This window comes from Panthera leo, chromosome E3 (assembly GCF_018350215.1).
Source record: "Panthera leo isolate Ple1 chromosome E3, P.leo_Ple1_pat1.1, whole genome shotgun sequence".
Taxonomy (NCBI): domain Eukaryota; kingdom Metazoa; phylum Chordata; class Mammalia; order Carnivora; family Felidae; genus Panthera; species Panthera leo.
Genome location: NC_056694.1, coordinates 2,547,000 through 2,835,357, shown reverse-complemented (window position 1 = coordinate 2,835,357; position 288,358 = coordinate 2,547,000). Strand labels below are relative to the sequence as shown.

General features: G+C 39.8%; 2 long non-coding RNA genes across 3 annotated transcripts; both read left to right on the top strand.

Moving 5' to 3' along the window:
• Positions 1–14,242: 14,242 nt before the first annotated feature.
• Positions 14,243–18,600, top strand: LOC122209935. Of its 2 annotated transcripts, none has more exons than XR_006197844.1 (3): positions 14,243–14,329; positions 15,086–15,319; positions 16,145–18,600. It is a non-coding gene; the product is annotated as an uncharacterized LOC122209935 (long non-coding RNA). The 2 variants fall into 2 exon arrangements; XR_006197843.1 differs by having other exon boundaries at positions 14,243–14,505.
• Positions 18,601–76,173: 57,573 nt separating this feature from the next.
• Positions 76,174–77,958, top strand: LOC122209934. The gene is made up of 3 exons (XR_006197842.1): positions 76,174–76,576; positions 76,768–76,906; positions 77,427–77,958. It is a non-coding gene; the product is annotated as an uncharacterized LOC122209934 (long non-coding RNA).
• Positions 77,959–288,358: the final 210,400 nt, after the last annotated feature.

The window sequence follows — 288,358 nt, the reverse complement described above, 5'->3', positions numbered from 1 at the left end:
ATTTTATTTAGTTTTTTCTCCAAATTTACTAGTAAATAATATTTGTTCCAATATTCTTTTATCATTTGAAAATGTCTTTGATCTATAGCTATTTCCTAATTATTTCTTTTTCTTATTGTTCAGTCTGTCGGAGATCTTACTTATCTTTCAAAGAACCAGGTCTTGATTTTCTTAAATTTGTTATCATTTAGTGTTATTATTCTGTATTTTATTGTTTTTAGTACTTACCTTTATTTCCTTCCTTCCTGTTTCCTTGTTTTGTTGTTCTTTTTTACCAACGTTTGAGTTGACTGCTTAGCTCACTTACTTTTTAAACTTTCTTGTTTACCGATGAACTTAAGACTATAAAATCACTTTAAGCATCACTTGAACTGCATCCCACAGTTGTGACATTTAATGCCTTCATTATCTTTCAGGTCTAAATAGATCATAATTTCATTCTTATTTCCCTTTCAACCCAAGGGTTATTTAGAAATATGTTATTTACTTCATAACCACAGCAGTTTTATGGGGAGGGAGGCTGTCATTTACTGATAATTTCTTATCATATGGCACAATACTGAAGGACCCTAAAGTGTACCACTCCCTTTCTTGGGAAAGCCTCGTGGCTTCCTGGATGGCACCATACATAGTTTGCTCTCTAGAACCATTCCATAGGAGCCCCCAAACCACATTCTGTTTGTTCAGGCTACAGTTTTAGAAATATTGCTAATAGACTTACTAATCGTGTTGTCCAGCTCTTCTCCATGTCTGCTTATTTTTTCCACTGCAGGGCTTAGGTTTCTGGGAGCAGTGGTAAAACTCTCCCAACATAACTGTTGATTTCCTCTCTCCCTCTCTGTAGTTCTAACGTTGCTTCGTGTATTTTCAAGCTGAATTGTTAAGGGCCCGTATTTTCAAGGAGTACACCTTGTTCTAACTCTCTTTTTATCAGTACATAATATCCCTCATTCTCCCTCACCTTCCCATGAAGTTACCACTACTTTCTCTCGGTTCCTATTTGTGTAGGAGATCCCTTTTCTATCCTTTTATTTTCAACCTTTCACTGCCTTTCTTTTGAAGTATGTTTCTTATACATAACTCATTTCTGTGACTTGTCCATCCAGTCGTAGAATTTCTCTGTATAATGGATAACCCAGTAACCTGCATTGTAATTACTATCACATTAGATGCTGGCCACTCTTCTCATATTTTCCATTTAACGTGGTCCTTTCTCTTTGCTTTCTTCCCCCATCCCACTCCCTTTCCTATTTCTGATTAGACAGATTTTCCTGCTGGTTTCAAAGCTGTACCTCTGTTTTTGTATGCAAAGTGGTTGCATATAAGATCCTTTCTTATGTTTTCATGCCCCTGCAGTCACTTCCCTTTCATTTCCCCTCCACACCCAACAATGCAGATCATGTCTGGAATTTTAGTCCCAGATTACTTGGGCTATGGTTTCTCTTTTCTTTAGATCTTGACTTTTTTTTAAAGGCAGTGATAAAGCCAATTCCTGTGTCAGGACCTACAAAATGGAGGCAGCCCCCATGGCCCTGTCCACAGCACAAATCAACTCCCAAGCCAGCCTGCACTAGGGGAAACACTTGTCAAGGAAATCTAACACGTAGCAGTCACAGTCCTCCAACTCCGCTTTACTTTAGCTAGCTCACCTTACTCCAGAAAACAGGACCTGCTGGCCTCTCCAGGAAATCCGTGGCCTCCCAGCACATCAGGCCCTGTTTCCGCTTCCCTGCTGCCCCCCAAACCCCTCAGGAACAGCGTTCCGCTTTGTCAACAATCCACGGACTCTTTTCCCTTGAATAAAGGACATCAGACCTGTTACTAAATTGGATTGTTTTTTTGACATTTGACAACATCAGTCAACTTTCCTAGGGGATCTGATCCTCCTCACCTCCCTGCCAGGTGTTTATTACCCCGCATATTTAAATGTTTCCTCCAAACAGACTTCAGGGTGGGTGTTCATACAGAAAGCTGTTAAGGGCTTGTACAGCTGAAAATACTTATTACGCCCTCACACGTGTGTGAAAATCCAAAGTAGCGGGGAAGGCGCAAGCAGAACTGAGTGTACACGTACTTAGGGCCGCTGAACTGCCCACAGAAGAGTCCAAGCCGGCTCCGGTCTCCACGAGAGGCCACCTGTTCTTGTTGTGAGTTCTTAGCACTCAAGCTTTTCCACCTTCTCCACTTTACGAAGTCAGTGTCTATGCTGCCTTATGATCTCAGTTCAAACTACAAGCCTACATACCACTTTTTCCCCTTAAAACCTACACAGGAGGAGCGCCTGGGTGGCTTGGAGGGTTGAGCACCAGACTTCGGCTCAGGTGATGGTCTCGAGGTTCGTGGGTTCAAGCCCCGCGTCAGGCTCTGTGCTGATGGCTCGGAGCCTGGAGCCTGTTTCAGATTCTGTGTCTCCCTCACTCTCTGCCCCTCCCCCGCTCGTGCTCTGTCTCCCTCCCTCTCTCTCAAAAATAAACAAACATTAAAAAAAATTTTTTTAAACTTACACAGGAATATACCAAAGTATTTTCTACAATGAACAGGACTTACTTGAGTAAATAAAAAATGCTGTTCTAAAGACAGGGGTCAAAGCTGGTGATGGCAAGCTATTTTTGGAAACTGTACAATATGGTCTGAATTCCTTGGAGACAGGATCTGCCTTGCACTCAGAATCATTTTTCACTGGGGCACTGTGCGAGTTTCCCAAACACCCAAACTCTATTCCCCGGGTGAACCCGGGCTCTGAGACAGCATACCGTGGCCCCACGGCGCGGCATCCTGTCCGAGATCAACTTTGCAAACATAGCCGCAGGATGTTGAAAAACAGAGACCTCAACTATTTATTACGATTGCATATTTTCTCTGTATTCTCTCCCACTGGCATTTTTGTTAAATTAATCTTCCTCAATGCATTTTAATAAGAATATGAAAGCAATGTGAATTTAAAAAGAAAACTATGAAAACAAAGTGAAATATTCTTAACTTATGGGTTTCTTACAAAAACATGCTCGAAATCCAAGTCCAGCCCCATAGTGAATTCTGCTTAAATACATATTCAGAAAAACTTACTTAGCTTGCTTGTTAGACAAGGGAATATATGCTCTTCAGAGTTCGGCCTCTGATGGGTCTCCTGCAGCTTCAGCAGGCAAAAATGTAAAGGGAACAACATGGAGTCCATATAGTAAAACTAAGTAATCAAATTCAAATTTAGGAGACCAGCCTCGATTCAAAAACAGTTTATTCAACACTTACTACGTACCAGGCAGTACGCCTGGCCAGCAGCTACCATTGAAGGAAAACAGACCCTGATTAGCGACTCTCTTCACGAGTGGTCTGCCCAGACTCTACAACACGCTCACAGTTTCTACTAAGCAGAAATGCGTGGGGATATGTGGGAGTAAGTAGGGGACCAGAAAGGACACGGTGGTCTCCCCGAGAAGCTCTGACCCTGATGCGGGGAGCAAGCAGGAGCCACAGTCAGGAGGGGGAGTGAGAAAGTCGGCACGCAGTTGACCTAACAACCTAAGGAAGTAGGCTTTAGACTTCGGGGGTAAGCATTAGGGCTCTGAACCCAAGGAAAGAGCGAGGGACAGTTAAAAGACCCCATTCTAATACAACTCTGGTCACAGATCAGAACTAAACTAAGATTTCGTGGCCTGACTGGGATGTGTACGGTGCCACCCTAGGCCACTCTGGTCAATCTTAAAGTCTAGAGGTACGATTTTTGAGAGAAAGGGGGTCGGGGGAGGAGATAATTAATGCTTTCAACACATAAAGCAGATAGTACATTAGGTGTGGTGTCAAGAAAAAAGATAATAAAGGGGGAAAAAGGACATGTCTGGTAGTAGGTGTGAAATTTTATATGGGATGAATGTGGAATGACCTCACTGCCAGTGTGACTTGTGAGGAAAGACCCAAACGAGGGATAGGAGGAGCCACCTGGACCTCTGGGCAAAGAGCAGGGCTGGCAGAGGGAACAGCAGCTGCAAAGTCCTGAAGCAGCAGCGAGTCAGGGCACACTGGAGGCCGGAGTGTCGGGAACAGAGATCAAGGAGGCGAGGCCACGGCACGGGCTAGGCGGGACTCGGGCCTTCACTCTGATCAGACGGACCACGCACAGCAGCCGTGCAGGGCCCCACCAGGGCCTGACATGCGTGCTCCCGCTGCCACGAGGACACGAGACTGGGGCAAGGGACAACACGTAGAGATCAGTTACGAGACTACTGCACAAAGCTGGTGGAAGATGTTAAAAGCTATACTGAGGCACGTTAAACATTTTAAGAATTTACTTGAGCTAATGGACTAGAGTGGGGCAGCAGCGAATGGTGAGTGTCCAGGAGCCCTCTGCCACAGAAGCCGGGGGAAAGACCAAGAAAAAGTGCGGAAGCAAAGAAAGAGAATTGACTGGCTATAGCTTTAAGACTAGTTGGCTGTTTGTGATCGGTCCTGTTTAGCGTTTTGACTTTGTAACCTTAAGGCGTTTACAGGCTGAGATTTTAGTTTGCTACGGCATTAAAGCCTCTTCAGGCTAACGGCCTCCTTGTTTAATTAACTCAACAGAGATGATGGTGCCAGTCTGGTAGCAGTAGAAGGGGCGATTGCAAGTGATCAAATTCAGGATATATCCTTAAACTAGAAACAACAGTATTTCCTAATAAACTGGATGTAAACTGAGAGAAAGCAACAAGTCAAGGATGATGCAACCGTTTTTGTGTGTGTGTGTGTGTGTGTGTGTGTGTGTGTTATTTTTCCCCCAACCAACTGGAAAGGCAAAGTTACCATTAACTAAGAGGATGAATTCAGGGGTAAGGAAAAGGTGAAAGGCATAATTTGGATGTCACCAGCATATACATAGTCCTTAGATAGGAAGTAATTGATTGCACACTCGTATTTCTCAAAAGCAAAACAAGTACCCTAAAGATATGTTAGGCATATTCAGGACATGTACAGCACATTTTCCAGATGCGTATTATTTCAGGATAAATAACATTTACATTAAGTTTGTGATAAAATAAACAATTGTAATAGGAAGCAGAATTCAAAGTTTGTATGAGTTTTTAAGATAAAACACCAGACTTCAAAGGAATGTGCTTGTGACAGGTTGCTTTGAGCTACATTCTGGTCTCCTGGGGCTGTGAACTTCTCTCTTCTGCCAACACAAGTTTTTCTGTGTTCTTCCAAGTTCTGAGGAGTTCTGAGGTTTATTCAAACATCAATCATCTTGAAACATTTATCAACTGTCAAGCACTGTACTGGGGGGTAGGGCCAGCATGGTGAACAAAAATGGAGTCCCTGTCCTGGTGAAGTCTATAGTCTGTGCTGGTGATAGTAAGTTCACCTGCTTGTTCCTCTTTAGGCAGGTTTTTAAAGGAAAAAGCACAGTGTCAACTTTGTCTGCACTTTGCAGGATTACCTTGAAGTTCAAATATTTACTATTGCAAAAACAGTTTAGAAGCTGCAAAGAGATATTCAAGTGACTTGAGTGGACACTGTTTTCACAACAGGGCTTCAGATGGATCAAGTGAAAGTTACAGCAAGACCAGAGAAGAGGACAAATGATTAGCTCCATCCGAGGAAGCTGATTACTACATCTGGCCACGGAACGGGGCTCCTAAGTATCCTGGTACCAAAGAAGACTTTGACATGTGCATTTTTCTTGTTGTTGCCGCTATCTAGCAAAAGTAACACAGTAATTTTCTGGTAGAGAAAATGCCGTTTTCCAGAAATGGACCCCAGCAAAGTTCACAAGGGTCTCGGTGTAAGCCACACTGAAGGACAGGGTGGACATTAACGTTCACTACCATTTCACAAAGGACAAAACTGCACTGTTCAAACAGAGGCTTCCTATGCTTATGAGCTATGAGGTCAGACTGCACAGTAGAAAGTTACTAAATTATAAAATCCGTGCAAGAATCATTATTTTGTACTGTTTGGGATTTTATTTCCAAGTGCCCATCTGACTTTTATAATAATAAAAATAATTACACATCATAGTTCGGTTCGGCATCTGAGTTACAAACTAAAAGCTTTAAGGAAAATACCTTCAGTTGCAGAGGACAGGCTCTCTTTCTATTTTCAGTCTTAGGTTTTCAAAACACACATCCTGCGTGTCACAGGAAAGTTTAAAACATTCAGCCGCTGCTTCTCATACCCATTATTCACACATCTGCCTTCAAACACTCTTCGCAACATCACCTCTAGTATGGCAGAAAAAAGTGACTATATGAATTTGTAGTGGAATACATATTTGCCCATTAAAATGTATAGTAAATGTTTATACATATGCCTTGTGTAAATGCTACCATTAGAAACATCTCGGTAGTCTCTAATTTTGACAGGTTTGTGGGAAACCTGTGTGGGGAAAAAAATTTCCCCAAACTCAAAAATCATTTTTACGTTCATGATTCAACTATCACTTCGATGTCCTGTCCTGATCACTAAAGACCCAGGCCGCAGCGGCAGCTCCTGGCTCCCAGGGGCCACCCTGTCGGCCACGTCTGGGTCAGCCCTCGCGTGACTTCATACGGGAGCAATCTCGGGCTCCCCGTCCACACAATTTGTGCTGCACCAAACACCGTCTGCTTGTCCCTCTCTACAATTCCTTTGATCTTATGACCTACTCTAAGATCCAAGAAATCCTGTGTGCCAGCAGTGTCTTTGAGCCCTATGAAACTACCATTTCTCCAAGTCGAAATGGTCTCATTTGGCAGCCATACTGGCAGTTTCAACCTGTTCTCCCTACTAAGTCAGGTCACGTTTATGCCACTTGGAACCTAAAGAGTCTTCAGTGAGTACAAGCACCAGTATTTAATGGAACTTTCAAACTACGTGACAGAGACAGGAAAAATATATCTATTATCTAATACTGGTCATTGCTGATAAAGATAGATATGCTCACGCATGTATACATACACGCACACACTTTCAAATTTACACATAGTATGATGCACACGATTGCATAAAACTACTAGCCGCGCAATGCGTCACAGTAACATCGCAGCACAGCTGTCCCCCTGAGAACACAGGTTCTGGAACCGCACTTACCGGTTTCGACTCCTAAATCAACAAGTTGTTAGCTTTCTTAAAAAAATTGAGAATTTTATAGAGATATTTGCAGATTCGCATGCAGTTGTAAGAAATAACAGAGAGATTCTGGGGACCCTTCACTCCCCCGCAAACAGTAACATTTCGCAGAACTATAGTAGGATATGGGACAGGAACTGATGTGGAGATAACCCACTGCTCTTCCTGAGATTTACCAGTTTGACTTGTACTTGCGAGTATGAGTGTGTGTGTGTGGTTCTATACAACTTCTGCACACGTGGAGGTTCATGTGTCTGTCACCACAAGAATCCTGGCCAATGCTCTTCTGTAGCCACAGCCATCTCCCCCATCAATTTCCTTGATGGGAGGAAACTCTTGTTTGCGTTTGGGTTGTTTGTAGTTGTACACAAACTGTCCCTTTCTTCTTAGCTGGTAAATACATGAGAATAACGTTGCCCCTCATTTTTCTTTTAATGGCTTTAGGATCTGTAGTGTTGCCCCATCTCCTTCCTGTGTTAAGTGATTTGTCTTTCTCAGTCTTGCTGGAAATTTATCAACTTGAATGATTTTTTTTTTCTTTTTGGCAGAGCAGCAGCTTTTTGCTTTCTTGATGGTCTTGATTCTTTTCCTATTTTCAATTTCATTATTTCTGCTTTTTATTATTTCCTTCCTTCTGCTTGCTTCAGGGTTATTGTTTGTTTGGGTTTCTCTGTTCTTCTTTTCCAAATTTCTTAAGGTAGGAACTGAGATGATTGCGGACATTTCATCAATTTTATGTAAAAATTTAATACTATAAATCTCCCTCTCTGAACCGTGTTAGCTGTATCCCACATATTTTGATATGTTGTTTTCACTTCCACCTGGTTCTACGTATTTTTATTGCCTTTAAGACCTCTTTGACCCATGTATCATTTACAACTGTGTGATCTCATTTTACCTGGGGACTTTCCTGTTATCTTTCTGTTAGTGATTCTTCGTGTGAATCCACCATGTCCTAGAAATGCCAATTAAGTCCTGTTGGCAACAGCGTTGTTAAGCTCTTCTCTACCCTTGCTGATTTTCTGTCGGGGCCATCACCCTGTCTAGGTTCAGCACAAAGGTCCTGGCCTAGTTTTGTGGGCTGTGGTTCCAAAGACCGCCTAATTTTCAGAGTCTTTATAGCGTTCTTTGGTCTGCTTTCTTCGTCTGGGGCCAATGGGACACCCACAGGTCCTGCTGGTGCTGCCTGAGAGGCTGGAAGGGCTTTCCCCAGGCCTGGCTGCCTCGTGGCTCTCACTGGAAAGGGGGTTGGTGATTGGGCCAAAGGCTGGAAGAGGCTTCCCTGGCCTAGTGCTTACGGTGACAGGATCCCGTTTGCCTGTGGCTCCTGGCCACCTAGTGTGTCTCAGCACAGCAGAGGAGTCTCAGGTCCGTGGTGACAAAGAGGCTACTTGGCTCGGCCATTAGCTATGGCAGTGTGCTGCAGCAGGAAGTGCCAGATGCCCAGATGTCTGTCCAGGAGAAGAGCCATCTGAGGCCCAGCAAGGATGGTGCACACGTGCCCTGGCTGGTGAACGCTGGAGGGGCTCCTACTGAACTCTCTTGCTGCTGTGGCACGCGGCACAGCTTGCTCCTGTGTGACCCAAGGAAGGAAGGCGCCCACTGGAGCTGCCTTGTATCACTAGTTCGGGGGTCAAGATGGGCCAGGTCTGGCTGGATCTTCCTGGCAAGGGGAGTGTGGTAGGCCCTGCCATTGTATGGTTCCTCCAGTGCAAAGGTCCCAAAACATGTCACCTGCTTCTTCCCACCTTTCAGAGTTCTTTTCTGCTCCTGCATTGTTTCTAGGGTTTAGAGTTGTACTTAGAAGGGAGGAAGAAGGAGAAACAGACCGTTACCCTCTCATGCAGACGAGATGTCCGAAGTTTCTCATTTTTTGACATGGTGCAAAAGCTCCTAAGTCTTAGATTCATCACTGGAAAATTACTGTCTCATAGATTTCAGAACATTAAATAGATACCAGATGTAATGCTCTTAGCTCACTACCTTCTATCAAATAAGCACTCAGAAACTACTAGCTACTGTTAGACACTATAAAGCAATAATTAAATCAAATTAAACATATGAATAGAAAAGGCCAGAAGGAAACCCATTAAATAATTATACTTCTAAATGGTGACATCGTTGGTAGTTTTAAATGTCCTTCTTTCATATTTCTCTGTATTTTCCAAATGTTCTACAATTAACAGGTTTAAGTTTGAGGATAAAAAACATTATGAAAATAAGTATAACCTACATATGTACCTTATCACTCTTAAGGTACTTATTTAAATATCTTCCTCAATCTTCAGATACAGCAAGGAATATGATGGAAGCAACAGCAAGATCCAAACTTATCTTCCTTTTCTGGGTTTATGAGACAGAACAAAATGAGTGGGCTTTGTTCTGAGAATGCAATGATTATTTCAGTCCTTCACCTCCCTTAACCCCTAGACTGACCTAATTAGCAAACTGCGTGACAGCTAAGACAAATAGCTTCATAGGATTCACAGCCACGAATGAGGCTAAGATCCTACTCTGTGGTCAGTCTGGCTCACAAACACTGACCAGAATCAACTCAACAGAAAGGAGCTCTCTAAAATGTGATCCACCAAAATAAATATAATTTCTTCCAAAGAGAAAAATACTATCACAAACTAACCTATCAGCAAATTCTGCCTTCTTTTCAGACTCTGTCAGCCTAGATGTGTGGGGAGAGAAGGCAGGTAAAATTCCAGCAGACTCTGGAAGGGGGAGAGGCTCCATGAGCATACTCCCAACAGAGAGGTCCTGAGGTCCAGGGCCTTGGTTTCAGCTAACCAGAAAATCCAATCTGACCCTTAGGAGTTGTTTCAAACTAACACCTGAATGAAACCAACACTAAATTTTCTTGGTAAGATTAAGATTTTGTGTTCTTTTGTAATGTTTTATTATTTTTGAGAGAGAGACAGAGAGAGAGAGAGCGCACGCGCCCAAGCAAGCAAGCAAGCAAGCGGGGGAGGGGCAGAGACAGAGGGAGACACAGAATCTGAAGCAGGCTCCAGGTTCCTAGCCATCAGCACAGAGCCCGACGTGGGGCTCGAACTCACGAACCATGAAATCATAACCTGAGTGCAAGTAGGATGCTTAACAGACTGAGCCACACAGTCTCCCAAAGATTAAGCGTTTTTTAAAAGATTGATAAAAAGATTCACAATTTCCAGGTTTAAATAATTCCATTGAGAAAATTTTTCTTTAAGAAAACTTTTAAAGAAAGTTTGTGTTATATAAAACTTCTAAATTTAGGGAGAAAGTGAGGTCGGCTAAATTGATGTTTCTGGCTTTATTTTTGGATAGCATTAATTCCAGAAAAAAGGACAGAAGAGGCATGCAAGCAAGCTGGAAGTTAAACTGACTCGAAAATTATTAGCATAATGATGTATAAATATATACATAATTATCCCATTTTTGAAGCAAAAAAATTTCACTGAAGGTTGTGTCCAACTTTAGGCTTGCTTGACCTATAAAGTGAGGGAGAAACACTGCAGCTGACTTACCATTTGGATTTGAAAACTTTTACCAGGATACTCTTGGCAGATTGTATTACATATGAATATTAAAAATTCATTTTATTTCAAATATCATAAAATAGTGCACAGATGCTCATTTTAAATAATTCACGTACCCATCAGGTACTGATATAGTAAAGTAATATGATCTATATTAATAAATATTGCATTATGAACACAGATGTGCTTTTTTTTTTTGGAGGGGTTGTAACTCTTAAAAACATCTATTCCTGGCAAACAAATGCTACCAATAAATAAAATACTAAAGATCAAAAAGCAAAGAGATGTTAAAACAAAAAAAGGAAATTTAGTTTGCATGATTTAAAAGCAGGTGGGGCCATTAAATCGGTAGTTCTTTCCCCTACCTTGCTAAAATAAACTTACTAAAAGCTGGTTGAGTTTATCCAACACTTGTACAATTTTTTTTAACAATCATGGATGATTGTTGCCTCTTTTAACAATCATGGATGATGAATGAAGGTTCAAAATAAGCCAATATGTTCATTTCAACTAGGCACCTGAGCAATACTGCAAAACATAAAATTATAAGAAGCTCATCTTTTCCAGAATAAAACACCTCCTAGAAATATCAAAACATGAAAACAGAAGGAAATATGACAAGAGGTCTCGCAAGACGTCTGTTCTTTCCTAAACCATCACTTGTCATAGTAATAATATCACACAAAGCATGCGGAAAGTTCCTGGACACACCTGTTGAATGGATATAATCAGTACAAGAGAATCCTGACTTGTTCTACATGTTCTCAAAGTTCACCTTTAGTAGTCTTCTATCAAGTATAAGGATGGAGGAAAACAGAACTATTGCATCAGAGATGGGCAAAGATACTCTAATTAACACAATTCCAATAAAATCAAAGAAGGGATAACAGTAAGTATCCAGCAATAACAAGGACAGGTTTTGGGGGTGGAAGGCATGTGAGATGTGTGCTATAACCAACTGGTCCAAAGGGACTGCTCTAAACCAATCCCTGGTAAGACGCGCAATACCTACGTAATTTTTACATTGCCGTACATGTTGATTTTGAGTATACTAATTCATCTGAAGGGAAGAAGTAAAATGTAAAGGTTAAAAAGTTTCAGGCACTGAAATATTATGGGCTCATTTAAACATCACAAGATACCTAAAATTTGCAAATTTCCTAATAAATCACTGGTAACTGTGTTATCTCAATATATGTTCATATATACTGAGATACATATATCTGTAAATCTACTGAGAAATACATGTATGCATGTATATATATTTGTAGGTAAAGCTAAAAATTCACATTGACTTCACAAATATCTTCATAATTGTGATAGTTGTGCTGACATTTAACAAATATTATGTTTTTATGTAACATATCTAAATATATATTTTTAGATGCACATTTCGGGAGACTGCAAATGGAGCTGCATTGTTTTATTTTAGTGTCACATGCACGGAAATAGGATTTTTTCCATTCTGGCTAAATTTAAACTAGGCTATCTATGCAAAGAAAAAGAAGTCATGATTCCAGGCTCTGTTTGCATATTAATTAGTTTACAGTGAATAGAAGGGGAATAGTAAAAAGCGGTGCCTTTATGTGCATTAATAAAACTGTCTACACAAAGAATGACAACGTTATTGTTCATGGCCAACTTACACAATGCTTGTACTTTTCACCTCACGGCACAGTAGTCTAAGTCTGTGCTAAAAAGTAAAAACGAAACCAAAACCCCCATTGCACAGGACCTAGGTAACTCTGATCTCAAGATGTAGACGCTCTAAATTCAGTCTGGAGTGCACTGTGATTGATGACACATCTCCACCCTATTTCACACGGAATACTGTAGGACATAAAACCCTCTGCTCTAGAAAGAACTTTCTTTCATTTTCCTTAGGCACAAGGGATAATATTTAGCATGATATATTATTTAAAAATTTTAAGTAAAATGGCAACTCACAAGGTACTCTATGTACATCAAACAATTCGTGAGACGTCATTATTTCAACTCTGCCTCTTGTTGGTTGCAGATGAAGGCACAAAAGGTATGTGCAAGAAAAATAAAGAATGCTGTACCAACCCTGTGGTGGCTTCCACAAAGCGAATGCATCCTCACAGGAAGACTAGAATTCATAGAAAGCACAGTTCATGGCCTTCAGAATTAACCCAGTAAATTCTAGATTCTACCAAAAAGACTGTACACATGAAAGATAACAAAACAAAGGAGTAAGTCTTAAGACAGGACACGTTTTTAATACAGCTTGGAAATATAATGTACTTCCGTTGAACAGATAATGGAGAGCGACAGAAACCATGTTAACAGCAAGCTCTCTGTGCCAAGAGATGTAATTCCGAGACTGTAAGAGTGGAGGGGCTTCTGAGCACAGCACTGTTGGTATGTGGATATGCTGGAAAGGAGAACCCTACAGCTGCTGTCTCTTGGGACTGGACCCTAACAGAGCCCTCTGAATAATGCTAGAGAAGGAGACATTTGGGATCAAAGAAGTGGTATTTTCTTTATGAGCTTATTAACATGTTAAGTTATAACAGATGATAAAATGGATAAAAAATATTAACTCCAGATTTCACATGAAGTCCTAGGTTCATCAGAAACTTGAGTGCAATACTTCTCTATAACAATGATCTATCTTTAACAGAAAAATAGTGAGATACTGAATGCAGCACAATAACATCATTAAATCCACACACACAGCCTTTCTGAAAAGCAATTTCGAAATGCATTTGAAAAGCCTTCAAAATAGCCTTTACCTCAGTTATTTCCTTCTAAGAATTTGTGCTAAGAAAATACTCATGCATCCACTTGCCAATTTACATATGAGGATGTTCATCACAGCATTATTTATAATGACCAAAAAAAACCCCAGAAACAATCAAATGGTGAGCAACAGAAACGTTACTCCTTTAGGCAACATAACACAATGACATCTATCAACACTTAAAATGTACCACGTGGCTTTGGAGCAAGTCACATCTCAACTCAAATCCTGTTTCTACAATTTGTATATTTACAATGTTTGGCATGATAATTTATCTGAAATTAATTCTTGTACATAGGGTAAAAAAGGTGCCTAAAACTATTTTCCTCCAGAAGAATGGGCAGGTATACCCATGATACTTATTAAATAAACCATCTTTTAAGTGATTTTTGTCAGCATTATCATACATCAGATCTTCATATATACTTGGATCTCTATTATCTTAAATAGTGAGCTATTAAATCACTTAAAGCAGAATAAAAATATTAATATTTAGCATTCAATATTAATTTCTAAACCTACTACTAAGTATAACTTTAAAACCTTAGGATTAAACTGTAATAAAAATATCTAAAACTCTACGAACGAACAAGGTCATGTGCCTTAGAAGAAAACAGCCAGTGCTGATCAACTATCAACTCTATATACTCTATATTTTTAAATCACGACACTCAGAGATTTTCCTCATCAACTCATTTGGTTCGATCAGAAGGAGCCACCCCCCCAAAATGCATATATTGAAAACTACTCCCCAGCGTGATAGTTCTAGGAGGTTGGGGCTTCGGAGGGTGGTTAGGTCATAAGAGGGAAGGCCCATCTGAGAACTCCCTTGCCCCTTTCACCCTGTGAGGTCACAGTAAAAAGATGACTGTCCCTCAACCAGAAAGGGACCCTCACCAGACACCAAATCTGCCAGTGCTTTGATCTTGGACTTCCCAGCCTCCAGAACTGTGATGGATAAGTAAATGTCTGTTCTTTATAGACAATAATATGGTCTATAGTAGCCTGTAAGGACTAAGAAAATGATCTTTTATATCTTTCTGATATTTGGATTTACAAGTCTATCTTGCTGAGATCATGAGTTTTAAATGCTGGCAAAATGAGTAATTTTATACTTTTATTTTACAAAACCCTAAGGTAAGTAAGCTAAGAATGAGTCCACATAAGGGAAGACTTTAGTCAAAACGCACTCACATGACAGACTTCTAGGTTTCAGGACCCCACCTCTGCACTTAGACAGTTCTACAACACAGAAGAACCAGGGGCTTTTTGTGAAATGATGGTCTTTACACAGTACATTTGGGGCAAAGGCCACCGAGCAGCCCACTGCTACCTTTCCTTCCTTCCCTGAATTCTTAATGTCCCCTTCACATATTTGGTGCTGGGCCTTCGCCACACTTTTGCTGTTCTTTCCCTTTTCATATGCTGCCCTCCACTCCCTTGCACAGCGCCCTGAATACACGTGAATACAAAGTAACCATTCATGGCTAATACAGAGGATATCATAAGACAATGCATTTACAGAGCCTTACTCTTTTTTTTCCGTGGTTCTCGTACACCATCTCAACTGATGCTATGTGAGCTCCAACAGTCATGACCTTCATTTTCCACAGGAAAGAAACAGAGGACTAGGGGGGTTGAGTAACTTACATAAAGTCAAATATTTATTGGTAGCATTATGGAGCTGTAAACACATACATTTTTATCTCATTTCCAGCGCCTTTCCCGACACCACTGCTGGTGCAAGTGTGGTCCCCCCCCGGGGGCAGCAGTCTCCCACCTTCTGAGAACTTGCAAGATATGTGGATTCTCAGTCCCCACCCAGACCTGCTGACCAGGCTCTGGAAGCGGGATCCCTCGATCTGGGTTTTGGCAAACGCTCCAGGCTCCAGGCAACTCCGACACACTCTCCAGTTGGGAGAACCACTGCTCTACGCTGCAAAGATTGAAGGTTAAAGTGTTTGTCTAATTATGTTCAGCAATTTCATAAGAACAAAAATGTGTTAAGACTTGACCAAGAATTGTTAAATTCTTTAAATAACTAGATCATACTAACTTAGGTTTCCCTCATCCTGACACACTCAGTGGTGGAAAGAACGAAACAAAAACATACAGAACAAAAAACCCCTATCAAGTACAAATGAGCACAAAGAGCTTCTCAGCTCTCCAGCACTAGTCACGGCCACTCCTACTTGCACCGGCCCCACCAAAATGAGCAGAGCACAGGCCGGGGGCTCAGAAATGCCATCTTGCTTCAGCTGCCCCCCCGCACCCAGCAGAACCCCTTCCCCGCCACACCCCCCCCCCCCCCCCCCCCGCCAGCTTGTGAAATGTTGAGTCAGCAAAGGGGCTGCAGTCCCGGGCACTGGGGGGACAGGGCCGCAGGCTGGCTCTAATTCACTCACCGAATAACCAGGTGGCGCCTGTGAGTATGTGCTAGGCACACAGGACACAAAAGTGACCCCTCGTCCTTGAGGAGTTCACATTTGAATGGGAAAAAAACCACGGCAAATTCACCAATATTTGAATTCAGCCTTGAAGGAAGAGGACTCACGGAGAGTTCCAGCAGGCAACAGCCATGAGGAAGCCCCACCTTGCTGGCATCCGCCCACGTCCACCTTTTCTTCCCCCAGATCCTCAGGCGAGTTCGGCTAAAATTGATCCTTACCACTAGGCCATCTGGCAACTCCACCCAACTGTTTACGTGGTGCCCGGCTACTTGCTTCAAATCCCTTCATTAATTCTCTGCTGTTTAATTTGTTCCCCCTCCCAACAGCTTTGACACCAGTGGCTGTTCTCATTCTGCACAACGTGGAAACATCTCTAGCAAACAAACAAACAACCGCACTTACAGATGTGTGGTGCAATCCTGCTGCCCACAGAACATTCGGGGCCTTAGTGGAACTGCGCTTCCCGCCTGCTCAGTAAGTGACGTCACCTCGCGTCAGCCAATGAAACGCACGCAAAACCACAGGGCTCACCCTGGGGCAGAAGCCTAGGGGCCCGGGAGCCACACACCTGCTGCACCCCCCTCCTCCCAGACAGGTATCAGCAGCATCTGACGCGGTAGCCCATCAGCCCAGGACGGACGGCACTGAGCAGAAACCCCCTTGCCCACCCACAATGGATGCGTGGCCTAAGCATGCAACAGATGAATTTTAACAACTCAGACTCCCAGGCAGCGGTCTCGGGACACCCCGCTCTGGAAGGTGCTACAGGTGGAATGCTGCTTCATCCGTGCCACTTCCTACCCTGCTTCAGCTGACAAAATGCTCTGCATTAAGTTGCAAAGGAAAAAACAAACAAAAGAAAACCCGTGTTTTAAATTATTCTGGCAGTTACAAAGTGTTGGAAACCAAGACGGGTACATATGGTGCTTGGAAGTGAGGAATTCTTACAGAACTATACCAGAAAATTTATAAGCAGTCAAACATGTCTCCGTGGGCATTTAAAAATGAAATCGATGCTATAAAGGCCAGATAGTCAAAAGCATTTACTAAAAGAGAAAAGCCTTTAGCCAAGAATAACATAATTTATGAGCAAAATAATTCAAATACAAAAACTATACAATTGTTATGGTTGAGGAAAGAATGAAACAAGTTGAAAGGAGCACAGACACTTGGCGGTAACAATCTGTGAATAAAGGAGTGATCCTTTCTCAAAAATAAAGTCCTTCTTGATGGTAAAAACAAAAAGTTTATGAAACTCATGCTGCTACTGGTGATTTTATTCATTTATTTAATTTTATTCATTTATTCAATAAATGAATATTCTGAAGTAATTTAAAAGCTAACATTCATCAAACGCTCTGAAAGATGATCTTTTTGTACAGAATAATCCAAAAATGAAATCCAAACCATATGTACATCAATAGGATTTGAAATGCATTATAAAAATGAAGTTCCTATTAATTCCCGCCCGTGTCTGTAAGCATACCTAACACAGCCTGAGAAACATACTGAAGGACATTTTGAAGTTTCTCCCAGAATAAGCGAATGGCCGTCTTACGGATCTCCCGACCTGCCTTTGTGCGGCTATGTGCCCTCTGGATTATCTGTTACTAGATGTGGCTCCTGAAAGGATACTGCTCCTCAAGCGCAGACCATGGGAAGGGGAGGTCACCACCTGCCTGACCTGCCCAGCCCATCCTGCCTAGTCAGGATGGCTGCCCAACAAGGGTGGGGGTCTGGCCTTGTGGCTTTACCTTCGCAACCACAAGAGATATTGACTGTTCATAAAACAGAAATTAAACACATAGAGAAAACCAGGGAGGCCGAGGAGAAGGGGACCTACTTCTTCAAAATGCCAAAACCTATCACAAATGCCCCCTCAGTGACAACCCCTCTAGGCGAGATCTCCATTTTTCTTGCTAGGGGTAGAAACGTTACTTTCTCAATTTTTAAAAATTAAATTAAAACGAGGAATAACCTCAGTTACCTTGGAGACATAGCTCAACACATGTTGGCAGGAAACTTGAAACACAAATAGGACATGACTCCCAAGCTTGTCCCAGACCTGAGGATGGGAAGAGCAACAACAAATACAAACTCACCCGGGCTGATCTCCCCCAAAGGAGGCTCCAGGCCCCAGAGAAGACGACAACAAGCACTGAAGGGTTGGAGGATGCTGGCCCTCCCCTTATTTCTGGTCCCTGTTCGGGGGGAGTTTCTGGTCCAAGGATAAATCCTTTCACTTTCCTTCCTAGAAGTCTTCCTTTGTCTTTGATTTTTTTTCTCATTTCTCCATTTACTCTTTAAAAAGGCCCCTGTTAGAGCTCTATGCCTTCTCTGAAGGTACTTCTGGCAAACACAGAATAAAAGAGCCTCTTAAATACAGCGAACCAACTGGTGATTGCCGGGAGAGAAGGCAATGAGTGAAACGGGGAACAGGGATGGAGAGGTACAAACTTGCAGTATAAAACAACTGAGTCACGGGTATGAAACGTACAGCATAAGGAACATAGTCAATGAGACTGTAATCATGCTGTAAGGCGACAGATTGTGACTACACTTATCATGGTGAGCATTAACGTACAGAAATGTCAAATCAACATGTTGTTGAAAACTAACATAACATTGTATGTCAACTACACTTCAGTAATGAAACAACAACAAGAAAAACCCACCAAGCCTACCACATACCTTCCAAGAGAGGTTTAAAGAGAAACAATAATATTAAACTGCTGAAAGCTACCGCACAGTGTTTTTATAGATGAAAATAGCTTCTATTTTAAAGTTTTTGATAGTTGTACTGACTACAATATCAGTGCAACTTTAATAAAGCAATGGAGCAAAGATACTTGTGAAATGCCAACCTACCATATGCCAGGCCTGGCAGCATGAACTGGGCATACTTAAGCCTTAAGTGTTTCCCATCACAGTCCCTATGCACTGAGTCCTTCTCTCCCACAGACCCAGTGCTCTGCCCTGGAACAGGAGCAAGGGCCGTGCTGGACACACAGGCCTGCACGAAGTAGGGCCATACTCATGATCTCTACAAAGCAGAGGGTGAACAGGATCTGTGTGACATACTCGATCACCCTTCCAACATTCTTCTTGGGAGAAAAATAACGATCTAAGTTGTTTTCTGTGAGACTTCCACAGTCAGTAGATTTCTGCATGATGGTTTTACTCAAGGAAGGTGTAAACTATGTAATATCAGGCTTTGACATAATAGAAATTTATCACGGATTATTTAAAAAAACTCTCACTCTGAAAGAAATTTCTCGAGGCTGGCATTGTCCCTGACTACTTATCCATCAATTAAGTTTTTAAATTAATGTGAAATATATCTCAAACTATAAGTTAGTGTTGGATTTTTAGTTTATGAAGGCTTAAGTATGTACCTAGCCCTTATTCCCCTAAAGATTAGTTTTTATTCCTTTGTTTGAATGATATAGTAACAATATAAGGACATTTAGTTCATCAGACTGTTAACCTAAATGGCTAATAACACATTGGGTTAATAGTTTATTTTCCTGAGTCTCACACTGGAGTGGTATCTGTCTGTCCTAATGAACAGATCCAATCTATGTCAACAATCTTTTGTTGAAAAGCTCCCCTATGTCAGATACATGCCGCGATGCAAAAATTAATGACACACACTTAAGGAAGCTTGCAGTCTTACCGGAAAAAAAACAAAAAAAACAAAAAAAAAACAAAAAAAAAAAACACCCAAAATGTTATTTGGTAAGTGCTGTCTTTATCCAGAGCTCATACCAAGGGTTATAGGAATAACAATAAGGGGGTGTTAAGGAGAATTCTAGCAGTACTGACAATTCCAAGTATCCTTGAGGAGTAAGGAGGAGTTCACCAGAAAGATTAGAAGCAAAAGGGACTGGGAGTAGGTGGGACGTTCCTGGGCCAAGGCAGACACATGAGAAAAGACTGGGAGGCACAGAATGACCAGCATGTGGTATAGATTATACCCACTAATATCTACTGCAACACAATGATAACAGTGAATCAACCTAGGTAGCTTTGAGCGTACCAAAGTACACGTAAGGAACACCCACGCAGCCTTGGCCATAGGAAAGCACATGGAAGGAACTTGGCAAATGGGTTTTGCTTGTCCAACCCGACAGTTTCTAACTTGCACGAAGCAATGATTAATTTACAATTAATTACAAACTTTTTACTTCAACAAATAAAAACGAAAATCTCTTTTATTAGTCCAATATATGAGATAGGATATATGCTTTATACTCAAGGATATACCTTGTTCAGTTTTGACCTGAAATGCATATGTCACTTGAAAAACATTGATCAAGTTTAGCAAATAGAAATAATTGTGCCAAATGTTTGAGAGATTTCGGAAATGTGTTCTTTGGTAGATAACATGACAGAAAATTAATACTGGGACTTTAACTGGGCTTCCCTCCAATAAAATAAAACCTCCTGGATTAGGATCTCCTGTCATAATTCTCACCAGACAGACCAGATGAAGGCCCATCTTTCCATGGTGAAGATATAAAAAGAGTGGTTTTCTTGACACTTTCATGTAAATTCCTTGAAATATTTTAAATATGCCTTTAAGGTATTATATTACAGATGCATGAATAATGGTTTTCAAATGTCAAATTAATTTATATGAACTTGGGTCCTTTTTTGCCAAAGCTTTAAGGAAATAACTTTAAAAATAAGTTTGATTCCACTGATGTCTAAATCACGGTCTAGGCCTGGGTATTTAGGCCAGGCCAGAACCAGCGCTTAATGCTAATAATGAATTCTCTCCGTATTCACAACGGATTCACTGTGTTCTCTGATTATGTGATGTCTCCACGCCACACATACATCAGAGCAGATCTCCATCATCCTTCCCCAGATTCCTGAAAGTCTTTCCTCCTTTTGATTCAAGTTTACTGCTCCCCTCTAGCTCTTTAATTGCTCTTTGTCAAGCCTGTGAAGGGACTCTTTCTCCCAAATGCCCCTCATATGAAGATTCCCACCAGTCCAGTCCTCCTCCTGTTTGGTTTTCGAGAAGCCACAATGTGAAGGACTGCCCCAAATGTGACCCACACATGTTTAATGTTTCCTCAAAGTACTACAAATGTGAATTTTAAAATCAGGATATTTCACGTTACCGTTTAGAGTTTTGCTTAAATCTGAACAACTGGGGGCTCTGTCACCAGGTCTACTGGCTGTGGCTGGACAGCAGCTGCCCCATCAGGTAAGGTTTGCGCTCTCGGGCCAGCCTGGTCTATCCTGACGCTGAGCCATGTGCCAGAAGCAGCTTGCCACCCTAAAGTGGGCACTCTTCACTCATTTGTGTGGATCCCACATGCCCTGAGCTGACAAGCCTGGCCATGGCGATGCACCCAATAATTTCTATAACCTCGCTCATGCCCATGACTCAACTCGGTGTGGATGATCACCATGGTGGTAAGTGCCTCATTTAATCAGTCTGTAATTGTTTATTGAGCACCCATACATTCCATGATTGTGCCACTTGTGACATATGAGTGGCAAAGACAAATGAGATGTGGTCCTGCTCCCGAAGAGCCTGCAATTCAGGGTAGGGGGCCAGGCAAGTACTCCGTCTCTGCTGAGCTCCAACTCACCAGTCTCCAGACCACAAGGACCTCTCAAATGGACACTCTGATGCCAGTAAAAACTCAGCCTGTCCGGCTTAAAACTCCTGCCAGAAGCTCCCTCCTGGGCTCTGCAGGTGGCAAGGGCAAGAACCCATGGCTCCTCTGTCACTTTCCCAGTAAATCTCATAGAAATATGGGATTTAACAGTGATATGAGAACAGTGTTCTCACCAGGCATATACCAAGTCTTTGAAGGAAATGCTAAACACAAAGCACCAACTCGGTGGTCTCTACGGCCATGCTCCAGTGTCGTGGAGGATGCCCTAGCTACCGGCTCCCCAACAAGCCCTACCCGTGGAAAGAAAAGTAAGCAGCCTGGGAACTAGGTGCCATGAGCGAAGAGGAGGGAACGAGTGGAAAACCTCTCCCGTGGGTCGTCTTCTTCCCCTAATGGTGGTGGGAGTTTTCAACACAGAAACAACAAAACCAGAAGCCATTTCTTACCAGCTGAGCCACGCCAGTTAGTGACTGGGTTGAAAAGGCAGAAGGGAGATGATGCCAAATGGGGAGAAGGGACAAAAACAGGAAAAGGAGGGCACCAAGAGGAGACCCCTCTGCATCCCGGCGCCTGCAACCATAAAATTGTGACAGCAGTACACATGTGTTTGGGCTTTGGGGTTTCTTTTTTCCTCTCTGGTTCCTTAAAACATTATCCAACTACCATAACAATTCCCTCTCAATTTCTCCTAAATATCCCCTAAATTATTTAGGCCCTCACTCAAAGTTCATGCCATTGTGGGGTGAGGAATGTCTTAAATTCCTATGTCCCAAACCCACAGCAGGAAACCCTGGGCTGGCAGATACGAGGGGAGCTTGGGGACCTAATCAATTCCCACATGAAAGGTACCTTGGTGACACCCAAGGTACTTCACAATCTGGCACCACCTTCCTTCCCAGGTAAGGGGGATGCGCCTTAAGAATGAAGAAGGATACGTTGCTGACAGGGTAACAGGAAGATGCTTGGAGTCAAAATTACATGGATCTTCAGAAAATACAGAAATTCACCACTTATGAACTGGTCTCGGCATTAAGAGACAAAATTAACAAAAAGACATCTATTCCTAGGACAATTTAACAAACTAACAAACAGGACTTCCAACATAAAGACAACAGAATGAAAGCGTATGTTTACTTCTCTTCTGAAACATCACTGGAACAACCGGGAAAGGATTTTCAATTAAAGGTGAAGGGAACACAAGAGAGAACAAGACGGATTGGTAGAAAACGCTACACCTGAATCCAAAATTTGCAAAGGGGAAACTAGTGTAAGATCCCCAGAGGTTCTCGGGGGGCCTGACCTACCCGAGGAAGGAAGGAAAAGGAGGAAGTAAGGAGCAGAACCTGAGAGGCTCTTAAACTCCCCCCCCCCCGCCCCCACGCCTGGATGTCCTTCTCCACTGTGCACAACCAGTGCCTGCCCTCTGCCAGCAGGACGAGCACTAAGAGAGGACAACACAAGGGCACCTGGACTCAGAGAACTAACTCTGGACGAGCAGCATCTGGATACCTTCCTGGAAAGAGGGAGACTCTCTGAACTTATGCCAACATACCCCAACTCAAGCTCTTGGATGCTGGAAGCCCAGCTTCCACCCTCTAGACAGGGCAGAGATAGAATCTTCTTCAGGGAAACTGGCCTGCTCAAGGGAGGAACACTTAAAAATGACAACACCTCAAACCAAGTTCCCTGACTCAAAGGTCCAGTCAGACCACCCCAGAGCCAGAGCTCCGGCAGCAAATGGCTCAGTGTCTGATTCACAGTAGCGACTTAATGAACACTTGCTACAGGAAACGGGGAATTTGTCTGTTTCTGGTAACAAACTTGCAGTCTGTTGCACTTTTCAATCCCAAAGCATCAATCACCGTGCTGTTGTGGAGAACTCACCACTGAGTTCCTCAGCATCACATTCAAGGTACGTCATTCACAAGCAGAGGCTCTCTGACCTTGTTCCCGATCAGAAGCGCTAGGGAAGCAACAGGTACAGAGTCAGCGAAAGAGCTCCGGCTCACAGAGACCTCAGACCACGCTCTGGTTCTGGCACCTCCTGGCCACACCACCGGTCCAGTTATTTAAACATGAAGATGAATAGAAAGCGTTTTTATTTTTTATTTTTTTTTAAACGTTTATTTATTTTTGGGACAGAGAGAGACAGAGCATGAACGGGGGAGGGGCAGAGAGAGAGGGAGACACAGAATCGGAAGCAGGCTCCAGGCTCTGAGCCATCAGCCCAGAGCCCGACGCGGGGCTCGAACTCACAGACCGTGAGATCGTGACCTGAGCCGAAGTCGGCCGCTCAACCGACTGAGCCACCCAGGCGCCCCTAGAAAGCGTTTTTAAAGTAGTGACGAAGACACATAAATACTGATAGGCCATTGAATGAAACAGACAGAAAAGAGTACCCAGGGTGCAGTCCCATCCATATGATGCTCAAAACAAAACAAAAATGAGTGCATATCATCAGTATCAGGTTAGCAGTGGCCTGGGTGGAAGGGAGGCATTTATTTAAAAAGGATTTGAGGGACTTTTATGGATTATTGGCATGTTTTGTATCTTAAGTACAGTGGGTAAAAAAAACCATCAAAGGGTATTGTAAAAATCTCTGCATTTTATTATACATAAATTATATTTCAATTAAAAAATAAAGAGACTGGGAAAAAAACAGTATTTTTCATGAGGTGTGATTTAATAGTCAATCAAGAATATGGTTTTATAATTCAATTAAACAACAGCTGATTGATAATTACTTCATAATAGCACAGTACTTTTTATTAAAATGGATTTCCACAATACAATGTCAATTCTTAAAAATATGAAATATATCTTAAAGCATAAAGAAAGGAAAAAACTCGCTTCAAATTCACCACTCAATATATGCATTGTTAACATTCGCTTTACTTACTACTTTCAGACATTTTCTTTGCACAGATTTTTAAAAATCATTCTGCTAACATAAACCAAACATGCAGGGGGAACACTAAGAATTAAGAAGTGAAGAACTAAAAATTGAATTTCTTATTAATTTGTGAATTAGGGGTGCTTGGGTGGCTCAGTCAAGTTAAGCGTCTGACTCTTGATTTCAGCTCAGGTCATGATATCATGGTTCGTGAGATTGAGCCCTGAGTCAGGATCTGCACGGTTAGTGCTTGGGATTCCCTCTCTCCCTGCCCCACCTCCCTCCCCCGCACTTGCTCTATCTCTAAATAATAAAAACTTTTAAAAATTGTATAAATTATAGCTATCAGATATTAGTTAGAAATAAATATGTTCAGCGGTTCAGCGAATCTGGATTAGAGTATGGCGGTTCTTCAGAAAATTAAAAATAGAACTATCCTACAACCCAGCAAACGCACTAATATCTATTGAAAGGATACAAATGCTGATTTGAAGGGGCACATAGCACTATCAACAACAGCCAAATTAGGGGAAGAGCCCAAATGTCCATCAACTGACAAATGGATAAAGAAGATGTGGTATACATATACAAAGCAATACCACTCGGTGATCAAAAAAAAAAAAAAAAAAAAAAAATCTTAACCATTTGCAACAACATGGATGGAACTATAAGGTATTAGGCTTAGCGAAGTCAGGGAAAGACAAATATATGATTTCATTCATATGTGCAATTTAAGAAACAAAACAGAGGAACACAGGGAAAGGGAAGGAAAAATAAGATAAATACAGAGAAGAAGGCACACATAAGAGACTCTTAAATACAGAGAACAAACTGAGGGTTGCCGGAGGGGCACTGGTTGGAAGGGGCTACATGGGCAAGGGGCATCAAGGAGGGCACCTGCTGGGATGAGCACTGGGTGTCATATGAAGGAGATGAGTCACTGGGTTCTACTCCTGAAGCCAAGACTACACTGTATATTAACTAACTTGAATCTAAATAAATAAAAAGGAAGAAAATCGTTCACCAATATGTTTACAGAAAGTCATTTCCAAGCATAAGGGGGAAAAAGCAAGGTGCTAAACAGTACATGTGTTGTGATTTATGTGTATGTACTAACACAGGCATGAAAACTTTCTGCAAAGACGTACAGGAAACGTTAGCAACGATGAGCTCTGCCACTGTAGACTTCTGTTTGCTGTTACTCTGTTTTGTTTTCAGTGGGGGGTGGGAGGGAAGACTTTCATTTTTCATTTTATACAGTTTGAAAATGTCTGAGTTTTCCCCATCATCATACATACACATACACACACACACAGATCATTTCCATTAGTTAATTATATGTGTATTACTTCAAAACGAAAGACTTCTATAGACATATTTTGTCATGTAATAAGGGAATATTAAACAGCTACGTGTGTAGTACAACTCAACCTGGAAACAATCCTCTTGGTTCTCAGGCCAGCTTTCTTCCCACACAGTAGCCACAGAATATCAGGGAATCAAATGTTGTTAAAATTAACAAGGAGAGTCTTAAGTTTATAAATGCACCTTTCAACCCTGTATATAATTATAATAATGTACATTTTATTATTAAATTAAACCAACAAATAAACAAGGGGACTCCTTCTAGCCCACCACAGTTTTAATGCAATATAAGAACTTCCCCACTTAACATAATCATACTAATGAAAATTAGTGTCCAAACTTTTTAATTTTATTAGCTTCGACAGTTCTGAAATAAATTGGTCCATTTTATTAAACAATAAGGCTAAATGCATTTTTGTCACTTTACAAGACCCTGAGCATCTGTTAGAACAGTGGTCTGGGGAAAATATCTATCACTGCCCCTTCTACGAAAACAACGGGCTTGCTTGGTGATATCTGCCTATTCTTTTACACTGGTTTAAAACATTTTAATCATTTTTACATGAAATAATTTCTCAACACTAAGTATTCGGAATGTAGAAAATGACCCAATATAAGATCTTATCGTCATTAAGGGTCACAGTAACCAAGTATCACTTAGGAGGAGTTCTCAACCCAAGTGGCCAGCAGTAGTATGAGGAGACATGTCACGACGTGGATGGGCCTTGAGGGTATCACACTGAACAAAGTCAGTCAGATGGAGAAAATACCGTATGATTTCACCCATACATGTACGGCTCTAAAAAAACAAAGCAAAGCAATAGAAAAACAGATTCACAGGTACGGAGAAGAGACTGACTGTTCCTAGAGGGTAAGGAGGGTGGGGGGGGGGGGGGACGACATGGGTGAAGGCAGTCAAGTGTATGGTGACAGATAAAAACCAGACTTTTCAGAGTGATCACTTTGTAGTGCATACCGATGTTGCTTTACAATCAAACTTGAAACTTATATCCCGATTTTGCCTCCATTAAAAAAGAGATTCAAGAGGCGGCAATGAAGAAAGAGGAAGAAAATATCCTCCAAGAGCTAAGAAAGAAACACTGTGAAACACCGAACAGGGGAAGCCAAAGAGACGGACAACAGGAGAGAAAACCAGGTTATAAGAGGAGGACCGGCCCAGCAAGCCCAACAAGAAACTAGCAAGAGCTCTGAGCTCTGAAAACATAAAAGACAAACAGGGAGGGGCGCCTAAGAGGCCCAGAAGGTTAAGCACAGCGGACTCTGGGTCTCAGCTCCGGTTCGAGCTCAGGATCTGGACTTCAAGCCCCGTGTGGGGCTATGTGTCAGGCTCCACGCTGGGCATGAAGCCTACTTTCAAAAGACAAAAGGAAAACTGTTGTCAAAGAATATGGAGTGAAATGGGAAAATGTAAACAACACATATTAAATAAAAATGTGGTTATCAGAAAAAAAAATTAAAAAATAAAATAAAAAGACAAAAGGACAGAAAGGGAGAAAGAAACTATCACTGAAGGAATACCAAAGACCTCCCAGGACGTGAGCTTCCACATTCCGGGACAAGCAGATGACCTGGCACTGCTATTTTTCATCCTAACCTCACGGTGCCGACTGGCTTCCCTTATAGAGTACAGGCACTACACTGATAAAAACAAAAGCACTTAAAATGTGACCCCTTGCTGCCTGGAGAACATACAGAATTTATTCTGACACCACCTTCGGAACAATACCACTTGTATGCTGAAGTCACATGCAAGCTCTCCCTTAACCTCTCCTTTTCAAGTCATACTAACTCTGCTTCCGTAAATCTCCACAAGTGGGTCTTCTTATTCAACTTTTCAGTTTACGCAGTAGACTTCACAGCCTTCAGCCCTGTCTGTACTGGGAAATGGAATTCTCATCAGAGTCTGATCAGCACCAACATTAATCTTCAAGGAGGTGATAAGAGAGCCCTGGCTGTTATATACCATCCACATTCGGGATTTTCACTGTGTCATCCTCTATCTTTGTCACATGGTTTGGGCTGGCTGTAACACCAGAAGCATTTCCTTTCACACTTCTACGTGCATAATTCGACTATTTTCCACCTGTATTTGGGTGTTTTTATTTTTCTACCAACTGCTATGCATTCTCTAGGCCTCGGGTGCCCGTGTTTGTTACAGTCTCTCCATCTCTGTCTCCCTCTTCAGCCCCATATTTTCTCCATTTCCTGAGTGCTTACATTTGCCAAGTGGATGGTGCCTTTGAGGATGACTCCAGAGGCAGGGAGCAGACAGAACAAAGAAGGAAAAATGGCAAGAGACAACAAGGGATTAAACCAGGACCGTGTAACAGAGATGTAGAGGGAAGCTTGTAGAACTCTTTAGGTTGTAAACCAGGCAAAACTGAATGGAGACTGTGGAGAACTTCAGGACCATCCTCTGGCTTTCCAGTCTGGGTAGGAGGGTGAATAACAAGAGACCCATCGAGAAAGAACAGTCTTTTATCCACCGAGACAGATGACAGCGCTCTTGATCAGCACCTGCAGTTAACAACTTAGTCACAGTGGAAAAGCACCAGGCTCGGAGACAGGCGACTGAGTCTCAAACCCTCAATACTGCCATGACTTGGTCTGTTAAACCAGGGTGATTCCCCCAATGCTCTCTTAAGGTTCTGTTTACTCACCTGTGGGGGAACAGTGAAGGTGCCGGCTAGGACATCACATACCGTGAGTCAGTGACCTCTCAGCTACCAAGCTTTCAGAACAGAGCTTTATCCAGACCAATCTGAGGCAATGTGGACGCCCGACGTGGGAGGAGGAGAACGGCGCTACAGCAACATGCCTCCCTGGGCCTCACTCTGAACCTCCTGGGTTCTGATTTTCCATCAACAGGAATTCCTAACAACTTGGGTTTCACAAGCCATGGAGAACAGAAAGCAAAATCATAAAGGGTGCAGGAGGAATTATCAGAGACACATACAACAGCCAGGGAAATGACAGCTTATTACCAATCCAAGGAGGAAAAAAAATTCAAAAGGAGGCGTAACACTCAGCTATTTCATGTCAAGGTAGTGGTCCTGAGTCATCAGAAAAAGAGATTAAATTACACTGAGTACCCTCTGATTAAGAAAATGTGCAGAAGAAGGTAGAAACTGTATAACTTATTTTATAAAGATTTCCATCAAAAACATTAGATTTAGAAGATTTTAGTCCTTGAAGGTGTAAGATTCAGTTACCTGGAAAACTAATTTATGATCAGTTACCTGGAAAATTCCATCTTATTCTGGAAAATGACCAGATAAATGGGGTGTCACTGAATGTGCTATTCGGTACAAATAAATGAATCAAATTTAAAACAAAAGCTCCTTAATTTCTGGACAGCTTATTTTACCTGAGCTGCAAAGTATTTCCTATGAATTACTTGTATGTTTAAAATATTAATGTGTAACACTTTACACTGTTCAGATAAGCATAAGTAGTAAACCAACATCATTTCTTTTTCAAGAATAAAGTCTCCCACATATTACTTCTATAAATGTCAGCACCCAGATGGAAGCAAGAAAAATAAGTAATGAAATTAAGTGAATTATCTACACAAATGGGGAAGGAAATAGTATGGATGATTCTGTGTGTGTGTGTGTGTGTGTGTGTGTACACACACACACACACACATATTTATATTTTTTTCAATGTTTATTTTTGAGAGAGTGTGTACAAGCAGGGGAGGTGCAGAGAGGGGGCATGGGGGACAGAGAATCTAAAGCAGGCTCCGCAGTGACAGCAGATAGTCCGATGCCAGGCTCAAACTCACCAACAGGGAGATCATGACCTGAGCCGAAGTCAGTCACTCAACCGATTGAGACACCCAGGTGCCCCCCAAATAATGAATATATTAAGATCACTTATATTTGACTATGTGAACAGTGACACAAATTAATTCCCTCTACAGTGCTACATTCCAGCCAATCTACATTCCCTCTGGCTAAACTAAGAATGTGGCTAGGAAAACTTGGGTGTAAAAAATCTGAAAGACAAATTAACTGCCCAAATTTCAGGTAGTTAAAATTCAATTTTTTTTTTAATTTTAAAAAAGTACAAGTTAAATTTATCCTCAATTTGGCCTTCCAAATATCCATTATTCAAATAAAGACTAAATTTCTGCCACATTTCTCCTAACCCATGAATAACTAAAGTCAAATAATCATCAACATTTCAAGACAAAACTCAGGCTAAACAGAGGACTTCCACTAAGCACTAATATAGGGCACAGATTAAAACCAATCCAAAATTTGCCCCTGAATTATTCAAGTGAAAACACGGACTTATCAAAAGATCCACACTTAACATCAACTGAAAAGATCCACGTAGTTCGAGGGTCAGTACCATGGCCTGACAGTCAGGAACAGATCCAATATGCAGACTAGAGTTCACATTAGTCAAATCTTGTTAGACTCTTAAATGAATGATTCATTCGCTGGTACATGAAACAGAGCTATTTTGGTAGAACATTCTAACAGCACAATTCCAAACATCAGCCGTATCATTTCCAAACCAATGAAAATTTAACAGGGATGATCAACGGTACAATAAGGATGTTGCATGGAGAAATGAATTTTAGTAATATTTAGATATGACCTTCTGAATAGTTGTCTATGTTCTTACAGAGAAACAATAAGGTAAGCAATTAATTCTTTCAGGAAAAAACGTTCTCACGTTAAGTCTGTTGAGAGATATAACGTCACAGACTCTCCAGTCTTACTCTTCAGGAATTCAATGAATGCTGGTATTCCAGCTCTGACTTCAGCCACCGCAGCTTTCATTTTTATTTCTCAGCCATGCACATATGGTAACTCCATACTCAATGTAATCTTGAAACACACAATGTTTCTTATATGCCAACCAAGCTATTTGAAAATAAGCAGTGGGTGCCTGGATGGCTCAGTTGGTTAAGCATCCAACTCAGTTTCGGCCCCAGTTGTGATCTCACTCTTCGTGAGTTCGAGCCCCGTGTGTCAGGCTCTGCGCTGACAGCCTGGGTCTCTGCCCCTCCCCTACTTGCTCTCCCTCTGTCTCTAAATAAACTCTGAAAAAAAAAAAAAGAAAGAGAAAACAAGTAGGACTCTGTCAGTAACACCACAAACAACAGGAGTACACTCACTCTTCCCACTACTGTTCATTCTATCCATACACTTCTCTGTAAAACAGGAGTGAATCTTTTAAGTTCTCTTCCCTCCTTCTCCTTTCTGGCTTGGTTTTTCTAGTTCTCTCATGGGTAATAGACATTCTAAGAACTAGTTTAAGTAAATACCTTCTATAGGTTATCACACAGACACAGTATGATAAAAAGACATTTCCTTTAGTAACTTGGAAAAGACTAAAATTTTTAAAGTTTCTTTAAAACAAAACATTTATTTTGAGAGACAGACAGAGAGAGAGAGAGAGAGAGAGAGAGAGAGAGAGAGAGAGACCCAAGCAGGCTCTACACTGATGGCACAGAGCCCAATGTGGGGCTTGAACTCACAAAGCAGGAGATCATGATCTGAGCCGAAACCAAGAGTGAGTCACTTAACTGAATGAGCCACCCAGACACCAAGGAAAGGCCTAAAATTTTAATACAATTAGCCACTGAAAAAAACATAAAATTCATCAACTTTCTTCAGAAGGGTTTAAGCAGGAGAGTAATGAACATGTGTGAGAGATACCACAAAAACGGTTCTTGTACCAAAAACACCTAATTCCTACTCTTAGGCAAGTTGAAATGGGTCATGTCTAAGACTCCGTGGTGTACTGTATAATTATTTTAAAATGTATGTAAATAAACTCATCATCATTTGAGTTGGGTACATAATGGGTACTTACATACACATCATTAGTGCAAGTATAAGTTGGCACTAGGTTTGAGGAATACAATTAACAATACTTTTCAAAAGTCCTTAGAAGCTCTTACTCTTTGATCCAGTTATGACATTCTTAGAACTCCACCCCAAGGAATAAGTCTTAAGTATAGAATTTTATCCAGAAAGGTATTCATCACATAATAAGCAAAGCTTAGAAATCTGAAGCTACGCAGTGTGGAATTAGGACTGATTTATATGATGGAATACTACTTTTTTACATTAAAGGGCTCTTCTGAGTAATGGTAAAAAGAAGGGGAAATGGCTATGAGGTACATTCTGCTTAAAAAAGCAGGACGCAGAAGTGTATATATAGCGTGATGTCCACTGTGTGAAACCACATCAGATGAGGAGTAAATAAATATGCTAATTACATGAGTGAATAATTTGCTTTCTTCCTTATACAATCTCTACTCGCACAGGTTTCTTTTAAAGCCGGGGCGGGGAGGGGGCTGAAGATAATGGTTACAGAGGGGACTTGTGCTCTCTACTGTAGGTGTAACAGAGTTCCTGAGCGGCTGGGCGAGATGAGCTGAGCTCAGGCTATTTCACCCTGGCGTGGGGACGTACCCTCAGGCATCTCTCCAGCCCCTCAAGTGCCTTCCCGGTCTGTAAGGGGAGGACCCCAGCTGGTGCCCGGCCAAGCCCTGGCGAGGTCCAGGGGGGTGGCCACTGCTACAAGACTGCCCAGCAGACCGGTCCAACACAGGGATCAAAATGAGACCAGATCAGCCACCATTCTTGACGGCGATCCCATTTTGCCTTAAATTCCTGTTCCTTGATTTCAACTTCGGCCACAAGAAGGACTTTTGGCCCCTGAGTCTGTCTAGCATCATGCAGATTCTTAACGCCACAGAATTCTCTCCATGCAGCGAGAGGATTCCAAATCCCCCTCTCCTGACTTCCACACCCTGCCGCTCACTCTGCCCCATGGACACCGCCGGCCCTACCCCTACAACACCCTCACCTTCTTCCCTGGGTACCCCAACCCTTCCTTCTTTAACCGAAAGCCAGGCTGTCCCCTGAACCCCCTCTGTAGGTGGCAGCCATTTTTTCTCCCACACCCCCTATGCCACAGCTGGTTCCAGATCTTTCTCCTCAATCAAAGCTGGCTACAAATTTGAAGGATTAGCCTTGAGTCACCTGGATTATTCTCCTATTGCTGCTCTAACAAGTCACCACAAACTCGGTGGCTTAAAATGACACAAATTTATTACAATCATGGAGCTCAGAATCCAAAATGGGCCTCTGTGGGCTAAAATGAAGCTGCCACAGGGCTCCATATTCTCTGGTCCCTGCCTTTCCGGACGCCTCTTCTGCGTTCAGGGACCCTTCCCCCACCTCCAAAGCCTATGGCTTCTCTAGTCTCTCTGCTCCACCGCCGCCATCACGTGGTCTCCTCTGACCTCCTGCCTCCCTTCGCAGAGGCACCTTGGTGATGGTGTCTGGCACACCCAGACAACCTCGCCATCGCAAGAACCTTCATGTAATCACGTCTGCAAAGTCCCTTCATCAGGAAGGCAACGTATTCATATTATTCTGCTTACCAGACCATTCCACTCTCTGCATCTTACTAAGACCAGCTATTTACCTGCTGGGCACCCTTTCCTGTCACTGGTGGAACAGGCAGCACCAAGGCACCGCCTTTCTCACACCATCATGGTATCTGCCATCATGCAACACACACACAGAAGGACCATCCATCATGCTGATCTCTCAGTTCTTCACTGCTGTCATTTCTGAAGAACTTTTCTTCATTCCAACTCCGTCATCCCCTTCCATCATTATGCCCTAGAGACTTTGACAAAGATCCCACTCTTAACTGTCCTGCCATGTCCCTGGCCCACCGGCTTAACGACCGAGGCCACCACATTGTGCTGCTGGGGCCGTGCAACCAGGCGGTCCTGCTGACGCACCCCAAACAAGACCTGACTTCCATCGAGATCTCCAGCCCACGGACCAACACAACATCTCTACTGGCCACTCCTCTGTCCATGTCCTACCCCAACCTCTCCCCAGTTTAGCTTCCATGGTCCATCACTACAGTCATGCTCTCACAAGCACCCCTAACTCCCTAGTTCCCCTCTCCCTCTATCCCACAACCCAGAGAGCCCAGTATCAATTAACCCAATGTTCTACCCCCACCTCACACACAAACAGCTTAACATGGTTCGTGAAAGACACAAGAGTGAGATCACTCATTCTGACTTTACAATGATGAATCCCCAAATCTCTCGCAGCCATAACTTCCTAGGAATCTAGACGCCGACACACAACAAGTACACCAAGTGCCTAGGACGTGGTTTCTAAATTCCATCCTCTACTAAAAGGGAACCAAGACTCCTTGAATGAGTGGTTGATTCCACCATAAAAGCAAGATGAGCCTAGAAAATGTACCTGTTCAAAAAGTAAGCACTCACAATGATGGAGGCATGACAGAAAGGCACCGGACCCCGCCTGAAGGGGCTCACACTGACGGAATCCTGGGCAGTTTGAGCACCAAGATAATGAACGGCGGTAGCAGATACAACACATAAGGAAATGGAAGGGAAGGAAAAGTCCCTCCTTATGACAGAATGCCTGCTAGTAAGTGTGGAAGGAATGACGGCGTTAAAAAAAATCACCGCCCAAGCACGATGGCCGACTGAGGTGGCAGTCATCAGCGGGTGCTCCCGTCGGCAGGAGGATTTGCTGAGGAACAGAGTATTGGCGCCGTCTTGCAGTATCCTCTCCCAAATACTGATCAGCTACGAATGGCAAACTGGTGACCAGGTGACCAGGGCTGACACTGCCAGTGGTGGAACAGGTAGACAGGGCGTGTCTCCTGATAAGACTTGCTAAGAAGAGAACACAATCAATTCTGTGGGGTTTCTGCCAAAATTCCAGCCTGAGTGTGGACAGGAGGAAACCCTGGACAGACCCAGGCTGAGGAGCATCCTGGAAAATGAAAGGCCTGAACTCTTGACAAGCGTCCACAATGTGAAGACAGGGGGAAGACCAAGAAACTGACGAAGACGAGAAGAGACAGGAGACACAGCCAGGAGAGGGGACATGTGGACGCCGGAGCAGAAAGGAGATGGCGGAGGTTGGGATGGACACTGAAATGTGAACAGGAAACAGTGTTGCATTAACACTGATTTCCGGATTCAGACGTCTATTGTGGTTATGCAGGGCGTGTTTTTATGGTTTTGTGCATTTCGGGGTTTTATGTTTCTTAACAAATGCAAACAAGTTCACAACCTCGCCCATCTAAAAATCCTCCACCTTGAGGACAAATCCTCCACTGACAAAAAATCCACTCTTTCTTGTGCCCCATGAGGCCCTTGGTTTGCCCTGCCGTATCTCCAACTTCATCTTCTTCCACTCGCTCCCTAGTTGACTACCATCCGGATCCCCGACCTTCCCGCCGCCCCTCAGACGCTCCACCGGAGCTCTGCTCCAGGCCTCTCCGCCGGCTGCTTCCTTCCCTACACTGTCCTTCATTCCACCACATGGATCAGGCCTCTGCTTGGACGGCACCTCTCCCAAGAGGCCTTTCCTGACCACCCCCCACATCTTCAGTTCTGTCTTCACAGGCTAATGCCATCTTGTAGCTTTCTACTGGGTTCTATTTATCTGCATACTGTCCGCCCCCTACACTGGAAAGTGGTTCTGCCAGGGGCATCATATTCACCACAGTATTCCCGTTACTTACGCACCTCACACTGTGGGTATTTAATAAAGATTTGCTAAATTGACACGTTAACAGAAACGTGTATGTAACAAACTTTTCTCAAAGAGAAATATCATCATCTAAAGATGTAGATTCGCTCACTATAAATGGCAAAATAACAGTTAGTGACCACCAGCAACATTAAGAACGGACCCCCAGGCCCGAGGTGTGCCAGCGAGAACAGAATTTATGTAATTATACAATACTAAAACTGAAGATAGATTTATAGCAATTGAAACGACAACCTGCCATGTGAACATTAACAAAGGTAAGCAGAGAAAAGTCTCAAGAATAAAGACTTCAGAGGTGCCCAAATGACAGATACCTTCCTAGTAATATAAAGGTAAGTCTGGAAGACATACCCAGGATGCAAAACTGCATACTCCAATGGTTTGCATATGCATCAGGAATGAAAATCAAGCAAATAAAAGACCATCCATGGCTCCGTGGGGCCATGGAAAAAAGAAAAAGAAATAGAACCAGTACACAAATGAGACAGATTGATGGCATGGAGGAAAACCTGACAAAAATAAATGGGACTGCAGGAAACACAATCATGATGGTGAAAAAGAGAAATGAAAGCAACCATCTCACCCCGCAGTCCAGAGCAAAGTGATGGAGGAAACTACAGCAACTAAAAATAAAAATTCCATCAAATAATTATCTGTAGACAACGAAACAATTTCCAAATATATATGGAATATGTATAGTCACATTACTGAATATGGGGAAAATAAACGATATAAAAAAGAGGCTGATAAGATCTCAATCTAAAAACAATCATTATTAAATGGAAGTTGCATCAAATCATAGGGGCAAACAGTGACTTTAAAATTTTTCTCCAATATACACAACATATTGCCAGTTTATAGTGAAATTGGTATCATAACAAAAATATGTGATAGGTCCCACAATGTAAAATTGGATGGTAAAAACAACAAATCCTATAAAGGCTGAAATGTGAATTATTTGAGAACAGGGATATATTATTATCTCATTAACCTGTACCCCAACCCCATTTTAAGTCCTTCATCAATTGTGAATTTTATTTAAGTGAACAAAGTTGCATATGAAAAATACATTACATTAAATGCGATAGTTTTTTGGTTTTTTGTTTTGTTTTGTTTTTTTACTGGTCAGAGAATAGGGAGTTAAGGAACTCCAGGGAGAAGAAATCATCTACAAATCAACTGACACAGGAAGTAACAGGGCAGGTGGGGGAAAATGAGTGGAAGACCAACTCTAAATACAGCTTCCATGTTGATCCCACCTGTTCCAGAAGCCGTCCCTTCATCAGAAATGGGACTTTAAGAGAAGAGAGAGGCGACAGGAATTAATGCTGGCCCAATTCAAGAATAGAGGTTTTTGCAATCAGAAGGAGACAGTACATCTAACCGCTAAAAAAGCATTTTCCAGGTTGCTGGTGCTGGGAGACACTACTGAGTTAATTCCACTCTCTCAGCAACCAGCCACACTCAGGGTGTGCATGGGGAGTGAATACACTACGCCATCAAGCTCTCACAAGATACAAAAAGGCAGACAGGGGTCTAAGCAAACTCAGAGCAAAGAGGCTTTCTCCTCAGTGCAAATGAACAAGCTGCCCAACACAAATCCACTACGCGAAGGAAGAGCGGAGGCAGCAAGAAATGACCCGACACGCCCAGGACCCACTCCTGGTGGCTTGAACCCATGGGGAGATGCCCGCCCTGGTTTACAAGAATAACCTGCTCTCTTTCATTTGTCAACTCCATTTCTACTCCCAGGTGGCAGAGTACATTTGGAGAAAGACACACAAATACACCGCCTGGGCTCCCTTTAAATTCATGATCACAAACCCGAACGGGCCGTGGCACCGCCTGACAACCCCACTGTCTGCTTGCCCTCTCCCACTCCTCGAGATGACAATTAGACACCCTCTCCTCAAACCTCCCCATTTCCGCCTCATTCCCGTTTTTCTGGGAGAGGAGAAGCAATCAGAGGAGCCGCGGCTCAGAGTCCACCAGCTCTCCCCACCTGCCCGTCACACCTGGACATCCCACCCACCACGCCCGCCCCCGACTCTAGACACACTGGCCATGGCCCCATCCGCAGCCAAAACCTGTACTTGCTCACTGGACCAAGAACCTAATTCCAGCAATTCTACTCTCTCTCCCTATCATTAACTTCTCCCTGTCCACTGGATTCTTCCTCCTGAGCCTACAAGCACCCTCCCATTAAAAATTTTAAAAGCCTTTCTTGAAAGCTCATCACTCCCACCTCCAGCTACTGCTACTTTTCTCTACTCCCCTTTACGACCAACTCCAGTTTGGAAATCTCCAATTTCTTTCTTCCCGTTGCCTTTTGAACCCACTCCAGTTAGGTTTCCACCAATATCACTTCTTCAAAACTGCTCTTCTAAGGTCGCCAATCATGCCCGGTGGCTGAACCCAATGTTCGAGTGTCAGCGCACCATCACCCCCCTCGCCCCCCGACTCCGCGGCAGCTGGCACAGCCGCCTTCCCTTGTCTGCTGGCTCCCAGGACACCACCTCCGCACTCCTCCTGCCGCTCTGGTCGCTCCGTCCAGTCTCCCTGCTTGTTTCCTCCACAGCACCCTAATCTCTATATACTGGAGAGTCCAGGTTTCAGTTCAAAAGACCTCTCAGCTCATCTTTGTGTGCTCCCTGAGTGACCTCATCCATTCCCATGGATTTAAGCCTTTTGCTACTCCAGTGAGCCCTCAATCTCATCCCTAACCTGGGCCTCTCCAGAGCGTAACTCACACTTGTACGACTCCACCTGGATGTGTGAGCCGTCTCACGGTGAACATGCCCCCCTTCCACCCACTGTGCTCAGTTTCCCCATGTCAGTGGACAGTTTCTCAAGTGGAAAACAGAGTTCATCCTTGGCTCTGCTTTCTCCCTTTTTTTCTGAGAGGGGGCACATCTGCATGTGGGCACGTGCACACCCAGGCAACCACGCTCCGTGTGGAATTTGTCAGCAGATCCCGTTGGCACAGCCTTTAAAAACAGATGCGAACAGGGCCGCCTGGGTGGCTCAGTCCACTGAGTGTCTGACTTCGGCCCAGGTCATGATCTCGCGGTTCACAAGTTCAAGCCCAGCACTGGGCTCTGTGCTCACCGCTCAGAGCCTGGAGCCTGCTTCAGATTCTGCGTCTCCCTCTCTCTCTGTCCCTCCCCAGCTCATGCTCTCTCTCTCAAAAATAAATAAAAACATTAAAAAAAATAGATGCAAACATCTTCCCCTCCCACCATTCCTACTGCTACCACCTGGTCCAATGACCGTATTATCTTCTGTGTAGATCATTAACATCACCTCCTGACTTATCCCCCTGCTTCCAGCCTTGTCCTTTCACACCGGTCCCAACGCGGCAACCAGAGTGACTTTGCCAAAATGCAAGTAGGATCTTGTGATTTCTCCCCTACTCAAAAATCACCAATGGTTTGCCAACTGACTCCAAATAAAAGCCAAGCTCTTTAAAAGGTTCTGGAAGGCCCTACGTGACTGTGGTACCCTGACCTCAGCCCTCATGTCTCAGAGCTATGTTTGCTCTTCCCTCTTTCTGCAAAGTCCTTCCCTCACATCTCCAATTCTGTTCTCTCCCTTCCTTCCTGTAGGTCTTTGCTCAAATGTCATCTTCTCAGGCAGTATTTATTCAATCAATCAATCAGTCAATGCTGGGAACAAAGCTGATGTGTTGACCATACACAGGCCACGCAGTGCAGGATTTCAATCCCTATGATGCAATCACGGGCCGGGGATGAGAATCCGACTCAGAGCAGACAGGTCTGTCAGCGGGGCCTAGTCCACAACCACAGTAAAATTTTGTGCCATGCAAGTGAGTAGAAAACCAATGCACAGCCCTAAGACTGCTGGGTGAGGACAGCATGAGAACAAAGAGACTTAAATTATCTGTTAGAATAGAGGCAAAATTAATCATCCAGTTACACTGCACAAGGGCCGCTCCAATGTGAGCCAGCACCGGTGCCAGCCTGCTTCTGTCAGAACAGAAAGGAAGAGGAACACTTAGGAAGCCTGTGGCCATCTGACTTGGCGGTAACACATCGGTGTATGTCAGTTTGGGTTCCACACGGTGTGAGCTACATACTAATCATTATGTCCCAAAAGACCGATAATCTGTCTGCCATGGGCGAGAACTTTTAAAACAGAAAAGGCCAGTCCTTCCTCACAGATAGTTTGATAAGCACTGAGTAGCCAAAATACAAGTCATCTTCCTGATTGCTACCAGATAAGATTTCCTCCTTTACACATATAAAGAAAAATTGTTTGCTTTTCGTCTTTTTAAAATTAAGTCAAATGTCTATCCGATTTCATTTTGACAACATACACCCACAACAGATAGCAATTTGGAATTTTTAAGTTTTCTTGTTTTATTCTTTTTTATGTTTATTTATTTTCAGAGAGAGAGAGAGCATGAACGAGTGTGAGCAGAGAAGGGGCGGAGCAAGAGGGAGAGAGAGAATCCCAAGCAGGCTCCACACTGTCAGCACAGGGTTTTTTTGTTTTTTAAATAAACATTGATAGGTTTACTATTTCTGGTGACAGCCTTCTGAAGAGTTTTCTTCGAGATCAACAATCCTGCCTTTGGCATATGGATTCCACTAAACATGTTTTATAGACCTTTCTGCTATCAAATGGTCTCCATTATAAATTTCTCTCTCTTCTCCTGACCCCTCAGATCTCCATCCCCTGTGGCAGTGCTGTCACATCACACGCGAACTACTGGTGAAATCATCTGTCTTCTCTATTACACTGTTCCATCTGTAAGGGCAGGGCCATGTCTGAATTATAAAACGGCTTTATCCCCATACCTAAAGTAAGTCCTGGCTCCTACCAGTTGTTCAGTAAGTACCAACTGAACAAATGAATAAATAAATTCACCTTAATGTAGACAAGTGAACCACAGGTGACGGAAATTTGGAGGGCATCAGCTGGCACAACAGGGAAGCACGTGTTTCCTAAAGAGGGGGACGCAAGGCAATCGTGTAACTCTCAGCTGCGCAAGTGAATGAGCCTTGTTCCCGAAACTCACATGCCTATCGCCAGACAAAGCTAGTGAAATGTTAGTGGACTCTCACAGAGGAAGGCAGAAAAGTAAAATGTTAGAAATGCAGTAACAGTAGCAAGCACAATAACAAAAAATGTTTCCTTTGAACTAGAATGCTTTCCCCATAGTATTCCTGAACATTTATTAGGCACCTGCTGAAACAAAAATATGATGAGCCGGGAGACGGGTGGGGAGGCAAATACAGTACCATCACTGGAGCACAGCTAACTCCTGTCTGAGTAAAGGGGTCTAATGTTCTGCTGCTTTCATCTTCCGGCTTGAGGAAAAAAAAGTTTTCACACTGTTGCATATCACAAGTCTGACTGGTCAACAACTGGCACAACTTGCCTAATACTTGTTAATTCTGATTTCTGACACGAGGTTTTCTCCTGCTCTGGGAGGCTGGGCGCCCGAGGCCTGCCCACCCTGCACGCATTCTGGGGCATCCCATCTACTGTGGTAATAAGTGCTGTGTTGCCTGCACAGTCAGGGATCAACGTGGTGAAAGGTCTAACCAGACTCTAGAGGACTTACACATCTTACACATCTTAGACAACCTCAAAAGATTAGGAGCTGTTCACCAAGCAGACAAGGTTAGAAAGAGGATCACTTGCAGTCCCTAAAGACACTCAGTGATACCTACTGTGTGCTGAGTACTGAGGGCACATTCTGAGCACACAGGAGGCCACGTTGGAAATGGATGCCCCGGGTCTGTGTGTCTCACCCCCAGTAGGCCGGAAGCCCTGTGGCAGCCCAGAGGACATCCTCCATGATCCAGTAAGTAGCAAAGCTCACCACTTATACACATCCAGAAATCGTCTGTTAACTGAGAAGAAAATATGCTGTTTATGATTTACAAACACTTCTGCAGTATTTGCTGGCTCGTTAAAAATTGCATCGTTCAGGTCAACTGCACGTACTGTTTTTTCAGGAGATTTCACATCTTCAAGTTTTCTCAAAAATATACAAATATTGTCTTTTTTTTTTAATTAGACTGCTAGTTTTAGTGACTTGATTACAGTTTTGAAATGTCCTAGAATAGAGCTTACATTTACACACAGTCTGAAGGTAGGCATTAACAGTCTAATGAGTTACCTCTTGTTTATGAAGGGATCCATATATTCTGTGTCTTTGTTTTCGTGTGCATGGCTTTAATTTTTAAGGCCAAATCACGGTCCATAGCAGCTTCTGGAATTCATTTACATCATCTCTCATGGAAAGCAGAAATGAGAAAGGAAAGACAGTCCCCCACCCCCAAGGCAACTTCCTTTCAGCATCTTTTAACTTCCAGACAAGGTGTTTGTTTACGTCTCATTGACTAGAAAGTATAGTCATATGGCCACTCCTACTTGAAAGGGTGAATGGGAAGGATCCTTTGGGCTAAGTGCCACCTCCAAAATAATATCATTGTTAAGATACCAAGAAACAGAGGTCAATGGGTACAATTAATGTTATCTAATCCCGTAATAACTCCTGGCAGGGCCTAACCATATTTTATTTTATTTTTTAAAATTTACATCCAAATTCGTTAGCATTTAGTGCAACAATAATTTCAGGAGTCGATTCCTTAGTGCCCCTTCCCCATTTAGCCCATCCCCCCCCCCCCCACAAGCTCTCCAGTAACTCTCTGTTCTCCATAATTAAGAGTCTCTTCTGTTTTGTCCCCCCCGTTTTTATATTATTTTTGTTTCCTTTCCCTATGTTCATCTGTTTTGTCTCTTCAAGTCCTCAAATGAGTGAAGTCAAATATTGTCATTTCTAACTCAAATGGGATACCCTAAAAATTTTTCCCTTTACTCAATCCTGATCTGCATCACCTGTTTCATGATACAAATGTTAAAGGTATACCAATTTACCACTTTGTATTAAATTATAAATTTGCCTTGAAGAGAGTTTTTATAAAACTATTACCCAAGTCCTGTATGGTATAATTAAATAAGTCAAACTAGCCCTTAGGGACCTCTTACTATGAAATGAAATTTTAGAGCCAAAGAGTGCCTGTAACCTTTAGTGAAGTCACATCTAAAATGCTAGTTTGAATTTAACAAACTAATCACATCTCCTTAGAAGAGGCTATTTACACTCTCTGATGTGAATCTTGTGAATCCCACTCTCCCCGATAAGGATTAATTAAAAAAAATATTTTGGGGCACTGGAGTGAGTCAGTGAAGCGTGGGACTTTGGCTCAGGTCATGATCTCATGGTCCGTGAGTTCGAGCCCTGCGTCGGGCTCAGTGCTGACGGCTCAGAGCCTGGAGCCTGTTTCGGATTCTGTGTCTCCCTGTCTCTCTGCCCCTCCCCCACTCGTGCTCTCTCTCAAGAACAGACATTAAAAAAAGGGGAGCGGTTAATATTTTAAAACAAGATTGTGTTCTACAAAGAGTGCTGTGACCCCAGGATGGGATCTCCCTAGGTTGTCAACTGGCAGGCAAGCCTCTGGTGGTTTAGAGGGTGGGAAATAAGAAGCCTTTCAAAGGTCAGCCCAGGTGATCCCAATCATCCATCACTGATCTAAGAAGCATCTCAGGGCTCCTTCCATGAGCCAAACCCCATGACAAGCACTGGAGCAAGAAGGTGTTCAAGTCCCTGCATCCAAAGAGCTCGAAGTATTTACTGTATGCCTCCCAGATAAGTTATCTCCTCAAAACTAGTAAGTATATACACATATTTATTCAGCAGGAAGATTATTCAGCTTAGTTTAGGCCGTGTGTCTCAAGATTCACTCAGCTTATCTCCGAAGAGCTGCAGAGAGGGCACTGGATCCGAATTAAAGCCCAGAAATGTGCTTCTACATATGACACTGATATGCCGAATGATCTTGATAAAATAACTTCAGATTTCTGAATTTCAGCTCTTCATATTCAAATAGAAAAAGCAATTCTTTCAATCCTGAATGTGTTCTAAAGACGGCTATTGGAAAAGTATGTGAAGCATTCCAAGTCTGACACAGGAGAAAAGTTAATCACTCTTACTGACATCACAGCCTGAGAGAGACAGAAAGAGAGAGAGACAGAGAGAGAGAGAGAGAGAGAGAGAGAGAGAGAGAAAGAGAGAAAGAGAAAGAGAGAGAGAGAGAGAGAGAGAGGGAGGGAAGGAGGGATTAATTCACTGTATGCAAGAAAACCAAAGGCACCATTAATGAAGTCACCTCTTAAAGTTTCTGCTCTAAAATCCTAAAAGTCTCATGACACGGATATTGAAAAGGACCCGAGTAAGAAGGTGCTGGACGACTCTGGTTGAGGTTGGCTACCCCATGCCAGATGATGACGTCTGTCCTAACTCCACCTTCCCACCTTCAGTCCATCCTGCACACTGCTGCAAGATGAATTTTTACATGAATTTCCTGTTACTTTTTCACTCCACAACTCCGTGGACTCCCAATTTAGGCAATCATACCTAAATTCCATTGCGTGGCTCTCCAACCCTTCCATAAGCTGTGTATGTTATTTCCTGCTCCTTCATTCAGTCAGTGTAGGCCCTTCACTGTCACACAAAGACATCAGGCCCAATCCCCACATGGTTTTGGTTCAGGTGACCAAGTTTTCCCACCTTCTCTAACTCTTCAATCCTTAGCATATCGACACCCACAACAACGTGAAGGGCCCGGTCAGGTTCTTCCTGCTCTACAAAGCCTTCCTAATTTTCCATCCCTACCGGTTTTACTTTCCTTTACAAATCCTAAAATATCAACATAAGGGCTTATCACAAATCCTCCACCAGTTTTTAACAACTCCTGTGTCAGCACTGATTCTGTTAATTTCTGGCTGCCCGTTACTGCAAACACCACAATGGTTAACACATACAAGTAATGTGTATGTATTAAGTGAACAAACAGGCCCCACTGTGTCAAAAAGAGCAGCACCCAGAAGACATTCATGCCCTAACTCCAGAGACCTATGTGTTACTCTGCAAACCAAAAAGAGTAACGGGGACATTATCCCAGGTGATATGGGTGAGCCTAAAGCACAGAGAGGTAGCACAAGGGAAGTGGAAGATTCCCTTGAAGGAGACTCGAGCCGCTGTTTCTGGAGAGCACCACCCAGAAAACAGAAGGACTGAGAGCAGCCCCTGCTGGGGGGCAGCGAGCCAATGGCTCCAGCCCTACAACCTCAAGGCAATGAATTCAGACAATTTAAATTAAATTTCTTGGAAGCAGATTCATCTTCAGAGCTTCCAAAAAAGTGACCTAGCCCCACCAGCACCTTGATTTGGGCTTTGGAGACTCCAGGCAGAGGAACTCAATGAGCCACGTTGTACCGAGAATTCTGATTCCCACACCTGTGAAGTAATACATAAGTGTTGTTGGAAGCTGCTATATTTGTGGTCATTTATTACGGTAGCACCAGGCCAAATAAGAAAGTGCACAGGCAATTTCAGACATGCTATCCAAAATATAAATGGTTCTTTAAAAGCTGGTAAGTTGGTTAGATAAAAGATCAACAGCTCACTGTGAACAGTGGTAACGGTAAAAAGCAGAGTTAATGGTTCAGATTTTGTTAAGGAAACCTTGTGGCAATTCCCACAGCCAACGTGAATTTTAAACGAAGCAGGCCAATTCTATGAGAACTATAGTATATGCTAGGCTATTTGTTTCAACTGCTTTTGTGATAAAGTGAGAAACTCATACTAAAACTTCCAAATTCAGGCAAAACATCCCCTCATGATCCAGGAAATTTCCTTTGGCAGGGTTAGGGGGCACGGTCCGCACCACAATATACAGCAAAATTAAGTAATAAAAATTGTACATGTAGCTTTGTTATTATTAATACCCCACCGCTGCGGGAATTCTGACCACCCAGTGGTCATCCTAACAGGGCCCTGGATGTTCTTTGCTCAGCTGACAAACCGCTTACAGATAAATCAGTGGCTCCAGATAGCACATATCCAGACATTCTAGAGGGACACAGAAGGAAATGATGAATTTGATGGTCAAAATCCTGAAATCGTGTCATTTACAAGATCACTATGCCAAAAGACAGGTAGGGTGTAAATGTAACACCCACAAGAAGGGCTCCAGAGAACATCTGGTAACTTGATATCCAGCACTTTTGCTTACAGAACTAGCACAATGATAAAAGCATAACTACACGTAGCATTTTTAATCTAATTAAAATAATTTTAAGTAAGTTTTTTTTTCCAAATATAGAATCATGTGCTCAATGAAAAACAGTTTGGAAAACAGAGTAACACACACACACAAATAAAATCATCATTAATCCCAACATCCAGAGGTACAATACCATTACTATTCTGTTAAGTCTTTTCCTGATTCATACAATATTTGTATTCCAATATATGTGTATTAATACTCTTTTTATTAAAACAGCATTACACTTTTTCAGGTTTAACATTGTGGATGCTATCAACTACAACTTGATTTTTTAATCCCCTCACAGAATTATATGATTCTCCTCTTATTTAATTAAGAGTAACTTCTATTTGTGGGAATATAAGTAGATTCAAATTTTTTAATCTCTTATTTTTTTATGCACATCTCTGGATATAACAGAGGCGAAACAAAATTCTGACTTCACCATTCAATAGCTATGTGATACTGAACAAGTATTATGTAACCAAACAAATGGAACAACAGTACCTACCTTCTCAGGGTTATGAAGACAGAGGTAAGTTGATACATATAAAATGCTTACAACAGTGCCCAAAACATAGCAAACAATAGAGAGATGTTGGCTAGGATTGGTATTATTTCCTACAATAAATTCCAAGAAGTGTAAATGCTGTGTAAAAAAGCTCACACTTTTAAGAATTTTTAACATTACACTACTAATTTTTTTTCCAGAAAGGAGAGTAGAAAAATAAGTTATTCACCCATAAGAACTGTATTCTCCCGCCTTGTATCAATACTGGGTGTGCTATTTGAACTGAGCCTGTCTTCTAGGCAAAAACAATACTACAAACATAAACGCCAATATAATATCTTACTAAAACACTTTGAAAGATAAATTCTGTGTTGACAAGAAATGGCCTAAAACTGTAAGTTAATTTGGTTCTTTAAACACCCCCCCAGTAGGCTTTTCCACCAAAAAGAGGACGACCACAAAAACGAACCAATGAACAAAATACAAAATGAATTACACTTAGACTAAGGAAAAAAACATTTAGTTCCTGGCTAACGGTGGAGTAAGAGGGAGTTTGTTTTCTGGAAAGAGTAATTTCAGCTGTAGTGTCAGGTGCTAGATAAATGGTCTTATTTAATAATGACCTAGGAGAAGAAATGCACAAGGAATTCTCCAGATATGCTAGCAAGAGAAAGCATGGGGTGTTGGTATGATTCGCAGCTAATAGATCATGTAACATAAAAAAGCTGGGAACCTGGTCAGAAGAGTGATGAGTATCAACACAGACAACGTGCAGGTAACACACTCAAGATCCTAACTCCACTTACTCCAGGGATAACAGGCCCTGAGCTAGGAGTCACGAATGGTGACATATTCATGGCTCCCGAGGTGGTCGTGGGCTATTTCCTAATTAAACAGGCTCAGTAAGTTCCTGCAGAGAGCCTGCAAACGTGACAAACATCATCAGGAAGAGTATTTGAAATCCAGAACATTACTTGACCTCCTCTTCCAAGGAACCACGACGCATTGCTACCTCCAACACCTTATAGAATTCACAGAGGTTCGAGAGGAGATGGAATGAAACAAAAATAAGCTAAAATAACTAGGACAATATAAGAGGCCCACAGAAATACAGAGTAAGAACATTAATGCTCCACAAATCCAAGAGCACACCGGGCACAACCAAAGTTTTATATAATAAAGAATTGTGACTGCAGTACAGGGCACTCCTGTGATGAACCTGAAAGACCTAGCTTCCTGTCAGAGCAACTGCTGCTCTTCATTCAGAGGCTTGGGGGGGAAGTTCCTTCTAGAAACGGTTCAGAATAAAAAGGTAAGGAGGCTCAGTAAGACTTCTCATTCACTTAGGAAGCACGTATACAATACAGGTCACAGGGGAAAATCAGGGCTATTGCTTATAACCCCATGCTCGGGGTGGCATAAGGAAAGGCGAGCAGACCGCCACCCCCAACCCAAAAGTCTCCGCTCGCCAACCTCAGAGAGCCGCTCCCAGGCTGCTGTGACCCGACATGGCACTCCGCAGCTCTCTCAGTGAGTGCTTTTTCGTGTCCCCAAATCATGGGTAATGAAGTCCATTACAGATAATGAATTCTCAAGAAAGGACTATTCTTGGTATGATTTTGTATCAATTTCTTTTAAAGTAGCAATGTGTAAAACTGGACATATTTCAAATTGTTAATTGTCAGCCAATAACCATAGTTCTTCACACTAGATAGACTTCCATGAACTTTTTCAAATTATCGTTTATACAAACCCATAATAACTCATTTGAAAGGCTATAACACCCTAATTAATATATTTTTAGAACACATTGTAAAAGTATTGTTAGCAGTACACTAGGAAAATGAATTCCTTAACAGGTCATGGAAGCTCTAAAAATACTTCATTTGTTTTGAAATCAAGAATATTTTCTTAAAGGGTTTGAAAACTATTTTCTTAACTATTTTTTAAAGCATAAAACAGCCTGTTAAAGATGCTTAAAAATTGCTTACTGTACTTTCAATTATTAATCTGTGGAAAATAAATTCAAACTCTAAAAGTTAGTTTTGTGTTAAAAGCATATAAAATATGTACCACCAAGCAGGATGATTTGACAATGGTAGCTTCAAGGGCTGTGTGTGTGTGTGTGTGTGTGTGTGTGTGTGTGTGTGTGTGTGTGTGGCGGGGGGGGGCGGCGCACACACGCACCTGTAATATAGATGCATGAATGTTTAAACATAGCATATATGTATAATAATGTATATTACATATTACAGAATACATAATATTTACAATCTGCAAAATTATATAATATACACTGTATAGGAATACAAATAAGTGTGTGTGTATAATGTACTATATACAGAGACATGCCTATTTTGAAAGCAGACCTAAACAAGAAATTACCTTTGAGTTAAAAGAACAAAGGAGTTCTAAAATTTTCTTACATTTTTTATAGTTTTTGCACTAAAGACTTAATACTTTAGTTCTCATCTGACGAACTGTAAGTATAAAATAACAATAATGAAATAATTACATGTGCAGAAAGCCCTTCCAATTATACTACATGAACATTTTCAAAGATCAAAAATGAAAAACTTCAGCTAAGTCTCTTATATATGATGAAGACTATTTTTCATTAGTTTTGTGTCAATCTTCAAAAATTGATCAAAATAAGGTGATTTATATCTTTGAGACTACAATACTGATGCATCTGTAATCTCAAGTATAGCGGATCCTTGAACAACACAGGGATTAGGGGCGCCAACCCACATGCAGTCAAAAACCCATGGATACCTTTTGACTCCCCAAAACTTAACTACTAATAGCCTACCACTGACAGAGCTCTACCATTAACTTAAAAGTTGGTTAAGACATATTCTGTATGTATTATATACTGTGTTCTCACAGTTAAGTAAGCTAGAGAAAAACACGTTAAGAAAATCATGAAGAAGAGAAATGCATTTATAGTACAGTACACTATGAAAAAAAAGTCACATGTAAGTGGACCCATGCAGTTCAAACTTCTGCTGTTCTAGGGTCAACTGTAATTTGTAATGTGTAAAATCAAGTCCTTTATAAAATCAAGTGAGCTGAAAGCACCAAATGTGCAAAGCAAAATTTCCATCGTTTTTCTTTGGCCAAAACCCTCATGCAATTCTGAAATGATACTCAAATACTAAAAACAACTAAGTTACATGTTCTTTCAGTTCTAGGTCTTGGAAGTCAAAAAGAAAAAAGTCTGTATTTTAAGAATATATTTTAGGTTACAGAGCACAAAATGTTATTAAAAATACAACTGACCATAAATTATCAAGCATTTAACTACACAGTATGTATTCTTAAATGAAATCACTCATGAAGTTGTAGGTAGAGTTAAAACTAAGAATTAAGCGTTGTTTTCACCCTGCCATTATGGTATCACTGCCATTAGAAGCCTTTATTAAGGGCCTTACACAAGGGGATCTGTGCCAAGCAGTTCACAGGGATGCAGTATTTGTCCTCCAGAATCGTGCCAGCCACAGGTGGCTTTCTCAATTCAATTCAGACACAATAAACAAGAATGAATTTTATTTTCCTAAGATACAAAAGTCTTTACTCCTACGTGGGACTATTTCTCAGGATGGTCCAGGAGGGCAAGAGTCAACGCTCAGTCAAGACGTGCTCACTTTCACGAGAACAGAATGAGGTATACCTGGAGGTGCCGTGACTTGTCTCCTCCCGGACAGTCCAGCTACCCCTTCTGCCACCCACTCCCTCAGCCCACAGAACACAGTGGGCAATGTCAACGTTACATAGCGTCAAAGGTACCTTCCAAGCCCAATAACGTCTTATCATAAAAACCTTGGGTAAAGAAAAAAAAAAAAAAGCTTAAGAGACCATTTTTCCAATTAGTATTAGAAATGTTGCCTTTCCTTCAAGTACACACAAAATAAATGCTAAAGAGACAGATATAGACAAATAAAAACAGGGTGAAGCAGAAATGGCTACTCAACTAGCCCAATGTCCATTCTCCCATTTCTCTGTAGTAATAATACAACTCCAGACTTTCAGCTGAGCACAAGATATTATATCTTGCTCCAAAGGCCCAGAGTTCTGGCCAACAAGACGCAGTGTTTAAGTCCTGTAGAGAAACTTTCAGAAACCTTGAAAGAAAGCCAAGGATGTGCCATGTGTCCTGTTTTCCTCCGCTCCTCTCCTTCCTGGAGGCTGAGACCCAAGACAGTTGGACAACAGCACCCATGCAGGACAATGAAGAGGCACACTGGAGGAGGGACAGTGTTCAGTCACACAGAGCCTGAGTCCTAGTGATTAGGGACACGGCATTGGCCCCAGATGGCCTACTTCTCAAAATTTGAGAGAGAAATAAACCTCTCCCTTGGGTAAGTCACATGCATTTCCTATTGAAGGAAACTAAAGCTATTCTAATGGCTATGTAAATTTCCCACAAATATATAAGTTTCAACTACATATTTTTCCTTGTTTCATTAACAGAATATACAAATTAACACATAAAAACATACCCAAGACACAACGGCAAATTATGCACCATATTCAATTAATGAGATGCAGAATGTCTACTGTAAATCTCTTGCCATTTTTGGGAATTAGAGTCAAAACGTACAAACTTCATCAGGCAGTGAGTCTGTAGACATTTGTTCTGAAATGGCTCGTCTCTCTTGTCCTCTTTCCTTATTTCTACAATACTAATATTTTCTTTATATTGTTTGCCATTATTTTACTGTCTGGCCACATGACTCTTAAGTCTTCTTAAAGAGACACTAAATATGACCAAGATTTGAATAAAGACATTTGCTATGTATGGGAAGACTATTTTTGAAATATCAGTTATTCCCAAATTCATTTATAAGGTTAACACAAATCCAAACAAAATCTCATAGTTAAGGAAGGGGAAGAGGCGGATATAAAAATCAACTTTGTGGATTATGTTCCTACATTTCAAGGCGAAAGAAGAAATCATAGAAGAAACAAATTAATCTACTTTGACCGCATTTTCAAGCAAACTCAAAAACTGCAATCAAAGCCAGCCTAAAATTAAAAAGCAAACCACAAACCTGGACAAAATATCTGTAACAAATATGACACAATATAGCTGGCTAATTTCTTTAATGTGTAAAGTGTTGACAGCAAGTTAATAGCAATTTAAGAACATGAAAATAAAAGGCAATGCACAAAGTAAGAAATACGAAGGGCTAATATGTATTTAAATAACTTTTCATTAATAATCAAAGACAAGTAAGCCCAAACAAGAAACCAAGTCTCAGTAAAATTAAGGAGACTTTTTTTTTTTTATTATTGTTATTTATTTATTTTAATATAATTTATCGTCAAGTTGGCTAACATACAGTGTACACAGTGTGCTCTTCGTTTGGGGGGTAGATTCCCGTGGTTCATCGCTTACGTAAACCCCCAGCACTTGTCGGGACGAGCATAAGGAGATTTTTAATGGGAATTTTACAACAGGGGCTACCCAGGGTTCAAAGCTGACACGGTGCTTTCCTCCCTGCGAAGAACCACAGCTCAGCAGACACAGAAGCAGGGACTCCGGAGGAGGACAGACTGTGAATCCTGGCTCCGAATCTGGCCTAAAGCGGGACTCAAGCACAGGCCCCACACACCCAGGGCTGCTGGGAGGACTTAGCAAGAAGGAACATGAGACGCACTCAGAGTAGTGCCTGGCACAGCTAAGAGCTCAGTCGTGGTAACTGCTGTTATTTTTATTAGTATAATTATCAGAAAGCAACGCCACAATGTATATACAGACCATCCAAAATGTTTCTATTCGCCAAAGTAGTCACCTAACTTCTGGGAATGTACTCTTAGAAAATAATCCAAATGTCAGATTTTTATGCATAATGATTTTAATGGCAATGCTATTTATAACTTTTTAGAGATGAAGATAACCACAATTTCTAAGAATGAGCAAACATTAAATCTCATTACCGTCACTCAGCTCTTAGGAGGACATGATCCATTTTTAACAAAGCAGGAAGAAAAGCCTGTATTGTGATGTTAAGTTGGAAGATAAAGAGCACAAAATTCTATTTACCCCAAATCTTAACTATTTATACAAATAAGCACAGAAATAAAGATTGAAAGGAAATAACACCATTAGGAGGAGTTGTCTCAGAATGGTAAAATTATGGTTGAATTTTTTTTTTTTTTTTGCTTCTTTAAACTTTTTATGCTTTACTAATTTTCTATACTGAGATTTTTATAATAAATTTTTTTTTAAATAATTGTGAACTACTGCCATGTATCACAATTACCAGGAAAAAATTAGAGAGCATTCCACAACATTAAGAAGTCAGGAATAACTGCTAAATAAACATTTTGACAAGCCATTTAACAGAGTCTGACAATTTGATTAGCAAATTTTACTTATTAGTTAAGCGTTCATTAAACAGAAAAATTTTAACGTAAAGCACTAAGCAAAGTAAAATGACCCAGATAATCTACTTATTGAATTTTACATAATTTAACTTCAAGGAACTGAAATTATTTTTGAACTATAGCTTTACTTAAAAATCTTTATCCCTGAAATCAAATGTGAGATCTCGGAACAAAAAGATTGGTAAAGATACTGTCACTCTGCAAATGAGAAGAATAATCTAAACACGGTATAGTTTTCAGAACACACTAAATTATGTGACAAATGCCCGACAAGGAAGAAATAAAACTTGCAATCACCTTATCAAATTAACAGCTGCAGCCTGTGGCGAACTTCAGCAGAAAGGAGCACGCCTGGGGTCACCCTCCACTCATCTTTCTCTAATGACACACATCCATCACAGAATCCCATTGGCTCTACCCTCAGAGACATCCTTGCCACCCTGGCCGGCCCCTTCTGTTGCCTGGATTATTACACTAGCCCCTGACCTGGTGGCCGGTCTTCAGCCTCATCTCTGACCTCCTCAACACAGCAGCCAGAGCGGCCCTCTTCCCGTTGGCCCTGTTCCTTCTTCCTCTGATGGCTTCCCATCTTCCACAAAGCCAAAACCAAAATCCTTCCCCAGGCACTGGTGGCCAAGCCTCTGCTCACTCTCTGACTTTTCTTCCAGGGACCACAGTTGTCTGCAGCCCATGGGCTCCCAGGGAACCCAGCTGCTCCTGGGAACCTGCTGAACGTTCCTCTGCCGGCGACTGCACCCCCCAGAATGCTCTTTCTGGAGAAACTGCAGGGCACACCCCCTCACTCCTCCCAAGTCTTTGCTCAAATGTCAGTGACCCCATGATGCACTCCTCAACCGCTAGGTTTAAAACTGCATCATTTACCCCCCTGCCCTTTTCTATCCGCATAGCATTTATCACCTTATGACCTACTATATCATTCATTTATGTTTACCATTTAGTCTTTGTCCCCTCTGAATGTTGTCACTAAACAAAAGCTCAAGAAGGGTAGGCATTTCTGTCCCTTTGGTTCACTGTCTTCCAAACATCTAGAGTTTAACTGGCACATAGTACATGCTAAATAAATATGTATTGAACAAATGAAAAAAGCAGTACATTTCCCATGATACACATGATCACCAAGGGAAATGTGCCTAAAATTAACTTAAAATGTTACACTTCTCTCTTTAAGACCAGTGACACTTGGGGCGCCTGGGTGGCTCAGTCGGTTGAGCGTCCGACTTCAGCTCAGGTCATGGTATCACAGCTTGCGAGTTCCAGCCCCACGTCAGGCCCTGTGCTGACAGCTCAGAGCCTGGAGCCTGCTTCGGATTCTGTGTCTCCTTCTCTCTCTGCACTCCCCCCACTTGTGCTCTGTCTCTCGAAACAAAATAAATGTTAAAAAAAAAAAAAAAAAAAAAAAAAAGGTTAAAAGAAAAAAAAAGACCAGTGACACTTAATGTGTGCACTGCTAAAGGTGACTATTGTCAATTATCAGCAAAGTAACCTCCTCATGGAGAAAAACGTACACTGAAACACGTGGAAAGAATGTCTGGGAAGAAAGATAAAGATGTTCCTTCCCCGAAGCCAGCCTCTCCTATCCTTCAATTCCTCATTTGGTCCTCCATCTGGCGTGTGAATTCATTTTTTCTTAAAAAGCAAAAACGAGAACATCGGCAGCCAATTGCGATACTGTCACATGACACAGACAATCAAATGCTGCCATGGCCAGCAGAGTGACAACTCTGAGCAACCACAACATTATAAGGCACACCTATTCCGCCAACAGAACGTCCTGTGCAAACCAATTACAAGGTGAGCAAGTAGCCACTGCCTCCCTATGAAACCTTCAACTCCTGGAGACACACTGGCTCTCTCATCACCTTGAGCAAAGCTCTTCCCTTGCCAAGCCGACTAGCAGCACACATTGTTTGCAAAGTTGAATTTAACTTGCAGTTAAAAAAAAAAAAAAAGAAAAAAAAATTGAACCCAGCTCCAAGCACTGGGAAAACACTGTGAGATTTTGATAAGGCTCTCTTAGCCTCGGGGAACAAGAATGGACCCAAGCCCCCACCAGCTCTTCCTCGGTGGTTCTTCTCAACCACAGCTGCACCTCACAGTCACAGGGGGGCTGCGAAAAGTACTGGCCCCCACCTGCTGGAGGTCTGATCCTCATGTGCAGCCTGAGTTGAGAACCACTGACCTAACTCATTCTATACTCTAAAATTCAGTCTCCAAATGCTCACGGCCTATGTGTATTTGTGGGCTCTCTGTGCCTGTCTTTCTCCTTTTCTTCTAGCGATCCTACCTAGGGCCAAGGGCAGAGAATGCCTGTCCCATGTGAGCCTGCCCTGTGACATCAAGTGGAGGGTGTCACAGTGAGTGAAGAGGAGGGTGTGGTCTAGGGGAAGTGGCACGGGGACAGAAGATTCCTCTGCTACTTGAGGAACCTTCGGTAACACGTCAGCTGCCTGGGCCTCAGATCTGGATCTGTACAACAGAAGTGGAAGAATGACTTCTAACACTACGCTTGTAAGTTTTTTTTGTTTTGTTTTGTTTTTTTTAGTTTTAATGTGTATTTATTTTTGAGAGAGAGAGAGACACTGCACGAGCAAGGGAGGGACAGAGAGAGAGGGAGACACAGAATCTGAAGCAGGCTCCAGGCTCTGAGCTGTCAGCACAGAGCCAGATGCAGGATTCAAACCCACAAGCCATGAGATCATGACCTGGGCTAATGTCAGATGCTTAATGGATTGGGTTTCCCAGGTGCCCTGATTTTAAGAATTTATTTAACAAACCCTTAAATAGCAATTATTATGTGCCAGGCAGCTTTAAGTCCTTTACAAACATTTCCTCTGTGAGTATTCTCATCATCCCCACTTTACATGTAGAGAAACTAAAACACAAAAAGGGGAAGAAACTTACCCAAGGTCACATTTTGGCAGAGCTGGAATTCAAATCCAAGCAATTCTGGCTCCAGGTTGGCCTGTGCAGGTCACATCACTAACACTGGAAAAACGGCACAACTAGCAAAGTCCAAGGATCCCCCACAAGCATCTGTCACAGAGCTGGTAGCTCAGGGGTCAAGTCACTGGGCACAATTCCACTGTCTACCACAACTGGATCTTAGTGTTCTGACTGCTCCCTTAGAATGGATATCGCGTGTGTGTGTGTGTGTGTGTGTGTGTGCACGTACCTGGCAGGCATGCACATAAAGACACAGATACACACCCACCTCATTCCATAGGCTGCCACATAATGTTCAATTCATCACTGTTCCCTGCCTAAGACCACTGTCATTGCCACCACTATTAATACATTCCAGTTACCAAAACACTGTAGAGGTGTTTATTTTTCAAGAGAAAAACAATCAACTACACGTCACATTCAATAAAATAACCACTTCCTATGAATCATATTCATTCCTTCATTTGTTTATTCAACACATGCATACTGAGCAACCACTGACAGAAACAGTCCCTGCCATCAAAGAATTTACAATAAGAAAAATTGTTAGGAATAAGAAAAATAATAAGAAAAAGGGAGACAAGCAACTTTGGAACAAGAATAATGCAATATAAGGCAATTTTCATAGAAGGGCTTTAAGTGTTAAGATACGTAAGTACAGAAAACTTTTGTGATGATGTTAGACAGGCAAGAGTAATGATTAGTTCAGCTTGGGGTACAATGAGTTTAAGAGCCTGGTGGACAAGGAAGCCAAGAGCCAGTTGTCTACATAAATCAGAAGCTCAGATAAAAATGTGATCAGGAAAAAAAAAAATATGGACAACAGCAACACGTGGATGGTAACTGAAGTTATTGATGTGTACAGGATTGCTAAGGAAGAGTCTATTGAATCAGGAAAGACAAAGGCCATAAGCAATACTCCAAGAATCATCAGCATTTAATAGTTGGGAAGAGAAAAGGAAACCAGACAAGAAAGGGAGAGCCAGAAGGCAAAAAAGAAAGGGAGGGACTTACTACCTCAAAACAGTCAGGGGAAAAGAAACTCTCCAAGAGTCAAGTGTCACCAGAAATCAAGGTAGATTAGTACTGAGACAGGTCCATGAGTAACCCTGGTGAATACTACTGCAGGGAAACTACTAGGTGAAACTAAGAATGGAGTAGGTTCAGAATTAAGTGATCGCAGGTCCAGATATGGCTGTTTAAGACAAGGGGAGATCAGCATACTTCAATGCTAATTAGAAGAAGTGAGTACAGAAGAAAGCGAACATACAGGAGCAAAGGAGATCATCAGTTGAATAAAGCATTCGGCAAATATTTATTAAGCACTTACTGTGCATCAGGTTTTGTTCTAGATGCAGTAATACAGCAAAGACATGAGAAAGTCTCTGCATTAACAAAAAATTACCAAGTTAAATAATAATAATAAATAAGGGATTCCCAGACATTGTAGACTAACTGGCATTGTACTAGCCCTCCTGGAGTAAAAAGCTAGAAAATGGGACAAAATATGAGGAAGAAATGTTCTCTGTCACTGGACTAGGAGGCATGAGAAACAGCAAACAAATGAGGCAAGCCCCACAGGTATCGTGGGTCTCTGCTGGAGGCATTTACTGCAGTATGGTGTGAGAGTGGGAGCCCAAGCAGGGCACAGTGGTCTTGTCAGCGGAGGACACAGTGATGAGAGGAGACCGCTGGCCAGAGTACTAAAACGGAGAAGTTCTACAGACAAAGAAGTCCCAAAAACTACAAATGAGTCCCCTCCACTCTTGGTCTGAATCCTAAACAGTATGCATGAAGGACTTCTGGAGTGCACACAGGAACCTCCTTCAACACGTGGGGCTGCACAAGAGCCCTAGAAGACCACGCATTAGAATCAAGATAAACAAATGCTGCCGTAGAGACTCACCCAAGTCATCAACAAGTACAGTTTCCCCACCAGCAGAGCACACAAGATAGACTTGATGAGATAGAGTTTATAAACATGTAATATAGCTTGCTTCCAGAATAAAAATACATATTTTTTGGAAGAAAATGCAACTTTTTTTTTTTTTTGAGACAGAGCATGCAAGTGGGGGAGAGGAGCAGGTGGGGGAATGAGAGAGAGAGAGAGAGAGAGAGAGACAGAGAGAGAGAGAGCACACATGCAAGAGGGAGGGAGGGAGAATCTGAGCAGGCTCCAGACTCAGTATGGAGCCCAATCCCATGACCCCAGAACTATGACCTGGGCCAAAATCAAGAGTCGGCCACTAAACCAACTGAAAAATGCAAATCTTAACCAGGAAAACAATCAGACAATATCAAGAGATGAAGCAATGACAGAGATGATGGAATTAACAGGCGAGGACCTCAAATGAGTTCATAAATATATCTGAGGATTTAAAGAGAAACAAGAACATAATCAACATAGATGAAAACACAGGGAAAAAACATCTAGAGTTGAAAACTGAAATGAAATGAAAGAGTCAGTGGATTTGCTTTAACGTACATAAACATAGGAGAAGAAAAGATCAGTGAATTCAAAGACAGGACAATAGAAAGTGTACAGACTGAAGCATGGAGAGAAAAAGCTTGAAAAAAATACCTGGGTAAACCGGGAAATCATCAAGCAATATACTATACATCTCATCAAGCAATATACTATACATCTCATATACTATACTATAAATCTCATTGGATTTCTGGAAGAGGGAAAATGATACGAAGATATAACATTTAACTTTTAGCAAATTAGTTAAAAATATAAGCCCATATATCCCAAAGGCTGATAGACCCCCAACAAAGTAAGAAGCAAGCCAACATACCAAGGCACATCATAATGAAAATCCTTAAAGACAGTGACAACAGAAATGCTTATAAAGCAGCTAGAGGGGAAAACAAGATAAATTACACACAGGGAACAGGAAGAGTTACTACTGACTTTTCATCGGAAACAATACAAGTCAGAAGACAATGGAAGACCATCCTTCTCTTTCAGGAAAAATAAATAAAACTGTCACCTTGGAATTCTATATCCACTGAAAATGTCATTTAAAAATAGAACCAAAATTGGTTTGCAACCAAAGAAATGCTTAGAGAATTTGTTTTGAAAAGACGTGAACAAGAAAAGCTTTAAAAGTGTCTTCAGGCAAAAAGACAATGTTACAGGATGCCAAGGTGTACCTACAAAAAGGAATAAAAAGCATCATAAGTGGTAAACATGGGTAATTATAAATCAATTTTTTCGGACTTTTACATTTCTTTAAGAGACAATTGAGAGTTAAAGCAAAATACAACTTGCTACAGGGCTTGAATCATATACAAAAGATGGAAAATGGTAACAGCACAAAGGGCAAGAAGGGGGAGATGAAAGTGTACCGGTTTAAGGTATTCTCGTTCACACAAAGGGATAGAATATTATTTAGAGACAACAATAAATAAGTGCATTGTATATCCTAGAGCAACCAGTAAAAATCAACAAGGTTTAGTTGGTAAGACAAAAGAGAGATAACAGGTTATACTTAAAAACATTTAATCCATAGCAAGTTCAGGGAAAAAAGGAAAATTTCTACGTGTTTTCAAGTACATGCAACTGGTATTTTTTAAGGAAAATTATTCTAATAGTCAAAGAGGATTTTCATATTAAAGCAGCCAAAAACAAATCTAGAGTTGTGTATCACCCCTTGAAATGTTATGTATTTTATTTTTACTTATTTATATTATGCAAAGTGCATGAGATAAATATTCAGTGAATGAATAAACTGTGCTTTTTATTTTTTAAAATGTTTACTTTTGACAGAAAGAGACAGAGACAGAGACAGAGAGAGAGAGAGAGAGAGAGAGAGAGAGAGAGAGAGGCAGAGCATGAGCAGGGAAGGGGCAGAGAGTGAGGGAGACACAGAATCCAAAGCAGGCTCCAGGCTCTGAGCTGTCAGCACAGAGCCCAACGTGGGGCTCGAACTCACAAACCATGAGATCAAGACCTGAGCTGAAGTGGAAGGCTTAACCAACTGACCCATCCAGGTGCCCCTACAGTGTGCTTTTTGTATAGTATCTAAGAAACTATTATCTAACCCAATGTCTCAAGATATGCTCCTGTATTTCCTTCTAAGAGTTACATAGATTTAGCTAAAAAAAAAAAAAAAAAAAAAAAAAAAACTTTGGGTTAATTTTTGTACAGGTGTGAAGTAGGGGTCCCAATGTTTTTTTTTTCCCATGGATATCCAGTTGTCCCAGCACAATGTGCTGCAAACACTATTCTTTCCTCCATTTGATCATCTTGGCACTTTGGTCAAAAATCAAGTGAGTTCCCTGGGGAGGGGTTCCGGAAGATGGCAGCGTAGGAGGACGCGGGGCTCACAGCGCGTCCTGCCGATCACTTAGATTCCACCTACACCTGCCTAAAGAACCCAGAAAACCGCCAGAGGATTAGCAGAAGGGAGTCTCCGGAGTCAAGCGCAGACCAGAGGCCCACGGAAGAGGGTAGGAAGGGCGGCGAGGCGGTGCGCGCTCCACGGACTGGCGGGAGGGAGCCGGGGCGGAGGGGCGGCTCGCCGGCCAAGCAGAGCCCCCGAGTCTGGCTGGCAAAAGCGGAGGGGCCGGACGGACTGTGTTCCGACAGCAAGCGCGACTTAGCGTCTGGGAGGTCAGAAGTTAACAGCTCTGCTCGGAAAGCGGGAAGGCTGGAGGACAAAGGGAGGGAGAGCTGCTGAGCCCCCGGACGGCAGAGCTCAGCTTGGCGGGGAACAAAGGCGCTCACCAGCGCCATCTCCCCCGCCCATCCCCCAGCCAAAATCCCAAAGGGAACCAGTTCCTGCCAGGGAACTTGCTCCCTCCGCGCAAACACCCAACTCTGTGCTTCTGCGGAGCCAAACCTCCGGCAGCGGATCTGACTCCCTCCCGCTGCCACAGGGCTCCTCCTGAAGTGGATCACCTAAGGAGAAGTGAGCTAAGCCTGCCCCTCCAGCCCCCGTGCACCTTGCCTACCCACCCCAGCTAATACGCCAGATCCCCAGCAACACAAGCCTGGCAGTGTGCGAGTAGCCCAGACGGGACACGCCACCCCACAGTGAATCCCGCCCCTAGGAGAGGGGAAGAGAAGGCACACACCAGTCTGACTGTGGCCCCAGCAGTGGGCTGGGGGCAGACATCGGGTCAGACTGCGGCCCCGCCCACTAAATCCAGTTATACACCACAGCACAGGGGAAGTGCCCTGCAGGTCCTCACCACACCAGGGACTCTCCAAAATGACCAAACGGAAGAATTCCCCTCAGAAGAATCTCCAGGAAATAACAACAGCTAATGAACTGATCAAAAAGGATTTAAATAATATAACAGAAAGTGAATTTAGAATAATAGTCATAAAATTAATCGCTGGGCTTGAAAACAGTATACAGGACAGCAGAGAATCTCTTGCCACAAAGATCGAGGGACTAAGGAACAGTCACGAGGAGTTGAAAAACGCTTTAAATGAATTGCAAAACAAAATGGAATCCGCAATGGCTCGGCTTGAAGAGGCAGAGGAGAGAATAGGTGAACTAGAAGATAAAGTTATGGAGAAAGAGGAAGCTGAAAGAAAGAGAGATAAAAAAATCCAGGAGTATGAGGGGAAAATTAGAGAACTAAGTGATACACTAAAAAAAAATAATATACGCATAATTGGTATCCCAGAGGAGGAAGAGAGAGGGAAGGGTGCTGAAGGGGTACTTGAACAAATTATAGCTGAGAACTTCCCTGAACTGGGAAGGAAAAAGGCATTGAAATCCAAGAGGCACAGAGAACTCCCTTCAGACGTAACTTGAATCGATCTTCTGCACGACATATCATAGTGAAACTGGCAAAATACAAGGATAAAGAGAAAATTCTGAAAGCAGCAAGGGATAAACGTGCCCTCACATATAAAGGGAGACCTATAAGACTCGTGACTGATCTCTCCTTTGAAACTTGGCAGGCCAGAAAGGCTTGGCACGATATCTACAGTGTGCTAAACAGAAAAAATATGCAGCCGAGAATCCTTTATCCAGCAAGTCTGTCATTTAGAATAGAAGGAGAGATAAAGGTCTTCCCAAACAAACAAAAACTGAAGGAATTTGTCACCACAAAACCAGCCCTACAAGAGATCCTAAGGGGGATCCTGTGAGACAAAGTACCAGAGACATCACTACAAGCATAAAACATACAGACATCACAATGACTCTAAACCCATATCTTTCTATAATAACACTGAATGTAAATGGATTAAATGCGCCAACTAAAAGACATAGGGTATCAGAATGGATAAAAAAACAAGACCCATCTATTTGCTGTCTACAAGAGACTCATTTTAGATCTGAGGACACCTTTAGATTGAGAGTGAGGGGATGGAGAACTATTTATCATGCTCCTGGAAGCCAAAAGAAAGCTGGAGTAGCCATACTTATATCAGACAAACTAGACTTTAAATTAAAGGCTGTAACAAGAGATGAAGAAGGGCATTATATAATAATCACAGGGTCTATCCACCAGGAAGAGCTAACTATTATAAATGTCTATGCGCCAAATACCCGAGCCCCCAGATATATAAAACAATTACTCATAAACATAAGCAACCTTATTGATAAGAATGTGGTCATTGCAGGGGACTTTAACACCCCACTTACAGAAATGGATAGATCATCTAGACACACAGTCAATAAAGAAACAAGGGCCCTGAATGATACATTGGATCAGATGGACTTGACAGATATATTTAGAACTCTGCATCCCAAAGCAACAGAATATACTTTCTTCTCGAGTGCACATGGAACATTCTCCAAGATAGATCATATACTGGGTCACAAAGCAGCCCTTCATAAGTTTACAAGAATTGAAATTATACCATGCATACTTTCAGACCACAATGCTATGAAGCTTGAAATCAACCACAGGAAAAAGTCTGGAAAACCTCCAAAAGCATGGAGGTTAAAGAACACCCTACTAACGAATGAGTGGGTCAACCAGGCAATTAGAGAAGAAATTAAAACATATATGGAAACAAACGAAAATGAAAATACAACAATCCAAACGCTTTGGGATGCAGCGAAGGCAGTCCTGAGAGGAAAATACATTGCAATCCAGGCCTATCTCAAGAAACAAGAAAAATCCCAAATACAAAATCTAACAGCACACCTAAAGGAAATAGAAGCAGAACAGCAAAGGCAGCCTAAACCCAGCAGAAGAAGAGAAATCATAAAGATCAGAGCAGAAATAAACAATATAGAATCTAAAAAAACTGTAGAGCAGATCAACGAAACCAAGAGTTGGTTTTTTGAAAAAATAAACAAAATTGACAAACCTCTAGCCAGGCTTCTCAAAAAGAAAAGGGAGATGACCCAAATAGATAAAATCATGAATGAAAATGGAATGATTACAACCAATCCCTCAGAGATACAAACAATTATCAGGGAATACTATGAAAAATTATATGCCAGCAAATTGGACAACCTGGAAGAAATGGACAAATTTCTAAACACCCACACTCTTCCAACACTCAATCAGGAGGAAATAGAAAGCTTGAACAGACCCATAACCAGCGAAGAAATTGAATCGGTTATCAAAAATCTCCCAACAAATAAGAGTCCAGGACCAGATGGCTTCCCAGGGGAGTTCTACCAGACATTTAAAGCAGAGATAATACCCATCCTTCTCAAGCTATTCCAAGAAATAGAAAGGGAAGGAAAACTTCCAGACTCATTCTATGAAGCCAGTATTACTTTGATTCCTAAACCAGACAGAGACCCAGTAAAAAAAGAGAACTACAGGCCAATATCCCTGATGAATATGGATGCAAAAATTCTTAATAAGATACTAGCAAATCGAATTCAACAGCATATAAAAAGAATTATTCACCATGATCAAGTGGGATTCATTCCTGGGATGCAGGGCTGGTTCAACATTCGCAAATCGATCAACGTGATACATCACATTAACAAAAAAAAAGAGAAGAACCATATGATCCTGTCAATCGATGCAGAAAAGGCCTTTGACAAAATCCAGCACCCTTTCTTAATAAAAACCCTTGAGAAAGTCGGGATAGAAGGAACATACTTAAAGATCATAAAGGCCATTTATGAAAAGCCCACAGCTAACATCATCCTCAACGGGGAAAAACTGAGAGCTTTTTCCCTGAGATCAGGAACACGACAGGGATGCCCACTGTCACCGCTGCTGTTTAATATAGTGCTGGAAGTTCTAGCATCAGCAATCAGACAACAAAAGGAAATCAAAGGCATCAAAATTGGCAAAGATGAAGTCAAGCTTTCGCTTTTTGCAGATGACATGATATTATACATGGAAAATCCGATAGACTCCACCAAAAGTCTGCTAGAACTGATACATGAATTCAGCAAAGTTGCAGGATACAAAATCAATGTGCAGAAATCAGTTGCATTCTTATACACTAACAATGAAGCAACAGAAAGACAAATGAAGAAACTGATCCCATTCACAATTGCACCAAGAAGCATAAAATACCTAGGAATAAATCTAACCAAAGATGTAAAAGATCTGTATGCTGAAAACTATAGAAAGCTTATGCAGGTAATTGAAGAAGATATAAAGAAATGGAAAGACATTCCCTGCTCATGGATTGGAAGAATAAATATTGTCAAAATGTCAATACTACCCAAAGCTATCTACACATTCAATGCAATCCCAATCAAAATTGCACCAGCATTCTTCTCGAAACTAGAACAAGCAATCCTAAAATTCATATGGAACCACAAAAGGCCCCGAATAGCCAAAGTAATTTTGAAGAAGAAGACCAAAGCAGGAGGCATCACAATCCCAGACTTTAGCCTCTACTACAAAGCTGTCATCATCAAGACAGCATGGTATTGGCATAAAAACAGACACATAGACCAATGGAATAGAATAGAAACCCCAGAACTAGACCCACAAACATATGGCCAACTCATCTTTGACAAAGCAGGAAAGAACATCCAATGGAAAAAAGACAGTCTCTTTAACAAATGGTGCTGGGAGAACTGGACAGCAACATGCAGAAGGTTGAAACTAGACCACTTTCTCACACCATTCACAAAAATAAACTCAAAATGGATAAAGGACCTGAATGTGAGACAGGAAACCATCAAAACCTTAGAGGAGAAAGCAGGAAAAGACCTCTCTGACCTCAGCCGTAGCAATCTCTTACTCGGCACATCCCCAAAGGCAAGGGAATTAAAAGCAAAAGTGAATTACTGGGACCTTATGAAGATAAAAAGCTTCTGCACAGCAAAGGAAACAACCAACAAAACTAAAAGGCAACCAACGGAATGGGAAAAGATATTTGCAAATGACACATCGGACAAAGGGCTAGTATCCAAAATCTATAAAGAGCTCACCAAACTCCACACCCGAAAAACAAATAACCCAGTGAAGAAATGGGCAGAAAACATGAATAGACACTTCTCTAAAGAAGACATCCGGATGGCCAACAGGCACATGAAAAGATGTTCAACGTCGCTCCTTATCAGGGAAATACAAATCAAAACCACACTCAGATACCACCTCACGCCAGTCAGAGTGGCCAAAATGAAGAAATCAGGAGACTATAGATGCTGGAGAGGATGTGGAGAAACAGGAACCCTCTTGCACTGTTGGTGGGAATGCAAATTGGTGCAGCCGCTCTGGAAAGCAGTGTGGAGGTTCCTCAGAAAATTAAAAATAGACCTACCCTATGACCCAGCAATAGCACTGCTAGGAATTTATCCAAGGGATACAGGAGTACTGATGCATAGGGGCACCTGTACCCCAATGTTTATAGCGGCACTCTCAACAATAGCCAAATTATGGAAAGAGCCTAAATGTCCATCAACTGATGAATGGATAAAGAAATTGTGGTTTATATACACAATGGAATACTACGTGGCAATGAGAAAAAATGAAATATGGCCTTTTGTAGCAACATGGATGGAACTGGAGAGTGTGATGCTAAGTGAAATAAGCCATACAGAGAAAGACAGATACCATATGGTTTCACTCTTATGTGGATCCTGAGAAACATAACAGAAACCCATGGGGGAGGGGAAGGAAAAAAAAAAAAAAAAAAAGAGGTTAGAGTGGGAGAGAGCCAAAGCATAAGAGACTGTTAAAAACTGAGAACAAACTGAGGGTTGATGGGGGGTAGGAGGGAGGGCAGGGTGGGAGGGAGGGCAGGGTGGGTGATGGGTATTGAGGAGGGCACCTTTTGGGATGAGCACTGGGTGTTGTATGGAAACCAATTTGACAGTAAATTTCATATATTAAAAAAAAAAAAAAAAAAAAAAAAAAAAAAAAAAAAAAAAAAAATCAAGTGACTATAAATGTACGGGTTTATTTTTGGATTTTCAATTCTATTCCATCGGTCTCTATGTCTTTATGCCAGGACCACACCTCTGGGTGACTGCAACTTTGGAGTGCTTCAAAGTGAAAAGTGTGAATCCTCCCACTTTGATTTTCGTTTTCAGTATTGTTTGGTTATTCTGGGTGCCTTGTATTTCCATGCAATTTTAGGATCAGCTGACTGATTTCTGCAACAACACAAAGATTCAGCTGGGATTTTTTAATATGAATTGTATTTAATCTGTACATCAATTTGGGGGAACAATGCCATTTTACTGATATTAAGTCTTCCAATCTATAAACACTTCATGTCTTTTCTTTATTTAGATCTTCTTTAATTTAACGTTTTGTGACTTTCAGTGTACCAATCTTAACTTGGTTTTCATTGTTAAGATTTCACTCTTTTCGATGCTATTGTAAATATGGCTGTTTTCTTAATTTCATTTGCAGATTGTTCACTACTGTATACTATGTTTGACATGACCCAATCATCACTGGCAAATATTGAAATATAAATAAATATGAAATATTATTAATACCATAAGCCAGATAATCCAATTCTTCCAAATATGACTGCTGGAATTCCTGAGTCTTAATGAATATTTTTTTCCTCCCTCTTTTTCCCTGGAGCTGACAAATTCTTAAGAACCTTGTAATTATGTATAACTGGAATATTTCATGTTAATATTCACTTGTTATTTTCAGGAAAGGACAAGATTGCAGAAAGCATACCAGTATCTCCATGTAATTTTAATTAAAAGACATCTAAAACATTAGATGATACAATGGCATTATTATCTAGTCCACTGTGCTAAACATAATACATAATATTAATGATAATATCATCTATTTGGGTAATTCCAGTTTTATACAGAACAAAATATTCTACAAACACTAGTTCATTAACCGCTACAACATGGCAATGATTTGGTGGGCTCAGGATTAACATCTTCATCTTAGTTTTATAGCCAGGAAAAGTGTGTTACATAGAACAAAGTAAACAACTTCCTCAAGGTCATTCAGAAAATCAGAAGCTGGAGCTGATTCTAACAAAAGCCCCTTTCATTTGTCAAGAAGTCAGAGTGGTTTGCTTATATAAAATACGTTAACTATAGAAATGTACGTGAATCCACATTTTGTTTATGTGATCACGCTTTAAGTGTATTAGAGGTGCTATTAAAATCAAAATTACCTTATGAAACATTTTGTAAAAATTTTTAGTTGAAACAATGACTGTTAAAACTCTCTGAAAAAGCAATCCTCAATTAATGATCCTTGTGTACACTGAATTTTCATCTCATAGGTTTTTTTTCATGGCAGTGGCTAAATAAACCCTAATTATAACATTCCTATGTCTAATTGCAGTAACCAAAGGACATTTTTGTTAAATGGAATGTAGCAAATAAATGAAATTTTTGTTAAAGATTTGTCTATCACTAAGATTTCACATGTTGTAAAAAACCATATAAAGTTATAAAGAACAAACATCTTTCATCTGGGAAGTCAAACCACAGGCAAGAATAAGCTAAAATGGCTACAGGATACTTTAAATTTCCAAGTATCTGTAAATCAACAGGAATTCAGGACACAAACCTTGGAAAATGTCAAAAGTAAGAAATATTTCTCAACCATAGTCTCCCATTCGTTTTGAGAACTTGTGGATTTTCTACAATAATTGGAAAAGGTTAAAACAACTGCTCTACTTCAACAAAAAATAAAAGGAAGATTATGGCAATTATGGACCAGTATTGTTTACTGCAATAATTGCTAAGATTAGAGAACAAATTAATGAATACATTATTTTATAATCAACTAGATAAGTACATGTACTGGATCAACTGAAATAGCTAAGAAAAAACAAACTGTTCCAGAACAATCTGCATCAATCCTTCATCTACTGAGAATCCTATTACATGAATACATCAGGTTTCCAGAATACACCCAAGAATACAAAATAAATAAAAACTGGTTTCTGGGTCACCAAATCAGATGCCAAAAATCCACACATTTAAAACATCTTATGCACAGGGCAGTCCCTTAGGCTGTCACTTCAGAATCTAATTGTTCTAATTTCAAACAATCCTAATCAAGATTTTTCCATGATTCTCCAGACCATAGCAATTGGACAGCAAATGAGAGACAAGGAAAGGGAAGAAAAGCAACAAAAGCCAAATAAGGGATTGAAGAAACTGTCTCTAGGGAATCTGACAATGCAGGAGAAGTTCTCTAAAGGTCCTAACACGAAAGGTGACCCAAAAGGAGCTCAAGCAGATCACCCAACAATGCTACTCAGAGTTAACATGCCCCACCCATAGGCTCAGCACTTTCAATCAGCATTTTATTTTAGCCTGCTAGTCTGTATTACAAGCACATATCTGATATTCATGGTCATGTATGGAAATACTTCAACAGAGAAGGTGGAAATCAAAACAACCATAGGGAAAATAAAGACTATAAAGAGAAGAGAAAATTTCAAAAAAATTATTAAACTTTTCAGATATGATCAAAGTATTGCATCTATTAAACACGAACAGGAGGCTATAAAAAGGGAAAGAACAGAACAAGAACTCTTAAAAATTAACAAAATTAACAAAATGATAGGGGGAAAAACAGAGTTGGAGTATGAAGTTATAGAAGTTTCCCAGAAAGAAAGTAGAGCATAAAGTCAAAGAAAGGTAAAAGAAAAGAAATAGAGGGCCAGTCCAGGAGGTACAACATCCAAATAATAGGAATCCCAGAAAGGAAGGACAGAAAAAAATAAAGGAGCATCATAAGGAAATTACTCTAGAAAACTCAGAACTGAAAGAAATCAGTTCTGGGTTTAAAAGGACCCACTGAGCACCCACCACAATGGAAGAAAATTGATCTCCACCCAAGTATATCATTGTGAAACTTCAAAACACTGGGGGAAAGAGAAATTCTTACAAACAGCAAAGAGAAATCCCAAGATCACATCAAAGAAATAGAAAGCAGATTGGCTTTTAACTTCTTAATACTGGAAGCAAGACAATGGCATAATATCTTCAAATTACTGGCAAAACTGATTTCCAGCCAAGTATTCTCTAACCTATCCTTCTAAAAATGAAGTTAGAACAAAGAAATTTTTAGAGATATAAGATCTCAAAACATGCATCTCCCAGGCAGCCTGCTCTCAAAAGATACTGGAGGATGTACTCCACCAAAACAAGAAAGTAATCTAAGAAAGAAGGAAATGTGGGATACAGGAAGCACGGGATCCAGCACAGGCAAGAAGCAAATGGTATCCATGAAACACAGTGAAAAAGATCCTGTGATCAGAGCTACACAACAATTAAAAGGTACAGTGATCCAGATTTCAGCAATGGGTCTCAAGAGACAGACACGCTGCAGAATGACACCACAAACCACCACCCCCAAGCCCTTTAACCATCTTTTCCACCTCAACACAAAATGCCCAGGTGAGCCCAACCCGGACTCTTGTATGTACTTGGCTTGTTCCAACCACAAATTGATGGAGTTTCTACTCTATCCCCACCCCCACCCCCCCAACTCTCAACAGCACTTTGACACCTTCATCCACTAAGGACACTCCTTTCACCCTGCAATGGCTACTCTGGTCTACTCTAGAGAGCTGGGGTTGGTACAAGGAATGTAGAAACAGAAAATACAGAAGTGCTCGTCCCCTTTCCATATTTCTGCCAGGCATCTAACACATGACCCACACCAACAGCCCTGTTGTGACTAGAGTAAGCCCTATGCTCCCCCCAGGACTCATCCATGACCTTGCCCACTACCCTCCCCAGAAGGGCCTGTGTAGATTCCCAAGGATAATGAAGACCAGCCCTGACCTAGAAGCTCAGTTCAGCTTCTGTAATTATGGAAACCTGCAGTGGCAACACCGCACTTCTCTTACACAGCGAGGTGTATGTAACTCACTCAATTTTTCAAAACAACAAATCATTTTATACAAAATAACGACGTGGTGGTTAACCTGTAAAGAAGAGCAAGGAAACATTACGGGCTTATCTCTGAGGCTGGAGGACGGATACATGGTGGTTTGTAAGATACCGATAATGTTTCCTTAATCTGGAAGCTGGGTACTTAGGTGTTCATTTAATACTATTCTTTAAACAGTAACACACATTTGATGTACTCTTCCTCACGTAGTACACACCTCACAATTAAAAAAAAATGAAAACAAAAATAGCCAAAAATATGGCTAAGGCATTAAGGAATGATTGGTGAATCAAGTGTTTTAATAAAGCAAGTTAATGCCTTATGAAAATGACTGGAAAGCCACAGCACGTGGATAAAGGTGCTAAGTGCTAAGTGCTAAGCATCCTCTATCAAAAAGTAAAACACAAAATGTAGCTGGCCAAGGAACACAGGCCACTTACTTATGCAACTAGTAATTGTCAAATTAAATCAGAACATTCAATTAATCTGGAAAGATGTCCATCTCAAAGAAACCACTTAGTGCTGTGCTGGGTACAGTCTCGGCAATTCAGAAAACTAGATTTTTCTAAAACAACTAATTCCAGAGGCAGCATCATAACCAGGAGTTCAGTCACCAAGCTGACTGAAATGTATTTGTGTTATAATGTGATATGCCGACATCAGATGTTACAAAACAAAGGACAAAACACCTACAATTTAATTAATGTGGGATTCCCACAAATTCTTACCAATTAACCAATAAAAGTTGGCTCCAGATCAATGGTATCCACTCCCAAATTGATCTTCACCTGCCCCTATGGCCACTGGGTCCTCTCAGCTGCCATGCAGCAGGCTAAGAAGGGCCTTTCAGAAGCCCAAAAGAGAGATCTGGGTTGGGGACAACCACATCAGCATGCAAGTGAGAGCTGCAATCTTGGCTGGGCCTGAGATTATCCACAGAGAGCAAAAAGTCAACGAAGCTAAAGCCGACAAGTCAAATCCCAAGAAATTCCAATACTGAACGGGCAGAGAGATGAAGAAGCAGGTAAAAGACTGAGCCACCGTGTCAGTGACACCGGAAGAGAACAAAGTGAGAGGGAATCTTGATTCAAGAGAGGAAGTAGAAACAGCTATTAACAGCAGCTGATAATTATTAACAGTAATCAATAGTAAATAAACCTTCACTTCTCCCCCACCATGTGCTCGGCAGCACGTGAAGCACCTGACATGGGATATTTCACTTGAGTCGCCCAGCCTTGCTGCGAAACACCTACTACCATCGCCCCCGTGTAGAGTCTAGAGACCGTGAGAGGTATAGTCATAAGTGCCAATCTAGCAAGTTGGGAGAGGAGGAGGCCAGGACTAATACTCAGTACACCTAAGTTTTCAACTCCTGCAATATGTACCAAGAGATGTAAATTCAAACCATGATAACACATGCATATATAGTCTTTAGAGTGTAAAATATACCTCATAAAAGGTGACATTTTCAAGGCAAGCACCAAGGTTTTTTTTTTTTTTTACCCCAAAACTTCACGCAGACAAGAAACTAGGATTAACTTCACAAATCAATTCAAAACAAGTTTCAAGAACAAAGGTTTAAAACTTCAAATTAAATGTAGGCCAATTTAGCCTGAGGGTTTTAAATGACCAACTTTCTAGGGCTGGTTTCTTTAAATCAATTATGATCGATAGAAGCCAGATGGCCGGACTGTCAAACTGGATAGAGCTGTCTGCATGATAAGGTCACCGCATCTGTCACTGGGAGACTCTGGGAAAAGTGTCACATCCAGAAACTCCCTAACCTCACAGCCCATGTATCTGAGAGAAGTCCATCAGGGATTAAGATGTGCAGTGAGGGGATTAGATGGGGTTACAGCGTTTGACAGTGTTTGTCTGTCAAATTATTGTTTGCATTTTTATTGTGGGAGTAAAGAGAGGAAACAAAATCAGAGCTCTCCACAGCCTAAGTGGCATCTAAGGGGTTTACCAAGGTATGTGATTTTATTCCTTCATCTTTAAACCTCTTTTTACCCCACCTTACTACCAACAATATAATCTTCACAGGTGCCATACGATGCCTGATATCAGCAAGGACAGCACCGTAATTAAATGTTACTTCTGTGAGGATACATGTGGTACAGGTTGAGACAAGATCATATGTGGTATAATTTTGTAATTTGCAAAACCATCTCACTCCCGCTGCTTCAGAAACTCACTCTGGAACAGCAAGGACTGAAAAGCCACAGCACGTTCATAATAAAGGTGCAATGATGTCTGCAGCAGAGAGCTACAGAAGAGTGATAAACATCATCCATCAAAAAATAAAAAAATAAAACATAAAAAAGAGTAGGTATCTTGACATTCCTCGCGAACAATGTATTTATTCACACAAATCTACAGGCACCAGGCCCCTGCGTGTATTTGTTTCACAATTTCGGCACTGGAGATGCCTACGTTTGGGGCAAAAACTTCTAAAAAAGACAGGAGTAGCCGTCGCACTCATGGAGAGGAAATGTCCTTGTTGGGGCAGTTATCAGCGTCTCTGTCTTGAGTTAAAACTATAGATTCAAACAAAGCCTTAGGAATAAGCACTGTCTTGTCCATTAATAAACATTCCCATCTAGAAGGATTTTAACTCTTGTTTTCGCTGCCAACGTTTTTCACTGGGAAAATGACATGACCAACAGCAATTTAATCATTCTGTGCTGATAATGTATGGGGACAGAAACAGGAATGCGGGGACTCAGATTATCCGGTTGCTTCACAGCCACAATTAAATCAGGTGATCTCTGAAAAGGAGTCTGGTCATGCACTACTAACCTAACTGTGGGAGGCAAAAGGATTTTTATCTTCTAGTCTGTAGAAGAAATTAGCCAAATTTAGCTTTAATTTGTATACCTTCACTACACTAAATGAATTAACCAATGGCCCATCCTTTATGCTTTCAGAACCTAACAAATGAAATGGACTTGAGCAGCAAAACATTCAAAATCTAGACATTCTTCATGAAACAGGCAAAGTCAACATGTGAAAATTCATTATTTTGAAGTTTATGAAGCATAAGCCAATGTATTACACTTGATCAGAATCCTCAGTTTTAAATTTTCACCTTCGCCATGCAACCTGTTCCAATCAACTCACTGACCAAGGCCAAATATTATTTTCCCTATATTTTAGTTACTAAAATATTACTAAATTATTACTAAATCTACTAAAATATTATTTTCCCTATATTTTAGTAGATACAGACAACATCCTTCTATAATGCCGATGACACAATGGTGACAGCATGATACCCTGAGAAGCTAGAGAAACTTTAAAACGTATGTAACACATAGTATATAATTCATATATGGCTGTATACATACACAACTTGGGGTTGTGTATGGCGATGGATGGATGGCAATGACAGTCACAAGAGCTGATATATACAGCACATGGCTCCATACCAGACACTGTCCTCAGAGCTTCAGACATGCTAGCTTCTTCGCTCCTGCAGCAACTGTATGAGATGGGCAACACGTTATAGTCACTTCAGTGATGCAGGGGAAGGGCTGGCCCAGAGGTCTGTCGTGCAGCTACAGACTCCATGGTGGAGCAGGGCTTCAAGACCGAGCCACGCACCACCCAGAGTTCAAGTCCCACGTCTTAACCATTATGTTAGATGGTCTCTCTCCCTTGGAAAAGTTTATCAGTAAGTTTATCTTACAATCAAGATCCCATTTTATATTACAGTGACAGGACATATGATCAACACGCTCTAATTATATACAAATTCACTCAGAATTCATGAACTGAAATTGTGACAAGCGCAGGCAAACAGACCTATGACAGAGTAAGATGTGCGTTCGGGACAGAGGTGGCATGTCACCTCCTTGGCTTCCATGTTTTTAGAGCCTCCAAAGCAATGAGAAGAGCATGGGCAAAGACACAGAGCCACGATGGCACGCAGCCTCCTGGGCGGACAAGTGGGGCAGGTGGAGCAGGGCAGTCAGTGGAGGAAACCGAGCTGACAGCGAAGCAGCAAAAATCAATGGATATGTTGGGCAAAGCATGACATCACCACCGTTTTTTAAAGAGTAATTTCGTCTACATTATGGAGAGCCTCAACACAGAGAAGCCAGTGAGAACTGTTCCCTGCTCCAAGTGCGGGCCTGAACTACGGTTAACTAAAAACGAGAGGGAGGGCCCAACGAGAGAACAGTTCTGAGTCCTAGTGTGGGGTCTCCAGCAGGCTGTGGATGCTAAGGAAGGAGCAGAGACTGTGCTGAAGCTTCAAGCATTAGAGACGGACAGTGATGTCCCTCATTAACCAAGACAGGGAATGCCCTGGAGTAGCAGCACTTTACAAAGACACAAGGCTTTTCAACGCCTTTATTACAAAATTAAAATGTGGGAAAGCTCCTTTTTCCCATCCCAAGAGTTCTTAAATACAGAGAGCAGAGCAAGCCCGTCACTTACAGATATGCTTTACGAATGGGTGTAAGGTACGCTCTGTAAGCAGAGGTCTGCCCTCTAACAGGCAGGGTGGTGGTTCTCAGACACTCCCAGCACCACAGTTAGGAAGGCGGCATCAACAGTGAGAATTAACAGGTTAATTCCTACACTTCCCAGAGAAGAATAGCATTTAAGCAGCCCAAGAGGGAATGAACTATTACCAAAAGACACTCTTGAATCAGTCCCCATGTTTTCATCTTAAGAAGGTAAGTTTTCCCAGCCCACGGACCCTTCGGATGTTTCCCCAAATGTCCTACTATGATTCGCTCTTTTTCCACAAATGCATTTGAGTGACAGCAGGCAGCAGGTTCCCACAGGAGAGAAAGGCGCTAAACGTGAACGCCTTGAAGACAGGCCTACAACGCAAAGTTTGGTTGCAGGTAGAGAGACAGACCTGAAACCATGGGACCACAGAGTGGAGAAGTCCCCATGTCACTTCTCGCACACGATAAACGTTTACCAAGTAAAGTGTAAGTGGTAATCTCTGAATTATGCAGCACAATCAGTGAAGGAGGCAATTCAAATAGGTGACAAATGTTTGCTTGTATCATTTTAAAAATTAGGTTAAAGTTTTAGTAACTTTGATGATTGCCCCAATATAGTCCCTGATTTCTTTAATAAAATATATAAAACATAACCCTTTTTCAAAAATTTGTAATTTCTAACACTAATTTTCTTACTATAACATAATGTTATGATACCCTCAGAAGTTATTACTGACTCAGAGCTCTTTACCACCCTCCCCAAATGCCCCTGGACCAGTCTAGTCCCTTCTTCTCTTCCAGGTATGATGCCCCGCTCATTTCTCAGTGCTCCTACCACTACTCACCCCCACCTCCGAATTCCTATCTTCAATCTTGACTATAACAACATATAAGAAAACTCATGAAAACTGTGTATAAAGTAAAAAAAAAAAAAATACTGATTCAAGGTTAAAAAGCATAAAAGTCTTCCCTATGCAATAAAAAAAGGACTTAAGCTATTTTAGTTTCTTGGAACGTATCTGGCTTCTAAATAAATGGGATCAAAGTTTACTTGAAGAAAAAACAAAACCTAAGTTTTCAAAACTCACCTAGATATAACACAAACCTGGCCTCCCTCACGGAGAAGTCTCTACCAGAACTTGCTCTTTTGCTGGTTGTGGCTGTAACAACTGGCTGAAATGTGAAACAACTTATGAGCTGCTTGCACTGATGTTTCCAATTCAAACTCAAAGACTGGACGAAGGATTTGTAATTTCCAATTCAAACTGGAAGACCGGACGAAGGATCTGTAATGGAGCTTTGAGGCCAATTCAGTCTGTTCACCCCATGCAGAGACAAATTCAGACTGATCTACTATAGCAAATCCAATGTTCCGTAAGTCACAGAGGCTATGTCATAAGCAAGACAGGATGATCAAACGCAGTATTGGTGCGCTAACACAAGAATGATTCTTTTAACCTTGCAACAGAGAAATTGAAGCTGAAAAGCCCTAGCATTGCAAAAGCCCTGACTCATGAAGATAGGATTCATAAAATTCCTTCTGTAATTCTCCTTTTCTTTAGTGAGCTAAATAATAGTCCAAGAAAATCAAATTTCTTAATTATCACTATTTTATCAGCATGGGTACTTCCTTATAAATACATATAAGTTAGAAATAAAAGAAACAATACTCTGTAGTGAGAACAGCACACTACACAGAAAGTAACACTTTTAATTCTTTTTTGAGAATATATAACCATCATTAAAATTTGATTGATACGATAAGTCAGTGGACTGAGTTCTGGTCTTAAAGGTTCAAAACTCACGTGGAGGAGGCACGTGGATTGTTCAATCACTTAAGCACCTGACTCTCCATTTCAGCTCAGGTCAAGATCTCATGGTTCGTGAGCTCAAGCCCCACGTCAGGCTCTGTGCCGACAGTGAGGAGCCTGCTTGGGATTCTCTCTCCCTCTCTCTGCCCCTCCCCTGCTCGCATATGTGCTTTCTTTCTCTCTCTCTCAAAAATTAATAAACGTTAAAAAAAAAACTCAGGTAGAGTTTTAGTTCTCAAGGAATGGCAAAGATGGATAAATAGATGACAGGTAGGCAGGTAGGTAGGTAGGTAGGTAGGCAGGGAAGGAGACAGACACATCAAAAAAGTCTTAGAACACAGTAAACGCATCAACTACGTACTATCAAATTCCCATATTTTCTCAGTTCACCTTAAATATAAAAATTTTAGCCATTAGTCAACTAAAGATCAAATGAAGTTCTGTGTTCAATCAAGAATAGCAAGATAAACAGCTGCATCTTTCTATCTGCCATCGTTGTCAACGAGCAGGGACTCTGTTGCGTAATTACAGTCTTAATAGGATGTCAAGATGTTATGTAACAAACAGAACGTCAGTCGACCAGAAAGCAACAGGGCACTTGTTCAATGTGAACTGATGCGATGCGGGATCGAGCACACGGGGCCGAAGAGGAGGGGCCACGCTGGTGAAGGACTACTCACTGCTCCGCCTGCTGTCCACGCATCCCTCTGGTAAGGTCATCCCATCTCACAGACCTATCTGTCACGCCTTTTAATTAGAGACATTACTCTTTAACTCACAAACCTGCCCCCACACACCACCACCAATTTTAGCAGAGGACAAAGTTTTAGAGGAACGGGAAAGACTTCTGGGAACACTCGGGATTTCAAAAGTGGTTAGTATTGTTTTTCTCATGTTTTAGGTCCCTAAAAGGCATGTATTAGAAGAAATTTAAGCTTTAGCCTGCCAAATGTCCAAATCACATCTGGCTTTGCAAATGAAACGAACACCTTGCGCAGTATCCAGAAAGCAACACGAAGTCAGTATAACCTGAACAAAAGGTAATGCTTTCCATATGGATAGGATGTTAAACGCCCATGTTTCCACAAGAGCACCTTGTATTCACTGCATCAACTAAACGGGGCCGTCAATAAGATACTTTTATCTATGCTAATTACTATTTCTAATTCTTAAATTTAAATTCTGTTCGAGAGCAAGGATCCTTAAATGGCTACTTTATACTTTGATTACATAATTGTTGGCAGATGAGAAGAAGTTATCTGGCTTGCACACAGCATTGGATTTATTGCTCTGATTCATTTAAAAAGCCATAACACTCATGTTACATTCAGTGGCGCAAAGACACAGTATCTCAAGTTCTACCTCAGCTAAGAACGTGTGTACGGCCTTAATTAGCAGCTACAAAAAGACTTCAGGAGAGATATAGCTGTGTGTTTATTTCCTTTTCTAAGTAAATCTCATCAGGCAAAATTAGGTAATTCTATAAAAGTTAAGACTGCTATCACAATGGTTTATGAATGGGGAGAAAAGAAATGCTTTAATCTTTAATCCATTCTACAGGCAATTCCGCAACATATTTCCATGACACCTACCCTAAAATGCAGCAACAGGTGCCCTGTTCAAAGCTCTTAACCAGTGGTTCTTACCCTCGGCGGCATACTGAAATCATTTGGGAACTTCACAAAACACTGATGCCTGGGTTCTACCTCCACAGACTGCGATTCAATTGGCTGGAGGAGGCAGTGTGAGTATTGGCGGCGTGAAAAGTTCCCCCAGTGATTCCAACGCCCAGAGGGAACTGCCACTGTAAGCTTAAGACAGCTCCTCAGAAACTCTAGCCTGCTAAGTCACCGAACCGGATCTACTTGTCGTACTCCATACGGAGGCACCACGATACCGCAATACGAAGCCACACTGACCTCTCCAGCTGCAGCCTCACTGTACGTTGTCAGCACGGGAGACCTCTGAATGGAAGCCAAAGTGAGCCCCTTAACCACCAGGGAGGCTTGGACATCCCACTCACATAAGGCTACACACTCCCATCAAATACTCAGACTTCCACCAGGCAATCCAAACAAGATCCTGGTCCTTTTTTCCCTGTCATTTATCAAGTGGGCGTCAAGTGAGGGTCAGAGCAAAGGTGTGGGGAATGTGATCAGTGTGTTGATAGCTATTTCACCATTGCATTGTGGGGCCCCAGTTTGTATGCTACATGGGCATAAATGCCAAACAGAAGCAAATTTGCCCGTGGGCCTGGTAGACAGGGAGAATGTACTCCTCTCTTATCTTCCAGGGTTCTATGAATGCTTTAAGAAACGAGACAGAACACACTTCATCAAGGCCTAAAGGAAGCCTTGAGAGAACCTAGGAGATTGCCCACATGTTGAATTAGGACCCCCTGCAATATCCTATAAAGAAGGGGGGTGGGGGCTGAGAGACCACCCGATTCAGGGATGTGGGCTCAGCCAGTGGTTTCCAGTCACCAGACATTTCAAGCACTTGAGCGTCTGGGCACGTGGTGCTTTGGTGTGTTCACACTGAAGTCTACCCCTGACAGAAAGTTACATGGACGTGATAGAAGTCCTAGCATTCTATATGGTAAACTGTGTTTGTTGTTGTTGATTTATTTTTGAGAGAGAGAGTGAGAGGGGGGAGGGGCAAACAGAGAGGGAGACCCCGAATCCAAAGCAGGCTCCAGGCTCCGAGCTGTCAGCACACAGCCCGACGCAGGGCTTGAACTCACAAACCACAAGATCGTGACCTGAGCCGAAGTGGGACGCTCAATGGACTGAACCACCCAGGCATCCTTCTGTATAGCAAATTAACACAAAATGAGGTCTCTAAAGAAATAGCAGAAGAAACGGAATGGCAATCTTTAAAATGATGTATGGAACACATGAATGACTAGGGATCACAGGCACTCAACAAATATTTGTTAAATTAATTAATAAATTTATTCTGTGCCAGATATGATCCCTAGGCCGAATTTCATACATTTTCCCCAAGAATAACAAAAACAATCCTGAAAATGCCGTTAAGAAATATAAATCCTGGAATTCATTTCTCTTCTGCTAAATGGTATCAGTGATAAGGACTATTAACTTAAAATATGCCTATTTTCTATGAAAATAATTTAATAATCCATCATTCATCTTACATTAGCTGGATGCAAAGGAAGAAACCTAGCAGTTACAAGATTAAACAGTTACAAGATACACTCTACTAGTAGTAATAATTTTACTTAAGACAGATTTCTTTTCATTTAATTGGTACCTATGTCTAAGTACAAAGACAAATAATTCCAGCTTGAAGGCAAGTGATAATGTATCATTTTTGTATATTCTCTCATCAACAGCAACAAAAATAAACAAATGACCGGTAAGCACAAGGCAGGTAAAAAAAAGTTCATCCTGAGAATTAGTTATCCATGTGTATTAGCCTTTGACTATTTTATGTCCCTGGCAGTATCATTTCCTCACGACAGGACTCATTCAGTGATACTACAGCTTCCCATTAATTCAGAATTTTCCAACAAACTTGAACTAGTAATTAGTTGCCATGAATCTTGCTGCATTACCATATATACTTTGTGACTAAATTTTAATAGGACCATCTCATCTGTATTCACACAATGCTGTTAGACCAATTATTTTTTATACGTTGCCTTAAAATAAATCTACTTTACTTTTCATATTAGAAACTTTCACTGGGTTACAAACATGCAGGAAAAAAACATTTTACTAAAAACAAACTAGGTAGCAAATCACATCTTGAGTTACGCTTCAATCTATCTCAGATACACACCTTCCATTATTACTAATAATTGGTTTCTAGAAATCCGGTACTCAGTGCTGGATAAACAGTAACCCCCTCCACCCCACCCCCCCCCCCCCACACACACACACTCTTCCCAAAGCCCTAAGATCTTTTCCCAATTACTGTATTATAAATAGAAAAAATATCTATCTGATATACTAACAGTAACAGAGAATTTTTTATAATCACTTGTTGGTGGGGCAGCAATTATTCATTAAAGGCAAAAATCATAGCAAACTTTCTACGAGAAACTCAATTATTTACAGCAAAAATGATGCTTGTTAAGTTACACCTGAAGGAATAAATATTCTAAACGAAGAGTGTACATTAGTCCATGTCATGGCTGATTAAGTATTCCACTGTGTGGGTGATGACACTGGTTTTCCGCCCAGCCACCGTCCCTGTACCCTCTGTCACACCCAGGCTATAACTTACTCTCACAACCCTGATTCTGTTCACTCTGTCCAAGGTCTACGTTCTTCAGGAATGGCGACCTTCAAATATGCCAGCCCCAACTTACCCTCAGGCAACAAACGGTTACTACACTTACGACCCATGGTGATCTCCTTCCCAATGACTGGTTTAGTAATGGGCTTGGGACACAATTCTGGTCATTGAAAGGGCTTGCTGGATCTATACGAAGCTTCCGAGGACTTCCACACACAAGCACTTCAATAGGGAAGCCTCTGGTCATTTTCTGTGACAGCCATCCTGAAACTTTGAAGAAAGCCAGTCTAAGACAAGAAGCCTAAACTGTCAGGCTAAGGAAGATAACAAAGGAAAAATGGGTGAAACACAGGTTTTTGATGATGTTAGTGATGCCCCCACTTAACAGTGCCTAGAGTTACTCTACTTCAAGCCTTCTTGTCATGCAGATAATAAATTTCCTTTCAGCTTAAGCCATTTTCAGTTGGCTTGCTACTACCTTTAGATAAAGGCATCCTAAATTATGATCATTGTAATGGACTTCAAAAATAATTTCATAACTGTCTAACACTTATAAAACTTGATTACAAATTTTGCCATAAGCTAATCCTCAATTCAAAAGAACATAAGTTATAGAGATATTCTCTGAAGATAATGTAACAGAAACTGAAATTCATGACAAAAATAGGTAAATAAGGGGAAAATTTTAATTCTCCTCCATAATGAAATCATTTGTTAAAGAAACTACAGAAGCAATTACAAAATCTTTAGAAAATGATAGTAAAAATGACACACACCAGAAAAATAATAAAAGAAAGAAGAAATAAATCCAGATTTATAATCAGAAGAGCAAATAATTGAGGAGATGGGAGGTAGGAAACCAATTATTCATTTATTTAAAGATATCAGAAAGCAAACACCAATAAACAAAGATAAAAGATAAAAATAGATGAATCTGGAAACGAGTTGACTTGGAAAACTAATCCCAGAGAGCTTCTTTGAAGAGGGTAGGGAAGACAAGCTTTTAGCTAGTATAATAAAGAACAATTAGGGAGAAGACAATCTGCAACACTGGGAGCAAGCAAAATGTAAACTTAGAACCAGGTACTATAAAAATTTTTAAAGGACTTTACATTCAGCCAACAGTACTAAATCTGAATGCTTAACCATTTTCTCATTATCATGCCCCTAGGAAGCCTTTCCTAATCAATATCCTGCCCTTGAAATTAAACCCTAAGGAGTAAGATTTTGTTGGGTAGGACTGAGCTTTGGAGGGCCACACGCCATCGTAATTCTCAAGGTTTTTTTTTTTTTTGGTTTTTTTTTTTTTGCCTCCCCCAAACCCAAACTAATTTTCATAATATCATGCTTGCTTAAAATACATGCATTACTACTAAATATAATGTTTTAGAAAAATGAGGACTTTCCACACTGATTCAAGAGAGAAAATATAAAAAATATCAAAAACAATGGATAAGGCTGTACAAATTTTCAACAAATTACCACCAAAAAGATTAACAGACACAAATGCTATTATGTATGGATAATATCTAAATTTCAGATTCTCATAATCCTTATGCTAGATCAGGAGTTGGTAAACTAAGACCAGTGGGCCAATTCTGGCCTGCCACACGTTTCTATAAAGTTTTAATGAAACACAGCCCCACTCTCATTTACCTGTTGTCTAAGGCTGATTTCACACTACAATGGCAGAGTTGAGTAGTTGTGACAGAAAACATCTGGCCCACAAAACAAAAATGTACTGAAAATTTCATAAAATAAAAACATGAGTAGACCAAATAATCACTGACACAACTAAAATGACAGACAATGATTTAACTCTTAAAGAAAAAGCAAAAGCACTCAGCTTAGGTGGTTTTTGGAAGTTTTCTAAATCTTCAGGGAATAGATGATTCCCATGTTACATAAAAGTGCGGTAGGGCAAAGAAAAAGATTTTTTTTTTAACTACTTAACATATTTTAAGAGGCCAACAACACAACTGGATTTGTAAACAGGATAAGTATGATAACAAGCTTAGATGAAAATAGCATTTATGAACATGAACGTAAGTAATACTTCTAAACAAAATATTATTGTAAAGGAAAAAGTCAGCCAAGTGTTAGACCATGTGGGGTTTACCTAAGGTATATACATATAGTTCAAAGATTAAAAAAAAGGGGGGGGAAAGCCTAATGAATTTACTGTATTAATATATTAAAGGAGAAAAATCATAAGATTATCAAATAGAGGCTGAAATATCATTTGATAATATTCAACTCCAATTCCTAACAAAAATGCTCAGCAAAACCAAACAAAGGGTATATACCAGAAATTTAGAGGAAATTTTACCTTTGTGGTAAAATATTAGAAGTATTCATTAAAAGGAAGAGTAAAACAGGGAGATACTCCCCTTGCTACAATCCTACATTGTACTAATTTGGTGTTGCAATAAGATAAACAAAAACTTACAGCTATAAATTATTGAAAAGGAAAAAACAAGATTATAATTCACAAACAATGATTATTCACCTAGAAAATCAAAAGCAACCAACAGAAAAAATAAGAAATTTGGCAAGTGGGCCACATACAAGGTCAACACAAAAATCCATAGCTCTCTTACACCTCCAAAATAGCCAATTTAAGAATCTAATAGAAAAAAGCAACATAAACGTTAAAGTGGGTATAAAACTAAAAGAAATGTTCAAGATCTTTATGAAGACAACTATAAAACTTTACTGAAGAACATAAAAGAAGCCTGGAAAATGAAAAGATACACTTTGTTCAAGAACGGTGAGACTCAATATTGTAAAGGTGTCCATTTTAAACAAATTCATTAATAAATGTAATCCCTATCCCTACCAAAATTCAAACATGACTTTTCTGTAACTTGACAAGCTAATCCAAAAACTTACAGAAAGTGAAAAATACGTAAGAAAATGTTAAAAAAAAAAAAAAAAACAATGGAAGACTATGAGCTATACAAAACAACACAAAAGCAATATAGCACTGTGTTAAAATGGTGGGATATTAATACAGAAAGAATTAGAAAGCTTGAAACCATCAACATCATCACCGCTGCCACTGTCTTCATCACAGCTAGCATTTACTTGGCACTCACGTGTCAGAAGCGGTTCCGAGCTTATTACACAGACAACCTCAGTTAATTCTCACAACAACCCATTAAGTAGGTATTTTCATTATTCCCACTTTACAACTGAGAACACTAAGACACAAAAAGGCTAAATAACTTGCCTAAGGTCCCACAACTAGTGCTTTGCAGAATCTGGATTCAAGCCCAGTACATCTGCTCAGAGTGACCGCCAAATTATCCTGGTAGAGTTCATGAAGTTTGAGAGGTAAAAAAGGTAAAAAAGGTAAAATTTCCAGTCAACGGACATGTTGAATATCATCACAGACCTCTCTACGCTCTTCCGCTCCCTGCTCTGTGCCCCAGGAGGCTGACCTGCTGGGACTACATCAGTGGGCTTCTGTGACTTCCAGTTGTCTTTAGCCAATGGGGAACGAAGATGAAGAATTAGGTCAAGGGACTAATTCTGGTCCCTCAACTCTTCCTGTGCCCTCACCTCCAGGCACTATTCTGTTTCTGTAAGGTTACCACCAGGCTCACTACCGGACAAAATGCCACAGCTCCTATCAGGTAGCCCTTTCCACTCAGCCTTCTCAACATCCATTTCCCAAGTCCATGCCTTATCCTTTAAGACCTCATGGAGGAAAAGCAGCTGCTACTTGCTTCAGAGTACAACAGAATTCCTTTCAGTTTCCCTAAACTGGTACACATTTGGGAAAGTCCCTTTATTAAACTCTGTTCTCAAATGACCCCTGTTTGCTTGCACAGTCTGTTTTCCGCCAGGACCCTGACAGATACACTGAGAAAAGATCTGTTAATTAAATCAGCTATCCTTTTAGGAATATGAACAGTCAAAGCCCTCCCTCAAAGAACTTACAAAAAATATTCCAGACAAATTGAAGATCACTATATTCAAAGCAAAACTATATTAACAGAAGGTATAGGAAAATATTTTATAACGCTGGGTGAGGATTCCTTTTTCAAAAAGACACAAAACTTAAAACACGTAAGAGAAAAACTTTATGAATTTAATGACATTAAAATTTTTAATTTTGTGTAACAAAAAAAGAGTCAACAGATTTGGGAAGAACTTCTAATGTAAGAAAGGAGTAACAATTAAAGCATGTAAAGAATGTCAAAACATCCCCGGGAAAGGTAAGCCACACAACAGTAAACTGAAAGGACAGATTTTCCCAAACTTACTGGAAAGCTCCAGTAATAAAATGTATAGTACTGGTGTGTGAAAAAGATAGCAGTTTCACCCTATAGGCACATGATACCTACACCCTAAACCGTGTGCCTACTGAAACAATAAAAAATGTTAAATATTTCAAAGAAGGGTATTCTAAACTGTATTTCTGATCAGCCAAGAGAGGAAGAAATCGGCAGGGGGAAAATGAGGAAGCTGCCCTCAGGGACAGCTTTCACCGTCTCTGAATTCTGGTGGCCTGGAGCTTTGGCGTGATGATCACTGGGACCACCGGAAACAGGCGCGAAAGTCTACGGTCTCCACAAAATGGGAAGCTCCAAAGAAACTTCTGAATTATACTGGAAGCCCAGAGCCCTACTGACCACAGTGTAAAGGTAAGCGAAATGAATCACCGTATGGAAGAGAAAAGCCAAGAAACAAGTCTGACTTAGAGTTCTTCCCAGAGAATTTATAACCACCAGGGGGCCTCACACCGGCCTGTAGCTCAGATTCCAGCTACACTACCAGGAAGCCCACAAACAGCCTCAAGCAACCCATTTTTAAATGTAGCCGTCAGCAGTCGTGCCCCTGGGCAACTAGCAAAAACAAATGCCATTCCCCTCCGGAGGAGAGCGGCTTCAACTCAGTACTCTAGGCATTGCTGAAAGGAGCCAAACAGAAAAACAGGTAAAGGGGTAGCAAGCAATTCACCCAAGATGAAATGTACAGAATCAATAAGCAGAGAACATCAAAAAAGATGCATCATCTCACTGGTACTAACCAAAGACACGCAAATGAACACAATAATGAAATATCATTTCACCCACTTTTTTGGCAAAACTTATAAGTCTCATAATATTAGGTGCTACCAAGGACGTGGGCCAACTGGATTCTCACATGTTGCTAACTCACTTCTTACTCAACAAATGTTTATTGAGCTCCTAATGTGTACCTGGTATTATTTTAGTGAAAACACAAAGTCTGCTTAATTTGTAGTATTGTGATCAGAGCCAAACAATAAATAAACAATTACCTGTTAAGAGGAGAGAGAAGGGTGGAATTAAAGGCTACAAAGAAAATTAAATCAGGGTAAGTATATAGAGCAAACTTTTTCTGTAAATGGCCAGATAGTAAATATTTTAGGCTGTCCAGGCCAAATGGCCTCAGTCAAAACTACTCAACTCTGCCACGTGGTACAAATGTAGGCCAAAATAAGCAAGACTGTGTTCCAAGAAAACTTTATTTACAAGAACCAGCACAGGGCCAGATATGGCCCTAAAACTACAGTCTTTCAAATTACAGAATGAAGCGCAAATAATTTGTTTTTTGGTCTTTTTCAACTATGGTGAAAGTCTCAAATATAAAGTATAAAAATTGTCTAACAAATATGTATCCAATATCCAAGTTCAATATGAACATTTTTCTACATTTGTCTTATCAATGTTTTGTTGAATTATTTCCAGGTAAATACTAGACATCATGATATAGCCTCATACATACTCAGCATGCATCTTCTAGAAATAAGGATATTTTTGTATAAAGTCACACTATCGTCATAGATAACAAAATTAACACTAATTCCTTAATTTCATCTTACCCTCAGTCCATATTCAATTTCTACAAATGTTTAAAACAATTACAGCTGGTTTATTTGAATCCAACCAATAGTAACACACTACATTTGGTTATGAGCTCACTCTGAAGGGAGTTTTAATCTCCAGCAATCTTCAAACGTTTTTTCCTCACGACTGAAAGAAGAGACCAGACCAGTTGAAATACAGAATGGCAGACCTTAACTGATTTCAATTCCCTTTTAATTGTATAACTTAGAGAAATTCTCCAAAATACGCACAAAGAAACATATGAGAATATTTTTGTTAGTTATATTTTGTTTGAGAAAGAATGAATAACACGTCACTATTTATTCATAAGATAGAATTTCATGTGACAGTTAAAAGTGACATGTTATATCCATATGTATTTACATGGATAAATCTAAAAAATATGGTAAGTAAAACAGCATTTAAGAACAAACATGGTATACTGTTCATATATTTTTAAAACTACACATTCATAAAGGAGTAGTGGACGCTTCATAAATGTTCACCTTCTAAAAATATGTACATTGTAAGAAATAGAAGAAAGAAAAAAAAACTAATGTAGATCGCCCAAAGATTTCCTCGCAATAAAATACACCAAGACAAATATTTGAAACTCTTTATGTGCAGAGCCCAGCTTACAGGAAAGGAAGGAGAACTCCTTCTCAAAGGACACAACGAAGAGCCCCAGAACATGAAGGTGGAGCACACACCCAGAGGGCCGAAGTTGGCAAGCCCGCAATGTGGGGATTGTGTTTTTAACAACTGCACAAAACACTGGAGACAAGACCTTGGGTCTATATAAAGTGGGAAATTATAATCAAGCCAGAACAACTAAAGGTCTCTACCTTCTGTAACAGAAGATTTAAAACAGAAAAAAGATTTAAAAGATATAAAACAGAAAAAAAAATCATTAAGTGGAAAAGGAAAGTTGCTTTTTTTCGTCTTGATTATGGACAAAGGTGGGGGGAACAAGTCTGAGTTTTAAACACAAATGACTGACATTTCACTTTACCCTACCTGTGTGGTCCAACATAGCCCAAACAGAGCAATTAATTTGAAGTAGTCCCACACTGCTAGCCATTCCAAACACAAAACAGAGAAAACACAATCATCTCTAGACAAGGGTTCCTGAGACACAGCCCTCACAGAATTTTTACAATTAAAATCTCCACACATCTGAACTCAAAATAAAAACGGTAACATATAAGGGAAGCAAGCCATCGCAGAGAGGGTCAATAGAAAAAGCAAACACAGGGGCGCCTGGGTGGCTCGGTCGGTTAAGCGTCTGACTTCGGCTCAGGTCATGATCTCACAGTCCGTGAGTTCGAGCCCCGCGTCGGGCTCTGTGCTGACAGCTCAGAGCCTGGAGCCTGTTTCAGATTCTGTGTCTCCCTCTCTCTCTGCCCCTCCCCTGTTCATGCTCTGTCTCTCTCTGTCTCAAAAATAAATAAACGTTAAAAAAAAAAAAATTAAAAAAAAAAAGAAAAAGAAAAAGCAAACACAATCTTCAGACTCATGAAAACAAAAAAACCTTAAGATATACAGAATGTTCACAAGCAGAACATGAGGTATGATATTCAGTATGTTTGTAAAAATCGTGAGACAATGAAAATATGACCAAGCATATTTTACAAAGAATACACCTTCTGGCACTGTAAAAATAGAATGACCTAAACAGCAAATCAGATACAGCTTCAAAGAGAACTTGTGAGCTGGGAGGTGGGAAAGAGGAAGTTCCCTAGAAAGCAGCCTAAGTAAAACATAAGATACATGTGACAGCACCTCCAAAGAAAATGAAAGATGGAAGAAATAGTGACCAAAAATATTCCAGAGTTGGTGACAGACCAACCTGAGGACCAAATCCTCAGATGCAGGAAATACGATGAAGCCCAATACAATTAAGGTATTTATTAAGAATCTACACCTTATCACAAAACTTAAAAACACCAAAAATAGACCATCTTAGAAACAGCAAATAAATTTACAGAGAACTTTACAATAGCAATATTGGAAGCCCAAAGACAAAAGACAATTTTATGACAGCAAACAGAAAGTAACTATTAATCAAAAATCCTATCTTCATGATAGAGAAACCAACTGCTAGTCTAAAATTCTGTAGCAAATAAAATAGATTTCAAATACAACACAAAATAAAAATATTTTTCAGGCAAATGAAACCAAAAAATGCAAAAAGAACTTCTAAATTATATATACTTTGAAAAGTAAGCAAACAAATGAACAAGCAAACAACAACAAAAACCCAGAAGGATGTTCTGAGATCCCAGACAAAATGCTGGGTCAAGAAAATAGTAAACGTAATAAATTCCAAACAAATATAACCATATAAAAACAACAATAATGATATTGAATTTGGGATTTACAGGAAAACAAGAGAAAACTAAATATACTAGAAAATAAGAATGTGGAAAAGAAATGACAAGAATTAAAATCATTTACAGGTCCTTGAATGTTAACTGTAACTAGAAAAACAACAGAAATATAATCTATTAAATCCAAAAGAGCAGAGGAAAACAGAGTAAAGAGAAAAGCTCAAAAGCAAAAGTGGAACAAAATAAAATGGCAGAAATACAATGGTAAAAATAAGTCCAAGTACATCCATAATCATAATAAGCATAATTATTCTGAGTTCTTTAATTAAAAGCAAGTATTCTGAAATTATGTAAAAAAAATCATAATCTACAGACATGACGATTATAAAACATAAGCATATAGACAGACAGCAAGTTAAAAGGAGGAAAAAGATACAGCAGGGAAGTACTGACAAGAAACTGGACGTAAGTCTGAAACGGGCAGAGCTATACATCCTTTCTGGAGGCCCTAGGAAAGAATCCATTTCCTTTCTTTTCCAAATTTCTAGAAGCTGCCTGCATTTACTCATGGCCTCGTCCGTCCGTCTTCAAGCCAGCACCGGCTGATGTACTACTGTTCACATCACACCACTCTGCCTTCTTCTTCTGCCCCCATATTCCACTATTAGTAGTCCATACTCCAAGACCACTATGATTATATCTGGCCTAGCAAGATAATCCAGGATAATCGACATATTTTAAGATCACATGATTAGCAACCTTAATTCCCCTTTGCCATGTAAGAGAACATATTCACAGGTTTTGGAAATTAGGATATAAGCATCTTTTTGTTGGGGCAGGGGGGTTGGGGGTTAAGATAGACGAAGACATTATTCTGCCTACTTAATAACACAGTCTCTAATTTATAAAGAAAAAATTGAAAGAACTTGGAGAAATTTACAGACACATTTAGTGGAATATTTCAACATATATCTCTCAGTAATTGCTAGCTATTCAGACTAAAAACAATCATTAAAGATATTGAAGACTTGCACAATATAATTAACAACCTGATTAATAGGTATTTTTAGAACCTGTATCAGAGAATACTCTTATGCAAATGTGAAACATTTACAAAAGTGACCACATACTGGGCCATAAAGTGAGTCTCAAGAAATTTTAAACAATCAGCTTAATATACCTCAAATTCTATGACTATAATGTAGTTAAATTAGAAATCAGTATTTCAGAAAATAAGGAAATTTAATTTAAAAACACATACCTAAATAATTCATTGATTAGACAAGAAATCATAATTAAATTGTTAACTTACACTAGAACAATAAGGAAAATACCACATATCAGAACTTCCAAGAAGCAACAAAAGTGACAGAAAATTTATAAATTAAATGATAGGCTGAAAACAATGAACTAATAAGCATCTAATTTAAGAATTAGGAAAGGAACAACAGAGTAAACCTTTGGTTCCTTGAAAAGCCTAATAAAATTGATAAATTTCTAGCAACACTGATCAGGAAGAAAGAAATCAAGAGGTCCCCACACAAATGAAAACAGACAAAGATACATGTAAAATTCATGGTCATTGGATATTCAACTTTATTTGAATTTTATTTAAAGAGAACATGTAAATATGGCATTCTAGGATTCTTTTTCTAATAATTCTATTTGTATGTTTAAAAATTTTCTCCAAATTAAGGGGTGCCTGGGTGGCTCAGTCAGTTAAGTGTCCTGCTCTTGATTTCGACTCAGGTCATAATCTCATGGTTCATGAGATCGAGCCCCGAATCAGGCTCTGTATACTGACAGCAAGGAGCCTGCTTGGGATTCTCTCTTTCATTCTCTCTCTGCCTCTCCCCTGCTCCTGTTGCTCCCTCTCTCTCTCTCTCTCTCAAAACAAATAAACTTTAAAAAAAAATCTTTTTTCTCCAACTTAAACAACAACAACAAAAAAGGAAACAAGTGAAGACCTCATTCACAACAAAATAACAGTATTAAATGGCCAATAGTACATTAACAAGAAATGTGGAGAATCTACCTCCAAAAATTAGGGACATAAAAACAGTGGATATATAAAGAGATGTGCCATGTTCTGGGATAGACAGCAAAACCTAATAACATAAAGATACCCAAAGTTCCACATTAACTTGTAAGACAAATTTACAAAATAAAAGGAATTTTAATCCAAATTCCAAAATTTTATAAAACAATTTACAAGTTAATCTTAGAGTAAATGGAGGTTAATGGCCAAGACATTTTGGAAAAATAACAAGGGAGATTTACCCCAAAAACATTAAAATGTAACACAAGAAGATAATACTTTAATCTTTTTTTTTTTAAACTGATATAGAGATTTCAAGATAAGTCAGTAAAACCAAACAGAAAATCCACAGGGGTAATGTTTCATAAGAAGTATGTTTTAAATCAATGGAAAAGGATACACTTCCATGAGAAGAAAGTACATGTATGTTTTCATCCAACTTCTCATTGTACACATTAGATAAAAACCATAAAGCAAAACTGAATCACTAGGATGTCACCTTTTGCAAATAGGGTATCTACTGCAACTGGCTTAAACAAGGAAATAATTTAACGGCTGACATAATTGTGAAGTACAGAGGGTAGGTCATGTTTCAGGTTCGCTTTTTTTAAAATTTTATTTTCATTTATTTATTTTTGAGAGACAGAGCACAAGTCGGGTAGGGGCAGAGAGAGAATGAAACAAAGAATCCGAAACAGGCTCCAGGGTCTGAGCTGTCAGCACAGAGCCTGACACAGGGCGCAAACTCACGAACCATGAGACCGTGACCTGGGTTGAAGTCAGACACCTAACCGACTGAGCCACCCAGGTGCCCCTCAGGTTCATTTTGATCAAAGTACTGGTTCCACTTTTCTGTGGTTCTCTGGAACCTGCCCACTTCAGCATGTGCCGGTTCTTCCACGGCATGACTTCCATCAAGCCTACAGGGTCTCAGGACTTACATCCGTATGCCTCACCATCTCAAAAGGAGTTTCTCTTCCTCCATCCACTGCCAGAAGACCTAGTCAGGCAGGTCCCTCTTGACAGTTACTGTAACAAAGAGAATGCTGTACACTGGGTGGATTAAGTTTGAATTCCGTTCACAGGAAAGGGCCCAGGATTTTGCCTTTAAAGTCAACCACATAGGGTCAATCCTTGGGTGAGGTCATCCAAACTCAATTGGAGTTGCAGAAAATGGTTGGGGAGAAAGAGCTAGAAGTTTGAAAAGTTTACTACAAAGAAACTGACAAGTTTAGTTATACAGAAATGCTAAATTTCAATACAGAAAATAAACCCACCACTTACAAAATCAAAAGACAGTGACACAGAAAGAAAAACATATATACTGAAGTAAAAGAATGGTAGAGGTCTGTATGACCACCAGCTTTTGGTAATAAAATCTTGGAGGATTTTACAAAGCTGTATCATTTGGCAGAAAAGTGGAATATAGATTTCAAAGAGAGTAACAATTTAATAATTTAGAGAAAAATGTAATGTCTGCTTTAAAAAAAATTAATATTGAAATCACCACTGACCACTGTTTGAAAATACAGCCTTGTCGTGTTGATATTACCAAGACAGGTAATGGTAACAACTGAAGACGAATGTCTACATGGAAATGACATACTTCTTGAGATCATGGAATCCTGTTCAGGTCAAGGACATTAAAGAAAGCCATTAAAGGCAGAAACTGATCAAAGAAATATTATTACAGGAATAGCTTCCATATGCATATTATACATTTCAGGAAGCACTCCAAAACTTTTGATGAGACAGAATATAAATAAAATTAATCACATCATCCATAAATGAGGAACACTGCTGTGAAACGGGTTTTAAATTGGTTTTCAAAACACAGGTTTTTTAAAATAGAGAGCCTTTTCCATGATAAGTACAAGTTTTAATTAACAAAAGATAATAAGCAGGATATATAAACAGACTTTAAACTAAACATACTAAATTATTATGGGAATTTTAAAGGTAAAGTCAAAATCTTTGAGTTAATGTCTTTGGGCAGAAATCATATAGAACAATGAAAAACTAATACCTCATGTTGCCACAGAAAACTAGAGAAGAGCTAAGGTAACCTTTTAAACAATGCTGACCCACCATGAAATCACAGATTTGTACGTGAAGACGGTCATGGACAGGTAGAATATACATCATTCTTTAACATGCGTACACCATACAAGCTGGGCTCGACAAGTGAAGTTTTTTACTTCTTGTCTAATTCCCCCATAGACTTCTACCTGGAGAGGGAAACCTGGCCATGACTTGGACAAGTAATACGTCAAAGTAAATCTTTCAAAAATCACACAATTAAAAAGAAATGACTACTTTCCAATAAAACATCAATAACCAAATAAATTTCACAGTGGAAAATTAAGTGGAGGTAGAAGAAAGTATGCCAGGCGTCTACCGTGCCCCATTTGCTTTCCGCCAAACCAAGGGAACGTACGTGGAGTAGTGAGACACACGTGCTCTGAGGAGAGGACATCCGACTCTGGAAGGGTCACGAAGAAGCCCACGTGGTTTGGCAGATCCACAAGGAGACACAGCAATGAGAACGTCTTCCCAGAGGACTCTAGACTAAGCGGCAGCGTTCCAGAGAGACGGTGGGACAACTAAGGGCACAGGACTGGGGAGGGTGGCCGGAAGCATGGAGCAGTAATTCCAGACCAAGAGGCAGAACAAGCCATGCCTGGAAGGTAACAGAAAGCAGCTGGCAGCTCAAGAGCAAGAGGGACAGGGCAGGCTCCAGATCACTGGGCCTCTTTATAGGCCACGTGCTACAGAAGGGACAACGGGAAGGAGCTGAGTGGCATGATTAACTTTGTTTGAAAAACATCATCCTGGTTGCTGTGTGCAGGATGGCCCGCGGGGTATCAGAGTGAATACAAGGACATCAGCCAGGATCTTACCACAGTGACCCCGCTGAGAGATGGCAGTTGTGTGAACTAATACGAGGTCATTATAGGTAGAGACAAGGAGACAGCTCAGAGAGAAATATAGGCAGTAAGCATGACAAAACAGCAATGAATTAGATATAAAGTATGAAAGAGAAAAAAACATGTATGTAGATGGAGGATGGTGGCATTAACAAACTGGAGAAGAGTGAGAGGAGATCAGGTCAGGTGTGCATCAGGGTTGCAGGGACAGACTGAGATTAGTACTGGACAAGATGAGCATCTGGGGCAGAAGTCAAGTGGACAGGTGGATGACACTCATACAGCCCTATATAGCAGGTATCTGCCTTATCTTTACACGTGAAAAGGCATTTGCCTAAAGTCACACAGCTAGCAAATGGTGGAGGGCATCTTTTAATCCAAATTATTCTGACCTGAAAGCCATAATCCTTTCACTACCCTTCACTGCTGTGGTAGTTAGAAACCTATATGAACTCTGAACAATAGCTCGAGCAAAATAAAGGCAATACAATGGTCTAAAATGATCACCTCATTTCTACCACACTTCCTGAACATGGTCATATATATTAACACCTTATTTTGGGAACTAGGGCTCTATGTTTAGGAAGAAGGTGGAAGTAGAAAAAGGTAACCAGAAAGAAAAATAATTTTTTAAATACTAAGATAGTTTTTTTTTTTCTGTTTATTTCTTTTGAGACAGAGAGACAGAGGTGAGCGGGAGAGGGACAGAGAAAGAGGGAGACACAGAATCCAAAGTAGGCTCTGGGCTCCGAGCTGTCAGCACAGAGCCCAATGCAGGGTTCGAACCCACGAGCAGCAAGATCATGACCTGAGCTGAAGTCAGATGCTTAACCAACTGAGCCACCCAGGCGCCCCAAGAAAAACAATTTTAAAGCAGTAATTCAAGACATATTAGTAGCTGAACCTGTAGGGAACATGTAGTAAATGAATAAGCATATGGAAGTGCAGAAAAGAATTCAAAAGGCTCTTTTGGAGGTCATTTAGGACTGCCAACATCCCACTCTACGCAAGGGCCCCATCTAGAGAGGGGCGATCCCTCAGGGCTTTAAAACTCCACAAAGCTATTCTTCAAGCCAACCTCGATTTTTGTTTATGCTGTGGAACCACCTCTAATGCATACAACATGTCTACAAGGATTGCCAAAGAAGTATATTTGTAAAGCACTTTAAGCAGTACAAGCCAAGTAAACACAATAAGTATTTAAACACAATTTCACTCATTTTCTCCAAGTTTTTCTCACTGATTCTCCTCATTTGGGGGAGGATTTGGGGTGGAGTCAGCTTTCTGAGCAGTGGTGTGGAAGGCATGGAGTATGCAATTTGAGTTTGAGGTTTGGCTTCACTTACTTTACCAAATCATTTCACTGATTTGCAGGTGTGTTTTTTTCATCTTAGATCAACATCAACTTGACCTACCTCACAAGGTTGATGGGATGCTCAGGTAAACTGGTATACATGAAAATATTTTCTAAACCATTAGAAGCCATGCAAGTATCAGGGGCAATGACATTGAAGATGCTGCTGATGATGGAAGAAGAGGAGTAGCAAGAGGAAAAAAGGAAAATAGAGATGGGGGGGTACGGAAAGGGGCTTTCTTTCATTTTCTTCCATCGTCAATACTCACAAGCGTGTCTTCCGTAAGTACTGTGGGCCACCGCAACGTGGGAGCGGTCACCCCGCGCTCTAAGGCTGCAGTACCATTAGCTAGCTGTGTAACTGAAGCAAGTCGCTGGCCTCAGTTTCTTCCATTTCAAATAGAGATTGACTAATTTAGGCTAAAGTTCTGAATTTTGAAAGTCTGATGCTCCACAAACTTTAGTGAGATAGCGCTTCATTTTCTTTAAAATTGAAACGCTAGTACCCTATTTATTTATTGCAAGGTTCTGTGATGGAGAAGTAAACATTTTTAACTAAGTACAGAACTAGTCGTTATCAGTTACAATTTTTCTGTGAAGCATCACAATAATCAAATATATTTGTTTTTTTTAACACATACTTACATATTATCTTTGCTTTGTATTGTTTCCTACCTTATTAGCCTTGTCACTCTAGATAGTGAATCTCCCCAGAAAGAAAAACCGCTAAATTGTTTTTCATTTCCTTAATGGGGTCTAGCAACACACCCAGCATGTGCTAGATGCTCAAATAAACTTTGTGCAAAATGTGTAACGTGTAGAAACTAAACCGGGCTTTCAATCCCTCGCCTGCAACAAGAGATGCAGTTCTGAGGACATCTGGAAAACAAGAGGTGCAAAATAATACTTATGATCCTTTTTGCCAACAGAGAGTAATGGCGAGAACTATGGATTCACTAACCGGAGCCACAGACACAGGATGAGGAAGCACCCAAAGACACTGTAACAACACGGCTTCTCTTGCATGAGCAAAACTATGGACAGAGGGGTATGAAGGTTACAAAAGTGACAAAAAAGGACTCAGGACCACAATTCAGGCATCAAGTAATAGTGGCTACAGTTATGAATCATTTGAAGAGGGCAATTTTTTAAGAGGAAACTGAGCCTTTTCCAAAAATCAAATGCAGAGAAAGCGCATGCTGCCCTGAAGTTTACCAACCACGGGAGGCCCAGCGTGGCCCTCAAAGGAGCACCACCGGACACGCACTGGGAACACCAAGCCAAATGGACTATAAACAGACTATCAAAAGCAAAACCATACAAAGCTTATTTTGTTCTTGGCAACGACAAGCAGCATTTCTTCTTGCTCTACAACGTTATCAGTCCACTTGAACACAACCGGAGTTTGCCTATGTGAACTGACATTTCTTATTCTTGACTTCAAGTATTTCAGCCAACTTGAAAACACAAGGTAAATACGCAAAATTGGATTTCATCTGAATTAGTTGAAGAATATAAACTGACTGCTCATATTGCTAACTTTATTAATGACTCCTTAATTAACAAGGTTTTCAGTACCTGTAGTGTGAGGATTAACACGTATTAAAAATAATGTTGTGAAATAACCCAATTTACAATATCAGGAGATGATAATGATTTTGCAGAAAGAAACAAGGTCTAATAAAAATAATCTCGATTCCTAATACCACTTACTGACAATCACAGCTTTACATCATGCTAAAATTATGTATTTATCTCCTCATTAGCAACTAATCTCACTCATTCTTCTTGCCAAACCAATTATGAGAAAATTTTCAGACTCAAAGGAATTAATAGGACACTTGGACCTCTCTGAGTCTTCTTGTGACTCAAGTAATTAGCAAGCACTTGTATCTGAAATCCAAATCATTTTCCTAAACTAATTAATGAAATGAAGGACATCAAAATGTTATCAACTAATAGCAACTCAAGTCATATACCCATAGTCCTCAAGCAGCTATAATAATTGCCAGATGTTGACAGGGTCTTCTTGGTCAACTCAGAGATTGTTCAGTGGCGAAAATAAGGAGGAGGAGAGAGAGGTAGCTGCTTGTCAAATACAGCAAATTATTTATGTGATAAAGGAGTATTTTACAGGCAATGACTTGTATATTAAACAGCTTCTGGATTCTCCAACTCTTTAAGCACATAATACAAGGCGAATAAATGATTATAGTGGAAATTTGCATTTATATGATATTCTCTTCCAAGCAGCTCAAAATGGGAAAACATAAGGCTAAGCCATTTTCTGGAAATTTCATAAAAAGGCTGGAATTTCTGAAAAAAAAATTTGGATAGCTTGATTCTCCTGTCAGTTCCTTATTTTCTCTGTCCTTTCAACCATTCATTTCAGAAATCAAACTGTAACCCCTTGTTAAAGTTTCTTATTGTTTCCTCTCCTTCCATACCCCAAAATTCAATGAAGAGATTCCATTGTAACCAGATACAGTTTTTTCTTTCTCCTCAAGGTTTTCTCACTGACTGACTGAGAGGCTCGAAGCACTTCTTACAGACGTGTTTTATGTTATAAATTATTTTCATTGGCTGTTCTTAGCTCTCTTTTAAAGATTAAAATTAAGAGTAAATCAGAAATTCAATTTAGTTGGAGTATAGATTTTATATTTCTTCATTAAAAGTGAGGCCCTTCAAGAGATCTTTAAATAGTTGTATATAGTATTTTAAGGACAGTACATCGACTCTCTCTGAGACCAACAGCATATCAGGTCCTACACTTGTTAGGCCTGATCTGGGTAAATAGTACAAATCCAGAGTGGCACAAAATTGGTACATTACACATGTACGTACGTGTACACACACACACACACACACACACACACACACACACACACACACGAGAGAGAGAGAGAGAGGCCGGCATATGTATACTTGAAATCTTTCAACTCTAGATACAGAGAAGGCCAGTTGAAAATTCTTTCCATGACACTAGGCCCCAACAACGCCAAGAACTAACAGAACCTCGTTCTTCTCTTCTCCAGAGACACTAGTCGTATTAAAAACAGTAAAGTTCATGGACACAAGCTGCTTCTGGTCATCAATATTACTGCATAAAATTTGTACCTGTGCCGAAATAACAAACATTCCCTCATACCAAGTAAGGCAAATCTCTGATATCTTTAACTTATGATTTAACCACTGATAAACTGAGTTATTTTCCTATGTCTTAATTCAGAGAAGAAGCTTCACCTGATCTGAAATCTTAGGAAGCGTTTTCAATTTCTTTGGGAAAATGCCTGACAGACTTCTTTTTAATCTCCCTTTAGATAAAGCTCTCTGAAGATCAAAGGGGCCTCACTCAGGAAGATGTGTTTTGCTGTCAAGGGCTAAGAGGGAAAAACAGACTTCAAGCAAACTGCTCAGAGAATCCTTAAATAATTAGGCATCAAATGGAGAATACAAAGTCTTCAGAAAGGTCAACGGATAAGGAAAAGTGTGGCATTCACACACACACAAATTTTCTTTGGAAAACCAAACTAGGAATAAGTCCTGACTGGAAAAACTAAATCACATTTAAGTAAGTAGATAAGTTCTCCATAAATACTCAAAAATACTGAAATATACATAACCTAATGCTACTTACTACATGCCTTCAGTTCTATTCTACTGAACAATATGTGATTAAATCACTTGATTCAAAATTCCAAATTTGAAACCAGCATGTATATTACCAGATGATCAGAAAAAACAATCTTTACACCTAACAACATATTGTTAATAAGTATTTTATAATTTCATGTAGCCAGAGAAAAGCCCAAATTGTGTAAAGTTAGCCAGCCCCTACAATGATATTAACCAATTTCTATTTATACCCCTGTAGAAAACGCAGTATTGGGCACAAGATAGCTGCTTTTCACTAGTAGTAACAAACAAAAAACAAACAAAAAACAAAAAATACCAACACTTCTCTTGGACACCAAGAGTAGTACCTCACATGAGGTAGGAATAGAGAAATGTTGAACATATAATCTGAAATTCTCCTCAACTTCAACTAATGACTCCTCTATGCTCTACTTTTTTCCTCCAGAAATACTGAGTTATCTATTCATTTCTTAGAGGTTTTACATTATAAATGTCTGAAGTTAAGAACTGCTTAAATCCTCATTAAGGAAATATGATAACAGTAATGATTAGGTCACCTATGTATAACAATTAGAAACTCAGAAAGCTTAAAAATTATACAAAAGATCTCTGATAAATTTGTGATGCATTCTCATATTTCTCCAAGCACTGTTCCAGTGCATAAGCTAATAAATAAAGGCTAATACTGTGGGAAAGAAATTAATTTTCACTTGGAAAATAAGTTTTAATTAAATAATATCCAATTTAAAATATTTAACATAAAATTAACTTTATCTTTAAAACTATGTCAAAATAAGCTCAAAAATGTAGAAAGAAATCACTAATGAAGAAATTGGTTTTAAGACAAATTCTTAATAAGTTGCAACAAACGTGCTTAAGGAATCTTGAGAGTTGCAAAGATGGACTGATTTCTGTTGTATTTTATTAACAGATAACAAATTTAAAAGAATTTACTATGATAATCAGCTAAAAGCAAACAAATTCACTCAGACGAAAGAATATCTACCCAGTTTTCCAAAACCCAATTAGATAGTTATTTTACCAGGTGTAGTTTTTACATGTATCCAAAGTACAGTGGACAATTCTTAAACACCCATCAGTAGGGGTCTTAATTATAGAAGTAAAATAGTTTCCTTGATGTGAAAAACCTAAGAGGTTTTTAGCTCCAATTCAAATGTTGGTCAATATACAAGTTTTACTGTCTTTAATTATTGGCAAATTTTTAAAGCATTTTTTTAGTACAAAAATAAGTGATCAGATAAAAAGTATTTTTGTTGATCATAAAAATAACACAGAGCAAAGTTTCCCTAAGAAACACAGAGCAAAGTATAAAGAAGTAAATAGTATCCCAATTCTACCAACCAGGTATAACCACATTTATCAACATTTTCGTGTCTTTCCTTAAAGTCTTATTTACTAACCACGTATATTTTTTCAATATATATATGGTATGTATGTGTGTGTGTGTATATATATATATATATACACACACACACATATGGTGTATATACATGTGTGTAAATGTATGTGTATATATGTGTGTGTGCATGCACAGGTGTGTGTGTGTGTGTACGGAGAGAGAGAGAGAGAGAGACTTTTACAGCATATTATTCGAAAGCAGTAGAAAAAAGACACTAATAAAAAAAGAATTGGATGTTTACCATGGATGCTGTATACATATTTCCAATTTTAAAAACTCAATGCCTCCAGTCATTTGGTATCAATTTAACACAGTAAAACTTTAGTCAAAATCCTTAGCTTTGAAAATTCACTTTATGTTGTTCAATTCAACTCTGCTTTGAAGAAGGCAGGTGGGGGTAGACTTTGTGCAATCCTCTTGACAGATTATCATAATCTTTTGGAAAGCTCTGCCATTATTAGCAAATGCTACAACAGGAAGGAGCCAGTTATTATTTTAAGTGATAAGCAAGAATGACAAGCCATTTCATATGAACTATGGATACAGAACATGGCTCAAAAAAGATATACTCATTCTGAGATGAGTAGATGGAGAGGAGAAAATCTGCCCAAAAAAGTTCAAGGCTGAGCTCACAGCCCAAGCTAAAAAACCCAAATGGGAAGACACAATCCAACCAGATTCTTGAGGTTAGCACATAAACTAGGTAAGAACCCTGCCTGTGACAGAAAAGTGTTCCCCAAGTAAGCACCCAGCATTTCTCCAGTATCAGAGAGAAAGAATAATTAGATGTGCTTCCTATGAATGTTGGGGAAGCAGCATCAGGGCCTCATTGTAAGGCCAATTTCTGCAACCATACCCTGCAGAACACAGCTCCCAGAATTAGCATATAAAAGCTAAGAATCTGCCTGAAGACACTAAGACTCTTCCTATCCCATGAACCAAGCAACATTAGCAAGTTTCCCATGAGTTTCAATGTGCCAAACCACGGCTGCCAATGTGTCCAACAGTTCCATCCTAAGAGTGGAAGCCAAGGCAGACGCATTAACAAAACCTGATCTTCTTGGAGCTGTCCATTCGAGGAATAAAAAATCACCACCTCCTGAAGTAGCATTCAAAGGGATCATGGTCTGTGCTTTATTATCAGTCCGGAAAAACAGAGCGATGGAAAACTCTGGCAGGACCTTTTATTCAGAAAGGATTTGGTCATGTGAACATGTCTCAGGTGTGCTTAACAAAAACTCCCCCTCTGTGACCCTATAGTTGGTTAGGATTTTAGACCAATAACTCAATGTTGATTCCCTGAAATGCTCTACCCATAAGCTGTAAAATCCTTTAGTAATTTTGCTCTTTAGCAACATAATGCTCTAGGCTGGCTCACCCGAACTCCTTCCAGACCTTCCAAGTCTTCCTAAATGGTCAGAAAAGCAGAGAAGAGAACATAGATCCACCGTCCTTTACAGGACCTTCCCATCCTCCATAAGTAATTCATCAGGAAGAGTGTGTTACAGTCGTGGGCTTCAGCCCGGCAACAGTCCGACATTATACAAAACTCAGCACTTACAGGGATGTAAGGCCATTCAAAGAAGTAAGGAAAGCCTTTGTAGGTATTAAATAACAAGAAAATCTGATGGTCAAGGACATGAGAGGATCTCTACTAAAAATACTTCTTCTCAACTTTAGTCTTCACTTGCTGAAATTTCTAATTATGCTGAGGTTATTCACCTTGTTTTATATACCCATTTCTCCTCATTTTCATTTTTGATGTAAATAGTTTTATTCATAGTTGAATTTGCCTGTGTTATACAAATATTGGTAAGAAACACGACAACCTCTAGAGAATGCCACTGACTGTCCTAAGCGACGAACTAGACATGAGAGCCTGCACTTCACCCCCGAAGCAGGCCCTTCTCGTAAATCAAAAAGGACACTCTGCGGGATTCATCCTCAGAGTTCCAGTCACCACTCAGGGGGGAGACGTCACTCCAATTTGCCCTGCGAAGCACTCCATCAGCAGCCTCACTGGTAGAATTAGCTCCACCATGCCCCAATTGCGGACTCTTGGTTCCTGTAAGAGAATATGCACCCCCTTTCATGGGTCCTTCTCTAGTGTACCAGTGGTTAGCAAAAATGTCAGCCTCAGCAACATCGAGTATAAGACTTTTTTAATACTCAGTGTAAACTATAGTTTGATAGCAAATACTAAAGGGAAAAAAAATCAATTAAGTGTATATGTTTCTCCAGATAAGGACTAATGGAATATCAAGTCACGATATATTCTGTAAAATCCGCTACAACAACACTGAACTAAAAGTCACAAAACTGAAATGTACTTTAGCCAAGTACTTTACATGTGTGCATAAATATATACATACATGCACAGACCGTGTTAAAAACACCCTATGAATCAGGTATTAAGCAAATAAATGTGTATTATCCTCATATTATAAATTTGGCTTTAAAAGCATAGCTTCTCTTAAAAAAAAAAAAAAAAACGAGACGGAGAGAGAGATTGAGACAGAAAGTGAGAGAGAGAGAGAGAGAGAGAGAATGAAAAGGGACTCCAAATTTTAACTTTATTGTTTTGCTAACAATACAAAACAAAAGTTCAGTCCCCAAAAAGCACTTCCTATACTCGCAATGTGTGCATGTTTCAGAGAAAGATTTGTCAGTGTAAGAGTATTCATAAATAAGTATATGAAGTATTTTATTTTTTAATTTTTTTAATGTTTATCAAGACAGTGTGAGTGGGGGATGGACAGAGAGAGAAGGAGACACAGAACCCGAAGCAGGCCCCAGGCTCTGAGCTGTCAGCACAGAAATCGATGCGGGGCTCAAACTCACAAGCTATGAGATCATGACCTGAGCCAAAGTCAGACACTTAACCAACTGAGCCACTCAGGCACCCCTGTATATAAAATATTTTAAATGACTGGTTAAGTCATAGTAAAAACATCCTAAAGGAAGTTCATTGTTTTTAGATTCAAACTGTCAGCAAAGGAAAAATTAAAAGTAACAACATTTTATATCTGCTTGGCCCTCTGGGTTCTAAAGCCCCAAAGATGGGGGAAATGGCTCTGAGCTTAGAGGTGTCCAGAGTGGGATTAAAGGACAAAGATTCGGTTCACGTGCCTGGAACGTGTCAAAAAAGCCAGTTTAGGTGCCAAAGTCACCATTAAATTAGTTCTTCCTTGTACAGCCTGTTATGGAAAGATGTGTTAAAATCAGACACCAATGTGGACAAATGTATGGAAAGACCAGCATTAAAGGACAGATAAGAGGAGACGGGGGCTCACGAGCTTCCAAGCCCACCATTTTTTCCTTCAGGCTCAAGTAGTTTAAACATGCACAGAAAACGCACTTACTTGAGAAAACCAGAATTTACTAACACTCCTGTAGTAATACCATGATCGTCTGATGATTAATTGGCACTTATCATGAGCTAGAACTAAACTATGCAATTTTCATTTATATTCTTATATTCTATAAAATTATTACCCCCATATTACAGATGAGGAAGAAAGGCTTTTAGAGACCCTGACTCTGTAGAAGCTTGCTCAAAGTCAAATAACGATTAAGTGGAGGAGCCAGCACTCGAACTCCAATCTAACTGATGTCACTGATTCATTCATTCTTCATTCATTCACTCATTCAAGAATGTCAGTTCCAACCATATAATAGTATTTTGCAACACCAAGGCTACAATGGTGGGGGGAGAGGGGGAAGGACATGGTCCTTCTTGTCATGGGGAAAGAGACATTAATCAAATCCTCACATAATTAAACATAAAGTTACACATGTGTAAAGGGCTATGAAGGACAAGGGAAGACTACAAGTCCTCACCCAATCTCCATGGGAATCAGGGACAACTTCCCTGAGGAAACACCACCTGTGCTAACATCGGAAGGATCAAAGTTCGATGAGGGAGGAAAAAGAAACAAGCATAAAGTCCCAAAGCAGGAGGGAGCAAGGCACTCACTCACATGTCAGAGAAAGGAAGAGAGAGAGTAGGGAGGTAAAATCCAGACCACGCAGCCCATTTAAGGATTTTGGTCTTTATTCAAACATCAATGGGAAGGCAGTGAAAAATAAGTAGCTGGGGTAGCATATTATATTTGTGTTTCAGAAATCCTCTTGGCAATGAGTGGCAAACGGAGAGGAAGGGGACCAGAATGAATGAAACAAGATCCCATACAAAACCACTAGAGTTGTCCAAGAAAGAGACAGTGTTAGCTTGGGTTAGGGTGACAGCAGCAGAAACACAGAGAGGTCAGGTGAGAAAGACATCGGGAAGGAAAACAGTGAAATGTGGGAATAATGCGGATGAGGCATCGCAGATGACTCCGAACTTATGGAGTGTTTGGGTAGAAGAGTATGAGGTGCCCTGGAAATATTCAAGTGAAACTCTCCAGGTGACGGATGGATAGACAGCATGAGAGCTCAGAAAAATTTTGGAGTCATTAGTATGTAACACATGCAGAGGGCAATGCAAACCATGTCGGTAAATGCAAATCTCAGGAAGAGTACTGAGCAGGAGCAACAGAGAAGTGGGACTGGCTTTGGGGAGTTCCAACACTCAACACCTGCTAGTGAAAGGGCGGACCTACGCCAACCAACTCCATCTTGTTCTGTGTCCTCCACCTTGACCACGCCTCCTCCCCTTGAGTAACCTCCCGCTCACCTGTTCAAACTTCCCCATCAAAACACCCTGCGACCTGCGTAGCAGGACTCTGACCCTTTCCCCAGCCAATCCGCTGAGGCCACAGCCATTACCTCACCAACTGCCCCTAGACCCCAAAAAAACCTTTGTGCTTTTGAAACTCGCCCTCTCTCCCCTGTATCTCACCGCTGTGTCAGTGCAGGTAGGGGATTGAGCTCGAGCTAGCTCGAATAAAGGCTCTTTGCTTTTGCATCGGACTCGGCTCCCTGGTGGTCTTTGGGGATCATGAATTCTGGGCATAACAGTAGATAACGGTACCCACTCCCCAGAGAGAGAAATCAGGAGTCATTCAGGAAGAAAACCAAGAGAGAAGGCTTCTTGTAACTGTTTCAAAAAGACTAAGAGACCATTCCTGAAGCAAGCTACTGAGCAGTCCAGTGACATGTGAACTCAAGAACCTCCTTTAGGTTTGGTTTCCCTAAGGGCACTCATCACCTTATCCAGGGCAATTGTGATACAATGATGGAAAGAGAAACCAATGTAGAAAAATCTGAGCTAGGCAGCAAATACAGACAACTCTTTCCACAAGTGTGTTGTAAATGGAAAGACAAGAGAAAGAAGACAATAGCTAGGTAGATGTAGAAAGGGCGTGGTTCTTTTTTAATAGAGAAGAGCCTTGAATATGTTTAAATGCTTACAGAATTGTTTTGGTTAAGAGGAACAGCTTGAATATTTAGGAAAGGAAACAAGATCAACTGATAGTACACATTTCTTAGGAGGATAGAACAGGATGCAATTGCAAATCCAAGTGGAGATAACTGACCTTAAATATTTAACAAAAGGAGGAAATTCTGGAAATGTACATAACTCAGTCATTTTTGGAAGCAGAATATTGAGGGAGTTTTTAATCTCATGACTTCTGTTTCTCTGCCAAGTGTAAGCTGAGTCATCTATTCAAAAGATGAACAGAAGAAGGATGGGGAAAACTTTTGAGGCCAAAAAGAAACATCTCAGAATAGTTCAACAATGACCAAAGTCACACAACTGCTAAGTACCAGAAGGATTCTTGATTTGTTGTTCAGTTAGTTTGTTTATTTAGAGAGAGAGCAAGCAGGGGAGGGGCAGAGAGAGAGAGGGAGAAAAAGAATCCCAAGTAGGATCCACCCTATCAGAGGGAAGCCTGACGTGGGGCTCAAACTCATGAGCCACGAGATCATGACCTCAGCTGAAGCCAAGAGTCAGACGCTTAACCGACTGAGCCACCCAGGTGCCCTGCCCCTAAGTGCCCGGAGGATTCTAATCCAGATCTTAAAACTTGAATTCAGCCCTGATGTCACTCGACAGCAGCTGTTGCTCTGTCCTCTGGTTTGGTTTTTCCTCCACATCATTTTTCCCAACTGTGACTCTGGCACAAAGACATCCTGCCTAGTGAAATCACAAGACTTCTCAGGGAGATGTGGATGCTGTCTAAAACTTCATGTGCTTGTTATACCGCTCATGGTGATGGTTTTAAATCACAGCGTCCAACTTTAGGCACATCAAGTAGGCAAGGAATTCATGGGAATGAGACCGCGATGCTCACAGAATTGTTACGAGTGGAAAACAAGGCTTCAAAAATGGGCAAGAATCAAGAAAAGCTAGACAAAAGCCAAGATCCAACAACAGAAAGGCTACTTAGGGCCTCTGACCTCTGAGTCAGAGTTTCAGCATTTCTTAGCTAGATCGCTCTCCAAATTGACTCGTACAACACACCAACCATCATATATGAGAGTTAAAGTAAAAACTTTACAAGCCATCAAAAACATCAAAATGTGTACAATCTAGTTAAATCCTATGTATATGTATAATAGCCTGTGGTATCTCCACCTCAGATACATATGTTTCTCAAACTGGCTGTGATTTGTTCTCGTTTATGTATTATTTGGAATGTAAAAAGAAACATTTATCAAAAATAAAAAGGGTCTTCAGTCAAGAATCTAGTCTAAGATTTCTTATTTTCAAAATGCCAAATGATAAGGAACAGAGCCACGAGGAAATAAAGATAACCAAAACTGGTTTCTCGAAGTAAGTTGAATAATTTTAAGATTCATTCATCGCCCAATTTATAATAATTGGGTTGTTTTGGCCCTTACGTCAGTTTTTAATTGATTTATTCACAATGACTAACAAAGCTACTTGACACCACACACATAGTTGACCCTTGAACGACACGGGTTTGCACTCCGTGGTTTACTCACACTTGGTTATTTTTAATAAATACAAAACAGTACCGTAAGTGCACTGTCTCTTATGATTTTAATCACACTTTCTTTTCTCTAGCTTATGGTAGTGTAAGAATACGTCGTATACATATTGTATATAACATCATATATAATATATACAATACGTATAACATACAAATAGATGGTAACTGTTTTTGCTATTGATAAGAATTCTGGTCAACAGTAAGTTGTAATAAGTAGTTAAGTTTTGGCAGAATCATAAGTTATATTCAGATTTTTGACTACACAGAGGTTGGCACCCTTAACCCCCCCTGGTGTTCAAGGGCCAAAATATTCCTAATTCTTCTTAAATTGGGACATTAGGCAAGATAATATAACCTATAAAATAAAGATAGACATAAAGGGGGGAAAACTGCAAGATTCAGGTCATTACGTTTGGAAAGTGAGTGAATGAGATTCTGGATACGTTAACTTAGGACATATTAACACACTATAAACTACTATAACATCTGCTCTTCCTTAAAAGCACATTTCCAAATTCCTTCCTTGAGAGCTGAAAAAATAAAATCAGTTCTAAAAACTGAATTGTCATCAAATAACAGATATACAAAAAACAATTTCAGTTTTTCAGTAACATAAATACCTATAGTCTACAGTAAAGATATTTACGGATTCAGATTCTAAAGCAGAGTTCCTAAAAATTAATAATTCACTAACCAACCCTTCTGGGATGAAGTGATTTAATTCACCTATCTCCATCTTCCTCAGACTATTCTTATGAAACATATAACTTAATCATCCCCAAACATACCGCAGCAAGCAGGTGACAGTATGTGGCCCAGGTCACTATAGCTGTCCCATTTCTACAGTTTGGCTGATGAAAATTTAAAAAGCATTTTCCCATTAAAAAGATAAATTCCATTATGCCTAAAACACTTCAGAGAGCAATGGTTTATGGAAGTAGGGATGCCATTTACCATCTTAAAATATCACCAGATCTTGCTTAACAGATAAAAAAAACAAAACAAAAAACAAAACAAACAAACAAAAAACAGACTTCAAAATAAACACATCCCAAAATCACGTAATTTTAAAATGTTGGACAAAAACAAAAATACTAAAAATTAAAATCATTTTCTTCCCTATCCAGAAACAGGCAAGTTTCAGAAAATGAACATATTATACATTTGGAAATGTCAATAAATATGACAGACACCTTCTCTTACCTCCACAGTACTTCTCTCTCCTCTTTTTCTGCTAATAGAACCCCAGCCAGTTCAGGTAGCAGCAGAGAGGGAGAGAAGGCCCTCACCTTAGGCCCTGGAGCGGAGTTCCAACTGGTTTAGATGAACTGGTCACTGTGGTGACCTTACTGTCATTGATTTGTGATGGGTCTGGAGGGTCTGTGAGACTGAGTTCTGGCCCCAACAACAGTTCTCAGTTCTGGAGGCAGCAATGTGTGGGGAGGAGACTTGGCAAAGTGTCTGCTTTCTTGGTTTTAAAAGAGAGAAAGAACAAATTCATTTTGCAGACATCTCCTTTCATCTCTCGGCCCTTTTCCCCACTTCCTGCCTGGAACAGAGAAGTGATGTCTCAGCTAAGAGGTGGCAAGCATAAGGACAGAAACCAGCGCGTTCAGGAAGGAGAAGCAGAAAGACCAGGAGAGCCGGAGTTCCTGATGGCACTGAGGAGTGGCAACATCCAGCCCTGTCCTGAGTATCTGTCAACTTCAGATAAATTTTAAAACAAAACAAAACAAAACAAAACACAGGGAGGATTCATGAGTTTCAAATCGCTTGGAACCAAACACATTTCAAAGTGATCAAGTATATAAAACTTCAAACCTAAAAGTATATCCTCTGCAAAAAATGGGTATGAGAATTTACTACAAATACAACACAAATTCCTACTAAATGGACAAAGTACTTCAGGGCACAGACAGACAAAATATGAAGCCATCTGTTCTCTAAACATGCAAAACTTAAAATAGAAAGAATAACATGCTAAGGTCATGCATTAAAAATACAGAACAGTAGGGGCACCTGGGTGGCTTAGTCGGTTAAGCGTCAGCCTTCGGCTCAGGTCATGATCTCGCGGTCCATGGGTTTGAGCCCTGCGTCAGGCTCTGTGCTGACAGCTCAGAGCCTGGAGCCTGTTTCAGATTCTGTGTCTCCCTCTTTCTCTGACCCTCCCCTGTTCATGTTCTCTCTCTCTGTCTCAAAAATAAATAAACGTTAAAAAAATATTTTTTTTAAATACAGAACTTTAATGATGTCAGTTGTCCTCACACTGACCTAACAGATTTAATGCAATCCCATTCAGAATCTTAGCGGAGTATTTTTAAGTGTTTGTGTGTGTCTGTGATTTGACCATTGATTCTAAAAACTTATAAGGAAATATAAAAAGGTCAATAATAATCAAGACAATGTTGAAGAACAAATTTAGAGACTTTCATTACCTAATATAAAATCTGTTTATAAAACTGGATTAATTATGGGAATGCAAGCTGGTGCAGCCACTCTGGAAAACAGTATGGAGGTTCCTCAAAAAACTAAAAATAGAACTACCCTATGACCCAGCAATTGCACTACTAGGCATTTATCCACGGGATACAGGTGTGCTGTTTCAAAGGGACACATGCACCCCCATGTTTATAGCAGCACTATCAACAATAGCCAAAGTATGGAAAGACCCCAAATGTCCATCGATGAATGAACAGATATAGATGATGTGGCATATATATACAATGGAGTATTACTCAGCAATCAAAAAGAATGAAATCTTGCCATTTGCGACTACATGGATGGAACTGGAAGGTATTATGCTAAGTGAAATTAGTCAGAAAGACAAAAATCATTTGACTTCACTCACATGAGGACTTTAAGAGGCAAAACAGATGAACATAAGGGAAGGAAAACAAAATTAATATAAAACCAGGGAGGGGGACAAAACAGAGGAGACTCATAAATATGGAGAACAAACTGAGGGTTACTGGAGGGGTTGTGGGAGGGGGGATGGGGTAAATGGGTAAGGGGCATCAAGGAATCTACTCCTGAAATCAGTATTGCGCTATATGCTAACTGATTTGGATATAAATTTTAAAAAATTAAAAAATTTTTAAAAAATTTAGAAAAACTGGAGTAATTAAAATAGTGTGGTAATGGCACAAGAATCTTAAAAAAGAATAATACAGACTAACATAGTCACTTAATTTATAACAAATGTGGTACTACAGTGCCTGAGAAGGATGATCATATTAATAATGATGTTGTGTCAGATACACGTATGGAAAAAGTAAATCTGGACCTCTACCTCATCATCATATATATAATAACCAATTCCAATTAACAGTATACATGTTAGATTATTCTGTTTCTCACCAGAACCCTGCCCATAAAGATGCGTTACAAAAAATATATAGAAGTGAAAAAAGGTGGAAATAATAATAATAATCTTAGAAATAATAATATACTAGCAGACAAAACAATAGAAAACTGCAAAGAACCAGTGACGGAATCTCCCCATGTACAAAACAAAAGGCAAAACAGCTGCACAAGAGAAGAGGAAAGACAATTAGAGTATAAATCCAGGATATTTAACTGCCAAACAGAAGAAGTTCACTTCATTCATTCAACAAATATTTATTGTACAGAGTACTTACTCTGTAAAGACACTGTTCTAGGCACTCAGGATACAATAAACAAAAGAGACACAAATTCCTCGAGTTGTAGAGCTTATATTCTAGCAGAGTTCCACAAGCAAGAGGAGAAACACAAGAGGAAAGGCTTTACCAATAATACTAATAATATTAGACATATTCCCAGGAAAGAATAACAGTTTCCAGATTAAAGAACACCAGTTAGATCCAGCCCAGACCCACAATGCCACATAAAGGCCTATCAATGCAAAATTTCACAACATCAAAGATAAAGACAATTATCTAAAAGTATTCATATTTTTGTATACTAAATGTAAGAAATCAGAATGTCATTTTATTTCCCAAGACAATCACTGGAGGCTGTAAGACAATGGGGGAATACTGTGAAAAATTCTAAAGGAAAATGATTTCTGACCAAGAATTTCACAGCTACATGAGTAAAATAAAGACATTTTCAAAGATCTACAGTATCTAAAAACTTACTTTTCATATGTGCATTCTCAGAAAATATCCAGAGGGTGTGCACCAATGAACAAGGATTAAAAAAAGAAATAGACATGTGGAATGGAGAGAATCAGAGAGACAACAAAGGAGACCAGCGAAGGAAGCAGGTACAATATTGGTGACATAAAACTCCAAGATGGGAGCTGAGCAGAAGTCCCAGGGAACAACCAGCTCAGACTGAACCCGGCTCTCAGAGGAACATCTCCAAGGGAAAGAATAAAGAGAAATGATTAAAAACAAAAACAAAAACTGAATAGTAAGCCAACTGGTATGTTTGGCCATTTTAAGTTGAACTTCATGGAGTTTAGGGGTAAGCTAATAATAAATAGATAGAAAACTAAACAAAACAGAAACCTGTGAAGGAAAGAAATATCATCATGGGGTACAGTGTGGGCCAGCTAGGAATAATAAAGAACAATACTGAACAGTCATAAAACATAAGCACCAAGTTCCGTTTTAAGTAAAAGCTGTGAATTGGGAGGATGACGGGAGGGCAGAGGACATGTGTGTGACACGCATGGGAACAGATTGGGGAAGGACACAGACACCAATTATGACAGACCCTCATCCTTCAACACTTCTGAAAGGCAGAAAGAAGAAGTCGATCAGTGAGGGATGCCAAGATTGGCAGGCATCTTAGGAATCCCAACCCAAGAGAGGACAGCAAGCCAGGCCTGGTGTTTTTCCACCTCTCAACTAGCAAGCTCCTTTCCACGCCCTCCCCCCAACCCCCGCTGGTCAACGGGAATCCCAGCAAGGACAGCAGGTGAGCACAGCATTACCAAAGGGGGTTCAGTTAAGAACCTCACTGACAACAAGGGGCTGAGAACAGAATTCCTCTTTGCCCCCAGGTCTGAGACTCCCTTCTTCTACTCAATGTCACTGAGAAGCACAGAACATGAAGGCACCTTCTGCACCTCCAGGAGGCAGCAGCAGGAATCGGTGCAAAAGCCTGTAGGCAGCAGACGAAAACAAACAGATCAAAACAATAAGACAAAGGCTCTAAAAATTAAGATGTCATTGGAACCACTAACAAAAGTTGACCAGGATCCAAGTGCTGAACCTAAACATGGTGACAGTCAATTAAAGTAAAAGGTTTAAGTAGGACCAAACAGTTGATAGCCAAAGCGTCCAAGGCACAATTGAAAATCAGAAATCAGAAAAATGACAACTTGAATGAGAAAAGATTCCCAACACTCTAACACATGTTAGAATTTTCTGATGAGAATTGTATTTATTTATTTTTAATTTTTTTAAGTATAGTTGATACAGAATGCTACATTAGTTTCAGGTGTACAAAGTAGTGATTCAACTTCTGCGTATATGAGGCTGTCAAGAGTAGCTATCTTCTGTGACCATACAACACTGTTAGAGTATCATTGATGATATTCCCTATGTTGGGCCTTTTATTCCCGTGACTCATTCATTCCATAACTGGAAGCCTGTGTCTCCCTCTCCCTTTCACCCATTTTGCACACACATCCTTCATCCCCCTTCCTTCTGGCAACCACCACTTTGTTCTCCGTATGTATAGGTCTGATCCTGCTTTTTGTTTATCCATTTGTTTTGGTTTTTAGATTCCACATGAGTGAAATTCTATGGTATTTGTCTTTCTCAGTCTGACTTAGTTCACTTGGCCTAATGCTCTCCAGATCCATCCATGTTGCAAACGCCAAGATCTCATCTTTTTTATGGCTCAGTAATATTCCATTGTATGTGTGTGTGCGTGCATGTGTGTAGATGCACACACATCTTCTTTATGCTTTCATCTATTGATAGACACTTGGGTGGCTTCCGTATTCTTGGTTTTTCTGAATAATGCTGCAATAAACATGGGGTATGTATATCTTTTTAAACTAATGTTTTAATTTTCTTTGTGTAAATAGCCAATAGTAGGAATTGTTGGATCATATGGTGCTTCTATTTTTAATTTTTTGAGGAACTGCCATACTGTTGTCCACAGTATCTGACAAGAATTTTAAAGCAGCCATCATAAAGACGCACCACCAAGCAATTATAAATTCTCTTAAAACAAATGAAAGAAAAAAGGAAATGATAATCTCAGCAAAAAAATAAGACAGAAGCTATAAAAAAGGAATCCAAATACAAGTTATAGAATTGAAAATTACAGTAAGAGAAATCTAAAAAACAAACCTTCTGGAAGCATTCAATTGGAAAATGTAAATAACAGGACTGAAGACTGAACAACAAAACTTAGTGATCACAACATCAGAGAGACAATACAGAGCCTCTGAACCTGTAGTACAATAACCAAAGGTCCAAATTTTTATCACTGGAGTCCCAGAAAGACAGGAGAAGCTGGTGGGGCTGAAAGAATTATTTGAAGAAATAGTATTTCCCAAATTTAGCAAAAGACATAAATCTAAAAATTCAAGAAGCTGAATAAATCCCTAACAGGATAGCCACCCTCCTCTAAAAAAATTCACACCAAGACAAATCAATGAAAACTAAAGAAAAAAACTGAAATCAGTACAAGAGAAACTTACTTATAGAGGGGTAACAATTCAAATGACAGATTTCCCAGCAAAATCTGTGAAGACCAGAAGGAAGTGACACATTCTTCAAGTGCTGAAAAAAGACAGCTGTCAACCATAATTTCTGTATCAATAAAAACGTCCTTGAGGAATGAAGAGGGAATAAAAACATTTGTGATAAAGGAAAACAAAGAATTTATGAGTAGCAAACCTTTCCTTAAAGAATGTCAATCTTCCCCTTACACACTGATCTATTGATTTAACATGGTTTCTATCAAAATCCCAGTACAAATATAGACGTTGATGACATAGGTAGAAAAGAGATCTCAAAAATTCCTATGTGAAGAACCTAGAATAGCTACAATAATCTTGACAGAGAAGAACAAAGTGAAAAGTATCCCTCTACCCCATGTTAGGGCCCACAGTCCACAATAATCACAACTGGATGGTACTGGCAGAGGAACAGAGACGGATGGAACAGAAGAGAAAATCCAGAAATACACACACAAATATGTTCAACTGATTTTTGGTAAAGGTGCAAAAACAATTCAATAAAAGAAAAGCCTTTTCGACACATGGAGCTGGAACACAGGGATATACATGGGTTAGAAGAAGAAAAAAAAAAAAAAGAACCTCAACCTACGTCTCAAATCTTATACAAAAATTAACTCAAAATGGTTCACAGACTTAAACCTAAAGTTTGAAACTCCAAAAGTTTTTTTAATTGGAGAACATCTTAGGGAATTAATGGTAGACAATAAGTTCTTAGACTTGACTCTTAAAAGCATAATCCATAAAGGAAAACTTGATAAACTGGACTTTATCAGAATTATAAACCTTTGCTCTACGAAGATCCTGTTAAAAGGATGAAAAAATCTACAGACTGGGAGAATGTTTTCAAACTATATATGCAACAAAGAACAAGTATCTGAATATATAGAGAACTCTCAAAACCCAACAAAAAAATCCAACTTTACAACAGGCATCCAAAGACGTCTAAGTCAACAGCCATTACAGCAGTATGAAGCCATCACGTGTAAACTTGAATGTCGAAGCTTGACAACGATGACAATAACCAACACTGGCAAGGATGCAGAGAAACTACACCATTCATACATTGCGGGTGGAATGCTAAAAATTCTATGGCCGCTCTGAAAAATAGTTTGACAGTTTCTCATGAAACTGAACATGCAATTATTCTACAACCCAACAATTGCACTCTTGGGCATTTATCCCAGAGAAAGGAAAACTCACGTTCACAAAGAAACCTGCACATAAATGTTCACAACAGCTTGACTGGCAATAGCCAAAAAACGGAAATAAACCAGAGGTCCCTCGATGGGCAAATGGTTACACAAACCGTGGTAGAGAGAGATCATCAAATACTCCTTGGCGATAAAAAGGAAGACGTGTCGATAAATACAACAGCGTAGATGATGTCCTAGAAAATTATCCTGAGTGAGAAAGCAAATCCTGAAAAGTTACATACTGTGACATTTTTCGAACGACAAATTAGACAAATGGAAAACAAATTTGTCACTGCCACAGATGAGAGACTGAGGCAGGGGTGGTTATGAAAGCACAACACAAGAGGTCCTCATACGAACAGAACTCTTCTGTGTCCTGGCTGTGGAAAAACCAACCTACATCTATGACACAGAACTCAGTGCTTGCACGCGCACACACCAACACAAGTACATCTGAGGAGACTTGAAAACTTTTAATAAAATTTAGTAACAAAGATTTAGTAACGAAGTAAAAGCTCTAACTTTTAAAGGGGAGACTTCAAAGAAAAAACAGGTAACATTGAAATGAATGATAAAGACGACAATCTAGAAACTGAGTTGGTTTTTATGATCTGATTATATCAATTTCATCTTGCAATTTGGTTTTCCGGATACTGTATTCATGTATTCTTATTGCATAGTGCCTCAAAAATGTTGTAGAATAAGTCATATATAAATTGCCAACCCATCAACCTTGGGTCCAGGTTTATATAAGAAAGAAGAAAGTAGTTGTTATTTACTATTTACTACGAATAGGAAATAAATTACAGTGAACAGGTTAGCACTTTAATGAAAATGACCAAGTTCTCCATATAAAAAATCCCACATAACTTGTACTTCCTCAAGTCTTCCTACTTGTCTCCTCTCCCACCTCACAGCCATGCTTTGTAGCAAAATGGAGTAATGAATGAGATTACTTTAAAGACCTTACAGACCTAGACCAGACCAACAGTTAACCCAAACCAACCCAGATTACAGTTCCAAGAGAACTCAAGACCACCACTGTCTCTCAGTCCGATAAAAAGTGCGTCCAAGGGTCAACTTGAGATGCTAGCTGTCCTCTCACGTTGGCTGCAGGTCAGAGGGCACAAACAGGAGGCCCCAACTTCCCAGCCAATATGCGCGCAGGGTAGTGAGGTGAGCACTGGTATCAGAATCACCCAGGTGCTTGTCAAAAATGCATATTCCTGGGCTCCATCCAAAGCCACCAGGTCAGTTGCCTGTGGCTGCCATCACAAAACGCAAACTGGGTGCTTCAGACAACACAAGGGTCCTCTGTTAGATTTCTGGAAGCTCTCAGGAAAAATCCACTCTTTGCCTTTTCCAGCCTCTGGCGGCTATCAGCATTCCTCTACATGCAGCCACGCGACTCCCATCTCTGCCTCCATGGTCACACTGCCTCCTCCTCCTCCTCAGTCTGTCTTCTCCCCTGTGTCTCTCTTATAAGGACACCTGCAATGACGTTCAGAGCCCACCTAGAGAATCCAAAACAATCTCATCCTCAGATCCTGGATTTAATCACATCCACCGAGACCCTTTTTCCAAATAAGGGATTATTCACAGATCTGGAGATGTGATGTTGGATATTCGGTGGGGGGTGTCATTTTTCAAGCTACCACAGCTACCGAATCAGGACCTCTGATTGTGGGGACCAGAAATCAGCATTCTTTACATGCCGGCGATGCCCCTCGGCCCAAGTCAAGTGTCCCAGCAACCACTGTAAGCACTGAGAAAGACCCACCACAGAATCAAGCACTCGCCCTGCTCAGGCACTGGTATGGGACTTCGGCACACTGGGGAGAATGGGGTAGGGGACACGGGGGTCTAAGCTCTGCTATGGTTCCAGTGGCAGGACCAGGACAGAGGGGCTGTGGCTGCAGGATCAGTTCTGTCATGGTGTCGACAGAGCTGAGGTACCAACACACACCATTAAAAATTACAAAACAACAACAACGGTGGGTTGCATGTGGTTTTCTCATGGTTAAGGCGGAATGGGTTAACCGACATCATTAGGGACTTCACAGTGGATACGCTCTGAAGTGAGAAAAAAAACAGGAAGAACCAGAAAACCAAAAGAGGGGGGAAGAAAGGGATATCTCAGCACAACTTGAATCTGATTATTAACAAACCTTACAAGACTCGCAAACAGTAAACAATGAGGTTTCCAACGGGATGGTGGACAAAGAAAGAGAAATTCCCAAAGTCACATAACTACATCTATTTCTTTGAATTCTAAACGTCTTCATACATGGGACAGTATTGCGGGAAATTTTTCTATACTGTAACACAACAGGCTGGAAAATATTTTCATTTTTTCACTATTTGCAAGACTGCATTATGATGTTAGTCGTGGAGCAAGTAAACACAAAGTTGGTTTTTTTTTTTTTTTTTTTTTTTTTATTTTGAGAGAGAGTGTGCACATGAGCACACACCTGTGGGCTCGAGCCAAGTGTGGGAGGGGCAGAGAGAATCCCAACCAGGCTCCACACTGTCAGCGCAGAACCTGACACGGGGCTCAAACCCACAAACCGCGAGATCAGGACCTGAGCTAAAATCAAGAGTCGGACACTCAACCACTGAGATACCCAGGCGCCCCAAGAGTGTTCTTAATGTGACATTTTAGTAGTAAAGGTTTTGATTAACGGACTTTCAAAATAACTTCCCTGTCTTTTATTTTTGATACAACAATCACAGGATTAACTTTATTCCAGAGATGTTTATGGTAAGAATGTCCCTGTGACTCAAAATGAATAAATCTGTTATTAATGTGTAAGTACATCACTCCCAACCTGTCAATTTCTAATATCAACCACCTGCTTCTAGACAGTGACAGAAAGAAATGAGAAGCTTAGTGAAGGTCATATACAGCCAGCATCTAAAAATCTGAAATATCACCTCATTCCAGAACACTTGTTTTGAAAAGTTTAGGTGAAATGCTAATGCCTGTTCTAAAGAAAGGTGACGACAGGGCCCCAGATGTGTTCAACAAGTAAGACGCAAAGATGTCCATAACTTGAGTATGTTTAACCATCTAAGGCAGCTTTAATAACCCTTGATAAACTTGCACAATCTAGCTCAATAAAAGACGTAGTCCTCTGCTCCTGGTTCAAACATACAAGTGTATTCACTCTAATGCACTTTGAATGAATTATTTTTCCTGTATTCACACACATGAATATCATAGTCAGAGCTCATAAGCAGGGAAATCTACTCTGTTAACACCCCCACTTGGAGCCTCTTTCCTTGGCGACCCTGGAGGCACCCTTCATCTATTTCCCCAAGTCTCTCCCGGACCGCACTGGTCTGACTGGCTGAGTATAGGTGGCTTTCAAATGGTCAGTTAGGTGAGAGAAAAAAATACAACGCTAATATTTGGAAGCAGAACAAAATGCAAAGTGAACAGGTAAAGCAGGTCTCCTGGAGACTGATGGAACTTTTTAATTTTATACGTGTATTGTTTGTCAAATATTTACTTTAGCTTAAATTTCAGTAAATTGTTCAGTCCTAACTGAAACATGCCCAAACATTTTACATAATGAAAGACAGTGGAAGTTAAATTCAACCTGCTTTATTCTGATTCCATGTGGATGCATCCCTGGCAGGACGATGACCGGGCCACGAGCAGAGGTGTGTGTGCTGTGCGGCTCCCCTCCCCACGTCCTGAGAGTCCTCCGGTCTCCATGTCTTCTCTCTCTGTCCTCAGAAGGCACCCCTCGATTCACGGAGGAAAACGCAGCTGGCCTGGCTCTTACCCCTGCCTGCTCGGCCTCTGAGCCAAACGTGCCGGCACCTTGGTCGCAACCTTTTCTTCCGTCTCTCCTCCCCACAGACTCTGTAGGAAAGGGGTCTCTGTTCTTACAGAGCTGCAGGCTGCCTCACCTCTCTAGAGACCTCACACCCATAACCTACCTTATTGCCTTTATTTTTATTCTCCCTCGCATTCACCTCATACACACACAGCCCTACACACACCTCCCTCAGCCCTGCACCATCTCCTTCCAGCTGTATTGTCTCCTTTTGTTAAGTGCCAACCCACTGAAACAGTCATTTCTTCTTCGCTTGCCACTCCCTGTGCAATCCCTGCATGCCGCCGTTTACGAGCGCCACTCCAGGAACACGCTCTGGCCTATACCGCTAACAACCTCGCTGCGCCAAAGCCAACAGACGCCCTTAACGAACTGAGCTCACGTGAAATCTCTGGGCCATCCGATCACAGGGACAACCACTTCCCTCAGGACAGTCTCCCTTCTGGCTTCCACTGAGCTGCTCTCTTCTGATTTCCTTCCTACTTTCTGGCTGTTCCAGCTCAGTCGCCTTCTCAGGTTCCTCTGCCTCCGTTTTAAATTCTGGGGCCCCGTCTGCACCCTCGGTCCTTTTCTCTTTCCTTGCTGCAATCTCGTGTACTGCCCGCACTCAAATCACCACCTACATGCTGACAACACCTAGATCTTCAACTCCCTCATGTGCCAAGGTCACATCTGCTCAGGTGACCAATGAATGTTATCATTTCTCCCCAGAGACCATAAGATGTTTAAATCCCAAACTGGGCTCAGTATCTTCCCATTCCCAAATTCATCCTCTCCTAGTTTTCATGGACCAAATCCACACACATCCACTTGCTCCAAACCAGAAATCTAGGCATCATCCGAGCCTCCTTTCCTTCCTTCCCATCCTGAGTCCTAGTAGTGCTACTTCCTGAAACCTCTAGATACACATTACAGTTCTCACTGGGATCGTTCTGCCTCTGTGCTACCAGTTTTCACGACTCTGGACTTGGCAACACCTCATCCATCCTTCACTGGATCCCCAGAAAAAGCTTTCTAAACAGCACATCTGAAAAGACTGCTCTCCTGCTTCATATCCTCCTTTAGGATCAGACCTAGTCTCCTTAGTCTGGGGTAAGAAGAGTTACAGGACCTCACTACTGCGAAACTCTACACATCGTGTCCCACACTGATATGTGCACATGCACATACCCGCACCTGCTGAGGCAGTCACAAGGAAGATGGACTTGGAATTTATCATGATAGGACACTCAGCTAGCCTTCTTCAGTGTCCCCATTTCCTAACACTCCTACCAGAAAGCTTCGGTCCCTCCAATCACCCTCTTTTTCCTTGGCTAATTCTTCTCCTCCTTTTGAACTCAGCTCGAAGTCCTACAGACCCCATGCCCCCAGTCTGATTTGTGTGCCTGCACTACACTCTCACAGCACCCTGAGCCTTCACGTGACTGTTAAACACGGTATTGTGATGATACAACTCACATGTTCACATGCTTGTGAACTACTGGGAAGAAAAGACTCTGCCCTTCATCACTGTTGGCTACGGCCTCATGGAAGGCTTCCGGCATTGCTGATACTCAGTAAACACTGGGTAAAAATGATGAATGAATGAATGAACCAACGGTTCACACAAGCCCCTCTCCTACTTGGGATCTTTTTAGTTTAAATGCTAGACATCCATTGTCATGAAATAGAATATTGTAAGAATATTTACGTACTATAAATATGCTTCAGAAAAACATTATTTCATAGTTACATACTATTCCATCCTAAGATACAGCATATTCTATTTACTTATGCCCTCACTGTCAGGTATTTTAGCAGTTCAATAAAGGATTCTTTATACCCCAAGATCCTATTTCTAATTATAAAGATGATCTATCATTACTATATTGCAACATATAACCCAATCTTCTCAGATCTGTAATCTACGCAATTCTTCCAGCCACCGCCTGATTAGAGACGCAGGAGTCCCCTTCGCTTCTCCCTCACTGAAAGAGGACGCTAGCACCTCCGGTCTGCCCTCAGTCTGTACTTTCTAGCTCATTAAGTTCTTCTGTGTGGCTTATCTCCAACTCAGGCAAAAGCCCTGACAGGCACAGCACCCCACAACATGAACCAAAACTAGCCCTCAAGCAACAAGCACTGCCTGATGCCAGCAGGACCCCACGTGCCTGCCCCCGGGACAGCGATCCCGCGGACTCTTCCGCACACCTGCATGTACCACCAACCTCTAGGCCCCACTGTCCTCACACAGACCCCACAGTATCTACAGCACTTTGCAGTCTCTGAGACAACAGTCCGCGGTCTCCCAGCGTTGGCCGCGGGTAACTCAATTCTCGCTCCACATCGTCTCTCCGCCTTTGGATTTTGCCGGCAGTGAGCGGCCCAACCTGGTCTATGTGGGACGCCCAGAGCCAGGTGCACCTGCACCCCTCGGCCCCTGTTACATCCTCAACTGTACAATGCTGAGCAAATCCAATCAGCACTCCCCAGCAAGAAGATATTGGAAAGCACGATGTTGTAACACTGAGCCCAAGGACCTATTTCCAAACAGCATGAGAAAAAGCTATGTCAGGGTTTGGGCTCCCTGTGCAGGGCGTAACTCAAAGGATGAGCCCAAAATACACGTGAACTGCACAGCTGCCTGCCCATCTCCGCGGAGCTACAGCCGCCAGGCACCCGGTGCCCAAAGGGCCCCCCACAGCCTTACTTGGAGAGGCACCCCCGTGCAGCTCCTCCCTCAAGGAGAAGGCAGGCCTCTGTGCACGTGGTCTCTCTGTATATGGTTCAATCGAGGAAGAGATTTCTTTCTTATATTTAATAAGTGACTTCTTCACAGTGGTTACAAGTTACTGCTTTTGTAGAAGCATTGAATGAATACTCCAAATTTTCCCAGTTTTTACCCAGGGTCTTAAAATTGTGGATTTGTTCACGGCAATAATCCTTCTTGCACCTGCGATTTTAGTCAGCAACAATAAAGAGTATCAGGGAGCATTTGACATTTGAGAGCAGAGAAATAACCTTTCCAATTTACTAAATCCTGCTTTTAAAAAGTCATTACCGTACTGAAAATGGGTTAAGCTGGAGAAGAAATACAATCACTTAAATATTTTAAAAGGATACTGATGGCATTTAAATTCAGAGGGGGAAAGGCTGGTTTATTTACTAAATGGCATTAGCATAATAAATGGCTAGCTATCAGGAAAAAGGCAAAGCTTGGCTCCTATATCCCAACATACATAAAAGTAAATTCCAGATGAATTGAACATCTCCATTAGGGAGCACCTGGGTCGCTCAGTGAGTTAAGTGTCCTACTCTTGGTTTTGGCTCAGGTCATGATCTCACAGTTTGCAGGTTCAAGCCCCGCATCAGGGTCTGCACTACAGCGTGGAGCCTGCTCAGGATTCCCTCTCCCTCGGTCTCTCTGCCCCGCTTCCACTTGTGCTCTCTCTCAAAATAAAACACTTACCAAAAAAAAAAAAATCTCGTATAAAAAAATAAGAAATTCTGAATAAGAGAATTTAAGAGAATGTCTTTAAAACTAAGGATAGGAAAGCCATAAAGATATAAAGATAGATAACAGTAATAGCACTATTTATTCTATAATTTAAAAAAAAATACTACCAACCACTCTAAAAATGTATAGAGCAGTAAAAAAAAAAGAAAAAAAACCTTCCAAAATAAATGATCTTCAAAGAGTTAACACCTCTGATGCAAAAAGCACTCCCACAAACCTGTAAGAAAAAGAAAACTGGAGAGTAAAACAAGCTAACAACATCAAGAGGAAATTCAAAGACTAAATTTAAGTGGCCAAGAAACACCCAAAGATGTTCAACTCCACCAATCATCAGAAAATGCCACTTAATGCAAAAATTAGGTACTGTTCTTTACCCATCAAATTAATAAAATTTTGAAAGAGAACATCTCATGTAATTAAGCATGTGAGAAAGAAAGGGGCCCCAGCTGGCTCAGTCAGGAAAGTGTGCGACTCTTCATCTGGGGATTCTGAGTGTGAGCCCCGTGTGAGAAAATGAGCACTCTCATACAATACTATTAGGACTAGGAAATGCAGTAAACATCGGGTAAGGAAATACAACAATATTTACACAAAATTAAGTACATATAGCCTCTGGCCCGGAGGTCTCGTTATCAGAAATCTACCCTTTAGAAATAAAAGCATTGTTATTGAAGACCGCAGACAGAGAAGCCTCACTGTAACCACAAACACTGCGCGTGTAGCAATAAGCAATACCCAATGTCACAGGAAACTACCCAGATGTCCATCAAAAGGAATGACTGAATAAACGGACACACCCATTCGAAAGATACTCCAGGCTATTTTAAGTAACTTTGAATTCTGTCTCTTGTTCTGGAAGGATGAGAGGAAACAGGCGATTTCAAGACTCTGATGTATAAAGAATGATGCCATTATGAAGCATATAGTTATTAGTGGGGTCTGACACACATGAAGTGTACATGCTTTAGCATGAACAAAGGTGTGGAAAGATAAACCCTACAATGTTAACATTAGTTGGAGACAGGGAGAGAGGATGGAAGAGAGGAGGCTGCGGGAAAATTATTAACTTCTCCTTTACAATATATTAATTCCTTCAATCGTTACCATTAAGTTTCATAATTAAGGGAAGAAAATATTAAAAAACAAAAAGTGTCTCCTCTACTGTAGTTTACCTTATAGTATTTAGTACACTAAAACAGATACAAGTAATACCATATTATAAACCTGCTGGGTGAAGAACATTTTTAAAGTAAGACTTACTCTGAATCCTCAAAGATTTTAGAAGATGTCAGTCAAGTTCAGAGCCTTCTAACCTGTCACTCGCACAAAAAAAAGGGGGGGGGGCCTAAACCCCAATGCACACCCAGATTCATTCATATTTCACATTGGTTCACTAACTTTCCCCTTCATGAAATTCATCTGTTTTTCAACTTTTTTCTTGAAAGCTGTTCTACTAATTACATGGTGTCTAAAAAGATGAGCCATGTAACTGCAAAGTCTGACAAAGATTTTGCAGAGAAAAAGTTCATGGTAAAGCAATAATCTCAAAAGCAAACGCACTTCACAGTACAGTTTAACATCTGCAAACACTCGTAGCTGAAACAATATCCTGGGATATTAACTTGACTCTGTGTAGAACTACTGATTTGATATTAGTTATTTCTTAGGGACTGAATCCAAATACAGTTTAATCTTGTTTGAAAACAGGGATTGCTTCAAATCGTTAACTTCTTCTACAAATGCTATTTTACAATACATTGTAAGGAATCTACTAGCGAAAATTAAAAGCCAAGACTTGATAAATCTAACATACTTAATTTGAGAAAGTTTCTAAAAGTACATTAGTTGCTCTTACTCATACTCTTTTTAAGATCCTACTTTAAAAATGTCATATAAAGCACTGATAAAGTAATTTTGTTGCGTATCAAGGGCTGGTGGAAATTTTACAAACTCTTGAGATTTTCTGCAATAAACACATATATACGCATAACAGGTATAAGTTAAACTTACTGAACATTACATTCTCCTACAGAAAGAGTATATGATAATTTAATTGAATGGCCAAATTTTACTTTAAAAACATATAGGCACACCTGGGTGGCTCAGCGGTTGAGCATCTTTTTTTTTTTTTTTTTTAATGTTTCATTATTTTTCGGAGGGAGAGAGAGACAGACACAGCATGATCAGGGGAGGGATAGAGAGAGACAGACACAGAATCCAACGTAGGCTCCAGGCGCCAAGCTGTCAGCACAGAGCCCGACGTGGGGCTCGAACTCACGAACCGTGAGATCATGACCTGGGCCGAAGTTGGACGCTTAACTGACTGAGCCACCCAGGCACCCCTAGCATCTAACTCTTGATTTCAGCTCAGGTCATGATCCCAGGGACATGGGATAGAGCCTGGCATCAGGCTCACTGCTGAGTGTGGAGCCTATTTAGGATATTCTCCCTCTCTTCCTCTGCCCCTCTCCCCCACTCGTAAACACACTCTCTAAAATTAAAAAAAAAATGAATGAATGAATGAATGAATGGCACATCATCATTATAGAGAGCTTCCTCATTTCCAGCTCCAAACCAAGGAGGAGCCAAATTACGTATCTCCATTCCTCCTGCAAAGTACAGCTAAAAACTCTCAACATTATATATAAAACAATCATTAAAAGACTCTGAAAGGCAGATAAAGTCAGTCATACTGGACCTCAGGACTCAAAGAATGACACAGCAGTATATTCCTTAAGTTTTCTTTTTGGTTCATCCCAGATTCAATGCTGGAGAAAATGGCAACCTAGAAAAACCAATGGGAACAGACAAAAAAAAAAAAAAAAAAAAAAAAAAAAAAATATATATATATATATATAATATATATATATATACACACACACACACACACACACACACACACACACATACACACACATGTGTGTGTGTGAGCAAGTTGCTCTTGGGGAGATATATATATATGTACGTCTATATATGTACATATACATATATATACATATGCATATATATATATACATATACCTATATATACATACATATATCTATGTATGTATCTCCTAGAGACTTGCTCTTTCTAACCAAAGGATGAGGAAGGGCACAACCTAAGAAGACAGAAAACTTTTAGACAATGGCCACTCTACTCCAGCCAAACACCACAGGACAACCATATCCTTATAAGTAAAAGCCAAGTGAGCTGCTCAGACTGCCATCGTTGCCCAGCCAAATCATGGCACTGCTCCCCCAACCTCCAGGGGTGATACCAGAGAAGACAAAAGACTTTCATCACCATCTGCAGTAAAAATTCCAGCCTCTGCCACTGAATCGTCTGGGCAAATGGGGATCACTGCTTTATATAAAAGTAACTCCCTCCAACCAAGCTGTATATGCGCTTATCAAAAATGAAATATTAATCAATGACAGCAATCTAACAACTGACTATGGAGTAGATAAACGTAGCTAGGGAGGAGAGTATAGAAGTGGGAGCCTCTGAAGAGAACTAAGCAGTGGGCAATAAGGAAGTATGCCCAGTTCCGAGTGGCCCATTTTTTAAAATAACTTTGGGGGCGCCTGGGTGGCGCAGTCAGTTAAGCGTCCGACTTCAGCCAGGTCACGATCTCGCGGTCCGTGAGTTCGAGCCCCGCGTCAGGCTCTGGGCTGATGGCTCGGAGCCTGGAGCCTGTTTCCGATTCTGTGTCTCCCTCTCTCTCTGACCCTCCCCCGTTCATGCTCTGTCTCTCTCTGTCCCAAAAATAAATAAAAAACGTTGAAAAAAAAATTTAAAAAAAAAATAAATAAAATAACTTTGAAAAATTACAGTTTCCTTATAAAAGAAGTGGAGTTTTCTTGTTATTAGATGGTATAAGGAAAGAATCTTCCCTGTTCTTGGAACTACCTACTACTATCATCATTCAACAAATATTTACTATCCTAAAGTCAGGGACACAAAAATGAGTAAGAGACAAGGGGAGGATGAGGTAGAGAAACCAGCTTGGAGACAGTAAAATCAAAGTGACAGTAAGGACTTGTGTAGTTGGAGATGTCTGGGAGACACTCAAGTGGACACGTCAAACAGGCCCAACTATCGGGCAGAGGAGCGTCAATACTGCAAAGCCAGTGTCCTGGAAAGACCACCACCAAGAAAGAAAGCCAAGAGCTGAGGTGTGCTTCCAGAAAACGTCCACCGCAAGTGAGGATGGAACTGAACAAACTTGTCCTCGACAGGGAGGAAAGCAAACAAGAGAACAGCAACAGGGGTGGAGCCCTCAAGAGGTGGCAGAGCGACAGTGTGTCGAGACAGAGGGCTGGTGCTGTGGGAAGGCTCTCTGGAATCTTTCTGCTTCCTGTCAGGCCTCCATGCCTGTTGCCCCAACAACCGTAAGCGCTCCCTAACTGCCCAGGCCCCCATGTCTTCTGACTCTTTTCAATCCATTTTCCAGTTGCAGCCACAGAGATTTTGGTCACAACTGAAATGTGCTCACGTTACCTCCTTTCTCTAACCCCTCCCAGGGTTCCCTTTGCTCTTAGAGCAAGCAGACACGAATCCTGAAGTTGATTTTCAGGACCCCGCGTCCTCTCTTACCTAACTCTCCAGAACCATCTGCCATCTGACCCCCGGCCCGCCCGGTCCCAGCCTCACTAGACTTCTCCAAGCACCTCAAATACTGAGTGTGCTGTGCTGGGTGTTGTCTCCCACCACAGGGACTCAGCGCTCGCTGCTCCCAATACCGGCACACTCTTCACTCCCTTTGCACCTGGTCAACTTCACGTAACAACTGAAGCAGCTAGGCCTCTAGGAAGTCTTTCTTGACCTCCAGCAACAATGACAATAAAATGTTCCGGCCCTTCAAAACACTGGCCGCTGTTAGAAGTGTTGGTGTGAGTACTTGTCTACCTCCCTCTAGAGGGTAAGCTGCTTACAGACGCTGAATGATGGGCTCACGACTGTGTCCCCAGCACTTACTTCGGTGCCCAACATACAGCCTGCTCTTGATAAGCACTGGTTGGCAGAGGAGATGAATGGCATCCAGGAGCAAGGGCTCACGGGCACTAGTGAGCACAAGCAATGGAGTCAGAAACACCTGATACCACCTCTCGTTTATGTTTAGGAGTTCATCAGCCATCTGAACAGTATTTCTCTTTCATGTTAAATGCCACATTATATGATGGTAATGAATAATGCTGGTTTGTTATCACACCATTTCTGTTAATAGTATTCTGCATTCAAGTCTTCAAGTCATATTGGCAGACTGTGTCCTGCCTAGCTTTCGTTGAACTTAAAATTATCTTTTTGCACTTTATTATGGAACTTCCCATGGTGTATCACCAGCCTGATGACATAAATTTATAAGAGAATCTAGAAATAAAAGCCATTATGCTTGCTGACCATCAAATAAAAACAGATTTACTATCTTCAAGGTCACTCAGGGCTGGATTTAACAAATCCCGTTTCCCCTTGGCAATCAAAGATGAACAAAGCAAGCACAAATCAAACCAGCATCAAGACTTGTGTAGCTCCTATTTATGCCAGCTGTTTGAGAAATATTTAAACTTGGTATTCAGCTAACACTATGGATTTTCTAACTAGTCATCATCCCCTTCATTAATAAGCAGCTAGTGACAAAAATCAGATCACATCATCTGCACAGTTAATTACAAGCTGGAAAATATTCAGGGTATACAAATTTTATTAGCATAGCTGACATCTGTCAACTATTTTGGTTAATTACTCCTGAATTTGGATTTTAGCCTTCAACTATTTCAAATTTTAATATATTTGACATAAATGGTTTTCAAGCAACCATTATGTGTTGAGTATTTTTGTCTTCTTCCTATACTAAAATTGTCAGAAATCAGTACTGTTAGCTCTCATACTGACATAGTTCACTCTGCAGCTAAATAAAATAAACTGTTAAGTGGCAGAATACTATCTACCACATGGTTAAATTTTTTTGTCAGTGCTTATTAAACACTCCCAGAATTGCTATACAGGACATAAAATATTTTGAACTCTCTAAATTACATGTTAAAGATACAACCCTAAAGCTCTTCTCTTTACTTCAGCGTAGAAAAGAGCATGTGGCTTTTGGTTTCTACAGACGGGATACGGACAGGCTGTTCGTGTGCTTTGTAAGTAAGCATGTTTCCCGTCCCTCCTCTATCTCAGAGTCATGTGGGGTGCATGAGGGCAGGCTTCTTGGAATAAACTCATTTAGAAGTGGGAGAGAAGTCCAGTTGGGGTGCAAGAGAAGATCAGAAAGTCAGAAGGGAGGTGAGAGTTGGCCACTGAGAACAAGTAACTGACAGAAAGCAAAGCAAAGCAAAGCAAAGCAAAGCAAAGGAGTGGTCCAGCGAACACACGAAGGCCACGCTTCACAGGTAGTGGTTAACGAGAACATACAACATAAACAATAAAAGTCGAAAAACTATATTGTGCTACAAACACAAACTACACCGAGTACGCTAAGCCCAACCGTTTGCTTTCAATCTCTCTCCAGGACAATTCTTTTCTTTAAGGAAAAGAGGCTCGAGCAATGCAGCCCCCACATGTGCAAAGGCAGAGTGGTCACGTGACTCCAGGCACGCTGACTGTTCCTATTCCCCACAGTGGAGGACACTATAGGCCGACAGTCAATGACAAATATGTTCCCACTTGTCCTTGAAGAATTGGTGGTTAATTTGCAATGACCTGGTCACCATTCCATCTGTTGCCTTCATAGAAGTCAAAGCTCAGTCTCATTACTGTAACTGACACCCCTTCAGAAAAATCTGCAGCCCCAACATGAAAGGCTATATTCTATAAATCACACGATTATCTAAATATCCATGGTACACTGACCTCTTTCCTTCACAACCAGAATTATGTTGCTCCTATTAATAATGGTTTAATCTTTGTTATATGTATTCTGGTGTCATTCCTGCATTAAACTCCCCAAAAAAGGTAGTTGATCAGGGGAGGATTTGAATATTCTTGGATCTGTGATTTAAACCCATCCTAGTCTCACCCAAAATGCCCTCCACCCTCCATGCAGTGAGTAGATTAGGTGAGTATACATATTCGTGGTCGACTGGCCATCTGTGGGACAAGGAAGCTTGTGGAGGACTCAAGGATCTTTTTTTGGGTAAGACATCTAATGTTTAGACATCTCATAATAAATGAGAATTGTGTGGAGAACCGGTCAGGCAAATCAAGCAAAAAGACCAATCCCCAGTATCCTGCTTATCGAACCGTGAAGCACCCGGAGTACCCCCTTTGCTTTCTTTCCTGGTCAGTAATCCCAAGGGGCTTATATCTAAACCCAGATAACAGTTTTAAATTTCAGAGATCCAGAGACTCTGTTCATGGTTTGGAAGACTCAATATTGTCAAGACATCAATTCTCCCAAGTTGACCTATAAACGCACTGTAATCCCTATCAAAATTCCAGCAGACATTCTGGTACAAATTGACAAGCTGATTCTGAAATTCGTATGGCAGAGCCAAAACACCTTTGAAAAAGAACAACAAAGTTGGAGGGCTCATGCTACCTGACTTCAAGAATCATTATAAAGTTCCTGCACTGATATTCTAGCCCTGATGTAAGGGGACACAAAAAGCTCAATGAATCCAAACAGGGAGTCCAAAAATACACCAACATATACATGGACGATTGACATTGGAATGATTAAATAAAAAACACAAAACATGACTGGATCCATACCTCACACTATATATGAAACTTAACTCAAGATAGGCCACAGGCTTAAATGTAAAAGCTAAAACTATTAACCTTTTTAGGAAAAAAAATTAGGAGAAAATATTTACGCTCTTGGTTAGACAAAGATTTCTTAGATATGACACCAAAAGCATGATATGTAAAAAACACATTGGAAAATCTCACCTCATCAAAATTAAAAACTTCTACTTTCCAACGATGCTGTGAAGAACATGCAGAGGCAAGTCACAGGCTGGGAGAAATCTATGAAAAATATACACGTAATAAGCTTGCTTTCTAAACAAAGAACTCTAAAAATTTCAACAAAGGGAACAACCCAATTTAAAACAGACAACAGATCTGAAAAGACATCTCAGCAAACAAGATACACGGACGGCCAATAAGCTCATGAAAAGATACCCAACACTGTCAGTCACCGGGGACGTGAAAACTGAAACCACGACGACACACCCCTACACACTCATCCAGAATGGCTAAAATGACAAAGACTGACCATTCCAAGTGCTGGCAGGGGTGTGGAGAAACTAGAGCTGTACCAGAGAGCATGATGGGGCCACTCTGGAAACAGTTTCTTAAAACAAGTACCTATCCTATGACCCCACTAGTCTAATCCTACATTTTGCTCAAAAGAAAAGGAAGTACATGTCCAGATAAGCTCTTTCACACAAATGCCCATGCCAGCTTTATTTGTAATAGCTAGCCCAAACCTGGAAATAATCCAAGTATTCATCAGCAGGTAAATGGATGAAAACATTGTGGCATATCTACACGAGGGAAGACTTACTTGGCACTAAAAATGAACAACGAACAATACATATAAAAACATGGATGAATCTCAAAATAATGACAAAAAGAAGATGTGCTATACAGCCTTTTTTTATAAAACTCTAGAAAATGCAAACTCATCTGTAGTAACAAAAAGCAGATCAGTGACTGATGATGGGGGCATGTGCAACAAACCTGACGGGATAATTATAACTCTGCTCAATGAAATTTGGGGGGAGGTACTGTCTTGATTGTGGTGAGGGTATGTTAATTACACCTCAGCAGAGCTGTAACTTAAAAAAAAATTCCAATAAGGTTAGTTTGGGCGCTAATTTAATTAATGTCCCCATTCTGATCCACCTGAGAAACTTCTGGCACAACAAAAGGGCCCTCTGGTAAGGACGGAGGTCTTCCTGAGTGGAGTCAGAGCTGTGTTGGCCATATGACAGTCTTCCTCTCACAAAGAGGATGGCTTTAAGTCATTATAATAAAACTAACATATGAATGAAAATGTTTTTTTTTCTGTTTTATAAAGCAAACTATGGTATCTCATCCAATAGTGAATCAAGTCATTAATTAATTAAAAGGAAGAAAAGGAGCACCTGGGTGGCTCAGTTGCTTAAGCATCCAACTTGGGCTCAAGTCAAGATCTCATGGTTCGTGGGTTCAAGACCCACCTTGGACTCTGCACTGACAGAGCAGAGCCTGCGTGGGATTCTCTCTCTCTCTCTCTCTCTCTCTCTCCCTGCCCCTCCCTGACTTGTGCCTTCTGTCTCTCAAAATAATAAACTTGAGCTCTTAAAAAAAAATTTTTTTTTTTTTTTACTTCACTGGAAAGTATTAAGCAGCTGATACAGGCTATTCAGTAGTATTCATACATGGAATTTTGGATTTAACTCCTGCGTCTTCCATATAACTGACTGCTATCCATGAAGTCGGTCTTAGGGAAGGGTGACCACACCCCACAACAACCTAGTATCGCTTGTGATTACGTCTCCTCAGGTTTGTAAGGAACACAACGGCGGTCTCCAGTGGGACAGCTGCATCTGGAGCTTGCGTGCTCCTCACGTGGAATCACCGGGGAAACGTTCGCTTTACCGGTTTATAAGAAGGAAAGGGATGGAATGTTCCTACATTTTGGATGGAATGTTCACTCCAGCCAGTCATTTATCTTCTAAAAATGGGTTAACGATACAGCGTCTAACCAGCTGAAGTACAACTAAAATCTGCCACGCACTCTACACGCAAAGTGATAAACAATCCACGGAACGGAGAAACAGGAGTACTGGCTGTGGAGGAATTGGTGAGGAAGAAACTTTCAGGACCGGGATATGTGGTTTTCTTGAAGTGAGAGAAGAGTCCACACAGAGAAAGATTACAAACCTAAGGGAGGAAACAAAGAACCAGAGATGAGGGCTGGCAGTGAAGATGAGGTCCCCTGCCAACTAAGTGATAGGCCAGGAGCGGCCCCAGACACAGCCTGACCCGGAGCCAGACTCCTGCCCACCATTCGTTCACGCCATCAGTGGCACTGACACATGGGCAAGAGACCTTCGCAGTGGACATTTCCTGAGGCTGGCGGGGTCTCCGCAGCTGTCCGCAGTATATGAACCTCTGTACGGCCTGTCTCATAAAGAGACCTTAGGACCAAGAATATGCTATGGCTTAAAGACTGAGAGATTATTGTGAATTCTCGGCACATTCTATCTTCTGCGTCTTTATTTTTATTTTTTTAATACTATTTTAGAGAGAGCACAAGTGGAGAAGAGGGGCAGAGGGAGAATCCCAAACTCAGCGTAGAGCCCGACGCAGGGACCAATCTCACAACCCTGGGATCATGACATGGGCCAAAATCAAGAGTCCCAGACCCTTAACCAGCCGACCCACCCAGGCACCCCTTTTTTAAATTTTTATTTATTTTTATTTTTGTTTTATAGAGGGCTATTATCTTTTATGTCTTTAAATGAAGGTGTAGAATTTAGCCAGAAGAAAGATGCCCAGTAACTATAAAAGGATAACCCTTGTTACGTGTTTTTTTGCACAAGTCCTATTCATTGGGAATATGAACTGGTAAAGCTAGATATGTCTCAGTAGCAAATTTTGGCTTAGTGTTAAATTTGATGCATAAAATCAAAAGATCATCAAGAGACTACACAATGCAGCATTTTAATAAGACTGGAGGGGGGAAGAGGATAAACAGCCCCGCAGGGGAGGTCAGTTGCACATATAAATGTGCAGCCTTGAACAACTGAGTTGTCCCAAGTCCACTCTGTCAGCTGTAACACTAAGAACAACCACGCCTGCCCTCACAAGGTCTCAGGGTTGAGAGGATCAAATGAGAGGAGGTGAAAGTGACCATCCCATCTCTCACACATGTACAGGGAATCTCACTGTCATCACATCATCTCTTTCGGGGATGTCACTGTGCGGTTTCTTCACTAGTAATTTCCAATACCATAAATAAGTTGAAGCTTCCATTCAGCCAAAGCTTCTACAAAGCTCTCTGAATAATTTTTGTTTTCCTGAATCGTATCTAATTTTAAATGCTAACACCTAATAGTGGATTACAGGTTTCCTAACTTTCCAAATACTATAAAACACTTGTGTTATCACACTAAATCACTCTTCTTAATGAGTCAAATTTCAGCCTTGAAAATAGTCACATTCATCTTTATTCCACCTCAAAGTCCACCCCTAAATTCTGGGAAATAACAACCTAAGGTGTTTTTTTTTTTTTTTAAATCATTTATTACTTATTACTTGGTTAGGTTTTCAGATCTAGTTTTTGCATTGAAATATCTCCTTTCTCCCTTGAAGGGCACTGAGCGATAAAGGTGAAGGACTATAATATAATGTCCTGTATTGATTTCTCAGGATTGTATCAATTGTCTTTTAGTGTCATGAGACCTTTGTAAAAGATAAGCAATGTGAAACCACACAGGGCTCTCCTGGAATGAGGAAGGAGGGGCTGCTGACCCCTAGATTCCTAGGGGACCCAGATTTTTTTTTCCTGATGTGACCAATTTATTAAACATTCTAATTTCTACATTTTTATTCAATAAATAATAATGAAGTAAGGATATACTTTCGTTAGAGAACATTCTATGGTCTGTGCAGCTTTCTGGAGAAGGTCCATGAGTTTTTTACAAGTAGGCTAGCATCTTTCTGGCTTTTGTTTTATAACCCTAGATCACAGGTTTCAGGCAAAGGGGGAGAAAGTGAGCACAAAGGTTCTCTTCTAATTTAAATATTCTTCACAATTTAGTAGTAATTACTTCTTTTAAGGTTCAATCACCTTCTAAATGTTACACGATAAAAAGAAGAGAAAATTATTACATGGTTCATAGCCAAGAACATTAACAAAAGTACTTTCTAAAGTTTAATCATTATTTTCATTTTCTATTTAAAATTTTTCATTTTTTTATCATCTCAGTTGCCAAATTTCAATCTTCACTGATTGAAAACACAGCAGAACCCCTTGCATACAAATTTATTCAGGTTTGCAAACATTAAATCATCATTAGATTAGAATGACAAGCATGACAAAATTAATACTCCAAAAGAGGTTCAGGGAAATATAAAATCTAAAATGTATTGAATTAGGTTTTAAATTGAACTCATACAAGCTTCAGTTCAATGAAAACTAATATTACACACTTTTTAATCAATTACTTCATAATCATCTCCCTAAATCCTTTAATTTACCAAGAAATCCCATCTAAAAAGTTTTCTAAAGTCAGCCATAAAATACCACTGAAATGCAAATTGGATACAAACTTCCAGTAAATCCATCAAATGTCACCTTACTTCATCAAATAAATTTATACGACTGAATGTAAAAAAGTGTCCTCAGTGCTCATTAGTATTACAATTAAAATCCATATTATGTGGAAAACAAAATGACATAATTATCTGAAACCATTATGGAACTAAACTCTTTTTAAAATGACTTACCATGTAAGCATATGATGCTAAGCTCATTTACAACCTTAAACATAATTTAGACTTAATTTGCAAAGCTAACATTTAGTCAAGAGCAACAGTCCTGCCTTTTTTAATATTTTCAGTGGACAAAAGAAAACTCTTTGTTGGTTCCATTTATGGATCACTTGTGGCTAACAAGTGATCATAGGGGAGAGAGCAGGGCCAGAAATAGATTATAAGTATCACTATAAATCCATAAGAAAGGAGGAGGTCCCCAGAGAGTAGACACAGACAGAGGGGTTGTAAAACGGGAGACAAGTCAGAAGATGCCCCAAGAAGGTGGGTCAAGGTGGGGCTAGGGAAGGCACATGTAAAACAGCATAGAGGTTAGTTCTCCTCTAGTCCCTCTTTAAACAGTAGCCCCCTTACTAAGTCATGTGTCTAAACATGTGGGTTTTGAAATAACACTGAAAAAGATTTCTAATGTAATCTGCTTTTATGCTTAATAATAATTTGCTTTTTTTCATAGTCATGATCTTCTATAACACAGTGAGAAAAAGATTTATGTCAATAATAATATAAAGAAGCATTTGTAAAAGTATTACAAATCACAAAAATCAACTGACTGTAAGTTAGCAATCTTAAATTCATTTGAAGCTGAACAGACTGCAGTTAACTGATCAGAATAAGAATTATAATATTTAGGTTCATGTCATGATCTCACAGTTCAGGAGATCGAGCCCCACATTGGACTCTTCACAGACAGTGAGGAACCTTTTTGGGATTCTCTCCCCCTCTCTCTGCCCCTCCCCCACTCATGCTTGAATGCTCTCTCTCAAAATAAACTAAAAATTTTTTAACTGATCTAGAATTTTAGCCCATCTCTCCTCCAGTAAAATCCCTGCGAAACGTAAAATAAACATCACTATGAAATGAGTCAATTGTAATCTGTGTCTGAGTTTACTGTGGGTCAATGGAAGGCTCTGCCAGGATGTGCTGAATTTCTGCGCTTCAGAACTCCAAAGGCAAAGAGGTCTGAGTAGGTGATGGCAGCAACTCACAGCTCATGGGGCAGCAGTCTAGAGAAGTAGTTAGGACTATCTGTGTTTGGTCCAGTTGACTTGGGCTAGAATCCCAGCATGGTCACTTACCTGGAAAAATGACCCTGAATGAGTTTCTCAACATCTCTGAGCCACAGCTGTGCTCATAGGTGAAATGGAAAGGATATTTATGGAGTTGTGAGGATTAAAATGAAGAAATACAGGCAATCCTGGATAAACAAGAGCTACAGTCATGGCATTCCATCTTCTCCAAGAAAATGGGTGGCATTTGCAACTAAACATATCTTTTCAGCTAAGTGCAAGCTGACATAGCTAGCATATTCGACCTCAACAAAGTAAACTAAGAAAGGACTTAAAATCCCACCTCACACACCAAAATCAAGGGGAACAAAGTGGAAATTCTCTCACAGGTCCCTAATGAAAGAAAAGTCAAATTAACATATTCATCTGCGTTAAATGAGTCTTTGAAAACACAGCTTCCTTATCTCCCCAGCACTTTGACTCTAGGACCAAGAAAAGGGAGTAGCAGCATCACAAAATGGGCCCAAACTGCCAGCAAAAACAGGTTATAAGACAGACCCGTATCTAAGGTTTTTGCCTCTTTTCTGTTATTAATCTTGCACTGAACTCCCTTCAACGGACTGCTTAGAGGCTCTATTCTGGTGCTTTCCAGCACCAGATACGTGCGGTAACGATTCCTCCCAATGCTTCCTTACTCTAATGTAGTGTTTATATGAAAAGAGGGGGAGGAAATAAGAGGGGAAGAGAGAGAAAGTTTGGAGATACAGATGGAGATGAAGGTGGAGAAGGAGGAGGAGGGAGGAGGAGGAGGGAGGAGGATGAAGAAGAGAGTGGGAGAGGAGAGGATGAGGAGAGGAACAGGGAGGAGAAGAAGGGGAGGGAGAGAGGGGGAGGGAGAGAGGGGGAGAGAGGAGGGGGAGAGAGGAGGGGGAGAGAGGAGGGGGAGAGAGGAGGGGGAGGGAGGAGAAGGGGAGGGGAGGAGGAAGAGTAGAAGAAGGGAGGGGAGTAGAAGAAGGGAGGGGAGTAGAAGAAGGGAGGGGAGTAGAAGAAGGGAGGGAAGTAAGAGAAGAAGAAGGGAGTAGTAGAAGGAGGAGAGGGGGAAGGGGGAGGGAGGGGAGGAGGAGGGAGGGGAGGAGAATGGAGGGGAGGAAGGAAGAGAGGAAGATAGAGGGGGAGGCAAGAAGAGGGGGAAGGAGGAGGAGGGAGAAGGGAACTTATTAACTAAATACTGAGAACCTGCCCTATCATCCTCAAAGAAAACACAATTCTAATCCAACCTACCCCTCCACTCAAGTACTAAAATGACTAAACCAAACATCAGTTTGCACGCACCTTTTGAAGTGTGACTGTATCAACTAGTAATTGCAATGTCGAAACATTTATAGTACTCCAAAAGGCTACAAAATGGATCCCCGGTTTAAGATTCACTCAAGACCAGTTGAAACAGAGGTCTCAAGTAATTAACCAGATAATTTAGGCAAAAGCAGGTCTGTTCTCTGGCCTCTGCCTGATTCACTTGGACTTGTGGAATACCGCGCTTTCACACTTGGAATCAACTGGTCCGCATGAATTATACTAAGTGGAATCTCTGGGGATATGTTTTAGCAGTCAAGATGAAACTTTAGGAAAACCTTCTGGGAAAATGAATGAAAACTAGCTTAACTTGAAAAGAAAGCTAAACACCAATAGAAAAGAACTCTTAAAGACTCTAGTCACTCTTTTCCGTACATGAGTATTTACAAGTTACTAATAACAAGCTATGAACCTGTGTATTAATGTATTAATGAGGGTCGGTCATGAAATTCTTTCTGGAAAATGTGACACAGCAATACTCATCTTCAAACTGGATTGGAAGACTTCCTTTTTAATGGAGAAAAACAATTGTATTTGTGATTACAATGAAATTTTGTTGCCCTATTTGTGGAGGGAAACGGAGTCCTTCAAAAGCAACTCAAATGTAGCTATCGGGCTGTTGCACAACTCAGTCCACCAACATTGCTCCATGACAGCTCAGGGTGCAGTCGACATCACCAGTCTTCTTCTGAAGACTCAGGTACTTGTCTGTGTCTCTAGCTACTTGATCTCTGTGCTTCAAGAGTTTCTCTCTGTGAAATCCAGCAGAACGTGCTTCTTTCCTACAGTGACATGCTTCTAGATAACAATGTTATGCAAATTCAACAAAAATATATGACAAGTACTACTGCTTCCTACTACTTTAACCCTTTGAGCTTGTTTACAGGTTAGCTGTTAGGATATTCCATCCTCTGGAGAATTAATTTACAAGTAGGCCTAAGATTTCCAGAGTACAGACCAAACCTTCAACACTGCTACATCAAAATTCTAGCAGCTGCAGAAAATGCAACAGCATACAGTCACTGCCGGCTGGGTCAGGATGACATGGTGCCAGGGTCAATGTCAACTCAGCACCAGCGTCAAGACGCCAAGACCAATATGATGATACCAATGTCAACAAGGTAGCAAATATACGGCAAAATTGGCACTAATGTCATTCTCACACTAGAAAAAAATTCACCCTAAAATCTAAGGTCTGGAGATGTTCTTTATCACAGCCTGTAAAACACTGTTTTTGGAGTATTTCACATAAATTTACTGAGCTATTGTCATAATTCCATGAGACTACTCTTTTTCTCATTCTATCCAGTGGGTGTATTTTTTAAACTGGTATGTATAAATTTAACTTTCGTCAATTAATCACAGCTTCAAAGGTTGGGAAGAGGTTGAGTCTTAAAGGAATTCAACGGAGAATCTTTTTATAAACCCCAGGCTCCTGGTGAAAGAGAAGAGAAGAGAAGAGAAGAGAAGAGAAGAGAAGAGAAGAGAAGAGAAGAGAAGAGAAGAGAAGAGAAGAGAAGAGAAGAGAAGAGAAGAGAAGAGAAGAGAAGAGAAGAGAAATCACTCCTGATTTGTATAAAATCTTTCTTACTCAGTTTGCTCAAATCAGAAGGTACCTCTATTTCTATCAGGTAGATCCCATTTTACAAATGAGGAAGTAGACAGAGGTTAATGTGCTTTCTCAAGGTCACGAAGCCAGTCGGTTGCAAAAGAGATTTTCTCTCAGAGCTCCAAATTCCCTATCCTCCCCTTAGTCCAATGGGCCACGCTGCTTCTCTAACCAGAAATAGGTTACAATAAAAGATAACCATACAAGTTTGAATCTTCCATTCTCCCCTTCACGGACTGCCTTTACAAGTACAATACTGAAAAAGTGACTTGCATTCACCTTTGGTATTTTTCATTGCACTGAAGCAGCAGAGAATGTGAGTAAAAGGCACGGTCCTACTCATCGGCTGTACCAACGTCTGCCTTTTCATATTCCTCACCTAAAGAGTCAGCGGGCTGTTAGGATTCTTTCTGGTTAAGTAAAACAGGTATACTTATTTTGAAGTATCTTCCATAGTTTCCAGAGGAAGTCTTCTCCTGGTCCTCCTTTGTTTCACAGATTTTGGGATCCCTTCATTATCAGGAATACTTTACATGTGAAATTTTAACAGAAAATATAGAATGGGAGGGGCACCTGGGTGGCTCAGTCATTTGAGCGTATGACTTCAGCTCAAGTCATGACCTCATGGCTCATGAGTTTGAGCCCCACATCAGGCTCTGTGCTGACAGCTCGGAGCCTGGAGCCTGCTTCAGATTCTGTGTCTCCCTCTCTCTCTGCCCCTCCCCCGATCACACTACGTCTGTCTCTCTCTCAAAAATAAACATTAAAAAACTTTTTTAAAAAAATTATTTTTTTTTTTTTTTTTTTTTTTGAGACACAGTGTATGGGAGGGGCAGAGAAAGATGGAGAGAGAGAATCCCAAGCAGGCTCTGCACCATCAGCACAGAGCCCGATGTGGGCTTGAACTCACAAACTGTGAGATCATGACCTAAGCCAAAACCAAGTCAGACAGTCAACTGACTGAGCCACCCAGGCACTCCCATTAAAAAATTTTTTAATTAAAAAAAAAAAAAAAGAAAACATAGAATGTGTGGTTATACTAGCTCCTTAGTTTTAAAGTAATAAAACAGACAAAATGCCAGAAGCAAAAAAAAAAAAAAAAAAAAAAAGCTAAATACAAGTAGTGATAATAGATCCGAGCAGTCAGTTCATATTCTTCCTCTGCTCTTGTTCCAAGAGGAGCATGTAGGGAGGACAGGAGTCAGCTTCTCAGGTTGCAGACAACCACACTAGGGACAGAGGCCTAACCAGTGGCGGGGACCTAATTGTGACGGTGGCCTAACCAGGGATGGAGATCTATCCGTAATGGAGACCTAACCAGGGATGCAGACCTACCTAACTGAAGTCAGTCTGTCTTCTGAGTTCTGGAACCCAATCTCAGAGACTCTTGTTAGAATCTGCTCATCACTGTCACTGATGAGCCATCAGCCAGGCCATCATGTGAGACATGAGCCACCATGAGCCAGGAGGCCATCATGTGAGACATATGCTAAGACGTCTAGAGAAAGCCAGTCAATGGAGAGAGAAGAATGAAGCAGACAAGCAAAGAAAAGCTTGCTTCAAGTGACCTCAAAGCCGGAGAAGCAAACATAGTGACAGAGAAGGGGCCAAACTCCAGACAGAGAGAGAAGCTCCTGAGTATGTCACAGAGCTCAGTCCCTGATCCCTGGGGGGCGTGGCAATTCCACCTGTGATACACCCGCCATAGCCTTAGAGCTGATGTCTTTCAAACAGTAGCTGTTTCTGCTACTCGCTATCAAAAGAACTTTAATGATTAAGACACAGTGGCAATACACAAAAACAATTCATTAAGAACATGTATAGAGTCTGAGAAATGGGATGTAGAGTATCAAATAAATATCGAGTACAAATGAAGGCAGACGGCCATTCCTGCACAGATGTAAACTTTAATAACTTAGTAGAGCTCTAATTCATCTGTAGTGTGGCTGAGAGGAAGGGCTGCCCTTAAGGTGAGGAGCAATTACCAGGATACTCAAGTTGGGACTCAAAATGTAGTATTTCATACAGTAACGATGTGCATTTTAAGTTGCACAGAAAGATATATATGAAGAGATACAGAGACACAGATACATATAGGTATGCATAAAAAATAGGATTTTACAGTATGGCCCACGTAGCAAATTACATTTTCAAACATATTTCTACAGCAAAGTGCAGTCTGAGGTCCATACAATAGGCTTAGCTCAAGACCAAAGATCAGAGATGCACTCCATCACTCCATAAATATCTTACTTTTCTTTTAATAACGTTTAGTCTGGTATCTTTTCCTTAAGAGCTATGTGATGTATTAAAAGGGTCTGGGTGGGGGGGGGGGGGGGACCTGGGTGACTCCATACGTTAAGTGACTCACTCTTAATTTTGGCTCAGGTCATGAACTTACGGTTCATGGGTTCGAGGTCCACATCGGGCTCCTCGCTGATAGCGTGGAGCCTACTGGGGATTCCCTCTCTCCCTCTCGCTCTGCCCCTCCCTTGCTCACCCAACTCCCTCTCTCTCAAAATAAATAAACTTTTTAAAAAGCGGGGGAGGGGTCTCGGTGTAAAAACAAACTTTCAGCTTTACCACATTCTCTGTGACCTTAGAAAAGTTACTTAGGGGCGCCTGGGTGGCGCAGTCGGTTAAGCGTCCGACTTCAGCCAGGTCACAATCTCGCGGTCCGTGAGTTCGAGCCCCGCGTCAGGCTCTGGGCTGATGGCTCGGAGCCTGGAGCCTGTTTCCGATTCTGTGTCTCCCTCTCTCTCTGACCCTCCCCCGTTCATGCTCTGTCTCTCTCTGTCCCAAAAATAAATAAAAAACGTTGAAAAAAAAAATTTAAAAAAAAAAAAAGAAAAGTTACTTAACTTTTCTGAATCTCACTGGAACAACCGCTAACAAGATTTTTACGAGAATTACATACTCAATCAGTACAAGCCAGGCGCGAGGCCTGGCATTTGAGAGACACTGAATAATCCCTCTTTTTCTTTAATCATTTTTTCTCAGCCTTCATCTTTCCAGGGCTTCGTGTAACCCTTTCATTCCACCTCCGTATCACAGCTCTACTCTACCCTGGACACCTTTAGATGCTCCAGATTGGGCCTCCTCAGTTTTAGAAGTTAGACTGCATGTCAGAATCAGACTCATCCACATTCAGATTTAACTACTTGACCTGCACTACTACCTGCCAGCCAACGAATGCAGCAGGGGCTGTGGAAGCCATCTCTGAATCCTGGAAGCTGAGAGTCCTATCACTTAACCTACTCTGCTTATCTGTCATCCTAACCAGTATCTCCACTGCTAACTAGTTAGCCCACTTTTTTCCATTTGACTGCTAGGATGTTCCTGTCCTTCTCAAGGACTTCTGATACCTTGCATCAGTCCCTCCTTCATTTCGAGGCTGAGGACTCTTGATTCATTCCAAGAAACGCCTCAAGTCAGGTGTGTACGCAGCTTACAGAAGCTCTGTACAATAATTCATTTTTCATGTAAGCCCTGGCAATATGACACAGTCCAGTTACATAGAGACAGAGTCCCTACAGGCCTACAGACTGGATTAGACACGCTAATGACTTTTTTGAAAACAATCCATTAGTGATTCAAATGCCATCAACATTTTGACAAGAGCATCCAGAGACAGGTTGCGCCTCCATACGACATTCAAGGCCGGAGACTTTCGAAAAGTTACGTTAATGGGTCTCTGACACTTTTTAGCTAAGTGACCTTAGTAAGTTACTTAACCTTCCTGAGACTCCGTTTCTTTGTTCATAAAATGGTTCTAACACGTAGGGAGTCCTTGCTTTTCACAATTCTGAGATGTGCACATTTCAGTCACCACAGTTTAGTTAAGTGACACCATTCTCCCCAAAACTAGGTTCAAATGTCAGTTATGTGGTATATAACCGTGAATAATTACATAGACAAACTTCACCACCAGCTCTTCAATCCACAAATCACTACCTAAGTTACACATGAGTATCACGATCCACGACCAATCACATCACTCCTTTCAAAGCCTGTCAGCGACTCGTCCTTATGCGTGTGCTAGCTCACGCACAGACAGCAAAGCGTGTAGTTTGATGTCACCTGGTCTCCCAGGGATAAATCCACTTGACATCTTTCAAAAAAGGGTAACCCAAAGAGACTCTTGGTCACAACACAGATGAAAGTGCAGGAAGGAAACACCCAGTAGTAAAACCGGAAGTGAAATGTGGATCCAGCAGAAAAGTGGTTTACGGAAGCAACAGCTGACACCATCACTGTTTGACAGACTGGATGCACAGCCACAGGACCTTGTGAAGCCAACACATGTATCAACATTCATGAGCAAAAGAATCAAGAGATCCAGAGCAAGTGATGCCGACAACAAAAAAAAAAAAAAAAAAAAAAAAAAAAAAAATCACAATAAAGGAACTCCAGGAGATATTTCAAAACACTGAAAGCAAACAGGATAAAATGCTGGAAGCTGAGCCAAACTCAGACAGGTGTACAGAAGAGGTGCTCCAGGTTCTATGTCACACAAGATGAAGAAGGGACAAATTGTTCACACTGCTCTTGGTAAGTTTTTAATTGCCAAAGTTTCTAATGTTTCACAGTACAATGTACTAAATCAGTATTAGTTTTACTATTTTTTCATTTACCTACATGTATAACAACAGCAAGGGAGCTTTTAGCATTTTCTCAATCATTTTTAAAGGTCTGGAACTAGTGAAATTTTTCCCACGGGTTATTGAGATCACAGGGCACAGTCTAGGCTGCACCAGGCCTGGTCGGGTCCTGCACTGCCCCGCAAAGCAAGGACTGCCTGCACGTGCTTTGGAAGGCTGTAGTAAGGATTAAGCGATACGAGGTTCATAAAGCATCTGTTGGGAGTTGAGGCTGGACGGCAAGCATGGGCTCAATCCTCAAGAACCCCAAATGCCCTTAACACTGAAGATTAATTACAAATTACTTAATGATGGCGAGGAGCCACTGAAGGGATTTAAGAAGAGTGGAAGGGCAAGGCGTGCATTTTGGAAAGGTAATAGGTCATACTGAGCAGTTTGAACTTTAGGAAGATTTTATTCCAAGAAGCAAGTGAATTAAGATTAGCGTTCTCTGAACTTCAGCTGTGGCCTTCAGCATAGAGAAACCATTTTTAAGAAATATTTAAGAGGAGAAGATGGCAGCGTAGGAGGACACTGGGTTCACCTCGTCCTGCCGATCGCTTAGATTCCACCCACATCTGCCTAAATAACCCAGAAAACCGCCACAAGACTAGCAGAACAGACTCTCCGGAGCCAAGCGTAGACAAGAGGCCCAGGGAAGAGGGTAGGAAGGGCAGAGAGGCGGTGCGCGCTACACAGACTGGCGGGAGGGAGACGCGGCAGTGGCAGGGCAGCCTGCCCAGCAAGGCAGAGCCCCGGAGTCTGGCTCGCAAAAGCTGAGGGGCCAGACTGCGCGAGTTCTGACAGCCAGCGGGACTTAACATCTGGAATGTTACAAGGCAACAGCTCTGCTCAGAGAGCAGGAGGGCAAGACGACACCAGGAGGGAGAGGTGTTGAGCCCCGGAGGACAGAGCTCAGCTCAGCGGGGAACAAAGGCGCTGGCCAGCACCATCTTCCTCTCCCATCCCCCAGCCGAAATCCCAAGGGGAACCAGTTTCTGTCACCGAACTTGCTTGCACCGCGCAAACACCCAACGCTGTGCTTCTGTGGATCCACCCCTCCGACGGGTCTGCCTGCCTCCCTCCCATGCTGCAGGGCCCCTCCCGCAAAGGACCATCGACAGCAAAGCGAGCTGAGCCTGCCCTCCCGCCGCTGTGCACCTTGCAGATCCACCCTGGCTAATACACCAGATCCCATCAAAGCAGCACCACAAGCCTGGAAGTGTGCCAAGTAGCCCAGACAGGGGCCACACCACTCCACAGTGAGTCCTGCCACTGGGAGAGGGGAAGATAAGGTACACACCAGTGTGACTGGCCCCAGGGGTGGGCTGGGGACAGACATCGGTCTGACTGCAGCCCTGCCCACCAACACAAGTTACTCCAGACAGCACAGGGGAAGTGCCCTGCCGTTCCACGCCACCCCAGGGACTATCCAAAATGATGAAACAGAAGAATTCTCCTCAAAAGAAACTCCAGGAAGTAGCAACAGCTAATGAATTGATCAAAAACGATTTAAGCAATGTAACCGAACAAGAATTTAGAATAATACTCATAAAATTAATCGCTGGTCTTGAAAAAAGTATAGAGGACAGCAGAGAATCTATTGCTACAGAGATCAAGGGAGTAAGAAATAGTCAGGAGGAGCTAAAAATGCTCTAAATGAGGTGCAAAATACAATGGAGGCGACCACAGCTCAGATTGAAGGGGCAGAGAAGAGAATAGGTGAATTAGAAGATAAAATTATGGAAAAAGAAGAAGCTGAGAAAAAGAGAGATAAAAAAAATCCAGGAGTGTGAGGGGAGACTTAGAGAACTAAGTGACATAATTAAACGAAATAATGTACACAAAATTGGGATTCCAGAGGAGGAAGAGAGAGAAAGGTGCTGAAGGTGTACTTGAAGAAATCATAGCTGAGAACTTCCCTGATCTGGGGAAGGAAAAAGGCATTGAAATCCAAGAGGCACAGAGAACTCCCTTCAGAGGTAACTTGAATCGATCTTCTGCACAACGTATCATAGTGAAACTGGCAAAATACAAGGATAAAGAGAAAATTCTGAAAGCAGCTAGGGATAAACACGCTTTAACATATAAAGGGAGACCCATAAGACTAGTGACAGACCTATCTACTGAAACTTGGCAGGCCAGAAAGGAATGGCAGGAAATCTTCAATGTGATGAACAGAAAAATATGCAGCTGAGAATCCTTTATCCAGCAAGTCTGTCATTCAGAGTGGAAGGAGAGATAAATGTCTTCCCAAACAAACAAAAACTCAAGGAATTCATCACCACTAAACCAGCCCTACAAGAGATCCTAAGGGGGATTTTTTGAGTGAAATGTTGCAAGGACCACAAGGTACCAGAGACATCACGACAAGCATGAAACCTACAGACATCACAATGACTCTAAACCCCTATCTTTCTATAGTAACACTGAATGTAAATGGACTAAATGTTCCAACCAAAAGACATAGGGTATCAGAATGGATAAAAAAAACAAGACTCATCTATTTGCTGTCTACAAGAGACTCGTTTTAGACCTGAGGACACCTTCAGATTGAAAGTGAGGGGATGGAGAACTATCTATCATGCTACTGGAAGTCAAAAGAAAGCTGGAGTAGCCATACTTGTATCAGACAAACTAGTCTAAATTAAAGGCTGTAACAAGAGATTAAGAAGGACATTATATAATAATTAAAGGGTCTATCCATCAGGAAGAGCTAACAATTATAAATGTCTATGGACCGAATATGGGAGCCCCCAAATATATAAAACAATTAATCACAAACATAAGCAACCTTATTGATAAGAATGTGGGAATTGCAGGGGACTTTAATACCCCACTCACAACAATGGATAGATCATCTAGACACAGGATCAATAAAGTAACAAGGGCCCTGAATGATACACTGGATCAGATGGACCTGACAGATACATTTAGAACGCTGCATCCCAAAGCAACAGAATATACTTTCTTCTCAAGTGCACATGGAACATGCTCCAAGATAGATCACATACTGGGTCACAAAATAGCCCTTCATAAGTATAAAAGAATTGAGATCATACCATGCACACTTTCAGACCGCAATGCTATGAAGCTTGAAATCAAAGACAGGAAAAAGTCTGGAAAACCTCCAAAAGCATGGAGGTTAAAGAACACCCTACTAAAGAATGAATGGGTCAACCAGGCAATTAAAGAAGAAATTTTTAAAAAATGGGAACAAATGAAAAATGAAAATACAACAATCCAAACGCTTTGGGATGCAGCAAAGGCAGTCCTGAGAGGGAAATACTTTGCAATCCAGGCCTATCTCAAGAAACAAGAAAAATCCCAAATACAAAATCTTACAGCACACCTAAAGGAGATAGAAGCCAAACAGCAAAGACACCCCAAACCCAAGAGAAAAAGAGAAACAATAAAGATCAGAGCAGAAATAAACAATATAGAATCTAAAAAAACGGTAGAGCAGATCAACGAAACCAAGAGTTGGTTTTTTGAAAAAATAAAATTGATAAACCTCTAGCCAGGCTTCTCAAAAAGAAAAGGGAGATGACCCAAATAGATAAAATCATGAATGAAAATGGAATTACAACCAATCCCTGAGAAATACAAGCAATTATCAAGGAATACTATGAAAAATTATATGCCAACAAACTGGACAACCAGTTTGGACAACAAACTGGATAACCAAGAAATGGACAAATTCCTAAGCACCCACACACTTCCAAAACTCAAACAGGAAGAAACAGAAAACTTGAACAGACCCATAACCAGAGAAGAAATTGATTCAGTTATCAAAAATCTCCCAACAAAGAGGAGTCCAGGACCAGATGGCTTCCCAGGGGAATTCTACCAGACATTTAAAGCAGAGATAATACCTATCTTTCTCAAGCTGTTCCAAAAAATACAAAGGGAAGGAAAACTTCCAGACTCATTCTATGCAACCAGCATTACTTTGATTCCTAAACCAGACAGAGACCTAGCAAAAAAATACAACTACAGGCCAATATCCCTGATGAATATGGATGCAAAAATTCTCAATAGGATACTAGCAAATCGAATTCAACAGCATATATAAAGAATTATTCACCATGATCAAGTGGGATTCATTCCTGGGATGCAGGGCTGGTTCAACATTCACAAATCAATCAATGTGATACATCACATTAATAAAAGAAAATATAAGAACCATATGATCCTGTCAATCGATGCAGAAAAAGCATTTGACAAAATGCAGCATCCTTTCTTAATAAAAACCCTCCAGAAAGTCGGGATAGAAGGAACATACTTAAATATCATTTATGAAAAGCCATTTATGAAAAGCCCACAGCTAGTATCATCCTCAATGGGGAAAAACTGAGAGCTTTCCCCCTGAGATCAGGAACACAACAGGGATGTCCGTTCTCACCATTGTTGTTTAACATAGTGTTGGAAGTTCTAGCATCAGCAATCAGACAACAAAAGGAAATCAAAGGCATCAAAATTGGCAAAGATAATGTCAAGCTTTCACTTTTTGCAGATGACATGATATTATAAGTGAAAAACCCGACAGACTCCACCAAAAGTCTATTAGAACTGATATGTGAATTCAGCAAAGTCGCAGGATACAAAATTAATGTACAGAAACCAGTTGCATTCTTATACACTACTAATGAAGCAACAGAAAGACAAATAAAGAAACTGATCCCATTCACAATTGCACCAAGAAGCATAAAATACCTAGGAATAAACCTAACCAAAGATGTACAAGATCTGTATGCTGAAAACTATAGAAAGCTTATAAAGGAAACTGAAGAAGATATAAAGAAATGGAAAAACATTCCGTGCTCATGGATTGGAAGAATATTGTTAAAATGTCAATACTACCCAAAGCAATCTACACATTCAATGCAATCGCAATCAAAATTGCACCAGCATTCTTCTCGAAGCTAGAACAAGCAATCCTACAATTTGTATGGAACCACAAAAGGCCCTGAATAGCCAAAGTAATTTTGAAGAAGACGACCAAAGCAGGAGGCATCACAATCCCAGACTTTAGCCTCTACTACAAAGCTGTCATCATCAAGACAGCATGGTATTGGCACAAAAACAGACACACAGATCAATGGAATAGAATAGAAACCCCAGAATTAGACCCACAAAAGTATGGCCAGCAAATCTTTGACAAAGCAGGAAATAATATCCAGTGGAAAAAAGACAGTCTCTTTAACAAATGGTGCTGGGAGAACTGGACAGCAACATGCAGAAGGATGAAACTAGACCACTTTCTTACACCATTCACAAAAATAAACTCAAAATGGATAAAGGACCTGAATGTGGGACAGGAAACCATCAAAACCCTAGAGGAGAAAGCAGGAAAAGACCTCTCTGACCTCAGCCATACCAATTTCTTACTTGACACATCCCCAAAGGCAAGGGAATTAAAAGCAAAAATGAACTATTGGGACCTCACGAAGATAAAAAGCTTCTGCACTGCAAAGGAAACAACCAAACTAAAAGGCAACCAACAGAATGGGAAAAGATATTTGCAAATGACATACTGGACAAAGGTCTAGTATCCAAAATCTATAAAGAGCTCACCAAACTCCACACCCAAAAAACAAATAAACCAGTGAAGAAATGGGCAGAAGACATGAATAGACACTTCTCTAAAGAAAACATCCAGATGGCCAACAGGCACATGAAAAGATGCTCAACGTCGCTCCTCATCAGGGAAATACAAATCAAAACCACACTCAGATACCACCTTACACCAAATGAACTAATCAGGAAACTATAGATGCTGGCAAGGATGTGGAGAAACGGGAACCCTCTTGTACTGTTGGTGGGAATGCAAACTGGTGTAGCCACTCTGGAAAACAGTGTGGAGGTTCCTCAAAAAATTAAAAACAGATCTACCCTATGACCCAGCAATAGCACTGCTAGGAATCTATCCAAGGCATACAGGAGTGCTGATGCACAGGGGCACTTGTACCCCAATGTTTATAGCAGTGCTTTCAACAATAGCCAAATTATGGAATGAGCCTAAATGTCCATCAACTGATGAATGGATAAGGAAATTGTGGTTTATATACACAATGGAATACTACGTGGCAATGAGAAAGAATGAAATATGGCCTTTCGTAGCAACGTGGATGAAACTGGAGAGTGTGATGCTAAGTGAAATAAGTCATACAGAGAAAGACAGATACCGTATGTTTTCACTCATACGTGGATCCTGAGAAATTTAACCGAAGACCATGAGGGAGGGGAAGGAAAAAAAGAAAAAAAGGTTAGAAAGGGAGGGAGCCAAAACATAAGAGACCCTTAAAAATTGAGAACAAACTGAGGGCTGATGGGGGGGGGGGGGTGGCGGTGGGAGGCCGGGGAGAGTGGGTGATGGGTATTGAGGAGGGCATCTGTTGGGATAAGCACTGTTGTATGGAAACCAATTTGACAATAAATTTCATATTAAAAAAAAGAAAGAAAGAAAAATTTAAAAGTAGAACTGACCAAAGGTGGTGACTAACTAGAGACAGGTGCTGAGAATGGCCGTGGCTGTCTGGCCAGGGTGGTACCTGCTGACATTTGTTGAAAGCCATGTACCAGCTACTGTCTTAAGGGCTTTACACCTACATACTAATTCAGCAAATCCTAACACATTTAGGAGGGAGGCTCTCTTACCATTGTCACTTAGAGATAAGGAGAGTGAGGCAGCGCAGGGAAGGTGAGGAACCTGCCCCGGATCACACAGGCAAGAAGCAGTGTGGTGCTGGGATGCGGACCAGGGTGTCTAGGTCCAGAGCCACAGTCGGATCCCACTCTCTTCTCGCTCACCAGGGCCCACCCTCTCTTCATGTCTGCACCCCATCACTGCACACAGAGCCCCCTTGTGTCGTCATGCCTCCATAGCAGGCTGCTTGCCTTCTTTCTGCCCTTGAGCAAATACATACTGGCACCATGTGACCAGCACTGTCCTTTTAAAAGTTCCATATCACACTGGCCGGGATCAACTCCTGATCTCCTAACCGCTCTTTTCTTCCACTCTAAGTTGTACAATTGCACAGAACAAGAGGAAAACACGGAAAGGACCACTTATCTGAGAAGAAAATAATATAATTTCATGTGTCTTGCAACCCTTCACCCATAAGTTGTCATCCGTAGATAAAAATTTTTGTGAGAGGAAGAAAAGCACTGTCTATGAAACCATTTTTTAAACGACTTGAACCTAGCTTTCCATCTTAGGTGGGCTCCTATGTCTCCATCTTGTTTTAGAGAGACCTCTCTTCCTGAAAGAAAGCCTCTCAAGAAAATGTATTCAAAATATCCTGGGCTAACATGTTTTTATACTTATTCTAAGACTCCCGAGTTAGTCTGCAAATGTCCTAGATATAACTGGCTTTTTCTCCCTATTTATCCCCCACCCCACCCCCACCAACTAATGGCACATTTTATCCTAAGTATCTTTGAAATTAAACTTATATTTTCCCTCTCTTCCCTAAAAGGTAGATACAGTTGCTTTAGTTATTCCCATCAATGGGTTTCCCACTATATACATTTGTTTTCTACTCTATTAACTGAGTAATTTATTGAGTTATATGAGGGGTCCAAGTAAATTCCAGATCTAACAGAAGAAAAATCTATCACACCAGTATTGAGCTATATTTTAGTGATTCAGTTTATGCCAAAATATAGAAAATTGGTAGAAGATGATAATTTAAATGGGTTACCGAAGAGTTTCTCAGAAATCAATCTCCCCATCATAGATTTATGCTCAAAGGGAAAAACAGTCATTCAGTTCTTGATTTATATCAGTCATTCATAAAAGTCTTCAACAGATAAGGGCCATAAATTTGCTCTCTGTCAAATGTAAATCATTGCCACAGGAGGATCACACAGGCTTGCCTCCCTGAGATCACTCAGATGTTGAGCAGCTAGCTTATGGGGAAAAAGAGATAATTTTTAGTTCAGTAGTTCCTACAACTTTCCTGTCACTTGCAAAAGAGCTTACAATTTTATGACAGTCAAGAATGGAAAAACAAAGACCTCAAGGTTTGCATACTTTTTCCATATAGAAGATGTGATAACTACCTTAATAATTATATACTTGATTTAGCTAGAAATGGCTACAGTCAAAAAATTAAAAACATTTTGGTGTCCATCTTAAATTTTTTTTCTGCTAAGAGTAAATGGGTTAAATGTAAATGTATTTTGTTTTTGAGGGGAAGGTCTTAGAAAAGTAAACTAAACTTCACACTGGCTGGACGGAAAAGAAAAGAAAATGATTAAATTTTGATACAGTAAGAAGCATAAAAGAGATATTTCCTCACAAATCTCACATTTTTTTTTCTTTCCATTATAATACTAGTCTCCTGTTTGCATCAGCATGAAGAGATTTCCTGAAGTATCCCACATAAGTCTAAGTTCTCAAATCCCTTATACTTGAGGGCAGCATAAAGAGGTTTAAATATTTAAGGGCACAATCCCAGAGAAAAGATTTATCTAAACAAAGGTATTCCAAAAAGACACCAAACAGGTACAGTAAGCTACCTCAGCACATTTCAGCATAAAATAATTCATCTTTTTACAATTTTTTTTCACAATGAACTACAAAATAACATTCCTAAAATTAAATTAACATGTATTTGCCAAGAACCATTTATTTTTTCAGAAAGTATAATGGTTTTACCTACTCTATCATTTACAGAGAATATAACATTAGAACACTTTTATAAGGTTGAATTATCATTTTCATACCCAATAAGGGATATGGTGTCTGTCTGATCTTCTGGTCCCTGGTTGTCCAAAAGGAATTTTCCTAATCCCTTCAGATATCAAAAGCAAAACTAAACCCAGTTTAATTTACTGAGTCCTATAATCCAGTACTACCTAGAAATGTACTTCCTTTATTTTTAGAATTCGCTGTATGGGAAGTAAAAACAAAAAATAAAAAGGAATTTACTCCATGATTAAAACACAATTCCGGGGCTGTATCGATTGACTTTTCATTCCTGAATTTATTGTTATGTTCTCACTGCCTCAAAAAATCCATCTTAGGAAATCATAGAAACCTGCTTATCTCAAGAAATTGTCCCTGTTGAAGATTCAATTAGTTCTGCCCTCTACTCCTTTTTCTTAGCAGACATTCTGCTCAAAAGTTCATTGTTCTTTTGATAGGAATCATGAAAATTAACTACATATTCTCCTCTTTCAAAGAAAGAAAACTCAGGTCCTTCCTGAACCCTCAATAAGAATTTTACTCTTGTCTACCATCTGAAAGAAACCATGCCAACTATATTGTCCATAATAAAAAATGTAAACTATTGGAATCATTTGTGCTTCAATTTTCTTGGGAAAAGGATGGCAGCTTCCACCAAGTTCCTCTTTTGTCTTTACATGCTTACAAAGGAAAATAGTTTCCTCTGACTACTTATTATGATCACTCCCTAGACTTTGCAATTAAAAGGGAAGAAGCAAAAAAAAAAAAAAAAGACTTTGCAATTAATGTATCTATACATTAGTGTCTATAATATTAAAGAATACTCATTACACTTCTGCAGGTATATAAAATTGGCCTGCCCATTAAACTCTGATAATATATATGCAGGATAAAAGGAGATAACAGAAAATACTTGGTACAGAAGCCTACAATATTTAATAAATGCAGTCCGTATTTATGATTACTTTTGAAAATCACATCAACTATTTCTTGTATTTTTCCCTAGAATGGCTCATCTACCATATTTGTACCACTTTCCGTACACTAGATATCCCCACTTTATCCCTCTACTTCTCATCCCTGGGCCCCAGGTTTTGCAAGTAGATTTTTCAGTCAAATTAATTAGAAATGCATGTGAACTCAGAGCTCCAGAAAGAAGTAATTTCTTTGAGTTTTGTAAAGGTGTCATTAAGGAAAGAAACATTGTTCGTGTTCTACGGTATATTTCGTGCAATGAATCCACTTACCTTCACAATCTATTAACAATTATTTAGATTCAATTCAAGGTCCATTGGTTGCATACAAGCTGTTAGTTCTCTTCTATTACGGTGTGTGGGTTTTTCACCCCTGATTTTGCCATTACCCACAGTATTTTCTTAATTTCTTCTCAAAGGATTCATAGTTAGAACATACCACATGTGCAAATATTGATCCTTGACCCACCTGAACAGTATATACTTTAGCTGGCTACAGAATTCTAGGGTCTGTCTGAGCTTCTTCCACTTGAAGGTATCATGTTTTATTCTGAAACTTGAGGATTTTTTTTTTTTTAATTCAGGAATCTCCTTACAGATATATCAATATATCTATCTGTATATCTATATATAGATAATTATTTCATTATATGCCTACTGTTATTGCTGTTATTAATCAGGCCTTCTGCTTCCCGAATGACTATTTAATTTCAAGCACCATCCAGTGTATTTAATTCCCCTATTTGACAAAAATGCTTTACATCTCCAAGAATTCTTTCCCAATGTCAAGTGTTTCTTTTTGGTATCAGTCTCTTATTTTATGGATTCAGCACAAGGCAAATTTCATCAAAAACTTACCAGGTCTCAACCTAAATGTCATTCATGAGGCATCCAGTGTGGACCCAAACGAAAACCCAGGCTGTCTGGCTGTTATTCAGACAGAGTCACAAAGAACTAGGGAAGCTCTGCTGAAGGAAGAAGTAGCACTTAGATTCCGTAGGAGAGGCTCAGCCACTCGGGACCTTAGGTTGATGGAACCGATCGCTCATCTTAGAAGAACTTTTGCCCACTTCCCAAAAGAGCCTCGAACACCCAGAAATCAAAAAGAAAAGACACATCCGCTGGACAAGTTCTATTATTTGAGGTTAAGAGCAGGTTCTCAAAAACCCGCACTACTCTAAATGTCATCTTTAAATTAGAGAAGGAAAGCACACTCTTGTAGAACAACCACCACCAGCCAAGTCCACAGGAGTATCATCCCAACCAAGAACTAACAAAAAGCCACCTTGCTGCTCTAGATGTGTTCTTCAGTCTCAAACACCTATACGATGTAGAAAATAGCCATTTTCTACTGATTTCATCTCACAATACAACAAGTGTATATATGGTACTCAGTAATTAAAATTAACTCAACTTTACATATCTAGACTAGTATCAATAATGTGACATTTTTAACATATTCATAAAATATTTAGGTCAAAAGGTGTTTATCAAAAAAATATGAAGTGCAGTTGTAAAAGATTTAGTAATTGTGAACATGACAATTACTTAGTGACACACTAAATTTAACACTGAAATAATTAGAGGTGGGTGTATAGACAAGGAAATGTGTTATTAAAAAAAAATCACTGGTAAAAGGTTTTAAGTTGCCCTTTCTCCTTTGGACTACCACTTAGGCAACAATGCAATAAATAAAACAATCCAAGTATTATGCTTTAAAAATAACTGTTCTGAGATGTGGCAAATTCTTCCATAAAGATTCTCTTGGCTAAAATCAGTACAATGAGAAAACATTCAGTTTCTCTAAAACAACAACTTATTACAATCCTACTTGGTGTTGAGCCACATGCCAAGCTCTACAGAACACAACCTATGTCCCCAAATTAAGCAAAACCTCCCCCTCATCTCTCCCCAAAGACTGTTCAGAGTATTAAGAGCTATGATGAAGAAGATACACAGACATGTAAAATGTGCAGGAAAAGTTGATTAACACCGAACTACTTGAGCATCTCCTCAGATGCTCATACGGTACAGTTTTACATACGGTAAAATGATTTGATGCCTGCTTTGGAAGAAAATTTAACGAGAAAAGAAAAATGCAAAAAGAAGATCAGACGGGTATTGAAACCGTCTGAGCTATAAAGTCTCCCCACCGCTGCCATCCATCAAACCTGCACTATAAATGCTATCTCATCTAACCTTTTAAAATCTTTTAGGTTAAACAATACTTCCAAATTCACCAAGTAAAAAAAAAAAACAAAAAAAAAAAATCAGAGGAAAATTTCAATGCTGATAGGACAATCCTGTTAATCCTGCTATAATACTATTACTAACACTTTTAAATTTAAAAGATATCAAATTGAATAATAAATAGCATTTTGTTTTCACTCTAGGGCATTCTTTTCCTCACAGTAACTATGGAAGGCACTCCAGTCTGCCACTGGCAAAGAGGTTTGAGCACCAGAGAAACACTTCAAAAGCCCCATGCTTCGGTGGCACGCTCACGACCACAGGGGTAGGGCGCATTTCCCTGTATCGCCTACTTCTGAGTCTCTGGTACAACTCAAATGGCTTTGCATATTTTCCAATTTTACTTATTTATCTTTGCTGTTCCACATTTCGCCCTTTTGATTGTGGAACTTCCAGGCAGGGATTAATACCGGGCCACATTGAGCTTAGTTTTGTTCTTTAGAGAAAGCTGTTAATTCTCTTTTAATAGCATAGTGTATTTCTTGAACACCGGGAACTTCAGTACTTAATGCTTACACAGGTAGTTATCAACTTGAAAACAGATTATGTTCCAAAAGTGGACACGTAAATCGCTTGCTGCAACTAGGAACGTACTTCCCCATGTGACCAGTGTTGTGAAGGGTGAGGAGGATTCCTGACCAGCCTTCAAAAATTGAATCCACCATGAAGCTCCTATTACAAAGAAATCCTACAGGGCTGAGGAAGGTGTTCCGACACAACGACTTCCCTGCAGGCTGCGCTGGTGGGAGCCAAGGGAAGCCTCTGCACTGCTGTTTCTCTAGACGTCCACCCTAGAGGAGAAGAGGGAACAGGCGCCCTAGCTTCAGGGGTGACAAAATGGGCAGGAGGATGAAGGCAGAAGAGACATGGCAGCCTGCCCTAAGTACCGACTTTATAATCAAGTGTCCACAGAGCCGTGGCATGTTACATAGGTAAGAACGTGGATTCTGAAGCCCAAGTGCCTGCCTCTGAATGCCAATTCTGCCACCCTGGGCAAGCTACTTAGGCTCTGTGGCCTCATCAGTTTCCTGATCAGTAAAAAAGGAATAGGGCAGCTTCCTCACAGGATTTGTTGTGAGGATGAAATGAGTTTATATACATAAAGTGCTTTTAACAGTTAACTTTGCTAAAGTATTGTGCGTACTTGTTACTATTATTAATCTTCATGAGTAGAACAAATCAAGACAATGCATAGCACTGCCCATAACAACTCCCAGAATACACCCTGGAAGGTTTTCACAATAAATGTCTTCAGAAAGCCAATTTCTTTACGTTAAGTACTTTCAAATTGTTTTATCCTCATGTGGAGAGTTGATTGTATTAAGGTTCTATTTCAACCTGTTGAGCACAGAGATGAAAGCATACATATTTTCTGATACACTGGTAATTTTTTTAATGACTGTGGTTTTGGTTCAGTGCTAAGCAGAGGGGATCAGGAACGTCTGGGTTACTCTTTGCTCTTTCTGGAGCAGAATGCACTGACCTGCCTGCCTGTGATTTTTTGTACTCAAGTGAACACTCTATTCCATCACAACCACTGAAAAAAGAAACCACAGTATACCTTGGGATTTATTTTTTTATCCTGTTGTAATTTGGAGGAGTCTGACAGCATCAACCAAATTAGTAAAACTCAAGGAAAGGTGCTATCATTAGAGAAATCATTTGCAAGTGTTCTGTGTTTTACGGCGAGTGATGAGGTCTTTTCATTCTGAAGTATTTTGCAATCTCACTTCCCTCCCTACCACTCTACTAAAACTATACCTTCTAAAATATCCAAGAACTTCTGCTCGCCAAATGCCACAGACGCTTTTCGGACATGGACTTGTCTTATCTCAGCAGCACATGTCACTGTGACACGATTTCATTCACTTAACAAATTTCTCTTCAGCATGGAACATGCACGAGGCCCCGTACTAGACACAGTGGATACAGCATGAAAGAGACTGTCATGGGAGGCAGAAAGGTGGCAGACAAGTAACTGCACAAGTAAATATTTAATTACACTTGTGACAAACGTTACTGAAGAGAAATGAAGGGAGCAGTGAGTGCATATACTTACAGTATATTGCCCTTAGTGCACTAAAGCAATCAAACCTGACCTAGAGCGTCAGAGAAAGTCATATTTAAGTATAAGCTTGGGGTTTCTATACTTGGGGTGCCTCAGTCGGTCGAGTGCCCGACTTCAGCTCAGGTCATGATCTCGTGGTTTGTGAGTTTGAGCCCTGAATCGGGCTCTGTACTGACAGCTCAGAGCCTGGAGCCTGCTTTGGATTCTGTGTCTCCCTCTCTCTCTCTGCCCTCCCCCACTCACACTCTGTCTCTGTCTTTCAATAATAAATAAATAAACATTAAAAAAAAAATTAAGTATAAGCTTGAAGAGTCAGTAGGACTTGGCCAAAGAAAGAAGATGGGACTGAGGGAGAGAAAACAGCACATGCAATGGACACAGGGCTAAAGGAAGCTTGCTGAGCTGGAGAAACAAAAGGAGGTCAGACTCAGGAAGCAGAAAGAAGATAAAGTGTCAGAATGCTGGAGATGTGGGCAAGGACCAGAAGGTGTTCCAAACTCTATCAGTTGTAGTTTTAAAAGGCAACGGTATACATTTGACCCCACATCCACAACCAGAGCCTCAGTCTCCAAATGGCAGGTTCCCCGTCCTGTGCTTCTTCACACACACCAACCTGCCTCTGTTGACTTGTTCCACAAATGAACAATCACTCAGCAACGACTCCCTTGGTTGGTAGCTCTTTTTCCTTTCATAGTCTAACGTCTGCAAAATGGGTTGACATCTTATAATTCATTGGCAGCATTGTGTTTTAATGAGACATAAAATAACAGTGTATCTTCTTCATTAGTGACATCAAAGATTCAATTAAGTCTAATATCCCGATTCTTTTTTAAGTAAAACGCTCCCACACTAAGTATTTGTTTCAAGGAAGGCAGACTGCTGTGGTATACTTTCATAGGTGAAAATAAAAGGCTTCCCTACCTATAAAAACAACTATTAACTATGTGCTCTGACAGAATCCCTTAGGATTGTAACTGCTTTTATGGGTTCAGATAGGTCAAATTTCTTCTAAAAAGCTGAGTAAATTCCTACACCGCCAAGACCCTGGCTGAAGATTCTGCAGGAGATAATTATAAAGAAACAAGTTTCGACAATTGTCGAGAATGGTAAAAACCAGGAATATCACCACCACCAGGGGAGAAAAAAGAGTGCATGGGAAATGCAGGGCTTTCTTCTCGCGCCTCTCTCAGCTCTCAACAAGAGAGCATAACCACAAATAATGAGGATGAAAACAGACGGGGCCCCAGAACATGGGCTTCAGTAGAGAACTGGTAGCCTACAATACCCCCAGGGCTTCTGGTCAACCCCGTTAAAGGATGTAGCTTAGGCCTAAAGTCCAAATGGGGTTCCCATGTCCAGCCTCCTGACCTGAGGATGTCCAGGACCAGAGAGCCGGACTTAACTGATTCACTCGCCCACAGGAAGGCTGAAACCCAGAACTAGAACCAGCATAGATGAGGCTGGTGCTGCCAGGACCCCACATCCCCTGTTCTAGCTCTTGCCTGAAGGCAGAAGCAAGAAGTGGAGGAGAGCCCCGTCCGTCTACCCAGGAAGCCCTGAGTGAGAAGCAGAACAGAGGCTGTGTTGCAGACACAGCACTTTCACCCATGTCACTGCCAGGCTCTGAAGTTCACAATTTGCCACTGTTTCCCCCATGGGGAGAAGCTAATAAAGAGAAAGGAGAGAGAGACTCCAAGTGGAAACAGAGTTCATCTCCTCTACGTAAACACAAAGAAGTGAGACCAGCACCTTTCTGAAAGGCAAAAAATTTAGTAATAACTACTTCCAAATCTGATCATGGATATCTTTCTTTCTACAACTACCTAAGCCGTGTAATTTGACACTTGATACAACAAAGCCATAAAGATTTATAGGACCCATAATCATTACCTTGACAACGAAGATAAAATCTACCATCATAAAATACTCCATACTTTAAAGGAGACAGCAGTGACTCGTGCAGCAAAGGGATCTGATTTTGCTTATTTGCACACACCATCTGCTTTATTAGCACGTCATGTCACATAGAACTGCTCTTGCAATTGTGAGCCTCACATTATGGTAACACTAGCAGGATACGAAGGTATGGAAGAGACAACACGCAGAAAGGGGGACAACGGCTAATTTGTTTAGTCTTGCCCTACCTTGTTCCCAGGGTATTTTAAGCAGCCTAGTATTCGTTTGCTTAGCCATTCAAAAATAGGTTTTCACACTTACATGCTAGGCAAATTGTACCAGACAATGGAGATAAAGCAGTAGAGAAAATATGGTCTTCTGAAGAAACTGACAGGCTTGTGATAGAAATAATTTTGCTAAATATACAGTAAGGAGACATGGCAGAGATTTTACAGCTCAGGAGCAGGGATGCAGGGCAACCACTACATAGACTGGTGAATGTCCTTCCCATCTGGTTTTATACCTCTCCATGTGCATGGCAATATACAGTATTACTTTATGGTTTTCTTAACTTCCATAGATGATAATCATTCTGCAATTCAGTCTTTTCACTCACCTCATGTTACGTAGTCTCAAGCATGTCCCTGTTTATATATATACAAAGCTGCTACGCACCCACAGACACACCTGCAATACAGCCTTCCACTACATGAATAGCACACATTTACCAATATATAGTGAGGCCACAGTTCTCCCTACCTTAAGTGATATATCGACGAATATCATTTTAAATATATGTTTGTCACACATGCAAGTTTTCCTCTAGGCCATCTAACCTTTCAGATCTTCAGTTTTCTTTCTTAGCTACTATGATGAATAAATAATATAAAGGTTATGAAGCACTTTCTAAATAGTCAAGTTCCATACAACCTTGAAAAGGTAAACATGGGGGTGCTTGGGAGGCTCAGTCTGTTAAGCATACGGACTGACTCTTGATTTCAGCTCAGGTCATGATCTCATGGTTTATGGGATGAAGGCCCACCTTGGGCTCTGTGCTGGCATCACAGAGCCTGCTTAGGATTCTCTCTCTACCACTCTTTCCGCCCCTCCCAGCCCATGCTTGTTCTCGCTCCCTCTCTCAAAATAAATAAATAAGCATTAAAAAAAAAAAAAAAAAACAGGTAAACACAGATTACTATATGACTCAGCGATTCCTCTCCTAGATATATATCCAGAGAAACAAAAAACACATTCACACAAAAACTTGTATGTGTATGATCCCAGCAGTACTACAGTATCATTTATAATAGCCAAAAAGCAGACATAAATCAAATGTCCATCACTTGACAAATACATAAAAGGTGACACATCCATACAATGGAATGTTAGGCGACAGTGAAAAGGGACAGAGTACTGACACCGACTACACTGATGAACCGTAGAAACATTATGGGGTAAGAGAAAAAAGGCGGGGGGGGGGGGGGAAGCCAGTCACAAAAAGCCACATATTTATGATTCCACTTTAGGAAAGAACCAGAATAGATACATTCATAAGACAGAAGGTAAAGACAGTGGTTGCTGCGGGCTGCAGGGGAGTGGAGAAAGGGGAGCCCTTTCTAATCAGTATGAGATTTCCCTCTGTAGTGATCCAAGTGTTCTGAATTAGATAGTGGTCATGTCTGCACAACCTTGTGAGAGCACTAAAAACCACTAACCTGTGTACCTGAAAATGGGGAATTTCATGGTATGTGAAGTAGATCTCAAAAAAATTTTCTAAGCTGTAAATTTTCCCAGATAGAAACTGTGCCATGTTCATCTTTGCACCCCACGAACTATCTTGTGCGTGGTAGGTTCTCAAGTTGTGTATCTGCTACATCAGTGTTAGGGACACCAAGAATCTCATCACTCCAGATTCACTGGAAACTTCATTCCTTGACTATCCCAATTCATACCTATTCTTTGCTTTTAGTAAGATGAAAGAGAATTCTTATTCAAGAGGGTGGAGGCCATCAAAGCATAAGTTTAGTGGGTTCCTGGATTACAGGCATTCACAGTGTGCCATCTTCTAGCACTTGATGAAGAGGGCCTGAAAACCTGCAAACAAGGCATCTCAGGCAGCTCAAGCAGGCTGAGTCACAGGTTGGTGGGGAGGGGTCTAGAATTTCCGTCCAGGGTCTTGAGCTTAGCTCCATAATCCTCCCACCTACCATCCATACACGTATGGACCACATGAACTGCATAAAATTTGTATTATAGAAAAGAAATCATATTTAATGGCAATTTACCTACTCTGTTTTCTGCTTTTCATTAACTTTGAAACAATACGATAATTACGTACATTACACTGTGTCGGGTAAATTATTTATAGATCAATATGAAGTTCTATGGAGAATTCCTTCATTCCTCATTTAAAGTACATTTAATAAGGACTTATTATCCAAGGCGATAGGTTCATACCTAGTGAACCGAGTTCCAGCTCCTGTCAAGCCTTCACAGACATTAAACACATTAAACTCCAGGACTCACAGGATGTTGCTCTCAAGTTCTAGTCCAGGCAACTCAGACTGTTTTACTTGTGGAGAGAGCAGACACAAGATGTACAGGAAAAAATAAGAATTAGTCTCAGTACCAGAAATCACTGCACTGAAAGGGAGCTTCTCCAGGTTAACATCAGCATACTGTTCGTTTCGTGGTGGTGTATCTACTGCATTTCTAATGTGCCGAGAAGTATCACAGATGCACGAGATAGCTGAGTGGATCTCTAATTAAGCTGACAAATGACAAACTAGAATGTTCTACCAAATGTATGAACTGGGCGGGGGGGGGGGGGGGGGATCTAAATATTAGCTCCCAATTTATCACTGGATCCTATGTTTCTGTTTCTTCTGTGCTGACAGCCAGTTGTTTTTAGCTCCACAGGGAAATAAATGTCATCTACTCTGTGAACACCAAAGAGGGACGCAGACACCTGTCCTCAGGCCTCGTTCCGCGTGACCTCCACGCGGCACTTGACCACGCCGACCGACAGGTGCTTCACGAAGCTCTCTCATCCCCAAGTGTGGCCGCTGCACCATCTTCGTTCTGCCCTCTCCTTCCGTGTTGATCTTCCCCCTTCTCTCCTGTGCTCTTCCCTAACGCCAAGCCTCATCCTCCCCCTTCCGTAAGATTTTCTGTTATAATAATTGTTACTAGAAAGCTCTTCTTACGGTGCTTTGAAAGGACACTGTCCATTTAACATTCAAAACCTCATTCTGTGTCGGGCACTCCAGCTTCCACCTTCCCTCACATCACACAGCCTCTGCTCAAGAGCCTGTGGTAGCCAACAAAGGAGAGAGACGAGGGTAGGTCCAATTCTGACGCTGTCACTCACTAGTTAGGTGACCTCTGGCAGAGCAGTTAGGTTGCTGGAACTGCCTCTTGTATCAAGTGTGTATAATACTGCCTCTGTCCAAAGGGGTTTTGGATTCAATTGTGATGATGATGATGGCGTTTAAATACCTGTGCCAGATACCGTTAAGCACTCTACACATATTAACTCATTTAATCTTCACAAGAATCCTATCATGCCATGTTACAGATGAGCAAACTAAGGCAGCAAGAGCGTACCCGTAAAGCCCTTTCATAGCGGCTAGCAGGCACTCAACCCATCGAGGCTGCTCTCAGGAACACCTCTCTGCTGTGACTCTCCAACATACACAACATACAGTATATATCTTCATTCACTCCAACTCTGCCGGGGGATTTCCACACCATGTCTCACCAACGTGAATGTAAGAATGTCAAAACTCAAGGCCCACATCCCATTCCCCTGTGCCCACCCTACCCACACACAACACACAGCTCTCAACCTTCCAGGGGTACAACCATCACCTTGGGTTTAACCTGCAGGCGTCCCGCCACTGCTCTCTCCCGCCCCGTCTTCTGTCCGGCCCCAGCCTGAGCATCTTCCTACCTGTTCCTCCTCCTCTTTTCTCCACGTCTTCCTTCTCTACCTCTGTCCTGCCAGACAGCTGGATTCCAAAGCCAAACAAACGACACCAGACACATGCTTCCGAAGTATTCCGTAGCTTAAAGTTTGACGCAAACAAGAAGCAGCAACACCTCAAAGGTCAGGCATAAGGGGCGTCTGAAAGGCAGCAGAGGGGACAGGTAACCAGACAACGGACACAGGAGCAAATAAGTGATCAGACTGGAATCTGCTCTGAGTCACCAAATGACCTTGACAGCAACCCAAACAAAAATGTAATAAAATCTTAGGAGAGACCACCGTGAGGGAGAGGTGGGATGCAAGGTTACCAAGATGGTGAAAGGTGAGCAAGAAGGACGACAAAACACTAAGACACATGGAATTAAAAGCCATGTTAATCGGAAACACAACTGCCAGTTCACATTATTTGGTTTTGTTTTCATGTCATGAAAAAGAAAGCAAACTCCTCTTTCAAGGGTGGGGAGGGAAAGAAGCGAACCACAGCAAGGCCATTCTTAGATGTTTCATTTTATTGGCGGGACAAGCCAGCACTACGTGCCTCCAACTGTCAATAGGGCTGACGGAACCACTTAAGCTAATTAACTAGCTAGGCCTTTAAAATGCAATGGGAACTGTACATCAGCATCGCTTAATTATTGTAAAACCGGAAACTGCTAAATAAATATTGCAAAGCCTTTGGTAAATAAATGGCACTGCCGTTCTATAATGCATTATTATTATCATCAAACATTAGTGAATATAGTTGAGTATGCAAAAGCAAATAAAGTTCTAAAGGCAGAATTTAAAATTTGTATTAATACAAAACAACTTATATAGAGTAACCCATGGTATTATCCAACATATCAATTGTAAACAGTTAATTCAAGCACAGGGCAAATCAGTAAGTTTATATACACAGGTGCTTAAAAAGAAGGATCAATTCACCATAGGAAAAGCAAAGATTAACTGGCCAAAACCTCCTTCAGTAACAAAATGAATGAGATACTCAAATACAGTACTTAAATCTTATGTTTTCCGTAATTTATCAAATGGGATACTGTATGGAATTTGTTCACAACTCCTTTACAAAGAATAACCAGAGTGTAAATTTAAAAAAAAAAAAAAAACAAGCAAACAATAAAGCCACAGCTCACAGTTAAAGACTACAAAGAGGTTTGTTAAGTGATAATATAGAGAAAAAGCAACATTTTAGTCATGAAGGGAATTATGTGAGCGGAAAGAAAACAGTACACTATGGCATTCTCCAGGTCCTAACAGTTTCAGGGGGTCTCTGATTCTCAGGTTCCAGTGGTGCTTCCCCAAGGAACCTGCTCCCAGAGGGACACGTGCTGCCTCTACCTTCCTCACAACAGACGTGGTGCCTGCCGAGAGCAAGACTACATCCGCCTCTGCCTCCAGAGCCTCGTACCAGGCCCGGCACATGGCAGTCGAGCAGTAAGTAGGCATTCAACGACTTGCTTACACATATGTCTCTGCCACAAAAGTAGGAACTTCCTGGAAGGACAGACCAATTCTTACTTATCCTTGTATACCAAACACCTACAACAGTGCCTGACACAGAATATGCACCCAAGTCATGTTTACTAAATGAACAATCTTTATTTCCAACTTACATCACACAGCTTGCGATTTTCTAATGCACTAATGTGTCACTCACTTAAAGCTGATTTCTGGAAAATCTCATTTATTAGATCAGAGGACCGGCTGCCCAACATCACACACGAAGATCAACGTATTTCTGAATGTAAGGATAATGTCGCTATCCGTATTTTTCCTTCATTTATTTGTTCTTTCATTACTATCTTTTAATTGCAGATATTTAAGCACATAGCTGAGGCCAGTCAACCATGCACTGGCCACAAAAAAATACCACTTCACATGATGCAAAATCTGTGAAGCCTGACACTGTGCAAGAAGCCTCAGAGAAGCTTTGTTTTCTATCCAACATCGAAAGAACAAATGTTTCGTGAGGGCTATCAGCAAAGATTATGTTGTTTAAAAATCCCTGCTGTGATCTATCAAAATTTTAATATAATGTTCCAGGAAGCCCACTGAATTCTGAGCGGGTTGTCAACTCAGGGGGCAAGAGAAGCCACCTTGCAGAGTCTTCTTTGACCCCAACCATCATTAGCACAGACTGGTATTCCCTGTCTCCGTTTACTGTGTGCTTGGGTGGCTGGTTTTTCCCTACCCATTATAGAGAAACAGAGCAATTTTGGTTGGAAAAAATAATCTCTGCCCTCTCCTCTAGGGTTGTTGATCCCACTGGTAATCAATCAAGTCTCAACCACTCAACCACTCTGCAATTTACTCAAACTTATCTATTCTAATTTTTGCCTCTTTGTAGACATCTTCTGCTTTTCCGTTTTAGTATAAAAGTGGACTGCTAACATTATAAACGTACTGTACATGCTGATCTTACAAAATGAAAACTTCATCAATTCCATCAACTGACTTTCTATATTCATTTTGTGTGACTATCACTGTCTGTATACATGCACAAATAAAACTGTCCTTATGTACGTCTGTGTGCACTTACTGGGACACAAAGTCTTTAATGAATGATCAGAGATTCCTATTTCCTGTTAAATATCCCTTCTGAAACATATCCAAAAGCCAAGAGACTGGCCTTTGCTTGTTTAGTACCCTTGTCTGCATGGTAAAGGTAAATGCTTTTGGTTACGAGGTTTCATTCAATCCCCAAAATGATCCATGGAGTGAGAAGCCAAAACTAAGGTGGATTAATGAATTGGCCCAAAGTCAAAGAGTGAGAGGCAAGATGTGAACAAGAAGATCTGTCTGATCCCAGAGTATATGACCTTGACAATAATACATCAAGGTATCAGACACAACTGATAATTCCACAGAGACAAAAATGAGAAACACATTTACCACTTAGGTGCAAACCTGGGATTATTTATATCATCTGGGATATCTGTAAAGTGTTCTCACAGATTTTATATACGATGTGTTTACACCTATTGTATATATGTATATACACCATATACATGCATTTTTTAAACATATTTGTTTTTGAGAGAGCAAGAGACAAAGAGGGAAGAGGGGAGGGAAAGGAAAGAAATGAAGAAAGACTTGCCGGAGTCACAAATGTTGCTCGTAGGTAGGCCATCATCAGAACCCAGGCTCTCTGGCAACTAGTTAATTTTTAAATCCAAATGTTTCTGCTCAGAATCTTTCTACATTGGGCAACTTTTTGAATAGAAGAGGTTCATCTGATTTTTTTTTTTTTTTTTTTTACTTAATACAAACATTGAAACCTCAGCCTTATTACATACATTACAGAACACAAAATTAACAAGTTACATTATTTTAAACTTCATGCCTTTGAAAACACTCCAAAATGGCTTCCACATTCTTGTCCAATCCAAACACATTTATTACAATACCAATTACAGCAGCATTTAAAATGATCCTATATCGTACCACTGGACAGAAGTGAACCACTTACCAAGGCTGCAGCTGTTCAACCTCTGAAGTAATCGACCACAGTCATGTAAAAACACTGACCAGCATCGACTGGCTTTCAGCCCAGAGAAGCTTTCAAACCCAGTGCAGAGGTATATCATAATTCTAAACATCTCAAACTACTTTGCCAGTAAGCATTCTTGCACCCCTACATAAATGTCAAACTAAGGGCAAATGAATACATTGTGTAGGTAAACAAAGTCAAGTCAACAACCCGCACTAGTACTAATGCTCTCAATTCTCCATTACACGAGAACGACAGGTATAGATACACATATACACTATTGGTTTAATACCACGCGAGACACAGGCTACTCCAATACTGAGAGATGGCAATGCTCCCACCCTTTCAGAGAGGGCACAACAGAGTGCAACCAGTATGGCAACAGACAATACTAAGAGGCTACCTTAACAGGTAGTTACCAGTGGGCTACTTTACGTTAAAAATGTGATGTGGCATTGAGTCTCCCTTTCTTATTATTCTTGTGCTCTTTTCACTTTTATTCACATTTTCTCCCTAGGTGGAAAGAAATTTTTGTTTGCCTGTCGTTACGCTGCTACCTAAACAGGGGCTCCTTAAATCAGAAACAAAACGTCTGTTTTTCAGTGGCATTTATGAGTCAGCACCACAAATCAAACAGAAAACACTGTCAAACAGTCACAATATTAAAACAATCCGAGATGGGCAATAATAACTACAATTTTTCCAGTATTAATTTCAAACATCTGAAAGAAGCAAGCATTCATTACTTTTATGGGGGGAGAAGTAACATAAAATCACAAAATTTTAGACTAAAGGAAATGTTGAGATCTCCTAATGAGTAAACTAATGACAAGCAGAGGTACAGAAATGTTGGTTTATGTAATTTAGAATAAACTGAAGTGTGCATAATTAAATATCAATCAGGAGCCATCACATTTACATAAGAGCTAAAAAATTTTAATAAATTTCCACACAGTTAAAATAGAGTCTATTGTTGAGTTTACAATAAGTTTATATTAACTAATAGACTCAAAGTTTAAACACAGGTTTCTTTTTTAATCTACACAAACAGTGAAGGGAAAATTGCAATCAAAAAGAAAAACACAATGATTTAAACACCTCAAAATGTCATCATAAAATAGTCCACATGAAAAAAAAAAAGGAACCATTTCAAATTATTTGCCTTTCACAATGCATATTCTTATTTCACTTGGAAAATTTAATTGTGTTCTGCGTATGACCTTTAAAGCATCATTGTCACAGCTTGATGGTAACATCCAAATAATTTCAATAAAACATCTACCACAGATGGGAAGTAATAAAATCATAATAGAAATACTCAAACTATGTAATAGTATCTAGGAGAAATTTCTTTTCTAAAACTTAGTCTTTGCCTCTTCAGAAATGTAAATTGTGGTTCCAAGTGAATTTCTTGGGAAGACAGAATAAAAACCATTGAACCCATTACCCTTTGAAGAGCCAAACCTCACCATCCAGTATGTCTGATCATCCAGTTCTTCAGACCTCATTAACACCTTTTGCTAAGAATCTCAATTAGATCTTACACATTTCCCCTGCATGCCCTACTGAGGGCATGACACTAAGCCACGCGGAGTTTTCTCTTCATTAAGGTCTTTTTGCATTTATTCCCTGCACATTATTTTCTGTAAATGACACCACTTTATCATTCATGATTCACACATAAAAGCCATACGTGCAGAAATTCAACAGATTTCTATGCATTGATTTTGTATCTTATGCCTTTACTAAATTCATTCATCAGTTTTAGTAGTTTTTTGGTGGAATCTTTAGGGTTTTCTATATATAGTATCATGTCATCTGCAAATAGTGAAAATTTTACTTCTTATCAATTTGGATGCTTCTTCTTTTTGTTGTCTGATTGCTACCGCTAAGACTTCCAGTACTATGTTGAATAAAAGTGAGAGTAAACATCTTTCTCTTGTTCCTGACCTTAGGGGGAAAGCTCTCAGTTTTGTCTGCTGAGTATGATATTCCCTATGGGTTTTTCATATATGGCCTTTATTATGTTGAGGTACGTTCCCTCTAAGTTTATTTGGTTGATGGCTTTAATCATGAATGGGTATTGTACTTTGTCATATACTTTTTCTGTGTCTACTCAAATGATCTGTTTTTCTTTCCTTTCTCCTATTAATATGACGTATCACATAGATTGATTTGCGAATACTGAACTACCCCTGCATCCCAGGAATAAAGCCCACTTGATTGTGGTGAATGATTTTTTTTTAATGTATTGTTGGATTCAATTTGCTACTATTTTGTTGAGGATTTTTACATCTCTCTTCATCAGAGATACTGGCCTGTATTTCTCTCTTTTTGGTAACAGTATGGTACTGGCACACTAACAGATACAGAGATCAATGGAATAGAATAGAAAACCCATAAATAAACCCACAATTACATGGTCAATTAATCTTTGACAAAGCAGAAAAAAAGTCTCTTCAACAAATGGTGCTGGGAAAACTGGACAGCAACATGCAAAGGAATGAAATGGGACCACTTGCTTACATCATGCACAAAAATAAGCTCAAAATGGACTAAAGATCTAGATACGAGATCTGAAACCATAAAAATCCTAGTAGAGAACACAGGCAGTAATGTCTCTCAAATTGGCCATCACAACTTTCTTCTAGGTATGTCTCCAAAGCAAAAATAAACTATTGGGACTACATCAAGTAAAAAGCTTCTGCACAGCCAAGAAAACAATCATCAAAACTAAAAGGCAACCATCTGAATGGGAGAAGATATTAGAAAATGACATATCTGATACAGGGATAGCATCCAAAATATATAAAGAACTTCTACAACTCAGCACCTAGAAAATAATTCAATTTAAAAATGGGCAGAAGACTGAACAGGTACTTCTCCAAAGACGACATACAGATAGCCAACAAACACACGAAAAGATGCTCAACATCACTCTTGATCAGGGCAATGCAAATCAAAACTACCAGGTGTTATCACCTCACACCTGTTAGAATGGCTAAAATCAAAAACACAAGAGACAACAAGTGTTGGGAAGGATGTGGAGAAAAGGGAACCCTCTTGCAAACTGGAGTAGCCACTATGGAAAACCATATGGAGGTTCCTCAAAAAGTTAAAAATAGAACAACCCTATGATCTAGTCACCACACTACTGGGCATTTACCAAAAAAATACAAAAACACTAATTCAAAGGATACATGCACCGCTATGTTTACTGCAGCATGATTTACAAGAGCCCAATTATGGAAACAGTCCAAGTGTCCATCAACTGATAAAGGGATAAACAGTGTGTGTGTGTACGTGTACATACACACACAATGGAATATTATTCAGCCCTAGAAGGAATGAAATCTTGACATTTGCAATAACACGGATGGAGCTCGAGAGTGTAATGCTAAGCAAATTAAGTCAGAGAAAAACAAATACTATATGATTTCACTTATATGTTTAAGAAACAAAACAAATGAGCAAAGAAAAAAGAGAAAGAGACAAAGAAACAGACTCTTAACTATAGAGAACTGATGGTTACCAGAGGAAAAGAGTTAGGGAGGGATAAATGCAATCGGTGATAGGGATTGAAGAGTACACTTATGATGAGCACTGGGCGATGCACTGTATTCTTCAATCACTACACTGTACACCTGAAGCTAATATAACACCATATTAACTATACTGAAATGAAAATAAAATGCGATGAATTTAAAAAAACACACACTCATTAGTTAAAGCAGGAAAACTACATTTTTTAATTTCCATTTTCTTAGTTACCTTTCCATTCTGATCCTGCTTCCATGATATTATGCTCAACCCATCTTCAATGCAGTTTTAGGTATTCCCCCAAAATCTTCACATGATTATTCTGCATTTTTTAAAGATTGTTTATTTATTGGGGCAGCGGGGGACAGAGAGAGAAAGAGAATCCCACAGGGCTCAATCACATGAACCGTAAGATCATGACCTAGGCCAAAACCTCAAGTCAAACGCTTAACAGACTGAGCCACCCAGAAGCCTTCACAAGATTATTCTAAAAAGCTTTTCGGTGCACCGGGGTAGCTCAGTTAAGCATCCGACTTCCTCTCAGGTCATGATCTCATAGTTAATGTTCAAGCCCCGCATCAGGCTCCCTGCTGTCAACACGAAGCCTGCTTCAGATCCTCTGTCCCCCTCTCTCTCTGTCCCTCCCCTATGTGCGCTCTCTCTCCCTCTGTCAAAAATTAAACAGAAGATTCAAAAAAAATTTAAAGCCTTTCAACACTTGTGGAAGTTGTGAACATCATGCTGTAAGTATGGAATTCAATAAGGGTAGCATTATCTGGGTATTTATTGGACTTCAGTGATAGCTCCTGTACGTTTACTAACACCCTCCAGATCAGGTTATGAAGCTATGGGCTGCAAGGGACCTAGGCAGGGGCAGTATGAGACAACTACTCATCTCAAAGTGGCACTAGCGGCCGTCACCGCTTTTATAATCATCTATCCTGTCCTGACACTAGAGTCAGGCTAGCTGAAGCAGCTCCCATGTGAGACTCGAGACATATCCTCCCCTGACTAATTCCTGTAGCCATAAAAATGGCTTTAAAAGTTGAGGTCAAGGCTCCTTTATAAAAAACTCCATTGCATAACAGATTCCCCATCTCACATGTTAATGTGAAATCAACCACAACCATGAAATGTTTTTTTGCTTGTGTGTACGTTTTCAATGATGGAATAAAAATTGAAACCATTACTTGAAAATATAACTGGATCTTAATTATAATAGACATCGTCCTATAGTCTCACCCCATTCCTGGATCTGCCCCTACCTAAGATGACCACTATCTGGAATCCTATACTTTTTATAGATATAAGTTCATGTATTTTTGCATAATAAAAATGTTTCATATATACATATATACACGCATATATGCATATTTCTACATATATTCTTTTAGTTGTTTCTAAGTTTATCAAATTTATAAATGGTATATGTAATCTTCAGGGATTTACTTTTTTCACTTGCTATTAAAACTCATCCATATTGGGGGCAGAGGCACAGAACTACCAGAATAGTGAAGTAAGGACCTTTGTAAATGCTCTTAACCCATAAAAACAATGAAAATACTGGCATAATTGTGAATATCAACTTTTCAAAATTCTGGAGATTAATCAAAGGCTTATAAAAATCTAAGAAGCATTATCCTAGAAAAACTGCTGAGCCTTGGTTCGAACAGCTGAATTTCTGACATTTCACTCTGATCTACGGGATCCTCCTCTCCTGAGCTCTATGCTAGCCTTAAAAATAAGCAACCTCACAAACCAACAGCCTCCCAAACACAGTAACTGACAAAAACTGTAGTTCTGCAGCCTCCAGGTTTGGATCTCCCCGAAAAGCACCATCTCCAGAACACAGACACTATTAGACCTGTCTCAGCTCCCTGGAAAAGCCCCATTCGCATAGCATCATCATTATTTGATGTGACTCAGAGCTCAGGAAACAAGAAAAGCCCTATCTCCAGGGTGTCTGTCAAAAACAATTAGCTGCAATTGATTAACATCACCACTACTAAGTCTGTCCTACCAGTTGGGCAAACAAGAGTTTTAGCCCAAAACTTAAAACGAAGATCCACCCGGGTGACTCAGTCAGCTGAGTGTCTGACCCCAGCTCAAGTCACGATCTCATGCAGTTCATGAGTTCAAGTCCCACATCAGGCTTGCTGCTGTCAGCCTGCCAGCACAGACTCTGCTTTGGATCCTCTGTCCCCCTCCTTCTGCCCCTCCCCTACTTGCACTCTGCCAAAAATAAATATTTTAAATAAATAAAATAAATAAATAAAACAAAATAAAAGGAAGATCTGTAGAATAAAACATCCACAGAAGGTTTTGAACATATCATAGAAATCCTGGGGGACACAGGACTCCACACACATAGGTAGGACTATGTGCATGTCCAGAAAAAAAGCTCAAGAGGACCCAAGTCTCTCACTCCCGGATGACCCTGAGGCCCTACACTACTAGAGAGTAAAGGCAGACACAAAAAAGTACCTTCATGCCAAAAGTGTCAGAGCCATTCACCACACCAGGCCACTCACAGAAGGCTAGGAGAATTACTGGTAATATGAATTTAAGGAAATCTTTGTCTAACCATTGGCTAACCCGAATCAAACTAAGCGTAGACTTTAGTCAATGAAGAAAGAGACAAGAAAGAAAAGAGATTTTAGAGGATTCATCCAGAAAAGTCACAATACAAACAAACAGCAGCAACACAAGAAGATGACGTCCTGGGGAGATGAGGAATTCGGAGTTCCAAAGTTTACACATTGCATCATTAAAATTTCCAGTTGTGACCAAAAAATTACAAGACATGCAACGAAGCAACACAGTATGGCCCAGTACAGCCCATACATGAGAAAAAGAGCTATCAATAGAAACCATCCCTGGGACTCACTAAACTAAGGCTATAAATCATCTATCATAAATATTTTCAAAGACTTAAAGGAGGGGTGCCTGGGTGGCTCATTTAAGCATCCAACTCCTGATTTCAGCTCAGGTCATGATTTCACAGTTCCTGAGTTCGAGCCCCACATCACGCTCTGCACTATGAGTGCAGAGCCTGCTTGGGATACTTTCTCTCTCCCTCTGCCCCTCCCCTGCTCATGCGTGCGCGTGCTCGCTCTCTCTCTCTCTCTCTCTCTCTCTCTCTCTCTCAAAATAAATAAAACTTAAAAAAAGAATTAAATCGTGTCACAAAAAATTAAAGTAAAATTGAAAACAATGTCTCACAAAATAATGAATTGTAATAAAAATATGCATCTTATGAAAAGAAACCCACTAAACACTCTGCAGTTGAAAACTACAACTGAAAGGAAATATGCACTACAAAGGCTCCACAGCATAGATAAAGTGGCCAAATTAACGATCAGAAAATTTGAAGACACCTCAACTGGGATTATCCAGTTTGAAAAACAGAGGAAAAGTGAACAAAAATAAACAGCACTTCTGAGACCTCTGGGACATCGCCAAATACACAAAGGTAAGCACACTGGGAGTCAAAGCATTTTGAAATATTCCCAGAGCATTCTGTTCCCCATAACAAGGGAAAACTATTTTACCAGAAGAGTATCTGACCTACAAGAAAATTAATTAAAAATCCGGTCCCTTCTAGCATCCCTCCCTGCCTCACCTAAGTGAAGGAAACAATGCTAAGAAAGTCTTCCTAAGATCATATCCCAGATATTTACCTCCACTAAAAATAATAATAATAATCTGAGATTTGATCATAAAATTATAGAATGCTTTTTTTCCCCACAATACCTTACCACCACCCTACAGGGCTCCAGGAAAGGAACAGTGGATTACAACTAAAAAAAAAAAAAAAAAAAAAAAAAAAAAACCTCCAAGATACAGTCCCTATTTAGGAACAAGTTTCTAGGGGAGCACAATAACAAACAAACAGGAAAAAGAAAAAGAAGAACAACAACAAGAATATAAGAGGAAACAAATGCCTCTAACACTTGCAGTTAGAGCTAACACTAAGCCTAACTCCATGCCAGACAAACATAAAACCTCACAGTAAACACCTAGTTACCTTAGATCCTATTACCCAGTATAATATGCCCAGCTTTCAACAAAAATTATAAAGCATACTAAAAGGCAAGAAAACACAAAGTCTGAAGGAAGAAAGTAAGCATCAGAACCAGATTCATATACAACACAGATTTTGGAATTGTCAAACCAAATTAAAGTAACTCTGATTAATATGCTAAAAGGCTCTAATGGAAAAAGCATACAACATGCAGAAACAGATGGGAAACATAAGCAGAGAGATTTAAATTAAAAAAAAATCAAAATGAAACATCAGAATTCAAAAACACTGTAACAGAAAGATGGCCAAAAATTCATGTTTGATGAAAAACATTAAATTACACATCCAGAAGCTGAATGAACTCCAACCAAAGAGGATAACTCAAAGAGATCTACACCTAGACAAACTCTTACAAACTACTTAAAGATAGAGAATCTTAAGAGCAGCAGGAAAAAAAAAAAGGCTCATCTACTACAAGGGATCCTCAGTAAGATCTCATTAGAAACCATGCAGACTAGAAGACAATGAGGTGGTATTTTCCAAGTGCTAAAACAAACAAACAAAAAACTATCAACCAAGAATTATAAATCCAGCAAAACCATCCTTCAAAAAGTAAAGTAAATAATTTAACAGTTAAAGAAAAACTCAAAGAACGTGTGACCAGCAAACATACTCTGTAAGAAATACTAAAGGGATTCCTTCAATCTGAAATAAAATGAAACTAAATGGTATCTCAATCCACATGAGGAATCAAAGACCAGGGAAGGAAATTACATTGGTAAATATAAAAGACAGTGTAGGGGTGCCTGGGTGCCTCAGTCGGTTAAGCGGCCGACTTCGGCTCAGGTCATGATCTCGCGGTCCGTGGGTTCGAGCCCCGATGCGGGGCTCTGTGCTGACAGCTCAGACCCTGGAGCCTGTTTCAGATTCTGTGTCTCCCTCTCTCTGACCCTCGCCTGTTCATGCTCTGTCTCTCCCTGTCTCAAAAAAAAAAAAAAAAAAAGTTTAAAAAAAAAAAAAAAGACAGTGTAATTGTATTGGTGGGGAGAGGGTCAGAATGTATGGAACACAGCTAATGCAGACATAGAGGGTAAGTCATAGCACTAAATGCCCATAGTAGTGAAAAAAGCTCTCAAATCAATAATCTAAATGTTCACTTTAAGAATGTAGAAAAAGAAAAGGAAAATACACTGAACGTAATCATTAAGAAAGAAATAATAAAGAGGAGAGTGGAACCTAAAGAAATATAAAACAGAAAAACAGTAGGGGAAATAAATAAATTATATAAGATAAATTTAAACAACCAAGTGTAGGTTCTTTTAAAATATTAACAAAATAGGGGCACCTGGGTGGCTCAGTCGGTTAAGCGTCCGACTTCAGCTTAGGTCATGATCTCGCGGTCCATGAGTTCGAGCCCCGCGTCGGGCTCTGTGCTGACAGCTCAGAGCCTGGAGCCTGTTTCGGATTCTGTGTCTCCCTCTCTGTGACTCTCCCCCGTTCATGCTCTGTCTCTCTCTGTCTCAAAAATAAATAAACATTAAAAAATTTTTTTTTTAAATATTAACAAAATAGACAAACCCTTAAGTAGACAAACCTTTAGCAGGAAAAAAAAGAGGGAAAAACAGACCACAAAAAACAGGAAGGAGAGACTACCTCTGACCCTCAAATATTAAAAGGATTATGAGGAAATACTATGAATTTTGTGTCAATGAATCCAACAAATGACATAAAATGGACAAACTCCTAGAAAAGTCACCAACTGCTAAAATTGACTAAAGAATCAAGAGAAAATCTGTACAGATCTGTAATAAGCACAGGCAGTGAGTGAATAAGCAATTTAAAATCTTGCCCCCCAAAAAAGTCTAGATCTAAAGGACTTCACTGGTGAATTTTATAAAACATTTTAAGAATAAAATATTCCATAAAACATTCTTTTAGAAAGTAAAAGAGGATGGAACACTTCCTAATTCATCCTATGAGGACAGAATCACCCTGACACCAAAGCCATCACAAGAGAAAAACAAAAACAAAAAACTACAAATCAACATCCCTCACAAATACAGATGAGAAAAAAACTCAACAAAATATTAGCAAACCAAAGCCAACAACATATAAAAACTATTATAGGAGCACCTGGATGGCTCAGTCCAATAATTGTCTCACTCTGGATCTTGGCTCAGGCCATGATCTCATCGTTCGTGAGATCAAGCTTCACACTGGGCTCTGTGCTGACAGCAAGGAGACTGCTTGGGATTCTCTCTCCCTCTCTCTTTGGCCCTCCCCAACTCAGGCACACAAGCACTGTCCCTCTCAAAATAAATAAACAAACTTTGAAAAGACCTATTATAAACCAGGATAAAATAGGAAATACCCCAGGAATACAAGGTTGGTTTAACAGCTGAAAATCAATTAATGTAACACACCATATTAATAGAATAAAGGGCAAAAAGCACATGAACAATGCAGTAGGTGCATTTGACAAAGCCCAATATCCATTCATGGTAAAAATTCTTAACAAACTTGGAGTAGAAAACAATTTCCTCAACCTGATAAAGAGTACACAAAAAAAACCTATAGAAAATACCATACATATAATGGAAAACTAAACTCTTTTCCCCTCACATGGGGAACAAGGCAAGGATGTCTGCTCTCATCAGTTCTATTTAATAATAGTACTGGAAGTCCTACCCACCCAAAAGAAATAAATAAATGGTATCCAGTTTGTAAAGGAAATATTAAAATTATTTTTGCAGATGGCATGACCCTATACACAGAAAATCCTCAGGAATCCACAAAAAAATTAAAACTAATAAATAAGTACATCAGTGCTGCAGGATAGACAATATAACATCAATATATAAAACCAATTATATATATTGGTTATATAAAACCAATAATATATACATATGTATATATATGTATTAAAAAGTAACAACCTGAAAATGAAATTAAGGGCATAATTTCATTCATAATAAGATTAAAAAGAATTAGGTACTTAGGAATAAATTTTATAAGTGCAAGACTTACACTTTGGAAATCACAAAACTTTTTTGAAAAAATTAAAGATCATTTAAAAATGGAAAAACATTCAATGTTCATGGATTGGAAGACTTATTATTAAAGCCAACAATTCTCAAGTTGATCTACAGATTCAATGAAATCCTTTTCAATATTCCAGCAACCTTTTTCACAAAAATTGGGAGGAAGATCACAAAGTTTATATAAAAATGCAAAACATTTACAATAGCCAAAACAATTTTCGAAACAACAAATTTGGAAGAATTTCACATCTCAATTTCAAAACTTAACATAAAACTCAAGTTATCAAGGTAGTGTGCTACTGGCAGTAAGACAGACATTGGTAGGTGGAACAAGACTGAACTCCAAAAATAAGTCCTTAAATTTACAGTCCATTGATTTCTAACAAATATAGGAAGGCAATTCATTGGGGAATGTAGAGTATGCCCAACAAATGAAACTGAGACAAGTGGATTATACACATGCAAAGAAATGGTCTTAGAACTTCCCTCACACCACACACAAAAATTAACTCAAAATGATCATAGCCTTCAAGCTTCTGTAACTTTTTAGAAGAAGTTATAAAGTCTTCAAAACTTTGTTTAGCCAAATATCTTAGATAGGACTCCAAAAGCACTGTTCATTTAAAAAAAAAATGATAAATTGAACCTCATAAAAATTTTAAATTTCCACTTCAAAGACACCATTAGGCAAATGAAAAGTCAAGCTACAGACTGGAGGACAATGTTTACAAAGTAGACATTAGATAAAGGACGGGTATGTAGAATTTACAAGCAACTCATATAACTCAATAAAAATAAGAAAAATGACCAAATCAAGAGATAGACCAAAGATACGAACATACATTTCACCAAATAAGATATAGGAATGGCTACTAAGTGCATGGAAAGATGCTCATCATCATTAGTGATTAGTAAAACACAAAGTAAAACTGCAATATCACTTTTACACTCATGAGAAGAACTACAATCAAGAGTACAATAATGTTGGTAAGGATGAAGCAAAAAAAAAAAAAAAAAGCCACCTTAAAGATTGCTGATGAAAATATAAAATATTCAGCCACTTTGGAATATAGTTTGTCAGTATCTCAGAAACTTGACAATAAAACTACTACCCAATCCAGCAATTCCTCTCCTAGAGAAACAAAAACCTATGTCCATACAAACATTTGCACACAGATGTTCAAAGCAGCATTATCCATGACAGCCCCAAACTGGAAACAACCTAACTATGCATCAAATGGTGAAAACATCAAATGTGCTTTATCTATATGAAAAACTATTCAGTAATAAAAAGGAAAAGACTACAGACATAGGTTATGCCATGGATGAACCTCAAAAACATTATTTGAGGTGAAATAAGTTAAACATGAAAGACCATATATAAAATGGTCTTATAAAAACATACATATTTGTTACATAAAATGTCCAATTTTGGGACAAAAGATAGATTCTGCTTGCCTAAGAATGGTAGAAGGTGGGGACAGGGATTAACTATAAATGGGCAGGAGGGGCCTTAGTGCAGGAGAGAGATGTGGAGGAACATGTTCTGAAGCAGATTTATGGTGATGGCTATACCAATCAAAAAAGTTACTCAAAGTCACTGATCTGTGCACTTGAAATGGGTGAATTTTAGGATACCTAAGATATACTTCACTAAAGTTGTTTGGAAAAAATAAACGAGGAGGTGTTAAACAAGAAAAAAATTATCCTGATCATTGTATGTTGAATGACTGCTATATAGTATTCCACTATATGAATATACAGAGTTTATTCATCTGCTTGCCTCTCAATAAGCATTTGGGTTGTTTGCAAACTTTTTGCTATGGTAAACAGAGCTATCACGAACATCACATATATATGCCTGATATACAGAACAAGAGTCTCTTCTCTTAAATATATAACTGGCATTGAAAGGGCTACACTGTGAAGTACATGGATTTTCAATTCTATGATATAATATCCAACAGTTTTCCAAAATGATCAAACAATTTACACTTCTACTAGCCATGTGCCTCAGACTGTGTGGATCCACATCTCCTCCACCTGACCCTGTTTGAAACTTAAACCATGATGCTGGCTGTAAATCTAGTCCATTCATTTTAACTGCCGTATTCTGTTGTATGAATAAGTCCAGTTTATCTACCTACTCTTTTATGATGCTTAACTTCAATATTTACCCATTTTTTTACTCTTAAAACTGTGCTGCAATAAAAATTTCTGAATGAACTTCCAGGAATCAAGTGCAAAAATTTCTCTAGGGCAGGGACACCTGGGTGGCTCAGTCAGTTAAGTGTCTGACTTCGGCTCAGGTCACGATCTTGCGGTTCATGGGTTCAAGTCCTGCGTTGGGTCTGTACCAACAGTTCAGAGCCTGGAGCCTGTTTCGGATTTTGTGTCTCCCTCTCCCCCTGCCCCTTCCGTGCTCACTCACTCTCCCTCTCTCTCTCAAAAAAACAAATAAGCATTTAAAAAAATTTTTTAAGTTTCTCTACACAGACACCTGTCACAGGAATATACCAAAGTTCCTGTTTGCCCACATCTTCTAAATCAACATCTAGTCTGGACAGTTCATCTTGGCCGCCTGATAGATGTTGTTTCAAACTGCATATCACCCTTTATAATAAGATTGAACCTATTTTTATGTGTGTGTTGGATATTTGTATTTCTTTTACGTAAATAGCCTAGTCATACTCTCTTCCTATTTCGATTGTGAATCATTTGTCTTTTTCTTAAGATTTATGAGTGGCCCATCATCCATTTTAAATACAAATCTATCAGTTACATCTGTTACCAGTCTACTATGTGGTCTGCCTTCAAAATACATAGCTATGCTGTGTTTTGGTCATACACAAGGTTTTTATTTTTGTGTGTAGAAAATTATTTCTCTTTTCCTTTATGAGTTACACTTATTTGAGAAAACTTTCTCTACCCAGATATCAAAAAACACCTATCTTTTTGTATCTACTTCAAGAAATTTTAGAGTTTTGCTTTTCATACTGACGTCTTCACCATGTGGTGTTTATTTTTTACCCCAATGTAAGGTAGGGATCTTATTTTTTTTGTCTTTATTAATATCAGTGGCCAAGTATCTTGCCATAATTTATTCAACAGTTTGCTCTACCTCCCAGTGAAAGATGCCATCTTCATCACACACGCAGGTCCCACATTTATGTGGTTATTTTTCTGGCTGTCTTCTTCCACTGATCTATTTGCTATCCCTATACCAAAAACATGCTGTCAAATAATAAAACTTTATTACCAGTGTTGGTAACTAGTAAGGTGCATCATTCTTCTTTTTCTACAGGTCTTGGCCATTCATGGCTCTCTACTATGTGAATTTAGGAAGTATGTTAAATCACGTGTCAAGAAGACCTCTTGGATTCGTTGTGTACGGTGAGAAAAGGCCGAGGGACAATCTCCACAAACTGCTGTGCGGAGATCTCCATATGGTCACATGTTGTTTCGCTTATTGTTAAGTGAAAATGCAAAAGGCAGCTCAGTGTTTATAGAAGGAATCTTTGAGGGAATACAAAAGAAGAAACTAAAATTAATACAAACAGAAAGGGGACATCTCTTTGTATATACCTCGTTTTAAAATGGAGACCCTGGGGCACCTGGGTGGCTCAGTCAGGTAAGCATCTGACTTCAGCTCAGGTCATGATCTCACCACTCATGAGTTTGAGCCCCGCATCAGGCTCCCTGCTGTCAGCGCGGAGCCTGATTCAGATCCTGTCTCCCTGTTTCTCTGCCCTGCCCCATTCTGCACTGTCTCAAAAATAAACAAACATTAAAAAAATTATTTAATGGAGACACTGAAAGCATGTAATAGCACATAATTTTCAAAAATTAAATAAAAACAAAGAAAAGGCAATTCCTGAAATAGAAAATGAAGTAAACTGCGTATCGAGCTGATAGTGTAACCACATAGAGAAAATCATTACTTCAAGTTACTTTAAAATACGAATTTTGACTGCACATCTCTCCAGAGGAATACGGCCTAAGCTGGTGGGGGAAGGCAAAGAGCTGCTAAGCAATATTAAATGGCATTCTACAGTCTTTTTGTAAACAGAAACACTGGTATTGTTATTTTTAAACTATTATGATCATATCATAGGATGAATCAAGTGAGTAGTATCATAAGGAAGCCAGACTTTCAGCCCAAGAGAAAAGGGATACCAATATCAAATCAAAGAAGCCCTACCAATCTTTCATTTGAATTAAAAGCATCAGTTTGTCACTTAATTTCAAATAAATGTATACCGTATTTATTACTCTATTACTGTGAATATATATGTGTGTATGTGTATGATTTCACACATAGGTATGCATTTGTATGCACTTCCTAGCTCTGACCACTGCAAATACCAAAAAGCAAAACCCACACTGTGATTTCTAAATACTCTCTCCACTAAAAGGAACAGGGACTATTTTCAGAAATGACCAATTCCAGGGCGAGATCATGAAATGTCCAAGGAGAGACTAAGACAACTTGTTATTCCAGAAAACAACAAAACTATCAAAAACTAATGGAGGTCCCAACAAAATATTAATAAACCAAACCCACAGCATTATTAAAAATCATCTACCATGAGCAAGTTGGATTCACCCAGGAATGCAGGAGTGTTTCTTTTTTAAGTTTATTTTTATTTATTCATGTAATCTCTACACCCAACACGGGGCTCAAACTCATGAACCTGAGATCAAGAGTCACATGCTCTTCCAATTGAACTAGCCAGGCACCCTCAAGAGTCTTTCCACAGAAGAAAATCAATGCATGGGGCGTTTGGGTACCTCAGTCAGTTAAGCATCCAACTTTGGCTTGGGTCATCTTACGGTGTGTGAGCTTGAGCTCCACATCAGGTGAGCTCTCTCTCGCTCTCTCTGGATTCAGATTTCTCTCGCTCGCTCTCTCTGCCTCTCATGGGGTTCTCTCTCTCTCTCTGCCCCTCGCCCAACTGTGCCCTCTCTCAAAATATAAATGAGTAAACAACTTTAAAAAATTAGTGTAAACACCACATTAATAGAACAAAGGAATAAAACCACATGATGATCACAACCGACAAGAAAAAGCACTGGCAAAATCCCATATCCTTTCGCGGTCAAAATACCAAACAAGGAGGAAAAATAGAAAGCAAATTCCACAAAATGATGAAGTGCCTTTACAAAAAACCCACAGCTAACATCATTCTCAAAGGCGGAAGACTGAAAGCTTCCCCCTTAAAATCAGTAGTAAGACAAGGATGACCAATTTCACCTGTTGTTCAACGTTGTCCTGAAAGTTCTAGCCTTTGCACTTCGCCAAGGAAAACAAATAAAAGGTATCCAAACTGGAAAAAAAAAGATCTCAATTCAAAGATGACATGATCCTACTGATAAACAATTCCCCAAATCCCTAAGATATTAGAGCTTAATAACTGAATTTAGCAAAGCTGCAGAATACAAAATCAATGTGAAAAAGTCAGTTGCATTTCCATACACCTGCAATAAATAATCTGACAATGAAATTAACAATTTACAATAGCATCTAAAAGAATACCCATATGACTTCACTCATATGTGGAATTTAAGATATAAAATAGATGAACATATGGGAAGGGAAGCAAAAATAATATAAAAACAGGGAGGGGAACAAAACATAAGACAGTCTTAAATATAGAGAACTGATGGGTGCTGGAGGGATTGTGGGTGAGGGGATGGGCTAAATGGGTAAGGGGCATTAAGTATGATACTTGTTGGGATGAGCATTGGGTGTTATACATAGTGGATGAATCACCACAATCTACTCCTGAAATCATTATTGCACTAAATGCTAACTAACTTGGATGTAAATTAAAAAGTAAATTTAAAAAGTAAATTCAAAAATAATTCAAAAATTTTTAAAAATTTTTTGATAAGTAGAAAAAATGAAAAATACAAATAAATATAATAAATACCTAAGTATAAGTTTAATCAAGGAGATGAAAGAATCACATACTGAAAACTACAAATAACACTGAAAGAAATGAATTAAGTCCTAAATAATAGGAAAGACCTCTTACGTTCACAGATCAAAAAACTCACTATTATTAAGATGCCAGTACTACCAAAAGTGATCTGCAGATTCAATGCAATCTCTAGCAAATGACAAGAGCCGTTTTCATAGAAATGGAAAAGCCAATCCTCAAATTAATATGGAATTGCAAGGGGTCCCAAATAATCCAAACAATCTTGAAAAAGAAAGGCAAAGTTGGAGGACTCACTTCTGAATTTTAAAGTTACTATAAAGCCACAGCAAATGCAACAGTATAGTACTGGCATGAGGACAGACATACAACCAATGGAATAGAACTGAGAGTCCAGAAAGAAACCCATCCATCTATGGCCAAATGAATATTGACAAGGGTGCCGTGTCCATTCAATGGGGAAAGAACTGTGTCTTCAACAAACAGTTCTGGCGAAGGCAATCAAGCTAAAACATTCTTTCATCTAACATACAAAAATTAACTCAAAATTCAACAATCTGAATATAGGAGCTAAAACCATTACATCATGAGAAGAAAACAAGGGTAAGTCCTCACGACTTTGGATTTCGCAACGGATTATTAGATATGACAACAAAAGCATGAGAAAGAAAAGAAAATATAAATTGGATTTGATCCAAATGGATTTGTCAAAATGCAGTCTGTCAAAATAGTAAAAACAAGGGAAAAAAAGTATTGCTAAGGAAACGTTTAAAAGTGTTTTCAACTTTACTCCATCAAAGGATATGATCAAGGAAGTGAAAAGGTCAACTACAGAATGGGAGAGAATATTTGCAAGTAATGTATCTGATTACAGTTTAATACCAGAAGTATCTAAAGAACTCCTAAACTCAACAATAAAGACAGACCGATTTTAGAAAGAGCAAAGGACCTGAATAGTTATTTCTCTCAGGTACACAGGCAAACTGCTGAGAAGCACATGAAAAGATGCTCAATATCATAGTCATTAGGGAAATGCAAATGAGAGCTACACTGTACGGGCGCCTGGGTGACTCAGTTGGTTAAGCATATGACTCTTGATTTCGGCTCAGGTCATGACCTCATGGTTCATGAGACTGAGCCCCAAGTTTGGCTCTAGGCTGAGCATGGGGCCTGCTTAAGATTCTCTCTCACCCTCTCCCTTTGTCGCACATACACACATGCACAGGCTCTTTCTCCCTCAAAAACAAACACACAAAAAAACCACATTGTGCATCACTTCACACCTATTGGAATGACTATAGTTTTTCTTTTTTAACAAAACGAAAATAAGAGGTGTTGGCAAGGATATAGAGAAACTGGAACCCTCATATATTGCTAACAGAATATAAAATGGCACAGCCTCAGTGGAGAACAGTTTGGCAATTCGTCATAGAACTAAACATAAAATTACCCTATGGCTGAGCAATTTCACTCCTAAGAATACACCAAAAATTTAAAAAGGGGACATTGGCGTGCTAAGATCACAGCATCACTCCTAACAGCCAGAAGGTACAAATAACCCATGTGTCCTTCAACAAAGGAGTGGATACACAAAATGTAGTATTCAGAGGAACATTCAGCAAAAAAAGGAATGAAATTCTGATAGATTCTACAAGATGGATGAACCTTGAAAACATGCCAGCTGAAATAAGCCAATCACAAAGGGGCAAATATTGTATAATTCTACTTATATAAAATATCTTGAATAGGCAAATTCATAAAGACAAATTAAATTAGAGGTTGGTGGAGGAGGGAATGCAGAGTTATTGCTTGATGGCTACAGACTTTCTGTTGGGAATGAAGTTTGAAAATAGTCGTGATGGGTTGCACAACACCGTATACTTCAAAATGGTCCAGATGACAAATTTTACTTTATATATTATACTTTTTTAACCACAATTAAAATAACAAAGTTCTGTCAGAAGGTCACAAGATCCAACCTAAAAGGGCCCCAAGTGACCAACAATGTGACAATCTGAGTATCAATAAAATTACTGAGTAAAATAGATTAAACACCCCAAACCTACAAAAGTACATAGATCAATAATGATACTAAAGTTTTTAAAATCATTGGTCATCAGTAAAATTTGCTAGGATATCATGGCAGATTAAAGATGGCTGAAAACTCTCTACTTCTCCGGGAATTCTGCCATGGAAAAAGTCCAACTACTCTGGAATCACATTGCCTGAGAGGACATGTATAGACTCTCTGATCAAAAGTCCCAGGTGAGCTCACCCTTCTAACTATCCCCATCAAGGTGCCAGAGATGTGAGTGAACCCAGGACCCTCCAGACCTGCCCATCCACCAGCTAACTACCTTTTTGGCAGAGAATAAAACTTCCCGCCAAGCCTTCCAAAATGTCTGACCTATCAAATCATGATGCCTAATACAATAGTTGTTTTATGCCCCTTGAGTTTTTGATAAGAGGAAAAAAAAATCAAGCATCTACCCTGCCTTTCTAGTATAAACCATTTCAGGGTAACTATATGGCTGATGGGGGATAAGATCTATAAAGAATTCTATCTCATAAAAGCATAAGTAATGATATAATTAGAAATGCACTGTTTTTCAACCCCCAAGGAATTAATGATTTCAGGCAATAACCATCAGTGGACGCTAAAGCCTCAGATGGAAGAAGTTTATCAGACAGGCATCAGGCTCATACCCCCGGCAACACACACACACATACACACACATACACACACACACACACACACACACACACACACACACACACAGTAAATCCCCTGCATAAAATAAAAACAAGAGAGGCCATTATAAAATAAAGGAGGCTTAAGGGCATAAAAATCAAATACAATGTAAGGACCATGTTTACATGCTGATTCAAATAAAATAACTGTAAAAAGCCTTTGTGGAGACAACCTGAGAAATGTGCGTACGGATGGAAAATTAGATGATATTAAGGAATTAGTATTCATTTCTCTAGGTATGATAATGGATGAGTAGTTGTTTTTAAAAAATAAGCACTTAGTTACAGATGCATCCTGAAGCACTTACAGGTAAAAATGGCCTGACAGCCTCTGGACCTGTTTTAAAATACTCCAAGAAAATAAAACCACACACTCACCCCCTCAAATCACTGGCATTATAACAAGACTGCCAAAATGCTAGTAAGTGTCAAAGGTGGATGCTGGGCACATGGGGTTCATTACACTATTCTCTTTACTTTTGTGAAATTTGAAAATGTCTGTGATGAAAAATGTTGAAGTATTCAGTTACTGACTGGAACCAAATGTGTGAAATAATGCGGGGACAACCACCACCTTTATTGTATTGATACTTTGCCTTGTAAATATGGAACATCAATATATTTATCTGTGTCTCCTTTTATACCTCTGTAAAAGATTTGCATTTTTTTAACTACAGTGTATTTTGCTATCATGAATATATGCTAAATATGATTTTTAAAATATTTCTATTGTTTGAGAATAAGATACATATATCTACTCTTGAACAGTTTTTTAGATACATTTCAGGTTCTATTATTTTTTGGTGGGAAGAAATCTTTTATTCTACACTAGAAAAACTAAAAGGAAAAAATAACTTCTGAATGTACTTGAAAGCAAAATTTCCAGAGAAAACTCTATTCCACAAAATGAGGCATCCTTTTACTTCTGGCATTGCTATAGGCAACTGCTTACATTCAAGGTGCATTTCTAAGTCCTGCACAGGGGAACAAAAGTTCATGTGGGGTTGACAGGACAGAGAAAAAGAATGATAGAAAAATCATTTTTAAGAGCTGACTTCCGTAGACTGTATCTATTATTTCCCTGGCCAACCCAGGTCAAAAATTACCACTAAAGAAACAAATTGCAGAAGACCTGGCACCACTTTATGCAACCTTCATTCTAGTTCTTTCTTGTCCCTTCTCAGTTTGATACTAGTGTTGATTCTGTGTTCAAGGACTTTTTACTCCCCTTTAAATCTCACCTGGTACAAAAGGTTAGGAATTACTCAAGGAGCTGTGGTGGCGAACAAACTTCCAGAATTCTGAATCTGGAGAACAACCATAGTAAACACTGGCTCTGTTAAAAAGTGACATTTTCTATCATTTTTAAAATTAATTTGCTAAATAGAGTCCATTACATAACTTTTACTTGTTAGAAGACGTATTCATTTCCTAGGGCTGCCATAACAAAACAGCACAAATTGGGTGGCTTAAAATAGCAGAAATATATTCTCTCAGAATTCTGGAGACACGAACGCCAAGATCAAGATGGCAGTAGGGCTGGTTCCTTCTGGGGCCTGGAAGAAGAATCTGTCCCGTGCCTCTCTCCTACCTTCTGGTGGCTACCAACTTGGCGTTCCTCAGCTTGTGGCAGCATAACATCAATCTCTGCTTCCACCTTCACATGGCATTCTCCCCGTGTGTCGTGGTGTCCAAACTCCCCTCATCACATAAGGACACCCGTCTTTGGATCACAGACCACCTCATCTTGTATGACCTTATCTCAACTTGATTCCATCTGCAAAGATCCTGTTTCCAAATATGGTCACATTCACAGGTTCCAGGTAAACATAAATTTGGAGGAATACTATGTAACTCCATATAGGAGGCAGGCCAAATAAAATTTCTAAAATAATGAGAGAATACACAATTCTTCCATACTGCTTACACATGTTTAATTAAATCAGTGGTAAACATGTGAAAAGCTGGTGAGCAAACTCAAACTCTTGTACATATGACACGCGTTTAACACTATAAATACAATCTTGCTGTTCAAAGTACGCTCTGTAGGGCATGCTGTCAGCAAAGGTACATTGGTCTCTCAGGCATGCACTGAAGCTGCACTCCACAGATAGAATTTCTTCCTGCATTATCCCATAAGCAGCAACAAGAAACAAAAGTGCAAGTCCGATGGCTTCACAGGTGAATTCTACCAAACTTTAAAGGATTAATACCTATTCTTCTCAAACTATTGCTATATATATACACATATATATTTTTTGTATGTTTATATTGTTCATTATATATATATATATATATATATATATATATATATATATATATTTGAAAAAAAGGACATTTTCCCAATTCATTCTGTAAGGCCAGCATTACCCTGATACCAAAACCAGATAAAAACACTATAAAAAAACAAAACTACAAGTCAGTATCTCTGATTAACATAAATGCAAAGCCTTCAACAAAATACTAGCAAACCACATCCGACAACACATTTAAAAAAATCATTCACCACAGTCAAGTGGGATTTATTCCTGGGATGGAAGTGTGGTTCAATATTCTCAAATCAATCAATGTGATACATCACATCAATAAGAGAAAGGATAAAAACCATAGGATCATTTCAATAGACACAGAAAAAGGATTTGATCAAGTACAACACCCATTCACAATAAAAGCCCTCAATAAAGTCAATTCAGAAGGAACATACCTCAACATAATACAGGCCATATATGAAAAACCCACAGGTAACATCATACTCATTAGGGAAAAACTGAGAGCTTTCCCCTAAGGTCAGGAACAACACAAGGATGCCCACTCTCACCACTTTTATTCATCACACTACTGGAAGTCCTAGCCACAGCAATCAGACATCAGAAAGAAATAAAATGCATCTAAATTGGCAAGGAAGAAGTAAAATTTTCACTATTTCATCCAAGTAAAAAGCTTTTATACAGTGAAGGAAACCATCAACAAAACAAGAAGACAACCTACTAAATGGAAGATATGTACAAATGACATACCTGATAAAGGGTTAATATCTAAAATATACAAAGAACTCAAAAAAATAATAATCCAGTTAAAAATGGGCAGAGGACCTGAATAAACATTTTCCCAAAAATGACATTCAGATGACCAGACACATTAAAAGATGTTCAGCATTACCAATTATCAGGGAAATGCAAATTAAAACCACAATGCAATACAACTTTATACCCTTCAGAATGGCTAAAATAAAAACCAAAAGAAATAGCTAGTGTTGGCAAGTTTGTGGAGAAAAAGGAACCCTCCTGCTCTGTTGGTGGGAATACAAATTTGTATAGCCACTGTGGAAAACAGTATGGAGGTTCCTCAAAAAATTAAAAATAGAATTACCTTAATATCCAGCAGTTGCACTACTGGGTATTTACCCAAAGAAACACAAACACTAATTCAAAAAGATATATACACCTCATATTTATTGTGGCATCACTTACAATAGCCAGGATATGGAAGCAGCTCAAGTGTCCATCTATAGATGAATGGATAAAGAAGATTTGGTATATAGATACGCAATGGAGTATTACTCAGCCACATAAAAGAATGAAATCTTGCCATTTGCAACAACACAGATGAACCAAAAGAGTATAATGCTAAGTGAAATAGGTCAGAGAAAGACAAATACCATGCTGCACTCTTATGTGCAATTTAAGAAACAAAAAGACAAACATAAACAACAACAAAAAAAAAACAGACTCAAGTCCAGAGAACAAACTGGTAGTTGCCAGAGGGGCGGCAGGTGGCAGGGATGGGTGAAATAGTTGAAGGGGATTAAGAGCACATTTATCTTGATGAGCACTGAGAAAGGTACAGAATTGCTGAATCGCTATATTCTACACCTGAAACTAATGTAACACAATGTGTTAATTATACTTGAATAAAAAAGAAAAAAGCCAAACAGCACCTTCAACACTTTGCTTAAAAATGTCCTCAGCTATTAAATATTCATCGCTTACACATTCTGCTTTCCATAAAACTGCAGCACATAATTCAGCTAAGCTTTCTGCCAATGTAACAACAATCTGCTTCACCCAGTTTCCAAACACAGGTTCCTCATATCCTTCTGAGCCATGAACCTCCTTATTTCCACCCAAAGTCCACTCAAGCCAGCCTAGGTTTCTTCAATCTTGCACCTCCAAGTTCAATCCCTACTCTTTGACCATTTCTGAAGTCCCTTCCACACTTTTAGCTACATGTTACAGCAGCGCCTCACTTCCAGGTACCAAAATCTGTATGACTTTTCCGTTGTTGCCATAACAAACTACTGCAAATCCATGGCTTAAAACAGAAATTTGTTCTCCTAACAGTCCTAGAGGCCAGAAGTCCAAAACACGGAGCATCAAGGGGGAAAGTCAAAGTGTTGGCAGAGCTGCACTCCCTCTGGAAGCTCAAGAGGAGAATCCTTGCCTTTTCCGGCATCTAGAGCCACATCCTTTGCATTCCTTGGTTCGCTGCCCCTTCACCCACCTTCCAAGCAAGGGGAGTAGCATCTTGTATAACTCTGTTTCTGTTTCTGTCACAGGACCTCCCTCTTATAAGGACACATAGTTACAGACCAACCAGGTAACCCAGGATAATCTCACTGTTTCAACACAAGATAATTGTAACGTGCTCAGGAGTAACTTGTTATATCAGCTGCAGGAAATTACTTTCCATCTAGTGCCAATATATTATCGTACTTTGATAACAAACTCCACTTGCCCCCAGACCCTTTGCTTCTTACATACACATGTTAATCACTACTGTCTGATTACTTTCCCCACGTTCACATGTGTAAGATAGTGTTTTCTTCACGCTCACCACGTGGGTAAGATCTTGTGAACTCAAAAAATATGGAGATGGAACCCCTGTTCAGGGCTCTTGTCTCCCCCCAGACATTAGCCTATTTCATATTCAATTCTGTGTCAGCTCTCTTGCTGGTCTGGACAAGAGAGAACTCCAAACTAACAGTCTGCGACAATCCCCAACCACATATGCAGTTCCTTTCACTATGAAAGGCAGTGTTTGAAGGGTCCAGGAATTAGGGCCTGTGTATCTTTGGGAGCCATTACTCAACCTTCCAAACTCACCTACAGCACTGTTCTTCCCTCTCCCCCCACCACCCCTTCCTTGGCCTCTGCCCACAATCCTCCCTGAGCTGGCTCCTTCTTGTTCCTGTCACCTTCGAAAATGCCACTTCCTCTAAGAGGACTTCCCAAACTGCCCTAAAAGCTGATCCCATCTCTATCACAACCATGACTCCCTATCACAGCATTCTGCTATTTGTTTCCCAGCAGGCATCACACCTTCTGTTGATTTTATTCACTGATTTGTTTACTTGATCATCTGCTGCCTTCACCACTGGAATGCCAACTTCATTTAGGCAAGCTATCTTCTCTTTATCCTATCCTTCAGCATCACGCATAGTGCCTGACACTTAGTAGGTATTCAATAAATATCTGTCAAATGAATATGATAGGAATCTCTTTAAAATGAGATTTAACATGAAATATTCATGTGATAGATATGTATCACGTTATGTGCTATATGCACACATATAGCAAGCATGCTATAAAATTCTTTGAAATTTTAAAAAATTAGTAAGAAACAATTTTCAATACATTACCTAAAGTCTAAAAAAACTTATGTTTGAAACTACACCCTACCATTCAACTATTACCTGTGTTGTAGGTATCATAAAGAGAAAGTCCACATTTAACAGCTGTAAAACCGAAACAATTTAAAAAAAAATTTTTTTTAATGTTTTTATTTATTTTTGAGACAGAGACAGAGCATAAGCAGGGGAGGGGCAGAGAGAAAGGGAGACGCAGAATCTGAAGCAGGCTCCAGGCTCTGAGCTGTCAGCACAGAACCTGATGTGGGGCTCGAACTCACGGGCCTCGAGATCACGACCTGAGCTGAAGTCAGACGCTTAACCGACTGAGCCACCCAGGTGCCCCCCAAACAACCTTTTTAAATGAAGTTTACTAACATTATTTTTTCTTACTTCAGTCACATAGCATTTGAGAGATGAGACTCTGTAGTTGGTAGAGACCACTGAGTCTTAGAGCCTGTACAAGAACATACCACAACCAAAGCATTTAGAATGAGAAAGGAATTTAATCATGAACATTGTACAGTCTCCATGTTTTACAGCTGAAATCACGGAGGATCCAAGAAGCAACACTGCCAGAGTCACAAGTGTGGCCTAGTCACACATCCAGAGTCTCCAGGCTCCCACCCCAGACACCTCCTTCTCTCAAAATACAAATAGAGAATCAAATTAGGGCAATATTTATTTGTAGGAATGTAGCGGCTTATAGCATCAAATACGGAGCCAAATACCTTGGGTGTGAATACAGCTCTGCCAGGCAACAGCCAGGCAATCCTGGGCAGGTTATGTCATCTCCAGTGTGACACAATTTCCTTACTGGAACAATAAAGATTATAATACTAGCCTTGTTGTAAGGATTCAGTTAATTCTAATATGCAAAATTCTCAGACCAGTCTCTGGCAGGTAGTAAAAATGTGTGACCTTTACCAGGTATTATTTTATTAAGCAATCTAGTTTTTGCTATGGACTACAGGTAAATCTCTAATTCACAGTGTGATGGTATTTGAAGGTGAGACCTTTGGGAGGTAATGAGCTCATGAGGGTGAACCACTAGTGAATGTGATTAGTGCCCTTATAAGAAGAGACACAAGAGAGATTATCTCACTCTCTACCGTACGGGAATGCAGTCTGCAAACCAAGGAGAGGGCCTTAATCAGACACTCATCCTCCAGCTACTTGATCCTCGACTTTCCAGGCTCCAGAAATATGAGAAATAAATGTTGTTGCTTAAGACACCCAGGCGATGGTATTTTGTCATGGCTGCCCAAACTAACATACTTTTGCAAACAAAAATGGAAACCAACATTTACCTTCAAAATATGGAGACCTGGTAAAAGATCCAATCTGCACTGTGACTGGCATCAGTATCTCTTACATGATGATGTGGTTTGCTAGATTCTATTCTAATTTGGTTAGGAGACAGCGCTGGCAGAAAGCTAAGCTCATTCCTAGTGCACACTGTCAACAAGGAAAACAGGGCTTCAGACGAGAAACCAGCACCACTGGGGTGAACCCCTGAGCCGAGATGGAAGGAGACCATCAGCCCACACCTGCTATAAGGAGATGAAGGCCCTCTAAAAGCCACCTTGGTTGGTGGAGGGGGAGCTGTTAAGGGTGATCTGTGCTTTGTGAAGGCAAAAGGACAGATGGGAAAAGCTAAGTGACCTCAATGCGGAGCCACAACATATGCACGTGTCCTGCACAAAGGTGCCCAGGTTGGGAGGATGAGTGGCAGCTGAAATCACGCCCTACTGCCATGCACACTAGCTGTAGCCGGTTCAGCCTGGGGAAGGCGGCACAGGCCCAAGAGGGACAACACTTTGTTACTGGTCAGCCCAGAGAACACACATGCTCAACTGGGGAACTGTTTTAAATGCAAGAAAGCACGTATGTCCAATCAGCAGTGTGAACTACCTGAAGACTATGCCACAGCCCTCGTGTTGGAATGCTTGAATTCATGATTCGTAGTTCTCTATGGGTGCTCATCCCTGCATTACTCATTAGTTTTCACTAAACACGTCTTTAAATGTCTTTAAAACACAGCCTTGTCTCATCATGACATATGGTGTCTACTTTGGGGACCAAGTGTTAAAAGGGACCAACACTCATTCTCTCAAAAGCTAAACATGGCGGTAAGCAGCTGTAATTAGCAGAAAGCCCAGAAAAAAATGGAGTCTCTGGGATTAACTCTAAGCCACCCACTCCAGTTATATACAGAAACCCAACTGGAAGGTCTGAGTTTGATTCTCATTAGGAAAGCAGTGTTTCCCTGCAGATGGTGAATCGGTGGACTGGGCATAGTTCCTGAAGGAACATACTGACAGACGTTCAAGAGAGTTCACTTTGGAGGAAGAGACAGAGATCTCAACAGAATCATGAAGGACCTAAGAAAAACCAGACACTCCTTCCAGATGGCTTTTAACGCTGAAAGTATGAACTCAAAAAATGCATTTGTCTTAAAATTATTGCAAAGCCTATGTCATAAAGCTAAATCGTGTTCTTACAAAACCTTAACCCTAACCCTTTAAAATGGAGAATTCTTTTTACCTAAAGTATTAAATTCCTGATAGTCAAAATTATAATCTGCATAGTACAAAAGTATCACCACAAAATACACACTTCTCACAGATCCAAATGAAAATTCAATGTTTCACACTTTCAAATATCATTAACTTTACATTATACAATGTTATTATTAAAATTTGGCTGGCTGCTAATGCATAAAGGAGTCTTATTTCTACCGCAGAGTATTCTTTGAAAGTTATCAGTTTTTTTAGTTTTTAATGTTGATTTATTTTTGACAGAGAGAGAGAGCACGAGCGACCATGAGTTGGGGAGGGGCAGAGAGAGAGGGAGATACATAATCCAAAGCAGGCTCCAGGCTCCAAGCTATCAGCACAGAGCCCAACACTGGGCTCGAACCCACAAACCATGATATCACGACCTGAGACAAAGTCAGATGCTTAAGCCACGGAGCCACCCACGTGCCCTGAAAGTTATCAATTTTAAAGTAGCTCCAGTGTTTCCTACTGTTAGCTACTCAATAACAGAAATATTTTCCCACTGTTTAATATTAATGGTTAGTGAAATTATGTAATATTTTTATCCCAGCTTCCTTCATGTGGGGAAAGAGATATCCATGCAGAAAGGGAAGAGAGAGCACATGAATTTTGATACAAATTCTGTTAGAGAATTTTACAGAAGAATCATTACTAAATGACAGCTTGATCATTCTAAGGGGCTAAAATAAGCGTATGAAAAACTATACACAAGCAAATACAAATCTGCTCCCCAGAAATTTTGTTGAGATTCAAAATCACAAAATATTATAATACTTTACTAATAGATCCATAGAGTATGACCTTCATTTCATCTTGTAAACAATATATGTAATAAAATGTCTGATAGTGATAAGAATTATAAATAAAAAGTAAAACAGGGTCAAGGAATATAGAGACATACATATAGGGACAGTTTTTACGAGATCAGGAAGTGAGGAGAAGCGGCAAACCACCATGTGTGGAAGAACATTCCAGGCAGACAGACCAAGTGCAAAGGCTCTGAGGATAAAAGCAAGAAAAACCTACTCTTCAGGCGTTTTTAGTTTTCAGAAGCTTTTGAGAAAGGCTGGAAGTTTGTGGTTTTTTTTTTTTTTTTAACGTTTATTTATTTTTGAGACAGAGAGAGAGCATGAACAGGGGAGGGTCAGAGAGAGAGGGAGACACAGAATCTGAAGCAGGCTCCAGGCTCTGAGGTGTCAGCACAGAGCCCGACACGGGGATCGAACTCACGGATCGCAGATCATGACCTGAGCCGAAGTCGGACGCTTAACTGACTGAGCCACCCAGGCGCCCCAAGGCTGGAAGTTTTTAAACAAGGATGGGAAAGGGCACCTGGGTGGCTCAGTTAAGCGTCCGACTTCGGCTCAGGTCATGATCTCATGGTCTCTGAGTTCGAGCTCCACATCGGACTCTGTGCTGACAGCTCAGAGCCTGGAGCCTGCTTCAGATTCTGTGTCTCCCTCTCTCTCTGCCCCTCCCCCACTTGTGCTCTGTCTCAAATAAATGAATAAATGTAAAATAATTTTTTAAAAATGTTCCTCCCTCTCAAACATAAAAAAGGGCACTGTGTACTGTTGTCCTCTGGATAAGACCATTTGTCCCAGAAGGACTGCCGTAGTTATTTATTCACATGATACTGGCATAATGGGCTCTATGCATCAAAGAAGTTTGACAGTCATTAACCTTTTAGGGCTACGGTAATTTGTGCAATTAACTTGGGGGAAATTATTTTTCTCAGTCACATAATTAATTGTCTGTGCTTTTTAGAAAAGAATTCTTGTACCTGAACTAAAAGTTACATGAAAATACCATAATTGTACAGTTTAAGATCAGGTCTTCAACACAGACTGTACTATTAGCTGGACACTTTTCAAGTATTTCACGTACACACGCCATATGACTATGGGGGGGGGGGCCAAAAACAAAAAATGGCCAAGTACCCTCCACAAGGTTTGTGAATAACCTAACACTAGTGAAGGCATAACTTTTTATCCTTTTAAGACTTTTTAATTAGAAAAGGAATTCTGATTTCTTACTTCAGATTTTAAAAGGGAGTTTTTAACTGAAGTATGAGAATGTAATTTAAGAACTAATATTTTATAAGTGAAAGAGTGACTTACTTTTAATTAATACCGTTGACTGATACCTGTGGGTGTTCGCAACCTGGAGATAAAGTGAGAAGAAATTCCTTCCTTCCACCAAAACAAGCTTCAGAAATGACAGAGCATCAGGTTGATTATGAGTCAACAAATGCATAATAAGCCAAAAACCTACTGCATTAAAAATGAATCTACGTTTTTTTAATGTTTATTTTTATGTTCGGGGGTGGGGAGAGTCAGAGAAAGCAGGAGACACAGAACCTGAAGCAGGCTGCAGGCTCTGAGCTGTCCACATAGAGCCCAACATGGGCCTCGAACACATCAACCACGAGATCACACCCTGAGCTAAAGTCAGACGCTTAACCAACTCAACCACCCAGGAACCCATAAGTCTACATTTCTTAAGTGGTTACCATTCACTGAATCAGATGTTGTGAAGAATCCAAATAATTCAAGTATATATGCATCTATATATACACACACTTGATTTTCAACTTTTCTATGATAATGGATTGCTTTTATAATCAGAAACAAATGTTCCTGAAGAAACTCATGTTTATCTTATACTTTGGCTTATAATGATTACACAGACATAGGTAAGAAAATGAATATTAAATAAGCAGGCTTACAACTACCAGTTTAGTTTGTTTTTATGTTTTATTCATGTTATGAGAAAGTAGATTTGTTATGTTTGCTTTCTTCTATATTTTTGCCAATATTCCCAGCAGCAACCCATGCCCGTTCTGATTTGTCAGTATAGGCAGGAAAACGTAACATCACTATAAAAATATACTCAAATTTAAGGTAAACTATGTGATTCAAAAATTAGCATTAATGTGATGATTTTAAAAATCAGAATAATTATGACTATAAATATTTTAAACTGTTACAACAGATTATGGCAATTTAAGTACCTAGAGCAATGCCTGGCACAAAAGAGTCCACTGACCTTAGCAAATATTTTGGGAAGTACGCTAGGATGAACTACCACATTGCCAGTCTCTTCTCACAGGCAATTTTGCATGACTCAAAATACACACAAGAGCAGTTAACAACCACTCCGGAGTCCAAAGATGCAGTTCAAATCCTGGTGTTACCACCTAGCAGCCCTGTGATCTAGAACATGCTATTTCAATTTTCTGAGCCTAGTATGTGTCATCTTTAAAGTGGAGACAATAGGGGCGCTTGGGTGGCTCAGTCGGTTGAGCGTCCGACTTCGGCTCAGGTCATGATCTCACGGCCCGTGAGTTCGAGCCCCGCGTCGGGCTCTGCGCTGACAGCTCGGAGCCTGGAGCCTGTTTCAGATTCGGTGTCTCCCCCTCTCTGACCCTCCCCTGTTCATGCTCTGTCTCTCGGTCTCAAAAATAAATAAACGTTAAAAAAATAAATAAATAAATAAATAAAATAAAGTGGGGACAATAGTAACACCCGCCTCACAGGTCTTTCTCATAAAGACAGCAAAGATGACGCAGAGAAGGTGTTTAGTTTCTTGTCTGGGTCAGGGCAGGTCCTCAGCAAATGTTAGTCATTGATATAAATTCTTTTAGAGACAAAGAAAACTATAAAACATGTTTTAACTGCTTTTTGTGCAAATTTATTGTTCAGTATTTCTAAAGCTCTCCTAAGTATAATTCAAAAATGTCAACTATAATTTTTTAAATCCTTTCCATGTAAGATAATGGCATGAGCAGACTGGCAGGATGGCACTTTAGGCAATGCAGTTTCTTGAACGACGGACTGGGCTCTTAACACAGAGCAAGGACCCACGTTTCAATCTCCCAAATTCTTTACAATGTTACCACTCATCTTGTCCATCCTCTCCAGACTCCAGGTCTCCCATCTCTGTCCTAACACAGAGGATGATGCCTCTTCTCATTTCCTAGGGAAGACAAAGGTCACCTCTCATATTCCCTGCCTGTCGCCAAGCTACAAAAGTCCCTCTGTATCCATACGCCCTTCCTTTCTCCCAGCTTATCCTTCCCCCTGGGCTCTGGAAAATAACCTTTCTCTAGGGTCACCAATGGCTTTCCTTTGCTAAACCTCAAGTTGACACCTCAGTGCCCAACCAGCACATAGGGCAATGTAAACTCTGCCTCTCCGTGGGCTTGTGACACACCACACCATCCAGGCACTCGCCCTCCCACCATTCGCTCATGGCTACTCCTTAGGCCCTTTGAGAATATATTTTCCTCGGTTCCTTCAACACAACGTTCCTCAGTGAAGTTCTTTTACTGATGCTCTCCTTATTCTGCATACTCCTCTGAATAATTTTAATCACTCCCGACTTCAATTACCCCATTAGCAAATAAGTCCTGTGGCTGACACAGCAAGTTGCCTAACCAATGTCCACGCTCTCCTTTATTAATAGAAGTCTGCTTTTGCTTTAAAGAGCAATGTGCTCCCTTTTGAAAACAAAAAGCAGAAGCTGGATTTCTCGGGTTTCCTTATCATTAAAGATGGTTCTGGGATACAATTCTGGCCACAGACACGTAAACAGGAAACGAACAGGTGAGGTTTCTATGAATGTTATTATTTTGGATAAAAGGGGACAATCCTAACTGGAACATCCTTCCTCCTTTTGCCCGCCTGGATCACAATTGTAATTTCTAGAGATGCAGCAGCCACCTTGTTATCATGAAGTCAAAAGCCATAGAAGGATGATCAATCAGCAAGACAGAGAATGGATCCCTTACGGCACGTTCAACTACCATGCATGTCCTAACTTTAAAAAGTTACAATTAAATTTAAAGATTGCTCTCTTTAAATGATTTACGCAATTGTTTCTCTGGGTTTTAGTTACTTGCAGCCTATCTGATACAAGCCTAAATGATACAACACCAAAGTTGGCTAAATTAAATTCCCAACTCCTCAAACACACAGGCTAGGCCTGAAGCTACAAGCTATTCTGCAGACACTTCGGTGTCAAAGTATCCAAAACTCCCGTTTTCCTGTAACCCTTAAAATACTATTTGCAAGATACAAAGATTTGAAGTCTTTCAAGATTATGAACCACTTAACAGCTTTAAAACAATTATATCATGAGATGCTAGTGAGAATTCTTAAGTATAAAGTAATTTTCTTCTAGTGCATGGGTTGGTTTAGCTACAATGGTATGCCATTTCCATCAAGTACATATTAACGTCTTCATAAAACTGTAATGAATACTCCCTTCACCTATTAACACACTGCATTTTTTCTGTATCATTATAAGCCAAACCATAAAATAAATGTCAGTTTCTTTTCAGAGCCTTTTTTTTATTATAAAAGCAATCCACATTCATAGAAAACTTGAAAATCAAATATACAAGTATACAAAAGGTCATATCCATCTCCCAAGGATAACATTTTTGATACTAGCTTATTTATTGCTTTCTGATTCATGATATTTAAGTTTATGCTTTTTTGTTTTTTGCTAATATAATTTTCCCACATTATTCTTTGAGGCTTCCTAGTTCAAAACAATTTACGTAACTTTTTCTCCTTTCCCAACGGCAAGAATGAGAAAGGAAATATACAGTGAAAATAAATCCATAGCAATAGTAAATATTCAGGACTGACAGCACTGGGCCACGTTCCCCTTCATCTACCATGTCTTTTCACACCCTGTGCCCTCTGCCGGGAACACTCTTGTCCTCATTCTTCATCATCTACGTTCTTCTCTTCCTTCTTATCGAAGGTCAACTGTCACTTACTCCAGGCAGAACTCCAGGGCAATCCCTCTCCCAGTACGTCAGCCCTTACATATGCCTCCGCAGCTTCTCCTCCAAGAACGTGCACTCGTGAGTCAGTCATTTAACGCCTCTTCCCCATGAGACTATATAAGTCCAGCACAACAGGCTGTTTCTCCTCTTGTTTACCCTTATTTCCTAACACCCATCACGCTAACATTTGTGACACAGGTGAGTGAATTTCTGGGGGAAAAAAATCTAAAACGGACAAGACACAATGATGGCAAATCTAAATACAAAGAACCTGTGACAGACGAAAAGTTTCCCTAACAGGACCTCCAAATAATCCCATTATCGGTGCAGTGCCGGCTAGAAAAGGGAGGTGACCACAGATAACTGGCCAAGTAATTAACTAAAGGGTACAGAGCTGAGTTAGTCCCCCTACTTCAAATGCCTGACTTGGAAATTTGCTCCAGAAAAGGGGTGGGTTGCCATGAGCACAGATGTCTGATTGAAGAGTCCTAGAAGAGAGGACAGGTGAGCCCACAAAGGGACAAAGTAAGTGGAGCAGAGCTGCCTCACCCAGAAGGCCAGCTAAGGGAATACCCTGTCCTACAATCTGCCCCCTGCCTTCCCCTAAAAAGTTACGTGAGGCCAAGCTCCTGTATTTGAACTTGCATTTGCCAACAGGTGAGGAGAAACTCCCCACTGAGCTAAGAAAATCTAATCATAGATCCTTATGTACAGATGTGAACCGAAATACAAGAAACACCAAACTTTGAGGTAAAGAAAACAGCATGAAAGAGAGACACCATCCACCCAGAAAAGACGGCAAAGGAGTTAGGGGATACAAGGATGGGCTTTTAGAGTCTGAATCCTGACCACGATTTCAGCATTTCCTCAGGTATAAAACAGGGTAATGTGCACACTCCTAACCCCTGAGGAAACAGGTAATACAGTAAGCAGAGGAAAACTTTGAAATGAATACACTCAACAATTCATGGAGATAACACCCGCACAAAATAAGAACAGGTCATCTGAACACAAGTATCTATAGACCTCCCCTCCCACCAAAGACCTTGTGAACCGTATTTAAGTAAAGCTGAAGAACACTGGGACACAAAAAATCGTAGGAGTGAAGGAAGCAAGGGGAAGCAGCAACTGTGCCTGGGAACACTAGACACTGAAGCACTCCAGGACAAAATCTCCTTCTTAACCCAACTTGCTGGCCCATTTCCCATCCCGGCAGCACCCAACAGGGAAGCCTGCCAAGCAACTGGCTCCACACACTACCTGGAGCCTGCGGTCAACCCTCCCAACTCCAGGCTGCAGAAATGGACCTGTAGACCTGGAGACCAAACCCGTGACAGCTACCACCACTCATTAACCCACGGCCTCATTCAAAACTATCAACAGTTAGCCAAGGATCATCAGGCCTTGGAGACAATCTAACAGAATGAGACGGAAGAAGATAAAATGACACTAACAGTTAACCCTGGAAGAAAGTCACAATCAAGGAATGTGAAGTTAAAAAAAAAAAATTCTAATCAGAAAGATTCAAGAGCTATTATACACATTTCGCAACAGATTCCTGGAAAAGAATTTATCAGAAACAGTAAGGTATTTTTAGAAGCTGCGATTAACTGGCAAAACAAACTTTTTGAAGTGGAGTTAAATGTTAGACTAGACACAAAACAAGGGACAGTAGGCAACACGGAAATGGAAGTTAAGGAAATTACTAATATACAGAAGAAACAAAGATTAAATAGTAAGATCAAAATGTTGGTAAGTAAAGAAGAGATCCAGGAGGATCCAACAGGAATTTCTGAACGGAAAAAAAGAAATAACAGAAGCGGAAAATGGAGGGGGGTGGGGGGGAAGGGGAAGCAGAGGAAATCTGACTAGCCCAAAGAATCCCATTTTGGGGGTTTATAATAATATATACATCTACCAGTACCACAAAATAAATTTATCCAAGTAGAACAGCTAAATCACAGTGAGCACTCACTTTGTACCTGCAAACGTTGTCAGATGGCCTTCCAGAAAAGGGAGACCCATCTACATCCCCACCCACATTTTCTAACCTTCCTCCAGATCAATCCATCTTTTTTACCTCATCAGCCATTTTCACCTTTGCCAATCTGACAGGTACAATCTGATCTTTGATTGTTCTTAATCATATTTGTTGGATAACTACTGTTCATTCTTTTATCAGCATTTCTGTTATGAATTGCCTCCTCATGTCCTTGGCCATTCCATTTATAAAGAGTTCTTGAAGACATACTGCCTTTTAAAATACAGGCTGCTAACATGTTTTCCCCATTGGTGTCTTTTCTTTCATCCTTGCTCATACCATTTCCTGGTCATAAAGAAGTTCTGAATTTTACTTTATGGTATGGAGATTTCACATTTATAATTAGTAAGTCCTTTGCTACCCCAAAAGTATGAAAATGTTCAGCTTTACTTTCTCCTAAATACATTAATGCTTCCATTTTGTATTCAAATCTTTGACCCATATGGAATTTCCTTGATAAAAGGGGCATAGTAAGAATCCAACTTACTTTTCCCCCCAATAATGGCTAGTTATCCCAACACCACTTACTTAACAATCCATTTGATCAGTTACCTACTGCTATATAACAAATTACCCCAAAACATAGTGGCTTAAGATAACAATAAACATCTCACACAGTTTCTCTAGGTCAGGAATTTGGAAGCAGCTCAACTCTATGGTTCTGGTTTGGTGATCCTCTTGAAGTTCAAAGCAAGATGTCACCCACAGCTGCAATCATCTGAAGGCTTGACTGGGGCTGAGGGACCTACTTCCAGCAGGGCACACTCTCATGGCTGCTAAGTTGATGTTGGCTGTTGACTAAGGTCTCAATTCCTCCTGACATGAACCACTCCATAGGGATGTTTGAGTGTCCTCAAGACACAGTAGCTGGCTTTCCCCAGACCACATGATCCAAGGGAGCACAAGACGGAGGTCACAATGTCTTTTACAACATGAGTAAGATGCACACCAACATTTTCAAAACATCCTTTAGGTTACACAAATCAGTCCTATCCAACTGTGAGAAAGGTGCAAAAAGGGTGAACTAGGAGGCCAGGATCATTGGAGACCATCTTAAAGGCTGGTTACCACCTATCTTTTTTCCACTAATTTAAAATAAAAAATATTGGACATATACTAAATCTCCATATATGCTTGGGATTACTTCCAGACTTTATTTCATTCCCCTATTTCTGGGCCACTATTCCAATGATGTAATAATTTACAACTTCATCATAAGTTCATTATGTGTAAAGGGAAGTCTACCTTCATTCCTGTTCACTTTCTAAAATTTTCTTCACAGGTCACAAATACAAGCATACCTTGACTACGTGTTAAAGATATATATATATACGTGTATATGTATGTATATATATATATATGTGTATATATATATATACACACATATATATTTTTTTTTTCATTTAACAAACTAAAGGTCTGTGATAACCCTACACTGAGTAAGTCTATTGGCACCATTTTTCCAATAGCATTTGCTCACTTTGTGTCTCTGTGTCACACCTTGGCAATTACCACAATATTTCTAACCTTTTCACTATTATTATATTTACTATGGTGATCTGTGGTCAGTGATATTTGATAGTAATATTGTCATTTGGTGGGACACCACAAACCACCTCCATTTAAGACAGTGCACTTAATAAATGTTTTGTGTTCTGACTACCCCACTGACAAACCATTCCCCCATCTCCCCCGCCCCTCTCTGGGCCTCCCTATTCCCAGAGACACAACAATATTTAAATTAGGCTAATTAATAATTCTATAATAGCCTTTAAGTGTTAAAGTAAGAGTATCACGTCTCTCACTTTAAATTTAAAGTTACAAATAATTATGCTCAGTGGAGAAGGCATGTCAAGAGCTGAGACAGGCCAAAAGCTAGGCCTCTGGCACCAAACAGCCAAGTAGTGGATGCAAAAGAAAAAGTTCTTGAAGGAAATTAAAAGTGCTACTCCAGGGGCACCTGGGTGGCTCAGTTGGTTAAGCTTCTGACTCTTGATCTGGGCTCAGGTCATGGCCTCGGGGTTTGTGAGATGGAGCCCCGCGCTGGGCTCCGTGCTGACAGCGCAGAGCCTCTACTTAGGATTCTCTCTCTCCCTCTCTCTCTGCCCGTTCCTCTCTCTCAAAGTAAGTAAATAAACCTTTTAAATACAAATGTTACTCCAATGAATACATCAATGATAAAAAAGCAAAACAGCCTTATTGCTGATATGGAAAAAGCTTTAGTGGTCAGGACAGAAAATCAAACTAGCCATAATGTTCCCTTAAGCCAAAGCCTAATCCAGAGAAAGACCCTAACTCTCAATTCCATGAAGGCTGAGAGAGGTGAGGAAAATGAAGATCCTAAGTTTGAAACTACAAGAGGCTGGTTCATGAGGTTTAAGGAAAGAAGCCATCTCCAGAACATAAAAGTACAAGATGAAGCAGTAAGTACTGATATAGAAGCAGCAGCAAATTATCCGGAAGATCTAGCTAAGATCATTAAGGAAGGTGGCGACACCAAACAACACATTTTCAGTGTAGATGACATAGCCTATCAGAAGGCTAGCTACAGAGAGGCCAACACCTGGTTTAAGTTTCAAAGGACAGGCTGACTCTCTTGTTAGGGGATGCTACAGCTAGTAACTGTAAGTTGAAGCCAATGCTCATTGACCATTCTGAAAATCTGAGGGCCCTTGGGAATTATGCTGAATCTATTCCGCCTGTCCCCTAAAAACGAAAAACAGAGACTAGATGACAGCACATCTGTTTACAACACAGTTTACTGAATATTTTAAGCCCGCTGTTGAGGCTTACTGCTCAGAAAAAAGGTTCCTTTCAAAATCTAACTGCTCACTGACCATGCACCTGCTCACCCCAGGGCTCTGATGGAGATGAGCAATGAGATTAATGTGGTTTTCAACACAACACCCATTCTACAGCCCATGGGATCAAAGAGTCCTTTCAATTTTCAAGCGTTATTTAACAAGTACATTTTGTAAGGCTATAGCTGCCACAGATGGTTATTCCTCTGGTGGGAAAAGTCCACTGAAAACCTGCTGGAAAGCATTCATCATTCTAGATGCCATTGAGATCATACAGGATTCAGAGGAAGAGGTCAAAATATCAATAGTGACAGGAGTTTGACAGAAGTGGATTCCAGCCCTCAGAGACGACTTCAAGGGTTTCAAGACTTGGTGGACATGGTGGAACAGCAAAAGAACTATCCACAAGTGGAGCCCGAAGGTGAGACTGAACTGCTTCCATCTCACACTGTAAGAGACCAGGATCGGCTTGTTATGGGTGAACAAGTAGTTTCTTGAGATGGAATCCACTCCCGGTGAAGATGCTCTGAGGATTGTTGAAATGACAATAAAGAATTAAGAATCTCACATAAACTGAGTTGATAAAGCAGCAGCAGGTTTGAGAGGATGACTACCGGCATGAAAGTTCTCCAGTGGGTAAGATGCTATTGAACAGCATCCCACACTACAGAGAAATTTTTCAAAACAGGAAGAGTCCATCAGTGCAGGAAACTTCACTACTATTCTAGGAAATTGCCAGAGCCACCCCAACTTCTAGGAATTACCACTCTGATCAGTCACCTGTCAGCAGCATCGAGGAAAAACCCTCCAGCAACAAAAAGATTATGACTCCCTGATAGCTCAGATGATGGTTACCATTTTTAGTATATACGTTTTTTTAAACATAATGCCGTTATAGAATAAGGTAAACGTAACATTTATACATACTGGGAGACCAAATAATTCTTGCTTTATTGCAGTATTTGCTTTATCACAGTGGTCTGGAACTGAACCTGCAATATCTTCAAGGTATGCCCATATTCTTGTAAGCGAACATCAGGTTAACTTTGTTAGAATGAGAGACCAGATTGGCCTGTGACAGCGCTGAGGATTCCGGACAGGAGCTGTGTTAGGAAAATGCCTACATTAGCATCGCTAAGTATGTTACAGGCACACTATTCATAAACCTTGCTTTAAATCATTATACATTTATTCATTCACCAGCAAATATGTATTTAATGTCTACCCTGTAGCAGGTACCTTTTAGGTGCTAGATATAAAATGGAGAACTAAACAGACACAGTCTCTGTCCTCTGAAGGGAATGACAAACTAACAAAAACCACCTATGATTATAGCTAAGTATTAAGAAAGAAACCACAGAGTCTGAACTAGTGAGTACAAGGGAATCAGTTTTCAAAGGCCAAGAGAAATCTAGGTTGTCACTAAATCTGAGTTCTGAAGGTTGAATGAGTCAACTAGGTGTTTGTCTATGTGGTAAGGAGTGGGGAGACCATGATTACAAATTGGTCCATGCTGAGGAACATCCTACACAAAGGGCCTGGGGTGGGGAAGAACTTGAAGTTTTCAAAGCATTGAACTATTAGAAGCAATTTGCTTTCAAGTGTAGAAAGGTGTTCATCAGTTGATCTTTTTTGTTTTTCCTCATCATTTATCATCTTCAGATTGTAATAATTTTGATTCCTTTCTGTCATTCACTGTTTTTCAGTGTCACATAACATGTCATACTTCCAAAATGAAATTTTTAAATGTTAACTTCATTAGGAATATTTAAATAAGCGTTTCTAGAATTACACCAGAATAAATGATGTTGACTTATTTTGAGCCACATCTTTGACTATGTTTAGAACATACTCTTCAATCTTTGTATTCTTTTTCTTTCAAAACAAAAAATGTTAAGTATTATCAAATAACTTCCTAACACCTATTGAGACCAAATAGTTTTCTTCCATTGATTTACTCCTAATTTCAATTATTCTTAGACTGAGCAAAATTCCACTTGTTATTATTTTTACATTAACTGCTGCATTCTAGTTTCTAAAATTTAAGATTTATCATCAAAATCCTACAGTTTTCTTTTTCGTATGTTGTTGTTGGAAAGTACTTTTTAAATTGGGAAAATGGGCACCTGGGTGGCTCAGTCCATTAAGCTCCTGGACTTAAGAGCTTAACTCCATTAAGCAACTTCGGCTCTTGTCATGGATCCTGTGGTTCATGGGTTCAAGCCCCGTGTCGGGCTCTGCACTGACAGCTCAGAGGCTGGAGCCTGTTTCTGACTCTGTGTCTCCCTCTCTCTGTCTGCCCCTCCCCTGCTCGTGCTCAGCTTCTCTGTCTCACAAGCAAAACATTAAAAAAATAAATTGCGAAAATAACCAAAAAATAAAAGGAAATTTCTAGAATGTCAGAATTTAGATAATTTAAAATTCTAGATTTTGAAATAAGATCTATCATCTTTATAATTTGCAATTCTGCCAATACAGGGTATACTATCTTACATCATGTGCTATCTTCTGAGGCTAGCTTATTTTTACTTCAGTGTGTACCCCTTAAGGTACACTGAGCTGCACATAACAAAAACTCCAACTCAAAATCCCACGTAATTATCACTATAAAGCTAGAACTAGTTTTAAGGTTCTTTAGTTCAGGGGCCCAATAATCTCAAAAACTCAGGTTCTTGGCCTCTGCTCTGTCATATCAGGGTAGTAGATCTCTCAACAGATCGCTGCTCTTCCTAGTTTCAAAATGGTGTTGAGCAACTGGGAGTGTTCTGAAGCACAAAAGTGTCAATTTTGATGAAACTCAACTTACCAATTTTTCTCTCTCATGATTTTCATGTCACATGTAAGGAAGCACTTCCCTAGTCCTATGTCCTCTAAGAGTTGTGTCTTCTGAGCTCTTATATTTAGGTCAGTGACACATTTTGAGTTGATCTTAGTAGATATGTGAGGCAAGGCCCCAGATTCTTCTTTTTGCACCTGAGGATCCAATTGTCCCAATTGTTAAAAAGCCTACTTCCTTTTCATTGAATAGTTTTTTCAACACATGGTGCTAGGACCATTTCTTTCCCATTAATTGGTGCTTAAACCAATCGTAGCCCACCACACCGAGCTAAGGATGGGATGGATTCCTGACAAAATCAGCAATCTTTTTAGCAAGAAGGCAAGGAAAAATGGACACCTGACAGACAAGAGGGTGGTAAAAAGTTTCTCGTCTCTCTACATTTAGGAAGAATTTAAGTACTGTAGATATGATCTGTTAGGAAGAATTCAGCAACAAAACCAAGTGTATGTGTGCTGAAATGCAATGCTAACTCTCTAACCCTCACTTTCTGCTACTTAGTACTGCAAATCTTTATGGGTTTTCTCTACTTAAGGCAATTTGAGTAACATTTTCCTAGAAGAGTATCCATTTGAGTTTCAAATTTATGAATATATACTGACCTTTGAACAACCAAAGTTTGGACTGGGTGTACCCACTTATACATGGATTTTTTTCTTAAATACAAGCACAGTAAATATATTTTCTCTTATGATTTTCTTAAATTTTTCTTTTCTCTAGCTCACCTTATTGTAAGAATACAAAATAACTTAAAAAAAAAAAAACCCTGTTATCAATAAGACTTCTGGCAAACCATAGGCTTTATTAAGTTTTTGGAGAGTCAAAAGCTCTATGTGGTTGACACCTCTTTACCCCACATTAAGGGTCCATTGTATAGTCACCCAAAGGTATTTTTCCTGATTTCCCTTTCCATTCTTAATTTTTCATATTGTGTTTTCTGTCTAAATTAGGAAATCTAAAGTCTTACCTGTTTTCCTCTAAAAAACTACTTAAATTTATCAATTGTATTGTTATTCTAGTATTTTTCTAGAATTTTTTTTCTAGTATTTTTATCTTTAATAACTTTGTGTTTTCTTTTAGAATGTCTGAGCTAAAGTGTGTGATTTTTATTCCCTTTTGCTAAGAAACTTAAAACCATTACTTTTCCTCTAGGTCCTGCTTTGATCACATCTCAGTATTAATATGCACTTCCCATAATTTGTTCTAGGAACTTCTAGAACTTTTGTAATTTTAGTTTTGCTTTCCTCTTTAACCCCATCAAAAGTTATTTAGGAAGTGGGGGCTACACAAATATCTATGGTTGGTTTTTTTTTTTAATTTTCATATACATTTTTGAAATTTCATTGTGGTTAGACAATGTATTTTATATTATTCCCAGTTTGTTGGAAGTTTAGATTTATGATCTAGAAAAAAAATTTCTTCAGGGTCCTAAAAAGAAGACATCATTTCTTTTTTTTTTTAATTTTTTTTTCAACGTTTTTTATTTATTTTTGGGACAAAGAGAGACAGAGCATGAACAGGGGAGGGGCAGAGAGAGAGGGAGACACAGAATCGGAAACAGGCTCCAGGCTCCGAGCCATCAGCCCAGAGCCTGACGCGGGGCTCGAACTCACGGACCGCGAGATCGTGACCTGGCTGAAGTCGGACGCTTAACCGACTGCGCCACCCAGGCGCCCCAAGAAGACATTTCTACGTGCAGGGTAAAGCTCTCAATATGTATCTCCTAGAGCGTCCTTAATGATTATTCATAACCTCTACCATTATTATCTAACTTAATCTATGAAAAAGAAACCTATTAGTGTATTACTCTGCTTTTCGTTGCATCTTCCCATCATGTTCACTGTGATGTAATCTCACCCATAAAAATTATTTTACCGTGGCTTACACCTTTCATCTTCATGATTACTTCTGTCCCATTTTAATGTTCTTACAATACTGATAGAACTCCTACATTTTGTTTGCATTTACCATTTCCTTTTTTTTTTTTTTTTTCCAAATGTAGCTTTTACAAAGGAAATATACTCAGACTGTTTTTGGTTTTACGTTTGGTTGGTAGGTTTTTAATGCTCTAACTGTAACCTGGGATACATTTTTCTTTGAAGGACCCAACTCCCTGATCAGTTGAGCTGCACTAGCCTGGGAACGCACCTGTGTTGCCAACCGCCAATCACAGGCCATGCCAAGTAACTCCCAAAAGGTCAGGAGGCTACATGGCTTCACACTGTCCCTTCAAAGTCGACAAATGGGCTCAAGAGCAAGCGTGGTCTCCTCCAGGGATAAATATCTAAGTAGCTTCTTAAGGGGTGAACTACGAATGCTGTTTTGCACCTGAAAACAGCCATTTTATTTCATATCAACAACTTAGCAAAATATGTTTACTGGGCCACAGACTTCTGACATTTCATAGACAAGATACTGAGACAAACCTATTTTGTGTTCCTTTGTAGGTAACCTGCTTTATCTCCTGGGCTTGTTTTATCCTTACAATTCAAATATTTTTCCCGGATAGATCTAAGCAGAAACGTTTTCTCAGTACTTCTGACTGGTTCTCAGGGGACCCATTTGGTATTTCCTCACACTCTTCCCTGACATAGCAAAGTTCCCTCATGACTTCCCTGATGCCTGCCCTGGTTTCCTGTTCCACAACACCTCTGGAGTTGAAGACCTGCAGTGTGTCCTCCACACCTGCTCTTCACACTTGTAAGTCTTTGCCACTTTTCCCCCTGCATTCTCGAAGTGTTCTCAAGGGTTGTTTTTTTGTTTTGTTTTGTTTTGTTTTTTTATCCGTACTACTCTTCCATGTTTTCAAGTCTTCTTTTGGTGGCCTTAATAGAAATTTAAATTTTATTCCAAGTTTGGTTCCTTGCATTCTTTTATTTCAAATGGTTTTAGCATTTCTGCCATCATCTCATCATGTTCCTCAGGGTTTTCTGGCTTTTTACTCGAGGCCACGATGCTTTAAGACACAAGATTTACACTAGTTCTAACTTTATAGTAAAGATGTTTACATGTAATTTTCAAAGAGATGCACTAGGTCTTTGAAGTCATTCTTCATATTTTCAGAATCTTTTCAAAAGCCACATGCTAGGCATCTTCTATGTATTTCGAAGAGTTCTTTTTAGATCTGATGTTCTTTCAGATGGGTAACATGTCCTTCATCTCAATGCCCACCGAATGCTGGAAGGTTCTCTCTGATTGAAACTTGGAAATGGGTGTGTCCCACTCCCAGCTCGACTGGTAGTATGTGACACATATTCCCTCTAATGTAAGCATGTGCCAAGAACTCTTCCTGCTCTGATAGGTGCTCCTATCAGCTGTCACATGCACAGTACATAATACATGTAACACAGGCACCCACGGCCCTATTTTTAAAGTTTTTCTTAGCATAGAAGACAGCAGAGAATCTATTGCTGCAGAGATTAAGGAACTAAAAAATAGTCATGATGAATTGAAAAATGCTGTAAATACGGTGCAAAATAAAGTAGAGGCAGTGACAATGAGGACTGAAGAGGCAGAGTGGACATTAAGTGAAACAGAAGATAAAACTATGGAAAAAGATGAAGCTGGGGAAAAGAGACATTAAAAAAAAAATGTGGACCACGAGGGGAGAATTAGAGAAGTGATTCAATGAAATGGAATAACATCTGTATCACAGGAGTTCCAAAAGAACAGAGAGAAAGGGGCAGAAGGTGTACTTGAACAAATCATAGCTGAGAACTTCCCTAATCTGGGGAATGAAACAGACATTGAAATCCAGGAGGCACAAAGAATCCCCTTCAGACATAACTTTAATTGAACTTCTGCATGATGTATTATAGGGAAACTGCCAAAATACAAAGATAAAGTGAGAATTCTGAAAACAGCTAGGGATAAACGGGTTTGAACCTACAAGGGTAGACACGTATGGGTAGTAGCAGACCTATCTACTGAAACTTGGCAGGCCAGAAAGGAGTGGCAGGAAATTTTCAATGTGCTGAACACGAAAAATATGTAGCCAAGAATCCTTTATCCGGCAAGCCTGTCATTCAGAATAGAAGGAGAGATAAATGTTTTTCCAAACAAACAAAAACTGAAGGAATTCATCACCACTAAACCAGCCCTACAGGAGTTCCTAAAGGGGACTGTGTGATCACAATGTTGCAAAGACTACAAAGGATCAGAGACACCACTATAAGCATGAAAGCTACAGGTAACACAATGACACTAAATCCCTATCTTTCAATAATAACACTGAATATAAATGGACTAAATGCTCCAATCAAATATAAAGGGTATCAGAATGGATTAAAAAAACAAGACCCATCTATTTGCAGTCTACAAGAGACCGATTTTAGACCTGAGGACACCTTCAGATTGAAAGTGAGGCGATGGAGAACTATCATGCTACTGGAAGTCAAAAGAAAGCTGGAGTAGCCATACTTATATCAGACAAACTAGACTTTAAAGGCTGTAACAAGAGATGAAGAAGGACATTATATCATAATTATGGGGTCTATCCCTCAAGAAGAGCTAACAATTATAAATGTTTATGTACCAAATTCAATAGCACTCCAATATATAAAACAATCACAAACATAAGCAAACTTATTGGTAAGAATGTGGTAATTGCAGGGGATTTTAATACTCCACTTACAACAATGGACAGATCATCTACACAGAAAATCAATAAAGAAACAATGGCACTGAATGATACACTGGACCAGATGGACTTCACACATATATTCAGAACTTTTCATCCTAAAGAAGCAGAATACACATTCTTCTGGAATGCACATGGAATATGTTCCAAGATAGATCACATACTGGGTCACAAAACAGCCCTCAATAAATATAAAAGAACTGAGATCATACCATGCACACTTTCACATCACAATGCTATGAAACTTGAAATCAACCATAGGAAAAAGTTTGGAAAACCTCCAAAATGCATGGAGGTTAAAGAACATCCTACTGAAAAATGAATGGGTTAATCAGGCAATGAAAGAAATTTAAACATATGGAAACAAATTAAAATGAAAACCAACAGTTCAAATCCTCTGGGATGCAGCAAAGGCAGTCTTAAGAGGAAAATACAGTACAATCCAGGCCTATCTCAAAAAACAAGAATAATCCCAAATACAAAATCTGTTAGCACACCTACAGGAACTAGAAGCAGAACAAAAAAAACCCAAGGCCAGAAGAAGAGAGAAAGAATAAAGATCAAAGCAGAAAAAATATAGATTCCAAGAACACAGTACAACAGATCAATGAAACTCAGAGTTGGTTTTTTGAAAAAATAAACAGAAGTGATAAACCCCTAGCCAAACTTCTCAAAAAGAAAAGAGGAGGACCCAAAGAGATGAAATCACAGGGGTGCCTGGGTGGCTCAGTCGGTTAAGTGTTGGACTTCGGCTCAGGTCATGAACTCACAGTTTGTGAGTTCGAACCCCACATCAGGCTCTGTACTAACAGCTCAGAGCCTGAAGCGTGCTTCAGGTTCTGTGTCTCCTTCTCTCTCTGTTCCTCCCCCTCTTGTGCGCTGTGTCTGTCCCTCTCTCTCAAAAGTAAAGATTAAAAACATAATAAAAAAAATAAAATCACAAATGAAAATGGATTTATCACAACCAATCCCTCAGAAATACACGCAATCATCAGAGAATATGATGAAAAATTATATGCCAGCCAACTGGACAACCTGAAAGAAATGGACAAATTCCACCCTAGACACCCACACACTACCAAAACTCAAAGGGGAAGAAATAAAAAATTTGAACAGACCCATAACTAGTGAAGAAATTGAATCAGTCATCAAAAATCTCCCAACAAATAAGAATCCTAGGCCAAATGGCTTCCCAGGGGAATTCTACCAGATATTTAAAGCAGAGTTAATACCTATCCTTCTCAAGCTGTTCCAAAAAACACAAATAGAAGGAAAACTTCCGGATTCATTCTACAAAGCCAGCATTACCTTGATTCCCAAGCCATAGAGAGACCCCACAAAAAAAAGAATTATAGGCCAATCCTGATGAATACAGATGCAAAAATTCTCAACAAGATATTAGCAAATAGAATTCAATAGCTTATAAATAGAATTATTCACCATGATCAAGTGGGTTTCATTCCTGGGTTGCAGGGCTGGTTGAGTATTCGCAAATCAATGTGATACATCACATTAGTAAAAGAAAGGATAAGAACCATATGATCCTGTCAATATATGCAGTAAAAGCATTTGACAAAATACAGCATCCTTCCTTAATAAAACCCACAGGAAAGTCAGGATAGAAGGAACATACCTAAATGTCATAAAAGCCATATATGAAGAGCCAACAGCTAATATCATCCTCAATGGGGAAAAACTGAGAGCTTTCCCCCTGAGAGCAGGAACAGGACAGGGATGTCCACTCTCACCACTGTTGTTTTACATAGTGCTGGAAGTCCTAGCATCAGCACTCAGACAACAAAATGAAATAAAAGGCATCAAAAACGGCAAAGAAGAAATCAAACTTTGACTTTTCACAGACAACATGGCACCCTACGTGGAAAACCCACAAGAGTCTGCTATAAGTGATACATGTATTCAGCAAAGTTGCAGGGTACAAAATCAATGTTCAGAAACCGGTTTCATTTTTATACACCAACAGTGAAGCAACAGAAAGAGAAATCAAGAAACTGATCTCATTTACAATTGCACCAAGAAACATAAAACACCTAGGAATAAACCTAACCGAAGATGTAAAATATCTATATGCTGAAATTGACAGAAAACTTATGAAGGAAATTGAAGAAGACACAAAGAAATGGAAAACCATTCCAATGTCATGGATTGGAAGAATACTGTTAAAATGTCAATACTACTCAAAGCAATCTACACATTCAATGCAATGCCAATCAAAATTGCACTGGCATTCTTCCCAAAGCTAGAACAAACAATCCTAAAGTTTCTATGGAACCACAAAATATCCCAAATAGCCAGAGTAACATTGAAAAAGAAAACCACAACAGAAGGCATCACAATTCCAGACTTTAGCCTCTTCTACAAAGCTGTAATCATCAAGTCAGTATTGTACTGGCACAAAAACAGACACATAGACCATGGAATACAGAACCTAGAATTGGACCCACAATCATATGGACAACTCATCTTTGATAAACCAGAAAAGAGGGCACCTGGGTGGCTCAGTCGGTTAAGCATCCGACTTCAGCTCAGGTCACGATCTCATCCGTGAGTTCAAGCCCCGCGTTGGGCTCTGTGCTGACAGCTCAGAGCCTGGAGCCTGCTTCGGATTCTGTGTCTCCCTCTCTCTCTCTGCTCCTCCCCCGTTCATGCTCTGTCTCTGTCTCAAAAATAAACAAACATTAAAAAAAAAAAAAAAAAAAGATAAAGCAGAAAAGAGTATCCAATGGAAAAAAAGACAGTCTCTTCAGCAAATGGTGCTGGGAGAACTAGATAGCAACATGCAGAAGAATAAAACTAAACCACCTTCTTACAACATATACAAAAATAAACTCAAAATGAAGGACTTGAAAGTGAGACAGGAAACCATCAAAACCCTAAAGGAGATGGGGCACCTGGGTGGCTCAGTCGGTTGGGCGTCCAACTTCGGCTCAGGTCAAGATCTCACGGTCCGTGAGTTCGAGCCCTGCATTGGGCTCTGTGCTGACAGCTCACAGCCTAGAGCCTGTTTCGGATTCTGTGTCTCCCTCTCTCTCTGACCCTCCCCTGCTCATGCTCTGTCTCTCTCTGTCTCAAAAATAAATAAATGTTAAAAAAAAAAAAAACCGTAGAGGAGAAAACAGGAAAAAACCTCTCTGACCTCAGCTGCAGCGATACCTTACTTGACACATCTCCAAAGCAAGGGAATTAAAAGCAAAAATGAACTACTGGGGCCTCATCAAGATAAAAAGCTTCTGCACTGCAAAGGAAACAATCAACAAAACTAAAAGGCAACCAACAGAATGGGAAAAGGTATTTGCAAATGACTTATCAGATAAAGGGTTAGTATCCAAAATCTAAGAAGAACTTGAACTCTATATCCGAAAAACAAATAATCCAGTGAAGAAGTGGGCAGAAGACATGAATAGACACTTTTCCAAAGAAGACATTCAGATGGCTAACAGACACATGAAAAGATGCTCAATGTTACTCATCATCAGGAAAATACAAATCAAAACCACACTGAGATACCACCTCACTCCAGCCAGAGTGGCTAAAATGAACAACTCAGCAAACTACAGATGCTGGCGAGGAGGTGGAAAAATGGGGAACCCTCTTACACTGTTGGTAGGAATGTAAACTGGTATAGCCACTCTGGAAAACAGTGTGGAGGTTCCTCAAAAAATTAAAAATAGAACTACCCTACGATCCGGCAATAGCACTACTAGGAATTTATCCCAAGGATCCAGGAGTACTGATGCATAGGGGCACATGTACCCCAATGTTTACAGCAGCGCTTTCAACAATAGCCCAATTATGGAAAGAGCCCAAATGTCCATCAACTGATGAATGGGTAAAGAAGATGTGGTTTATACATACAACGGAATACTACTTAGCAATGAGAAAGAATGAAATCCTGCCATTTGCAACAACGTGAATGCAACTGGAGGGTATTACACTAAGTGAAGTACGTCAGACAAGGATAGATATGTTTTCACTCATGTGGAACTTGAGAAACTTAACACAAGATGATGGGGGAGGAGAGGGGGAAATACAACTGTTACAGAGAGGGTGGTTGGCAAACCTTAAGAGACTCTTAAATACAGAGAACAAACTGAGGGTGGATGGGGGAGGGGCAGGGGAGAGAACAAAATGAATGATGGGAATTGAGGAGGACACTTGTTGGGATGAGCACTGGGTGCTGTATGTAAGCGATGAACCATGGGAATCTACCCCCAAAAACCAAGAGCAGACTTTACACAGCCAATTTTACAAATTATATTTAAAAAATAATAAATAAAACTGGAAAAAAATAAAAAACTTTTCTTTACATTACATGCATTCGGGGGTGTAGTGTACCCTCAATCATTTCCCGTAGCTCCTGTTGCTGGGTTACACATTTGGAATTAAAGTTTTCAGATGAAAATAGAAAAGGACTAGTGGCGATGGGGAAAAGGGGCCGGGGAAGGACACTGGTCTGACTGGCTCAAAAGCCTGCAAAAGGCAAACTTACGCCACACGGCATGACCCCTGTGCTTCCTGAAGTCAGGCACGATGAAGGCGTCCATTTTCAAAACCGCATCCTACTTTGTGCAGAGCTACTTGCCCCGTTCCAGCTGTGAAGGAGAACACAAGCCACGCAGTCCAAATCTAGTCTCGTCCACATTTAGGAGTCTTCTACTCCAAACCTGGCATAGGGCGTATGCTTTCTAGTGCAATTGCGTGTTTTTGTCACCTTCATGGATGTTTTAACGGGAACTGGGAAGCGGTCTATCAGACCGAAGGAGTCTGCTACCACATTATCCCAGAAACGTCGGACCTAAGAGTTTCAGTAATTACACCGTCATCTATTTTAGTGAGAACAGAGATCACAGGCTGCACTTGTGCATTTCATGCACACATTTCTTAAAAGATTACTTTCCCACATCACTCTGAAGTCAAGCTACAGACTTAAAAAAACAACTGACAGCAACTCTTTTTTCATTCCCTCAGGGGTTAACAGTCGTGTAGCTGTCTCTCTTGGTCGGCACACCCTATACTAAAGAAAAAGAGCCATCTGCCTTGCTGTCTAAAAAACGCCACTTGTCTGCTATTCCCCTGCCAGTAAGGAGATTGCTCTGAAAACCCACGTATGCATAAAGCAGGTTCACTTTTGAAACCTTATCACATTTCCAAAACCATACTCTCTAATACACACAATTCAGTTTAAAACCAGGCCTAAATTCAAGCTTTATCGAAGGCCTATGTTCACATTGTTCATGACTCTGAATCTGAGGGATTCAGATAATAGGAATGATACATTTTAAAACAAGGATTGGTTTTAAAAGTCCCTTTCGCTAGTTACATGCTGCATCCCATGGAGTAAAGGGATACCACTGACTCCCCACATCTCCAGTGAGGTTCTCTGAGCTGGTATTTAGTACAGTAAGGCTCAGCACTACCCTGAAATACTCACACTCTTATGAAAGTAAACTACTATCTGCCATAAATGTGAATAGGTATTTATTCTTAAAATAAATGTACCACAAATTTTATGGGTTTAGTTTTTCATTTGTTATGGAAGAAACAACCTCAAATCTCTAAATTAATATACACAGTTTACTGAAATCTGTAATGTTTTATTAATTTACAATTTTTCACCATCAGCTCTTTGGTAACAACATAAATGAAGACCTAAGGAAAAATCTTATTTTGTGCTCTCCTCTTATACAAAATCATTTCCTTCAATATCGGATGTAAAAACAAATGAAGATAAAATGCTGGTCTTATAAAGCTATTCTGTAATTGAGTACTTTTTATTCACTTTTACTCTGGTTCAGATGACCCCATGTATCAGGGGGTTAGCAAGTTTTTCCGGGAACACCCATAGAGTAAATACTTATGGACTTGCAGGTCATATAATCTCTGTCACATCTATACAACTCGGCCACTGTAGCATGAAAACAGCTATAGACAATACATGGACAAATGAGCATCAGTGTGTCAATAAAACTTTATTTACATTATTAAATGAAGCAGCAGGAAGCAGCAGAGAGCAAGGAGATAGAACAATCTGGGAAATCACAATTTCACAGAATTACAAAGACTTCTTGACTCTTATATGCACAACAGGGAGAAGTATCTATATTACTTAATAGCAATCAAATTGTATTCAGCTCTTAGACATGTCAAGCACTGTTCCAAATGATTTACATTAACAACAACCCAGAAAGGTTAGAAATAGCGGTAAGACATAAACAAGATGCCATGTCCTATCAGGCTGCTTTTCCCTTCAAAGGGGAAACACCGAATAGAAGGGAAGAGATGTATGGCAAGGCCCAAACGACACATGCTCTGCATTCAAGTAACAGACTCAGCAAGTCCTAAACTGCTCAAGTGCCGCTGCCTGCTGCTATCCTTACTGGTTATCCCTTCAGCTCTACCATTCCATAATCCAAACCTTTCCTGGTCAACTTTACTTCTCAAATTATCAATTGCACTCAGGGTCCTCTACCCCCTATGAAGAACTGACAGTTCTTCATTACCATCAAAACTGGATGGAAATACAGTGGAGATTATCAGTCTTGCAATCCCCGATAAAATTCGGAACCAAAATGTTTCCTACAAAGTGAGCTGGGCAAAGGGTGATTTTTAAACGCTCAAACAGTACAGCAGTCCATGTACTATAGCACCTGTTCCACCCTGTGCAGCAGTTAAACTATTTAACGCCAATCTGACAGTCATTTCAGGCCCTAATGGTACAAGTGGTGTCAGCCACCATCTACTCTGTTCTGTTTAGCAAGCAATCAGGTCATCAATAAGAGGCACCTTTACAGAAACAAAAGAAAAATATGTTAATGACTGGAACAAATTACTAAACACGTAATTTACTAAAATAAATAAATAAATGTTCCCTTAAACAGTAGCCTAATGGGAAGACAACTAACTTTGATGTCAATAGTAGATACACTGAAGGCTCTGTCTTTCAGGAAAGGAGCAACTTAAGACCACTTTCTTCTATTTGTAATGCCTAGAAATGATCAGGCCTTAAAAACTGAATTGTAAATATTTAACTCAATTTTACATATTTTATCTGTTTCAGATTTTTTGTTACTCAGATGCCCTTACTATTAAGTTTACCTCTAGCTGAAGACAAGAATATAGCTGCAAAAATATGACAGTACTCCTTCCTGTTGTAAATAATTTTCTCTTAGAATGATCACTTGGACAGTGATAAAAGATCTGATGATGCGACAGTATCCCTGTTTAAGTCTTTCTGCAAGGTTCATCCTAAAGGCAATACTGTCAGCGGCCTTAGTATCCAATTAATAGGAATTTAAGCATGTTCTAGTTACTCTCATTTTCTAAGAAAAAACATTTTCCTATCTACTCATTTTGTGTTGTAATAATAGTGAACGTTAAAAATAAAGTAAATAAAATCTAATCGTCATCATCCAAACAATATACTGATTTCCCAGGAGGTACGTGACTCAATTATCCAAGTTTAGAGTTAGGTGAGCGACATTAAATTTACTCCCAAGAACAACAAAGAAACAGTCATTTAAACCATTCAAAGGGGAGTTCAAATATAATGGTCTAGACCAGGGTTCAGCAGACTATGCCCCATGACCCAAATATGCACACTCTCCTGTCTCCACTCAACTTGCCTGTTTTTGTTAATAAAATTTAACTGGGACACAGCTACATCCATTTGTTTACATACTGTCTAAGGCTGCTTTTATGTTCCAACAACAAATCTGAATAATTGTGACAAAGATTATACACCCTGCAGAATCTATAATATTTACTCCTGGTCCTTTAGAGAAAAAGAATGAAATCTCCTAGTCTACACAAGAGACCAAAGGAACACAAACTATGGATATTAATTACAAAGAAAAGAAAGAGCACGAATTCAATTCTACAAAATTAATAAACATCACCAAGCAACCATTTTACAAATGACAAGTTTAGGACAGACAAAAAAAAGCCAGTAATGGCATTGTGTGATTTTGTGCTATATGGTGAGAAGATTAATCAACATAGGAGCTGGAATAACACACTGTTAGCAGTAGCTGGTTGGAAATATGGCCCAAAGAGGTGACCAGTTAGAGAATGTGAACACAAAAGGTAATTCCTAACTTCTTAAACCCAGCTACACAGATTGTGTGCACAAAGAGCTAGAGCATATAAAATAACAATAAATAAGATTTTTTAAAACTTGTCCATCCAAAAATCAAATTGTAAGACAAATGGCAACCTGGGATATAACATTCACGTTTCTTTTTTCTTCTTTCTTTAACAATCCAGGAAGTACCCAAAACCCGAGAGACCAAGAGGCAAAAGACATGAACCAACAGCTGACAGAAGAGAAAAGCCCAGAGACCTTTTAAAAGATGCTCAACTCATCATCCATAGCCGAATTACGGAAAGAGCCAAACCATCCAGTAACTGACCAATGGGTAAGGAAGATATGGTACAGGTGCTCCTGGGTGGCGCAGTCAGTTAAGGATCCTACTCTTGATTTCAGCTCAGGTCATGACCTCAACAGCTGGTAAGCTGAAGCCCCACTCCATGCTGTCTGTGCAGAGCCTGCATGAGACTCCCTCCCTCCTCCCCTCTCTCTTTCAAAACGAATGAATATACTTAAAAAATTTAAAAACAGATAAGGCATACATACAATGGAATATAGCCATCAAAAAGAATGAAATCTTGCCATTTGCAACAACATGGATGGGGCTAGAGTGTATTATGTTAAGCGAAGTAAGTCAGAGAAAGACAAATACCGTATGATTTTACTCATGTCAAATTTAACAAACAAAAACATGAGCAGAGGGGAAGGGGGAAGAAAAAGGGGGAAGCAAACCCTAAGAGACTCTTAGAGAACTGAAGGTTGATGGAAGGAGGTGGGCTGGGGATGGGCTAAATGGATGATGGGAATTAAGGAGGGCACTTGTTATGGTGAGCACAAGGTGCTGTAGTTAAGTGATGAATCAGTGAACTCTACACCAGAAGCCATTTTACCCTATGTGTCAACTAACTAGAATTTAAAAAAAAAAAAAAAAAACTTGAAATAAAAAAGATGTTCAACTATACTCATTAGAGAAGTGTATGTAAATTAAAACTACACTGAGGGGCACCTAGGTAGCTCACCTGGTTGAGCAACCGACTTGATTTCGGCTCAGGTCATGATCCTGGAGTAGCAGCATGCAGCCCTCATCAGGCTCAGTGCTGGGTGTAGAGCCTGCTTGAGAGTCTGTCTGTCTCTCTCTCTCTCTCTCTCTCTCTCTCTCCCCCCAACTAAAATTAAAAAATAAAATAAAATACTACCCTGAGACACCACTTCTCACCTATCTGGAAAAAATCCACTCTCTCTTGGCAAGACTGAACAGAAACTGAAAATCACAAACACTATTGATAAAAGCAAAAAGCAAAATTCCTATAAAGGGGAATCTTGCATTATCTAATAAAATTACATATGCAAAATTATGCAGTACTTATGCAGCTATAAAAAGGAGGAAAAGCTCTATGTACTATTACAGGGTAATCTCCAGGATATATTGGGAAATAAAAAAAGCCAGGTGGATAACATCTTTTGTTTAAGAAAGATAAAAATAAATATGCATTTGCTTATTTTTACAAAAAAATAAGATAAAAATGGAGGAACACTAGTAAGGAGTGAATGGGTTAGAAATGGAACTGAGAGTTAATAGGTAATATTAAGAAACCAATATTTTCAGTATAAGAAGGATAGAAATATAAAGTGAAAGAAGAGAAATAATCTGCTATTAAATTTGACTGTGAAATATCAATGTGAACTCTATTTTCACCTCCTAGCTCTGACTATGGCAAGAGTTTTAAAGCAATGGCCTCCTAACGCAATAGCACCCATATCTTGGTTTGGGAACATGCTGTGGCTCTAAAAGAAACCAGGGCTTCTTGGGGACAATGCTGGCTTCAGGTCTTAAAGTACCAGATGAAAAGTGACATTTCCCAATTGACAATGAGTGACATATGTGAAGCCTTCAAAGTCCTTAAAATCAAGAGGCATTTCCATCACCACCATTCTCTAGCAATCTAGAGAGTAACTGTTTAAGTTACTCCAGTTCCCTTTCTGCCTTCTTCAAGTGCACTGCCTTTAGGTTTACAATGAAGCAGTGTGTGTGATCTATCAGCAAGGTTACAAGAAGATAAATACATAAAAATTTTATATGCTAGCAATGAACACATGGACACAAAAGTTAAAAATATTATTTGTAACTGTTCCAAGAAAAATTAAATATACAGGCCTTGTGTGCCAAAAACTAAAAAATGCTGATAAATCAAGAGATAAACAAATGGAGACACATACCATGTTCATGAATTGGAAAACCACACAGTATAGATGTCAAGTATCTCAAAATTGATCTAAGGATTTAATGCAATTCCTACCAAAAGTCCAGGAAGATATTTTGTAGATATAAAGAGTATTCTAAAGTTTATATGGAAATGCAAAGGAACAAGAATAGCTAGAACATTTTTGAAAACGAAGCAGGAATAATCAATATATTTTTTTAAAATGTACTATTTATGCTTTGGATAAATTCCTAATAGTGCAATTGCTAGGTCGAAGGGTAGATCTATTTTTAACTTTCTGAGGAACCTCCATACTGCTCTCTAGAGTGGCTGCACCACTTTGCATTCCCATCAACAGCGCAAAAGGGTTCCCCTTTCTCCGCATGCCCGCCAACATCTGTTGTTTCCTGAGTTACTTTTAGCTATTCTGACAGGTGTGAGGTGATATTTCATTGTGGTTTCGATTTGTATTTCCCTGATGAGTGACGCTGAGCATCTTTTCATGTGTCTTCTTTGGAAAAGTGCCTATTTATGTCTTCTGCCCATTTCTTCACCAGATTTTTGTTTATTTGGGTGTTGTGTTTGGTAAGTTCTTTACAGGTTTTGGATACTAAATCTTTATTTGATATGTCATTTCTAAGTATCTTTTTCCATTCCATTGGTTGCCTTCTAGTTTTATTGTTTCCTTTGCTACGAAGAAGCTTTTTATGTTGATGAAGTCCCAATAGTTCATCTTTGTTTTTACTTCCTTTGTCTCCAGAGACATGTCAAGTAAGAAGTTGTTGCTGCAGCCTAGATCAAAGGGGTTGCTGTCTGTTTTCTCCTGTAGGATTTTGATGGTTTCCTGTCTCCCATCTAGCAGCACTATCAACAATAGCCAAATTAAGGAAAGAGCCCAAATGTCCATCAACTGATGAAAAGATTAAAAAGATGTGGTATATATAAACAATGGAAAACTACCCAGCAATGAAAAGGAATGACATCTCTATCTGCACCATGTGGATACAAATGGAGAGTATCATGCTAAGGGAAATAGGTCAAAGACAGATACATGATTTCACTCATAGATGGAGTATGAGAAACTCAACAGATGAACATAGAGAAAGGGAAATAAAGAGATAAAAACAGAGGAAGGCCAACCATAAGACACTCTTAAATACATATAAACTGATGTTGTAGGGAAGGAGGTATTAAATGGTTGACAGGCATTAATAGGAGGGCACTTTTCAGAATGAGCACTGGTTGTCATATGCTAGAGATAAATCACTGGGTTCTACTCCTGAAGCCAAGACTACACTGTATGTTAACTTGAAAAAAAAATTATATAGCTACAGGAACCAAAGATTGTATAATATTGGTTCATAGACACATAGATCAATGAAACAAAGTAGAAAACAGACTCTCAAATGTATCCCAACTGATCTCTGTCATGGTACAAAGCAATTTGATGAGAGGAGGGGGAAAAAAAAAAAAAAAAAAAAAAAAAAAAAACCTTTCAACAAATGGTGCTGAAACAAATGGACATCACAGGTGGAAAACTGAACCTCAACAATATACAAAAATTAACTTTAAACGGATCATGGACTTTAACGTGAAACAGAAAACTCTAAAACTTTAGGAGAAAGAAATATAGGAGAAAATCTTCAGGATTTATAGCTAGGCAACAAGTTCTTAGACTTGACACCAAAAGCGTGATCCAGAAGAGGAAAATTGATTAATTCAATTTCACCAAAATTAAACTTTTGCTCTACCAAAGACCCTGTTACAAGGATGAAAAGAGCCTATACAGTGGGAGGAAATATTTGTGAACCACATAGCTGACAAAACACTAGTATTTAAAATCTATCAAGAACTTTGGGGGATGCCTGGGGTGGCTCAGTCAGTCAAGCATCTATCTGACTCCTGATTTCAGCTCAGGTCATTATCTCACAGCTCATGGGATTGAGCCCCGTATGAGGCTCTGCGGTGACAGAATGGGATCTGCTTGCGTTTCTCTCTCTCCCTCCTGCACCCCACTCAATAAACAAGCAAACATTTAAAAACTCTCAAAACTCAGTACTGAAAGACGAATTCGAAAATGGCAAAAGATATAGAGTGACTTTTCCCCATAAAGGACACATGGATGAAAAACAAGCAAATGAAAAGATGTTCAACCTTAGGGAAATATAAATTAAAATACAAATGAAGTATCACTACACACCTATCAAAATGGCTAAAGTAAAACAACACTAAATGCTGATGAGGATGTGGAGAAACTAATCATTCATACAATGCTTCTGACAATATAAAAAGGCACAGCCACCTCAGAAAAAGTTTCTCAAACATTAAACCTTCATCTAACATACAACTAACATTTATATCCCTAAGCCCATTTTTGTCACAGAAAAATGAGGTTGGCAAAAAAATAAAATAAACCTCAACACAAATGTTTAGAGCAGTTTTACATGTAATAGCCAAAACATGAAACAACTCAGATGCCCTTGGAGGGCGAATGGTTAAGCGAACTCACACATCAATAGCATGGACCACACTCAACAATAAAAAAAAATTAGTGATATACACAACAATTGGAATAAACCTCCAAAGAATTATGCTGAGCAGAAAAAGACAACCCCAATGGCTACGATGTGTATGACTCCCTGTATCTAATTCTTGAAGTGACAAAATATTAACGTATTAGTGGTTGCCAGGAGTGGTGCTGAGGGCAGCAGAAGGAAAATGGGTGTGGCTAGAGGGGGTAACAAGAGGAATCCTTGCATTGGGCATGTTCTCAATCCTGACTGTATCAATGTCAGCATCCTGGATAGGATATTGTTCTATAGTTGTCAAGATGGTACCATTGAGAGAAACTTGGTTAAAAAAAAAAAAAAGAAGGCAGAGTATCTCTCTGTAATGTACCATTATCTCAAAATAATTTAAATGAGTAACGAAAATTTAGATGACGAGTTACAAATATTTCCTAAGGTTATCCAAGTTCTTAGAAGTCTACTAAAATAAGCATGGAGAACTGTCAAAGAAAAGGATGATAACAGTCCCCACAAGTACCTTTTAGATGGTACAGGAAAATGTCTTCCAAGAAAAAAAAACTGGTTATATATTCCTGCAATTCTCAATCAATATTGTTTTCCTTAGTTATAGGTTTCAATATTTCACACTGCGAAGCATTAATGCATTCTAAATCTTGTGTATTCCTTCAGAAGTCTGAAAAGAAATAACTGTAATTAAAAAAATTTAATGGTTTTTTTTTGCGTTTGTTTGTTTTTTACTTTTGAGGAGAGTGTGTGAGCACACAAACATGGGGGAGTGGCAGAGAGGGAGACACAGAATCTGAAGCAGGCTGCAGGCTCTGAGCTGTCAGCACGGAGCCCGAAGTGGGGCTTGAACTCACAAACCACTGAGGTCATGACCTGAGCCAAAGTTGGACTGTTAACTAAGCCAACCAGGCGCCCCTGATTCCATTTCAAAAAAGCATTCTCAGGCTTAGGGGCACCTGGGTGGCTCAATGGGTTAAGTGTCCAACTCTTAATCTTGGTTCATGTCATGATCTCAAGGTTTGTGGGATCAAGCCCCACAGCGGGTTCTGTGCTAACAGTGTAGAACCTGCATGGGATTCTCTCCCTCTCTCTGCACCGCCCCTCACTGCTCACTCAGGAACTCTCTCGAAATAATTAACATTGAAAAAAGTTTTTAGACCTTAGTATTCTAAAGAAGCTTGTAAAGATATCAGAAAGATATGGAAAACAGCATTTTTCAGATATAGTAAACCCAAAAATATTATGAATTTGGTTTTGTTTACATTCTCTGCCACTGCATATTTATATTCAAACAATCACCAAAATCCTACTCAAGTAAGAATTAAGTGGGTGTTAGATAAATCCTTTCCAAGAAGAGTCTTCAAAGAGACAGTCAAGGAAAGGTAAACGCAGGCTGCAATTACACTCAGCGCGCACACACACACACACACACACACACACACACACACACACACACCTGCACACTCCACCATGTGAAAACATTGCTCAATTACACTCAGCTCACATACACACCTGTGCACTCCATGTGAAAACAAATCAATTACTCAGCTCACACACCTGTGCACTCTATTGTGTGAAAACATTACTCAATTACACTCAGCTCACACACACATACCTGTGCACTCCACTGTGTGAAAACAGATTACACTCAGCTCACACACACATGTGCACTCCACCATGTGAAAACACTGCTCAATTACATTCAGCTCACACACATGTGCATTCCACCGTATGAAAACAGATCATTTACACTCAGCTCACACACATCTGTGCACTCTATTTGAAAACAGATTACACTCAGCTCACACACACATCTGGGCATTCCACTGTATCAGGACAGTTTACACCAAGTCATCATCAGCCACCTAATGCCTCAGGGATACATACACTCTCCCAGGGTTAATTTCATCCAGATTCTACAGTAAGAGTTATTTATCGCAGTGTAGTCCTCAGATCAGACTGCTATTACAACTAGGTCCCTTCAGTAAGGAAACTTCTTTTCTTTACCTTTCTTTTGCATCCTGCTCTAAAATTGCAGTAATAAACCTTAAGTCCTTTAGGTCTGAGTGTGTGCAATAAAGAGTACTACCAAGACATAACTCAATGTAGGGAAGAGGAGGACTGCCATTGAAAAATTAATCTGCTCCAAGATATACACCTAGAATACTTAAAACAGGTTTTTTAAAAGAACCAGAAGATACAAGAAAAACCATTCTAGACAGAAAGCCATAGATTCCACAAGTTTGTACATCTCGCTTACTTTTGGTAACTATTATCCGTACAGCATTTTAAATAATCATCCTGAAAAATTCGCTAGTCATTTTGAAATTGAGATTAAAAAACCTGCTCAAGTGTACTAATCAAAAATTATAATTTTTATCTAGTAAAAATACAAAAGACCTTATATACTTTGCACGACCAAAGGAGGATTCTGGCCAACAGTTGCAGCTACAGGCAAGTTCGTCTGGAAGCACATTTTGTACTTATCCAATTTGAAACTGCTTATGACATTTGTCAGTAAATAAGACAATCCACTTGTAGATTTAAACAGAATCAATCAAAAAGCAGGCAAAGGATGGACAGAGAAGGTACAGGAAATGGGGGGGAAAAAAACAAGGAAGGAAGAGACCAGATTAGGAAATTAAAATACAAATTAAGAGAACCCACCAGTAGGTGGGACAAAGAGTAGGTTCAAAGTTTAAGTAACAAATAGTAACAAGTATCAGGTACTACAAGGTAAACAATTAGTCTCACCATAAGTGTTTAGAAAATTAGTACTAATTCAACTGAGGTTTTTCCATTAAATTATTTTAATATAGAAACAACTACAGTAACAGATATGCTATACACATTTTCTAAGATTTTTGGTATATGTTTATTATCTTTTGACCATCATTAAATTTCTTACAGTGTCACTTTAAATTCCACCTCAGTGGAACGACCACAGATATGACTTTCAACTCACCATTTTGTTTCCTCAACACAGTCTATAAATGGCAACTGGAGGCCTAGCTATTCAAACATACTGACTTGCTCCTCCGTGTCAAATACGTCATATAACACATAGGGAGAACCATTTCCGATACGGCAATTCCCCAAAGGAACGCCTCCGCTCATCCCTAGTGGGCTCACAATTTCCTGAGGACACTCTTCTGTTCCTTTGGGGCGGGGCACTGCTAAGGCACTGTCCCACTGCTCCAGGACCCGGCAGGCCAGGTGGTGGCGATGCAGCCACAGCACTGGAGCAGGTGACAAAATGGGACCATCAACAGCACTAGCTTGTCACATATTCTCGACGTGTTTTAAGGCACACAAAAAAGCAAAGTTTGTTTCAACAGCCATCTTCAGCAGTGGTTTATATAGCAGATTGTCAATAAATTTAAAAAGGTCTAGTATTAAAAGAGAATGTAAAGAAAGATCTGGTTCCATGGATTTGAACGTCTTTCGACATACACTCCCTAATTTTCCCCTAAGGGGGTGGTTGAGTGGGTGTGGGTGTGTAGGCACACACATGCACACTGCACGTATTAAGGTTATAAGCCTAGCATTTGAACAGGTTATCCCAGAGCTACACATTTGCATAACAGTGTTCCTTTAACATCTACTTGCTCTAAAACACCTGATCTAATGACAATCAGCCCCAGCCATCACTGAAAATTCCTTAACCCAGGAGCTCCATTCACTCTTTCGACAAACTGTGGACTCTGGCAGGTACTCCGCAGGAGAAAAACTTAACGCTGAACCAACTTGACCTCTAACCCTCTTGAAGTCTATATTCTAACGGTAAAGAGGCAAACTAACAGAAGTAGTTGGATACTAACAAGCGCTCCCTGCAGTCTAAGATTGCCGAAGGCCGTTGAAGAGTAGAACGCTTCTCCTCCTGCCCCTGATGTCACACAGCTTACGAAGTCAACGGCAGAATGGCAGAACTAGATTTAAAATGTACGAAGCGCTATTATATTTTGTTTATAAAATTTCTTTTTGAAAGTGTTGCTATAAAGGAGGACAAAAACCCCAGCGGCAAGGCACAAGCCTCAAAATTCACTCAGCCCAACCAAGACCCTCCTCAATTTGCCCTAAGACCCTAAGGGTCACAGCTGCAGTACAAATTCCTACCTCGAAGGCTTAATTACTGAATAGGATTCCTTCTTACAGTGACCTCCAGAATGCCCTCAACAGTAGCATCCCCGAAGAGTTCCACAAAGCCTAAAGACACTGTCCTGAAAGTGCTCAACTCCTGCAAGTAAGGCTGTAAAGGCAACAGTGGGGGCAAGAACTGGTCAGGAACTGGCACATCTGCGCTAGCGTCCTGGAGATATTTCAAACCGCGAGCCCCAAATCCTCTGGGGTATAAATAATGTCAGCAGTACTAACAGACCACATAGTAATCCTGTTCTAAGAACAGACTTTTCAAGAAGGTATTCAAAATGTTTTATTTCAAAGTATTCCTGGCCAGGTGCAAAATAAACTTATCACAAACAACCCAAACAAAATAATTTTAAAGTTAAAAACTGTAAGCCTAGACTCTAACTCTTTTAACTATGGCCAACAGTATAGCTCCTACTTGTTAATTCTCTGTGGAAAAACACCACATAGTGAGCGAGCACGTGCACATGCACGGTCCTCATCAATGGCCCTTGAGTGAAAGGCCTTTGCCTGGGCGGGACCCACATTCCCAGGTGGCATGAAGGCTCGTGCCCCCTGGCGGTGCTCCCTCCATCCAGTAGCTCTCCCACACAGCCCAGAGGGAGGCCACTCAGCAGCCTGTGCACCAGCGGCAATCCACGAAGAAAGGCTGTCTTCCCTTGGAACCTGCAGAGAATTACTAAATGGGACACCCAATACCTGGTGGGTCCCACGCCCATCCCTTGAACTCAGTGTGTCTCCAAAATGAGTTCTGTGATGGGGGAAAACCTAAGCGGCACGGTAACGGACAGCTTCCAGCAGACTGCTGCACTCAGGCCTGCGCACAGTGTGGGATAAAAGGCAGTTATGCAAGAAGAACCAGAAGATAGGAGAAAAACCATTCTAGACAGAAAATTATAGATGCCAAAGCCCACTACACTAACTTTTCAACTTTTCTTTTTTACAAAAGCAAGCCTTTCTTTAAATCTTACATTGTGGGGACGCCTGGGTGGCTCAGTCGATTAAGCATCCGACTTCGGCTCAGGTCATGATCTCGCTGGTTCGTGGGTTTGAGCTCCTTGTCGGGCTCTGTGCTGACAGCACAGAGCCTACACCCTGCTTTGGATTTTGTCTCTCCCTCTCCCTCTGCTCCTCCCCCACTTGCGCTCTCTCAAAGATAAACCTTAAAAAAAAATTTACTAAAAATCTTACATTTTTATACAGAACCAAATAAGAGAAAACCAGAGCTGCAAACCAGAGGAACAAGGTTGACCCCTAACACACATGCTTACCTGTATTCCTTCCCCCACCAGGTGATACCTGAGAAAACTCCTGTAACTCCTGAACTCCTGAGATCAGTCTGAAAACCGGGGCTCTGATTTAGAAGTTTCTGGGGAAAACTGTACTAATATTACACACTGTGCCTTAGAAATGAGGGTACCATATTCTTATCTACATCAATCATTATTTAGTCCTTATTTGCAGCTGGAAAGAAAAATTTATTCGTTAAATGTTTAATCCTTTTATTAAATGCTTAAAGATCCATCACATTTTGGCTCCATCTAGAATGAATTTTAATTTTTTTTTTCACATTTATTTTTAAGGGACAGAGAGAGACAGAGCACAAGCAGGGGAGGGGCAGAGAGAAAGGGAGACACAGAATCCGAAGCAGGCTCCAGGCTCTGAGCTGTCAGCACAGATCCGACGTGGGGCTCAAACTCATGGACCATGAGATCATGACCTGAGCCAAAGTTGGACACTGAACCAACTGAGCCACCCAGACGCCCCATATATTTTTTTTTTAATGTTTATTTATTTTTGAGAGAAAGAGAGCATGAGGGAGGGGGGCATGGGCAGAAAGGGAGGCACAGAATCCGAAGCAGGTTCTGAGCAGTCTGTTGGCACAGAGCCCAACACAGGGCTCAAAGTCATAAACCACGAGATCGTGACCTGGGCCAAAGTTGGACACTTCACTGACTGAGCCACCCAGGCACCCCTGCTGTCATTTTTTAAATGTTTATTTATTTTTGACAGAAAGAGCATGGGGGCGGGGGGGGGGGGGGGCGCAGAGAGAAAGTGAGACACAGAATCGGAAGCAGGCTCCAGGCTCTGAGCTGTCAGCACAGAGCCCAACACAGGGCACGAACCCATGAACTGTGAGATCACGACCTGAGCCAAAGTCAGACACTTAACCGACTGAGCCACCCAGGCGCCCCCATCTAGGGTAAATTTGCTTTTACTATAGTGTGGGTACATATAAAGATCTCAGAAACCAAGTCCTCCAGAGAATGAGTATCAATTGGCTTAATTTTCAAAATCAGTCTCAATGCTCAGAGATGCTACAATCTTCGATCCTACAGAAAATTCTAGGTGCACAGTAACTCCAGACAACACTTAATTCTGAGACTTTTATAGAAAAACCTTTTTATGAGTCATACCTTAACTCCTGCTGGAAGCCTGAAAGAACACCGTAATGACTAGATTCATGGTTCCAGATATTCTCCCTCCTTAAAAAATAACTTACTATCTAAACAAACTGTCCAAGATCACCAATTCTAGTACTTCATTCAGAGATGAATGGGAAAAGCTTACCCATCAATCTACAGGTATCATTAATGGCTTAAAGTTTTATTATACTGTACCGTGTTACTATATAGTTTTTTAAAGCAAATATAAATGAGAAATACGTCTAAACGTAACTCAGCATGAATGGGGAAGAAAAGATAGGCTTACTCCCAAATCCTAACTCCAATAGCACAGAAAGTTCACGGTTTATCTTTGTTTTCAAGACAGTACTGTCATTGCAGAAGACATGCTCGGTGGTCACATAATAGTATGTGACCTATCAGGCCATCCTAAAACACGATCCTAACTCTTTACTCATTAAAATCAGTTGGCCTATCTCTTTAGTCCCTCAAGGTCACAAGCTATAGGTTATCTAGCACTTGTGCCATTGGTCTAAAAACTTGATTTTGTACTTTTGTTGTTGTTGTGTTTGTCACGTTCAAGTTAGAGTAGCTGACAGGAAGGGAAGAGGGGGAGAGAAACAAAGGTGGACAGAGAAGAAAAACACAAGAGGAAAAAGAGGTGAAGAGAAAAAAAACACAAAAACAAAATGTCACATTCTCTAAGACCATGAATATAAACATGTAAAACAAGAGGTGTGCCAGAGTTTGTGAAAGATCAAATTCTGACGTAAACACATGATTTCAAGGAGAAAGAAATGGAAGAGATACTTGAAAAGATTAAGGCAGCCAATGGGGTGCCTGGGTGGCTCAGTCAGTTGAGCGTCCAACTTCGGCTCAGGTCGTGATCTCACGGTTCGTGAGTTCGAGGCCCACATCGGACTCTATGCTGCCAGCTCAGGGGCTGGAGCCTGCTTCAGATTCTGTGTCTCCTTCTCTCTCTGCTCTTCCCCTGCTCACACTCTCTCAAAAATAAACATTAAGAAAAAAAATTTAAAGATTAGGGTAGCCAAGCAGGTATTTTTCTAATGAGCTCAGGTTTTTAAAGGAAATGATGAAAAGACAGGCACCATGTGTATAAAAGAATGGCAAATTATAGCTACTAAAATTAGCACCGAGAAACTGAATCTAAGAATAAAATTAGGTTTTAAAAAAATGAAAAAAGTTTCTTTAGTTACATTACATTGTAACAAACAATTCTGGAAAACAGGTAACTCTCTACACCTACTTATTTGGTCAAGGAAAATAATCTTCAGAATACATACAGAAAACTAAACACGAGAAACAGGAAACTAAAATCCAAGGATTGGCGAAAACAGACAAGGAGTTAATCTCAGACGCTCTAAAATAAACGGCAGCCTCCTAACATGTTTGAATCAAAATAGAGGAATTTGGGGATAAACTCAAGGAATACCTGCCTTAATCTTTAACGAACAGTAACAGGTGTTTATTTTACAGTGCGTTGAAATGCACATCTGCTTTATACACTTCATTTGTGCTGTGTTTCACCAAAGGAAAAAAAAAAGGCTAAAAAATTTAAGAGGCACAGGATGACTGGAGAAGGTCAAACGCTATCTCCATTTTCAAAACTTACAGACAGATAGACTGTGAATCCCTCGAAGATCTTTACGGAGGACAAACATTTGTAAAACTCAATGGGACTGACATGGGGGTTCCTACTCTACAAGGTCATGAACTCCCTTTTTCAGCAGTGTTAGTCATCAGGAACCTCCCTCTTTAAGGGCTATGCAGTGTCCTACTCACACAGTGCAGTGCTCATGAGGAATGGGGAGGCAAGGGCAGGGTGAAGAAATGCTGTGAACGTTGGGACAACAGTGTGATTTTTAACTTTCCAGAACCAGACAGAAAGAGAATTAATTATTCGATCAAATACCCTCTAGAGGATGACTCTGGGAATGTTCTGCAAAGGTCTATGCCCTGCCATTCTTCAACATGTGAAGGTAATATGGAAGGCATACAACAGATTTAACAGATGATGAGTTTGGACATGACGAATTTAATTCAGGGGATAGTTTCTAACTTTTAAAGTATCAACAGTAAGCACGGTGGCCTAAATGAATCAACCTGAGGACAGGTAGGTAGGAAAATGAGGATATGCCCACCAGCAGCTTCTCTTTCTCCTATGAAAGGCACCTGCACAGTGAGAAGAATGGGGAAGACTGGATGCAGAGAACAGAAGAGGAACCTGACTGGAGACGGAAGATGTGTTGGGACTAAAACGTACAAATGACAAATGGTACATTTTCACCAACAGAGGTCTACATTTTAAAAGTAACTCCATTACCTATGTGAATGACAACTCATTTCTATTTCAACAAAGCTGGGGCACCGGGGTGGCTCAGCTGACCATCTTACTTCGGCTCAGGTCATGATCTCACAGTTTCTGAGTTCGAGCCCCATATCGGGTCTGTGCTGACAGCTCAGAGCCTGGAGCCTGCTTCGGATTCTGTGTCTCCCTCTCCCTCTCCCTCTCCCTCTCTCTGCCTCCCCCACTCGTGCTCTGTCTCAAGAATAAACATTAAAAAAATTTTTATTTTTCATGATCAAATTTTAGATAGGAGATATTCTGAAATCTTGTTACTTTTTTTTTAAAAAAAACCTTGCTGCATATCAATATTATCAATGAAATTATCACCTAACATGACTCAAAAGTAATAGCTGTGGCCAGACAGGTCCCATTCCAATTTAATCAAAGAAAATGAGAAAATAAATGAAGAGTTACTTATATGATTAGAAAGTAGACCACTTACACATACAAACGGTTCCTGACTTAGGATCACTTAACTTAGGATTTTTCAACTTTACGATGGTTCAGAGCCCTACGCATTCAGTACAAAACACACTTCAAATTTTCCATTTTGCTCTTTCATCAGGCTAGCGATTGCAGTAGGATTCTCTCCTGTGACTCTGGGAAGCAGGCGGCAGCTCCCCATCAGCAGCACCATGATGATAACGACCATGATAAAGATAAACGACCGATACACTTAAAACCATTCTGTACCCACGCAACCATTTTCCACCTTCAGAACGGTATCCGATGATACCATTGGGATCCATGGGATACTCAGCACCTTATTATAAAACTGGCTTTTTGTTAGATGATTTTGCCCAACATAAGTGTTCTGAGCGCCATTAAGGAAGGCTAGGCTGAGCTAGGACCTTTGATAGGGTAGGTGTATTAAATACATCCTTGACTTGGGGCGCCTGGGTGGCTCAGTCGGTTAAGCGGCCGACTTTGGCCCGGGTCATGATCTCGCGGTCCGTGGGTTCGAGCCCCATGTCAGGCTCTGTGCTGACAAGCTTGGAGCCTGGAGCCTGTTTCAGATTCTGTGTCTCCCTCTCTCTGACCCTCCCCCGTTCATGCTTTGTCTCTCTCTGTCTCAAAAATAAATAAACGCTAAAAAAAATAAAAATAAAAATAAAAAAAAATACATTCTTAATGATATTTTCAACTTAAATGGGCTTATCAGGACTTAAATGATACTTTCAACTTACATGGGCTTTTTCGTAAGTTGAAAAAGATCTCTACATTGTTGTCTGGTGGTTTATTTTTAAGCACAGCAGCAAGAATTCTTTTACACAGTCAAATAAACATAGTACAATAGTTTCCTTGTTTAACTTTGCTTCATTCTATTTCATTTAAACATAGCAGAGTCAATCATATTTTGCCCTTATCCTTCGGGGTATGTTTTTAATAAGGCCAAGGGTTAATGCCTTAGCTAGCAGGGTTATTTAAACAGTCTACTCCAGACTTATAAAGTCGATATGAATTCCCAATGAAATGTAATTAACTGTATGTGATTTAATAATTGTGCGACTCTGATATACATGAAAAAAATAGACTGATCATCTGACTTAATTTTTTTCAGGAGCTATTAAAGCATTAAATGACTAAATATGTTCTTGCAATAAAATATGAAGACTGTTAAATTTAACTTTTATGATGTTGCTTTTATCAACATTTTTCCCAGAAAATTAATTTCTAGGATGATCATCAGTACCAATGAAAAACAGTATTTCAAAAACAGCCTTTTCCTTATATTCAATTTTCCAGACATAAACATAAGGCCTAAAATCAAGTCATATTGGCCTGGTTTGTCCACAGTCCTGGTTTTTTGTCTTAAAAAATCATCTAAATCTTGATGAAATAGATAGAAGTCTAAAATATTCATTTGAAGCCCAGTTCTACCATGACATGTATTACTTGAAGAAGTCGGTCGACCTCACTATGGTCTGGTTTCCCATCTCCAACCTCATGGAATCATAAGGACTATACGAGGTGCCATAGGGAAAACACACCCCATGCAAGACGACACAACACACTTGCCCCAGTACATCACACTGCTTCCTCTAACCACCATTTGTATGGAATCCACGGTGAATTGTCCTTCACCCAATAACGACAAACACAACCCCTGTAGCTATGATTCTCATGGTCTGTGTTAACCCAGTTATTGTGCTTTCTGTTCATGACAGAGTGGAAATATCATTTATCACAGATCTGGGAATTGGTGGGCAGCCCTACTGGACATGCAGAAATAGGCAATTTTGGGGTGAACCATTAAGGAAACTACACAGGGCACAACTAATATTTTTTGACTTTTACCAAGAGTAGAAACATAGAATATGAGTTAATTGTAACAAGTATAAATGTGGGGCGCCTAGTGGCTCAGCTTAAGCATCCAACTCTTGGTTTCAGCTCAGGTCATGACTTAACAGTTTCTTGAGTCCAAGCCCCACATTGGGCTCTTCATTGCTTGGGATTCTGTCTCCTCTCTCTGACACTCTCTCAAATGGTCTCTCTTTGAAAAGAAATAAACTTTAAAAAGTTTTTTTTTTTTTTTTTAAGTATAAATGTAACTTTTATCTCAGTTATTATTTTCTTTATGTTATAGTTATTTAAAAAAACAAGGATCATATTCCTTATATTTTATAAATCCAAATATTTAGTTTATATGAGTTTTTATTCTAAATGTCATCAAGTTTCAAAATAATGCCAAAATGAAAGACAGTCATTAAATTTTCTAAGTAGTGACCCAGGATTAAGTAAGGCACTTTAAAATGGAAAAAAAAAAAAAAAAAAAAAAAAAAAAGGATATAATCTACTTAATAGTTCTTGAGTTTTTCCATGCTATCATTTACATCACTTACATACCCTGCCTCTACTCAAAAAAGGTAGCAATGACAGTACCAGGAAACAAGTTAGAGAGACTGCCTCAAGAAAAGAAACTATACATGGGGACAACCTGGAAAATTTTTAAAAAACTAATGAGCCAACGGGACCTCACCACCAGAAACACACATATCTACCGGACACTTAATACACCTTTCTACACTTTTTCTTTAAGGCAGAGGCTCTCTAGTCCAACAAAATACTGTATTCCCATATATACATGTTCCTGCATCCATGACATGACAAATTTCTTCTTCAACCTGGTGTCTGTTCTGGTTTAGATTCCCACTCTTTAAAAACACAGGCTTGGGGCGCCTGGGTGGCGCAGTCAGTTAAGCGTCCGACTTCAGCCAGGTCACGATCTCGCGGTCCGTGAGTTCGAGCCCCACGTCAGGCTCTGGGCTGATGGCTCGGAGCCTGGAGCCTGTTTCCGATTCTGTGTCTCCCTCTCTCTCTGCCCCTCCCCCGTTCATGCTCTGTCTCTCTCTGTCCCAAAAATAAATAAAAAAAAAAAAAAAAAAAAGTTGAAAAAAAAAAATTAAAAAAAAAACACAGGCTTGTATTCATTTCCTTACAAGAAGCAGGGAATGCCTGAATCTTTTCATGCTACTCAAACCTTGGAAAAGGAAAAAGCAGGAGGGGGTGGTGGGTAGATTTCTCTAGATGACCAACAACTCGTAGCCATGTGAAAAAGTCTTTTTTCCTCAGAAATGGAAATGAGAAAGGGTAGTTAAATCCCAAACCTGTGTATATTTGAGAGCCTCAACGTGCCTCTGTTACCATTATTTAAATACAGAAGTAGAAATAATTTACTACAGCCTGTCTGAACCACACTATAGGCTCAGTAGGTCTTCCAGTTCAAGGTAAATAAAAAGAGGGGACACAGACAATGAATGAAAACCAGCGTATATATACATGTCCTGGGTTTTTTTTAATTTTCTTTTTAACATTTATTTTTGAAAGAGACAAAGCACTAGTGGGGGAGGGGCAGAGAGAGACAGAGGGAGACGGAAGCCAAAGCAGGCTCCAGGCTCTGCGTTTTGAATACAGAGCCTGAGGCCAGGCTCAAACTCACAAACAGCAAGATCATGACCTGAGCCGAAGTTGGATGCTTTAACGACTAAGCCACCCAGGTGCCCCTACATGTCCTGTTTCTTTTTTTTTTTTTTTAATTTTTTTTTTTTTAACGTTTTTATTTATTTTTGAGATAGAGAGAGAGACAGAGCATGAACGGGGGAGGAGCAGAGAGAGAGGGAGACACAGAATCGGAAGCAGGCTCCAGGCTCTGAGCCATCAGCCCAGAGCCCGACATGGGGCTCGAACTCACGGACCTCGAGATCGTGAGATCGTGACCTGAGCTGAAGTTGGACGCTCAACCGACTGAGCCACCCAGGCGCCCTGTCCTGTTTCTAATAAATCCACAGGCTTCCTAGTCATGACACACCCTCTTAACACCAGCAGGAAGGAGTTTCTCCCCATTGGCTCAGAGACTTATTTTTCTAATCCAACTTAAGATCATCCAGGGAAAAGAAAATTTTCAAAAATATTGGAGACTCTCCAGAATATAGAAATATCAAATACTTAGGCATTAAGATAAACATACTCAAAAACTGACAGTTTTTAGTTACTATGTTCAGCAGCACAGTGAGTTGGGTTTGTTTTGTTATCTTGAGGTGGTTTTTTTTGGTTTTTAAATGACAATTTTTCATCCTTCCTGTGCTTTTTAAAACTTCATTAATTTATAAGATGTTTTCAAGTATATTCCTTAATTTTTAGGCATATGGGTTTACTTATTATCTTTTGATTATTCTCAGCATAATTCTACTATAGTTAGGAAACATACTCTAAGATTTCAAACATTTGTTGAGACTTGCTTTACAGTTTATACATAACCAATGTCAAATGTTCCATATGTGCTTGGAAAAAATCGGTTATACAGGAAGTGTAATGTTTTATGTATGCCTATTAGGTCAAACTTGTTATTCATGATCTTTAAATCACCTACATCTTTCTGAATTTTCTGTCTGCTATATTCAGAAAGGTGTGTTAAGTTCCCCCAGGAGTGGGAATTTGGCTATTTTCGTGTTTCTGTATATTTTATTTATATAATTTGCAGCAACGTTCCTAGGTACCTAAGTTCTTATAGCTCATAAAGTGAACATTTTACTACTGTGTAGAGATTTCATCTCTACTAATGCCTTTTACCATTGTGTCCATCTTTCTTTGGATTAGAATAAGCTGAAATATAATTTTGTGGATTTTTTTTTCTGTTTGCTTATGTTTTAGTTATGCTTCTTGTAAACCTAGCATCTCCATTGAATTTTGGGGTTTTTTTAATCCAATCTGAGAAACTTTGTCTTTTAACTGAATCATCTAGTCTACTTACATTTATTGTAATCACTAATACTTGGATTTATAATTATGTTATTTTGCACTATTTTCCATGACTTGTCTCCCTTTTTCTCTTCATAAAACACAATAGTGCAAAGTCCATTCTCTACTTGCCACCTTGTGTTCCTTTAGAGTAATGACAGTAAATTATTAGGTAAATAAAATGATTCATCAATTTTTATTCTAATTTATATGCTTGTTTTCTCATTGAGATAAGGTAATGTTTAACTTTCCCAGTTAATAAATTCTCATGCTTTTCGCTGATAGCACAACACAGGACATAAAATCTTTATGAAATTTTGCTACAACTACCATCTGGTTTTTAAGATTAAGCAATCCATGAAAGTACAAGACTACCCCATTAAAAACAGTGGCAACAGACTCTTAGAATAACTGCTGTTTAGGCAGTTACCAAGCAGCTTTCAGTTTATCCAAGGAAACTAAGGTATATTAATACACAATAGATATCTATGTATCAGACATTATTGATCCTTGCAGCAACCAGATGTCGTCACTAATTGTGTTTATTGTAACTCTTAACATCAAGCCCAAACTAAAAACCAACTGAAGCCAACTTCCTCAGAAGCAAAACTGTTCTTTCACTTTTAACAGGGGAATAATTGATTATTCTAATGGTCTAATTTTTTAAAGATTCAAGCCAACTTCCACAAGCATGATTAACTGTGAGAAGTGAATAAACAAACAGGTAAAAAGTTTAGCATTATAAAATGGAGCAAAATTAACATAACGTGTTTGGCAGGCATAGAGGAAACAGCTGAGACATCACTAAGAAAAGGCTAGCTGGCCACACCCAAATGCCACACACAGCAGCAGTGAGGATAAGATCCTCAGTCTTATGGCCCAGAGACCTTTGCCCAATTCTAGAATGGATCAGACTCAGGAAAAATACCTTAAACAAGCAGGGCTAACAACTGAAAGGCAATCAATTCTATAAAAGCAAAGTGACATGGTCTCAACGTTATTAGTCATTTACAAGACAATGAAAAACTGCCAGAAAGGGAGAACACTGAATACTTCTGATCACCGTCATCAGTCCTCACTGGTGAGTTACACTGGAGAACGAGTAATATCAGATGAGCACCCAGGAGAATGGAATCATGACAAAGACGTTATTTGCTCGTGTTTGAAGTCTGGTACCATGTATGTATTCTACTATGAGTATATGCCTGCCTTAGAATGCCATCTCCAATAGATCAATCCTTCTTCAAAAAATAATGCTCAACAGACAACGACAAAAAAAATTTTTGATTCTGAGCTCACTGCCAAACGACCAGTTCTTCCTTTGTGGCACAGTCATCCTATTACCACTTTTAGATCATGTTATCTGCTGGTCTGGGGGTCTCTCTTTCCCTTTGATCCATTATATACGGATTGACTCAAAATAAGTTATCCCATCCCAAACAAACTTACTATCATTGGGGCACTTCACCTATACACCACCAACAGCATGAATGTTCATTACTGTGCTACATTAAAAAATGCCATAAACATGGGATATATGAAGGTTGCCTGGGTGGCTCCGTCGGTTAAGCATCCGACTTCGGCTCAGGTCACAGTCTCACAGTTCGTGAGTTCGAGCCCCATGTCTGGGTCTGGGCTCACAGCTCAGAGCCTGAAGCCTGCTTCCGATTCGGTCTTTCTCTCTCTCTGCCCCTCCCTCGCTCATGCTCTGTTTCTCAAAACTAGATAAATGTTAAAAAATAAAACAAACAAAAAACAACCTTTTAATAAAAATTAAGGGAAAAAAACATGGGATATATGAAGTCCCCAAGTCAGTCACTCTTCATCCTCCTGTTACTACTTCATGAACAGCCCAACAATGTCCAAGGAGTAAACCCCTTGGACATCTACCAACCCAGGAGGCTATCTTAATGTACGTGTGCTCTGGCCCCAAAAGGCAGGTTTAACTACAGACTACTTGTCCATATTCCTTACTTTCAGTCCTCTATCTGCCTCCACATAGCTGGTCCCTACTGGAAAAATACCAGGGCAGTTCCTTTCTGGACATCCTGGTCACTCACATTCAAGTCCAAGAGTCAAGGGGGAATTTCATCTTATAAACTAGAGTTCTTCCTACCTCCCCCTCCCCAGCATAATCCACTCTGCAGCCTGAGGAGCTAGCCTCTTTTTTAGATGGGCAACTCTAAGAATAACTTTCCCCTTGATAATGAGCCATAATCTAACAAAGCTAAAACCCTGTTTGTACCACAAAACCAGAGTCCTCATAATGCCAAGGTCATACACCTATGTACGTGATGCTTTTATTTACCTGCAACCATAGCGCAGTTGAAGGCAATGGTAGACCTAGGAAGTAGGCAGCAAAAGTAGGAAGAAGAGGATATAGAAGGGAAAAGAACAAAATGCCAAAAGCAAAGTTCACCTCCAAGATATTGCTGCCTAGGTGGCCAAAAGGAAGAGCAAGCCAGCCCCTTAAACTCTATGCTAACGTGTCCAAAACTGTGAGGAGGGCCTTCTCGAGAAGGGACAGAGCCTAACGACACAAGAAACGAGGTGAAGCGTGTCATGGTATTTTATAGAAGTGGCTTATTACATCTGCAATTTACAACAGGAACTCTAACACAGCAAAAGAGATCCTCTCTTCAGTGTTTGCCAGTATTCCTAGACAAAGTACTTGGCACTTTCTATCTCCTACTTCATTTGATCTGCTCCAAAAGTCTTACCAATGAATACTAAGAATAAAAATAGCTCACATTTACTGAGCTGTTACTACGCATAACAACTTTATGTATTAGATACTAGAATTATTCCAGTTTACAGGTAGAAAAAAGCAGAGTCCGAGAGGTTGATTAAGTGAAGGTCACACAGCTATCCAATAGTTAAACCCAGAAACAAACCCAAATTTTAGTGCATAAGCCAGGTGTACTAAGTGCCTAACCACTCTTCTGTCTCTGATGTAAGCTTCATCCCTACTTTAGAAAGGAGAAAAACAGAGAGGTCAATCTATCAAAGTCTCACAAAAGTACAGGGCTGATGCTTTGGATCCTCTGTCCCCCTCTCTGCCCCTCCCCCACTTGCACTTTCTCAAAAATAAATAAATCTTAAAAAAAAAAAAAAAGTAAACCACTAAACTAGGATTTGAACCTGCTTCATCTTATTTTTTTTTTTAATTTTTTTAACGTTTATTTATTTTTGAGACAGAGAGAGACAGAGCATGAACAGGGGAGGGGCAGAGAGAGAGGGAGACACAGAATCTGAAACAGGCTCCAGGCTCTGAGCGGTCAGCACAGAGCCCGACGTGGGGCTCGAACTCACAGACCGTGAGATCATGACCTGAGCCAAAGTTGGACGCTTAACCAACCGAGCCACCCAGGCGCCCCGCTTCATCTTTATTTTTATAACAATACCCCTTCTCTCACTGAAATGTTACAAGTTTATTTATTTATGAAACAGGGTCCTTAGATTTAAGCTCAAACTCCATTTGTTTTCAAAGGTTCAAATCTACTTTCCAAAGGGGGGAAAAATTCCGTACTGTGTGTGTAACTGACTAGATACTAAGCTACACTCTAATGCATAAATTACTCCCTGGGAATTAATAAGGTACTTAAGAAACTTGTATTAACTCTTTCAGGCCACAGGGGTATCATTCAGTGAACTGAATTCTTAATTTACTAAAATGGTACCCGAGAGGTTCACAAACACATAACTTCCTCTGAGGGCATGGGGAGAAAAAAATCTTGTAAAACCATTTAGGAATATAAACTAAATTCAGAACACAATTAAAAACCAAGCTACAGGGAAATACTGTTCCAGTGGATTAGCCTCTGGCCTTCAAGAATTTGGCAGAAATGAAACTAAAGGGAAGTTGGAAATATCTAGGTCTTCTGGATAGAAAACCACCTTGGGGATGGTATTTGGGCCCGATGGCTAGGGTGTAGACTTGACTGATTCACCAGAGAGCAAATGAAGTAAAGTTGTTTTGCTCCTGCTTCATTAAGTACTTTTGGCAGAGAGAGTAGGAGAAGTGGCTTTGGGAAAAGTCTCCAGGTCTCCAACTGGTGCCACTATCTTCCCATTCTGTCTTCACTGACAGTTCTAACCTATCCGTCTGTCTGCCAAGAACCCTCCCCCTTCTGTCTTGTGGTGACAGTACATCAGTGCTCAAGTCTCCAGCACTGCAAACCCCACTGTATGCACTGTATACGCAAGACAATGTATACACTAATAACGCCAAATGAAACATGCTCTTTAACCTATAAAGCTATCGCTCCACATACTAGAGAATATCCGAGGATTTACGTCAAGTGCTGTCAGAATAGTACAAAATTGCTGTGATAAAAGCAACAACATAAAATCATTTCTGGTTTGTGCACCTGGAACGAACTTCGTGGAGTAAGTGCCATCTAAGCAGGGTCTTTAAAGCCAAGTACAACTTTAAATAATAGGCTAACATCTAGATGCAGGACATACAAGAAAGCAAAAGCAGTATGAGCAAAGGAAGAGAAGTGAGAAGACATGAACTCTTTCATGGAGCAGCAAGGAATGTTAACTGCAGACTAGTGTCTGAAGTAAAACTTTCTCCAATTTCTGTAGTAACCAACAACAAAGACTGCCCTCAGCTTCACTAATAACTTTTCCTGTATGTGTCACTGGCTTCCTTCTTACTGATGCTGACGTTTTTGTCAATATTCTCCTTTGAGATTTTTGCCATTTCTAATTCAAATAAAAATACAACTAACCTGGGGCACCTCAGTGGCTCAGTCTGTTAAGCTTGCGACTCTTGATTCCACTCAGGTCATGATCCCAGGGTCATGGGATCGAGCCCTCATCAGGATCGGAACTGAGCATGGAGCCTGCTTGAGATTCCCACTCTCCCTTCCTTCCCCTGCTGGTACTCTCTCCAAAATAAACAAATAACTAGCCATACTTAGTATGATTTAATTTTTCTTTTCCAGCATTCCCATTTTATAGATTCCTTTTTCTTAAAATACTCTTACTTTGATAATATTGCTGTCCTTGTATGACACATGCTTTTCACTCTCCTGTCAAAGACAGGAGTACTGACGTGGGTACTCAGTAGCTGAGTCCACATTCCACCTGGTTTTGGGAAGCCTAGTGTTTCACCTAACCTAGGAAGTTTATCTTCCAGAAATCCAAGTCTCTGGTATCCCTACAAGAAAGACCTACAAGAAACAACCTAGAAGTGCAACACTTCTTCCAATGGTGATGGTCAGGCAGCAGCTGGGGTGGAGAAGGAATCCTTACATCTTACTACGCTGAACAGTTTGGCTCCACATTCCAGAATAAGATGTTGTATTATCCTACATACCAAATACCCACTTAACTGAACTTCCCAAAGCAGCCTTTTGTCCTCAAACGTGACCCAAGGCCATCTCTAGACACGCAAGAAAACATCTACAAACTTTAGAAACAGTAATAGTAAAGCTAATTGGGACAGTAATCATAACTTTCCAACAAACAGAAGCCCAGTACCAGATGGCTTCTCTGGTGAATTCTATCAAACATTTACAGAAAGAACTAATCTCAATCCGCAAACTCTTCCAAAAAATATTAGAGAAGGGACTACTTGCAAATTTATTTAGCAAGGCCAACATTCCCCTGATACTGAAACCAGACAAAGACATAAGAAAATAAAATTACAGGCCAATATCCCTGATGAACACACATGCAAAAATCCTGAACAAAACTATCAGCAAACCTAATTCCAGCATTACATTAAAAGGATCATACACCATCATCAAGGGGGATTTATTCCCCCTTGGAAATAACTTCTTGGGATGCAAGAATGGCTCAACATCCACAAGTCAGTTAATGTCACGTAGGTTAACAAAATGAAGAACCAAAATCATATCATCTCAACAGATGCAGAAAAAGCATTTGACAAAATTCAACATCCATTCAGGATAAAAATTCTCAACAATGTGGGTACAGATGGAACGTACCTCAACCATATAGGACAAGCCCATAGCTAACATTACACTTGGTGGTGAAAAACGAGATTTTCCTCTAAGGCCAGTAACAAGACAAGGATGCCTACTCTTGCCACTTTTATTCAACATAGTATTGGAAGTCTTAGCCAGAGCAATTCAGCAAGAAACAAAACTCATCCAAATCAGAAAGACAGAATTAAAACTGTCTCTATTTGCAAATGACGTATTGTATATACAAAACCCTAAGACTCCACCAAAAACTGTTAGAACAAATTCAGTGAAGTGGGATATAAAAATCAATATACAAAACTCTGTGGTGTTTTTATACACTATTAACTAGCAGAAGGAACAAGTAAGAAAACACTCCCACTTACAATTACATCAAAAAGAATAACATATCTAGGAATAAATCTAAGAAAGTAAAAGACTAGCAGACTGAAAACTTTAAGACACTGATGAAACAAACTGAACAAGGCACAAATAAATGAAAAGATATTCCATGCTCATGGACTGCAAGGATACTGTTCAAATGTCCATACTACCCAAAGCAATCTTTAAGGTCAATGTAATTCCTGTAAAAATTCCAGTCTCATTTTTTCCACAGAAATAGAAAAATACTAAAACTTGTATGGAACTAAAAAAAATCCTGGATAGCCAAAGCAATCTTCAGAAAGAAGAACTAAGCTGGAGGCATCACACTTCCTGATTTCAAACTCGATTAAAAATCTATTGTAATCAGTACAATAAGGTATTGGCATAAAAACAGATGCATAGATCAGTGGAATAGAGAGCCCTGAAATAAACCCATGCATATATTGTCAATTAATGTACAACAAAGGAGCGAAGCATATACAGTGGGCAAAGGACAGTCTCTTCACTAAATGGTGCTCGGAAAGCTTAACAGCCACATGTAAAAGAATGAAACTGGACCATTTTTCTTACATCATACACAAAAACAGACTCAAAATGGATTAAAGATTTGAACAAAAAACCTGAAACCATAAATCTCCTCGAAGAGAACATAGGTAGGAAGCTCCTTAACATTGATCTTGGCAATGATATTTTGATTTCTCACCAAAGCAAAGGCAACAAAAGCAAAGATAAACAAATGAGACTATGTCAAACTAAAAAAGCTGCCACACAGCAAAGAAAAACGATCCACAAAATGAAATGGCAACCTATGAAACAGAACATATCTGTGAAACATACAGCTGTTAAGAGGTTAATATCCAAAATCTATCAAGAACTCATACAACTCAACAACAAAATAATCATATTAAACAGGTAAAGGACTTGAATGACCTTTTTTCAAAGACCTATAAATAGCCAACAAGTACATGAAAAGGTGCTCAGCATCACTAACCATAAGTGCAAATGAAAGCCACATTGAGATATCATCTCACACCTGTTAGAATGGCTATTGTCAAAGAGAGATAGCCAATGCTGGTTGAGAATGTGGAGAAAAGGAAATCTTTCTGCACTGTAGGTGGAGAATGTAAACTGGTGTGGCCACTATGGAAGTCAATTTGGAAGTTTCTCAAGAATTAAAAAAAAAAAAAAATACCATATAATCCAACAATTCCACTTCTGGGTATTTATCTGAAAGAAACAAAACCATTAACTCAAAAGGTATCTATACCCCCACAATCACAGCACCATTATTTACAACAGCCAAGACACAGAAACAGCCGAAGCGTCCACCAATGAATGATGGATAAAGCAAATGTAGTATATATACAAGGGAGTATTATTCAGCCATAAACAAAAGAATAAAATTTTGCTATTTATGACAACATGGATGGACCCTGAGGGCATTATGCTAAGTGAAATAAGTCAAAGACAAATACCATATGATCTCACCTATTTGTAGAATCCAAAAAGAAAATCAAACTAATCTGTGAGAACAGACTGGGGGTTGTCAGGGATAGGGGCTGAATTTAATCAGTGAATGTGGTCAAAAGATATAAACTTCCAGTGATAAATAAGTCCTGGGGTATAATGTATAGCATGTTGACTATAGTTAAAAATACAGTATTGTATTTTTCAAAGTTGCTAAGAGAACACATCTTAAAAGGTCTCATCACAAGAAAAATATTTTATCTATATGTGGTGGTAACTAGACTTACAAGTGCTGATCGTTTCTCAATGTGTGCGTGAATATTTATATTATATATATATAAATGTCTCAAATCATTATGTTGTACACCTAAAACCGATTATTATGTTATATATCAATTATACCTCAAAAAAAAAAAAAAAAAAAGAGTCCAATCATCATAGCCTGGGTTCAAATCCTGGTGCCACCATTTTATAGTTCTGTGATCCTGGACAAACCACTTAACATTTCCTCAGGTGTACTTAATGGAGGCAATAAGAGACCTATCCTAACATTTAATAAGGACTAGGTAAGATAATGCCATAAAGTTCTGGCATAAATGTTTAATCAATGTTGGCTCTCATCATTATTACAAGAAAAGTACTGTAGCACATAGTACATTTGGAGAACTCCAAGTGGTTTCAAGTAACAGGACCATAATAGATACAGGTCTGTGATACTGACAAGAACAGAGAATAAAGTGTAGCTTAAAGAAAGCAAAAGCCAGATGAAAAGCCTTAAGTAAAGGCTCCATTAGCCAAATGATGCCTCTGAGTGAACTGGAGAAGTGCCCGACCACCGCCACCAGCCCTAGAGCTTGGGTAGATGAACTGGTGGGACTCGACTCCTTACGGATACCCACATGTAGGGCACAACCAACTTTACCATGAGCAGCAGTCCTGCAAGCTTAAGAGTTTGAATTTTATTCTGCAGAGGGATCCCCTGAAAGATTTTAAGCAGAGTCTGAGGTATTCGTAGCCGTTTAGAAAAATTCACAGTCTAAATCTTCAAAGTTAGACCCAAACTAAATACAGGTTGTTCAGGACTACAAACACCAGAAACATCTAACAACAGGATTGATCTACAAGAATGTTTTACTTATTATGCCTAACAGAGCACGAAAACAAGAACTCAAAACTATAGCATGTGATGAGTGTAATTGTAACAAACTGATAATGCCTGGATGTGGATGTCAGAGCAGCCCAAAGCACATAATCTAGACAGGGTCATGTGCATCCCAACAAAGATATCAAATATCACTGCCAGAAGCTGACTAATATGAAAAATCTCATACATTTCATAAAACAAGGTCATTTATTACTAAGGTGGAGATACTCCAGGGAAACACTGAAAGGAAAGGCATGACCAGAATAAACAGTTCATGCTGCAAGAACCCGTTCCGGAATCTGGGTTTCTGTAAACATGTCACAGGGCCTGATGAGGGAGGTTACCATACTCCAGATAAGAATTTTCTGGAAAAACAAAAGCTTATGTAACTGAATGGTGTTAATTCTTCGCAATTAAAAAAACTGCATTGCATGGGGCACCTGCGCACCTCAGTCAGTTTAGCGTCCCACTTCATCTCAGGTCATGATCTCACGGTTCATGAGATCGAGCCCCGCATTGGGCTCCGTGCTGACAGCTCAGAGCCTGGAGCCTGCTTCGGATTCTTTGTCTCCCTCCCTCTCTCTCTCCTTCAAAAATAAACATTAAGAAAAAAAATTTTCTTTTAACTGCATTGTACATCATACCTCTTGGTGTAGGAGTAAGTAAAAACAATGTTTACATCACTACAAAGGATTTTACAGATTTTTTTTTTTTTTTTTAGAAAATCTGAGCTCAGAAAAATGACAACTACTTTATTTTGTTTACATGATGTATTTATGTTTAATTAAAATGTTAGCTCCGTCTTTTTTCATCCTCATTTGTTTCTTAACGTATGTTATTATCCCAAAATCTTCTTGTGTATGTGTTCTTTTGAAATGAAGATATTTACACTGTGGAAATACTGTCACTGTCGAACAAGCCAGGTCTTAAAGAAACCAGAAAACAGATTTTATCAGCATAAACTGTTTTAGTATACCATAATACACCTGAAAAATAAAATTCTCCAAACCCAAAAATGCAGTTTCTCGTGACATTTCTTCCACATACCACACCATAGTACTAATCAAACCATGTTCAATGAAGCTCCAAAGTTCAGCAACAAAACTTCAAGGCTTCTATAAACATTAGTTTTTTGCAATGTATTTTAAAATCTGTAATAAAGCACAAGTCATAATCACACGGGTACTAACCTCAATTTTTTACATATAGAAGTCCCCCCAAAGTACTACCCTGCACAGTCAGGTTAATTTGTACTTGAGTAGACCTGGAAATAAACTTTCTCTAGATAATACTGTATGAGGACATGTTTGACTTGCAGTGATCATGTCAGTAATGATTGTTTTCTGAATTTGAGACTGTTGAATTTCTATGTTCACTCTCCCATAACTCAAGTACCAAGCACATTTCTGCATCACATATGTGCCAAATTAAATTATATACCAGATAGGGCTCAGGCACATCAGACTGAAATGTGCTTTCAGCATTTATATTCAGTCCAGCAACAAAAAAATGAAGACATAATATCCATCTATTCTGAGGTCCTAATGTAGTTTTAATGTTTCTTGCAAACTTGAGGGGCTTTTTCTATTTATGATAATAACAAGCAGCTGTCACATTTTTATTCAGCTTGGAAATAAACTTCTATAATTCTTTTTAAGCTCCTATGTTAATATAACTAAAGTACATCTTGAAATTACAAAAGAAACTTTTTTTAATATTTATTTTTGAGAGACAGAGAGAGACAGAGAGCAAGAGCGCGCACATAAGCAGGGGAAGGGCATAGAGAGAGGGGGACAGAGGATCCGAAGTGGGCACTGCGTCGACAGCAGCAGTGAGCCTAATGCAGGGCTCGAACTCACAAACCATGAGATCACGACCTGAGCCAAAGTTGGATGCTGGACTGAGCCACCTGAGTCCACCTGAGAAACTATTTTTAAAAGCTATTAACTAATCCCACTACTAAAGTTAATCAATTTTCTCAGGTATCATATAAGTAAAATAAAACATGGAAACAATTGGACCCTAAAGCCAATGATTGCATACATTACCCATAAATCTTCAATTCTTTGTTTGCAACCATCTAGCTCTTGTTGATAAACTTTACTGCAAGTAAATGTCATAAATATGAGCTTCTAAGACACCCTTGGGTGCTAATGGCCTAACAACAAACATGTAAAGTACAATATGGAAAACTTTATCTGAGTCACAAAAACAATGCCAAAAAAGCACATTACCTCACTTGATGAGTCAAAGAAAGCATCACAAACAAAAGTTTCTAACATGAACTGTGGGATGCCTGACAGTCTCTCCTAACAGACTTTGTATTTGGTCAAAGGACAAGTGTGAACAAAGTGGCTGAGCCCAGCACTGCAGGGTGTGGTTACTACCTCAAAGAACATCTATGATCTAAAAGAGGATATTGCACAAGAAAACACTGTGTAGGTCTGTTTTCAAGTCCAGTTTTTAGAAATTATCATGCATATACACTTTATAAACAATTTAAATATAATATATAGGAACTCTGTACATTTTCTACAAAGGATTAATTGTGGTGATATCATACAGACCATTCGGTAAGGTTTTAGTGGTCTCTCCTTTTGCTTCCTACTCTCCCCTCCCTTCCTTAATATGCATCCCTCTATAATTTTCTCCATCATATCATCATATGAATACATATACAGAAGTTTCATCACTGTTTGTAAAATAGAACCCATTTATACACCTTTCTGCAATTTCATTTTCACACTCAACGCCTTCTAAAATTTCCTCCCAGACATCTGCCACACAGCTATACTGCTTCTACTTCATGGCTGTAGACGGTCTGTCACATGTGGCTTATTTCAGTCATACCTTGACTACTTTTGTTTCCTGTGGTCTCTGTAAGCAATGCCACAAAACATTCTCTATCATCTTACACATTAGCAGTTTATTCCAAGACAGAATTCCAAGAGTGGAATTGAAATCTAAGGGTGTATCCGTGCATGTGATGCATACTGGCATATATGTGCACTGTGTGACAAATTTTAATAATTTATGTTGCTATACTGCTTTCCCAAAAGGCTGTATCAAGTTATGTTGCCTCTTTTCTCCACATCCCCACCAGCAGCCAAGAGGATGGCTTTTTAATTTTACCTGGCCTCATTATCACTTTATTTTGAATTTTTCTGCTGATTAGGGACTACTGGTAAATTTTAACAACTTTCCATGTTGATGATCATTTCTATTTGCTCCTTTATTATTTAATTAATCAGATTTAATGTCAGTTTGTAAGAGTTCTTTATATATTCCTTTATCACTTGAATTGCAAGTAACTTTCTAAATATATTTGTTTTTATATTTTATAGTGAAAATGTGTTAGGATTTCATATCACCAAATGTGTTGCATTTCATAAGTTCTGAGTTTCCAATCTTGGTTTAAAAAGATGTCCCTGGTGTGCAGGGGGAAAATATACCCCCATAGCAACTGGCTTGGAAAGCCAGAGGGACTAAATTTTGTGACTTCTGCCAATGAGCTGGGTTTGAAGTGTGGAGTTTTGTTTTTGTTTTTTTTTTTTAAGTTTTTCCCCAATATTTATTTATTTATTTTCGAGAAAGAGACAGAGCACAAGTGGGGAAGGGGCGCAGAGAGAGAGAGAGAGAGAGAGAGAGAGAGAGAGAGGGAGGGAGGGAGGGAGGGAGACACAAAATCTGAAGTAGGCTCCAGGCTCTAAGCAAGCTGTCAGCACAGAGCCCAACACAGGGCTTGAACCTACGAACTGCGAGATCATGACCTGAGCACAATATCAGACCCTTAACCGACTGAGCCACCCAGGCGCCTCTCAAGTATGGAGTTCTAAAGGTAAGTGGGCTTGGCTTGGATAGAGAATGGACATAATGAACTCCTCTTAGAATGCAGGCAAACAGTCCATGGACACACAGCTTGAAAACAGTGATGTGAAGAGCACCTGGGGTACACAGTGAGGAGGTTATTCACTCATCCTGGAACATGTCCCAGAGGAAGTATTGACGGAGAGAAAACTCTAGCAACAAAGGAACTGGCAGGCACCATACCCCCCCCCCCCCCCAAAGAATAAGCACAGGGCTACCCACAGGAACCAGTACCGCGCCTACACTTGCTACCTAACTTGCTTACACCAAGTCCCACCCCTCCCCATGCACCAGTGGAACCATCCTTCCCAGTCATGTTTGCCTAAGTCCCAGCAGAGTAGGCCCCCTTCCCTAGAAGACCAGCCCAAATCCCTGCTCACACCACATCTCCTGACCTGGAAGTTTTGCAGAGCCTCGGTTCCACTGGCAGTAGTAACAGGTCTCATTTCACAAGCAGACCAGAGCACACCAAGTTACAACTTGCCACATTTAAGCCAGGGACAAAACACTGACCACAACAGGCAACGAGAGCCTCTGCAGTCAACTGGCCTGGAAGATAAAGCAAGCAAGACAAGAAGCAGAGCACATTCAGCACATACTGCAGACACTCTTGGAAGCCCCAGGGCCTGGGAGTGCACTATGGGACCAATTCTTCATAAAGCCATTATCCTCAAGAACCAGGAGCTGTTGGTAACTTACCTAACATACACAAACAGGCACAGGGACTTAGACAAAATGAGAAGACAGAGAAATTTATCACAAGTGAAAAAACAGGATGAGGCCACAGGCAGAGATCTAAGTAAAATAGATACAGTAAGATGCCTGATGGAGTATTTAAAGCAATGATCATAAGGATACTCAATGGACTTGAGCAAAGAGTGTAACGAGACCATCAATGAGACCTTTAACACAAAAATAAGAACCAAAGATGTAAAAAGGAGGAGGAGGAGAAGAAAGAAAAAGAACCAACCAGAGATGAAAATTAGAAACACATCTGATGCAGTGAACAGCAGGCTGGGAGAATCAGAGCAATGAGTTAATGACCTAGAAGACCGAGGAATGGAATCAAACAAAAAAGAAAAAAAAATTATGCAAAATAACAACAGACTTAGGGAACTCAGTAACTCCATCAAATGTATTAACATTCACATTATAGGCATCCTAAAAGAAGAAGAGAAAGGGGGCTGAAAATTTATGTGAAGAAAGAATAGCTGAAAACTTCCCTAATCTGGGGAAGGAAACAGAAATACCAATCCAGAAGGCACAGAGAACCCCCAACAAAATCAAGAAAAGCAGATCTACACTAAGACCTACTATAATTAACAAAATAGGGGGTACCTGGGTGGCTCACTTGGTTAAGCATCCAACTCTGGATTTCGGCTCAGGTCATGATCTCACAGTTGATGAGTTCAAGCCCTGCATCCAGTTCTGTGCTGACAGTGTGGAGCCTGCTTGGGGTTCTCTGCCCCCCCCCCCTCAGCTCCCCCACTCACACTCATGCATGCGCAGTTCTCCCTCTCTCTCTCGCCAAGTAAATAAACTTCAAAAAAAACTGACAAAATATAGTGATAAAGGAAAAATTTTTACAGCAGCAAGCCAAATAAGACAGTAACATAAAAAGAAAACCTCCTAAGGGTAAAGAGGAATTCTCCAGCAGAAACTTTTGAAGCCAGAGGGAGTGGCAGGATGTACTCAGAGTGCTGAATGGGAAACATCTGTAGCCAAGAATACTCTATCCAGCAAGGCTATCATCCAGAATGGAAGGAGATTAAGAGTTTCCGCAAACAAAAACGAAAGGAGTTCATGACCACTAAACCAGCCCTTCAAGAAGTATTGAAGGGGACTCTGAGTGGAAAGGAGACTATAAATAATAGCATGTGGGTAGGAAACACAAAAGTAGTAAAAATGAATTATTTCTGTAAAAAAAAAAAATCAAGCAACTCACAAAATTAAAAAATGTGAAATATGACAACATAATAGACCTAAAACATGGTGAGGAGAGGAGTAAAGAATGGGTTCAAATTTAAGCAACTTAATATGGACTGCTATATGCAGATGATCTTATGATACGAACCTAATGGTAACCATATATCAAAAACCACTAATAAACATGCAAAGAATAAAGAGAAAGAAACCCAAATACATCACTAAAGAAAATCAGCAAAGGAGAAAGAAAGGATCAGAGAAAAATATTCAGAAATGACCACCAAACAAGTAACAAAGTAACATATATGTATCTATCCATAATTACTTTGAATGTAAATAGACTAATCAAAAGGCACAAGGTGACAGAATGGGGGGGAAAAAGACCCATTTATATGCGGTCTAAAAGAAAGTCATTTTAGACCTAAAGACACTTGTAGATCAAAAGTGAGGGGATGGAGAAAATTTATCATGCAAATGGATGTCAAAATAAAGTAGCAATACTCACACCGGACAAAAAGACTTTAAAACAAAGACTGTAACACAAGACAAAGGGGACTATCCAGCAAGAATATATAACAATTGTAAATATTTATATGCCCAACATGAGAGCACCCAAATACATAAAACAGTAATGAACTAATCTACAATAATACATTATTAGTAGAGGACTTTAACACCCCACTTACATCAATGGACAGATCATTTAAACTGAAAATCAACAAGGAAACACTGAATTTGAATAACACATTGGAACAGATAGGTTTAACAGATATATTCAGAACATGATATCCTAAAACAGAATACACATTCATTTCAAGTGCACACGAAACATTCTCAAGAATGGATCATCTATTACTCCATAAAACAAGCCTTAACAAATTCAAGAAGAACTTTCTGACCCCAACTCTACGAAACTAGAAGTCAACCACAAGACAAAATTTGGAAAATAACGTGCTACCAAACAGTTAACAGGCCAACCAAGAAATGAAAGAAGAAAAAAGCACAAGAGAACAAATGAAAATACAACAGTCCAAATCCTTTTGAATGCAGTAAAAGCAGTTCTAAGAGAGAAGTTCATAGCAATACAGGCCTACCTCAAGAAGCAAGAGAAATCTCAAGCAACCTAACCTTACACCTAAAGCAGCTACAGAAAGAACAAACCAAATCTAAAACCAGCAGGAGGAAGAAAATAATAAAGATTAGAGCAGAAATAAATGATATCGAAACTGAAAAAACAATAGAACAGATCAACGAAAGCAGGAGCCAGTCCTTTGGGGGAAAAATAAATCAATAAAATTGAGAAGCCTCTTGCCAGGCTTACCAAGAAGAAAAGAGAAAGAGCTCAAATAAAATAGCAAATAAGAGAAGATAAATAAAAACACCACAGAAATGCAATCATAAGAGAATATTATGAAAAACTATATGCCAACAAATTGGACAACCCAGAAGAAACAGATTAATTCCTGGAAACATATAAATTACCAAAAGTGAAACAGGAAGAAATAGCAAATTTGAGGCCAATAAATAGCAAAGAAATTGAGTCAATAATCAACAAGTTCACATCGAACCAAAGTCTAGGACCTGATGACTTCAGAGGCAAATTCTACCAAACGTTTAAAAAATAGTTAATACTTATTCTTCTCAAACTTTCCAAAAAACAGAAAAAGGAGGTAAACTTCCAAATTCATTCCACAAGGTAAGCATTACTTCAATACGAAAAACAAATAAAGACACCACAGAATAAAGAACTAGTGACCAACATCTATGATGAACATAGATGAAAAATTCCTCAATAAAATACTAGCAAACCAAATCCAACAATACGTTAAAAAAATCATTCACCACAATCCACTGGGATTTATTCTGTCAGCACAGAGACCGATGCCAGGCTCAAACCCACAAACCAGAGGATTATGACCTGAGCTGAGGTTGGATGCTCAGCCAACTGAGCCACCCAGGCATCCCTCTGTACAGGTTTTTATGGAACTGTTTTCATTTGTCTGTGATAAATACCCATAAGCACCTGGGTCCTATGGTAGTTGCACATTTAGTTTTATAAGAAACTACCAAACCATTTTTCTACAGTGGTGGTTCCTACCAGCAGTGTAAATGTAAAGCTGTTTCTCTATGTGTTTCCCAATGTTTGGTGCTGTCATTTTTTATTTTACCTTCACCAGGGGTTTCTTCCTATGGTTTTAATTTCCCTAATGGCTAATGATACTGAATGTCTTTCTCTGTGCTTATCTGCCATTTATAGGTCCTCTCTAGTGAAATTTATGTTGTCTTTTGCCCATTTTGTAATTGGTTTGTTTTTGTTACTACTGAATATTGATAGCTCTTTGTATCTTCTACTTAAGGCTTTCTGGCAGATTTGTCAGTCACAAATATTATCTACCAGTCTATAGCTTCTCTTTTCATTATTGTAACATGGTCTTACCATCAGCAAAAGTTTTTAAATTTAAGGGGCTCCAACTGATCACATTTTTTTCTTTTGTGGATTGTGCTTTTGGTCTCAACACTATGAATTCACTGTCTAATCCAGGATCCTGATGACTATTTTTTTTCCTTGAAGTCTACTGTACTGAACATAATATATGAACACAGTATGTGTCAACATTTATCTACCTCTTTGATTTCATTAGCATTTGTAGTCTTTAGTACAAAAATCCTACACCTGTTGAAGATTAAGCCTCAAAATTTTTTATTTTTGGAGCAATTATAAATAGTACTAGTTTGGGGGCCCCTGGGTGGTCCAGTCGGTTAAGTGCCCAACTCTTGATTTCAGCTCAGGTCATGATCTCAAGATTCGTGAGTTCAAGCCCCACATCAGGCTGATTTTCTCTCCCTTCCCCCTCCAATCTCTCTCTGCCCCTCCCCCCTCTCAATAAAGTATTGGTTTTAACTTCAGTTTTCACATATTTCTTGTCAAACAGAAATGTGATTTTTGTGTGTTTATCTTGTATGCAAAGGTGTTGACCTCACTGTTCCTTTTTTTCTAAGATTCTTTAGGATCTTCTAGGTAAATAATAGTGTAATCTGCAAACAGGAGTATCTTGTTTAATTCTTTTTCCTGCTTTATTGCAGTGGCTAGAACTTCCGGTACTGTTTAAATAGCAATGGTAAGAGCACACACCCTGGCCTTCTTCCCAACCTTACAGGGAAAATGTTCCACTTTTAACCATTAAGTATGGTGTTAGAAGGAATTTCTTGTGGATGTTATCTAGGTTCAGGAAGTTCCCTACTCCTACGTTTTGGATTTATTACATTATGAATGCATGTTGGATTTTATCAAATGCTTTTTCTGGGTCAACTGTTTTGTTAATTTTTTTTTTAACGTTTATTTATTTTTGAGACAGAGAGAGACAGAGCATGAACGGGGAGGGGCAGAGAGAGAGGGAGACACAGAATCGGAAGCAGGCTCCAGGCTCTGAGCCATCAGCCCAGAGCTCGACACGGAACCCACGGACCGCGAGATCGTGACCTGAGCTGAAGTCGGACGCTTAACCGACTGAGCCACCCAGGCGCCCCCTGGGTCAACTGTTAAGTCACACGATTTTTCTTCTTCAGCCTGCCAACTCAGTAGATCACACACTGATTTTTAAATGTTGAACCAGACTTGTATGCCTGAAATAAATCTTATTTGGCTACATTAAATTTTATATGTATAATTTATACATATATACAAATACGATATATATATAAATGGATTTGATGTGCTAATATTTTGCTTGTAAGTTCATGAAAGATACTGAGATGGCAGAATTCCTTCTGCATGTGTTGTCTTTACCTGATTTTCCTATTAGGGTAATAACTAACCTCATAAACTGAGTTTGTGGATATTCCCTCCTCTTCTTTTTTCTGGAAAACATTACAGAAAAATTGTATTAATTCTTTAAATATTGCTTAACCTTCTTTAAAATTCCACGAGCAAAACCATCTGGGCCTGGAGATTTTTCAGGATCTTTTTAATGAAGAATTCATTTTCTCAAATGGCTACATCATTTATTCAGGTTATTTCCTAATTTAGTTTGGGTAGGTTTTAGTCTTTAAGAATTGATTCGTTTCCTCTAAGTGGTCAAATTTATGAATGCAAAGCTGTATCATTCCCTTATTTTTCCTTTAATAGCTACAGGATCTTTACTGAAATCCTGTTTCTTTCCTTATTGGGATGTGTTTTTTTTTTTTTTATCTTTGTCAATCTTGCTGGAAATTATTTTATTTTTCACAGAATATTTTTACTCCATTTTTTCCTTATTAGTTTCAATTTCATTGGTTTCTGTTCTTTACTATTTCCTTCCTTCTCCTTGCTTTGTTTTTCTTTTCCTAGTTTCTTGAGGTTAAGAGCTTGAGTTACTGATTTTAGACCTTTCCTCTTTTCATATAATTATTTGCAGTTATCTATTTCCCTCTTAGCACTGCTTTAAAGTACATCTCAAATTTGATATGTAGTAAATTCCTTCAGTTTTATGGGGTTTTTTTTTTCCAATTTTCCTTTGGGCTAGTTCTTTGATCCATGCATGGATTATTTATAAATATGTCAATATTCATGTGTTGAGAGATTTTCCTCTTATTTGTTGGTAGTTTCATAAATTGCTGACAATGGAGGGATAAAGACTCCACCTTTTGATTTATACATGTAAATAACACATACTTAATCTATTAGACACTTATTTCTCCTTTCAGTTCTATCCAGTTTTCACTCCATGTATTTTGAGGCTTTGCTCCCTGGTATGTACACATTTAGGATCGTTAGGTCTTCCTAATGGATTCTTTTATAAGTAATGTGTCTCTGTCTCTAATTTTCTTTGCTCCGAAATTTACTTTTCCTGATAATATGGCCACTCACTTTTAATTTTAATTAGTGTGTGTATGGTGTATCTTTTACCATCCTTTACTTTCACCCTACCTATGTCATTGTGTTGAATTGAGTTTCTCGTAAATAGCGTAATTTTTTATCTTTTCTTATCCACTCCGCCAATCTCTCCTTTAATGGGTATATTCAGACCCTCTACATTTAAGGTAATTATAAATTTGACAGGCCTTCAAGTTTGCCATTTGTTTCCTGTTTCTTCCTCTGCTTGTCCTCTCCTTTCTTTCCTGTGGGTTGTGTCAACTTTAAAAATTGCATCTTTCTTTTTTTAGTGCTTCAAGTACTTCACTTTGTATAGTTTTTTTTCATGATTGTTCTAAGGATTAAAATATGTATTCGTAACATCACACTCCATTGTTATTAGTATTTTATCAGTTCAACACAGAAAACTTACTTGCATTTAAGTCCCTTCATCTTCTTCACTTTTTAAGTATAACAGTCTTAAATATTTTTCCCACATATATTTAGTACCTTATCACATTGCTATAATTTGTGCTTCAACAACCAAATAGGATTTAAGAAGCTCTAAGGACAATCTATTTACCCATTCCAGTGTTGTCCTTTCCTTTCTGAAGTTTCAAGCCTTCTTCCAGTATTTCCTTACCATTTTAAGAATTTCTTTTACCTACACTTTAAAGTTATGTTTGCTAGCAATTCTCTTAATGTTCCTTCATCCAGTAAGTTTTCCTTTTCCTTTCATTCCTGATTTTGTCACAGTGAGAATTTGTGGTTGATAGTTCTTTTCTTTCAGTAATTGGAAAATGCTGTGTCACTTCTTTCTGGCATGCATGGTTTCAGATGAGTAAGCTCCTCTCATTTGGACTTGTCCCCCCCCCCCCCCCCCCGCCCCCCAACCTGTAATGTATTGTGTATCTTGGAGTACTTCTTTTATATTTTTTTTCCAATGTTTATTCATTTTTGAGAGAGAGAGACAGAGAGAGAGAGGGGAAGGGCCAGAGAGAGAGGGGGACACAGAATCCGAAGCAGGCTCCAGGCTCCGAGCTGTCAGCACAGGGCCTGATGCGGGGCTCCAACTCACGAACCGTGAGATCATGACCTGAGCCGAAGTTGGACACTCAACCGACTGAGCCACCCAGGCACCCCAATCTTGGACTACTTTAATCATTTTTAGTCTTTAGTTTGCACAAGTTTAAAATATGATGTGTCTAGGAATGAATTTCTTTGGGTTTTCTCCTTTTGGGAATTCATTAAAGCTTCTTGAGGGGCGCCTGGGTGGCTCAGTCTATTGAGCACCGACTTCAGCTCAGGTCATGATCTCACAGTCTGTGGGTTCAAGCCCCACGTTGGGCTCTGTGCTAACAGCTGAAAGCCTGGAGCCTGCTTTGGATTCTGTGTCTCCCTCTCTCTCTGCCCCTCCCCTGCCTGTGCTTGGTTTCTCAAAAATAAAATAAACATAAAAATTTTTGTTAAAAATTAACATTTCTAGAATCTGCAAATTTTATGTCTTTTGCCAAATTCTGCATGTTTTCAAGTATTTCTTCAAATACTTTTTTGGTCTCACTTGGTCAGTCCTTTCCTTCTGAGTTATGATGACATGGATATTAACTTCTTGTCTCACAGATCTGTGAGACTGTTCATTTTTTCTTCTGTCTTTTCTGTTGTTCACATTGGGTAAATACTACTGATTTATCTTCAAGCTCACTGATTCTATCCCCTCGTCTCCATTCAGCCATTTTTATTTGTTCTTTTTCAGCTCAAATTTTTTTGATACCTTTTAATAAATTTTTTGCTTGAGATTTTCTACTGTATTTGTTACAAGCGACTTTGTGATAGCTTGCTAAAACGTTTTCAAATCTTTGTCAGATACTACTCACTGTTGGTACCTGGTCTTTCTCATTCATGAGTGATTTTCCTGGTTCTTGGACTAATGAGTGACTATCTATATGCAGTACACTTTTTGTTAAGAAACCCTGGATCATATTTAACCTTCTTTCAGCAGCCAGTCCCCTGTAAGTGTAGTGCCAGAGATGGGTGGGTGTACACATTCTCATCCCCAATTAGGCTCTCCCCCTACCCAATACCCAGACAAGAGCCACACACTGACTCACACTGTCTCACTGCAGGCAGGTGGAGTCAAAGTTCAGCACACTGACACCTTTCGGGCCAAAGTGTGGCTCCAATTTACCCTTCCTGTTGCCCCCATTTAATAAGATCAGCCTCCCCTTCAGCCAAGCCACCACCAGAGATGGAAGCCAAGGGCCGTTAGGCTACTTTGTTGTTGCAAACTTGCTATACCCCAGCCAGCCCCATTATACCAGAGGAGGGAAGCAACAAAGCAGAGTGCCAACTAGCCTGCCTCCTTCCGGCTATTCTACCTTCTTGATGGCAGTAGGTGTGAAGACTCGGCTCCTCCACAGGGGACCAGAGGGAAGGGGGCAGGGAGGAAATCAAGCTCTGTAGTCCCTAATCGCACCAGCTCCTTAAGCCCAACTTCAGCTGGCTGGTCCTGTCAACAGTACCTGGTAGGAGAACTGAAGTGCCACCTGCTGCTGCCAGGCAGGGAAGGGATTAGCGCTCTGCTCAGGCATACTTACAACCTCCAGGTGGTGGCCTAGAGCCTGCTGCCTGCGTTCAAGGGCGATGCAGGGGGACGTGGTAGAGTCAGCTCCCAGCTCAGCCTTGCTGAAACTGTGTCAGAGGAGAGGTTTCGCTTGGTGTCTGGCAGGAGGAGGATGGAGTACCGACACCCATTTTCTTAGATCCTCTTTTCCCTTTACTTTGGCTAGGGAAAGGCACTCCTTTGGGTTTCTCCTGCGCTGCTGGCTGTTCCAGGTTGGAGGCTTCTGCAACATGCTGTCCAGGATGCATGGCAGGCAATAAGAACACCTAAAGAACTCGCCTTCTTGTCATTTCTCAAGTCCCCAGACTGCCCACCACCTTCTTTCCACTTTTCTGAGCTTTCCTATGCTTGTTTGTTGTATTACTTCCAGGAGGTCTGGGCTTTAAGACAATGGACCTGGGATGAATGGACTGCTTCATCTGGCCAAACAGGGAGTCTCTGGCCCACTCACTTTTGTTCCTTTCATCTTACTTTGCCATTTTATACTGTTTCCACCTTCTCTTTCCTAATGCCTACCATTTTGCTCAGGTTGCTGCTATTCACTTCATTTTTTCTATGATTTCCAAAGTTCAAAACTTGTATTATTCCTGAATGCTTACTTTCTCTTACCTGTAATCTGTCACATATTTTATTATTTCTTACAAACTGTCCCTCCACTAAAGACACTTTTGTGTTTTTAATCTTCAATCTTTAAACTTCAATCTTCCACTGAGACAAGAGCTTTAAAATAATTTCACTGCCCGTACCTTCCAATGAGCCAATACATCAGTAACCATGTGCCAAAGGAAGCATAAAACAGTGAGTAAAATTAAGTTCCTGAGAATAAACCATTCTAGTGGGGAACAGAAAAATAGATATATACGATTATGCATCTATCCAGTAAGTTGGGGGCTTGTTATACTTAAAAGACCAACATGGACGAAGTTTAGTAAGCTAGACAGAGACAGGAGGTATGGTCAGATAGACCACCAGGACTATATACATAAAGCCTTGCAGGCCACAGTAAGACCTTTCTATCGTATCCTAGGCACAATGGATCTACATGCTAAGTGAGCAACAGAAAGGCATGATCTAGGGACTTACTCGCTCTGGCTGTTGGGTACAGAACAGTGAAGTGAGGGTACCATTCAGAAAACTTGCTACTGTTGATGGTGGCCTGGGATGGCAACAAGGATGATTACAAGTGACAGTTTCAGAACTTAGTTTGAAGGCAGAACCAACAAAATTCATTAGCAGAGTGAATATGAGAAATTAAAGAAGATCAAGGACAGCTCCAGGGTTCCGTGCCTGAGTTACTGGATAAATTATAATCCATTTAGTAAGATAGGGTACACCGGGTAAGGGGCAGATATGGGTGAAGAAAACCATCAAGAGTTTGGTTTTTGACATACTAGACACCTACAAGGGGATCAGTGTGGGCCACCGGAAGTTCAAGTCTAGACTTCTGGTAAATACAAGACTAGAGATCAATTAAGGAGAAGATTGCCCACAAAGAGAAGAAGAGGACTGAGCCCTGAGGCAAGGAGAGGAATCAACAAAGGAAATGGAAAGGGTTTCTGGGCAACAGAATAAAGCATCCTGGACTCAGTGCAGAAACATTTTCATGAAGCAAAGAGTAATTTCATGGTGTCAAATGCTCCCAAGAAGTTGTTTTTGAAGCCTCCAGAATGTTTTTATTTCTCTCCTCATTCTTGTCCTTTGCACCTCCTAGACACCAATTCCAAGAGTCTCGGTATCCCTAGGGACTTTGCTGACTCTCATCTCCTCCTCTTTCCTACATGCCACACAGTGGTATTGCAGCAACTTACAGCAATTTGAAAGTAACAAAAGATAAGGCAGGAAGAATGATTAAGTGGAGTTCACACCCATTAACAGCTTCTTTCTTTTCCTCTCAAGCTTACGCTCCAGTCATCTGCTAAAAGGGACCAGAGTAAGGTAGAAAAGGAATTGTCATGTTCATGAACAGAAGAATCACTATAAGGACAAGTGAAAGCACGGTAGGACAATTGCAAAGAACCAGCTTTAGCTGGAAACCATACACTAGTAGAGAATACCCCAGAGTGACTCAAATTATTCCAGCCTTCTAACAAACTGCAGAGGGCTGGAAAGCTCAAAACCACATCTCCCAGCCCCCTTGCTACTGGTATTCTGGACTAGACTTAAGTTGTATCCATCAGATCATGATAAATATGAATCCTATAAAATATAAACCTGTATGATCCACCTGAGTTACATCTGAATCTGAATTAAGTAGGGAGCAAAAAAGAGCATTGACGTATCCATCACACCACTGTAGATGGCAACAGAGGCAGCAGGATTGTGGGGTCGGGAGCTGATCAGCACCATCCACTTCAGCCATGAGCTTCCTGAGCAGCTGGACTATCAGTTCCCCTGGCAGCCCGGTTCTGAAGGGGGTATGTGAGAGGTGCTCTTGGCAGGTCAGGCTTGAATGTGTCTTTAAGCCCCTCAACAGTTCAGCAAGACATTTAATTCCCTGCCATAAATCCCTTTGTGTTTAAAGTAGGAAGAATTAGACTCTCTTCTCTACACAACTGAAAGCCGAGCAACACAAACAACCATCTTCAAAGTTGTCCTGTCGCGCAAAAGTACTGAGCAACGTGGCCACAAGAGCAGACAAGGAGAGGAGTTTTTGTGACATTAGGGACAGACATGACAGGTTCAAAAACAGAAACAAAGATGTTCACTAATGTGATAAAGTTCAGGGTACTGATTTAAGAGTTAGACAGGACCCTGGAATCCAGGCTGAGCACAGAAAGAAAGCAAGCTACCACCTAACCAGAAGTCAGGGATAAGGAAAGACAGGAAAACACGCAGGAGCCCAAATAAAGGCAGGCAGAACCAAACTCTCAACATCCCATAGTTGCAATAAAGCTGCTTCTTTGACCTCTCTAAAGGGTAACGTACAATTATGACATGTAATGAGCATCTTCTCAGTGAAATTCTCCTTTCATATGACCCCAGAAGTCAGTAGACTCCCCAGAAATAAGAAATTCCAAGTATTTCACAAATACATTTTGAACATCATAATTTGGCCAATAACTGGTCTCATCAGCTCTCTGCATTTGGGCTTCATTAGGAGTCAAAGGCTCCCAGAGCAGCAGAACCACAGGAAACAGACTAACTTCCACTTTATTAAGCAAGAGATTTGAACTCACAGTGTACCTGTGAGAATGCCAAAGTCAAATCTACAGCCTGAAGGAAGCGGTCTCTTCCTTTCTTGGCAATGCCCTGACAGAAGGTTAGGATATACTGAAAAGAGCCTTTTATGGACAATGAAACTCATTTCCCAGGCTCAATTTAGCGTTCAATCCTCATCAGTGGTAATGTCAAAGTAAAGTGGCAATGTAAGTAGCTGTTTGACTAAAAATTAGGCACCTTCAATGATATGAGAATCACACACAAAAAAAAAAAAAAAAAAAAAAAAAAAAAAAAAAAAAACTAGGCAGATTTACCAAAAATACTTCTTGTATCTACTCTTGGGAGGAGGGGGAGTTATTTGGACATAGAAACACCTTACTAGATGAATGTCAGAACTTTTAAAAGTACTACTGTCCCCTATGGCATATTAGGACATTCCTAGAAACTGTTCCAACTTCTACTAAATTATGAAATGCAGAATCTTTCTAGGGCCCAGAAATATAGTAATTTTAAAAGAAACAGCAGGCCATTTACATGTATTATAACGGAAATAAAATTTGTTTTTCTAAATGGGTAACAGATTCCATTATCATCCCTGTATAATTACTCTGACTTCATTTTAGCAGAGTTATTACTTATTAGAAACGTGAAGAAGAGCAATTTTTAAGTTCTTGAATCCTACTGAACCATGTCCCTTTTCACCCACAAAATAAGAATTTGCATCTACATAAGATGTAACACCAGAATAACAGGAATAATGTGAGAACAATTTACAGAGCTGACATTAAAGGATGGAGCCCTGCTAGGATTAATTTGTACAGTTCTAGTCATACTTATCAGTAAGCTGTGTCCTGTACATTAATTATCTGAGGAAAAAGTGAGGAAATTTAGAACTACAATAGTAAGGAGAAAAATTTAACTTTCTCTGTATGACCAAAAATAAATCAGTTTAAATCTCAAAAAAAATCTCATTTATCAATTAGTGGCAAAAATTTCAGAGATATTAACTTTTAAGATAGATAAGCTATTTTTCAACCTGCAATACATTAACCATCTTCTTAGCATAGATAATAAGCTTAATGATCATCAAAATAAGGCACAAGAAAGCTACATTCTGAAACTGCAAAAACAGATTTTAATACCTATAATGTAAGCAATAACAAGTGTTTTATCATAAATATGCAAAACTACATTGCAAGATCCTATGTTATAAAAGCTAGACTTTATTAACATACCTTTAAACCTATTTCCAAGTAAAATATCTGTAAGTCAACTCCATTGGTACTGCCTTAAAAGAAGCTGCAAACTGAGATCACCTTCAAGGAGAAAGTGGTTGAGATGAGAAACATGTTGCCTACAGATAATCTGATGAACCCCGTAACCAATAAAAACTTGTTTCATCAGGCAAAATTCATCATCAAAAAAATGTTCACATAGGACACAAAAAGTGCAAGCAAAGAAAAAAATTATAAACTAAGCTTCATCAAAATTAAAAATTTTGTACTTCATTTTTTTTTTTTTTTAATTTTTTTTCAACGTTTTTTATTTATTTTTGGGACAGAGAGAGACAGAGCATGAACGGGGGAGGGGCAGAGAGAGAGGGAGACACAGAATCGGAAACAGGCTCCAGGCTCTGAGCCATCAGCCCAGAGCCTGACGCGGGGCTCGAACTCACGGACCGCGAGATCGTGACCTGGCTGAAGCCGGACGCTTAACGGACTGCGCCACCCAGGCGCCCCAAAAATTTTGTACTTCAAAGAACAGAATCAAGAAAGCAAAAAAAAAAAAAAAAAACAACAACAACCCAAAGAGAGAATATCCAAAAATCATATACTTGATACAACAGTTGTATCCAGCATATATAAAGATCTATCACAACTCAAAAATAAAAATGGGCAAAGGATCTGAATACGTATTTTTCCAAAGATATGTAAATTGCCTATAAGCACATAATAAAGATGCTCAACATTATTTGCAACCCAAGAAATGCAAATCAAAACCACAATGAGATACTACTTCATACCTATGAGGATGCCTGTAATTAAAAAAAATTTTTTTTAAAGAAAACAAATGTTGGACAAGATGGAGAAATTTGTACATTCACTGTACACTATTGGTGGGAATACAAAATAATGCACTTTGAAAACAGTCTAACAGTTCTCAAATGCTGAAACATAGTTATCAAATGACCCAACAATTCCACGTCTAAGTATACACCAAGAGAAATGATAACCTACCTTCACACAAGAAGTTGTACATATCTCAGCATTACTCATAACCACGAAAAAGTGCAAAGAACAAAATAGCTGTCCATCATCGATGGATATAATGTGATCTATGCATGCAATGAAATAGTACAACACAGCCATAAAACAAGAATGAAGTACTGATACATGCTACAAGGTGAATGCACCTTGAAAACATGATGCTAAATGAAAGAAGCCATATGCAAAAGGGCCACAAAAGGCAGAACTTTATTTACATGAAATGCCCAGAATAAGCCAATCTATAGAGACCCAAAGTAGATTAGCCACTCATCTAATAGACCACTAATCAGATTAGGGGTTGAAATGATGGAGGGATTGTAGTTAAGGAGTGTGAACCTTCTTTTGGGGTACTGAAAATGTTCTAAAATTGTGTTCATTTTAGAATCAACTCTGAATAGAACAAAAGTTATTAAATTTTACATTTGAATGACTGAATATATATCAATAACATTTTTCAATAAAACAGTATATAAACAATGGGCTTGTTTCCTCCCAAGGAGGTCAAATGATAAGGGAATTAATCTGTTTCACCCCCAAAGTCATAAGAAGAGTGCCTCATGAAGGGAATTCCAAAGGTGTGGGAGTATGGAACCTAAGCCTACTTGAGTACCAACCAGTGTCCACAAAATGCAAATATGGTTCATACATAGAAATTATTTTTCAAACATAAATTGGTCATTAAAAAATTTAATATTCATTATGTTTAAAAACGTATCTACTTTAATGCAAAGCAGCACCGAAGAGAGAGAATAAACAGCATTTTTGAACAGAATCAGTTAAAAGACCTTTTTGTGTGGGTAATTCAAAACTATTGCTATGTTTACATGTAGAAACTCAGTATTACCATGCTACAAATCTACCCTTAGGTTTTTTGTTGTTTTTTTTTTTTAAGAATATGTCAACCTACACGCATAAAGGGGTTTACTGCATCATCCTTTTTAATAACCAAAGAGAAACAGCCTACAAGTCCATCAAAGAACAGCTATGCAAGTCATAATAGACTTGGAACACTACACAGTGACTAAAAAGAAAGTACATCTATGTGTGCACTTACAGAAAGATCTCTAAGACACATAAAAGAAAAAGCAATAGAAAATAAAGAAGATATGCTCTTATTTGTGTAATTTTTAAAAAATATATATATATGGGTGGCTCAGTTGTTTAAGCATCCGACTCTTGATTTCAGCTCAGGTCATGATCTTACGGTTCTTGAGATCAAGCTCCATGTCCAGCTCCACACTGAGCATGGAGCCCGCTCAGGATTCTCTCTCCCTCTCTGTGCTCCTCCCCCAGTTGCAGGTGCATTCTCTCAAAAGAAAAAAAAATTTAAGTAAAACATACATATATACTAGCAATATAATAAACAGTTGTATTCAGCATACATTTGTGTATTAGATAAATACACAAAAAAAATTAATAGTTATCTTTGGGTAGAATGATTGAGGGAAAGAGCCTTTTACACACAGTATATTTTCCTGATTTTTTAACCAAATTGTTGTTCTTTTTATAAATACATTATTAAACCATACTGCCCTTCTTTTGTGTAAAGTTTGGGGTGTGGCTCACAACACCAGCATTTTAGATCACTTGAACTAGGATGTTAGCATGATCTAAAATGAAATCATCATCGTTTACAAGCAACTTCAAGATCTATGCCTAAAACCAAATTCAAAAAGGTCATAAATGTATACTTAAAATAGGCCTGATTTTATTTATATATATACAAGAAAAAGCAATAGAAAATAAAGAATATATGCTCTTATTTGTGTATAGATATTTGTGTACATATACAGATAGATATTAGAATACATTATATATGTATGTATATATACCTATATATATCTATGTGTATTATATATATAATATATAGGTATAGATTATACATAGATAGATCTATATCAGGATTTATTATTACACATCTCAAGTAATTCAATACAACACTATAATAACACTCATCAGACTGGATGAAGTGAAAACATTTAAAAATATCAGTTGCTTCTAGAAGACATCTCTATTCAACAGTTATAATATTTCAACGATTTATTTCTACACTGTTCTTCCCTCTTTCAGAAGAATGTTAAACATGTATAGAATAATGCCATGCTAGCAACATGTTATTTTGGGGCAGTCCTAATTTGAATATGTTCTACATATTAACCTAATCTCACCGTTTCCAAAAGGACAAATAGGTGTAAACTATTATCCTCTTTTTACATATGCATAGTGATCAGGTGTCCAAGTACACAGTATAGCATTCAACATTTAAAAAAAAAAAAAAAAAAAAAAACCCACAATCATAGGTACAAAAACCCTTTGGGCTAGGAAAGTTTCAAAATTCAGACTTCTCTGGGTTTTCGAAGGGTAACAATACAACATCACGTAACATCCCGAGGACTACCGGGAAGTACACTGTCATCAACCACATTACTATTTCTGCAAAGAATTGTATGAATATTCACACCAAGTGGAATAAATACAGACATCTGTTCAGGTCAAGTTTTGCCTCTGAATGAGTTATGATAAGTATTTCAGAATTTTTTTGTTTTGTTTTCGAAACTATGGGTATATACAAGATTGTGACTCTATACTGGGCAGCTTTCTCACTAAAAAAAAACAAAAAAAACAAAAAAAAAATTTTTCTAATGAGTATTTTCTTATACAGCAAAATCACTTTAAATATCAAAATTAAGTCTTGGTTTGGAGAAATGTATGTGCAGAGTAAAACCTAACAAAGATTATCTCAGGGTTTCCCAGAAACCCAGAAGCACCATTTGCACCACACAAAAAATCACTTGTTTTCATCAGCAAGTATAGAAACAACATCAGTAAAACTATGAGCCAGAGAAGCCAGAGCCAGACAAGAGATAGAATTTATCGCTACTTAATTAGCAGCTTCTTCCTGATCCCTGAAGCCCTTCCACATGACACATCTTTAGATGGTTGTCACCCTTCACCACTTTCTTCCCTGTTTTGTTTTCTCCAAATTAGAAATCTCCACCCAGCTCCTTCAACCATTCCCTATGTGACACTGTTCCCTAATTTCACCACACTGGTCACTCTCTTCTGGATATGCTCATTTGTCAATGTCCTCAAATGTCACAGCCAGAACCAAATGCTGCAGATGTTATATGGCCAGCACAAAGTCTAGTTACTTTCCTGGAAGTGAATCTTATCTCTGTATCTAACATCTTAAGATTACTAAACCTAAGTGCTACATCACACTAGTGTTACTGGTATAAAACCAGACGAAAAAAAAAATCAACTAATCCAATATTAAATTAAAGTGTATAACCACTTCATACCCAAAATGTGTATAAAAGGATACTCATTCTCAGTAATAAGTGAGGAGACATACATAAAAATGAGATACTAAAAATTTAATACAGGTTAAATGTGAGTATGTCTGCAATTTGCTTCACAATAAATGGGAGGAAGGTAAACAGGTATGATACAGATGAACACGACTAACCATGAACAGAAATTACTGAAACGGGTACATATTCTACCACTGCATTTGTTTACATTTTTCATGGTAAGTTAAAACAATAAAAAATAAACGAAGGAAAGATAAAGTCATGGGGGGGGGGGGAGCTATTAGTTTGCATATTCCTGATTTGCAATATATTTTTCAAAATGGCAAAGCAGTGCTGGCAAGAAGATGCAGAAATGATGACTTGGCAAAAGTGTAAAAGTAACACACACTACCTTTCTGAAGGTCAGCCTGGTGATACAAGAAACAAAATAGAGGTACTCTATGACCCGGCTGAGGTGACCATCAGACAAGAAGGAAAACATGCATACCTCTAACCGTAGTCATCATTTCTGGATTTAAAATTAAGAACTAAAACAACTCCCACGTCGCTAACAGGTAAGAGTACAAGAGTATATGCATCCAGTGAAAATAATGTTACATGTCTATTTATAGATTTGAAAACTGATAGATTGTTGAGTGAAAGATTACAAAACAGCATACAATTTGATTCTACTTAGTTGGGTATGTAATCCTTTTACATACATACATAGGCACAGAGATTTCTGGAAACTAGTTCACCAAGATGTTAACAATGGTTATCTGTAGAGAGAAAGATTCCTGTTGATTTGTACTTCCTTTATGCTGTTCTACACAAGTTTTAATGAAAAAGTAACATTTTTATAAAACCAAATCCATTAAGATGGAAAAAAAAAAAAACCCACCTTACTAAAGTTACATTAAGAGATATTATACACACACATGTGCACCCAACTTTAGTTCTGCCTTTCTCTCCGGTTGGCTCTTTCCCCCCATGGCAATGTCTATGGATGGGTACAGCCAGTGAGATGGTCTTTCCTAGGTCTCCCAAATGAAGGAGATTTGCTCCATCCACCTAGTCATGGTCTCTAAAAGCCTGTTGCTTTGATTGTAATAACCCGTATTATTTTCCTGTTCATGAAAAATTAGGTGACCAAAAGTTCAAAATAGAGAAATTCAAGAGGTCTGAGGATTTTAAGACATTATTCACCAATTGTTCTAGTATTCTTTTGCAGATATATACAACTCTATTATTTAGCAATGTTAATTTTACAAAAGCTGGTTTATTTTGTAGATATGCACTCTAATCCCCTAGGACAGTTGCTATGATGGAATTACTTTTACTTCTATCGTCTATAATTAAAATCACTTCGGTTCCTGGGAATCAAGATTACATTAAAAAAGCTTCTTCACACGCCTATTACAATAAAAAGATTTTTTACGTGCGATGCCTAAATTCTCACTAAAACAAAATTTTTTAGTATTTATTTTTGAGAGAGAGACAGAGTGCACACAGGGGAGGGGCAGAGAGAGGGAGACACAGAATCTGAAGCAGGCTCCGAGCTGTCAGCAGAGCCCAAGGTAGGGCTCAAACTCACAAACCATGAGATCACAACCTGAGCCGAAGACAGATGCCTAACCGAGTCCACTCAGGAGCCCCTAAATTCTCATTTCAAAATGAATCCACATTTTTCTCTGTTTAAAGGTAGTGTTGTTCGAATATTAATGAAAATCCAAAGTAAAATTATTTATGTATGAATATATGCAATACTCCATGAGGTTAGAAATACAGAGCAATAATTGGTTAAGATGCTACATATAAAGAGGCGCCTGGGTGGCTCAGTCAGTTGAGCATCTGACTTCGGCTCAGGTCATGATCTCACAGTTCATGAGTTCAAGCCCTGCGTCGGGCTCTGTGCTGATAGCTCAGAGCCTGGAGCTTGCTTCAGATTCTCTCTCTCTGCACCCCTGCCCTGCTCACACTCTGTCTCTTTCTCAGAAATAAATACAATTTAAAAAAAAAAAAGATGCTACATATAAAGATTAGGATGTTATACAGAAAAGGTTGGAATCACTGTAATACATGTAATTAGAAAAAAATAGGCAACTGATGCTCAGATCAGTGAAAGCTTGTGTACCAGTATTTGTGATATGGTCTACTGTTTGGAGACCTCACGTTTTTCCATTAGAGCACCATGTCAGAATCTGTGTTTTCAGATGGGCCTGTGAAACTGAAGCATCACCACAAAAGAAGATAAATTTAAAAGCTTAAATTTAAAATTTTAAAGTAGAGAAATTTACAGCACCCGGCTAGCTCAGTCGGTAGAGCATGAGACTCTTAAAGTAGAAAAATTTAAGAAGCTGTCCTTCTCAGTCTAGGGTTTTTTTTCTTTTTTTGGTAACCATGATGATAAAACGCAATTCCAGAGACCCACAACTAACAGGTATTCCAGCACGTCTACCACATTATATGGGGCTGGAATAGTTTCCTAGAGCTTGTTCTCTGTTAAAGCAAAGTTTGACATGGAAATTTCGCCATCTGTTTACAATGGAAAAATAAGAAGGGAACAAGAACCTCCTTCCTAATGTTTGACCATAAGAACTTCCAAACATATCAAATGAAATCTTGTCCTTTACTTTTTTCTGGGCACAGGTTTAATGAAATCATACAACAGAAGGACTAGAAATTGTACTCTTAAAATATAAAAACCAACAACCATCTCAAATTGATCCCACTAAGATGACTTTCCTAAAGAACAGTTTTCTAGTTTCTGTTTCACAGCAAAAGAGGTTACTACTGCTTTGAGTGCAAAACCCATTTTTATAACTAAAAGTTAGACAATTGGCATTTTTCCTGTTACTGAGAAGATAAGGAATCTAGCTCCACATCACCTGTGATTACTGTATCTCATCCTCTATAGCCAACAAACTCCAAGAGCTACCTCCTAACTACTCTTATCACAGGCTCCAAAATTTTAAGGATTATCCTTTTATACCTGTATCTTAAATTAAAAGAATAAAAGCAAATAAGCTAAAACTTTATCAAATCAATGGGCAAATAAAACTCGGCTTTCAAAGGGGTCATAGGATAGGTAGACTTCTGCGGTATTGGCAATCATTCTAATGGTTTTAGATATTAATTACACGCATTATGTTCCACTTGTGAAAATTTACCAATATTTATGTGCCTTTCTGCATGTCTCTTTCAATAAAAAGTTTTTTTAAAAACTCTGCTTGTAACCAGAACAATCGGTGATTTCGAATGAATCCTGTTTCCCTAGAATGATACATACCAGATTTCATTATGAGGTCTAGCAGTCCATTTAAACTCATTTCTATCAAGCTTATTTCTACATTATGAGATACATAACATGGTCTAAATCCTTGTTACATATACAGGAATATGAGACCAAGGAACTTGAAACGGGTCATATAAACCCTGAAGTTAAAGGCCAAGTCAAGACACAACTTACTGGCTAAAGCAGAACATTTACCCAACTTGTCTAAACATCAGTTAACTATTAGCACACCACGAGGAAGAATTTCAAGGGTCCCACCTCTAACTCTAGAACCTGTGAATATGAGGCCATCACTCCTGTGATGATGTTACATCATACAGCATGTGACCTTCAGATAATGTTATTATCCGGATGGGCCTCATCTGGACAAATGAGCCCTTATAAGCACTGAGTTTCTCTGACTGAAGGCAGAAGTAGCCAGAGATTTCTCAAAGCGTGGGAAGAATCTGATGTGCTGTTGCTGGTTTGAAAATAGAGGGGTTACATGAGAAGGAAGGCAAGTGGCCTCTAGAAGCACAGAGTAGCCCCCCCACTGAGGAAGGGACACAAGGAAATGGGACATCATTCCTACAACCACAAGAAAATGAACTTGACAGTCTGAATGAGCTTGGAAGTGGATTTTTCTCTAACGTCTCTGGATAGATTATGATCCACCCAAATGCTGGCCCACATTAACCATATATTTTCTTCCTATCTTTTACAGCAAGCTCTGGAAATTCAATAAGCACAGGCATAAATGGTGATACACGAAAAACAATTATACAGTATATTCATTCATACAATGTATTCACTCATTCAACCAACATTTATTATGTTCCTATTGTATACTGGGCACGCACTGTGCCAGGTGCAAGGATTATATCAATGCATAAAATCATCTTTGAAATTACCAGGCTAGCTTGAGAGACTATCATAATAAACAATAATGAGGAAGGTACAAAGATAGGGAGAGGCACAGGGCACTATGGAAACAGTGTGGAGAACAAAGAAATCAGAAAAAGCTGTAAGAAGGCAGTGATACCTGAGCATCCCTCAACAAATGACCTGAAGTTGGCCTGGCCAAAGGTGGGGTAGGAAAGAAGGCTAGGAGGCAGTATTTAGGGCTAAGGGAACCTGCAAAACGAAGGCAAGGAGACAAAAAACAATTTAGTGTGTGGGGGAAAAGGGAGCAATAAAGTTGAACTACCAGCAATTCAGTATTTCAAGAGTGCCAAGTGAAACCACAGACCGGATTACACTGTGGAGGAAAACAAAGCTTAGATTATGAAGATCTCTGAAGGCTGCGGTTAAGAGCCATTATAAGCAGATTCACAGTGAGATTTGTTTGGAAGCTGTATGGGGGACAGTCTTGAGCAGAAACATAGGCAGGAAGTTCAGTCACAATGAGGGTGATTTGATAAGTATTTAAAGGAGGAAAATCCATAGGATTGCAAATCTAGTTGGATAGTGGCAGAGGGAGAGGGAAAGAGTCAAGGAAAGAAGAGGCAGATTCATGGGGAGTCTCAGGTTTCTAGCTCAGGTGACTCAACAGATGGTGGTGACACCAAGAGAGAAAACACTGGGTGAAACTAGACTAGGTTACAGAAGAATAGGAACCAGGCTAGACAGGTGTTTCAAGACGTCTAAAGCCTGGAGAGATTTTAATGCTAGGCTCAACTTGGTAAGCTCTGGAGAACCAAATAAGGTTTCTAAGACTAAAAAGGTAGACCTCAGGAATTCTTTGACAAAGCTGTTAGTCATTATAGTGTCCCACACAGTAGGTGGGGTCCATGTCAAGGCCGAGACAGTAGAAAAACGGGCAATGTATGTGCAGTATTTCCATTGTTGACAACGCGGCCCAGCAAGTGATGAGGCAGGCACACAAAAGCAGGGTCTCAGTGACATTTCTTAGTGAAGAAAAGAAAAATGTTTTCATGGAAACATTAATTCCACGAATGCAAATGCTCACCATAGGTCAGATACAACACTAGATGATGCAATGAAAATTGTGGCTTGTGGGGTATTGAGGTCCTGCTGGGATGAATCACACCCAAAGCTCAGACCAGGGGCGGGAGTCAGGAGATACAGATGAGGTCATCCATTTAGGAATGAAAGCTGACGGAGAGTAGATGAAATTACAAGAAGAAAAGGTCAAAAATGAAACCCTAGGGAACATCTACACTTATGGGGTAACAAGGAAGAGGAAGAAACAGCATAAAACCTTACACATTAATTCACACAAGACACTCAGCTACAATTAATTGAGCATGAAAGAAGTTCAAGTCTGACCAAAAAAACTCCCTGGTTTCAAGGAGTGCTTACAATAGGAGAGCTTACATATACATAATGACAACACTAGATGACCCTTCTGAGCACCACAGCGAAGTTACCAAAAAAAAAAAAAGGGCTAGGGGAGATGGGGTTCTATTCTACTTGGGGTGAATTAGGGAAGATTTCATCAAGGAAAATGTATCCAAGTTGATCCTACTGAGAGGGAAAGGAATATAAACACAAACAGTAAGGTAACAGAATAAAGGGAAATGATCACCAATAACAAAGGTGGACTTTTACATGTATTTGAGTCAATCTTTGCAACTACTCTCATTTGTGAAAGAGAAGGATAATCAAAATGTTGAGCACAGTTCAGACAGTGGTTTCTGGCAAGGAAGACAGGACACTTTTCCTCAGCTTGGTGCAGGTGCTTCTCAATGTTTTCTATGATCAAGAATCAAAACCCAAAGTGGATATTCACTGCATGTTTAGATTTTCACTTGAAAATAATAGATCCATTTATATCAAGTATAGCAATCACCTCCTGGAAAACACTCTTGAGTACCCATATCTGAGGCAGCCGCTCTTCTTGGTGAATCATAACTCTGACACTATACAGCAGTCCTTACAGGAATGAAGAAAAGTTAAAATGTTATGGGAACACAAAAGAAAACCTCCACGTAAGAATAAGAGAGTTTCTGGTTTCAAAAAGATCGTATTTAAGATTACAGGCTTTTGCAAAAAAAAATAAATAAAAATAAAAAGATTATGGGCCTTTGCTGCAGTAATTTCACTTCTAAAAATCTATCACTCACATAAGCCAGCACAAGTGTGAAAACACCCACATATAGGATTATTCAATATGGACTATCTGGAATAGTAAAAGACTAAAAATAACCCAAGTAAACTGGAGACTGGTGGCATAAACTTGGTATAGACGTACAATGAGGTACTAACTATGCAAAAAGAGTACAGGGAGGTGTGGAGGGAGAGAATACGAGGAGACTTCCAGATTATATTAGGTTAAAAAAATGCAAGTTACATAAATTACAGATATTATATGCATACACGTAATATGTGTTTTATATATGACTGGGAGGAAATGCAAACATGTTTATATTCACTTGTATTCACAAAAAGAATATTGGAAAAATAAGCAAAAAACTAATAACAGAATGGGAGAAAACATTCAAATCATGTATCTGAAAAGGGCTTAGTATCCAAAATAGATCTAGACTTCTTCTAAATCAAAGACAGTGCAGTTTAAAGATGAGCAAAGAACATGAAGAGACAGCTCTCCAGGGGCGCCTGGGTGGCTCAGTCGGTTAACCATCCAACTCTTGGTTTCAGCTCAGGTCATGATCCCACAGTTCCTGAGTTCAAGCCTTGCAGTGGGCTCTGTGCTGACAGTGTAAGCCTGCTTGGGATTCTTTCACACTTCCTCTCTCCCCATCCCTTCCCCTCCCCCTTCTAATGCTCTCTCTCTCAAAATCAACTTTAAAAATAGACCCTTCTCCAAAAATATACAAATGCCCAATCATATTAAAAGATGTTCAACATCATTGCTCATTATGGAAATGCAAATCAAAACCACAACGAGATACTACTTCATATCTATTAATACGACTAAAATTAACTTTTAGAACAAGGAAAATAACAAGTCTTGACAAGGAAGTAAAAAACAAATTCTCAGAAAAAAATTAAAATTTTCATACATTGCTGGTAGGAAAGTCAAATGGATCAGCCACTGTGGAACATAGGCAATTACTTAAAAAGTTAAACAATTACCATATCATCTAGTAATTCCAATCCTAGGCACATACTCTAAATAAGTACGCATACAAATATATACACACATTTTTGTAGCTGCATTATTTCCAACAGCCAAAAGGTAGAAACAGTACAAAAATCCATCAATGGAAGAATGGATAAAAAAGAGTGTGGCATGTTCATACAATGCAATAATTAGCCATAAATAAATATAGGATGTACTGATACATAGGACATCAATGAAGCTAGCAAACACCGTTAAGCGGAAGAAGCCAGACACACAAGGTCTCCTATTGTATGATTCCCCTTAAATGAAATATCCATAACAGGTAAATCCATACCAACAGAATGCATATTAGTGGTTGCCAGGGACTGGAAGGGGGAGGGGAGAAGAGAGCCTGAGTACTTTATGAGTGAAGGGTTTCCTTTGGGGGATGACAAAAATGTTTTCGAACTGCACATAGGAGATGACTGCACAATACTGAAAATATGTACTACATGCTATTGTTCACTTTAAAATGGTTATTTTTTTACGTTTATTTATTTTTGAGACAGAGCGAGTGGGAGAGAGGCAGAGAGAGCAAGACACACAGAATCCAAAGCAGGCTCCAAGCTCTGAGGAGTCAGCACAGAGCCCGACATGGGGCTCAAACCCACAAACCACGAGATCATGACCTGAGCTGAAGTCTAACGCTTAACCGACAGCCACTCAGGTGCCCCAAATGGTTACTTTTACACTATGTAAAATTGGCCTCAAAAATTTTAAACAGAGTGCAGCTAATAAAAACGGTTACCTGTGACAAGGAGGAAGCAAACACACAGGAGGGAAAGGATATAAGCAAGACCTCTATACATTCCTATACAGCTTGACCTTTAAGTCCTATAAATATGTTCATAAAATAGTCAAACATAACTCCACACTCATTCTGTTAAATCTTAGCTTAAAAAATAACTTTTGTCACAACCTGGCCACAAGAAAACAACAAACAGTGTTTCTTTGGAAAGTAACTTCAAATACCCTAAGATCTTTACAATGTTTCTTAACTTCTAAGGCGGGGGGTGGGGGTGGGGGGAGTGATGTGACCAACAGGACAACAAAAATTGTTCCTGAGATCACTCCCACTGACAACAAGAACTATCAACTACTCGAGTCACAGTCCTGCCCACTGCACACAGCGTCATCTCCTGGCCACATCTGACAAGAGAGGCTGGTGGGAACACCTGAAAGCCACGTAGACCAGCGGCACTCAAGCCACTGAGAAGGGCAGGCAGAGCCAATCGTTTGCAGAACAAAACCAGTGGACCTGTTCAGCCCGGGAACTCACGGTGTGGGTCAGCCTGAGTTAAGACCACCAAGAGCCGTACCAGCCTTAGAGCTGCGTTTCCCACTGTGCCCAGCCAGGAAAACTAATTCATAGCCCCACTCGTTACTGAATAGAGCCTCCAGCCCGCCCCATCGGAAAACCTAACCAGAGCGCAGGGCAAACTGTAGAGCCATTCCCACAGCCCTGCTCATTTACAGTGGTACTTGAACACTGCCCGTGGCTCTCCCCATCATGGCCTCACGCGTCCAGGGAAATCAGTGCACATTCTCGTCTGACGTAGGCCCCAGACAACAAGCCATACAGGCCCTGGGTGTGTCCTCCTTCCCTGCCAGGGCAGGGAAGCAAGTTCATAGCCCCATCTGTGAGTGAATACAGACCCATCCCCCAACCTAGTAAGCCTAACCAGACAATCCAGGCAGCCACAGGGCCCATCCTAAAGCATCACTTTACTAGTGAACCAAGTCAGCAGTCCTATCTAACTGCTCTCGGCCAGTGGTACAGGCCCCCTCCCCAACCTCACAGCTCAAACAGTTGCCTCACCCAAAAACAGACAACAGCAGACCCTACCTGCGAAAGGACATTACCAAGAGTTAGGCCCAGAAACCGGAGCTGAGCTGACTGGTCAACATCAAGTCTGTGTCTAAGCAAACATGTAAAGTCTGGCAGGGGTGACAGGTAGGACCTGATTACTCAAATAAGCAGATACCAACACAAGGATCATGAAGTACCAGGTAAATATGACACAACCAAAGGAAACTAATAAGCTCTAATAACATGTTTAAAAATGGACATCTATGAACCGTCAGTAAAAGAATTCAGAAAAATGCCCTTCACAAAGTTTAATGAGGGGAACCTGGGTGGCTCAGTCAGTTAACCCTCTGAACCTGGTGAGAGAAATAGATATCCAGATCCAGGGGACCCAAAGGACCCCAAATAGGTTGAGCCCAAATAGGGCTACACTAGCACACATTGTAATTAAAACATCAAAACTCAAATTTAAAAAATTTTAAAGTAGCATAAGAAAGGAGACAAGTTACATACCAAGGAACCCCCATAAAACTGTTGGCAGATTTCTCAATGGAAACATTCAGGCCAAGAGACAATGGGATGACATACGCAAAATATGAAAGAAAATAACAACCAATCAACATTATACCTGCCAAACCTGTCCTTCAGAAAAGGAAGGATGAAGACTTTCCCTGAACGAATAAAAACTAAGGGAGTTCATTACCACTAGACCTCCCTTACAAAAAATGCAAAAGGGAGTTCTTTCAGTGGAAGAAAAAGGACACTAATCAACACCATAAAAAAACAAAAAAAGTAGCATAAAACTCACTGGTAATGATAAACATATAGTCAAAGTTAGAATCTGTACTTTGGCAATGACGTGCATAACTCACAACGACTTTGAAAGTTAGAATGAATGTAATAAAAGTTACCATACTTACATCAATGTCTTAATAGTTATGCAGTATAAAAATATGTAAACTTTAACAGCAGTAACCTAAATTGTGAGAGAGAGAAGTGAAAGTATAGTTTTGGAATTCAACTGAAGTTATCAGCTTAAAATAAGGGGTTATAACTGTATTTTATGTAAGCCTAATGATAACCTCAAGAGAAAAATCTGTAACAATTATACATCAGAACATGATAAATAAGCAAAAGCATACAAATACCAAAAGAAGTCAAAATACACAAAAGGAGAGGTTAAGAAACAGGGAAAAAAATCAGTCTACAGAACTACCACAAAACAAGAAAATGGCAATAGTATTTCATTACGTATCAGTTTTTTTCATTCTTTTATTTTTATATTTTATTAATATATTATCTAATTGTCTAACATACAGTGTATACAGTGTGCTCTTAGTTTTAGGGGTAGATTCCCATGATTCATTACTTACGTACAACACCCAGTGCTCATCCCAACAAGTGTCCTCCTCAATGCCCATCACCCATTCTCCCCTCTCCCCCACCCCTCCCCCATCCATCCTCAGTTTGTTCTCTGTATTTAAGAGCCTGTTATGGTTTGCCTCCCGCACTCTCTGTAACTATTTTTTCTCCTTCCCTTCCTCCATGGTCTTCTGTTAAGTTTCTCAAGTTCCACATATGAGTGAAAACATATGATATCTGTCCTTCTCTGACTTACTTCACTTAGCCTAAAACCCTCCAGTTCCATCCACATTGCTGCAAATGGCAGGATTTCTTTCTTTCTCAATGCCAAGTAGCATTCCATTATATATATATATAAACTCCATCTTTTTTATCCATTCATCCGTCAATCGACATTTAGGCTCATTCCATAATTTGGCTATTGTTGAAAGTACTGCTATAAACATCGGGGTACATGTGCCCCTACGAATCAGCACTCTTGCATCCTTTGGATAAATTCCTAGTAGTGCTATTGCTGGGTCATAAGGTAGTTCTATTTTTAATTTTTTGAGGAACCTCCACACTTTTCCAGAGCAGCTACACCAGTTTGCATTCCCACCAACAGTGCAAGAGCATTCCCATCACTCCACATCCTCACCAGCATCTGTTGTTTCCTGAATTGTTTATTTCCGCCACTCTGACCGGAGTGAGGTCATATCTCAGTGTGGTTTTGATTTGTATTTCCCTGATGAGTGACGCTGAGCATGTTTCATGTGTGTGTTCCATCTGGATGTCTTCTTTGGAAAAGTGTCTATTCATGCCTTCTGCCCATTTCTTCACTGGATTATTTTTCGGTTGTGTAGTTTGGTGAGTTCTTCATAGAGTTTGGATACCAACCCTTTATCTGATATGTCACTTGCTAGTATCTTTTCCCATTCCATTGGTTACCTTTTAGTTTGGTTGATTGTTTCCTTTGCAGTGCGGAAGTTTTTTTTATCTTTTTGATGGTTTCCTGCCTCACATTTAGGTCTTTCATCCATTTTGACTTTTTTGTGTGTGTATAGTGTAAGAAAGTGGTCTAGTTATTCTTCTGCATGGTGCTGTCCACCTCTCCCAGGACCATTTGCTAAAGAGACTTTTTTACATTGGATGCTCTTTCCTGCTTTGTCAAAGATTAGTTGGCCATATACTTGTGGGTACAATTCAGGGTTCTCTGTTCCATTCCATTGGTCTATGTGTCTATTTTTGTGCCAATATCATACTGTCTTGATGATCAAAGGTTTGTAGTAGAGGCTAAAGTCCAGGATTGTGATGCCTCCACTTTGGTTTTCTTTTTCAATATTACTTTGGTTATTCAGGGTCTTTTGTGGTTCGATACAAATTTTAGGATTCTTTGTTCTAGCTTTGAGAAGAATACTTGTGCAATTTTGATTGGGATTGCATTGAATGTGTAGATTGCTTTGGGTAGTATTGACATTTTAACAATATTTATTCTTCCAATCCATGAGCATAGAATGGTTTTCCATTTCTTTGTGTCTTCCATTTCCTTTGTAAGTTTTCTATTGTTTTCAGCATATAGATCTTTTATCTCTTTGGTTAAGTTTATTCCTAGATATCTTATGGTTCTTGGTGCAATTGTAAGTGGGATCAGTTTGTCCTTCTGTTGCTTCACTATTGGTGTATAAAAATGGAACTGATTTCTGTACATTTGATTTTGTATCCTGCAACTTTGCTGAATTCATATTATCAGTTCTAGCAGTTTTTTGGTGGAGTCTTTCTGGTTTTCCATGTAGAGCATTGTCATCTGCAAAAAGTTAAAGTTTGACTTCTTCTTTGCCAACTGTGATGTCTTTTTTTTCATTTTGTTGTCTGATTGCTGATGCTAGGACTTCCAACACTATGTTAAAAAACAGTGGTGAGACTGGACATCCCTGTCGTGTTCCTGCTCTTAGAGGGAAAGCTCTGTTTTTTCCCATTGAGGATGCTGTTAGCTGTGGCCTTTTCATACATGGCTTTTATGATGTTTAGATATGTTACTTCTATCCCAACTTTCTTGAGGATTTTTATTAACAAAGGAAGCTGTATTTCATCAAATGCTTTTCCTCCATCTATTGATAGGATATGGTTCTTAGCCTTTCTTTTATAAACGTGATGTATCACATTGATTGATATGTGAATATTGAACCAGCCCTGCAGCCCAGGAATGGATCCCACTTGATCATGGTGAATAATTCTTTTTATATGCTATTGAATTCGATTTGCTAGTATCTTGTTGAGAATTTCTGTCAATAATTACTTTAAATGTAAACACATTAAATTCTTCAAGCAAATGACAGAATGGCTGAATGAATTAGAAGACCCAATGATATGCTCAGTCATAAGGGAGTCACTTTAGCCTTAAAGACACACACTGGAAGTGAAGGAATGGAAAAACTAATTTGAAACCAATGGTAACTCAATAAATGCACATACATTTACATCAGACAAAATAGACTTTAAAACTGGTAAAAAGAAACAAAGAAGATGAATACTTAATGATAAAGGGGTCAATAAAAATACAATAATTCTAATTATTTATGTGCCCAACATCAGAGCACCTGAATATAATAAAGCAAAATCTAACAGAGCCAAAAGAACAAACCATAACACAGTAATAGTTGAGACTTCAATACCCCACTCTCAACAATGGATACATCATCTAGAGAATCAACAAGGAAACAGATTTGAACAACGCTACAGACCAAATGTCCTGAAAGACATATACAGAATATTCTACCTAACAGCAGCATAAAATATATTCTTCTCAAGCACACATGGCACATTTTCTAGGACAGACCGTATGTCAGGCCACAATACAGTTCCCAGCAAATTGAAAACACTGAAATCACACAAAATATCTACTTTGACCACAATAGTGTAAAACTAAAAATCAGTAACGAGAAGCAAACTGGAAAATTTAAGAACACATGGAAATTAAAGATCACTCTCTAAACAACCAATGGATCAAAGAAGAAATTTAAAAAAAAGTTTCTTGAAACAAATCTTAAAGGAAATACAACTGTGATAAGAGAGTGTTTAGAGCTTTTCAGCAGCCGTGGCCCCGGTGACAGTGGCTGGGGACTGGGTGTGGGCTTTCCAGGGAGAAGGCGGTGGGGTGCAGGGGCTGGAGGTTCGGGGCCGGGCTGTCTAGGTGGCTGGGGAGGGGCAAGAGGTGGCCTGGGGCTGGGCAGCCAACGCCCCACGGCTGGACGCAGAGCCTGTAAAGCGCTTTGGTTGCTGAAGCGCTACGTTTGTATGCGGAACTCGTCCTCGTTTTCAGCGTTGAAGTTGGGAGCACTCGTTGATCCCAGAGCTCCGGTTTGGGATCTGGTCTTGTGTGTGCAAACAAGTGAGGACATCTGTCAGTCTAGAGAAAGCTATGTTGACAGTAATGACACAACCACTGCCTCTGTCCTAACAGCAACTGTTAGCTATGTGAGGCTGTGTGCCTGTGTCTGTTCCGAGAGCCCTTCGCGTACCCCATGTGGAGGGAACCTTTGTAGGAACCCTGCGAGGCAGGTGTTGTAGCCTGTGATACAGCTGAGGAAACGGAGACGCAGCTAGCAAGGTGAACTGACTTTGTCACAGTTACCGCCCTCCGGCAAGTCGAAAGAAAGTCTAATTCCAGAGCGCGTACTCTTAGCTGCTAAGCTAAACCCTTGCCATTTTGGTAACTGTGCGGCTGGAAGTTTCCAGGGAAAAGGTGGGGAGGTATCTATCTATATAGGTGTACATGTATATGTAAATGTGTACATTTATATTCTTAAGAAATATGAAAAGAGAGTCTTTAAGTGATACTGAATTCTACTCCTGAAACCAATATTGTACTGTATGTTAACCAAAATTTAAATTTAATAAAAACCATTTTAAAAAAGAAACGAAATACAACACACCAAAGCTTAAAGGATGTAGCAAAAGAGTTCTAAGAAGGACGAAAGAGACAAAAAAAATTAACCTGAGTACTGGTTCCTTGAAAAAGGTAACAAAATTTACAAACCCTTAGCTAGGCTAACCAAGGAAAGAGAGAACCCAAATTAACAAAACTATAAAGGAGATATTACAACTGATACCACAGAAATAAATCCTAAGAGGCCCCCATGAACAACTACACACCAAACTGGATAGCCTAAAAGAAATGAGAAAATCTAAAAGAAATGAGAACATCAATTATAAAGACTGGATCAGGACAAAATAGTAAATCTGAAAAGACCATAACCAAAACGTTCCCAACAAGGAAAAGACCAGGACCAGATAGCTTCACTGGTGAATTTTACCCAACACTTAAAAGATAATTACCGATCCTCTCAAACTCTTCCAAAAAATTAAAAAGGAGGAAACACTCCCAAACTCATTTTATGAGGCCAGCATTATTCTGATACCAAAACCAGGAAAGAATACTAGGAAACACAAAAACTACAAGCCAATATTCTTGATGAATACAGATTCAGAAACTCTCAGTAAAATACTAGCAACTGAATTTAGCAGTGCATTAAAAGGATCATCATTCATCAAGATCAAGTGGGATTTATCCCTGGATGCAAAGATGGTTTAACATATGCAAAGTCAATGTTACACATCACATTAACAGAATGAAAGAATCATAGATCATCTTCATAAAGAAAAAGCACTTGACAAATATATTCGTGAGAAAAACTCTTAGAAATTAACCACAGAAGGTACGTATCTCAATACAATAAAGGCCATATGCGACAAGCCTATAGCTAACATCACACTCAATGGTGAAACATTAAAAGCTTTTTCCTCTACGATTAGGAAAAAGACAAAAATGCCCACTCTTACCACCCCTAGTCACGTGGTACTAGAATTACCAGCTACAGCAATCAGGCAAGAAAAAGAAAAGGGATCAAATTTGGAAAGGAAGAAGTAATGTCTCAATTTGCAGAGGGCATGATTTTATATACAGAAAACTCTAAAAAACAAAACTGTTCGATTAATTCAGTAAAATTTCAAAATTAACATACAAAAAATCAGTAGTGTTTCTGTACACTAACAGTAAGTTTTCTGAAAAAAACAAATCAATCCCATTTACAATAGCATCAAAACTAAAATACTTAGGAATAAATTTAACCAAAAATTTCTCCTCTGAAAATTACAAGACACTGATTAAAGAAATCAAAGACACAAATAAATGAAAAGGTATCCCATATTTATGGATTTAAAAAAGTTAAAATGCAAATGCTACCAAAAGCCACATACAGACTGAATACAATCCATATCAAGATTCCAAGCATTTTCTACAGAACCCCCCCATAAAATTTATACAAACCCACAAAAGACCTCAAGTAGACAAATACTAAGAAGAACAAAGTCAGAGTCATCACACTTTCTGATTTCAAGCCATCCTATAAAGCTATAGTAATTAAAACTGGCATAAAAACAGCCCAATGAAAAGAATCGAGCCCAGAAATAAATCCAAGCATACACAGTCGACTAATACTTGACAAGGGAGAATACTCAAAGGAGAAAAAGAGCCTTAATAAATGGTGCTGACTTAATTGGATATTCACATGTAAAAGAATAAACTAAATGTCTATCTTGCAACATTCACAAAAATTAACCCAAAACGGATCAAAGACTTGAATGGAAAAGGTGAAACCCTGAAACTCACAGAAGAAAAGAGAGTCATAAAGATCCTTGCCATGAGCCTTAGAAAGGAGTTTTAGGGTATGACACCTAAAGCAACAAAATCAAAAACAAACAAGTAGGACTTACAAACTAAAAAGCTTCTGCACAGGTAAAGAAACCATCAACAAAGGTAAAAGAAAACCTACAGAAAGGGGGCACCTGGGTGGCTCAGTCTGTTAAGCATCTGATGTAGGCTCAGGTCATGATCTCCAAGTTTGTGAATTCGAGCCCTGAGCCCCGCATCAGGCTCTCTGCTGACAGCTTAGAGCCTGGATCCTGCTTCTGATTTTCTCTCTCCCTCTCTCCCTCCTTCCCTCCCTCTCTCTCTCTCAAAAATAAACAAACTTAGGGGCGCCTGGGTGGCGCAGTCGGTTAAGCGTCCGACTTCAGCCAGGTCACGATCTCGCGCTCCGTGAGTTCGAGCCCCGCGTCAGGCTCTGGGCTGATGGCTCGGAGCCTGGAGCCTGTTTCCGATTCTGTGTCTCCCTCTCTCTCTGCCCCTGCCCCGTTCATGCTCTGTCTCTCTCTGTTCCAAAAATAAATAAAAAACGTTGAAAAAAAAAAAAAATTAAAAAAAAAAAATAAATAAAATAAACAAACTTAAAACATATTTTTAAAAAGCAAATATTTAACAAAACAAAATGGGGAAAAAATTGCAAATATATATACCTAATAAGACAGTGATATTGGGGGAATGTGGGGGATGAACGACAATAGCAAAAATAAATAAATAACCCAATTACAAAACATCCAAAGGACTAAAACTGACATTTTTCCAAAGGTACACAAAAGGCCAAAAGGTACATGAAAAGATGCCCTACATCACTAGTCATTAGAGAAAGGCAAATTAATGAGATGCTCATTCATACCTGTAAGAACAGCATTATCACAAAAATGAGATAAATGCTGTCATGGATATGGAGAAAAGGAAATCCATGCACACTGTTGGTGGGATTGTAAATTACTATAGCCACTATGGAAAGCAGCATGAAGTATCCTCAAAAAATTAAAAACAGAACTACCATATGATCCAGAAATTCCACTTATGGCAATATATCCAAAAGAAATAAAAACACTAAGTCAAAAAGATATCTGACTCCCATCTCCATAGCAGCATTATTTACAATAGTCAAGACATGGTAACAACCTAAGTATCCATTGATGGATAAATGGATAAATAAGTTGAGGTATAAACCAGGATTTCCTCATTTTTTTTATGGCTGAGTAATATTCCCTATCTGTGACAAAAAGGATGGAACTTAAAAGCATTAGGCTAAGTGAAATAAGGCAGAGAAATACTGTAGGATTTCACTTACATGAGCATCAAAAAAAGAGAAAACTCCTAGAAAAAGAAATTACATGTGGTTACTAAAGACAGAGGGAAAGAAGTGGTAGAATTGAAGGAAGATTGTCTAAAGAGATGAATTTTCAATTATAAGGTAAGTATTGACCCTTGGGGGAACTGGGTTCAAGGCAGCAGCACAGCCAAACTCTTAAACTCATCTCCCTCCCCCAACAGATACAACAAATCTACAACTATACATAGGGTAATTCCCTCTAAAAGGGAACCTGAAATTTAAAAGTGAACCTCCAAAACAAAGGATAGAAAAAACAGCATCAAGATAGGAAAGAGGCAGAGACACAAACTCACCAAAGCATACACCATAGCCCAGTCAGGCAGGTCACAATTGGGAAGAATATCTAACGTGAACTTTTCCCTGAGGAACAAGGGACTCAAGCTCCACGTGGTACCCCATTCCTTAGATCCTGCACAGACCCCAACAACACTGGGCTTTGCAAATCAACAGGCATTTTCAAGAAAACTATAGAACTGTAGGAAATAGAAAATCTGGTCTTAAAGGGCTCATGCACAGACCCACACAACCCAGAAACCAGCATAAAAATGCCAATATGAAAAGTACATGGACCATAGGTAAAGGAGAACCATTTAGAAACTTTCAATTATCCACCAGAAAGCAGGAAACAACCAGGGACTCTCTTCATGGACTGAGACACTATCAAGAGCCATTTTTGTGATCTCTGTCTACCTTCCTAATACCTTCAAGGCTGGTGGGTACCATTTGACATTCTCCCTCTAATCCGCTAATGCCACTGGGAGTGTCCTGCTGAGAGCCCACACACCAATGTGCCACAGCAGTCAAGGGCACACCTCCAGCTGAGTCAAGGTCCATTCCTGCCCACCAAGGCATCACAGCAGTCATAGCTGTGTCTGTCAACCCAGGCACCAGCCACAGCACTGCCAAAAGAGAAAGGTAGTCACAACCCACTTGAGACATCTCTTGAGTACCCGTCTCAGGTAACCAGGGGCAAGTCTGCATTTCTGGATCTCAAAGAACATCTGCTACATAAACCCACCCCACCTTCAAGATTCAGAGAGGTAGCTGACTTAA